General features: G+C 46.7%; 1 protein-coding gene across 11 annotated transcripts; it reads left to right on the top strand.

Annotated features, from left to right (window-relative positions):
* Positions 1-18,720: 18,720 nt before the first annotated feature.
* Positions 18,721-191,159, top strand: CDK5RAP2 (CDK5 regulatory subunit associated protein 2). 11 transcript variants are annotated; one of them, XM_070596228.1, is made up of 37 exons: positions 18,751-18,995; positions 27,850-27,917; positions 30,951-31,018; positions 42,484-42,594; positions 46,047-46,123; positions 52,931-53,054; positions 55,529-55,683; positions 62,021-62,183; positions 63,340-63,393; positions 64,252-64,371; positions 66,788-66,880; positions 73,212-73,430; positions 93,142-93,309; positions 97,144-97,287; positions 104,887-104,984; positions 111,323-111,453; positions 112,978-113,090; positions 115,155-115,283; positions 121,972-122,067; positions 123,890-124,077; positions 132,723-133,155; positions 136,365-136,596; positions 144,717-145,293; positions 147,080-147,312; positions 155,237-155,285; positions 158,190-158,362; positions 162,970-163,089; positions 167,227-167,343; positions 169,383-169,530; positions 170,458-170,579; positions 171,902-172,150; positions 174,875-174,952; positions 175,997-176,262; positions 179,080-179,223; positions 185,879-186,005; positions 190,568-190,614; positions 191,063-191,159. In XM_070596228.1, the coding sequence occupies exons 1-37, from the start codon at positions 18,940-18,942 to the stop codon at positions 191,117-191,119; spliced, it is 5,547 nt and encodes a 1,848-aa protein (XP_070452329.1). In that variant the 5' UTR covers positions 18,751-18,939; the 3' UTR covers positions 191,120-191,159. The 11 variants fall into 11 exon arrangements, with proteins under 11 accessions (XP_070452322.1, XP_070452323.1, XP_070452320.1 ...); XM_070596220.1 differs by lacking the exon at positions 18,751-18,995 and adding an exon at positions 24,532-24,670; XM_070596221.1 differs by lacking the exon at positions 27,850-27,917 and having other exon boundaries at positions 18,721-18,995.
* Positions 191,160-257,502: the final 66,343 nt, after the last annotated feature.

Raw genomic sequence — 257,502 nt, 5'->3', positions numbered from 1 at the left:
GAAACGTTTCCTTTCTCTAGTATAGATCTGAGGGGGCTGTGTTCTACGGGTTTATTAGATAACCTGTAATGAGAGCTCCTCCTTGATCATTTTGAGGTGCCCTTAAAGATCCACTTTTTTGACAAAGCTCTGTGGTCTTTCATGGGATTGCCATCCAGAGATCCAAGGAGGACTTGGAAAAAGAAGAAGAAATGTCAGGCCTCTTTTTTTTGTACTTCATTGGTTTATTCAACTTCAGTGGTTGATATTTAAACTTTCAAACCCTGTTTTTCCTTTATTTTCTAGTGACACGAGGAAAGTTTTATTATTTATAATCCCACCTTACTTATATATATGGTTCTATACATGTCGTTCTATGATGTATATGAATTGAGTATTATTTTAAGGAAACAATGAGAGTGACAGAAATCTAAACAAATTAAAATTCAAGAGAAAGTAAGTATATATACAAACTTATCACGGCAAAAGAAACTTGTCAAAAACATTACTTTTATAGTAGTCATACTTTCGATGAAAGTTTATCAAGTAATTTACTAAATTGCATTATCAAAATTAGTTGTATTCCTTTTCCATAGGAGTATAAGATGCATATGTTTTAAAAATTCCACATGCTCCATTGTAATTAAATCTCAATAACTTCAAAGTCACAATTGTGCTTAGTTACGTTAAAAAAGTTAAGCTAGGGGCCGGCCCAGTGGTGCAGTGGTTAAGTGCGCACATTCTGCTTCTCGGCGGCCTGGGGTTCCCCGGTTCAGATCCCGGGTGTGGACATGACACCGCTTGGCAAAAGCCATGCTGTGGTAGGCATCCCACGCATTAAAAAAAAAAAGTGGAGGAAGATGGGCATGGATATTAGCCCAGGGCCAGTCTTCCTCAGCAAAAAGAGAAGGACTGGCAGTAGTTAGCTCAGGGCTAATCTTCCTCAAGAAATAAATTAATTAATTAAGTTAAAGTCAAAACAGCAGAATGTTTTTCATGAGATGACAGTATTAGGAGTGTTAGCTGACAGGCTGAAAAGCAACATTCTGTGTGAATGTTAAAAAAATCATAGTATTATTTAAAAGTAAATTTTTCAAGGCAATTCTATGAAGAAATTATTGCTGTAAGTATTGTACAGTCTTCCTAATACTGCCGCTTACAAAATGGAAGCCGTCAGTCAACGTTAAATTTAAAATGTGTTGCCTGGGGGCCGGCCCCATGGCCAAGTGGTTCAGTTCACGTGCTCCAATTCAGCAGCCCAGGGTTTCGTTGGTTCGGATCCTGGGCGCGGGCATGACACCACTCATCAGGCCATGCTGAGGCGGCGTCCCACATGCCACAACTAGAAGGATGCACAACTAAAAGTATACAACTATGTACCGGGGCCTTTGGGGGAGAAGAAGCAGCAAAAAAAAAAGATTGGCAACAGTTGTTAGCTCAGGTGCCAATCCTTAAAAAATAAAATAAAAAATAAAAAAATAAGTGAAATGTGTTGCCTGTTTTTATTAATAAGGAGGTTTTAAACCTTGCATATTGAACACTGAACTTTAGACAGTTGCAGAAAAAACAGGCAAACTATTTTCTTTGTATGTAATAGGAGTAGGTTTGGGTAATAGAGGAAGTGTTTGGGAGGAAATCTTCTTGTGTGGTTTCCTCTGTGTTGTCAGACCACCTGCTAAAGTCTTAAATGTCACTATTGTTTTTCTTAACCTCTGCCCCAAATAAGGAAGAGTCTTAGCCCTCCCTCGTGTTCACTACCATTCTGACCCAACCATATGAAACTCATGTATAATTTCCTACATATGCCGGGTTATATGATGTCCTTCTCCCTTTGCTGGTACTGTTTCTTTTCTCTCTAACATCCTTGAGAATGTTTATTCATTCTTTGCAACGCCTTGATAAAACAAAGTTGATCAATCCGTAATTTGTCTCCATTTTGCCTAATGAATACCTCTCTTATTGCACATATTTTATTGTAAATACTTGTTATTTTATGTCTTTCCCAGTAGACTCTGTATTCCTTGAAGCCAGGAACATTCATTCTTGTATCCTTAGTGTCTGGCTTAGTGCCAGCATGTTGTGGGTGCTCAGTAAATGGGTGGTTGAAAACAAAAACTACTTTGTTGAGATGTGAACTTATTTGGTGAAGTGTTATAAGAAATCGTATATTCAGTGGGTAGGACAATATTTATTATTTAATAGAGGTGTCAGCCTATGGGCTTCAGAGGGTCTGAGAAGCTCTTGAAATCGAATGCTGCTCTATTTGTGAATACAGACAATTTGTGTGTGTGTGTTTTCTGGAGAAAACGTCTATATGCTTAATCATAGTCTCCAAAGGATCTGCTATCCCAAAAGGATTGACAGCTACTTGGATGGGGGTTACTTTGCATCTTTTTTTTTTTTGAGGAAGATTAGCGCTGAGCTAACATCTGCTGCCAGTCCTTCTCTTTTTGCTGAGGAAGACTGGCCCTGAGCTAACATCCATGCCCATCTTCCTCCACTTTATATGTGGGATGCCTACCACAGCATGGCTTGCCAAGCAGTGCCATGTCTGCACCCGGGATCCAAACTGGTGAACCCCAGGCCGCCAAAGCAGAACTTGTGCACTTAACCACTGCGCCACCAGGCAGGCCCCTACTTTGTATCTTTAAGCAATAAAAACTCTCCCACTGAACACAAATTGGCACCACCTTCATTCAAGAAACCCACTTCTGGGTGTGCAAAAATATGTAATCTAAATGACAATTTGAAACAACTGTCATCAAAAAACTTAACAAGGTAAAAGAGAATGTAGAGAAACAATTCAACGAGTTCAGGAGCTACTTCACAAAAGAGATTGAAACTATAAAGAAGAATCAATCAGAAATATTAGAGATGAAAGACACAATGGAAGAAATAGAACAAAAGATGGATTCCCTGAATGCTCGAGCCGACACCATAGAGGAGTGTACAAGCGTAACTGAAGATAGTCATGTTGAAATGTGCTAGATAGAGGAGGGGAGAGAACTAAGACTAAAAAGTAATGAAGAAAGTCTTCAAGAAATGTCGAACTCAGTTGGGAAACGCAACATAAGAATTATAGGTATTCAAGAAGGAGAAGGGAAAAAGAACAGAGTAGAAAGCTTGTTCAGAGAAATAATATCAGAGAACTTCCCAAACCTAGGGAAGGAAGTCCATGTGGAAGAGCCTGCCAGATCTCATAAACATGTCAATGTGAAAAGACCTACTGCAAGGCATACAGTAGTGAAACTGGCAAAACTGAATGACAAAGAAAGAATACTCAGGGCAGCAAGGCAGAAGAAAATAACCTATAAAGGAACCCCCATCAGGTTTTCAGTGGATTTCTCTGCAGAAACCTTACCGGCTAGAAGAGACTGGAAAGACATATTCAAATCATTGAAGGACAAAACTTTCAGCCAAGAATACTCTATCCAGGGAAAATATCCTTCAGATACAATGGAGAAATAAAAACTTTCCAAGACAAACATAAGCTAAGGGAGTTCATAGTCACATGATCCCCCCTCCCCCGACAAGAAATCCTTAAGAAGGCCCTCATACCTGAAAGAAAAAAGGGAGAAAGGGGTTGCAAAGCACAGAGTAAGGAGATAAACAGGTAGACAGAATTAGAGCAGGATAGCAAATACTCAAGTATAGCATTAAAGACAAAGGGAAGGAAAACACCAAAAACAAAGATATTCTTGTCATTTTAACCACAAACTCATAACACAAGATGGAATAAAATGTGTGAAAAACAACTTAAGAGGAGAAGAGGAAAGGGACTGAATTGGTTTAGTTTAAGGAAATTAGAGACCATCAGAAAAGAGACTATCTCATCCATGAGATTTTGAATACAAACCTCATGGTAGCCACTAAACAAAAAAGCAGAACAGAGACACAAATAACAAATAAGGAGAAAACAAAGAAACACAACATAAAAAACTACATAACTCGATTGGTAGACCTAAATATACAGGACGAGAAACAAAAGAAATGCAGGAGAACTCTAAAATGAGTGATAAAATGGCAGCATTAAGCTCTCATCTATTGACAACCACTGTAAATGTAAATGGATTGAATTTTCCAATAAAAAGACACAGAGTGGTGAGGTGGATTAAAGAACAAGACCCAACAATATGCTGCCTCCAGGAAGCACATCTCAGCTCCAATGACAAACACAGGCTCAGAGTGAAGGGATGGAAGATGATACTCCAAGCTCACGGCAAAGAAAAGAAAGCAGGCATTGCAATGTGTATATCAGACAAGGTAGACTTCAAGATAAGACAGGTAAAGAGAGACAAAGAGGGCAGTATATAATGATTCAAGGGACACTCCACCAAGAAGATATAACACTTATAAATGTCTATTCACCCAACACAGGAGCACCAAAGTTCATAAAGCAACTATTAACAAGCCTAAAAGTAGACATTAATAACAACACAATAATAGTAGGGGACCTCAACACTCCACTCACATCAATGGATAGACCATTCAGACAGAAAATCAATAAGGAAACAGTGGAATTAAATGAAAAGCTAGAACAGTTGGACTTAACAGACATATATAGAACACTCCATCCAAAACCAGCAGTATACACCTTCTTCTCAAGTGCACATGGGATATTCTCAAGGATAGACCCTATGTTGGGAAACAAGGCAAGCCTCAATAAATTTAAAAAGATTGAAATCTTATCAAGCACCTTTTCTGACCCTAATGCTATGAAACTAGAAGTCAGCTACAAGAAAAAAGCTGGGAAAGTCACAAATATGTGGAGAGTAAACAACATGCTACTGAACAACCATTGGATCAATGAAGAAATCAAAGGAGAAATTAAAAAACACCTGGAGACAAATGAAAATGAAAATACAACATATCAACTCTTGTGGAACATAGCAAAATTGGTTATAAGAGGGAAATTCACAACTATACAGGCCTGCCTCAACAAACAAGAAAAATATCAAATAAAAAATCTTAAATTACACCTAACAGAAGTAGAAAAAGAAGAACAAATGAAGTCCAAAATCAGCAGAAGGAGGGAAATACTAAAAATGAGAGCAGAAATAAATGAAATAGAGACTGAAAAAAACAGTAGAAAGGATCAATGAAACTAAGAGCTGGTTCTTTGAGAAGATAAAGAAAACTGACAAACCCTTAGCCAGACTCACTAAGAAAAAAAGAGAGAAGCCTCAAATAAATAAAATTAGAAATGAAAGAGGAGAAATTACAACAGATACCACAGAAATACATAAGATTATAAGAGAATACTATGAAAAATTATATGCCCATAAGTTGGATAAATTTAGAAGAAATGGATAAATTCTTAGACTCATACAACCTCCCAAAACTGAATCTAGAAGAAATAGAGACTCTGAATAGACCAATCACAAGTAAAGAGATTGAAACAATAATCAAAATCCTCCCCAAAAACTAAAGTCCAGGACCAGGTGGCTTCTCTGGAGAATTCCACCAAACATTCAAAGAAGATTTACTACCTATCCTTCTCAAACTATTCCAAAAAATTGAAAACGATGGAACACTTCCTAACTCATTCTATGGGGCCAACATTACCCTGATACCAAAACCAGGCAAGGACAGCACAAAGAAGGAAAATTACAGGCCAATATCACTGATGAACATTGATGCAAAAATCCCCAACAAAATGTTGGCAAACCGAATACAGCAATACATTAAAAGGATCATATACTATGATCAAGTGGGATTTATTCCAGGGACACAGGGATGGTTCAACATCTGCAAATCAATCAATGTGATACACCACATGAACAAAATGAATAAAAACCACATGATTGTCTCAATAGATGCAGAGAAAGCATTGACAAGATCCAATATCCACTTATGATGAAAACTCAATAAAATGGGTATAGAAGGAAAGTACCTCAACATAATAAAGGCCATCTATGACAAACTCACAGCCAACATCATACTTAATGGGGAAAAGCTAAAAGCCATCCCGCTGAGAAGAGGAAAAAGATAAGGGTGCCCACTCTTGCCACTCTTATTCACTATAGTACTGGAGGTTTTGGTAAGAGCAATCAGGCAAGAAATAGAAATGAAAGGTATCCAAATTGGGAAGGAAGAAATGAAACTCTTGCTGTTTGCAGATGACATGATTCTATATATAGAAAACCCTAAAGAATCCAACAGAAAACTATTAGAAATAATGATCAACTACAACAAAGTTGCAAGGTACAAAATCACCTTACAAAAATCAGTTGCATTTCTATTGACTAACAACGAACCAGCAGAAAGAGAAATCAAGACTACAATCCCATTTACAGTCACAACAAAAAGAATAAAATATCTGAGAATAAATATAACCAAAGAGAGGAAAGACCTATGCACTGAAAACTATAAGGCATTATTGAAAGAAATTGAAGAAGATATAAAGAAATGGAAAGACATTCCATGTTCGTAGACTGGAAGAATAAACAGAGTTAAAATGTCCATATTACCTAAAGCAATCCACAGATTCAGTGCAATCCAAATCAGAATCCCTATGACATTCTTCACGAAAATAGAACAAAGAATCCTAAAATTTATGTGGAACAACAAAAGACCCCAAATAGCCAAAGCAATCCTGAGAAAAGAGAACAAAGCTGGAGGCATCACAATCCCTGACTTCAAAATGTACTACAAAGCTATAGTAATCAAAGCAGCATGATACTGGCAGAAAAACAGACACACAGATCAGTGGGACAGAATTGAAAGCCCAGAAATAAAACCACACACCTATGGAGAGCTAATCAACAAAGGAGCTAAGAACATACAACAGAGAAAGGAAAGTCTCTTCAATAAATGGTGTTGGGAAAACTAGACAGCCACATACCTAAAATTAAAGTAGACCATTATCTTTCTCCATACACAAAAATTAAAATGGTATGGAGATTTATCAAAAAATTAAAAATAGAAATACCATACAATCCAGCTATCCCACTACTGGGTATTTATCCAAACATCTTGAAATCAGCAATCCAAAGAGATTTACGCACCCCTTTGTTCATTGCAGCATTATTCCAAGACATGGAAGCAACCCAAGTGCCCTGCAATGGATGATTGGATAAAGAAGATGTGGTATATATATATATATATACAATGAATACTACTCAGCCATAAAGAAAGACAAAATCATCCCATTTACAACAACATGGATGGACCTTGAGGGTATGATGTTAAGTGAAATAAGCCAGGCAGAGAAAGACAAATACTGTGTGATTTCACTCATATGTGGAAGATAAACAAACACATAGATAAAGAGAACAGATTAGTGGTTACCAGAGGGGAAGGGAACTGGGGGGTGGGCGAAAGGGAAAAGGGGCACATATGTATCGTGACAGATAAAAATTAGACTACTGGTGGTGAGCATGATGCAGTCTATACAGAAACTGATAAATAATAATGTACACCCAAAATTATACAATGGTATAAACCTTTATGATTTCAATAAACTAACTGGAAAAAAAGAAAAGAGGAATGATGTCAAATCAATGATTTAGTGGCTTCTATCTTAAAAAACTAGAAAAGGAAGAGCAAAATAGACCCAAAATAAGCAAAAAATAAGAAATAATAAAGATGGGGCAAAAATAAATACAAAAGAAAACGAGAGAAAATCAATGGAATTAAAAGTTGGTTCTTTGAGAAACTGAATAAAATTAATAAACTTCCAGCCAGAATGATCAGGAAAATTTAAAAAAGACAGAAGACACAAAAACCGACATCAGGGATGAGAGAAGGGAAATCACTATAGATACTACAGATACAAAAAGGATAATAAGAGAAGTTTATCCCAATAAATTTGATGACTTAAGTGAAATGTACAGGTTCCTTGAAAGACACTGAAAAAGAAATAGATAACCTAAATAGCCCTATATATATTAAAGAAATTGAATTTGTATTTAACAATCTCCCATAAAGAAAACTCCACATCCAGATAACTCCACTGGTGAATTCGATGAAACATTTAAAGAAGAAATAATACCAATTCTACACAAACTCTTCCAGAAAAATTAGAAAGGAGACAATATTTCCCAACCCATTCTATGAGACTAGCATTACCCTCACAAGGAAACCAGACAAAGACATCACAAGAAAAGAAAACTACAGACTGATATCCCTCATGAACACAGACATAAATATTTCTAAGAAAATTTGAGGGCTGGCCCTGTGGCCGAATGGTTAAGTTCTCACGCTCCGTTTCGGTGGCCCAGTGTTTCCCTGGTTCGAATCCTGGGTGCAGACATGGCACTGCTCATCAAGCCATGCCGAGGCGGCTTCCCACATGCTGCAACTGGAGGGACCCACAACTGAAAATACACAACTATGTACTGGGGGACTTTGGGGAGAAAAAGGAAAAAAAAAAGGAATAAAAGTTCTTGTCACAAGAAAAAAAGTTAAAAAAAAGAAAATTTAAGTAAATTAAATACAACAACATATTAAAAAGATAGTGGTTCATGACCAACTGGGGTTTATCCTGTGAATGCAAGGTTGGTTTAATGTTTGAAAATCAATTAACATGATTCACACATACAAAAATCATGGGAGCCAGCCCAGTGGCGTAGTGGTTAAGTTTGCGCGTTCCACTTTGGCAGCCTGGAGTTCACTGGTTCGGATCCTGGGCATGGACATGCACACTGCTCATCAAACCATGCTGTGGTGGCGTCCCACATAGAAGAACTAGAAGGACTTACAGCTAGGATATACGACCATGTACTAGGGCTTTGGGGAGAAAAAAAAATCACGGTGATTAACCCAAAAGATGCGGAAAAAGCATTTGACAAAATCCAAAATTCATTGATCATAAAGATAATGATGATACTCTCTACTATCTGTTCAATTTGAGGGCTGGGACCATCCTCATCTTTTAATCCCATTGCCAAGTACAGGCCTTGGTACCAAAAAGAGCTCAATAGATGTTAGTGAATGAATGAGTGAGTGAATCAGCTATATTGTGGGTCTCACACTAGGAAATACTGTATGGAAAAGACATGTACGTACAGTGCAGTTTGTAGGCTTTGAATTAACACGAGCCTAAACTCAGAACCAAGTAGACTGTTATTTTGGGCAGCAACCAAGTCACTTGTAAGTAGGACTGTTTTTGAGTGACCCTCGGAACTAACAGCACAAACTTTCCTTCAGTGGAATGGTGCTGATGAAGCCCATTCCTTCAGTGCGGAGAGCCAGCTCGCCCGCAGACTGGATTGCATATCCTCAGACATCGTGGCATGTGCTGACTGGGTAGGAAGCAAACTTAGTCCGATATATGGATGCTTTTCGTGCCCTCCCCTTCCTGCCTTTATTTTCAGCAGCTTGCAGAACCAACGAGCTCTACCTCAGCCTTTTCATTTCCCCAGGACGTTTTCTAAAGGAGCCATTGTTATCTTTAATCACCGTGGCTAAGGGATTATCCAGCTTTATTTGAAGAAGGTATTTTTGCAAGAGATGAGGTTCTTCCAGACAAGGATAAAGACATTAATCGTTGTCTATTAAGATTCTGTTTTAGTTGAGATGATAATTTGGGGGCAATTAAGCAAATTGTATAGACTCCAATGGGCCATTAATCCCCAAAGGAATTGTCTGAGATGGAGAGGCCTTTATATTCTGGAGCAAGGATCGGAGTTTGGCAACAGTTATATTTTGAATTTTCTGAGGTTAAAATGAAAAGGTAGCAATGTTAACAGGTATTAGTCCTGGGTAAAGAATTAACTTCGTTTACTTATAATCTGTACCTCACCTTTCTGTATCAAAAGACAGAGATCATTAAACTGTTAAATTAAGGGTTAAACCATCAGTTAAGTATACCAAAGGGGAGGTAGAAATATACCAGCAAACCTGGGCTAAAAGCTACGTTAGCAACTGACACCCAACTTAGCTGAGTCTGCCAGCAACCAGCATAGATTACTTAGCTATTACTATCTCATTAAAGGATGCACACTGGAGCATCAACAGAAAATCTCTTTAACTGAGTTCTAAAAGACAGTGATTTGCAGGACAAAGAGCATCAACTTTGAAAGCAGAGAGATACGGATGCCAGGGCAGGCTTCACAACCGTAGAACCTTGGCAAGTTAATAGATGGCTCTTGGTCCTATTATCCTTACCTATGAAAAGAATAATGATGCTGACCTTTTAGAGTTGCATGGAGGTTAAATGAAATCTTACGTGTGAAGCGCTCCAGCACATGCCATGTCTACAATGAACGATAGGTCCTTTCCTCTCTCCCTTTTATAGAAGAAGTCTTCAATAACAGCTTTACCAGAAAATGCACTGTTATTCTTTCTCCATTGAGTGGAGCATCAGATCAGGTACCAGGTGGCTTGTTTTCTGAGCAGAAAACCAATCCACTGTCCAGTATTGGAGTAAGGCCGCTCCTGGGTTTTAGGTATATTTGAAATGAAATGAGATCCTTTTCTACGTTGAATTCCTGCTGTTTCTGTGTTTTCAGTAGGTGGTCTGGGGCCAGGATGTCATCCATGGGAGGCTGAAGCAGGCAGCATGGTATCTTGTGGGCATCTCTGTGGTCCCACAGGGATTCACAAGAGTTGCCATGTTTGCCCAGGAGAAATGGGGGGGAAGTGGGATTGTGAAGTGGAGAGAGTACCTGCCTGGGAGTCTGCACAATTTAGGTTGTAATCCATGCTCTGTTTTAAATTTACAGAGTGAACTGGGACAGACCACTGAACCCATCTGGGTCTCAATTTTCCATCAATACATCCAAGAGATTCAGTTAAGTGTTCTCCGTGAGGGCCTTTTTCGCTCTTGTGTTCTATTAGGTGGGGAGAAAAGACTGTTTGAGATAAGATCATTAATTCTGATTAAGATTTATTAATTCGTTTTTTCTCACATTTATGAAAAACCTATTATCTGCCAGGTACTATAGTAGACCCTAGGATACAGAATTTAAAATACCTGCTCTCAAAAGAAGCCAGACACAAAAGAGTACATATCACATGATTCCAGGAATATGAAACTCTGGAAAAGACACATCTTTTATGATAGAAAGTAGATCAGTGGTTTCCTGAGGTGGAAGGGAGATTGATTGGGACTGGATTACAAGGGAACTTTTTTTTTTAACTTTTTATTGAGATTGTGATAGTTTAAAACCTTGTGAAATTTCAGTGTACATTACTGTCTGACAGTCGTGTTGTAGGTGCACCACTTCACCCTTTGTGCCCACCCTCCACCCCCCTTTCTCCTGGTAGCCACTAATCTGTTCTCTTTGATTACATGTTTAACTTCCACATATGACACAGAGTCATACAGAAATTGTCTTTCTCTATCTGGCTTATTTAACTTAACATAATACCCTCAAGGTCCATCCATGTTGTTGTGAATGGGACGATTTTATCCTTTTTTATGGCTGAGTAGTATTCCATTGTATATATATACCACATCTTCTTTATCCAATCATCAGTTGATGGGCACTTAGCTTGCATCCACGTCTTGGCCATTGTAAATAATGCTGCAATGAACATAGTGGTTCATGGGACTTTTGGAATTGCTGATTTCAAGTTCTTTGGATAGACAACCAGTAGTGGGATGGCTGGGTCATATGGTATTTCTATTTTTAATTTTTTGAGAAATCACCATACTGTTTTCCATAGTGGCTGCACCAGTTTGCATTCCCACCAGCGGTGTATGAGGGTTCCTTTTTCTCCACAACCTCTCCAACATTTGTTACTTTTTGTTTTGGTTATTTTTGCCATTCTAATGGGTGTAAGGTGATATCTTAATGTAGTTTTGATTTGCATTTACAAGGGAACTTTTTAGGGTGATAGAAATATTTTATATCTATGCCAATACAACAGCCACTAGCCTCATGTGGCTATTTACATTTAATTAAGCTAAAATTTTTAAAAATTCAGTTTCTCATTCACATAACCACATTTCCAGGGTTCAATATATGGCCACTAGGTTGAACATATGGCTAGTGGCTACTCTATTGGAAAGGGCAGATTTAGAACATTTCCATCATCCTAGAAAGTTCTTTTGGAGAGCACTATTCTATACCTTGACTGTGGTGATGGTTACATGGGTGTGTAAGCTTGCCCAAATGCATCAGAGTGTTAAGTTAAAGGGGGTGCATTTTACTGTAAGCAAATCACATCTCAGTAAAGCTGGTTTAAAATAAAGTCCTGATCTCAGGAAGCTCACAGTCGAATAGAGGAGACAGCCCAGTTAGCAGACAATTATGGAGCTGTGTACGTGCCATAAATGAGACGAGCCCAGGGTGTTCTGGAAGTTCAGAGGTGGGGCAGCTATCCAGACTGGGTCCCAGAACTTTCTCTTAAACCTCGGTGAGGGAAACAGTGGGAATTATGCAGAGAAGGGGAAGGAAAGGCATTCTAGACTGTGAGAACCACCAGAACAAAGAGTTCCTTCCTTGGAGTGGACTTAGCTTGGGAAGCAGAGCCCACAGCTTGGCAAGCAGACCATGGGCTGGATTTCAGCCTCCACCCATCTCGTGGCTGGGTGTCCTCATGCAGGGCAGGGCACAACATGTGTGGTGTACCTGGTGGCTTGCCAGACAGAGGGGAAGGCATACGCAAAGACAAAGGGCCTTCCATCCATCCCTTTGGGGAAGTAGGCGCTGCAGCCATCTACTCGTGGTTCTCCTTCCCTGGTCCTGACCTACCCTCTCAATAGGAATTCACTGCACTTAGGGAAGAGGGAACGTTTACTGCCCCCCCCCACCCCCCGCCACCCTCCCCCCCCCACTAATTGTCCAGACAATTGATTAATTCAGTCATCCTTCTTTGCCTACAGCTATTGCTGTTTTACATATTCAAATGTGCAGCTGGGAAGCGGGCTCCAAAGCTCTCCCCGGCACTTTAGGGTAGTATTCCCAATAGCCTTTGACTCTCCTACATCCATTGTCTGGATTTAGCCGCATGGGGATCTGGCCGTGGTCCTGAGGATGATCAATTCAGGCAGGGAGATCTTGATTTGGGATGCCTCTGGGCCTTCTGCAAGTTCGAAAAGTTCAGGAGCATAGCTTTCAGGAGTTAGGAAATTGAGGTCCAGACCCCTTTCTCTGTCACTAGAAGGCTGGATGACCTTGGGAAAATCAGTTCATGTCTCTTGAGCCTCAATTTCCTCCTCCATAAAGGACAGCAAACTCGTCTCTGAATTGTGAGAGAGCACTGGGGCATGAAGAATGTGAAATGAGCTCTGCAAATGGTGTTGCATCCAATACTTTTACTTCTGCTGGCCCTAAAAAGTGAGGAGCTAGTACACATATGGGACGTGCAGGTTTCTATCCTGCTTTTTGGCAGGGCATAGATCTTGCTTGGAAAAGATCTTTCCCCAGTCCCTCAACCAGAATCACTCAATCGCTTCTCTTCATGCTCCTAGAATCTTACTGTTATTTTTCTTATACCAAAAAAATATTTAAGATGTTTACTTTGATTTATAATTATTTATAAATTTTAACCAGCTTCTTGAAGGCAGGGATACCAGTCATTCAGTGAAAGGCTCTATAGCTTAGCGATGAAGAGCGTGGACTTTAGATTGAACTCTGGGCTCAACTCCCAGCCCCACCACTTAGCTTCTGTGTGGCCAGGCAAATCCATCTTCTCCTCGAGCCTCAGTTTCGTCATCAGTCCCTGTTTCATCCAGTTATTGTGAGGATTGAATGTAAAGGTTTTAACACAGTGCCTGGCACATAGAAAGAGCACAATACATGGTAGATAATATCAGTTATTTGTGGAACGTCAGAGCTGAAGGGGGCCTCGGTGTTGTAGTCTAACACATCAAGTTGACAGATAAGAAAGTAAGCCTGGAAAGTTGATTTGGTCCAAGGTCATCTCACGCTGATGTGTGTTGCCCTCTCGAGCGCAATAATCTACATGCTGTTCCCTTGAGGTGGAGTATTTCTCATTCCTCTTCCCATCTTGAGAAAAAGTCAGGACTTGGAGTGAATTTGACAGACTGCCCTTGTGCACCTACCATGTGCTCAGCCTAGATCTAGATGTTGGGCTTAGAAGGCATCAGTGGCTTGGGAACCCAACATACCATGGAGCAGACAGTGGGTGGTAATTGGGAACCGGTTAAGGACTGCTGATAGTGAGGGTTGGCTAGGAAGAATTCTTGAGAGCAAGGGGCCAGGGTAGAGAAAGGGATTCTAGCACAAAGGATGTGCTAGAAACACTGCTGACCTTGGGATCAGACAGACCTGGGTTTGAGTCTTGGCACACCTATGTATCGGAAGGGCGACTAGCCAAATCCAGGATAATTTGCATAGCAAAATAAATCATGATAGTAACACATTACAGCTCATAAAACAAAGCACACATCCACAAACCCATATTGATTTAAATAAACAACCGAATAAATAGGGAAGAAGAGAAAGCTCTTCCTTACAGTAGAATTCCAATTAATAAATATAGATGAAATGATGAGAATAGGAAATCACCAATTGGCAAATACCACTGTAATAATTGTTTTGGGTAAGAATGATCAACGGATGCTAAACTTAGTGGGTGAAACTTTGATGAAAACCAGGATATTTACATAGCCTCAAATATCACCCCCCCAAGATCCTTATTAATTATAAAAAACAGTAATTGTACCATGGAGAATCTTGGCAGATACCAAGAGTCAGCCAAGAGATCAGAGTTAAATTCACCAATTAATGAGACGTATTAACATCTTCTGCCTCCTGGTACCCTGAGAAAGGCACAGCATCACTTTTGTGGGATTCTTGCCCAAGTGCATAACCTCAATTTATTCATGAGGAAACACCACGTGAACCCAAATTGAGGAACATTCTATCAAATAACTGGCAAGAACTTTTAGAAAGTGTCAGTGTCATGAAAGACACAGACAGAGGAGCCATCACAGATTGGAGGGGAGTAAGAAAACATAAACAGCTAAATGCAATGTGGAATCCTGCATGGGATCCTGGTCAGAGAAAGGGCATTCACTGAAAAACTGGTTAGATTTGAATAAGATTTGTAGTGAATAGTATTGCATCAATATAATTTCTTATTTTTGACAATTGTGCTATAGTTATGCAAGATGTTAATATTTTAGCAAGCTGAGTGAAGGCTGCATGGGGAATTATTTACATTATTTTTGTAACTTTTTTCTAAGTCAGAAATTATTTCTAAATGGAAAGCTAAGAAAGAAAGGAAGAAGCGTGGCCTTTGGCAAACGTCTTTCCCTCTCTGAGCCTTCATTTCCTCAACTGTAGAGCAGGACAATCATCCTAATCTATTTCACGGTGTATTGAAGATACAACGGAACAGTGCAAAGTAGCGATGTGTATGTATTGATGCTATAAGTTAGTCTTGCTGTTAATAATGGCAGCTCATGTGTCCTGAGCTGCTAAAACTTCGGGAGGGTTCTACCCTAATGAGAAACATCTGGCTGCTAGCTACTTCCCCCCAGCCATTTGATATGACCTTGCCGGAGAAATAATAATGCCAGCTTTGTGGTTGGGTGGCTGTTGTCAAGGAGATGGCGCCAGATAGCCCAAACAGCTGGTGGTAGTGACGTCACCTCCAGGCTTGGCAGAAAGAAAGGCCATGGCGAGACAGAGACGGGGCAAAGGGCTTCGTCCCTGACCATGCAAACAGGAAAAACAACTTCCCAAGTAGCCTATCCTTTGTGCAATTTGTGCTATTTAAAGTTTCCAGGCTCATGAAAGGGTTTAGCACACAATCCTGGAACATGATCATATATGGAATAAGGCAACGGATTTATCACAAGGAGAATTCCCTGTAGGCTCGCTCTTCTTTACAGTTCCCAAAGTATCTAGATGATGCAGCTCCATGAGCTCAGCATTGTCTGTCCCATTTTACACATGGGAAAACCAAGGAAGAGCGAGGGGAAGGGACCTCAGGCCACAGGATAAGTTGGAAGACTTTCCGGAGTCAGAATCCAGGTGCCCAGACTTCCAGCCCTGCAATCATACTGTCCACACCGCCATTCACCTTACGGCCACCGTGTAGCAGTTGCCCAAGGAGTAGAGTCTGGTGGACACATCCCTGAAACACTGTTGTCTGGATGTAGACCTCACCTCTTAATCCTAAATTCTCAAGTGGAGAAGAACAAATAGAGAAGACAGGCTGCCTGAAACAACTAGGGTGTAGGCTTTCGGAGGGACCTGGGCTCAAATCCCAGCTCTGCCACTTACCAACAGTGAGACCTTGAGTACGTTATTTTCACCTCTTTCAGCCCCAGTCTCCTCATCTGGAAGTAAAATGGGGACAACAGTAGCACCTACTGGGGAGAGCTGTTGTGAGGGGTAAACGTGGCGGTGCATGCCACATGCCTGGCACAAGTGGCACATAAGAGATGCTCAAAATGTGCAAGTCCTCCTCCCAGTTTCCTTTCTGAAGAGCTGTCATCTGCCGGAATGAAAGTGAGTTCCTTCATCTGGGACGTCATGAATTTATAGCTGTCTCCTTCACCAGAATAGAGTTGGTTGTGCGTGAGTAGCTTTGAAATAAACACAAAGAAATCAGCTCCAGAGCTGTGAGGTCCTGAGACATCCAACCAATCCAACCCTCTTATCTTACACATGTGGAAACTGAGGCCCAGAGAGGAGGAGTGATCTGCCAGCGATCACACAGAGTCAGGGGCAGAACCAGGGCTGGAATCCTGACACCCCAGCTTCCTTACTTTTGGACACACTCGTCTCATTGGTTGAACTTAGTACTGGCAAGAACTGCTGGTTCCAGGGCTTCAGGGACTGCCCCTTCCATGGGGCAGGTATCTGGTGGGCCCACTGTTTCCTGCCCACTCTCTCTTTCAGGCTGTTATTTTATTACTGATTCTGGGGGTGATTGAAGAGCTAGGGAAGGAAGACAGATGGGCACAGGACCGTGAGCTTTGTAGGCTTCCCTAAAGCCGAGGGAGAGAAAGAGAGGGAGAGAGAGAGAAAGGGAGAGAAGGAGAATAGGATATTTGGGATTACCACTGACTGAGCCACGAAGATACCACTTGTCACAGACACCTTGCAGGATAGGTATTAGACCCATTTTCCAGATTGATGGAATCATGTATTCAACATATATTTTTAAACACCTGCTGGGTGGCAGGCACAGTGCTAGGTGTTGGGGATATGGCAGTGAACAATTCAGAACACAGTCTCTGCCCTCATGGACCATCCAGTTTACTGCAAGAGGAAGATATTTTAAAAACCCCAAACATATATAATTGCAAAATGTGGTAAGTGCTACAAAGGAAAAAACAGGTTGTGAAGAATACAAGAAAGGGCTTGATTTAGATTAGAAGATTAGAGAAGCCTTTCTTGGAAGGTAACACTTAAACTGAAGAGAGAGGAAACGGAGGCCAAGGGAGGACCTGCACATGACTGCAGGGAAAGTCATCATCTACCCATTCACTCATCTTTTCAAGTCATTTTTATGCAGGACTGTCTTGACAGCCTGCAGAGGAAGGTAGTAACTCTGAGCTGGGGAGATGAAGGTTGATTTCATTGGCCAAGCTCTGTCAAAATTACCTAGGTGTTGGAGATTGCTTTGCGCTTTAAGAAAGGCAGTCAGGGGACCGGCCTGCTGGCACAGCAGTTAAGTGCACACGATCCACTTCGGAGGCCTCGGGGTCCGCCGTGGGGATCCTGGGTGCTGACATGGCACCGCTTGGCAAGCCATGCTGTGGCAGGCGTCCCACATATAAAGTAGAGGAAGATGGGCATGGATGTTAGCCCAGGGCCAGTCTTCCTCAGCAAAAAGAGGAGGATTGGCAGCAGTTAGCTCAGGGCTAATCTTCCTCAACAAAACAAAACAAAACAAAAAAGTGGTTAAAAAAAAAAAGGCAGTCAGGGACTGGCCCTGTGGCTGAGTGGTTAAGTTCGCGCAGGCTTCGCTTCCGCAGCCCAGGGTTTGGAGGGTTTGGATCCTGGGCCTGGACGTGGCACCACTCAACAAGCCATGCTGAGGTGGCGGCCCGCATGCCACGGCTCAAAGGACCCACAGCTGAAAATATACATCTGTGTACTGGGGGAGCTTTGGGGAGAAAAAGGAAAGATAAAAATCCTTAAAGAAACAAAAAGAAGAAAGAAAGGCAGCCAGGGGGCTGGCGTGGTGGCCTCGTGGTTAAGTTCGTGGGCTCTGCTTTGGCGCCTGGTTTGCGGTCCGGATCCAGGCTCACACTCACACTCCGCCGTGGATCTGGCTGGCTCCAGTTGACAGACTTACTGTGCATGACTTTGGGCGAGTCATTTCCTCTCTCTGGGCCTCACGTTACTGATCTCAGGTGTGTTTGAACTTTAAAGCTAATAAAGGATCACTAAGTGAGAGATTGGAGAGAGAGTGTCGCTGACCACTTGGCTCATAGGGATGAGTTTGTTTCAAACTAAGTTTGCAAATTACTGCTTGAATGGGATTCTGCAGGCAGGATTTTTCTAAAGCCAGGCAGCACCCGATTATCTGAGTTTCAATTCAAGGTGGAAATCTTTTGAATGCACAGACCCTAAGGTTTGAGGGTATTATTCTAGAAAAGCACACCCCACGTTAGGAACTCTGGGGGTCCCTGAGGGGCTGGATTCCCATCTCCCGCTCAAATTAACCGACCAAGGCCTGCCTTTGCCCTCAACAAAGATGGCGCCTGCACTGGCCTCGGCCTGAGTGCCCTCACAAAACATGGCCGCCGGACTCTCTTTCCTTACATTTGCTGGCCTCAGTGCGGACGCTCTGCCCTTAGTTAAGATGGCGCCCGGCCGCGTTTCCCTGCCCGGCTTCTGACCCCGGCCGGCCGGCTTCACCGCGCGCGCCTTGGTGACCCCGCCCCGTTTCCGTAGGAAGAAGCGCCGGGAAAGATGGCGGCGGCTGCGGTTTGAATTCCAGCGGCGCCGCCGGAGTCCGAACAAGAGCTGGGTCGGAGGGGGCGGGGACCTGGGGAGCCTGGCGGGTCGCGACAGCGGGGGGGTGACCAGTGGCGCCGCCACCATAGACACCAACGCCACCACCTCCTCCGTGTCCAGGATGGACTCGGTGTTGGAAGAGGACGTCACCCTCCCCGGGACGCTCAGCGGCTGCAGGTGCGGCCCGGGCCGTAGGGGTTCGCGGTAACCGGGCCGGGGTTCCCGCTGATGGGGGTTCGCTCCAGCGGAGACTTGGGGTCTGCTCTCGGGGGGCTCTGAGGGTTTCCAGACGGGCAGTGTGTGGGCTGGGTTTCTTGGGGGGAGGCGTCTCTTTGGGACCCACCTGCTGATACTGAGTGTAGCGGGCTGCGGGTCCCGACTTCACCACATCCCCTTCTCTTGTATTTCGGGACAGACTTGGAAGAGGAGGTGAGGGGCAGATGTGGGGTTCTCTGAGGAGGGGGCCCTCTTGGAGTGTGCCGTCAGTGGGAGCTGGGTGAGGGGCAGTACCTCAATCAGTACCTTGAGGGTACTTGATGGTGCCGTCTGGCGGTTTGCTTTCATTACGGGGAGTGTAGCTGGTCTGTCCAGACTTTGCTTATGGGGTCACGTAGTGGCCACCAAGACTCAGGCAATGGAGTGCAGTGGTTAAGAACCTTGGCTGGAGTTGAACAGAACTGGATTCAAATCCAGCTGTTGAAACGAACTAGCTGTCTGACCTTGGTAAAGTGGCTTAACCTGCTTTCCCGTCTGTAAAACGGGGCTAGTAGTAATAACTACCCAACAGAGTTGGGGTGAGGATGAAAGAGAAGATGCCCGCCCAGCAGTTCGCTTGGCACGTGTAATTCCTGGCACATAATTAGTGCTTAAAAAATGATTCTGTGTTGCCACCACCACCATCATCTTCATTATCATCAATAATAATACAAATTGGGGAATAAAGGCTGAGCGCAGCCTCTCAGTGGACCTGTCCCCAGAGGCAGTTGGAGTCCACATTGCTGGTGGGGCAGGGGTCTCTCTTTCTGGTAGGAAGGCCTGACAGAGCCCTGCACTGCTCCAGGGCCGGGGCCCTCTGTTGTCCTGGGCTCCTGGTTGAGTGTGTAGGAGGACATAGAGGAGAACCCCAATGTGTTTATCCAGCTCTCCCAGGGACAGGCTGCTGCTTTTAGTTAACAGACCCTAATTGAAAGGGTGACCGTGGATGTGTTGTGCAAACCCGTACACTTAGAGTGAAATGAGCACAATTAATATTTATGCCTGGACAGCAGGCATGAACAAGTCCTGTCTTGGGCAAACCTGGGCAAATGGTTAGTCTGTTTATTGCAAGCCTACTGTGTATCAGGCACAGAGAAAGGCCCTTGGCAGCTCCTGCCTAACTTGGACCCTATGGTAGGTCATTGTGTCCCTTTCTCTTCATCCTACTGCTGTGCCCCAATAGACTGGGGGATGACCTGTCACCTCGATTGTCCTGGTTTCCTTCACACCTCTAACAGTCCTTTATACTACAGCTTGAAAGCTGTTTTTAAAATGTAAATCTGATCGTCACAGTCTGATGCTTTGTATGTGTAATGCTTCTCATTGTCGTTAAGATAAAGTCCGTTATTACTTGGCTTTGGGACCCAGACCTAGGTGGGTGTCAATCCCAATTCTTCCATTTAACAATCCTGTGACTTTGGGCAAGTCACTCACCCTCTGTGTGCCTCAGTTTTCATCATCTGTAAAATGGGTGAGTCTAAAAGGGTTTAGCCCACTGTCTGACCCAGAGTAGCAACTCAACAGATCGTCCCGTGTTCTTCTTTCCCTCCTCCCTCTGTTTGGCAGGACCCGGGTGGTGCATGCATTCCTGGTGACTAATCTCTTACTCATCTGCTTCAGGCCCTCCCCGGCCCCTCGCCACCCTCAGGATGAAGTTCTTTAATACGGCTTCCATGGTCCTTCGAATTCTGGCCCCATCTGCTTCACCAGCCTCCCCTGTCGTCCCTCTCCCTGTGTCCTCCCCAAGCCCTTCACTCCGCCCGGCTGCCAAACTCTGTGTCACGACCGGTCTTGCCTTGCTCTTACTGCTGGACCTGTGCCCTCACTGTTAATGCTGCCTGGATTGCCTCCCTGCTCGCCTTTGCTTTATTAATGCCCATTGTTTGTCAAGTCTCCATTTAGATGTCACTGCCTGGAAGCCTTCACTGACATTCCCCCGGCCCACCTGGGCCCTCTGTAGTCTTCTAGCCACCCTGTTTATCACTGACCCCATCTCAGCCCTTATTTACTGCACTGGGTTTAATTGACTAGCGCTGTCCAGTGGAAATATAACTTGAGCCACATATGTAATTAAAAAATTTCTAGTAGTCACCTTAAAAAAGTCAAAAGAAACAGGTGAAATTAACTTTAATGTATTTTATTTAACCCAATATTTCCACAGATTATTCTTCTAACTTGTAAACAACGACAAAAATTATGAATGAAGTCTTTTACTTTCTTTTTAATCTCACTACGTCTTTGGAGTCCGGCGCGGATTTTACGCTTACAGGACTTCTCAGTTTGGATAACTGCATTTCAGGTGCTCAGTGGGTACGTGGGGCCGCTGGCTCCTGGGTTGGAGAGTGCAGGTTGCTAACTTGTCTGTCTCTCAGATGAGACGATGACCCCTTTGAAGGGGCTGCATTTTCATCATTTTGGTAACCCTAGTTCCTAAACTGGCAGCTGGCTTATTATAGGGCTCAGTTACTATTTCTTAAATCACTGAATAAACAACGATCCTTTGAGGTGACAGTATTATCCCCTGTCTACAGGTGAGGACACACTGAGGCTCAGAGAGGTTTGGGATCCCACGAAAATTACGTGACTAAGCCGGACCGGCCTGCTGACTAGAGCCTGGCCGTCGGTCCCCTGTCCTGCCTTCCGCCTAGTTCTCTGGACCAAGCTGAGCGGATTCGGGGAGGAGTCTGTGAAGCTCCTGGTACTTGAACTGGCCCTTAGAGAGCGGCAGAAATGTCCTCAGAGACGGGTTCTCGTTTAGGTGGTCGCAGTGGAAGAGCGACATCCTTAGAATAAAATCAGCTCTGTTTGTGCTAATATGGGCGTCCTTCTTGGTAATTTCCAAGCCCCCGTTTTAGAGACTAGACTGGAGTCTACTTTGTCCTCAGCCTTTTGTTGAATTAGGTCACTGGGCGGCATGCGCTGCAAACCTGATCACCTGTGGGTGCCCCAAGGTGCTCCAGCCTGTGGGATTGAGGCCTGGGTCCCGGCCCCAGGAACCTCGCCCAACCTGAGGCCTTTGTTAAGTTCTGGTCGGGGGTGTCTGAAGAACGCGGGCTTTGTCCTCAGGATCACTGGGTCTGAATCCTGCTTCAGCCGGTTACTAGCTGGGTTGCTTGAGTAATTCACTCCGCCCTTCTGAGCCTCACTTTCCCATCGGTGATAATATCTACTTTATTGGGCGGCTGTGTGGATGAAGTGAGATTGTATCAAGTGCCTGGCACCTCCTAGGGAGCACCTTCATTGTTAGCTATTTTTGTTATATTGTTACCATGTTGCACGTTTCCTGGACAAGATCCTCTGTGTCCACAACCTTGGGTCCATCCCTTTGTTTTCATGCCCAGGGTTTTACCTCTCCCTAACTTTGAGCTTCCTAAGTTCTCCCATTTAAAATATACTATTAAATGATTTTTTTAGTACATTTACAGAGTTGTGCAATCATCACCGTAATCTACTTTTAGAACATTTTTATCATCTGAAAAAGAAATCCTGCGTCCCTTAGTAGTCACTCCCTGTCTTAGTGAGCTTGTACTGCTATAACACAAATCCTATAGACTGGGTGACTTACGGACAACAGAAATTTATTTCTTGTGGTTCTGGAGGCTGGAGGTCCAAGACCGGGTGCAGCATGGTTGGGTTCTGGGGAGACCCTCTTCCGGGTCGCAGACTGCAGACTTCCCATTGTGTCCTCACATGGAGAGCAGACAGAGGAAGCGAGCTCCCGCTCAGCTCTCATAAGGACAGAATCCCATTGGCGAGGGCCCCCCTCCTGAGCTCATCTAATCCTGATCACCAACCCGAAGCCCCATCTCCTGATACCATCACCAGCGATGGGAGGGTTACAGCATGAATTTTGAGGGGACACAAACATTCAGTGCATGACACGCCCCATTCCTCCCCCCACCTCAGCCTGGGGCAGCCACAATCTACTTTTTATGCCTAGAGTTGCCTATTCTGGACGTTTTATATAAATGAGATCTTACAATATGTTGTCTTTTGTGAGGTTCATCCACGATGTAGCATGTATCAGTATTTCATTCCTTTTTATGGCTGAATCATATCCCTTTGTGTATATGTACTGCATTTTATTTATTCATTTATTGGTTGATGACATTTGGGTTGTTTGTGCGTTTTTTTGGCTATTAGGAATAATGTTACCAAGAACATTTTTTTGGGTACAAGTTTTTGTATGGACATATGTTTTCATTTCTCTTTGGGTGTATACCTGGGAGTGGAAATGCTGGGTCATATTGTAACTCTGTGTTTAACATTTTGAGGAACTGTCCCATCTCTTTTCCAGAGTGGCTGCACCATTTTACACTCTCCTCAGCAGTGTATGAGGGCTGTTATTTCTCCACAGCCTCATCTCCAGAGCCTTGTTATTGTCTGTCTTTTTGATTATAGCCATCCTTGGGGGTGTGACATGGTACCTCATTGTGATATTGATTTGCATCTCCCTAATGACTAATAATGTTGAACATTTTTTCATGTGCTTATTAGCCATTTGTATATTTTTAAATCCTTTGCCTATTAAAAACATGAATACGTTTTGATCCAGCAACTCTACTTCTTTTTATCTATCCTAGAGAAATCCTCATGCATGTGCACAATGAGACCTGTGTAAGGATATTCATACAGCATTGTTTGTAAAAGGAACAACTTGGAAATAAATTGAATTACTGTCAGGGGATTGGGTAAATACACATCCTTTTGAAAGTATTTTTCAGGCTGTGATCTGTTGGCAGCTTATGAAATTCAGTTCAGTAGATTGCAACCAGAATTTTAAAAAATGGAATAGAACAGAAGAGCAAACATTTCAAGAATTAGGGGTTGTACCTTTCCTTCTATGGGTCACGGGCAGTAAAGTTTGAAAACCACTGCTGTGGAATGCTTTGTAGGAGTTGAAAACCTTGAGGTAGGTCTATTTGTAGTGCCATGGAAACATCTTTAGGACACACTAACTGAAGAAAAGATGCTGTAGAATAATATATACAGTCTGATTGTATTTGTTTTATTTTTAAGCCACAAAATAAAACTACGTCTCTATGTATGGAAATACGTAGGAAAAGGTCTGCCGGCTACATGTCTTGCTGACAGTGGTGGTTACCTCTTAGGGGCCTGAGATGGGAGTGAGGAGCAGTCAAGGAGAGCTTTAGGTTTATCTGTATTTTTTGTGTTTATATACTCCCTGTCTCATTAAGAATACATCACATAGAATGAAAAATGAATTGTTGAAAGACAAACAAACATGCACTTGGTGTAACTGTTTTCTGTATGTGATGTCCAGTTCCATCCACGGCTCTTGTAACACTTTCTCAGTGAAACGCTTAGGCCTCATTGGGTCTTGTGTGAATGGACAGTTGTTGCTGCCACATACAGGCATAGAAAGATGTCGCGCATTTTGAGTGGCCGTAGAGCACAATGGGAGGATGAGGGGTGGAGCTCAGGGGAGGGTCCCTTCATTCGCTCGACAAACAGTCGACAGACAGCAGCTGCAGTGACCGCGCTGTGCCGAGCCCTGGAAATCCTCAGCCTGAGTTCATCTGGACCTCACCACAGCCCCCTTCCGGAAGGCGTAGGGCTGCCGGGGTGGTGTAGAGGTGAAGAGCTTGGGGTTTGAAACCAGGCCAGTCTGGGTTTTTCAGCTTACTCACTTTTCTGGGCCTCTGTTTCCTCATTTAAAAAAAATGGCAGCATTGGAAAACTACCACCTGGGGCCGGCCCCGTGGCCGAGTGATTGAGTTCGTGCTCTCTGCTTCAGCGGCCGGGGTTTGACTGGTTCAGATCCTGGGCATGGACATGGCACCGCTCATCAAGCCACGCTGAGGCGGTGTCCCACATGCCACAACTAGAAGGACCTACAGCTAGAATATACAAGTGTGTACTGGGGGGCTTTGGGGAGAGAAGGAAAAAAAAGATTGGCAACAGATGTTAGCTCAGGGCCAATCTTTAAAAAAGAAAAACTACCACTAACCATAGGAGAGCTCTGGTGGGGATGAAGTGGGAGGTGCCTGTCCGGTCCTGAGGGGGCCCTGCTCAGAGTGGATGCCCCGACAGGGTGGGTTGTCATGATTATGCTGTATTTGCACGTGAGGAAACTGGTGCAGACTGTGTGCATTTGTGTCAGAGCTTTGGGTGGCCCAGACACAGGTTCGCAAGTGGAATGGGCACCAAGAAACCTGGAGTTTGGGCTCAGCTTAGCTACTATGCCCTTGTGATTTTGAGCAAACAAATTCCTTCCCTTTCTGGGCCTTAGTACCCCCATCTATACCGTCACAAGATGCTATCTAAGCCCTCTTCCTGTGCTGGCATAGCTGTGATTTCTAGTAGGGCCCCATGAAGCCTCAGCCTTAGTTTTAGTTCTAAGGCTAAGAATGAATGATCAGAATGGGAAGAGGGAGCCACTTAGAGCTGGAGGTGTGGCCGGAACCAACTGGAGCGTGCAGAGGCAGAGACTAATAGCATTTTAAAAGTGGGTAGGTAAAACCCCAGTGGAAATTTGGCAGGAACCAGGCAGGAATTTCTGCCTTAAATAGTGGTTTCTTCTAAGAGTTGGCATATCAAATGTCATTTTTCAATCTTCAGTGTTTGCCTGTTGGAAACTTGTCTAAGCCCACATTCTTTGGCTTTGCCTGCCATGTGGTTTTCAACTGTGCTTGATCTTGGCTTGAGTAATGGATGGGCCTTTTCAGCCAATGGTAGTAAGTTAAGGGCTGTGGTGGAGGGAACCCCAGATTGGGAATGTAGAGACCGGACTGTAGGCTAAGCTTGACTGATAACCTGGTGTGTGACTTTGGGCCTCTGGGTCACTCTGCAAAAGGTAGTGGTTGAACTTGATTTTAATTTCTAAAATCCAATTTAGAAAATGGAGTTTGTCCTTGTAGTGATACTTATTGGAGGAAATTGAGAATTATAGAATATTAAAAAGGAGGAAAATATCTCCCAGTCTCCTACAAATGTAGATTTTTAATATTTGCTTTGTCTTGTGTAATTATAGCCCACCCAGTTTCTGAGAAGGATTTGAGGTGACTTTGGTGTCCATGTATGGGTTTTTTTTCATAATTGAGGGCACATTCTGCTTGAGTGTTTTTTCAGTTACCTTTATAGCACACTCATTTTATATAATCATTCTCTTAATGGTGGAACTTTTTGGCATCCGGTTTTTTGCTTGGTTTGGTGATCAGGCAAAATGGTCCTAGGAACAGAACGTGTTTGGATTTAGAGGCATGGAGAGAACAAACTGCCAAGAAGTCAAGCCGAGCTTCCATCAACTCCTGGTCTACAGCTTGGGAGAAGGAAGGATTATTGAGGATTAGACAGAAAAGGCTTGGATTCTGGACACTCTTCTCCATTTAGCTGCCATGTGACTCTGCCGAGGCCACTGAAATGATCTTGGCCTTGGCGCCTTCCTTTGAAAAATGTGTGGACCTTTGGGGAATGGAGCAGTTCTCACGGTGGTAAATCTTTTATAAATTGCAAAGCACTGTCTGTTTCAAGATGACAGAGATATTTTCTCCCATTTGTGGAGTGCTCACAGTGTGCCTGGTGCCTTGCTGGGTGCTTTGTGTCTTGTTTAATTGCCAATTACTCTGCGCAGTAGCTGCTGTTCTCCTTTTACAGATGGAGGGAGCGAGGCTCGGCGAGGGATGTGGCAGAGCTTAGAATAGAATCCAGGGTAGTGTCTTTTGTGTCAAACCACACCTCCTATTATGGTTTAGTTTTCCGTCAGTGTCTCCAGATCCTCACTGACAGCCAGTAAAACTTCTCGGATCAGTGAATTTTGCATTTTTGTTTGACAGTCTTAAAGCGTCTCAGTTGGTGCCTGATTCTTGGAAGCTTAATTTTGGTTGTGATAGGCATATTAATGATGGTAATAGTAATGACAAAAACAGTAGCAGATGCCATTTATCGGCACTTACTATGTGCTAAGTGTTTGTATACATTAACTCACTTAATCTTTACAGGTAGAGGGTGGTATCCCCATGTAATGTTAAGAAAGTGAGAGTCAGAAACATAAGCAGCATGTATTTGGCACAGTGCCTTTGCGTGTAGCACATACGTGGCACACAGAATACGTGATGTATGAATAAATAAATTAATGAATGACTAACTTTACTGAAGGTCATTGAGCTATTAAGTGTCAGAGCCAGAACTCAGCCCTGAAGCCTGAGTTCTTTTTTTTTAAGGAACGTTAGCCCTGAGCTAACTGCTGCTAATTCTCCACTTTTTGCTGAGGAAGACTGGCCCTGAGCTAACATCCGTGCCCATCTTCCTCTGCTTTATATGTGGGACACCTACCACAGCATGGCATGCCAAGTGGTGCCATGTCCGCACCTGGGATCCGAACCGGTGAACCCCGGGCTGCCCAGAATCGGAATGTGCGAACTTAACCGCTGTGCCACTGGGCTGGTCCCAAGCCTGAGTTCTTAACCTCTGTACTGCATGCCTCCCAGATGGCCCAGCTGCGTGTCCTTTGTTGCCCATGGCCGGATGATTGTCCTGTGCAGTTCAGGCAGTCTTAACAGTCTCTGTTGTTCAAACACTAACTCATCTCTTTTTTTTTTAAGGAAGATTAGCCCTGAGCTAACGTCTGTGCCCAGCTTCTCTATTTTATATGTGGGACGCCTGCCACAGCATGGCTTGATAAGTGGTGCATGGGTCTGCATGCAGGATCCAAATCGGTGAACCCCGCTTCTGAAGTGGAACGTACAAACTTAACTGCTGCACCACTAGACAGGCCCCGACTAACTCATCTCTTATTGCACATGTTCTCTCCTAGTGGCCTTGTTCCCAATTTACCAGATGACCTGGAAGGCGTCAACTCCGTCGCTGGTTTGGGAAATGGTGGTAAGTACACAAAGCCAGGCGTTCTCTTGAGTAAGAACAAGTCAGGTAGACAGCAGACCATGGGGCCCTTGAGGCCGGAGCCTGGGATGGAGCTCTGATGTCTCTGGTGCTCCCAGCAGGGGTTCAGTATGTTACATATGTATTGCTTTGCTGTTCCCCTCCTTTCATAAACACTAGACTAGAGCAAGTGATGTCCTTTAGGCCATAGTTCATGAGTGTTGTTTCTTGCTACCAGGCTTGCGGGGATTCAGCCAGTGTTTGCTGAACTGAACGACCTCATGGAGGCTGGATGTTGACTTGGTGACTTGGTCAGGCACGGAGGGTCTGTTGGGCTCTGCTGCCGAGTGGCTGGAGGCCCTGGAGAGCTGCTGTCTGAACTCGAGTGTGCCAAGGCCTTCCTGGTAGGCTGCGGGATTCCGTTTGCCGGCTGAGGCCCAGCATTCCTACACGGGCCTGCCCTTTGGAGACAAACAGTTGGTTAGACCGCAGGAGACGGTGCTGCGTAAATAAGCAGTCTATTGTGTTTAAGCTGGATCAGGAGGAGACTTTCTGCCTTGCAGTTTGGGTTTGCTAAGCATCCTTCATAATTTTTGTTTCTGAAAAAAGTGAATGCTGTTGTAAGTATCTGTGGGACGTGCTAATATTTTGTCTTGTTGAAATATCTTAGAGATTTTGACTTGTGTTTTTTTTCTCTTCTCCAAAGTGATGCGATATGTGCAAAAGGAAGAAGTTTTTAGAGCAGACAGTCTAAGTGTCACAAGGTTTATTTCTGGAGAATGTTTTAACTTATAGGCCACCCTCAGGTTTTCCTTCAGAGTCTGGTAGCTTTTACTTTAAATGCAGCGCCTAGCAGTTCTGGTTTCTCTTCTTCCTGCCCACAGACGGTTGGAAGCAGAAAATGGAGAGGCCTGCTCCTTAATTCAGCCCATGGTGTGCATCTGCCTCCCGCCAGGCTCTGGGCTAAGCGCTGGGCTTCAGCCTCGGACACGGTTACGATCCAGCCCGGAAGACAGACAATTAAACCAAGAATTGTTCGGATCAATCATGTGATCATTGAATGAGCAAAGAAGGAAAAGGCACTGGGAGAGGGGGGGAGAGGGAGACCCGCCCTGGTGTGGAGGAGGCGGGTCAGGCATGAGTTTCCCCAGAAACTGAGGCTGGAGCTGAGACTTGAGGAATGAGTAGGACCCGGGTGGGGGCACAGACACAGGTGACAGCATGGCCCGTTAGAGAAACAGGGAAACAAATCCGTGTGCCCTTGGTCTGGCGCACAGGGCTCTTCACAGTCTGCCCCTGCCCAGCTCCTGGGCCTCTTTCCTGCTGAACTCCGTGCGCACTCCCATCCTGGGCCTTCGTGTGGGAAATGCCTGCTTCCTTTTGCCCTCATCTGCCTGCTGCCTCCTTAAGACTCGGCTTCAAGCCCGCCGCCTTCTTTGGCTCTCCCCAGGCTGACTTGGGTGCGCTTTCCTCTCTGAACCGTATCTATTTCACTCCATTTCATTTCATTTGTTCCTGTTGGCCGCTTTAAAAATAGACAGAGTCAGCCCACTTCTCACCTGCATGTGCTCCTACCGCCCTGGTCTGAGCCACCGTGGTCTCTGGCCTGCATCGTCCCAGTATTCTCCTGACTGGTCTCCTTGTTTCTCTCTAAGTGCCGTTCAGTCTCTTCTCAGCGAGGCAGCCAGAGGGAGCCTGTCGAAACCTGAGTCGCTCCAGCGGCTCCTTGGAGTCCTGAGAAGAGCCTGCAAGGCCATACACAGCCTGTCCCCCAGGCCCTCGCTCACCTCCCCTCCTGCTGTCCCTTTACTGCTCTCCAGTCGCTCACCTCTTGGCAGCTCCTCAGATCCCCTAGGCATGCTCCCACCCAGCTCTCCCTTTGCCCTTGTCTTCGCGTCTGCCCAGGTGTCCCCTTCTCAGTGAGACTGTCCTTAATTTAACCTCCTATTGAAAATTACAGTCCTCAACCCACCCATGGTATTGCTGTCCGTATCCACTTTATTTTTCTCCATGGCATTTAGCACCTTTCAACATCCTGTTATAATTGCCCTATTTTGTTTGTTGTCTGTCTCCTCCTTCTAAAGTATCAGCTCCATTTGTTTGCTTTCCTGATGTGGCCACATCTAGAAAGGTGCCTAGCAGAGACTAGGCCCTCAGCACATATTTGTTGGAAGAATGAATTCATTCATTCACTCCACACACGTTTACTCAACAGCTCCAGAGGCCAGGCGCCTGGTGCGGCATGAGAACAGTTTGTTTCCGTCTTCGTCCTGCCCCCTGGATCGGGCCACTCTTGGGAGCAGGATCAGTGTCCCCTTCACTGTTGTTTCCCAGCACCTGGCGTGGTGCGTGGCACTTAGTGGGTGTGTAATAAATGTTTACTGAATTAAAGAAGCTGTGGAAGGACTGGGGTTTTGGCAGTCTTTAGCCACTCGAAAGCTGGGATTGGCAGTTTCCGGCCCACTGCCTCCTTTTGAAAATAAACTTTTGTTGGAACACAGCTTCTTTATTTGTTGATGAATTGTCTGTGGCTGTTTTTGTGCTACCACAGAAAAGTTGAACAGTTGCCACGCATTTCAGGCATTATGTATGGCGGACAAAGCCTCAAATGTTTATCGTCTGGCGTTTTAAGAAAAAGTTTGCCGACGCCACTGTCAAGTAGGTTAGACATGGTTTGTTTTAATTGCTGACGTGTGAAGATGACATCCTGTTCAGCAAAATAATTTTCTGACAAGCAGTAGGAAGTACCCCTCAGGACAGCTCTGCTTTGCCATGTACCCAGTGCATTTTTTGGGTTCAGCCTCTGACACATGCGTGATTACATTGGAGCTAGTTTAAGTAATTTGTAAATATTTGAAATATAATGGCTTAGAGCTTTCCCTGGGCTCGAGTCAGTAAATCACAACAGACAGAAAGAACCAGCAGAATCTGCTGTGGAAGCTACTCACGTTGTTTTTTTTTCCAGTTCTATTCCCGAATGGGGATGCTGGGCAGTTTGCACAGCATGACGTTTTCCTCTATTTTACCTTTTTATAGTGCTCCCGAGTGTGACGGAAGAAACAGTGTCTCCCACCAGAGCACGGAACATGAAGGACTTTGAAAATGTAAGTGGAGATACCAAATCATCGTCCCTAACAAATCACATCTGCTGCCACTGTCCAAGCAGCCCCAGGAGGGAGCTGCATTTCTAGAGAAGTCTCTAGGCCAGGTGATGCTGGAGTAGGAGGAACGCCGTGTCTCGTGGCAGTCGTTGTGTGGCTGTTACGGGCCTACGCAGTCGGCCCCTTATACGCGGGCCAGTCGTGGGTCTGACAGGATCAGCAGTTTCCAACTTTGGGGGCTGTGGTGTATTTCTGGCGTCCTGGATGTGAGGATATTACCATAATGCACAGCTGAGAGGCGCTAGCGTTTGTCAAGGCTTTCCTGTTACGTCAGGCGCGTTATCTATGGTCCCCATTTAATCCTTGCTGCAACTCTTGGAGGTGTTTTGTATTATCCCCATTTTGCAGAAAAGGAATCTTAGGACGAGGAGAGGCTTGTTTACGGCCACGTCATACCTAAGTGGCAGAGCTGGGATTTGAATCCAGATTTTCAGTGACTCCAAAGCCGTTAATCTCTCCCCCCGCATCGGGCCGACTCCTTGCGTTCTGTAGGCCTGGTCTGAGCTGCTGAATGAAACATGAGCGGCCCGTACCCGGGGCTGCGTGGCGCTTGTCTGAGGGTGGCTTGCTTGCTGATGGATTTGCCTTCGATGCGTAATGTCTTCCAGCATCGTGTGTTTCATTTGTTAGTAGAGGGGGTTTGTTGTCAAGTAACAGGAAAATAAGGTTATTCTCCCAATTCCAATTCTCCTTAACAAGTTACCTGTTCAGCGCTCTCATTTATCATGGGAAGAATTAGACCCTTCTTCATTTGTAACCAAATGAAATCCATACTATGCAAGACACAGGAGATATTTATCAGAGGTAAGATGGAGGACACGGAGAGAAGGACGTTCCACAATTATGTTTCTCTCTCCCCAGTTGTCTTTACAGAACAGAGCGGTACTGTCCCCGGATTTAATTTAGAATACTCATTACTGCTAATAGTTATCTGCAAACCACCAGTGACCAATTGAAGAAATGACTTGTCAGATCTCTAATGGAAACAAGTAATTTCTGAGCATGGAGTTGTTATAATTTCAACTGTACAACTCGATCTATGCTGTGGGGTCTGGGGCCGCAAACGAATGAGATTTGATTATTCCACATCGTGTATAATTAAAATGTGCTCTGCTATTAAATGGTTGTTCCTGATTTATCATAAGAGTAATAACAGCAACTGTTTATTGAGCTCTTGGTCTGAGCTGGGCACTCTCAGTGTTAAGCTCTTCATATACATTACTTTAGTATTAAAGCCGCTCTGCAAGATATAATAGAGTTATTTAATTTATGAAGGGCACAGTTTTGAATTTTATTTCTAGATGGAAAAATGTAACAGAATCTTAGAGTTTTGGTTTCACATTTTATCGTCTGCCTTTTGAACTGGGAGGAATCGTAGAATTGAATCCAACCTTCTTTATTATATTCAGGAGGCCCAGGAAAGTGATGCAGCAAAGTTGTGCTCAGAGGCAGTCTGTGCTGCCTAAGGACCACCGCCCCTGGAGCCAGACTGTCTGCCCATCCATTTCTGCTGGGCCAGTCACTTAACCTCTCTGTTCTTTCTTTGTCTTTAAAATGGGCATGATAATAGCTTCTGCTTCATAGGGCTATTGTGAGGATTGAGTGAATATATGTGAAGCACATAAGCCTAGCACAGAGTTTATTCTGTGTTAGCTATTTCTCCTTCTTATTGTTTTATTTATTATTGTTATTTTTTCCTACTCTGCCATGTGATTCAAGTTTCCTTTGTTCGGATGTGTTCTTGATGAGCTTAAGACTGTTTTTCTTAAAAGTGATGGAGGGCCTTCTCTGCCACTGTGTTTTAGGATTTACGCTTTTTCTTTATGACTGTGGTCCTTTGGCTGCTGTTAGGTTTTTATGGCATTCATATTTTTTATTGTAGCATTTTCAAGAGCAAATTCTGCATTTGAAATTGAAATGACCACACTGTTCTCAGTGTCTCCCTATCAGGTCTTTATAAGTCACTGAAAATTTCATCTGGCCTGAGCTCCTAAATGCGTGATGTCCATGTTGAGGTAGTCTGGACTTTCTGTGGGATGCTTCTAGGAAATGCTTTTGGCATCTCATGCCACTTTTAAAGCTAGCTTGCATACTAAAGAGGAGGCTGGAATATTTTTGACTTTAAGGGAAACCCACGATTCCTCTTGTTCTAGTCTCAGCTGACGGGTATCTGAACGTCAGGGTCTGTTAGCTAGGGTCTAGCAAGACATAGGCCTCCTTCTGATTTTGCTTAGAGTTCGTCTGTTCATCAATAAATATCTTCAAATATATGCCATGTGCCAGGCTGTGCCAGCAGCCGGGAAATTTGCAGTAGATTAAGACGAAGTAAGTCTCCCTGTCAGGACGCTCATCGTCTAGTTGGGGAGATGGGTAGGAAAGTAGTGCGGTGATGGGGTAAGTACAGGGCGCTGTGGGTGCAGAGGAGCGGCCCCACTCCTGGCCCGAGGGATCCCGGGAAGCCTCCCTGGAGGAGGTGTTCCTTGACTTGGGTCATCAGGGACAAGTAGGGATTAGCCAAGGTGAGAGGACGGAGAGCATTCCAGCACGAGGACTCTTACGTGCAAGCAGAGAGAGAGACGTGATAGGGTGTGATGAGATTTAGGGGCTTGCGAGTTCCCTCGCTGGAAGGAGGCTGTGTAAGGGCCTGAGAGGAGCGAGGCCACTGGCGCAGGCTGGGCCGCATCCTGCAGGGTCTGTGTGTTCCTCCGCTTTGTTTGGTTTTTCTCCTGGAGATGAAGGGGAGCGGTGAGAGGGATTTTAGTCAGAGGAGGGAAATGACCAGAACTGTGCTGGAGGAGGGAGCAGGGCTGGTGGCGGCGAGATCAGTTAAAGGCTGCGGCTGCGGCGCTGTGGGAAGAGGGGTGACGATGTCCAGAAGAGAATTTCAGAGCTAGAGGAGCCCCAGGAATCAGCTCATCCACGCCCTTCGTTTGACACGTGGGGCTCTGAAGCCCAGAGAGGGGAGCGACTTATTCAGGCGTTGAACCCAGGTCCTCTTGGGCAGCACGTCTTCCTGCTGCGCCCTGCTGTCCTGTGCAAGCCCCCACTCTGACGCGTGGGTGCCTGTGCACGCCGCATGCCTTCTTTTGGGTCTTTAGACCGGTAATCCGTTGTCTCCTACCCTCAGTAGCTGAGGGTGTGCGCACTTGCGTGGCAGGCCTCATGGTGGGAAGTTGGCAAATTGGTTTGTTCTTTAGTGGGAGCCTGTGTTATTGGTCCTTCCTAGATGACGACGTAGTGGGGGGCTCCCCGGACCAGAGGAGGCCTGGGGGGCCAGCATTTTGTAAAGGATTGTGCTTATCTGGTGTGGCCTGTTCTGGAAACGAGAATCAATCTCTCTCTCTTTTTAAGAGAAAAAGTGGGGAAGACGCAGAATCTGGTTCAGCACATCCAGTCCAGGTAGCCATCTTTATCCATATGTAGAAGAGTTTAATTCTGGCTTTTTCTGTGACCTTCCTGACAGAGAATGACACGGGTAGCTTTCCATCTCCATTAACACTGATGGATAGCATTATTTAATGACTGTCTAATAGTTCGTAAAGACCTGTGTTCAAAGGGATGGGTTGAACATAATTTATATAATCTCTTACTGTGGGGCATTCCAGGTTGTTCCTAATTTTTCACTGTTACAAACAAAGCTGTGATGAATATGCTTGTGCATGTATCTTTTTATAGTTTTGTGATTACTTCCTGAGGGTAAATTCCTAGAAATGGGATTTCTGTGGCAGAGGTTTTAAGTATAACACATACAACAAACAATAGATGCTCCAGAGTAGGATCTTTATTTGTAGTGGCTTCCCTTCTGAGGAATTGGGAAAATGCTTAGCTAGGTGTGGCTGAAACAGTTGTCCGCATTCTGTTCCCACCCGGGTCTCTCTTCATCCTTATCCTGTGCTGGCTTGTCTCGTACCCACCAGCCCCGAGGTGATGGTGTTCTTGTATCCAGGCCCTTTCTCCTTTTTGTTGAAAATTCTTGGTCTCAGCCGAGGCACTTGGTCAAATTTGGTGTTGTGTCTAAGGTATGGCTGGGAGGTTTGCATCTGCCAGTTTGCTCTGTAACCTCTATGTTATGAATTACTTTATTTCTAGAGAATAGCTCCCTTCACCCCCACCCCCTGCCTCATTTGTACGACCCTGAAGCTTCAGAAGAAGCACTGTGGTGTATGGATACAACCTGGACTTGAGAATGACCAGAATTGGGTTTTAGGTCTGGCGCTGCCACTTAGTGACCTGTGACCTTGGTTAGGTTGCTTCTAGAACCTCATCTGTAAAGTGGGGCTAATGTCATCTTTCATTCAGAGTTGTTATGAAGATTATGTGGGTTATGGTATGGAAAGCACCTAGCATCTCGCCTGGCACATAGTGGGTACTCAGTAAATAATGATGTCCTCTCTCATTATTAAAGCCCTTGAAACTGACCCCCGGAGTGCACCTCCCTTCGATTTCAGGTGAGGGCACCTGGTCGGAGTTGCCCTGATTCTTTTTTATGCTGTTGGTTTTTGTTTTTCTTCCCGTTGTGATGGAGCTCTGGGCTAGGCAAAGCTTTTGACAGGGCGTGGGAGTGGGAGGAGGCCAGGATGACTGAGTGGCAGCTCCTTCAGAGTGTCCCGCAGTGGAGCCGGGCCCCTCTCCAGCTTCGGAGAGCGCCACCCCGTAATCATGTTGGGACGTTTCCCATTTCAGATGGCGGCAGTTCCACAATAACACTTGGGTTCCAGGGGCTGGAATGTGGCAAGCACAGCGCTTGCATTAGCTTACTTTTGAGCATTAAGTTTCTCAGTCATATTTGGTGGGTTTTGTATTTTGGGGTGTTTATTCCTACTGCACAGTAAGCTGTTTTCAGTTTTTCCAGCTCAAGTTTTTTTTTTTTTAACTTTTTGAACTTGTTTCTCTTAAAGGGAAAAGTACAAATGAGAAGAACATTAATATGTTTCAAGTTCTTATGCTGTGCTACTAAACATTCTAATTAATCTTTTAACCTGTATAATGGCTGTATGAGATAGATATTATTATATCTCATTCGTATAGATAAAGGAACTGAGGCACACAGAAAAAATGAACTTGACTAAGGTCATACAGCTTAGTAAGGTAGTCTGGGTTGTATTCATGCATTCATTTAAGAAGTGTTGATTGAATATCCACTGTGTTCCAGATGCTTTGCTAAAACCTCAGGGGAAACAGCTATGAACAGATAGATAAGGTCGCTGCCCTCAAGAAGTGGGTTATATTCATATAAACATGATAATACAGAGTAAATGTGTAAATAAATAAGATGAATACAGATTGTGAAAAGTTCTAGCAAGAAAATAAGGGTTATGTGTTAGAGAGTGACTTGCTGGGGGTGCTGGAGCTGGGGACCCTTTTAGACTGGGCAGTGAGGAAGGGCCTCTCTGGGGCAGTGACGTTTGAGCTGAGTTGGAAAGGCTGAGACTGAGCCGCCGGCACGTGCTGCAGGAGGAGCTGTGCAGGCGGACAGGGGCTTGCCATCTTTGAGGACCTGAAAGGAGACCAGTGAGGCCGGACCACTGCAAGCAAGGGAGAGGATGATACGTGATGAGGCTGGAGTAGGAGGCAGGAGCCAGATCATACAGCACTTTGTGGGCATGGCCAAGAGTTTTATTCTAAGAACGATGGAAAAAACAACAGCGGAGTGAGGTGAACCAGATCGGGCTGACTGTGAAGCCTGTGGGGCTCTTGCATCACTCTGCCTTCAAGAAATTCTTACGTATCTGTCTGTCCATCCAGCCAGCCATTGAGTATTTAGTAAGTGTCTCTCTGTTTCAGACTAGAATGCACAAGCTGGACATGGTTTCTGATCTCCTAGAGATGGTTTGGGTAGAAAGCTGGTAACCAGCTGGTTCCACGCCGTGTGATAATTGCTGTGATAAAGAAAGGAGAGGGTGTGTGGAAGCGATTAGAAGGGTCACCAGTCCAGCCTGGTGGGGATAGTCACAGAAAACTTATGAGGGAAGTGGTGTTAAGCAGAGGACTAGACTGGCGTTGTGGTGGAAAAGATGGCGCCTGAATTTCGTTTTGCTCGTTCGGGCCTGTCTGGCGTTTACAGTGACCTTCTGAAGGCTTATTTACCTTTCTCCTATTTTTTTTTTAAGCTGCTTTACCTATAAATAGGACAAATATTCTTTCAAGTGTTGCTAAGGATTTTTGTAGTGGGTACAGTGTGGGCATTCTAAGCAGCCTGCATAAATATTTTATTGGGAGCTGCGTAATAGAATAAGCTTTCTCTTTGTAGGAAGCATCTGGCGGGGTAGACTTTTTTGTTTGAATGAATGTTTTATGTGCTGTTTCCTTAAAACATTTAAAAGGAGGCTTTAATGAACCTACCAATTGTTTCTTGTGCTGTTCTTTTTAGCTGCAAAATTGAAATCTTAAGTGTTAACAACAGGGCCAAGGGCAGACAGTTTGAGAATATGCTTGATGTAGACTATGCTTATCATTTTGTTTTATCCAGTTATAAAAGTGTGTTTATTAAAGAGTATTATATGCTGTTACCAATTATTTTTAAAAATGCTGAAAAAAACCTTAGTGAGTGTGTATGTGTGGGCATATATTATCATTCAAAAACAGCTATTAATATTTGTCCTATTTCACTTTAATTATTTTTAAATCAACTTTATTGAGATGTAATTTACATAAAATAATTCATCAATTTGAAGTGTTGGATGCGTTTTGACAAATGTGTGCTCCCTTGTAACGTCTGTCATGATCAAGTTAATATATATTTTTATAATTTTTTGTGTACTTGTGTACAGTTTTAGGTTCATGTAACCAACACCACAGTCAGACTATAGAACGCTTCCATAACGCCGGAATATTCCGATGTGTTGTCTCTTTGTGGTCAAACTTTTCTTCACCCCAAGCCTCTGGCAACTAATACTCTGTTCTCCATCCCTGTAATTTTGCTTTTTCCAGAATGTCATATAAATGGAATCATACGGTATGTAATCTTTTGAGGCTGGCTCCATTCCCTCACTGTAATGCCTTTGAAATTCATTCATGTTGTTGTGTGTGTCATAGTAACTGAGTGTTGTTCCATCATGTGGATGTACACTGTTCATTCACCCTTTGAAGGACATTTGGATTCTTTCCAGGTTTTGATGATTAATAAAGCTGCAGTAAACATTCACATGCAGATTTTTGTATGAACGTAGCTTTTCATTTCTCTAGGGTAGATACCTCGGAGTGGAATTGCTGAGTCTTGTGGTAAATGTAGGTTTTTTGTAAGAATGTGCCAAACTCTTATGCAGAATGGTTGTGCCATCTTGCATTCCCAACAGCCCAGTATGAGAATTCCATTTGGTCCTCATCCTCATCAGGATTTGGTAAAATTTTAGCCCATTCTGATAGGTGTGTAGTGGTATCTCATTGTAGTTCTAATTTGCATTTTCCTAATAGCTAAAGATGTTGAAAATCTTTTCTTGTGCTCAGTTATCATCTGAATATCTTCTGTGAAGTTACTGTTCCGGTCTTTTGCCTGTTTTTTCCTTCTTTCTTGGGTTGTTTTCTTACAGTTACATTTTAAGAGTTATGATTCTAGTTAGAATTTGTATGTTGGATATGTGATTTGCAAATATTTTCTCCCATTATGTAGCTTGTCTTCTTCTCTTAACACTGCATTTTTCAGAGCAAAAGTTTTAAGTTTTGATGCAGCCCAAATTACTGATTAAAAAAAAATCTTTTTCTGGATTCATGCCTTTGGTGTTACATCTAAGAACTCTTACTAGCTCTAGGTCACAAAGATTTTCTCCTCTGTGTTCTTCTAAAACTTTTATGATTTTATGCTTTACATTTAGCTCTGTGATCAAATTTGAGTTAATTCTTTTTAAGGTATGAGGTTTAGGTTGAGGTTCATTTATTTTGTAAATCAGTGTCCAGTTGTTCCAACACCATTTGTTGAAAATGAAAAGACTATCCTTTCTCCATTGAATTGTCTTTGCAGCTTTGTCAAAAATCAAAGACAATTGGCCATTATTTGTGTGGGTCTATTTCTGTATTCTGTTTCATTGAATTCTTTTTCACAATGTTTTTCACTCATCTAGTTCTTTTACTGTTCCAAATAAATTTTTTTTTTTTCCAAATAAATTTTATAATCAGCTTGTCTCTATCTGCCAAAAATCCTGCTGGGATTTTGATTGGAATTGTGTTGAATCTATAGATTAATTTGGAGAGAATTGACATGTTTGTTATACTCAGTCTTCCATTCCATGAATTTGGTGTTTTCACTTATTTAGGTCTTCTTGATTTCATCAACATTTTGTAGTTTTAGGCATGCTTAATGTTTTATTACATTCATACTTAGGAATTAATTCTTTTGGAGCTTTTATAAATGGCATTTAAAAAAATTTCAGTTTCCAGTTATTTGTTGCTAGTATATTGAAATATGATTGATATTTGCATGTTGACTTTGCTAAATTCACTGATGAGTTCTGGGAACTTTTTTGTAGATTCCTCGGAGTTTTCCACATAGATGATTATATCATCTGCACATAGGGATGGTTTTATTTCTTCCTTTCCAATCCCGATGCCCTGTATTTTTTTCCCTTTGCCGTATTGCTCTGTCAGAGCTTCGAGTACAGTGTTGAATGGGAATTGTGAGAGGAATTATCCTTTCCTATTCTGGATGTTAGGAGAGTAGCATTCAGTTTTCATCTTTAATTAAATGTGTTTTTTGTAGATCTATGGGTTTTTTGTAGTTACCTTTTAGCAGATTAAGGAAGTTTCCTTTAATTCCCAGTTTGCTGAGTTTTTATCTTAAGTGGCTGTTGGGTTTTGTCAAATGCTTTCTCTCCATTAATTTATATGATCACACACACACACACACACACACACACATATATATATATATATATATATATATTTTATTGAGGTTCTGATAGTTTACAACATTGTGAAATTTCAGTTGTACATTATTATTAGTCATCTTACAGGTGTACCCCTTCACCCTTTGTGCCCGCTCCCCACCTCCCTTCCCCCTGGCAACCACTAAATAGTTCTCTTTGTCCATGTGTTTGTTTATCTTCCACATGTGAGTGGAATCTTACAGGATCACATATATTTTTTCTTCTTCAGTCTTGTAGTATGGTGGATTATATAGATTGACTTTTGAGTTGAATAAGCCTTGCATTCCTGGGATAAACTCCACTTACTATGTATTAATCTGTTTTTTCAACTTGCTAAAATTTAGTTGAGGATTTTTGTGTCTGTGTTTATGAAGGATTTAGTCTGTAGTTTTCTTGTAATGTTTTTGTCTGGTTTGGTATCAGTGTGATGCTGCCCTCATAAAATGAAGTAGGAAAGTTCCTGCATCTTCTGTTTTCCAGAAGAGATTGTGTAGAATTGGTATTATTTCTCCTTTAAATATTTTAAATTATTATTTTTCAAATATTTTTTCTGTACCACACTCTTCTATTTTTCTGGGACTCTGATGAAGTTAGACCTTTTGATATTGTCTCAGAGGTCCCTGAGGCTCTGTTAATTTTTTTGTCTACTTTTTCTATTGATTAATAGTAGTTGACTTTAAAAAATGAAGTGTAATGTACACACAGGAACACACTCAGATCACGTGTGAACAGTTCAATGAATTAGCAAAAAATTAACATGCCCATGTTACTATAACCCAGGACAAGAAATGGAACAATATCATCACCCTAGCAGTCCCCATCATGGCTCCTCCCAGTCACTACCCACCTTTCCTCTCCAGGGATGACCATTATCCTGGACTAGTTTCAAGTCCTCTCCTAGCCTGCGGGTCTGTCATTCTCATTAGAACAGTGTTGGGGGGGGGGTGGTCTTTTTTCATGGAGCAGGGAATCAAAGATATGGAAGCAGAACTTGGTGGGGGGAGGCATAGGATTTTTGAAAAACATTTAGCTATTTAAACACGGTAATATAAAAGTGCTAGGAAATAGCTTTATGGTATAGGCTAATGTCTGTTCTTGGAGTTAGGTTAGCCTGCTTCAGAAGTTTGCTGCATGGTCCAAACCAGAGAATCAGGTGTTTTCTGTAGGCAGTGAGGTTTCCTTGACAGATCGTGGTCACTGGAGTCAGACAGAGCAGGAGACGAACCCCAGCTCGTGTGCTAGTGGGGTGATTTTTACTCGTGAGTATAGTGGGGGTAATACCCAGAGTTTTAGTGATGGAGATATTGTATATAAAGTACCTAGCTGAGCGTTGGTTACATAGTAGCATCTTGGTAAATATCGGTTCTCTTAATCTGTTCTGTTTCCTCTCCAACTTTTTAATTTGACAAATTTCAAAGCTGTGCAAAAGTTGCAAAACAGTACAACAAAGAACCGTTATGTTCTTTCTCTAGATTCATCAATTAATGTCTTGCTGCATTTGCTTTCTCTCTTTTTCCTCCCTCCCCACTCATTGGAGAGTTAGTTGCAGACACCATGACGACACCCTTAAGTACTTCAGTACAATGACGTGCCTTAAGTACGACACCCTTAACTACTTAAGCATGTTTCTCTTACTTAGGACATCCTCCTACAAAATCGTACCTAATATAAAGTTGTTATTCAAATTCCCGCAGTTACCCCATGTAGCTTTAAAAAAATATTCAAGATTCACTGTACGATTTCATTGTACTTAGTAGTCATGCTCTCTTACTTCCATTTATTTGGAGGAGTTCCCCAACCATTTTTGCCTTAAGATTGTTAAGATTTTTGAAGAGTCCAGACCTGTTGTTTGGCAGAATGTCCTTCAATTAGGATTTGTCTGATTGACAACTCTTGATTAGATGCAAGTTAAAAGTTGGGGCATTTTCACCTTTTAAATGAAATTGTTTACTTTCAGTGATTTGTTTTAGGAGGCACATGATGTCGGTGTGTCCCACCAGTGGGGATATTAAATATATTCTCTTAAGGGGGTGTCTGCTAGGTTTCTAAATTGTAAAGATGCCTTTTCTTTTAGTAATTAATAAGCCACCTTGGGAGTGTTATCTTGAGACTGTGTGCTCCAGTGACCTTTCTTCTAGTGCTTTTAGCCTTGATGTTCTTTCCTGAATCAATTATTACTATAGTGGTTGTATAATGGTGATTTTCTGTTATTATTATTAGTCTACATTTATTAACTGGATTTCTTTTGTAAAGAAGAGAGTCCCTTCTTCCTTTCCTTTTCTTTCTATCTTTACTTATTTATTTATCAGTGTGCAGTCACAGATTCTTTGTTCACTCAGTCATTATTCATTCCAGTGCTCAGATTGTCCTAAATTTGGCTGGTGGGAAGCACTTAATTCTGGATTGGCACAGTTATAGGAAAGGTCAGCTTTCCCTAGTATTTAACATTTCCCTCCATTTGTAGCCTTGGAAGCTATGGGCATTGGAAGTCTAGGCAGGTAACATCCCTTAGACCTTACTTTTGATAATCCTTCTGAACTTATTTTCCAGCAAATCACTGAATTGAAGAAAGAAAACTTTAACCTAAAGCTCCGCATCTATTTCCTCGAGGAAAGAATGCAACAGGAATTTAATGGCCCCACCGAACATATCTATAAAACTGTGAGTGTCCCGCTTCCCACTGCCGTCCCTGGTGTCTTTTCTCATAGTCTTTCCAAGCAGAAATTTGGTTAATGTTTGTTCTCAGGGTTTGCACGAATAGACAGAACTGCTTTCGTTTAGTTTGAATTGATTATAGGGAGCATAATAACAGGATGACCTTAATATTAAACAAAGAGAGAGGATTAATTTTAAGGGAGTCTTTCTTTCTTTTTAAAATCAGAATTCTGATTTATTATACCTCAGTTGCGTTTTTCTGATTATTTATGATTTAACGTCTTTGGAATTGAATCCTACCATTAACAACTACTTGTGTAACTCGAGGCAAGTCCCTTCAGCGCTGCGGGCTCGCTCCCCGAGTTCAGTGATAATCCCTCTGTCCGGGGTTGTTGGTGTGGGTTAAAATGAGGTGGCAGATGAAAAGCCCCAGCACACAGTCAGTGCTTGACGGTTATCATCGTTGTCTTGTTGAGGCTTCCATTGGCAGCCCAAAGTTAGGATCGTCAGTTTTTCTGTGATACGACTCTTCTGTATTCCTTGTGTCCTTGCTTACAACTGTCAAGAAAAAAGTCTATTCCCATCTGAAGTCTTGACCTGGAGGTCTCTGCCCGAAAACAAACCTTGGTTCTGAAAGTTGAAAAAAGAGCTTGGCTTTCTTGCGAAGACATGAGTACAAACAATATTTCAGTGCCCATTTCTTGGCTTTCTCCAGTAGATTAGCCCTTGGCCTGGGAATTATTCCATCTTTTCTCTTCTGAAGTTTGTACCAGTGGAAAATTTTGAAGGAGGAAAAAGAACTCTCCTCGAGTTTCACCAGATGAACTGAAATGGACTTGTCTTGAAGACGGATTGTACTGTACTTCTGAGCATTTTCAAGAATTGAAAAGCTCCCTTGTCCTTCAAAACACAGTTTTTTTCCTTCAGTGTGGGGGTGGAAAGACAAGGAGGATGTCCCCTTTTCTGGAAGGGAGGGGGTGATGAAATCACAATTTTAAAGAGAAACCAATAGCCTGAAACATTTTATTTGTGTAAGTACAGTTGTCATGCGTCTCAGAACTTCTAGGGTGATAGGAAGCCAAAACGTATTAATTGCTTCCTTGGTGTCAGGCCCTGTCCCGGGCATTTGTACATTCCTCATCTTATTTTAATTCTCAAGACAGCCCTGTGCAGTGAGATTATCCTCATCTTGCAGGAGAGGACTCGGAAGCTCAGGGAAGATCAGTAACTTGCTTGATGTCGTATAGCTACTGTGTGAGGTGGATTTTGAACCCGAGTCTGCCTACCTCGTTGTACTGTGCTGTTTCCGGCATTCCTTTCCACTGTCTGATTAGATGACGTGATTTAATTGCACTTTTATTTCAATTTAAGCTTTTTGATAGGCATACATGGTTCAAAATTCAAAAAGCATGAAAAGTATACACTGGAAAGACTTTCCTCCCGTCTCTTAGTCTTCTTGATCTGATCAATATTATTCCTTACACAGAGAAATTTTATGTGTATACAAGCAAGTGTGTGTGTATGGGTATAAACCCCCTTTTTACCTCAGTGCAAGCATGTTCTGTTCTGTACCTTGCATTTTTCCTTAACAATATCTTGGATATCTTTCCTTAATAGTAGTTTCAGGTCATTCTTTTTTATAATGATGTTGTATTTTATGCTTATAAGGTATCTTGATTTTTGGTTTGGAAATTATGATCGCCATGTGTATAAGTTTTTAACTTGAGGTATTGGGCTTGAGCAAAAATAGTCTAGTGGACATGTTAGCTGTCCATTCTTTTAAATTTGCTAAGTTGGGGTGCCAGTTGGCTTATCAGAAAGCAAAGCAATTAGAATATATTTTATTAGCTTTTACGTAGAAGCTCTCTGTCCTTCTGGAAGCTGGAAAAGGAATCCTCTCTTTGAAGGATATTTCTGCAATTTCACAAAACCACACTTGAAAGCCTTGTGCACTGTCACTCAGTGTCCTTTAGCAAAGCTCAGTGTCTTCTAGAAGAAGTTCTGCCGCATGAATGACTTCTCTAGTTCCTGTTGTTTGACAGTGAAGAAAACACTTGTTGAGCCCTGTCTCCTAGACTTTTCTCGTTCATTAGCTCACATGGTCCTCAAATCCCCCATGTCAGGTGGACCTTATGTTTTTCATTTGACTCTTGAGGGATCTGGAAGGGGAACACTTGCTTTCTCACCTCCTCGACTTAGATTTCAAGGCTAATTACAGGCTCACACTTCCAGTTCATTTCTGATGTTCGCATGAGGCAAGGGCTGTGTCTGCCTTGTTTACACAGCGCCCTGAGAGCCTCGCCCAGTGCCTGGCCTGTCACAGGCAACTGTGAATGTCTGTGAAGTGGAGGAAAGAATCATTGAGCATCCACTGCCTTACTACGGTTTCCTGCTGGTGAAGAGTGGAGGCAGAATTTGAACCCATGTCCTTCTGGTCCCAAGCCCATGACCTTTCCATCCTGGCTGACTTCTCAACCTGGGGTACTCATTCCCTCGGGGCTGCTTGGCAGAAAGGAGGGAGGCGTGTCCCCTGAGATTGTAAATTTTACTGGAAATGCTATTTTTATTTAAAATAATACACATATATTATGGAATAGGATGTAAAATGGGCATTAATTATTAAAATAAAACAGGAGCAAAATTTCAGAGAAGTCTTGGATTTACAGGACTTCTCTGCAAGCTACGCACCCAGACCCCGTCTCTGCTACATGAATTCGTCTAATATTCCACCCAGGATACATTTGTGGACAGGGTTGAGAAGCCCACTGCTGTGCCACTGTCTCGCATTGCAATCCATTTGCCAAAGAGTCTGTTTGTGGATCCTCTTGTGAGTTCTAAGCCCAAGGCCATGAGTGACTCCCTTCGTTCCAGTCAGTTAAGAGGAAGACGGTTGGAGAACACTGTGGCGTCCCTTACAGACAGCCTGCCCCGTGTGGTTGTGGCTGTTTTGTAAGTGGCTACCCTGAAATGAGACAGGCAGTGATGCGGCCTCCCACTTCCCCATCCACACGTTTCATTGTTTTTAAGCTGCGACACATTCCCAGCGCTACAACCACCACATGCGTGATTGTAAACGACCAGAAGTAATTGCCTGGGAATGGTGAAGGCAAACTGCAGAATTGCTTGTAAATTTGCTTGGCGGAGGGCAAACAGCTTTTACATCAGCCTCCCTTGTATGACATTTATGCCTCGATGTTTGAGTGCTCTGGCTGTTAGAAGCCTGGAAAATTTACATAATTGTTCCAAGTCTGGAGAAATCTGGGGCTTTCTTTTGAGACCACCAGTGTTTAATAATTCCCTTTTCCCCGTGCCCTGAGGCTAATGAGGGTTTGAATCTAACATCTGCCTATTACAAGCTTCGGGGAGTCCGTCGGCGCTGAGAGCGGTTTCCCCACTGTAGACGTTTGTGTGTCCTGTCTCTTATGCTGTTTCTGTTCTTTCCTCATCTTGCCTGGAAGAACATCGAGCTCAAGGTGGAAGTAGAAAGTCTGAAGCGGGAGCTCCAGGAGAGAGAGCAGCTGCTCATCAAAGCCTCGTGAGTATTGTCATCCTGTCACGAGCTTGTGGGTCGCCCAGGGGTTCTGACGCGGAGGCCAGATGGGTCAGTGAAAGAGAGCCTTGTGCTTTCTAGGCCAGTTGTTCTCCAGGGAGCTTTGAGGGCCCCAAGGAGGTTTTCATTTTTCTTTAATTCTTTTTCAACAAACTCTTTTTTTCTTTTGAGGAAGATTAGCCCTGAGCTAACGTCTACTGCCAATCCTCCTCTTTTTGCTGAGGAAGCCTGGCCCTGAGCTAACATTCGTGCCCATCTTCCTCTACTCTACACGTGGGATGCCTACCACAGCATGGCTTGCCAAGTGGTGCCGTGTCCACACCCGGGATCCGAACTGGTGAACCCTGGGCCACCGAGAAGTGGAACGTGCGCACTTAACCACTGCACCACCGGCCCGGCCCCTCAACAAACAAAAGTGGAACACACTTTGAGGAAAATGAATGGGTCTTTCAGGGTGCAGCAGGATGCATTTTCACTAAGCACACACACCTTTGGAGCCACCATCCAGAGCAGAAGCCAGAGCGTCACCAGCACCCCGTCAGTCCCTTTTGTGCTCCCAGAACTTACCCTTCTCCCACAAAGATAACCGCTCTGCTGACCACCAGTATCACCATAGCTTAGTTCTGCCTGTTGTTGAACTTTCTAGAACCATCATAAGCTCTGCATGCACCCAGTATCTTTGTGAGATCCAGCCACGGTTCTAAGTATATTAGAGGCTCCTTCATTTTCTTTGCTGTAAAAGCCCAGGGGCTTGAAGGGATCCTGAGGGACTCCTGTGGTGCGTGAGGCAGCGGGGCAGAGGGTAGGGCTTCAACCAGAGTAGTCCATTCTTAGATCTGTTTTATGCACTAGGGTCCCTTGTAATATTTTGTTTATAAGAGAGGTTGTGGGGCTGGCCTGGTGGCGCAGTGGTGAAGTTCGCATGTTCTGCTTCTTGGCGGCCTGGGGATCACCAGTTCAGATCCGGGGTGTGGACGTGACACCACTTGGCAAACAGCCATGCTGTGGTAGGCGTCCCACGTATAAAGTAGAGGAAGATGAGCATGGATGTTAGCTCAGGGCCGGTCTTCCTCCACAAAAAGAGGAAGATTGGCAGCAGTTAGCTCAGGGCTAATCTTCCTCAAAAAAAAAAGAGAGAGGTTCTACTGCGTAAAGAACACTCTTATTTTAATTAATCAATTAATTTAAATATTTATTGAACAAAAAGTACAGTTCAGAGAATACAACCCACAATTCAATTGGCTATTCATTCATTTGTGCACATTTATTACGTAATTGTTCCTGCCACACACTGAGGGTTTGAGAGCTCTCCGCTTACCTCAGGAGCTCAGCAGAGACTGGTGAGCTGTGTGGCACGCCTATCAATAGAGTGTGATGGAGGTGCGGTGACAGAGGGCGTTTGTGGGTACAGCAGGGACACCGCTGTGCTGAGTTTTGCTTGGTGCAAGTGGGATCAGGCTTCCCAGGGCTGACCTGCTGAGGGTCTGGCTGGGGGCTTGTGTGGAAATGCCTCATTTGTTGTGGCAGCAGAGCTCCTGCCAGACGTGGCGGGCCAGGAGCATGGAGTGTGGCGTGGGGAGCAGCTGCACCGCTCTGGGCCAGACGGATCGCTCCCGTCACTGCCCCGCGGCCAGCAGCTGGAAGTGGGGCTGCTGTCGGCTTTGAACAGACTAGAGGCTCCCTGGCCCAGGCTCCTGTGAGTTCCGCCGACCTTGCGTATGTCGTGTTCTGAATGAGTGAGTGAATGAATAAACTAGGTCGGCAGTTGTTGTTGTTGTTTCGGAAGCACGTGGTTATCTGGGCAGGAAGGCAGAGCTGCTTTCATGAGCCTGGATGTCAGCAATAGAATCCACCGTTTCACGCTCAGCGCCCGCCTGCTGCAGGTCCTGGCAGGGACTTGCTTTTAGCCAAGCTAGTACACCTGGAGACCCAAACTCAGGCTGCGTGCACTCCTCGGTACCAACACACAGGGCTGAGTGTTTTGGGGGCTCGTGTACATGTTTGTATGCATAGATTCCCCAAACTGCCCAGACTAGTGCTCAAGGCCCTTTCCGGTCTCATCGGCTTTATTGATTTATTCAGAAAATATTTATTAAGAAGCTATTGTGTGCTGCACTGGACTAGGTTCCTGGGGATGCAGTGGTGATCCACATGGACAATGGGGCTTACTTTCCAGAAGGGGTGATGGTGAAAAAATACTTGGAATAATAAATATATAAGTACAAATTGAGAAAAGAGCTATGAGAAAAATAAAGAGAGCCATGAGAGTTTAGAGCAGTGGGAGGAGATATATAAATACAGATATACAGCAGGGAAGGTGGCCCTAAGGAGGCAGCGTTTGAGATGAGACCTGAGGGGTAAGTAGGAGCTGACCAGGTGAGGAGTGGAGAAGAAATGTTTAAGAAGGGGATGTGCAAGATCTGAGGAGATAGGAGAAGTCTGGGGTTCGGTCCTGTCATCGTGGCATGCAGAGTCTTGAGGCCACGCTGGAGACTTTGGTCTTTGTCCTAAGATCAGATGGAAAGCAGCCATGGGTTTTAAGCAGCTGACACCACCAGAGTTTTGTGTTTTGAAAGGTTACTCTGGGTGCTGAGTGGGGAGTGTTTCGTAGCGGGAGCGCGAGTGGAAGCAAGGAGACAGGCGGCTAGTCTGGAAGTTTAGGGGTGTCGCTAGTGATGGAGGTGGATGGGTGGGCTGGGATGATGTTGAGGAAGCAAAATCAGCAGGACTTGGTAATGGGTGGGAAGGGAGATGTCAAGGATGACTCCTAGGTTAGGGGTTAAGGTGGTGAGCTCTGTTAAGGAATGTTCTTGCTGACTGCACTGCTCCAGCTTTCTCTCCACCAGCTCTTTATCCCAAATGCAGTTCACAGGTACCAGCTGCCGCTCTGGCCTTGCCCTGCAGGCCTCTTCCCTTCCCCTCCCCTCCCCGCTGAGGTGCCTGCCCTGCGTGAAGGCTCACGCTCCATTGCTCATGGCTGCCTGTGGCCCACGTCAGTCTCTTCACAGACTGCTCTGGCATGTGGGGACAATTCTGTACGTGTGGAGCCCTTTTCAGTTTATAAAAGACTTTCACATCCAAGTGTGTTCCATCCTGATCCTGAGGGTTAGGTAAATCTCAAGGGAAACCTCATTTTAGAGAGGAGGGAATTGAGGCCTAGAGAAGGGAAGGACGATGACTGAGACCACTCAGCCAGAAAGATCAGAGCCGGATTAGAGCTCAAGTCCCTGACGTCTTGTCCAGCAGTAGGTTTCGTATACTTTTTTTCATTTTTACGTGTGTGATTCTCATTTTCCAGCATGACTACACATCTTCCAAGGCCAAGAGCCGGCCCCGCTTTAGGGGAGTATGGGGCCAGGGAAGGGGTGGGGTTCTGGGTTGGCCCTGCCAATAGGTAGGGCTGTGGCCTCCGAGCCTTGGCTTCTCAGCTGTTCTACAGTTTAGGGCCTTTGAGCGGGTTACCTGCTGTAGGATATGCACAGTGTCTTCCCCGTATCTGCCAAGTATGCCTCTCCCTTACCTCTAGCTGCCAGCCCCCAGCAGTGCGTGTGTGGTGCATACTTATTGATGGAAAAATATCTTTATTAATGCCCTCTACTCCCTTTTTTCAGTTTTATGGGTTTTTTTGGCAGGTGGGAGATATGAGACCTGTCACAGGAAAAGCCGTGCTTTTCCTAAAGATCTGTAATTAGAATGCAAAGAATCAGGAGGAAACGTTGATGGTTACAAAGGGTAGCGAGGGTGGTGTTGGTAGAAGGTTCTTTCTTGTGTTGGGTGGAAAGCCAGATTAGACCAGTTTCTCTGAACCTCTTCTCTCCTTAGGTGTTGCTCTCCATCTGTCTGTTGGTCCAGATTCTATAAGGAAAGAAAGGGGAGGGGAGGGAACAAACATTTTTTGAGCTTCTCCAGTGCCCCAGACCCTGTGCCTGGCACTTCTTCGCATTTTACAACAGTTTTTTTACAACAGAAGCAGATTTTCCAACAGTTCTGTGAGGCACCAGTATTCCCACTGTGCGAAGAGGAAACTGAGGCTCAGACTAGCGGGGGACCAAGCAGGTCACAGAGCTGGGCCAGGCCGGCTCTGCAGCCCACTCTGCCTTGCTGTGGAGTAAGCGTCTGTGTTTGCTGGCTTTCCATTATTATATTTATCATTTACAATAGGGGACATTAAAAACAAAAGCAGACATATTGTCGGGAGTAAATTTTATCTCTGTAGCTTTAAAACACAAACAAAAATAATAATTCCATTAGTAGAGGAAAATTGCACCATACTGCCGAGTATAAATTTTATTGCTACCGTAACTGTAAAATACAAAGATGATAAATGAAAAGTTGGAACATTTATTATTGGGAATATATTTTATTGGTATAACTAAAATGCAAACAAACTGAGTAATACCAGTACTTGTTAAAAATTGTAGTCAGCGTCTTGACAGTGTATACGATTCTGACTGTAAAACACGAAGGTTCGATCTGGGCTGTTAGGAGGGAGACGGTGTCTGCCCTCACGGGGCCGGGTGGACGGGTGGCGTGGGGTAACAGAGTGGGCCATTTTCTAGAGGAGGCTCTCTAAAGCCCATTTGTGGTGGTTGGTGGAAATTCATGGCCAGAAAAATCAGGAAGGAAAAGTTTCTAGTCCAGAATTTTTCCAGCCCTATATAATACCTCTTGAGGGGTGATAGAAATGACCGTGAATCACTGTGAATTCCAGACAGTGCTGGTCAAGAAACGAGCTGAGGGAGTGGGGGGCTGAGGACACTTCATGGCATTAATCAGCAAGTGGCGATGGTGGCCTTAGTTCTGGCCAGTGGATGATCTGTTCTCTGCTCAGACACCAGCAGAGGGTGGAGTGAGGCCTCTCACAGCCTTTCGGCAGGGGCCAGGGCTGCGGTGGCCTCAGGGACAACAGGCTAGCATGCAGTACTCGGATCAGAGGTGGGGCACCGTGCTACAGCCAGCACGTGTGTTAGTCCATTAATTCTAAGAGGGAATCGTCTCATCTTTCAAATGAGGAAACTGAGGTGTAAGAGGCAATTTACTCGGAGTCGTGCTGAGGCCACAGAAGAGTAAGAATTTGCAAGCAGATCTGTTTAGCTTCAGAGCCCATGTTCTTTTCCAATTGTTCACATTGAATTCCATTAAAATGATCTCATGACACTGGGGCCTTCTGAAGGCTTGTTGGTGAAAGGAAACAAGATATGAATAAAGTCTTTATTTGCAGGCGACACATGTTTGAGACTTGGACAGCAAGTGTGGCCCTCTTGACTTTCCATTGTTCTCAGTCAACAATACACATGGCCTGTCCATGTGAGTGTCTGGTCACATGGCTCTTGGTTGGAGAAATTTTATATACTCCTAAAGTAGGGCATGGGAGGCTGGCGGTGAATAGATGTGTTCTGTTGCAGTTTTTCTGAGAAACCAGCTTTAGGTGGAGCCATTTCCTTTATTATTTGGCCTTCTGGAAACCTGCGTCGTTTTAGAAATCTGATGAGACCAGCTCTGAGTATATGTCTCACAGATTCATACCCGACGCTGTTTTCCTTTTGAGGAGAACCAAAATGAAAGGCGTCAGTGCTTCTGGTCCTGTGTCTGATTTTGGCGTGCCATCCCCACCACTGTTTGTCAGTGGAGAGAATGTTCCGTGGTGCCACAGCAACGTCCACCCTGCATTTTATGTTAGAGGGACACGGAGTGTGGGCTGCTTGCGTGATCTCTCTTCATGCCCTGAGTCATGGCTTGTGCTCACACAGATTGCTTGTGCTGTGTTTAGCCTGCTTCCCCCTGCCATTGGCAGAACGTGAAGCATACAAACCTTTCCTCCCTCAGATTTATTTGAGGTGCACACTGCCGCTTGCACACTGGTCTGTCAAACAGCTCTCCACCTTTCCTGCCATGGGTGGGGGTGTACTTTGTTGGAAGTTTCCTGGTGGGAAGTTCGGCAAGAGCTACCAAAAGTCTTAAGTGTGTGCTTACCCTTTGACCCAGTAATTCCTTTTCTAAGAATTGACCCTAAGGGGTGGCGTGGTGGTGAAGATTGGCAACAGATATTAGCTTGGGGCTAATCTTCCTCAGCAAAAAAAAATAAATAAAAAAAGAGAATTGACCCTAAGGAAATCTTGTATACATACAAGGATGATTTTATCTCAACACTGCTTGTAATAATAAATAACTGTAACATGCGTTGAATACTTTGTACTGGGTACTGTTCTAAGAGCTTTGTGAGTGTTATCGGACAAACATGTAAAATCACAATATAAATGTTTTAAAATAGGGGATTGATTTAATATATTACAGTACATTTCATAGTGAATTAATATGTGGCCTTTAAAAATGCTATAGATTTATATTTATTGACACCAAGGATGTTTATAGTGTATTAAGTAATAAAATCAGATCACAGATATACTGTATGGTTCTATTTTTGTAGAAAATGTCTGGAAGGCTATACACTAAAATGTGAACTTAATTATTCTGAGTGATGATATTATAGATGATTCTTTTTTTCTTAACTGTTTATATATGTATATAGTATATATATTCACACGCATATATTTTTAATTGAGATATAATTGACATAACACTGTGTACGTTTAAGGGGTACAATGTGTTGATTTAATGCCTTCATATATTTCATTATCTGTGTTTTTGAATTACAAATGTAAATTTAAAAAGAAGCTCAGTACAGGTCTGTGGGAGAAGCGACTAACAAATAGTCCTTGTCTCTTTGGGCCTATTGAAGTCTCCATCCGAATGTCACCCTTACGCATCTTCCGCTTGTGCCTCTTTTTGCAGCAAAGCAGTTGAGAGCTTAGCTGAAGGGGGCGGCTCTGAAATCCAGCGGGTGAAGGAAGATGCTCGGAAGAAGGTACAGCAGGTCGAAGATCTCCTGACCAAAAGGATCTTCGTTTTAGAAGAGGCAAGTCTGGAAACCTGCGGAAAATGTACTTCTTACAGTGGGTTCATAATGGAGTGGGCAGAGTTTTGCCCCTTTTCTCATAGATTGTCAGAGTTTCATAGGAGCCGTGCTTACTGAGCATCTCCTGGGTTCCAGCCTCCTTTCTAGGCACTTTGCATATAGAATTTATATGCTTACACCCCACAAACTAGCCATGATTGTCTTCATTCCTATAGGTGAGGACGCTGAGGTATGGAGAGAAATACTAACTAGTCCAAGTTTAATCCGAGATTTAAATTTATGACTGCTATTTTAAAGCCCATGTTCTTGCTACAAACCACTCTTATGATTTACTTTAGTCCCTTTGTTTTACAGAAGAAGAAACTGAGGCCCAGAGAGGGGAAGTGACCCGCCTAACATTAGGAACCAGATTTCCTGACTTGTGGGCCATTAGGTGCCCATGCAGCCCCCGTCCCCAGTCCCCATCCTCCACCCCACCATCCCACCATCCCACCATCCCGCCAGTGTTCATGGAATGCCCTGTCTTGGGAGGCGCTGTGTTCCTTTGACCGTGATGGGAGTCAGGATGTATCGTGGCTAAAAAGTCCTGTCTCCCCGGTGTTGAAAAGTTTCCCTGCCTATTCAGCTGGTGTTAAGTAACACTAACGACTTAATTCTCGGTCTTTGGAGCCTGTTGTTTCATTTCACTTTCTCCACCTGAAACCCTGGTTCTTCTTAGCAGATGTGAGGAGAAATGGCACCGAAAAGCACTTCTCGACACAAAAAGCAAACACATTTGTACTGTATTTTGCAGCTTCTGTGTCTTTCCCATTCACCATGTTCACGTGAGCCCTTACATCAGCCCCATGGGGGGGAATAGATGTTAGGTCCAAAAAACAGACGGGGAAGCAGGCTCCAAGAGGGTGAGAAACTTGGTCATAGGTGGTGGAGCTGAAATGAAAAGAAGAGTTTTCTGAGCTCACATTCCGAATTTTAGTTAAAATATTCTGAGACTTTTAAGAGACTTAACCTCTTGGTTCCGTCATCTTGTTTGTCCAAGTTCTTGGGGTTTGGGGGTGCCAGCATGACTGGCAGTAATGATTTGAACCCTGCCCTGTCACTTACTAGCTTTGTCACCCTGGACACGGCATTGGCCTTCCCTGAGCCTGGCTGCTTCGTCTGTAAAGGCTCAGGGGTGTCTGCTGTGCGGGAGTGATTGTGGCAGCAGCGGGACTGAGTCAATGGAGGGCTGACCACGGGGGACGCTCCCTTCTCGCTTCTTGCATGCTTTGACTTAGTCAATCCCTTCCATAAGCCTGGGAGGGAAATCCTTTTATCAGCCTTTCTTTAAAACGAAACAAAAACAAAAAACACATGATGACACAGGCACAGAGTGACTGAGTCACTTGCTTAAGGCCACACAGGCAGCAAGGCCAGCTGGTCTGGCTGCAGAGCCTGCATTGTAAACTGCCCTCTCTCGTATGTAACTTTCTAGTGTTGGGTGAGGATCGAAGATAACAGAAATGAAGCTCCTCACTCAAAGCCTGGCCTTGAGTAGGTGCTCATTACATAGGTTTAGTCGTTTCTTGTCTCAGAGTATTGGGAAATGATTCTTCCCAGCTCTCATGGATTGACAGGCAAGCCTAGTGGGGAGACAGTGGTGGGGGAGGCACTGTGAGGGAAAGGGCAGGCAGGAGGAGCTTCCTGTGATACAGCAGGCATTTGACAGTCTCACAGCAACTCTTGGTTATTCCTGTTTTATAGATTGGGTAGCTGGGGCTCAGAGAGGTTAAGTGACTACCCAAGGTCACACAGCAAATAAGTGGGAGCTGGGGTTTGAGCCCAGTTCAGTTTGACTTTTATCTTTGTGATATAATCAGAGGCGTTTGGCACAGGTAGCTGGAGATTCACATCTACTCCCAGCTCACTTTCCTGAGCACCAGGGCCTTTTTCCCTCACAGAGACACTGTCTGCATGATTTAGATAATTTCCTTGTGGGCTTCTGTGAGCTCTCAGGAATAGCATAGAGTTTTTCACCACCTAAATCACCTTGGAGATAAAGAAAATGTGCTTTAGAATTGCGTAGTCATTATCTTAAAAAAAAAAAATGGTGAGGGGGCCGTGGGGTGTGGGGTGAGTTTGCATGGAGATTGTGGTGGCTCTTTGGAATGTGTGTATGTTCAGGTACTGAAAGGCGCATTTCTCCTTGTTCTCACTGAAGTGGTAAATATCGATATGATTTTTCAAAACCAGGAATACAGTTCTTGTAGAGTTGGGTCTTTTCCATTGGAAATGCCTGTTACTCTTCAGGATACAAGGGGGAAAAATGGCTGCACATGTATTTATTACTGATTCTCCCCATGTATAGTACAATTCAGGGAGGGGAGAGGTGCCGGAGAAAAAGTCATAAATATTTATATTTTAATCCAATTTCCTTTCAAAATGTTCCCAATTGTATTGAAAAATTGCATCAAATGCATTTAATTTGACTCTAGGATGTGAAAGCTGCCCAAGCGGAACTGGAAAAGGCCTTTGCAGGGACAGAAGCGGAGAAGGCCCTTCGGCTGAGCTTGGAAAACAAGCTTTCCGAGATGAAGAAGATGCGCGAGGGGGACCTGGAAACAGCTCTGGTCCTGGAAGAGAAGGACAGGTCTGACTCTTATCCCTGTGACACTGTAGCGTTCATCTCTCTGGCAGCGCGGCGAAAGAACTTCCTTCCCTTCTTTCCTTCCCCTCCCCACTTGTTTCCCACAGGACTTAAGTGACTTACCAGAACATATCCAACACAGTAAGAAAACTAGAGATAAAGTCAGGGTGAGGGAAAAGGGATAGGAGAGTGTTAGAAGGACAGATATAAGTTAGTAAATAGAAATTCATGGTGAAAAGTTCTACTCAGGTACTAGATTTAGCATTCTGTTTTGGCTGTAAGCTTCCTGGTAGCCAAAGGAAAAAGGGAAAAACAATCTTGGTGGACAGAAGTTTCACACTGTTCACAAGAATAAAATAAACTAGTAACTCAGGAGAAGCCTGGTCTTACTTGGCGTTGCCAGAGAAAAATTTCTCTTGTGGATCTTCCCAAAGGGAACAGTAAGTGACTACATCCCCAGAGAAATACTAGTGAGTTTTGTGTGGCCTGTTTTCTGTCATATCTTTTAAAACAGGCTGAGGGCCCAGATTAGTACAGTTCAAGGGGCCAAACAATATAGGCCAAGTACAGAGCTCTTTGATGGCCCAGGAATAAAATGTGTGCCATTTAGTCCAGAGAAATGCATGGATCATGTGGCTTTAGGCAACCTTTAATGTTCATTGTGTCTTGCAACCAAATTTCTGATCAAAACTGGTTAGGAGAGAGTTGAGGTTTTATTCTTTACCACAAACCTTACATTTTGATATCCTTGCCTTGCTTTGGCAGTTACTAAGTGGAAGCCTGAGTTAATTAAATATCAGTGAAACTGCTGGTTAACCTGTGACCTTTCCATTGAAGAGCCAATTCCAAGCATGTTTGGAGTTTGACAAAAGTTGTTGTAAGCAAACCATCTGCTTGCCTGCTTCCTTAGATACAGGATTCTGCCTGCAGTTCCTTTTTCTCAGTTGCTCGGTATCCCCTGATCGCTGGGCCTGACATGTTGTTGGGGTGCTTGTGCCCAGTTGCCCGGGCTCCCCAGCTGCTGTTCACTTCTATTTCTGTCTCGGTGACAACTTTTGAGGTTCGAGTCTGCTGCTTGTTTTCATTATGGGTGGGAAATCAGGTGAGCAAAAGTTTGGGATTATCTTTAAAAGAAGATCAAACAGACCCTGAGGGACAGCCCGTGGTCTCTGTTCATAAGTGCCCCAGCTTCAGCATTTGGAGGAGCTAGCACTTATTGGACGCTCTGCAACCTTTTCTTAGCTTTGATCTGGAAAACTGAAGTTTTGGGATTAATCTCAGGCTGGGGTAGGAAACCGAGTTCTCCGTGAGGGGTAGGACCCCTGTGCTGAGTGAGTGAGTGTTTTTCTTGATGACATGGCTAGGAAGAGAGACCTCCCGGACGTGTGCCTTGTTGCTGAGCCTCCCCTTCCGAGGACCAGCCTTTCCAGACACCGTCCCCAGAGAGGTGGAGTCTGGAGACTGAGAGAAATGATGGAATCTGGAATCTTTCCACACAAATCATTTCTACCTTGCCTTCTTTTTCTCCCAACTGATGAGTGGCGAAGCCCTTGGAAGGCTTATGGGCTTGTCTTTCCTGAGAGTCCCCAGCAGTTAAACTGGGAGTAGGGGGCCCAGGGAATAGACTAGAATGTGTGGGGCGGCCCCCGAAGAAGAAAAGACAGACGGAGTTCTTGGCCCTGTGAAGGGCGTGGGAGGGTCTGGGGTGGGTTTGTGAGGAGGTCCTGGGAGAGAGCTGCTCGGAAAGGCCCTGCAGGGTCCCACGGGTGCTCAGCGGTTCATTCATTGGGTCTGTTGGATCAACAAATATTTCCTGAGCATCTTCTACTTCACTCAGTGTTGATTAGAACATAGGAGTGAGGGGTACAGACTGGGACCCTCTCTTAAGGAAGCTCATTGTCAAAATGTTTTCTCTTGAGGAAGATTTGCTCTGAGCTAACTGCTGTCAATCCTCCTCTTTTTGCTGAGGAAGACTGGCCCTGAGCTAACATCCGTGCCCATCTTCCTCTACTTTATACGTGGGACGCCTACCATAGCATGGTGTGCCAAGCAGTGCCATGTCTGCACCTGGGATCCGAACCGGCGAACCCTGGGCTGCTGAGGCAGAACATGTGTACTTAACTGCTGAGCCACCTGGCCGGCCCCTCATTGTCAAAATTTAAGCTCAGCATCTAGCTTGCTGGCAGGAGTGGAGGGCAGGAATAGAGATAAGGGCTAGATGGGATAAATGCTGGGTCCACACAACCTATTTCTCTAACTCAGTTTAGAGGGATTAGGAAAGGCTTCCTACAGGAAGTACTAGAATAAGGAGAAATGACTTGGGGGAAGAAAAAGTGTTGCAGGCATTGGGAACTGTATATCTGTGTGACAGTGCAGAGGCCAGAGTGCACGCAGCAGGGTCAAGGAACTGAAAGAAGCACAACAACATGATGCGGGCTCGCTGAGCCGACGAGTCGGAAGAAAGATTGCTTGGACTCTCAAGGCCTGGCAGTAGCGCTCTTTCATTCAGAAAATAGCAGGGAGTAGCATGGGGACAGGTCCCATGGGCAGTAAAGAGCTACGAACATGGGTTGAAGGTAGGGCTAAATTGAAGGTGTAGGTATGTGAGTTATCTCTTTACAAGACAAAGGAAAGATTATATAAAAAAAAGTCATTAAAATGGTATCAGTGCAGGTAGGGTCTGGTTACTGGGTGGTCCTATAACTTTAGGTAAGAATCAGATTGGATCAGGTCAGAACGTCCCCTGCTTCCCGAGGATGATATAGATGGTACGTAGGGCAGGATGTCTTGAGCTGCTCTCCCTGGGCAGCCGTGATCCTCATCAACTTGCAGAGTGTCCTGCTTTGGAAGGGAGGCGGGAAGAGACGAAGACAGGGAAGCTGGAGCAGACCTTGTGGGCCTTGTTGAAGAGTTTGGGTCTTGTCTTCAGGGCATATGAGAAGCCACTGAAGAGTTAAGGCTGGGAGTCGGGGGTGGGGGTTGGGGGATGACAAGATCAGACATAATTTTAGAGAGAGCCCTCTGGAGGGTGGGTAGGCTGTGGAGTTTACTGATAAGATTGGTTCTCAGGCTGATGCAGAAGTCCAGACAAGAGACGGAGGTGATGAGGACCCAGAGGACAGAAGTAGGGGTGGAGAACAGGCAGAGATGGTTAAAAGGTAGAATTGACAGTGATGGCTTGAAGGGCTTGATGGCTGGTGGATTGGAGGGAAAAGGCTGCAGGTAACCCCTCACCCAGGTTGCTCACGAGCAACTGTGGGACGGTGGCGCAGTTTGCTGAGTTTGGGGGAAAAAGGGAGAAAGAAGAGATGTTTTGGGTGGAGGGGGTGGGAAGATGAGCTTTTAGTTGGGATGTATTGGGTTGAAGGATGTGGGGCATCCAAGAGGAGAGTCCAGGAGGGGCTTGAGTATATGCATTGATTAAGGCCTGAATTAAAGGGCTTACATGAATGATACAGATTCATTGTTAACCAGCTACTGAGCATGGCCTCAGGCTGGGTGTCAGGAATGCAGAGATGAACACTGTCTTCCTTGTATGGAGCTCCCGGTGGTGGGGAGGGGACAGATGTAAGGAACAAAAAGTCAAGATTTGGTGCTAGAGGTAAGTTCAGGGTTCTGGGCTGTGATCAGCTCTGCTTGAGGGTGGAGCAGGGTAGGCTTGTCAGAGGAGGTGCTGGGAGCTGGGATGAGGAAGCCTTGCCCTCCCGAGGGAACAGCACATGCAAAGGTGTGGCTCCTGGCACATTTCAGGTGATCACAGGGAAGGGTGGTCCCTGTTCACATACACTGCAGAAGCTTGGCGTCTCGTCTGTGGAGGAGGGAACTTGGGAAGTGTTAATGCTCATGGAGTATTTACTGTGGTCCAGGTGGTGGGGTCTCCATGGATGTGGGGGTCTGGTTAGGGCCTTGCTAAAGGCTGCATCTTCCTGGGGTTTCCCATAGGTCAGAGCTGCGAATGCATGTGTCTCTCAGGGGTAGATCTGCAGCCGCCAGATGTCTGCTCTGGATTTCTGCTTGCTTAGGGGGTGGCCCTCGCTGTGGTGGAACCAGGATCAGTGTTCCAGGTGGAACCCTGCCTGAAGGCAGCCCTGCTCAGGAGGCTAAGGAGGTCAGAAGGTGAATTACTAAGCACAGAATTGGAACAGGGGTCCCGGCGCGCCTTGGTGAGATGGATCCAGATCTGCCACACAGATTGACCCGCTGTTGGGCAGACCCTCACTAGGGTGGGCACTGCTGGTGTCTTTCTGGGCTTCTGGGCTCCCACCCCCCTTTCCAAAGGTATGTGCTTTCCCTACTTAATTTCCTTCCATCTGACCCGAGAGCTAGTCTGTATCTTTCAGGCAGTGACATTGTGGAGCCCTGCAGGTTAAATATGGCCAACAGATAGGGTTTATTTGGCCCACGCAGTGCTTTTAAAAGTTTGAATTAGTGGCTAGTATTTAAAAAAATCTATTTTCATGTAAAAGTCTGCATTTCCAGCTTCTTTTGAAACCCTGGAAGATGTGGCAGACTGGCCGTGGTCTTGCTAGGTTGAGCTGCTGCCTTAGATGGGCCCGGTGCTCCAGCTCGGCCACAGTCCCCACAGGCTGCCCCACGCGTTTCCATCCCTATCTGGAACTCGCTGAAACAAATCAGTTTTAGTGAAGTGTAGGTTACATACTTCACAACACATCCATTTGAGCTTGCAGTTTGGTGACTTTTTACCTCTCCAGTTGGTTATGTGGTGATTTCCGAGTTGAACCCCTCGAGAACAGTCTTACTCCTTTTCCCAGTTTTGGGAGCCTTGCACTGGTGCTGCCTGGTACCCTCTGTACCCAATTGTCTTAGTCCATTTGGGGGGCCAAAACAAAATAGCTTACAGACATAGAAGTTTATTTCTTACGGTTCTGGAGGGTGGAAGTCCAAGATGGAGGTGCCAGCATGGTTGGGGCGGGGGGGACCCTCTTCCTGGTTGCAGGCTTCCCATTGTATTGCACATGGTGGAAGCGGTGAGGGATCTTTCTGGAGCCTCATTTACGAGGCACTGCTCCCATTCTTGAGAGTTCCACCCTCATGATCTCCCAAAGGCCCCACCTTCTAATCCCATCACTTTGGGGGTTAGGATTTCCGTGTATGAATTTTGGGAGGACACAGATATTCAGACCACAGCACAGTGCATTGCTGGGTGCTTTCACTGCTTCCAGCTCCCTCCTCCCCTTCACCTGGGAGCGAGGGAAGCTCTCAGACTTCCAGTTCCAAGCCTTTGCTCTTTCTACTGAACGAGCTTGCTGTCTAGTCTTAGGTACAGAAAAGCTCTTCTGAGCATCCTCTGACAAAATGCTGAAGGTTGAATGTTAAAAAAAAAAAAAAAGTAAAATTATATCGGCTGTCATTTGTTAAGTTCTGCCATGTGCCTGGAACTGTGTAGGGCCATTTTAAATAGCTTATCTCCAATGACATAAAAAGGTAATCCCATTCTATACTGAGGAAATGCAGGCTCAGCGAGGGTAATTAACTTGGCGAGGTCAGAGAACAGCTGATGTGAGGTAATTTGGTGGCCCCGAGAAGGCGGTGTTCAGCTCTACCTGAGGGGACCCTAGGGGTGTGGGTTGGCAAAGATGCCTTGAGGGGAGGAAATGCCTCGCTGACTCGGGTGGATGCTGGGTGTTTATCAGGTGGAGGAGAGTTGTGAAGGGCATTCTAGGTGGAGGGACTAATGTGAGCAAAGGTCTAGAGGCACAAAACAGCCTGGCTTCTGGGGAGAATGGGAAGTGAGGCTCCTGAGCAGCGGTGGAGCGGGGACAGCTACGTGTGAGAGGTGAAACAAGCTGTCAGCAGGGCCTCTGACCTTCTAGGCCCTAAAAGCTGAGGCTAGAAGGCCTGGCTCAGGAGTTGAGCCTTTATGTTGAAAGTTGGTGTGTTTTTGAGTTTGCCCTGAGAAGCCCGGGAGGGACGTGCTCTGTCCTTTCCCCTCACAGAACAAGTCCGCTTTATTGGGCGTGCTTGTTTAGGCTTCAGTGCTGGATTCCTTTTGGAGAGAGGATTTCTTGGCCTAAAACATTGGTAATCCACTGCTGTCGACCGTGGGCCACTGGAAGTCTTCGAGTCGGGGTGTGACTCCAGCAGACTAGTCTGGCAGCTCAGAGGTTGGATCGCCCGGGCCCAGGCTAGAGGCGAGGGGACGGTTAATGGCGCACGAATTCTGGCCCTTAATCTCCACCCTGCAAAATGCCATTGCGTTTCTGTTCAGTCAGTGGACGTGTCTACTTTGAAGATGTCTGGCCCCGTTTCCTACCTCCTCCTGCTCCTCTGAGCTAAGAGAACAGCTTAGAATTAATATTTAAATTTCCTTCTCTTTTAGACTGATTGAGGAGTTGAAGCTGTCTTTGAAGAGCAAAGAAGCTTTAATTCAGTGCCTTGAAGAGGAGAAATCTCAGATGGCATCTTCTGATAAGAACGTGTCATCTGGAGAGCTCCAAGGACTTTCTGCTGCTCTGAGGGGAGAAAAGGAGAGCGAAACTGAGGTGAGGCGATGGGACTTGAAGGGGTGACTTTAATTAGCAGACCGGACTCCTCAGTGGGAAGTGGGATGCACTTCAGTCGCCAAGATTTGCACACTGTCTACTTCTAAATATTAGCTCCCTGTCAACCTAGGAATTAGCAGAAGCCTCCTGTGTCAGGGGCCCTGGCGTTTTTCTTTTCCTTCCAACCTCGTGTTTGTATAAAGAGTTGGTTGAAAAAACACTTCACATTTGCTTGCCTCTGTTTTGCCATGTGTTAATTCGTTGTTGCCCGGGGACTTTATTTTCATCCTTGGGGTTTTCTTAGGATAAGTAGTGGTACATACCTGTTTACCTTTGTGGTCAGAGGCAGGCTTGAAGCCACCTTTGGTCTGGAACTTCAGAGGCAGTGAGGGGAGGGAACTGACTCACATTGGGCCTGGCAGCACGCGAACGGCTTCAGCATGCCACCTCACTGAGTCCTCCTGGCCACCTCATGAGGCAGAGATCACGGTCTCCTCATCGAGTTTAGAAGCAGGCTCAGAGGAGTTGTTATATTTTCCCAGGCTCCAAGAGGTGGGTTACTAGTGCCAGACCCCACAGCTCCCTGGACCCCTCCGCCACACTAGGCGGCCTCCATGTGAAGCTGTGTTGAAAAGGGTGGGCAGGACCCAGAAGTGCAGGTGGGCCTAGTCGAGACCTTCCAATTTGTGCTGGACCAAGGCAGTTGCTCCTGTGGTACATTCACATTACGGGATGTTCTGGATGTTCGTGGAAAGTCTTGATTTCTTTATGGAGGGGTCTCCTTTGTCCCGACCACAGCAGTGAATTCTTTTGCCTCACCGGTTGGTGTTCGGCTGTAATCAGCCCTGCCTCCTGCTCCTCCGTTTAACCCTCCTCTCACCCCCGGCCCTGTCCTTTAGCAGGCTTCTTCGTTGTCCTGCTGCTCCTTGGTTTACTTTCTCTGGGGCTGGTGATAACCAGTGTGGGTGGCTTGTCTTTACGTTTTTCTTCACTCCGGTGGCACTTTGGGTGAGACAGAGAGAAGGAGTGGACACTTGTTTCCGTGAGTTCCACAGCAGTGGGGAGCAGCGAGTGAACGAGCTGCTCACTCTAATTGTTCTGGGGAAGCTGCTGGGTTGTGGGTCCCTTCTGCGCACCAATGACTGCCATTTCTTAGGCTGCACAAATGGAGCGCCAGAAGGAGAGGAATCACTTTGAAGAGAGGATCCAGGTATGTTGATAAAATTTTTAAAAATTTTCCAAAGATTTATCTTCGCCTCTTGCTTTATTCTGAATGCAATAGACAATTCTGTGTGACAATAGCTGTCATTCCTTGAGTGCTGCTGTGTGCCAGTCAAGCTGTAGGTACTTTAGAGAAGCTTTCTCAGTCTTTGCAATGACTCTCTGAAGCAGGCATTCCCATTTTGTGTATGTGGCCTGTGAAGCTCAAAGAGGTGAGGTCCCTTACCCAAGGTCACGGAGCTGGGAGAGGTATAGCAAGGATTCAGACCCGCCAGTGTGATTCCAGAGCCATTACCATGGCACCCCAGCCACAGTAGTCGGCACCTGTGCAGCGCCTGCCAGCTTAGAAAGTGCTTTCCCGTCCATTATCTCGTTTGATCCTCACAACAGCCCGGGAGCGAGGCAGCAGTGATTATCTTTGGAAGTGAACTCAGACTATAAATGTATATGTTCAGTCTCCATCAAGCCAAATTCTCTGCCAGCATTTGTAGCATTAAGGAATGAAATTAATGATCTGTTATTTCCCCCAAATAACCCGGTGCGGTTTCAGAGACTCTGATGTGACTGTATTCAAATTCCAGAAGGCATTGGAGTCCTTCCCAGAGGAGTAGCTGTCGTCGTCTTAACTGATCTGCTCCCCTCCTTTCACCCAGCCCTGGTGCCGTGAGCGGGAACACGGGAACTTGGAGCTGATGCCACTGCGTTCAGCTCTACTTGGAAACATTAATCACAGGTTGACAGGAGTGAGATAGAATAACTGCGTTTGAGTGTGCTCTTAAAGATATATTTACAGTGCGTTTTGGTTGGAACGCATCAACTTAGTGAATCTTTTTCTAATCTAATTTAGGCACTTCAGGAGGACCTGAGAGAGAAGGAAAGAGAAATTGCTACAGAAAAGAAAAATAGTTTAAAGAGGGATAAGGCCATTCAGGGTCTAACCATGGCATTAAAGTCAAAGGAAAAAGAGGTATGTCTGATAGTCCTGAAGTGAAATTTTTCTTTATTAGCTTCTGTGACTGGCCTGTCCTACCCTGAATTTTTAGCTTCAGGGGAAAGGTTTATGAGAGCGCTGAGATGAGTATAGAAAGTATGGAAGGGGTCCTTTAGTCCATTGAAAATTCTTTTTGAAGTGTCTGATCCAGTGCTGTCCAATAAAAATAGAACGTGAGATGCTTACGTAATTTTGAATTTTCCAGTAGCCACATCAGAAGGAAAAAGAAACAAGTGAAATTAACTTTAATAATACATATGTCCTACATATGAGCATTTCAACATGTAATCAAGGGAACAATAGTAGTAATGAGGTATTTAACATTCTTTAAATCTGAACTTTGTCTTTGAAGTCCAGATGTGCTTACAGTGCATCTCAATTCAGACTGACCAAATTTCAAGTGCCCAGGGGCCATAGGGGCTATTCGCTGCCATATTGGACAATGTCTAATGTTTTGAAAGACAACAGAAGATTGAGATAAAAGAGTTTGGGAGGCAAGGCCACGACTGCGGATAGTTAGATAGCTAGCTGGGTTGTTGCCTGTTGGGACCCAAGGTTGTGGCTGGTGGTTCCATGCTGTCATCTTGTCATTAGTATAGCAATCTGTCGTAGGCACAGATGCAGAGAGGAAAGCCCAGCTCTGCTTGCAGTCTAGTGGGGAAGAAAGGCAGAGTGAAGGTGGTGTGAGGGGGAAGGGCAGGGGCTGTGGAAGTGGAAGGAAGGGGCCCTAATCCAGATTAGAGTGTGTATATGGGTACCGGGGAGTGGCGCTTCTAGGAGAAGGTATCTGAGCGGAATCTTAGAGGATGAGTAGGAGTTAGTTGGGAAGGGAGGCAGAGACAAGGAGGCCATTTCATACAGAGGGGAGAACACTGGTCGAGGCAGTAAGTTAGGAAAGAGCCTGATATGTGTTTGTGGAACCAAAAGCAGTTTGAGGTTGTCAGAGCATTAAGTGAGGCGAGAGAAGGAGCTGGAGAGGTTGCACGGGCCAGCCGGTGGTGGTGGAAACCTAATCACACTTAGCTGCTTGGGTGGCAGGCCACTAAAGGCTCTGAAGCAGCGGGGGGATGATCCCATTTGCATTTTAGGGAGATCTGTGCCTCTGTCCAGAGAGAGGACTGCGGGAAGATGAGCACGGAGGCAGGGAGGCCAGTAGCTGCGCCAAGAGCCACCTAATTCAGAAAGGCTGAATTAGAGCAGTGGTCACGCCAGTAGGAAGGGAGGGGTGGGCTCATTCAAGAAATAAAATTAGAAATAACTGAAGGTTAGAAGTAAATTTGGGGAAATTTGATGATTAGATGTAGGAATTGAGAGAAAAAGCAGTGAGGGATGACTTTTAGGTGTCTGGCTGGCACGACTAGGGATATGGTGGGGTCACCAACTCGCTTAAAAGTGTAAAACGTGGAGTATGATGGCAAGATGAGGATGGTGATGGAGGTGATGAGTCTGTTTAGAAAGTATTGACTTTGAGGAGCTTGTGGACCATCAAGGTGAGATGTCCAGGAGGCAGATAGATATGCCAGGAGTCCAAAGCCTGGGGAGAGCTCAGGTCTGAAGATGTAGATCTGGAAGCCATTCTTATACAGCTGTGCGTTACAATTCTAAGAGTTGATTTACTTATCCAGGAGAGCGTAGAATGGGAAAAGAAGGCTGAGGATGGGACCACAGGGGGCTTCAGAATTTCAAGTACAGGAGGAGGAATGCCCAGAGGAGACAGAAGGCCTGGTTGCAGAAGGATGAAGCTAACCAGGAAGCTGTGGTCTTGAAGAAGCTGAAGGAGGGCAAGAGTCTGAGTCATCACCAGTGTCAGGTGCAGCAGAGATTGGGCTCACGTTAATAGTAGTTATACTTTGTATCGTGTTTTGGGAGTTCAGGGCCCAGCTGAAGCTGGGGACCTTCAGTACATAGTGGCACCAGTGATGGAGCAGTTCTGGGTGCTGGCAAAGTCCTAGGTGTCACCATGGTAGTTCATGTCTGACCCTGGTGTAGGAGAGGGTCACTAGAAGATGAGGAATCCTGGGACTAGCCAGGCTAGACTGTTGGGTGGGTCATCTATATGGACAATAATAGTAACACTTTGTACGACCCAGGCATCATTGGCGCCCCAGGACGCATTACCTCATTTAACCCAACAGTGCTGTAGTTGGGTGGGTGGTGGTATCCTCGTTTTGTAGTTGAGGGAATTAAGTCTCAGCGTGATTAATTCCAAGGCTGAAGCCATCCAGCTAGTAAACAGCCAAACTAGAGACCCGACCTCTCCGACTTCAGGCCTTGTCTGACTGCACAGCTCTTGATTCTAAGTGCTGCACATTCAGCAGGAAAAGCACGTGGGCTGTGCCCGGAGAGGAGAGCCCATCTGCGCACTTGACTGCTGTTCCTTATTTTCGCCCAGGTTGAAGAACTTAACTCTGAAATCGAAGAGCTCACTGCTGCCTTCGCGAAAGCCAGAGAGGCCCCCCAGAAGGCGCAGACCCAGATCTTCCAGGTAAGTGTTCACTTGGGTCCAAGTGGCTGTCTCCTTGATCTTCCGCCTGCTGAGGTCAGGACTTCTCAGCTGCAAGGAACCAAGGAAAACTCCAGTGGTCTTTGGTAATCGAAGTAGCTCAGTCTAATTAAAGGAAATCCTCCACCAGCTTTGGGGGCTTCTCCAGCCCCCTCCTCAATGTGACAATGATAATGACGACAACTAACCCTGTTTAGAAGGGCCGAGTTTACTCTGTGCCAGTAGGAGACTGTGCAAGATGTGTGGACTGTCTCATTTAATCCTCACGACCCTGTGGGGAAGGTAGTTATCATCCCCTTGTGTGCAGGGCTTTTGAAGCTCAGCGAGGGTATGCTACTTATTCACTGTCATACAGCTAGCAAGTGGTTAGGCCAGGATTTAAACGTAGTAATTGCTAATAATAACAGCTGGCATTTATTGAGCACATACTATGGGCCAAGTCGCGTGCTAAGTGCTCTCCATGGATTAGCTTGATGAATCTGCACAGCAGCTCCGTGAAGTAGCCACTGTTAGTATCCTTCTTGTACTGCTGAGGAAACCCTGGCTCAGAGGTTCAGGTACCTTGTTCAGGGTCACAGAGTGGTGAGCGATAGAGCCTAGGATTGGGTCCCAGGGCCAGTCTCACTCCCAGCCTGTGTTTGTACCTGTCACCCATACCTCCCCCACCTGGCTTCTTCACTCCTACCTGCTCCCTCCCAGCTTTCTGGTCCAGGCTTTCATGATTTGACCTGCCTTTTCTCTTTTGTCCCCCAATATTGTACTGCAAGGACTCCTGCTGGTCATCCCCTTAATCTTCCTTCTCTCTTGCTAATTTTAGTTCTGTGTTGTTGTCTGTTTTAACATTCCCCCCATGTTTCCCAATACAGTGTGTACCTATTCCTGATGACCTAATGAGTCAGTAACATTCCACCGTCTGAATAAATACATACTGCTTTCAGCTTTCTCCTTCCACCCCCTCCACCCATGCTGTTTTGGGTTATAAATAAAGTAGAAATTAGAAGTTAAATCTAATTTAGGACTGTTTGATTCTTAAGATTCATATCCCATGCTTTATCTTTTGCAGAACTTTGGTTCACACTAAGAATAATTGAAGTAATTTGGTTTAGATCATAGTGTATTAGAAGCATAGACAAATTTCTGCTTTTAGAATCTCAGGCTTGCCTTCCCCACCATTTTGACGGTGGTTGATAAAATGGAGCTGAGATTACACTTTTCACTGAGTTTTTTTTCCTTGCTTAGAAAATAACAAGCTTTAAAAGCTGAATTCTTAGGAAATCCATCCATATTTCCCATTGCTTGAGAAAAAAAAATACATTGGCAATTGACAAGCAGAGAGACCAGACATCCTTATAAGTGTTGTGATATTTTACTTGTTATGTTGGGCCTTGAAGGAGAGAAAGTAATCTTATACATTTAAATGTTAGCCAGATTTATTACATACATTTATTAATTTCATAACCCTCAGTCCTAGTTGAAAGACTTTCAGAATGACTTCTGAGGTCTTGTCATACACAGTGTTGGCCAGGTTTCATGTCCTCAGTGCACAGAGGTCAGGAACTGTCGAAACTCCTCCGGTGCTCCATGCCCGGTTGGCTGTTCCAAGAGCGCTCATTTAATCCTTACCCATGGTGGGGCGTGTGTATCAGTTCGACTGGTTGCTGGGACTTGAACTCAAGTCTGACTCCAAAGGCTGTGTTCTTTCCCCTGCTCTGATTGCGTGTGTGAATAAATGCACACGGTGCGCTTATATTGGTTATTTCATTATGAGGTATGCATAGTTTGAATGTTGCATAGACACTTGAAAATGCATTTTCTTTCACGTATTAGGACCTTTTTGGGATGTCATATGATTTGAACTGATTGCAGCCTGAGTGAAATAGCCACAACTCACAGGGCTGGCATCAAGACTGACACCGAAGCAACAGCAAGTAATATTCAAACTCTTGGAGCATTTGTCACAGTGCAGAGATGTGAATTCTAATCACAGATGTGACTCTGTCTACACTGTGGGCTGGCTGTACCCATTGAAAAAATATATTTTTTTACCCCTTTAAAAAATACATTTTCAAATTGGAAATAGCATTTTTCTTCCTCCTTTCCCTGCCTGGCTATAAAAGTAAAATTACACACTGTAGGAAATTTATAAAGTACTTAAAATAGTGGAAAGAGGTTGATAAAAATCACCAATAAACTCATGTCTTAAAGATGTTTGCTGTTAACATCTTGACTCTTTCAATGCATATTTATACATATATACATACAACCTTTGAAAAATTAAAAATAAGATCATAATATGTATTTTGTTCTCTAATTTTTTTTTTCCCCATCTAATGTTCTTGCCATGGCAGTATATGTAGATCTACCCAATCTTTTTTTTGGTTAATTTTTCTTTTGACATAGTTGTAGATTCACATGCAGTAGATTTCTGTATACCCTTTGCCCTTTGTGTAATAGCTTGCAAAACTGTAGTACAGTGTCGCAACCAGGACAGTTGATATTGGTGCGTCCATTGGCCTTAATTCAGATTTCAGCAGTTTGACTTGTACTCATTTGTGTGCGTGTGTGTGTGTCTGTCTCTGTGCTTTTTAAACAGTCTTCTTAAAGAGCGGCATTTAGTGCATTGTATGGGAGGAACATGGGCAGACGTGGACTTGAATCCTGACTCTGCTCTTCACTGTGTAACTTTGGGCAAGACGTTTGCGCTCTCCCAGCCTGCTCGTGCGTTGTAAAATCTGGATAATCAGACTTATGGCACATAATCCTTACAAGGATTAAGTAAGAAAGTATATCAGGGCACAAGCAGTAACTCAATAAATGTTAACTCATCCTTAAATTGAGTAGTATAATCTTCTGGCATTAAAAATAGAGTAGTTACTTCGGTCTGTTTTTCAAATTCTCTACTAATGGTGTTACACACATAGCTTTTAGTCTGAGGGGCTTCTCCGTGTTACCTTTCAATTGAGATGAAAGATAATGGAGTCAGTGGTGGAACAGGGGAGCTAGATTTATTTGTTCCGCAGCCGCTGCAGCAGTACTCTATGCATCACGTTCAATCTTCACAACAACCCTGTGAAATCGAGATCCTTCCTTTCACAGATGAGGAACCTGAACTTCGGAGAAGTTCACTTCCCCCACGTCACACAGCTGGCGCTGCTCTTTGAACGCTGAGCTCTCTGCCTCTCTGCCTGATGTAGAAACATGACAGTGTTTCTGCACTGTGGGGAAGGATGATCTGTTTAATATTACATTTGGCCTTCAGTTTCTGACCGTGTCTAACTGGGCCAGACATTTGCCACTGTTTATAAGCACCTAACTGACGAACTAGAATTCAAAAAAGCAGGGTGTCATGCAGAACAAGGTAAAGAACTCTCCAAGGAAGTTTTGCAAAGGGCCATTTAAGGAATATTTAACATGGCAAGGATTTTTATGAAGGGAATAGAATGTATGAATTTGAATTCTTTCAGCTTGGATTTTTAAAGAGGCTTTGTCATCGTTATCTGCATGATAGTCCTGCAGAGCTTTCATCACTTTATAATAACTATTATTTTAACACTAACCATTGCTGTCCGATGTTTAACAAGCTCTTAATTGGTGTTCTGTCTCTCGCCTACTCTCCTTGAATTCAGTCTTCTTGTTTTAATTCTCGGTAGTTATTGGTGTTAATTGGAATCTTCACTGGAATGGGCAAGGCAGTATAGGGCTGTAGAGAGAACACAGGCTCCAAATTATTTGAATCTGATTTAATCACTTATGGTCTGATGACAGGCTAGTCATTTAACAGTTCTGAGCCTCACTTGTTTAAATAGGGATAGTAACCTGTACTTTGTAGGGTCGGTATGAGAAACAGAGATACGTTGTGTGTGAAAGTGCCTGCTGTAGCTCCCCATATATAATCAGTGTGTGATGAAAGATACCTGTGAAATTGTTCAAGTTGAGCATTGTCCCAATCATCGTTTATCTACTTTTGTTTTTAGAATTTATTTAAATAAGCACTGCCCCAGATACTTTTTTTTTTTGGCCTGTGACCTAGGTTTCCCACTTCTTTTTATTTATTTTAATTTTAAAGGAAACTAAAAGGCTTCTATAAAACCTACTTTGCAATTTGAATAGAGTTCTCCCTCAGTCTCTGTTGCTGTGTCCTAAATAGAAACATGGGCCCAGATGGCTGGGCTGTAGGTGGGCCAGGAACAGCCGAACCCCCTGCCCCTAGATTAACTAGGTTGTAGCCCACCTCTCCTGAACAACTAAGACTTAACTATCGATGGTAGTGGAGATGGATTTTCTGGAAAGGCCAGGGAGCTGGGGCCAGTCCCTTTACTCCAGTCCAAGTTGTGACCTTGACAGCTCAAGTGTCCCTTGCTTTTGACTTTTTTTTTTGAGGAAGAGTAGCCCTGAGCTAACATTTGCTGCCAATCCTCCTCTTTTTGCTGAGGAAGACTGGCCCTGAGCTAACATTCGTGCCCATCTTTCTCTACTTTATATGTGGGATGCCTGCCACAGCATGTCCTGACAAGCGGTGCGTAGGTCCATGGTTGGGGTTCAAACTGGCGAACGCTGGGCTGCTGAAGCGGAATGTGCAGACTTAACCTCTGCACCACTGGGCTGGCCCTGCTTTTGATTTTTTAATCTTAAGCCTCAGTCTAATTCAAAGAAAAGATTTTTTAAAGTATATTTTCTCCTGATTAAAAGTATTATATATATATGCTTCAAATTTTTTTTTTCGGAAGACTAGAAAGAAGAAAAAACCAGAAAATCACCCAACCACCATTAGCATTTTGGTAGTTTTCCTTCCAGGCTTTCTTCTATGCATGGATTTTATTTTTTAGATCAGTTATAATTTGGTCTTCTGTTTTTTCATATAGTATTGTGAGTTAGAAGTCTTCCCATATTATCAACTCTTTGTAAATATAGTTTTAAGATTTCGTTGTGTGGCTTGACTATACTTTCCTTATCCATTTTCATATTCTTGCACATTTAGGCATTGTCTCGTATTTTTTTACTGTTCTAAGTAATTCTGTGATGAATGACTTTGTGTATAAGGCTTTCCCTCCCATATTTTGGATTCGTCCTCTGAGACTGAGTCCTAGGAGTGGAATTATTTGGATGAGTCTGAACATGTTTATATTGTATACACACACTTGATATGTGTAGTCTGTCCATAGGGAGTTCTGTCAGTTCACAGTCCTGCCAGCATATTTCCTGGCTTCTAGATGCTTGATCAGTTCTTGAAAAGTGAGTATTCATTGTGCCATTTCACAATAAGCTTGCCAGCACTGGATATTCTCATTAAAACAATCTCACTTGTTAAATGAGAGCTTGTTTTAATTTACTCTTTTTTTTTAATATAATTTTGGAGAGTTTTTTTTTTTTTTGAGGAAGATTAGCTTTGAGCTAACTGCTGCCAATCCTCCTCTTTTTTGCTGAGGAAGACTGGCCCTAAGCTAACATCCGTGCCCATCTTCCTCTACTTTTTATATGTAGGACGCCCACCACAGCATGGCGTGCCAAGCGGTGCCATGTCTGCACCCGGGATCCTAACCAGCAAAGCCCGGGCCACCGAGAAGCAGAATGTGCACACTTAACTGCTGCACCACCGGGCCCGCCCCCAATTTACTCTTTTTGATTATTGGTGAATTATAACATTTTTTCATATGCTTGAAGTCACATATGTATTTTCTCTAGCAAACTGTCTGTTAATGAAATAAAGATGTTCTTGACACATTTAGCCCTCGGACTCTGCCCAATTTATAGCCTTTCAAGGTGACCATCAGGCTACCAAGCTGACCACATCTTTTTCTCTAGAGGACTGTGGGTTTGAGCCGTTCTCATGTAGATGAACATGGACAGTGCTTGAATCTCTCTGGTTTGAAGTGAAGCTCTTCATTCTACCTTTTTAAAATAACTTAATTAAATTGTTTTTAAAAAAACCATTATAGAAGTTATGTTCTCCCTAACCTTAGAGCATTTGAAAATACAGAGAAGTGAAGGGAAAAAATCAACTATGTTCCCACCCCACTAAAGGCAGTTACTATTAACATTCTGTGCTTTTCCTTCTAGTCTTAAAAATGTATGTATGTATTTTACATAATCGTAGCCTTTCCTCCCCTGAACATCAACATCATAACATAAATATCACCTTAAGTTATTTCAAAATCTTCATATTATTTGTGCTTTGAGTCCTGAATGTTGTTTATGTTAATAATCTTTTTCTTTTCCTTTTATCCCCCCAAGGTGGAAAAGGAGCACAGGTTTCTTGGTTTGTTTAATGAGCCGTGAAAATCAGCTCTTGTCCCCTCTCTCCCTCCTCTGCTAGGGGTCTGAAGATCAGGAGGCTGCTCTGTTAGAAAAGGCAGCCCTTTTGGCTGAGCTGCAGGCAGAAAACCTCACCAAGAGTACGGAGAACCACAGACTGCGCAGGAACGTTAAGAAGGTCACCCAGGAGCTGAGTGACCTGCAGCAGGAGAAGGAGAGACTAGAGAAGGACCTGGAGGCAGCCCATCGGGAGAAGAGCAAAGGAGACGCCACCATCCATGTGAGCAGCGCCTGTTCCCTTCTGAAATAGTAGGCAGTGTGGTCGGGCTGGGGCTGTTCAGCTGTTTCTGGTTTTAGGGAGATGTTCATTGCAGAAAACTTAGAAAAATCTGAAAAATAGTAAGAAGAGAATATTTCAGTCATCTGCTCACCTAGAAATGACTAGTCTTAACTATTTGATGTTTCAGTCCTTTTATACTGTCTCTCGCTCTCCCGCCCTCCCTCCCGCTCTCCCTCGCTCTCCTTTCTGTCTCCCCCACCCCCCCCATGTGCATTATTGGTATCAAGGTGAAAATGCAGTTTTGTATCCTTTTTGTTTTATTGAGTGTTCTCTCTTTGGTGTGTTGCCATGTTATAAATGTTCTTCAGAAACATGTTTTGTGTGTGCAAGCATAACATTTCATCACTTGGATGTGCTACAGTTTATTTAGCTAGTCCCTTATCGTAGGACATTTAGGATGCTACACTTTTTTTTTTTTTTTTGCCTTATAATGAATGCTGCAGCAAACATCGTTCTACATAAATATTTATCCACTGATTGTTTCCTGATCAAGGTATAATTACTGGGTCAGAGAGTGTGAGTGTTTTCAAAGCTATTTTATAGATAATCCTCAAATTGTTCTCCTGAAAGATTATACTAGATTATGTGAGGGTGATCTTTTTTTAAGACTGCTCTATGCAACATTGGGTGTTAGCATTTAAAAAATTCTCTCTCAATTTGGTAGGCAAAATATAGAGGCAAACTGTAGGTTATCTTTTATTTATTTATTTATTTTTGAGGAAGATCAGCCCTGAGCTAACTACTGCCAATCCTCCTCTTTTTGCTGAGGAAGACTGGCCCTGAGCTAACATCCATGCCCATCTTCCTCTCCTTTATACGTGGGACGCCCACCACAGCATGGATTTTGCCAAGTGGTGCCATGTCCGCACCTGGATCCGAACCGGCGAACCCCGGGCCCGCCGAGAAGTGGAATGTGCGAACTTAACCGCTGTGCCACTGGGCCGGCCCTAGGTTATCTTTTAAAATTTCTTTTATAGTCATGTGCTGCATAACAACGTTTTGGTCAATAACAGAACGTGTATATGACAGTGGTCCTGTAAGATTAGTACCGTATAACCTAGGTGTGTGGTAGGCTGTACCATCTAGGTTTGTGTAAGAGCACTCTATGATGTTGGTACAGTGGCAAAATCACCTGACGACGCGTTTCTAAGAACATATCCTCGTCATTAAGCGACGTATGACTGTATATGTAAACTTAAGGATTCAGTGTTGACACTCAGGGATCGTTGACACTCAGGTCTTGACACTCGTATTAATTGAATTACCTGCCCAGGAGCCTAGGGCAGGCAAAGTGAGAGAGGAGAGCTCAAAAGAGCCCACAGGTACTAGAGGTTGGTTCTCTGGTGCCTGCTGTGGGTGGGGATGCCAGGATCCAGCGTTTGAAATCCTGATGCCAGTGCTGATGAGAGAATTGAAATACAAATGTTTATAAATTTTAATGAAAATTTTAATGAACATTAAGAGAGTAGTAATGGAAATTTAGAAAAATGAGAAAATGTTACCTACAATTCCACCACCCTAATAAAGTAACTGTTTTGCAGTATCACTCTTCCGGCCTGGTACAGCTGGGCGCCCAATCTCATCAGAAGCTAAAGACCCTCTGTGTTCTTTGATCCTTTATCATGGGCGTCTCCCAATGTCACTTAGACTATTGTGGGCATCTCCCCCTGTCACTTCCCCTGTCGTGGGTGTCTTGCCATGTCACTTTCTCTATCGTGGATGTCTCCCCATGTCGCTTCCTCGGTCATGGGTGTCTCCCCATGTCACTTACTCTCTCCTGGGCATCTTTCCATATTGTGTAGGCTCCAGAGTGATCATGTTGAATGATGCATACTCTTCATTGAGTAGATTTCACATAACTTACTTAATAATTTCCTCCTTTGTTGGACATTTGGGCAGTTTAGAGAATGCCACAATGATATCTTTGGTCATAAAGATGTTTTCTCTTGAAATCCTCAGGATAGATTCTGAGGAGTGAGATTACTGCATCAGATGGTGCAAATATTTTGTACTAGTTAATCATGCTGCCAGATTATTTGTCCAAAGGACTGGCCCAATTTATGCTGCCACCAGCAATATTGGAGTGTACCAGTTTATTGCATGTTATTAAAAGACTTGTTTCCTATGTTTATTCAAAGTTATTGAACACCAAATGCTCCTGATTTAGATGTTGATGGAAATACAAGGTATGGCCTCTGAAAGTTTTATTTTTCTAAGGGAGATGAAAATGTTATACATGACAAAATGCGCAGTTTAAAATCTAGAGCTAATTAATATAGCTTATACAGATAGTGCAAAAGATCCTTGTGGAATGGAGTAGTCAGGGCGACCTAGGAGGAGATGACGCTTGAGTTGAACGAGCAGAGTAAGATTTGAGTGGTGTGCCTTTATGGATGAGGTAAAGAAGACTGGCTGGAGGGTCCTTTTATAGAGGTGCAGTTTTCATGGTCAATTCTTACATCCTTCACTGTTGGATAGCAAGTTTTTTAGTTTAAAATAGTTTGTCCTGTCTCTCTGCCACTGTCATAAAAATGTCCATTCAGTAGAATTTGGATGGGGGGATATATGTATATATACACACGCATATCTATGTATATATGTTATGTAATTGTTTTTTACATTATAACTTACTCTTGGTAAGCTTTTGAAACAGCTACGTAATATTATATCAAGTGGATATGCAGTAATTTACCTATCCCTCTATTGTCAGACGGTGTTTTTTGGTTCCATAATTCACTTATTCATATAAACCCTGGTGCTTCTAAAATAATTTTGGGCTGCTGTGATATTAAGATGTATTCCTATATAACATCTTCATAAGGAGGCAAGGAACATTCGGCAGGGACTGGAAGGGGGGACTATTACAGTGAGAGGAGAGAGAGGGTGAAGTATACTATGAGTATGAGTTCTTTTGCCGGTGACAGAAACCCAGCTTGGAGTAACTTAGGCAAAAAGGGAAATTTATTGCCTTGTGTAACTAAACTGCTGGAAGGATGGCTGCCTGGCACAGTGCCAGGACCGAATCTCTGTCTCCCCGAGAGCTGGCTGCTTTTTCTTGCATCCGCTTACTCCAGTTCCAAGTGGTTGGGCCCATCATTGGCAGCCCTGCTGGGATCACATCTCCCCAGTTTATTACATAAGAGGTAGGAGGACTCTCACACTCCCTGTCCTTGCTGTCTCCCTGTCAGGGTGGCCAGGGGGCTGAGGTGCTGAGAGGCCCGACTTGGGTCATGTGCCCGTTCTTCTTTATCAGAAGTGTGTGTGTGAGGCCCGACTTGGGTCACGTGCCCGTTCTTCTTTATCAGAAGTGTGTGTGTGAGTCCCATTATTGGCAGCCTCCTCTAGAGCCACGTTTTAGGCGGATGAGCAGTTAGCCAGAGACAGCACTGTTTGGTTTCGTGGCACTGGGCAGACCCAGACAGCTGTGCGCTCTAAAGGCTTCCTTCAGGTGAGCATGCCTGTGACTCAGCTTCCTACCAGCTCATCAGGGCTACTCTTCTACATCTGCTCGCATGGATGTTTCTAACACGATGATTTGGCCATGGTTTCTTTCTTTTTGCACATGTGTTGCACACAATGGTATCTCTGCTTAACTTCTGGTCATATTCTAAGAATCTGGCTGCGTCCATCTCATATGAATGTTTCACACCAGATCTTGAGGCACTGGCTTGTTCAGAATCTGGGGAAACACAGTGGGAGGTGTTTTAGCCTTATGGTGCTAGGGTGAATGCAGAGGTAGAGCAAAGCCCACTGGCCTTGAATGTCTATCAGCTTGTTCTGTTAACCAGCCTCTTTAATTATCTAGAGCCTCCCACTCACCAGCTGCTACTGCTGTTGCTTTTGGATTGAAACAGACAAACAAAAAACTAGACCTTTTAGCGGCTCTGTTTCTGCCCTGTCAGGGGAAAGGAATCCATTCATGCAGTCAGCAACGTTGAGCACTTTGTGCAGTCCCTGCGCTAGGCATGGGGACAGTTCCACAGTAGAGATATGAATAGAGGACCACGGGAGCCCAGAGGAAGAAAGGGGCTTGCGGGATCAGAGAAGGCTCTTGGGGAAAGTAACTTTTGAACTGGTTCTGAAGTTTGAGCTAAAGGTTAATAGATAGGCAAGGAAGAGAAGGGTTTTATACAGAGGGTGAAGGGGTATGAGTATGGTGTTTTTGGGGAAACAAAACAAGATTACCAAACTTGACATATTCTGGTTATTTGAAACTTTAAAAATTGTAATTTATTCCTTTCAGTGTTTCAGAAACATTTCCAGAGGTTTATAGAAATTCATAAAATTCAATGAGATTAAAAATAAAGATAAGGGCATTAGGGGAAAATAAGGGTTTGACTCGTACGATGGAACCAGAGGGAGTAAAGTAGAAACGCACACTGTGATACCCTGCACAGCACTCGAGAGGGACTTAAGATTCAGCCCGTAGCTCCTAGCAGCAAAAGTAAAAAGGGAAATTCAGTCACAAGGTCTCCAGTGTCTGTAAGATGAACACGTTAAGATAAAAGGACAGCTTTTGCTGGCACTCCGGCCTGAGGGAAGTATTGCCTCTGGTGAGTTTTAGAAAGAGTTCTCTGAGCAGTATACAGACTCTTCAACAATGCCCTATTCAGTGAAAGCAATCTTGCACGGGGCCAGATCAATGTCATCCAAGTCGGCCAGCTTGTAAGTATTAAGGTTTTCAGTCCCTGCGACTGTGTCTAGCTGTTTCCTATTATTCTTGTTTCTTGGACAAGAACTGCCAAATCGGTGGGAAATACTGCAGCCCTGTTTATAGATGAGCCCTGACTCAAAGCCTTTGTAAGGGTCCTCTATCAAGGGGTTTTTGTAGCGTTCGCTGGATTCATTCTGATGGTAAGCCGACCGGTTCTCTTTTGGATGTGATCAAACCATCCTTTGCTCATGCCAGAAACGTTTATTGCAGTCTCATTGTGCCTGCTCGTAAGCACTTTGGAGGGAGACAGTGCCCATCTGAAAACGCAGCTTGAATCAGAGACACATGAGTTCGCTGTGTCTGATTGTGCATGAACGTGGAGAAGTTTGGCCCGAGAGGCAGTTCGTCATGTTTGTTTGTTTGAATTGCCTGTGATTGCAGCGATCTGGCGCCAGTGCACTCAGCACGGGTTGTAATTTGCAGTTTCTTCATTTGGTGATTCGAGGGACATCTCTTAAGTGCTTGCGATGGCGCAGGCGCCGTTGGGAGGCTCTGGTGAATACCAGCTTTGGTTTTTACTTTGGAAGGCTTGTTTACAATAAGAAAGGTCAAAAAGTGAGGGTCTCACAGATAGATCCCTTTATTGTATTACATGTCCTTGCCACCAGAGGGACATCTATCCTTTCCAGGAAATCCAGGAGGCCTTTGCAAAAAGCCAACAGAAGAAACCAGTATTTCCAAGTCGATGTCCTAAGTGATGTGTAAAGTGTCCTCGCTTCTGTGGTCTGTAACAGGAGTGCTGCCTAGAGTCCCCCAGCCTTGCCCTCACATCTCTGACTGTGATACGTTATTTGGCACCAGAGACTCTCCTTTTAGTGTGTGTGCGTGTGGTAAAAGGGGATAGAGGTGGATATTTTAGATTGGCTCGCTCTGGTTCAGGCATTCTGTATGCTACTTGGAGTAGATGGGGGAGAGGAGCAAGTCATAGTCTTTTTCTTCTCCGTTATAGGCAACGTATGTTAGACATTGGGTTAGCCGTGTTCCCCAGACCGTCTCATAATGCTCTTCTGTTATGAGACCTGTCATCCGCTACTCTGCTAAGTGTGCTTCAGGATGTGGGCGCTCTCTCTGTGGGGTTGCATTTGCTGGTAAAGCCCAGAAATCTAATTAAAGTTGTACCCATCACCCACCAGGCTAATCCTGTGTGCTTTGACAGGAGCAGGTTTAATTTCAGGGTAGTTCGGCTTGAACCCCCCAGTTCTCACATGTGCTTGTTGATAGATGACTCCAAATGAGGCAGTGACAGCGTTCAGAACATCTCTTGGTGAACTAGAATCAAAACATGGCATTTGGAGACAGTGTCTATGGCTGGGTGGTCAGGGCTGAGACTGCAGACCTGAGGTAGTGTGATTTTTACCAAGGGTCAGAGCTCCCCTTGCCTTCTGTTTTGTTTGAATCGGGTGTAAAGATTTTGAGTTGGTATCCTTTGTAGAACAATATGCGATTTAAATGACCTGTGTTGGAAGAGGTTCTGTCTTGGGCAAATTCCAGTTTTTCATAAGAGAGGCTGAATGCAGTGACTTTGCAGTCAAACTGGATTTGAATTCTGGCTCCGTGACTTGCTAGCTGTTGGACTGTGAGCCAGTAACTTTGCCTCTCCAAACTGTGGTGTCCATTTCCTGTCAGAAAAAGAGAGATTAGTGGTAAGGATTGTATGAGATAGGGTAGAGCTCTTAGCATAATACCTGGCACATCGTAAGTGATCAATAAATAGTAGCTGTTTTGATGATGGTGATGATGCCGCCGCCTTGGAAGATAGAAACTTTATAATTCCAGTCGGTATCTTTGGAATAGTGGAGAACAGTGCTGGGCTTGGGTTGGGATCCCAGCTTCAGCAGGTGCTTAACTCTAAGCCTCTAAGTCAGTTACTTAACCTCTCTCATGTTTTCTCCGCTAAAATGGGGTTGATTATATCTATTTCAGGATTGAGTAAATGAGTAATGAAATTTAATGCATGAGAAAATGCCTACTATGGTTCCTGGCACATGGAGGTAGATGCTCCGTTGATTAGATTCCTTCTTTTCTTTCCTCTTTCTCTGCTTTTAATTGTGTGGCAGGTGCTGGCTCAGGACTTTGAATGACAAATCACTGCCGGCTAGAATCTAATGGACACTGTTGACTAATAAATGTGGTCTGCCCTTTTACCAGTCAAGTCAACAGAGCTGTAAATTTCTTCCTTGATCAACACTCACCTCTCCTCTGAAGAAAGTGCTTGTCTGTTCCTTTCCAGCTGATTGATCCGTCCAGGAAGGGAGTCAGAGCCCTTTTAGAGTGAGACTCTGGAGCATCTCAGCGGCGCATGTGTGGGGCCGCTGGGGAAGTTGCTTTAAAAGGCTCTTCCTACCAGTTTTCGTCTAGAATTGCTGTGGTCTCTCTCGGGCACAGACAGAAAGGCTCTCCCTTATCTCTGGTTCTTACTTTTTAATTTCAGTGCCAGGCTCTGTCCTGGGCACTGGGAGTACAGGACTGGATCAAATCAGATAGAGTCTCTGAAGGAATCTAGTAGAGAAATAGAATGGAAACGCAGACAAAGAGCTCATTAAAAGGTAGCATGATAAGTGCTGATAGAGGGATGGACCAAATGCTTTGGGAGCCAGAGAATGCAACTGTACTAAGAGGGGGCGAGGGAAGGAAGGCTTCACAGAGGAGGTGGATTTGAGCTGAGATTTGAAGGATAAGTAGCTCTTTGCCCCTGGGACGGGTGGTGAAAATGCACTCATGGTAGAGGGAAGACTGTGCAAAGGCTTGGGGGCGTGAATGAGTCTGGCTCAGGGGGAAACAGTGAGGGGCTGGAGGAGAGAGAGGGCAGGTTTGCTTCGTTGCTTTGTTCAGGTGGGGTTTAGAGAGGTGCATTTCCTTGCCTGGTGTCCCACAGCTGTTAAGTGGCCCAGCTGGCCCTTGACCCCTGCCCAGTTGGAGCTTCAACTTCTTTGTCCATTCTTCCCCAACTTTCTGGTAAAAGCTCCGTTGAGGTCTGTGCTCAGAACTTCTGCAGTACCACACACGTTAGTTCTCAGTGGCAGGGGCTGTCTCACTCCAGTGGTTTCCATTTATTTTTTTTAAGCATATGAATTCTTTGTTCAAATGAATTCTTCTGGAGCGAAAACATATAAAAATGGCACTGCTCAGGGTGCAGTGAGGCAGGGCGCCTGGCAGCCCGCTCTGTCCCCACCACACCCCCCAGGAGCAGTGAGGCTCCACAGAATGTGTCTGGAACCACTACCTCAAACTAATTCTGGAAATTCTTACATCACTTAGTTCCTATACCTCATTAAGATTTTGGAGAAGTTTCCTTTGTATATTTAAAAGTAACCACCGAGCACTTGACAAGCTTTCTCCCAGTGAAAGCTGATAAGGTTGAAATTTGATAGATGAGAACCTTCTCATTCTCCATCTGGCCAGAGATAAAACCAACCAGCTGACTGGAGAAGGAGGTATGAGGACCTGGCTTTTCATTTCTAATGTGATTGTAAGATTATGGGGATATTTTATTTTTCAAATAATCCACTTTTTAAAAATCAGTCTGCTCTAAGAGAGCCCTGATATGCAAAGGCGTGCTCAGCTCAGTGTTGGTCCGGAGCGCACCTGCAAATCTTAAAGGAAAATTGCCCATTAGGGTAGAAATTGAGGCCTCAGGTGATGTCATCCTACAGAGCTTGCCGTGGCAGCGTGCGCTGTAACGCCTGCTGGTGGTCTGGTGTGGGAGAGGGAGTTTCGAACCTTTTCCCCTAGTCCCTTTGTTCAGAAGCAGATAAGACAGATGCACCCAAGGGAGCTTTGCAAGCTCTTTAGGATGGTGGCTTCTTGCATTAAAATCAAATACAAATTCCCATTCTTTTCCTCAAGTCGACTGGGACGATTTCTGGAGGACGGCCCAGGAGCACGCAGTTAGATGGTATGGATAGCCAGCCCCGCTTGAGCATTGCTGATCCTACGGCTTCTTGAGCTCAGGGTGAAAAACCACTAGTTTAGTAAAAAGAACACAAATAGACCTGGTTTTAAACCCTGATTTCACCTCCTTTTGCTTCGGTTAAGTTGCTTGAACATTTTGAACTTCAGTTTCCCGATTGATCAGAGCATCTGCTTCGTAGGGTTGTTGTGAGAAATGAATGAGGTGGTGGGTGTACAGGGCCCACTCTTGAGAATACTATAGAGGTTTGCAGAGGAAAAAGGGTGGGTAGTCGTTTGGGAGGACGATTGCTGAGGCTCAGAGCAATCAGGGAGGGCTTGGTGGAAGAGGTGACATGGGTTGGGCCTTACAAGACAAGCATGCTGTCTCCAGGCAGAACTGGGGGGAATTTTGTTCTTTTTTTCCAGATGGAGGGGACCGGGTGGATATAGGCGGAGAGCCTGGGGAGTGTGTTGATGAAGTGTTTGGGTGAGAAAAGGCCAAAAGGTAGGCTGGAGCCCCCTGGTGGGAGCCGGGAATGACTGCTTGTTGAGGTGTCTTCATTCTGCAGTTAACTTGGAGTCACTTCAGGCTTCCGGGCAGAGGTGTGTTGATCGAGGGTGTGCGTGTGATTTGGTAGGTGAGTCCAGCAGACCGGTTGGGAAGCTGTCTCGGTTGGCCAGATGGGAGCTGAGTTCTGAGGAAGGCAGGTGGTGGCAGGGGATGGGGGAGAGCAGGGGGCTGAGTGTGCGGTCGGGAGGAACACTTTCTCTCCCAGAGCTTCAGCTTCTGCCCTTCCCCCTTCTAACCACCCCCTCAGGTGGTTAATCAGAGTTCAGGATATTCCTCAGGTGGTCCTTGCTAATGGATGAGTGACTGCACCTTAAGGCAGGAACCCAAGTTCCACATTGTTTTGCTTCTTGCTGCAGACCTAGCCAGGCCTGGCCTTTGTTGGGCGGACAGCTCCCTTGAGCAGCATATACCTTCCCCCTTTAAAAAACGAAAATGACCTTCAGTTGTATCAGAAAGCCCCAGTTTGGGTATGAGATTTTCCCAGACTCGTCCTTTGATTCCCAGTCTGCGACCATTTCTTATGTTCAGCTCCTGCAGGAACTCTGAGAGTGGTAGGGGTGGTTGGCAGGGCAGGGTTTGGGCACGTGTGTCCATGCAAAAGCACCAAATCCTCACTCTGCATCCCTCGCGCTCAGTGTGGAGGATGTGCTGTGCCTTCAGGCCTGGGTTACCTGTTGGATGGCAAGTGTGGGTGAGAGGGAGGGGGAAGAGCTGAACCTTGTGGCTGGCTGGAGGGTGGTGCTGTAGCCACACCGGGAAACCTGGGAGTAGAGGTCAGCCTGGAGGATATGCGTGGGGAGAGGGGAAGGTGACGGAATATTTCCTGTGTACCTGCTTCTGTGCTGGGTGTCCATCCTGCATTCTCTCTTTTAACCCTCCAACGACCCTAAGAGTCCGTAATATTATCCCCATTTACTGGAAAGGAAACACTCATAAAGATGTAAGTTATCTGTCTGTGGCCACACAGCTAGTTAGCAGTAAAGCCAGGATTCAACGCTGGTCTGCTGGCCTTCCCAGCCCAGGAATATTGAAGGAGGTTTGGGGAAGCCACCCCAGATTGTCAATTTTCAGTTCCGATTGTTTTGCTGAGGTGAGACATGCCGTCTCCATGCCTCCCCTGAACGTCCATTATAACTCCGCTGGGGCCAAGCACATGAGCCTGTCGGCTGTGTTTGTGTTGCCATGGCAGCTGCTCCTCCTCAAGGCCACCTCTGCCACATTTCCCCCTCCCTGCCATGGTCCTTGTACTCCAAGCCTTCGCTGACTGCTCTTCAGATGAGGTCTGAGATCCTTGGTCCGCCCCATTCGTTAGCACGAGGGCGCAGTCTCTGGCTGGATATTCCATTGGTCCTGAGGCCTTGAGAAACTGTGACATTAGCTAGGGGTATTGGATTTATTGACCGGTGGAAGCCTGCGTCACAGAGTAGTTTTGTACTTTTTTGTGTCTTAACAATAGTAGAGTTGGGTGGAAAGAACATGGAATTTGGGGTCAAACTCACTCGGGTTTGAATTGCAGCACTAGAACTGACTGTTATAAAGCTTTGCGAAAATCTCTCAACCTCTGTGAGCCTTAGTTTCCTTTCTGTAAACATAAGACTAATAATACTTGCCATGTAGGCAGTCATTAGGGTTAGAGATGTTTTATGTAAAAATGCCATGTTTGGTTCAGAGCTGTTGCTCCCTAAATAGTAGTTTCTATTACTAATGCTTATAATAAGAGAAATGGTTTATACTCTTTGCTTCCTGACTTTCTTTGAGACTCTGATTTATGCCGAGGGCCCTCTATCCCCCAAAATATACACATGCACAAATTTGCATAGGCTCCCAGGGGCCCATTCAGTGGTCCTCAGGTTAAGATTCCCTAATCTTGAGGAATGGTGAAACTACTTGTCCTTTGTGGGGTCCTGGAATAGGTCATTTCATGTTGTCAACTCTGTTAGGTTGGGGGACATGTGGAAGCAATGTGGCACACCATCAGTAGCCTTTATCGCTTAAAACGTGTAGTAAGTTTTAACCTAGGTAGCTGAATGAAAGAAAATGTTATAAGCAAATGGAATAAATTATTGTTGAATACAGACATACCCACTAGAACTTGAACCAGACATCAAAATATGGGTTTGATAGATGTTTGTATAAAGGAAGGAACTGAATCTGAGAAATGATGTAAGTGGACCTATAATTATTGTGGACATGAACAGTGCACACTCTTTACTTAGCATAAGACATAAACATTTTAAAATTAAAAAGTAGGCATGATTGTTCTAGGATGGTAGGCAAATTTATTGTGAATTTAAAGATATACCAAATGGCTTAACACAAGATTTTGTGGTCTGTATTCTCACCAATTTTCAGGGCGGGGTTTCTAAAAGCAAGTGTCATATGACCGTTAAGTAGATTGGGATCATTACAAAAGAAATCCAAACCATTGTCATAGTGTGGAAGTGAACTGAGAGGCTTGGGATCAGAGAGACCTGGAATTCGGCAGGTGCCGTCCCTTACTGACTGATCTTGGGCAGAGTACTTTACTTGTGTGAGCCTGTTTCCTCATTCATAAAATGGGAGCAATTCCATCCACCTCATCCATCCATCTGTTCATCCATCCATCCAACAGATATTTATTGAGTGCTGTTCTGGTTATCCATTGCTACATAACAAATTACCTCAAAACTTGGCATCTTAAAACAATACTCATTTTTTTATATCTCATGATTTCTGTGGGTCAAGGATTTGGGCAGGGCTCAGCTGGGTGGTTTTCTGCTCTACATGGTCCAGGGCACTCATGTCATTCAGCTGGTGGATGGGCTGGTCTGGAGGGTCTGTGACTGTTCACTCACGTCTGGTGCTGTTTTGGGGGTGTCTGGAAAGCTAAGCACAGCTGGGATTGTCTACAGGAGCACCTGTGTGTGGCCTCTCCCGCATGGCAGCATTAGAGTATCCGCATTTCTTAGATGGTGACTCAGGGCTCCCAGAGAGAGTGTTCCAAGAGATAAGAGTTGGAAGGTGCAAGTTTCCTAAAGCCTGGGCTCAGAAACTGGCACGGTGTCACTTCTGCTACATTTTGTTCATCACAGTAGTCATTGTACTGCCCAGATTGAATAGGAGGGGACACAGACTCCACACCCCTTGGTGGTGAGAAGGTCAAAGAATTTATGGCTCTCTTTATTTTGCCACGAGTGCCTACTGTGTGCCAGGTACCATGCTAGGTGCTGGAGATGCAGCAGTAAACAAAATACACAGCAATCCCTGCCCTTATGGGACTTGACCTGATGGGGGAGACTATAAGCAAAATACACACATCAATTAGACAATGTATCAGAAGATGCTATGAGGAAGAATGGTGAGGGGAAGGAACATGGAGAGTGAGGTTGTGGGGGCCTAGTGGTGGTGATTTTAGGTGGGATGGTCAGGGCAGACTGGACTGAGAAGGTGACATTTGAGCACAGACTTGGTGGAAGTGAGGGAGCGCCTTGAGGAACTTTCCAAGCAGACAGCAACAAGCATAAAGGTCTTGAGCTGGGAGTATACATGGTGTGAAGGAAGACAAGAAAGCCAGGGTTGCCAGAGCAGAACAGGGTGAGGGGAGAGCAGGGGGAGAAGAGGTCAGTGAGGTAGTGGGGGTCCAGGTGGCCTTGAGCCATCGTGGGTTGTGAAACTCACGTGGTTAACGTGAAAGTGCCCAGCACAGTGCCTGGAACAGGAACCTTTTGACACACAGTAGCTTTTATTACCAGTAGAACCAGATGTGGGAGCTCCTGCTCCTCTGCACTGGTGCTTGTGCTCCTGATTAGTGCCTCTGCACTGGTGCGTGTGCTCCTGATTAGTGCCTCTGCACTGGCACGTGTGCTCCTGATTAGTGCCTCTGCACTGGCGCGTGTGCTCCTGATTAGTGCCTCTGCACTGGCGCGTGTGCTCCTGATTAGTGCCTCTGCACTGGCGCGTGTGCTCCTGATTAGTGCCTCTGCACTGGTGCGTGTGCTCCTGATTAGTAACAGCTTGCAAAACACAATCAGGAAGGCAAGAAGATAATGAAAGGTGTGAAGGGTGAATCCTCGTGATCTGTCTCTTCTCTAATCACGTTACTAAGACAGATGGACTTTTCCTGGTGGCTTTTCTCATGTCAGGGACGATGAGTTTGTGTGTGCACCCTGTGGTGATCCTTGAGAGATCAGCTTTTCATTAGGACTGTCCTTGAAAATATTTTCGTGAATGGTCAAAGGCAATTTGCACAAGGGGAAATCCAAACAGTAGTCAAATATGTGGAAACACGAGCCGTCAAAGAAATGCAAATTGAAACTCTTGTGAAGAACCATTTCTTACCAATTAAATTAACAAATATTTAACACAGTATCAGTGCTGGTGAGGATATGGTGAAACAAAAAGCTTAGACTTTGGTAGTGGCATTTTAGCCAGTGTCTTTTTGAAAGAAAGTTTGTCAGTTTGTAGAAAGAATCCTCAAAACATGCCTATTGACCCCTTGGCCTAGTAGTTTCACCCTTGGGGATTTAGCCTAAGAAAACAAGTCAGAAGTTAGAAAATGTTTTACGCACAGAGCTCTTCTTTGCTGTAGTATCTGTAAGAGCTAATGGTTGGAGAGAGTGGGGGAAGCAGGTGAGTTATGGTATACTCATTAAAATCGGTAAATAGAAAGGTTCTGTGGTCTCCTCCACTGAGCATCGCCTACTGACCGCATCTTGCTTTTCCCTTGGACTAGGAGGCTGGGGAAGCCCAGGGTAAGCTCACGCAGAGCAGCTCTGTAGGCCTTTCTCATCGCTGTACTTTTTTCTTTTTACAACTATTTTCTTGACTTTATACTCTTAAACTTTGTGATTTTTAATTGTTCTTTTTGTGTCATTATTTTATTGGTGTATTCTCTTTGTAGGTCATGGGTAATGGAATAAAGTAAAATGGGAAAAAATCTAAAGTTAAAATTGTATGAAAATTATGCCTGCAGATGGACAAAGACTGGAAGGAACGTCTACAACTTGAAAATGGTGTGATTTGTTGGCATGACTATATTGTGGGAGAATATTTTCTTTCTTTAACTTTAGAATTCTGTTAATGTTGCTTTAGTATTATTTGTATAATAAAAAAAATCTTGTTTCCTCTAGAATTGAATGTCTATTTACTGACATTTACAATTCATGATATGTTCTTGGGCCAGCTGTTTTGGATTAAAGGTTTAGGGCAATCTTATCATCATCTGTTTGCTCAAGGAAAAAATTAACATTTAATTTTTAAAGTAGTTTCTTTGTTTCTTTTAAAAAATGTTACTTTGTAAATATTTACCCCCCCTTATGAATATAGTCTGTACTTAGTATAAAATATTTTAAATTGAGGAAAAAAACATAGTAAAAAAAATCATGGTCGCATGTTTGAGCATTTCTTCCAGATTTTTAATCAGTGCTTTTTTTTTTAACTGCTTATGATGGAAAACTTCAAATTCACACAAAAGGAGAGACAATAGTACAATGAACCTCCATGTACTTGTCACTCAGCTTCAGCAATCAAACTCAGAGCCAGCCTTGCTTCCTCTCTATCCTCACCCTGGCTCCCTCTCTTTCAACACTGAAGTATTTTGAGCAACTCCCAGACATATTATTTCATCACTTTTTCCATGTGTTTTTAAAGAAAATACCATTTTCACTTTAAAAAGATTAATAATCTCTTAATATTACCAAATAGCCAATTAATGTTGAGATTTCCTTGATTGTCTCATTTGAAAAGTTTTTTAAGTCCAGACAAGGTACACACATTGCAGGCATTGATATGTCTCTTTTTAAAAACTTTTTATTCTGAAATAATTTTATACATGGAGGAAAGATGCAAAAATAATGCAGAGATTTCCCATACAGCCTTTACCCAGCTTCCTCTATTGTTATCATCTTACAAACCGTAGTACACTTGTCAGAGCCAGGAAATTAACACTGATAATACTATTATCTACAGACTGTATTTGAATTTTGCCAGTTTTCCCGTTGATGCCCCCTTTCTGGTCCAGGATCCAATCCAGCATCCACATTGCCTTTGACTCTCATGTTTCTTTAGTCTCGTCTAATCAGGGCACTTGCTCAGGCTTTGTCCTTCATGACCTTGACTCCTTTGAAGAATACTGCTCAGTTATTTTGTAAATGTCCCTCAGTTTGGGCTTGTCTGATGTTTCTCTCATGATTAGATTGAAGTTGAACATTTTTGGCAAGAATAGCACAGACGTGATGTGCTCTTCTCAGTGTGTCGTATCTGGAGGTGCGTAACGTCAAACTGTCTTATTACTGGTGAGGTTAGTGTTGGTCACTTGGTTAAGGTGGGAGGAGTCTCCTGGGTTTTTCTACAGTAAAGTTACAATTTTTTCCATTTGTGGTTAAGTATTTTGTGGGGAGATACTTTGAGACTATGTAAATATCTTGTTTTTCATTATATTTTCAGGGATCTTAGTATCCACTGATGATTCTTAACTGTAACAGGTATTTCTGTTGTGTTTGCCTAATGGTGATTTTTCTATTGCCATGATTCCTTCTATACTTATTAGTTGTAATTCTACTGTAAAGAAGAGCTGTCGCTTCTCCTGCATGTATATTTAGTTATTTGTTTATATCCGTATGGAGTCATGGATATTTGTTTTAGTCTATAGGTTGTAAGCCATTACTATCGTGATTTATTTTATTGCTCAGACTGTCCCAGATTTGGCCATTGGGAGCTCCTTCAGATTGATTCCTGTGCCTTTTCAACGTGCCCCATCATTTTTTGAGCACTTCCTTACTTGCTAGGATCAAAGTTTTCCTGGATGCATCTTGTATTTTCCCTACCCCAGTCCTGGAATCAACCATTTCTCCAAGGATCCTTGATTTCTTTTATTGGAGAATGGTATTTAGAAACCAAGATCCAAATGACAGGTGTCCTCATTGCTCCTGGGGTGTCATCACTTCTAGGCCATGTCAGTGGACAGAGCTTGGAAATATATGTATCCATACTGACACATGCATACACACATCTCTATTTATTTCTGTGTCCAGCTCTGTGTGTGAGAGAGTGTATGTGTATACAGTATACATATTAAGAAAGTTAGGGAAGACTAGAATGAAGTCTCTGGACTCACTATGAATTCATGAGTTCACACCAACATTCCCTAACTTTCCTAATTATTATTTAGTCTACAGGTTCTCCCTCCCTTTTTTACCTTGTAATTTATTTGTTGAAAAAGTTGGGTCCTTTGTCCTTTACAGTTTTTCACGTTCTGAATCTTACAGATTGTATTTCTGTAATGTCATTTAACTTGTTCTCTGCTGACTGCCGACTCTATTTGTAATAAATTGGTAGTTAGATAAGATACATGGTCAAATTCAGGTTTAATTTTTTGGCAAGATTACATTGTAGGTGGTCATTTGTACTTCCCATAGGAGGTCCATAATATTTGTTAGCCCCTGTTTTTGTGATATTACTAGCCGTTGAAAATGGGATGGTTTAATCTCATCATTCCCTCTTCTTTTTTTTTTTAATTTTTTTTTTTTAAGGTATGACTGTTTGGTGAGGACGATTGGCCCTGAGCTAACATCTGTTGCCAATCTTCCCGTTTTTCTTCCCTCCCTGAAGCCCCAGTGCACAGTTGTATATTCTAGTTGTATGTCCTGCTAGTTCTTCTGGGTGGGACGCTGCCTCAGCATGGCTTGATGAGCAGTGTGTAGGTCTGTGCCCAGGATCTGAACTAGCAAACCCTGGGCCGCTAAAGCAGCGTGTGTGAACTTAACTGCTACACCACCTGGCCAGCCCCTTCTTCTTCATATATAGCTGAATACCTCTATAAAACAATTCTTATTTTTCACCATCTATTTAGTTACCCTGGGGTGGAGTTCATACAGGAAAGACAAAATAAGAATTTACTAGAATTCCCCAAAGGTGACTCTATTAGTTTCCTTTTGCTGCTGTAAAAGTTACCACGAACTTGGTGGCTTAACAACACAAATTTATTTTATAGTTTTGGAAGTCAGGAGTCTGAAATGGATCCTACTGGGCCAAAATCTAGGTGTCAGCAGGGCTGCATTCCTTCTAAAGGCTTTAGGGGAAAATCCATTTCCTTGCCTTTTCCAGCTTCTAGAGGCTACCTGCGTTTCTAGACCTGTGGCCCCCTCCCATCTGCAAAGCAAGCAATAGCTCGTGGAGTCCTTTTTGTGCTTCCCTCTTCTACTTTTAAGGATCTTTGTGATTATATTGGACCTACCTGGTTAATCTCTGTATTTTGAAGTCAGCGGATTGGCACCTTACATTCCATCGGCAACCTCTGTTCCCCTTTGCCATGTGATTTAGCACATTCACCGATTCTGGGGACTAGGATGTGAACATCTCTGGGGGACATTATTCTGCAAAGGTTTTTAAAAAAAATATCATTATGAACTCAGATTTTTAACATTTTTTATGTATTTTGATTCGTTATTGTCCTTGATGTTCTAACTGTCCTGTCTTTGGACAGTGGAAAAGCTTCTTCAAGTCGATTCCTGAGTTCTTTGGACATGAACAGAAAGCTTCCTTCCTTTCTGACACAAGTTGTCTGGGCTCATAATGTACATTCCTTCCCCAGGTCTGGAATCGTCCATTCCTGTAAGGCAAACTGCAGTGTGCATCAGATTCACCTGGAGGGCTTGTTAACACACAGATTGATGGCCCTACCTGCCTTCTGAGTTTCTGATTTAATAGGTCTGGGGTGGGGCCCAGTCATGTGCTTTTGCAGTTCCTAGGTGATGCTGATGATGCTGTTCTGGGGACTACACTTTGAGAAACACTGCTCTAAAGAACCCTGGATTTTTTGGCTAGGAAATGGTATTTAGAGACTACAGTCTGGACTCTAGGGAGGACGTTGATTCTAGGCTTTTTCAGTAAAAGGAAGGAAATAACAGAAAATGTCAGTTCAGATTGATACTTCCAATTCACATTTAGAATTACGTATTTTAACTTCTTTTATATTTGTTTTCTCTTAGGCTTAAAGTCTTGGTTCTTATGATGTTAATAATTATTTAATAAATATACGTATACACACACGGTTTAGAATAACAATCCAAATACTATTTCTTAGACCATGATTACTAAAAACAGTTTAAGATTTTGTGCATCAGTCACTTTGTCCTTGTAGAAAGATCCCACTGGGATGTACAAATTACTCTGCTTTTAAATTATTGAAATAATTCCTCTCTGGTTAACCAGTCAACTCAATATACAGATTCATTTTTTTTGTGTGTCTGCTTTCAATTTATGAGATATTATTTTATTTTTAAAATAATTATCTAAACATTTAAATGGCTTCAACATCATATCTGTAAAATTAGTTCTGTTCTCTCCTTCTACACTGTTCTTTTTCCTTATAGGCAACCATTTCGTTTATTTTATGGTTAAATAAATGACAGTATGCTATACATACTCTTTTTCTCCTGGGCACCCCCCCCCACCTCCGTCCCCGCACCTGAGCAATGCAATTGTCCCTTGGTATCCGTGGGGGATTGGTTCCAGGACTCCCTGTGGATACTAGAATCCACTGATGCTCAAGTCCCTTATACATGTTAAATGGCTGGTACAGTGAACACAGTTGGCCCTCCGCATCTGCAAAATGTGGATCCACGGTTGGTTGGATCCATGCCTGAGAAACCCAGGGACACGGAGGGGCTGACTGTATATTCTGAAGATTACTACTTTATGGCAATATGTTTGTGGAGTCCTCATTCCTTTTCCTTTAAAGCTTCAGAGTGCTCCATTGTGAGAGTGTACCATAATTTCTTCCTCTCTTGGTGGACGTTTGGGTTTCTAGCCTTTTGCTATTATGAGTCGTGCTTCAATATTACAAATAGTATCTATTTTGAGGTAGTTATAATCACACCATTTACTCTTTTTCTGTTTTTTACGTTAACATCATAACATGAGCATTTTCCATGTTATTGCAAATATCATTATTTAATATAATGTCATTTTTTTCTGATTGTGAAAGTCATGCAAACTTATTTAGAGATTTTTAGAAACTCAGAAAAATAAAAAAATAGTTGAAAATCACCCATAATCCCTCTCCTTAGGTATGCTAGGTTATATATTAGGTTACTATTTTGATGTGTTCCCTCAAAGCTTTAACAATATTTTGTATAATCATTTAGAAAACAATCAGCATCATATTTCGTAGTGTCCTTGTTTCTTTTTACTCATAATTGTGTTTTTTTATACTATACTCTTTTTATAATTAATTCTCTCTTGTTGGATATTTAGTTTCTTTCTGGTTTTTCAGTATTGTAAATAATATTGTGATAAACATCCGTGCAGAAAGCTTTCCCCAAATTTTAGAATATTCTTGAAGTTGGGTTTGATGAGACTTTAAATGAGAAGGATGTACACATTTGGTAAATGCATCTATTAGGTTGTTCTCTTACAGCAGTAAGGTAAACAGGTGAGGGGTTGTCCCCTTGAAATTTTTGTCAAGTAAGTTCCATTTATCCTCTTTCTTCTGGCAGGACCTTAGAAATGAGGTGGAGAAATTACGCAACGAAGTGAATGAGAGGGAGAAAGCACTGGAGAATCATGACGAGAGTCTTCTGAGTGCAAGTAGTCACAACTTGCCCCGTCGGGACCCGGCGATGAGGCGGGCTGCAGAAAGTGCCGGCCGCACGGACTTGTTTCAGGTCCCGTCACTCTTTTGTCTTCTGTATTTAAATCTTTTGACTTGGCGTAGGTTTTTTTTTTTTTTTAACTCTTTTGCAGGAACGTTTATTTAACAATAAGGCTGGCAAAAATGCTTATAGTCTTCATTCTTTATGTCATTTGGACCTCAGCCACCAGGAAGGGAAGTCTGGAGAAACAGAAGCTCATAGAAGGGAAGGAACTTACTTTGGGTCATGTGACCAGTAAATGGCAGAGATGGTTCAGGCCGAGGCCTGTTTTGCTCAGGGCCCAGCTGGCCTCACTGAGGAACTTTGCTAGGATACCTGCTGCTCCTTGTTCATGCAATGCCCTTTCTCTCCTCTCTGCTTTTCCTCTAAGTGTTTCCTTTCATCTCGGAATAGCCTTCTAGTCTGATCGTGTAGTGGGTTTTGGATTCAGCTCAGACTTAGAGTAACCATGATGGATTCAACATGAGGGTGTTTAACTCTGCTTCCTCCTGAAGCCTTGTTAAGATGAGGGTGAAGGGGTGAGAAGGTGTAAACCCACAGGACTAGGAGGATGGAGGTGGTGCCACAGCAGGGTGCTGTTCGGATGGTAAGTGGATGGGCACGTGGTAACTATGTAGGATCCGCTTTCTCCACTCTGCTACTTGCCTTTGGGACGAAAAGCCAACAGGAAGCAAGCTGATTTATCCTACAGAATCCAGAAAGGTCCAGCAGTGGAGGGACCTGTTGTCTCTTAAACAGGAGATTTGGCTGGAATGCTGGGCAGTTGATCTTGTTTTCTTCACTAGCAGGAGATGGGAGTTTACTCTCTAATGACCTTAAACCAGAGAAGCCCCGGCCTGGGGGTCACCAGCTGCAACTGAAAGCAGGAGTGGGTCTCGTGAATGAAAACGAAGAGGGAGAGTGGAAGGGTGCATGCCCAGCTGTGAGTCCTCGGAGGGGAGACAAGACTGACAAATGCTGACAGCTGGGGTCCTCCCACAAAACGGCCACGTCCCCACCTGTTCATCTCAGAGTGAGGCCACCATTGGTAGGCCCTTTCCACACTCAGAGCTTCTGAGCACCTTTACCCTTAAAAGAGGTGGAAGGCCTGAGTTCCTCCAACAGGGAAAAAATGTCTAAGAAGAAAGACAACGGCCAAGACAGACAGAATAGATCTACACAGAGGAACTAGAAACAGGGAAGATGAGAAGAAAACTAGGCAGCTTTTCAAAGAACTCACCACCACGCCATCTTTAGATAAGAAATAAGGTCAGGCTCTGATAAACAAAGTATTTTGGAAAAGAAGAATGACCTATTAGAAATTGAAAGTATGATTACAGATATAAAAAGTTTAATAGAAGAGTTAGAAGATGGAAGATAAATTGAGTACGTCTTGCAGACAATAGAATTAAATGAACAAACAAAAAGATGGGAAAATGGGAGGGAAAAGATAAGAAAATTAGAGGCTTGATTCAGGACCTCCAATATATGACTAACAGGAGTTCCAGAAAGATAGAGCAGGCAAAGCAGAGGGAAGGAAAATTTCAAAGTAATAGAAAATTTTCCAGAATGGAAGAACAGATATCGCTACATTGCAACAGCCTGCTCTGTGTCTAGCAAACTGAATGAAGAAAGACCCATACCCCAAGGCATGTTGTGAAATTTCAAAACACAGGGATAAAGAGAGGATCTGAGAGGCTTCCAGAGAGAGCAAAATATAGGTCACATACAAAGGACCCGGACTCGAAATGACATCAGAATTCTCAGCAACATTTAAAGCCAGAAGACAGGAGAGCAGTGCTTTCAGATTTTTGAGGAAAGTGGTTTCCACTCCAGCATTCTGTACCCAGCCACCGTGTCAGCAAGAGTGAGGGCGGGTAAAGGCGTTTTCAGACGTTCGGTGTCTAAAATCATCTGCCTCCTGTGTACTCTTTGCAGGAAACGCTGGGAGGATGATTCCATACAAATGGGGAAATAACCAAAAGAGAGAGAGAGGGCTGGGATCCACAAAGTAGGGAGTAGTCTGGGACGTGCAGGGAAGTCTAGGCTAAGTCCAGGCTAAGGCCGGGCCACCTCTGTAGGAGCCCAGATTCGGGCCGTTGAGGGAGGGTTAACGTGGGATTTCTCCAACAAACTGAAATGGAACCCATCATTTAGCTCATGCGTCTGACTCCATCTCGAGGAATTTTCCAGTTATTTTGGAGAGTTTGGAGAGAAATTTACATTAAGTACATAATTTAGTTTTATGAACTAAGTAAACAAATAGAACAAAGCAGTTGTTACTAATTCCAAGAAAAGCAAAGAACTGAACATAAAAGGAAGTGGAATCATGGAATACTAGAGCCATGAACAGTATTTGGGTGGCCATAAAAATGTAAATGCAGAATAGTCATTTAACTAAAATTGTGATGTAAGTGTCAGGAAAAATGTTGGGGCCCGGATGATGTAAGAGAGAAATCCTTAAACTTCTCTGATAGGAGCCAGTAGATTAAATCTAACCTTAATGGGGCCGGCCTGCGGCCGAGTGGTTAAGTTAGTGCGCTCTGCTTCGGCGGCCCAGGGTTTCACCGGTTTGGATCCTGGGCGCAGACATGGCACCGCTCATCAAGCCATGCTGAGGTGGCATCCCACATGCCACAACTAGAAGGACCGAAAACTAGAACATACAACTATATACTGGGGGGCTTTGGGGAGAAGAAGAAGAAAAGAAAAATCTAACCTTGAGAAATCAAGAAATGTAAGAGTAGGAATACAGATAGAAATATGGAAGTAAATAGCAGAAGAAATAGCTAATGAGTTGAAAGTTGTTTTTTTCTGGGAGTGGGACTCAGAGGTGAGAAGGAGAGAGGTCGGGCCTGTAGTTTTCCATGTTAGCCTTACAGTACTATTTGATGGTTAAACAATGTGTGTATAATTGGACTTTTAAAAAATAAAAATGAAAAGTATAATTCAAGTGCAAGTGTTTATGGCAATTCTAGAAATTCCATGTTGGTTATTTGATTCCTAGTTCTTCCTGTTACAGTTGAGTGGATTTTTACCAAGAATTGCCTCTGCTTCTTTCTTGTTTGTGTTCACGTAATTTCCTGTGAAAGTTTGACGTGATGAATTAATTCTGGTAGGTGCTTAGGAGTAAGATGTGGTTCACGCCCTTCAATTCCGACAGAGAGTGGACAGAATCCTAGTTCAAGAGTTATCAGGTTTTTTAATAGTTAGGAATAGATTCCATGTTTGAACTTGGCCAAAAACCAGCCCTGTGTGTTGTTGGATGTCACATCTTCTGAAGGGGTCAGTGAGGGGACAGTATTGTGCATCATCATGACCGAGCCTTTCCTATATGACCAGAGGCGAGAGCAATATTTGCAGTCTCGCCTTTTTCTTCCTGGTATGGACGGTTCAAGTTTTGTTAAATTTGTAGTCTTTCAAGAGACACTAGACTTTGTTGGATTGCAATCCAGAACCCCGCTAATCACCACAGTAACCCCATAGGATAGGAAACAGATCTAGCAATCACACCTTGGCCAAAGGGGACCCAGGATTGGAACCCGGTCCCATGGGGCCGGAGCCTGGGCTTTGTCCTCCATACCCTCCGGGAGACCGTCACGGTGGTGAGATGCCTGAAGGCTTGTAACGGCTGGCACCATCCTTGCCTAAGCCGTGTCGGCGTGCTGCTCTTCTGCTGGTGTAATAACACAAATGGAGCTGCATGACAGTTTTGTAATTGCCTAATATTTTGGGAGGCTAGAAATTATTTAGAGCACATGAGTGTTGTGGAGAAAAAAGAAAATATCTCCCATAAAGAGTTTGGGACAATCTCTTAATATCAGTGTCTTGATGAAAACTTCCTTGTGATTTGTTTGGTTTCCTTAGAAATTCAATGAGAAAGACTTGGAAGCGACACAGCAGAAGGGTTACTTAATGACTGCGGAGGATCTTGAGTTCATGAGTGAAGAATTGGTAACGGAAAAGTGCTCTTCTCGGCAGTCACCAGGCAGCAAAATCATCTTCTCTGAGGTGAGCTTCACTGAAATTGGACGTTCAGATGCGAATTCATATTCTCCTCTGATACATGTTCGATAACTCCTTTGATCTCGAGATCCTCCAGTGCCTGCTTACTGGTGGCGGAGCTTACAGCAGGTAGGAGGAGGGGTTCTTGGTCTGCATTTGTGTTTGCATTTGAAACTGAGAAATCACAGCTCCTTAAAAGATGAGCCTCATATTTGCTCTCCCAGAGTTCACCTCTCCAGAACTCTGTAATCTCAAGTGTTAAGAAAGTTTTTCTGTTCAAATGCACACAAAAAAATGGCACAGCAGGCCCTTCCTGATCTGTCCCCAAGTATCTCCCATCCTCATTTTCTTTCGTTCCCCGTCATCTCTAACAACAGCTAACTTGTTGCAGGTTCCTGAAAATGCTATGTTTGTATCTCTCTGTGCCTTTGCACATGCCGTTCCATCTGCTTGGAATGCCTTTTTCCTCCTTGTTTACCCAGTGACTCCTGAACATCCCTAAAGGTGCTACTCTAGTGTCACCTTCTCTGTGGCACCTTCCCTGACCCTGCTCAGTGGTGACGTCTCCTGTTCTCTCTGATGCACAGCACTTTGCACGCCCATCCATCAAAGCGCTTACTCCTTGTGTTGACACTGTAGGCTCCACCTTTCTGCTTCCCCTCTCTCGAGCTCCTGTGCACCATGGGAAGTCACCTTGGGTAGGAACTGGCATTCATGTCTGAATCCCAGCGCCTAGCCCAGTACCTGCTAATCTGTTGAGTGAATAAATGATTGTATTGGATTGTGGAAGATGCATGTAGATTGTTTTGACCCCCCCAGCTCGCATATATTGCAACTAGGCAGCCACATATGGGAAAGGAAAGTTCACTGTAGTCCAAGTTGTTTTTTTCTTAAACCTGGCTTTAATTAAGTTCATACATTCAGAAGACAGAGAACTCTTACACAAATTAGTTCTCTGATGAATGGCTCTGATCATGACTTGTGGTTTTGTGAAGGGTGATTCTCAAAATAATTTACAACTGGTGCAACACGGGCACGGTCATCAGAACAGACTCCGGGGCTAGAGCTGGAGTGGGGTCCTGGAGGCCAGCTCTTGTGCCAGGCACCAACCCTGTAGTTACTGGATCTTGGAGGAGTGTAGACGTATTTCCGTGTTATAGCGACCAGTGCCTGCCATTGCATATCAGCCCCGGCTGAGAGGGCATCATTGCCTGAATGCTGGGAGCTCGCTCTTGACTCTGACCATTGTGGTTTTGCATTTTGCTGCTGCTTTTGAATCAGAGTGTCTGCATGGACAGTGGAGCCCTTGGGCGGGGCTAGAAGTCTGGAGGCCTGGATTTCTCTCCTGGCTCTGTTGCTTCACTTGAGTGACCTTGGGCAAGTCCACTAGCAAAATCTCAGAGGGCTAATATTTTATGAGTCTAACTTGCGTATAGTTGCTTGACTTTGACCAAATTTTGTGGGGTGTTAGGATGCACACTAAGCTGTAATAAGGCACAGCCTGTTTTGAAACCAGTAGCGGCCTATCAGGTGTTTTAGATGGACACATCTTCATGAACTTGAATACACTTTGTTAAACTGTATTTTTTTATTCATGTTTTAGTCATGTAAAAAGTGTCTAAATGTTGAACAGAATGTTTATGAATTTATTAAACAGGCTGAGTATTTTAAAATTTAATCTCACCGGTTTGCTCATCTGCACCACTTCCTTTTTAGTTTTTTTGCACTGGGCAACGTCTGTACTTCACAGAGCCCCAAATATAAAATTATTTCATTTTTAGTTATGTTTAGATCCTGGAGATGTGTAAATTACTTTGCACAGTATCCAAGTATTTTAGCAAAGGTTTTGATTCTGCTCTGCAAGACTAGTTGAAAATTGTGGGTAAAGAATTATAAATTAGCATTTAGCAATTGTAAATTTCTAGGTGTCAGTTTAAAGAAATCCCAACTGTTGCAGCCTACAGTTTTCCCCTCTTGAGACCCCTTGAGAAAGGTATACTTTTCAGATTGTAGTTCAAATGTAGGTTTCTTCTGCTATGCCCCTGGCCATTTTGTGTTGATGTAGGGTTTATCCTTTGCCCATTCCTACAAAGGACCCGAGGCTATGATGATGTCTCCATTGACTGGCCAGTCTGTTTTCCTTCTCCTCATTGTGTGATCCTGAGAATTAATGCTGGATGATCAGGGAATTGAAGAACAGAGAGTAAAACACACTGACCATATTTAACTTGCTGCAGCTAGAGATTTATAGCTTGGCTGTTGACATGGTTGGGACATTGCTGCTGAATTTCTCGAGTATTGAAATAAATGTCTTTGTTGCAGAGTTGTGACATAGCTACTGAAATAGACACCATTTATCTACCAGGCCACTAAATTGCTGTGATTACCAAGGAGTGAGCGATTAAGCTTTCTCCTTACGTATCTGCTGCCTCTTGAGATTGTGGCTTTCACATTACATGTGTTTCCTTCAAGTCATTAAGGAAACTATGGTAGAGTAGAAAAGGCCCCAGCTTTGGTGTTGAAATGTCAGTTCTGCTACTTCTTACCTCTGTGACCTTGGGCAAGTCACTTAATCTCTCTGAAACTCAACTTCCTGATCTGTAAAATGAGGAATTACATGCCTTCCCTCCTGAGAGGATTAGAAATAATGTAAGTGTATTAGTTAAGGTTCTTTTTTTTTTATTGCGGTAACATTGGTTTATAACATTACATAAATTTCAGGTGTACATCATTACATTGTGATTTCCGTGTAAATTGCATCATGTTCACCACCCAAAGACTAGTTACAATCCATCACCACACACATGTGCTTCCCCTTTGACCCTCCTCCTTCCCCCCTTCCCCTCTGGTAACCACCAATCTGATCTCTGTCTCTATGTGATTGTTTGTTATTGTTTTTACCTTCTATTTATGAGTGAGATCATATGGTATTTGACTTTCTTTAAGGTTCTTTTGGTTGCAAGCTATAGAATCCAACAGTGAGTAGTTTGAGCAAAGCAACAACAATGAAAGGGAATATTTATTGGGAACATAGCGGAGTCTCAGAGATGCCAAGGGAGAGCTGAGTAGCTGTGCCTTGGGGCTGGTGAAACCGTGGCAGTGCCATGGACAGCAGAAGTTGTAGACTCTAGCACTCTCTCTCATATCCAACAGCTCCTAGACTTCTGGTGTCTCAGTTTAAATCTCTGAATTCCAGGAGAATCGTACTGGCTTAGTGTGGGCCCAGATGCTGGCTCACAGAGGAGGGAGGGGTCTTCCAGGGACTGGCCAGGTCTCAGATGAGGCAGGGGAATGGTGGTGAGCTGGGTGGTCCTTCCGAGGTTGTGGAGAGCGTACTGCAGCGTTGGACACGCAGTAGAAGTGTGGCGGTCATAAGTCTTCCCTGGGATGAGCGGGCTCCCGTCTGGGATGTTTCTTGTTGGAGGGGCAGGGTGGAGGGTGGCGGGGGTGGTTGCTCCTGCTGAACTGGTGCTTCTCCTTACTCCTCTCTGGGCAGCCTGGCCTTCTGCCTTTGTGCTGAGGAGACCCACTGGTTTGTCAGCTCTGCTGAGGGAGCCAAATGACTTCACTCTAATGGGGCATGATTCAACGCAGGGGAATAGGTGATTGATGAAATGGGACCCAAATGGCTCCAAAGAGTTCATTTATTTAACATGGGTGAGCAATTTGCTTCTAGGAAGACGTTGACTCACTCTGACTTCCATTATGCAAAATATCCACAGGAATCTCTGCTCTTAAGATTCATATCCGTCCCTATGTTCCCTCTTGCTTATTTAATCATCAGCTCAGCAAGTATTTGTGGTGGCATTTGATCTGTGCCAGGCACTGTGCTTGGCTCAGGATGCTGCTGCCCACAAGGAGCCCTCAGACCCACGGACAGGTGGTTAGGATGCTAGCTCTCGGGTGCAGGGGGCCTGTGATGCTGGGGGGGCTGGAAGAGGGCATTTCTTTCAGTCAGCGAAGGCTTCCAGGTGAGAGTTTGGCCTGAGCAGATCCTATGAGGTGCTCTGGAGTGTGTCAGTGGAGGGGGGTGACCGAGGGAAAGTGGTGTCCAAAGAGGAGGGAGGATTTCTCCCTGGAGCTCAGGGTGGGGTTTCCCCATTCCCCAGAGTTGGAAGGAAAGGGCAGTTGTGGTCAGCTGGCAGGTGGAGAGTCGGGGCTGAGGAGAACAGTGACCTGCATAACCTGGTGAAGCTTTGGAATAGCTGCCGGAAAGAAGAAGAGAGGGGAACTGAGCCGGGCATCCAGGCCCTGACATCGCATGGGTCATCCTCTAGGGCTTAAAGCCTGGCCCAGAGCGAGCCAGTTAAGGTACAGGGTCCCCAGGTCCAGACTTGTTTCACTGGGCGCATTCATTCCACACCTGGTGTCTACTCCACCAGAAGTCTATGTTTATCTTTTTCCTAGCCCTTCTTAGTTGGCTTTGAAGTTACTTACCAAAGCATAACTTGTGACTGCCACTTATTAGCCAAATGGACTCAAACAAGTTACCTCTCCTCTCAGAGAATCAGTTTCTTCATCTGAAAAATGGGAAGATTAATGGACCTCCCTGGGTTGTTGTAGGTAGAGATGATCTATGTCAAGTACCTAGCACAGCACTGGAGCACAGGAATAATAGTTACGGCTGACATTTATCAAGTGTTTACTCCATGCTGACACCTGAGCTCACTGGGTTGGTGTGAGGATTAGATGAGAAAATGCTTGGGAAGCACTTAGCACAGTGGCTGACATACTGAGGACTTGCTAGCCTCTTTGTCTTGATATCCTGTTGAATTCTCCCCTAGTCTCTTCCCTGGGGCCCTCTGTCCATAGAGGTGGGAGCTGGGAGAGTCCCATGTAACACTGGTGTGTACAGGTGGGAGCTGAGAGAACCACACGTAACACTGTTCCTATGCACAAAAGGCATCTGGGAGCTCTTTGTGACAGTGACATGTGGCATGGTTTACAAAAGGGCCTGATGTTTCTAGCAGTCTGGGTGACTAGCTTATCATAACCAAACAGGTGGTTTCATGTTTAAAACCCTTAATTGGTTGATGGTGCCTTTGCCTAGTTTTGTTCAGGGTTAGAAGCCTAGCATCATTTCCCTAGATCAGGGGTTCAGAACCATTTTTTGCCCCCTGCATCCTTTTGGGAACCTACTGAAGCCAAGGACCTCATCCCTGGAAAAATACTGAAATGCATAAAATATATGCATAGGATTATACAGGAAACCAATTACTTTGAAATTCAGTTATCAAAATATTAAAAAATATGCTCTAGAAATTGTGCTTCTTTATTAATGCATTAAATAGCAGGATCTAGTGGTGAGGATAGCGACTGCTGTAGTTTTGAAGTAGTGATAAGAATAAATATTTTGAGATACGTGCACTGTATACCAAGTAACCATTTCTTTTGATGGCAAAGGCACAGGAAAACACTAATACTACTATGCTTTGTAGCAAGGGCAGGGTTCCTTCAATTCGTAGTAGAAAGGAAAGCTAAATTTCAGTTAGCGCTCAGTGGAAATAAAGATAGAACTTTTCCCCCTGTTCATATTCATGCAGCCCCTGAATTTTAGTCAGATTAGGAACCCCTGTCCTAGGTAGTGTGTGAACTTTAGGAGACAGCCTGAGTCAGTGGGAAATACAGGGGCTGCTTGCAGCTGTGGTCTTCCCATTAACTGAGTTCCTGCCCCCAACATTTAAGAGCAATCTGGTTCATGCTAGGCACTGTGCTATGTGTTTGGCACACAGTAACTTTATTTTTGTTAGCATTTTCTAATTATTTTGAAATAATTTCACATTTATAGACAAATGACAGGATACAGGATTTTACTTTTCTTGAGCCATCTGTGAGTAAGTTGTCCATGTGAAGCCCTGTCACCTCTGAATCATTTAGTGTGTATTTCCTGTAAGCAGGGACATTCTCCTGTAGAACACGGCACAGCCAGGGAATTAGCAGAGATCACCACTGCCGTCTAATCCTCAGACCCATTCCTCTTTCACCAGTGGTCCCGTAGCACCCTTTGTAGCAAAAGGATCCAATTCAGGATCACGTGTTGCATTTAATAGTCTTGGTTCTTCAGTCTTCAGTCTGGAACGGTTCCTCAGTCTTTCCTGGACTCTCGTGGCCTTGATACTTTTGAAGTGTCCAGGCCAGTTATATTGTAGAATGGACTTCAGTTTGTGTCTCTGATGTTTCTTGATGATTGGGTTCAGGTTAGGCATCTTTGGCAGGAATATCACAAGAGTGATGCTGTGTTCCTTCATTGTGTCCTATCCAACGGTACGTGGTTTAGATTTGTCTGTTACTGGCTATGCTGACTTTGATAACTTTATGAAGATGGGGGTCTGCCAGGTATCTTGAATATATAGTTACTCTTTTTTCCTTTGTAATTAATAAGTATTTGGGGGAAAGTGTTTGAGTCTGTGTCAATATCCTGATCTTCTTCGAACTTCCACCCACTAGGTTTAGCATCCTTTTATGTTTCTTGGCTGAATCATTTATTACCATGATGGTTGGCAAATGGTGATATTTCTGGTTCCATCATTCCTTCTACATTTATTAGTTGTTGTTTTACTATAAAGAAAAGCCCAGTCTTCCCATTTATTCATGTCAGTATGGACTCATGAATTCCTATTTTATTCAGTAGTGTATAATCTGTTACTATTGTTATTTATTTTGATGCTCAGGTTGTCCCAGATTTGGCCTTTTAAACTGGCTCCTCTGTGCTTTTGACAACACTCCATCATTATTTAAGCACTGCCTCATTTTCTAGCATGAGAAAAGGCTGTAGACATGTCTTGTATTACCCTTGATTTTCCTTGCCCCAATACTGAATTGGCCATTTCTCCCAGGATCCCTGGTTCCCTACAGCACACAGTTTAACTCTCATCTGCTCTAACTCCGTGAATTGGTAATGATTGTCCACCATTTTACAGGTAGGCATAAGAAGGCTCCAGTAAGTAACTTCCGGAGGTCCCAGAACTGCTAAGTGGCAGAGCCAAAATCTGAACTTAAAAGTTGCACATTTGTGAATGCTAATTCACGAAATTACGTCCCCATTTCATAAATGAGGAGACTGAACCTCACAGAGGTTTGTTGAGCTAGTTACCTAAGGTCACATAGCTAATAAGTGGCAGAGCTCCACCTCCGATCTCTCTGTCATCACGCTGTTCAGGATGCCTTTAAAGTGACTCCCTTGACTTCTGTTTTAATGTAAGTCCCTCGTCCCTAATACTTGTCAGGTTTTGGTTTATGAATTTCCTTTTTTTGGAGCAAGAACAAGTGTGGAAAGGCATTCTTTGTAGCGTTGTGAAAATGATGATCAGCGGCTCTGAGACGTGGCGATATCGCGATGGGCAAAGCCGGGTAACGGTGATGATTCCTTTACAGCAGCTCTTCAGTGTGGAAAGCACAGCTCAGCTTCCTGCCCAGGTGAGTGATGGGCAGCCATTCCCCACGCCTCCTGCAGGTGGTGCTCTCTGACTGTGGCCTGCCCCGGAGCCTGGCACAGGAGATCACCCTTGTTTGGATTTAAGAATTAGCCACATAAGTTTGCATAATGTAAGGATGTGCTCTTTTAAAATTCTTCCCTTAATGTCAGATGCCCATTGTCATTTCCAGGAAAAGCAACAATTAGAGTATGAAGAGCTGATTCAGGTCTTAAAGAAAGAGCAGGACATCTATACCCATCTGGTAAAATCTCTGCAGGACTCAGACAGGTAAGGGCTGTTTGGACATCACGCACACATGAGTGCTCACCTGCTCACACACGCATGTTTTGAATAAATGCTGGTAGTCTGTGAGGCAGCACAGGCCTCTCAGTTTGCTTAGGAAGCTTCAAGTGCTCGCGTGGTGACTGCCTTATTTAAATCAGGTATACCTATTTTCTATCAAAAATTGTCTGATGTTTGGCAATGAACTTAGGATAAAAATATAATAATTACTCAGATTTTTGTAATACTTTGTTATAGATTTATTTTTTCTTTTTTAATTGTGGTAACTGGTTTATAACACTATATAAATTTCAGGTGTACATCATTATATTTTGATTCCTGTGTAGGTTACATCATGTTCACCACCTGGAGACTAATTAACATCCATCATCACATACATGTGCCTAATCATCCCTTTCTCCCTCCTCCCTCCCCCCTTCCCCTCTGGTTAACCATCAATCCAATCCCTGTCTGTATGTGTTTGTTGTTGTTTTTACCTTCTGTTTCTGAGTGAGATCATATGGTATTTGACTTTCTCCCTCTGACTTATTTGACTTAGTATAATACCCTTAAGGTCTATCCATGTTGTCACAAATGGGCAGATTTCATTGTTTTTTTTTTTATGGCTGAGTAGTATTCCATTGTGTATATATACCACATCTTCTTTATCCATTCATCCCTTGATGGGCACCTAGGTTGCTTCCAAGTCTTGGCTATTGTGAATAATGCTGCAATGAACATAGGGGCGCCTGTATCTTTATGCATTAGTGTTTTCATGTTCTTTGGATAAATTCCTAGCAGTGGAGTAGCTGGATCATATGGTAGATCTATTCTGAACTTTTTGAGGAATCTTCATACTGTTTTCCATGGTGGCTGTACCAGTTTGCACTCCCACCAGCAGTGGATGAGGGTTCTCTTTTCTCCAAGTCCTCTCTGACACTTGTGGTTTCTGGTCTTGGTAATTATACCCTTCTGACGGGAGTGAGGGGTGTGTAGTTTTGATTTGCATTTCCCTAATATTTAGTGATGTTGAACATCTTTTTGTGTGCCTTTTGGCCATCTGTATATCTTCTTTGGAGAAATGTCTGTTCAGATCTTTTGCCCATTTTTAAATTGGATTGTTAGTTCTTTTAGTGAGATGTATGAGTTCTTTATATATTTTAGATATTAACCCCTTATCAGATATATTGTTTGCAAATATCTTCTCCCAGTTGTTAGGTTGTCTTGTTCTTTTGTTGATGGTTTCCTTTGCTGTGCTGAAGCTTTTCAGTTTGATGTAGTCCCATTTGTTTATTTTTTCTATTGTTTCCTTGCCCAGTCAGACATGGTCTTTGAAAATATGCTGCTAAGTGATACTGAAGAGCATACTGCCTTTGTTTGCTTCTAGAAGTTTTATGGTGTCAGGTGTTATCTTCAAGTCTTTAATCCATTTTGAGTTAATTTTTGTGTATGGTGAAAGATATGGTCTACTTTATTCTTTCCCTGTGGCTGTCCAGTTTTCCCAACACCATTTATTGAAGAGACTTTCCTTTCTCCACTGAATGTTCTTGGCTCCTTTGTCGAAAATTAGCTGTCCATAGATGTATGGTATTATAGATTTAGAAAGTGCTTCCATGTGTATTATCTCATACGATCCTCACAGCTCTTCTGTGAGGTAAATAATATTGGTATCCCTATTTTCTGTGAGGCCATGAAAACTACGAGAGGTTAAGTGACTTGTCCAAAGTCACTCAGGTGGTGAGTGGCAGAACCCCGGGACTCAAACACGTCTATGTGTCTTGGAGTGACTTGTGTCTTTACGGAATTGTTGAAACTATTTGGTACCAGTGAGTTGCGGGGAGGAACGCTGATTACAGGCTCGCAGTCTTGATCTAGCCCTGGCTCTGTGTCCAGAGGCGAGTGGCCTGCTCTGGGCCTCTGTTTGCTCATCTGTAAGTGCAGGGTTGGCCTCAGGGATTTCTCATATTAAGAAATCATCTCTCTACACACTGAGATAGTTACAGGTGAAAGGATATGATGTCTGGGGTTCATTTCAAAACCATCCAGAAATGGAGGGAGTGGGCGGGGATACTGAAGGAGCAAGATTGCCTGTGGCTCCCTGATTGTTGGGGCGGTGGATGGGCAGATGGGGAGGGGCTCGCTCATTAGGTTGTCTTATTTTGTATGTGTCTATTTATTTTCCACAATAAAAAATTAAAAAACATCCTGCCTCCCTGCTCCTCTCTGTGCCCTTCACTCTAGCTGTGTGAAGTCTACGTTGTCCCTGGGCCGTGTGTCTCCTGCCTCTGCCTTTGCGTGGATTTCCGTACCCTCATTTGTCTCCTGCTAGTCCTTGAGAATTCATCTGGAGGCCCAAGCTAATCCCCAGGACATGTTGGTACATTGTGTGCATGTCTGCTCCCGGCCCACATCCTGCTGTGGCCCAGGAGCTCCCTCAGGGCGGGAGTCCTGTCTTGTCCCTTTCCCAAGGCCTGTCCTAGCGGCTGGTGTGGAGCAGGCACTCGGGAAATGTTCTGTGGGTGAATACTCCCCACACCCCCCCAGTCTTCTAAGTTATGAGATAATTTTCAGATTTTTAAATCTGAAATGAGATTAGAGAAAATGAAAACATGCTTATGAAATTCTGAGAGTAGGCATCACTCTCTGAAAGTGAGTTTTTTCAAGAAGCCTCAGCTGCTAGTCGTTTTCACTGGGCTGGGGGGAGGGCAGGGGGGCAGTGGTTGAGTAATGCTGGGAAACTCCAAGGGGGAATGGGCGAAGTGAGCTTAATTGCACATTTTCTCCGGGTGGAAGCAGATTTGATTCTGGGCCCTGAGCGGCCCTGTGGGTGGATATGGATGCTGTCAAGCCTCCTCAGCATCGTGGATGGCTCTGCGTTTCATAGGCTCTTTCTTAATGAATAAAAATGTGGGATGGGATCAAGGTGGGTCAGGGCCGTGACTAATAGGAATGCTTAAAAGCTTTCCTGTTCATCTTCAGAGTCAAAATACGTTTAGGGTGAGACAGACCTGGGTCCACATCCCAGCTCTGCCATCCAGCAGCTCTGAGCTCTCTGGTAAGTCGCTTTTCACTGGGCCTCAGCATATGTGTTTGTACAATTGAGATTGGCCTGCTCACCTATCCACCTACCTATTTACCTGTCTACCTACCTACCTCACAGGGTTGTTTTGAAACGGGATGATGATGTGTAAGGCCTAATTCTAGCTGGCACATGGTAAGCACTCAATAAATGGTAACACTTATTAAGAATAATAGCAACGTGAAAAGCTTCTGTATGCCTCAGTAGCCCAATAAGCATGAACCCAGCTTGTAGGGGCTTTTGAGTCCTCAGGCCTGGCCATATCCAGAGGGCAGAACTGTGGGCTAAGGCAGGTAGAGCCCCCTTTGGTAACTCCAGCATTGCTCGCTCTCTGGAAACTGGCAGTAAAGGTGGATGACGCTAGGGTCATCTGATGGACTTGTAATTGTAGCTGGAAAGGGAGGGCAGGGAGGAAGGAAGCTAGTTATGGGCAACTCTATGCCTGGTCCTTTCCCCTTCACTGTGTGTTGCTCACAGCAACACTTAGAATTCTGTCAGTGGCTTCGTCCCCATAATACAGAAGGGGGAATCTGCTCTCGGAGATGTTAAGGGTATCACCCAGGCTTCCACAGTGAGGCATTGTCAGAGCTCAGCTCTGCCTGGCTCCTGAGCCCAGGCCCTTACTGAGGCATTGGCACTAGTACAGATGCCCTGCCCTGTAGCTCAGAGTTTCTCAGCCTCGGCGCTGTTGGGATTTGGGGCTAGGTAATTTTTTGTCGTGAGGGGCTGTCCTGTGCGTTGTAGGATGTTTAACAGCGTCTCTGGCTTTTACCCGTACATGCCTGTAGCACCCTCCCCTGCCCTAGCTGTGGCAACCGACAGTGTCTCCAGATATTGCTGCATGTCCCCTGGGGAGTTAGACTGCTGTAACTCATGAGAATCAGCAAGTTTGGCTTATAAATGCCATTTTTTGTTTGGGAGTTGTTAGGGTATGTGAGGGAAGGAAATAATGTTTGTTGAGCACCCGTATGTGTTAGGCACTATGCCGAGCTCTTTCTTATATAACATCTCAGTTAATCCTCAAAGCCATCTTGAAGGAAAGGTATCAACCCCATTTTACAGATGAGCATATCAGGACTCAGGCAGTTTAACGGACTTGCCTGAGGTCAGGGAGCTAGTTAGGGGTGCTGTGCCATTTGGAGCTTGGATCTCTCTGACTCCTCATTTCTGCTTCCCCTGCTACATTCCAGAAGGAAGAACGCACAAGACTTTCATTTCTCTCTGAGTGAAGCACCTTTTGTTCCACCAACTCCTCACACCTTGCAGAGATTCTGGAGTTGGGGAAACATAACTGACAGACAGAGGAGCAGCAGCTGTGTACTTTTCACCCCGTCAGGAAATGGAAGCGGGAGGGAAGCAGTTAGCTCTCCCAGCCCTAATTGCAGGAGCTTCACTCAAACACCCTCCTTTTGCCCCTGGTTAAATGTCTCGGCAGCACGAGCGCATCCAAGTGAGTGCTGTGCTGTGACACCTCCATAAGGTTTTCCATCAGCCGTACAAATTGATCATTATGATTGTCTTGAAATGGAACTAGGTACAGGTTGCTGGTAGGGCCCCTTCCCTTGAAAGGAGATGGCTTCACAATGAGCAATCTTCAAAACAGCGAGCATAGAAGATTAGACATAATGCTTTATTTTCCTTCCAAAATCTGTTGATTTGTGTGTGCAGTTCCATGGGTGGAACTGGAAGAAATCTCTGAAGCTGAAGTGGGGCTTGAGTGTGTAGCACACATATTCAGAGCAATAGCTCCCAACGATTTCAGGGCTGTGGAGCCCTTTTGAAAAATCTGGTGAAAGCTATGGGCCTTCTCCCTAGAAAAATGCACATATTCGTAAGTTTTTACAGACAGTTTCAACGTGTCGATGGACTCTCTTAAGGAACTGTGGGTCGGAGGCTGGATGGAGAGTGATGTGTTTCTCGGTGCTTAGAGAAGCAGGCCTTCTGATTTGTTAGCGTGTGTTGGTAGTCTCGGAAAATGTTCATGTACTTTGACCGAGGAATTGCGCTCCTGGGAATCCGTCTTAGGAAACTAACCTGAGTGTGAAACAAAGCTTTAGGTGCAGAGATGTCCATGGAAACGTGTTGTTCAGGTGTTGACTGGGGTCTCTGTTCCTCTGAGAGCTGAGTGTAATCAGTTGAAATCACTGGCCAGTGCCGTGTCCAGAGTCGTCTTGAGGATCTGTGCTGACCGATTCAGTGGCCACTAGCCATGTGACTGTTTAAATTTAAATTAAAAGTAAGCATTCAGTTGCTCAGTCTGTTGGCCACATTTCAAATGCTCGATGGGCACATTTAGCTAGTGGCTACGGTATTAGCGCACATGAAAAACACGTCCGTCACTGGACAAAGTTCTGGTGGCAGTATTCTGCAAGATTAATGCAGATTCTGGGAGGTGTGCATTTTCATGGCCTCTTCTGAGTTGCTGGTTTCATGCAAGCTCTCTGTGTAGCTCAGCACTGTATCATGGTGACCCACATGTGGAACTTGACATCCCCCTCCCAAAATAAAAATCCGCTCTGCTGTGTATTTGAGTGGCTAACTCATCACAGTGGAGTTCTCTTGGCCCTCACTCGGTCCTTCTCTCGCTCTCATTATTGGGGCACTCTTCCTTTCTTTTTTCTCTTCCTTCCTGCCCTTCACTCTTAGCCCCAGTACCGCCTCTTTAGGACTGACACAATGGACATCCTCCCTTGTCTCCTCTTCTGAAGCCTGGGTTCCAGGTGATGCCCAGGCTCTGGAGAGTGTCCCCTTCTGTACCCAGGCTATCACAAGACATTTTTCCACCTAGAGAAACATTCTGGGGAGTTAAACATTTCTACCTAGTTGCATCTGAAGCAAAAACTTGGAAATGATCGAAATGCCCACTGGTAGGGGATGAGTTAAAGTAAATGATGAGACATGCACCTAATTTAATATCATATAATCACGAAAAGTGATGTTTGCAGAGAGTTTCCAAAAATGTGGGAAAATGTTTAAGTGAGAAATGCAAAATTTAGCATTGTACATCTAGTATTCTTGCAACATTGTAAAAATAGGGAAAAAGTGAGAGGAAATGCAGTCTACCATGTGTTAATTGATAGTGGGTTCATGGTAATTTTTATTTTCTTTATACTTTTATATTTTAAATTTTATGTAATAAACATATTTACTTTTATAACCAGAAAAACCACAAATGACATAAAAATCTAAGGAACGCTTGCTGGGTTTTGCATCTTTAAGTACAAATAGATGTGTTTTACAATTTCTGGTGTCTTGTTTTACCAAGTATCAACAACCTGCAGGCTGAGTTAAACAAAATTTTTGCTCTGCGGAAGCAACTGGAGCGGGATGTGCTCTCATATCGGAATTTACAAAAGACCCTGGAGGAGCAGATCAGCGAAATTCGGAGGCGGGAAGGTACACGCTCTCTTGTATGTATTTCCCTTTGGTTTTTCCACTTGGAGGACCTTGGCTGAACTTTAAGAGTCCTGAGACTTTCGTAGGAGAAGAGGCACCCACAGGATTTCATCTGGGGGTTCCTTTTTTGTGATGACTGTGTTAATGTTGGCTCTCCCGATCTGTATCCATCTGGCTTCAGCCTTCGTAGTAGAAAGGCCCAGCAAATTGTATTGGTCCTGCAGAGAGTCTGCTGCAGGATGGCTTCCTTGCTGCCTCTCCTGTGGTCTGCATCATCTGATACTTCTAGCTCCAGATAACCTTGGAACCTTGTAGTCTCCTTTCTCTAGTAAACAGCACTCATTGCCCAAAGCTTCTGGGCTCTCCCTACCGCAGCGCCCGCTGCAGCGTGCCCGGACGGCACAGTCACATGAGCGTGAGGTTGCTGTTCATGTTGCAACAGTTACTGTTTAGCACTCTCATGACCACAAGTGGATTCACTTAGGGAGGACTGCAGGATGAGGGCCTGTGGTCCATGCATTGCTGTGCTCATCGCAGTAATATCTGGCCCTCTCCCTTGCTAGAACCTGAGCCCCTTAGAGTCTGGATTGAATCTCCTTCCTTTCTGTATCTCTCACCTGCTGCCTGGCACAAATGGTAAAATTTGGTAATAGCAACGGTAGGTTTGACATTTCTTGAGCACCTACTGTGTACAAGGCGCAGCACCTGGCACTTAACTTCTCATCTCTGCTCCTGACATTCATCCCATTAGGTAGCATAGGTATTGACTTCATTTTACAGATGAAGCAACTGAGGCTCAGAGCTGGGCGTGGGGGTTGATGTACCCAGATTTGGGCCAGAGCAGCTTCCTCTGAAGTGTAGCGCTTCCTGGTATATCAGGTGTAGCAGCTCCTAGCCACATGTGTTAAATGAGATCATGTTTGTGGCTGTGCCTCACTCAGTAAATGCCTGCCCCTCCTCTGCAACTTCCCTCCCTATTACAGTGTGACCTGTGCTGCAGAAGAAGCTGACCCTTAGGTCGGTGGCCAGATTCTCTTGTTTGAGATCTGGCGGGCACATTCTGCACTTGGTGTGCTCGTTACCATGGCAGGCTCCGGGGCCAGTAAGAAATACACCAGGCACTTTTATTTCCCTTAGGGTTGACCCTTGAGGGTCACATCTAATTCTCCTGTATTCTCACCTGAACAGAATCACTTCCTCATTTAAACTGAAATCACTATTTACTTGTGCCACTCAGAATGGTCTCCAGGCACAACACTTGGTGTGCAAATTTTAATTCAGAATTGGCCACAGTGAAAGCCTGTATAGCCCGTGATAAAACCATACATTGAAATATCAGCATGTAGAGAAAGAGGGAAAATTACTTTTGCTCTAAAGGTTAAAACTCCCTGTGTATACTGAAGTCCCCCCCCGCCCCCACCCAATTCACATGGCCTCAGGTGGGTTACACTGGGACTGGTCTTGGACGGATCTATTTCTGATATTCTTTTTGTCCTCTTCCCACTTTTTTTTTTTTTTTGGCAGAAGAAGAACCGTTTTCATTTTATAGTGATCAAACGTCTTATCTGAGTATTTGCCTCGAAGAGCCCTATCGGTTTCAAGTGGAGCAGTTTTCTCAAGAAGAACTTAAGAAAAAGGTATCGACCTGATAACTCAGTTCTTTGTTGGTTATTTGTTGTCTCTTGGGTTCTTGATCAGAGGTGTGAGATTCTGAAAGCCCCTTTCCTCTCCTTTCTTCCCTCTCTCCCTGCCTGTCTTTGTTCCTTCTCTGTACGTTACCTGGAGGGCCCTCCCCCATGTCTGATAGACGCCTTCTCAGGCTGGAGGACCCAGCCCAGGCTTGATCTCCCCTCACACAGGCTTGATCAGTCCCTCCACATAGTTAGCCACATTTTTCTTGGGTCATTCGTCTCTCTTCTTGTGCCTAATCTCATTGATCTCCTTCTCATACTAGTCTCTGATTATCTGGGTATTTGTCTGTATCCTCTGCTAGGCTGTGAACATCTTAAAGTTAGTGATTGTATCTTACTTATTTCTGATTTCCCAGTACCTGGCACACATAGTGGGAATTAATAGATGCTTTTTGAAAGAATAAAGGTCCAAGTTTGATCAATAAATCTTGTTTAAAACTGGAAAGGTTTTTCAATCTGTTGATCATTGGTGTAGTTAGAGTAGATTGGTATTTCCAGTTTCTAAGAGCCATTGATAAGAATAGGACGTTGTGAGCTCAGAGGAGACGGTGATTTATTGTAAAATTGTCGTATGTATGACAGATTCAGTTTCTATCTTGGACTAATTCACATTATGGGGGAGTGGACAGAAATAAACAAGTAATTGCAATATGGAGTACAAGGGTGGCCGTAATAGGCAGACGTACAAGGTAGAGGGGTAGCAGAGGAGAGGTTAACTGTTGGGGGTTGGGAGGTGCTCATTTGATCAGTTGAAGCTTCTCAACAAAAGAGAGGCCTGAATTGGGTTTTGAAGGATGAATAGGAGTTTGTCTAGGAGGGCTTTCTCAGCAGAGAGAGAGAAAAAACAGCAGGTACAAGGTACAGAAGAAGTAGAAAGAACTATAAATATTTAGTGTTTTGGGAGGAGTGGCAAGGAGTATTGAGGCATCTGCTAGTTTCTGAAGACGAAGAAAATGGGATGATAATAGCTGCTGTTGGTCCTTCCTGTGGCTGTGTCAAGGATAGGAGGTAGTTCACGTAGTTGGCACTTAGTGAGTGTTTGTAGAACCAGAATGCTTTGTTCTTCCCACTGTAATGTCCTTGAGGGTTGGGTGCACTTTGTGTTCACGTTTGGTGTGTTGGACATCTGCTTTGTGAGGGTAGGGTTGCCCACTGTACTTGAGGGGCTCATGCTAACCCCAGTTAAGAAGTCTTTGGAAAATTACTGGCCATGGGGCTTTGAAACTTGCAGGGAATGAAGGTGGTGTCTGCTCAGCTGCTTGTGTTCCTGGCCTCGCGGGTGCATTGGCTAATGCCTTGAGGAGGTGCGCTGGCTGGGAGCCCTGGGTCTCAGCTCTGGGCCTGGCTCTGCCCTGTCCCGCGTGACTGGGCACTCCAGCTCCTCCTTGTAAAATGGAGGTAGTCGTACTAGCCCGTCCACCTCCTCAGGATTTCTGTAAGGAGTGATTGACTAAAGCTTGTGGGAGTATTTTAGGAGCTGTAAATTGCTTTATAATTGAAGGCTGTTATTATTACTGACATTGCTAGATAGGTTTACAAAGAAGATTGATGTTGTAAAATAAGGCCCTGACACAGTCTTAGAGGCTGCCGTCTCTGGGGACTTGTTCTCTAGAGAGAGTCTCAAGTACCAGACAGATAGTGTTAGCTGTCATCAACTGCATATTTAGCCTGTACCAAGGAGGTTAGGGTGTGGAGATAATGATCATGGTCCATTCTCACAGTCACCCATTCCACAGATGAGGAAATGAAGGCTTAGAGTAGGCAGCTTGCCCAGATCTCTTTGTCTTGAACTGGTGGCTCTGGGGTTAGAATACAGGTAGACCTGTGTTTTGTTTTGTTTTTTTTCCACTGTACCCAGGATAGCCTGAAGACTAGGATCAGGCCTCCTGATTCTCCATAATTGTGATGCTGAAAAATCTGCTCAGTGGGAAGGTCTGTGGCCAGGCCGTGGCCTGGGAGGCTGAAGTCTGCTGCTGGGTAGCCCATCCTCTGCCTGCTCTTCTCTCTTAGGTCAGTGACCTTTTGCAGCTCGTGAAGGAACTGTATGCAGACAACCAGCACCTGAAGAAAACCATTGTTGATCTCTCCTCCATGGGTCTCCAGGGAGGCGACAGACTTGAGTCAAGAGAACAAACAGAGGTAAGAAGAAACATACTTGTTGTCATGTGCTAATTACAAAAAATAACAACCCCCCAAATTTCTTGAGACTGCATCTGTCCTGGGGAGGTCTCTACTGAAGTTCCAGTCTTGGCTGTGGATGGGTGTTGAGGGCCCCCCAGGTCAGCAGGTCTGTCCATGGGCTTCCTCAAGTTTGGGTCGTGTCTGCATGAACACTGATATACTGTGATGCTGTTGACTCCAGGTCTGGCTCTGGGATCTGTGCTGCAGATGGCACATCTGGATGATTGCTATGGTCTCAGAAGGATCTGGACAGTTGCCAAATCACCCAGATAATTTGGGTAGTATAGATGCAGTCTTAATGAATTCATTAACATTGAAAAATAAACTAGTAAACATATTTTTCATTTACTTTTTGTATTAATCCTCTGCATTTTGTGCCTCTTCTTCTCACTCTTTGTGGCATCTGGACTTATGGATTTGACTGGGTGTGGGTTGTTCCTTCCCACACATACCCAGGAACTCCTGTGTGCTCTGCCATTTACAGGGAGTAAGCAGTCGGTGTCCCATGAGCCCACAAGTCCAGCTTCCTGACTATGGGAATTTTCTTCTGTTGGCATTTGAAAGTCTGAAAGGGCCACGAAAGGTTAAATCGTGGTGTCTCTGCACTAAAGAGTGTGTGGTTCACTGGGCTCGTGTACTCACTGAGGGTGAGAGGCCCATTCCGTTGGCCCGCCCCAGGGAGGAGGAGGGGAGTCTTGTTCATTCGCCCTGATGACTTCTGAGTCTCTGCTCATCTTTGTGCTGTGTTGTCTCCGACTTTCTCTGTTGTTGGCCCGTGCCGCACAGTAGGAAGACCCTGAAGTTGTGACAGTGAGGAGGAGCTTGTCGTTGCCTCCCTTTAGCCCCTGCCTTGGCCTAACTCTCCCTCAGGAAGAGGCTTGCTCCATGTGTGTGTGGGCCTTGTTTCAGAAGACTGAACTGTTCTCACCAGTACGGCCTTTTTGTACCTGGTTTCCCCAGAATCATCTTGGCTGCAGTTGTCTTGAACACAGCCTGGTGTAGCAGGTAAATGGAGGTCTCATTGCCACATCATTTCTGGGGAAAGGTTTGTCAGCCTTAAGCTATCTCCTCCTGCCTTCAAAGTGGGAGATGCTCAAAGGTATTTATGCTGTGCTCTGGCCATCTGCTCTCTTTGGGAGGGGGCAGCTTATTGATCTTAGCCTCCAGGGCTCCAGATAATTTTGGAAACCAAGAATATCTGCAGCCCATTTAGGGAGAAACAAGTCTCTTGCGTTGTTTTCTCCCAGGCAGCATTTTTAATAAGCAGCTCATTCTTCACCTACTTCATTTGAGTCGTAAATGGCAAGTTTGTTTGTTCATTTGCCCTTTGAAAAAAATCTGTTAAATGTCCCATTATGTCCTTTGGAGAACAGAGGCTTTTTCCTCTTCCCACTCAGATCTTAATACCAGCCGATTCAGATTTGAGTCATTTGTCAGATTGCACTTCAATTTGATGTTCCCTATGAATAGCTTGTCCTTTGTAGCGCAGCTCCCCGTCTTCCCCCGGAATGGGATGGGAAGATCCACGTGGGAAGGATGATGTTCTCTCAATAATTGTGAGCTGAGGGAGGAGAGGTCGCTAGGGATGAGGATGGGGTGGCAAAGAGGGAGGTTGCTATTCCCTGAGAGTGCGTGTGGTTTTCCTTTGATGGGAAACAAGGCATAAACATACTGGAAATGCTTACATGTCCATGGCATTTTCTGAACGGCAGGGCTTGCAGAGTCGGGGCTGGGTACCATTCCTGCTCTCTAGGAGCCTGTAAGTCAGAAAAGGAAAAAAGAATAAAAAGCACATATATTTTGTGTTATTAAAATTCAGTATTTTTTCTCCAATATTTATTTAACCCACACCGTTACCTTACACTTGGAAAATAGAGAAATTACCCCTAATCCTGTCACTTTAAAACACACACAATTAATTAACATTTTGGAATCTTTCCTTTTCTATTTGCGTATATGAACACATGCCCACAATACATGTATAGTTTTGATTCCTGTTTTTTCCCAGTTGTTGTTATGTTATAGCATCTTATTCCATCTTGTGGATGCACTGAAATTTAACAACTGCCTCGCAATTTTTGGATGTATAGATTGTTTTCAGTTATTCACTATTTTAAATTACCTGATCTGTATCTTTGGACACAAATCTTTTTCTGGGTCTAGGGTTTTTTTCCTTAGACTATATTCCTAGATGTGTAATTACTAGGTCAAAAGTATAGATGTAGATAGATATAGGTATAAAATAGGTGTATAGTTAATTTTCTTATACCCTCCCCCCTGCAACTTTTAATTTGATAAAGGGTATAAACAGTAGGAAGCCCTTGATACAGTCAGGTTTGTCTTTAAACCTGGTGTGGATTTCCTCCAGCTGGTTACGACAGTGTTTATTCCCTGAACGCGGGCAGTTCACTTAAAAACCAGCCAAACAAACAAAAGACCAAGAACAAGTAACCTTTTGTTCTAAAGTGCATTTAAAAGAGATTAGATTAAATTAGATTAGGTTAGATTTAAAAAATCTCTAATGGGATTGCCCCATTTCCTTATAATTATTTACTGGTTATTAATTTATGTATTATTATAGAAAAATGTGGTTGAGAATTGAAGTACAGGGGTGATTTGAACAGACTATAGACAGGGTGGTGAGCATTGCAAACCATGATCTATGTGACGTGGAGCTGCCACCTCTAAGCGACAGGATGTGTGTGTGAGTGCTCAAAAAGAGTTAATCGCTAGTATTATTTACTTATATTTAGGAATGGTTAGAAAATGAAGATTGGGTTTTTTTGGCCTAGGGAGAAAAACGTAGATTAAGGGGTATAATTTAATTGAACTCAGATATTTGTGGAGCTGTCATGTTGAATAAGAAATAGACCTTGTGTGACTCTAGAGGACAGAAGTGGTACTCAGAAGTAGAAGGTGCTTGTTAACTTCCGTTATTAGTAACAAAATATAATTTGGCTTATTGGAAGCACTTTAATTTCATTAAAAGCAGGAATTTTCTTACAATTCATCTTTGTAAGTTACAGTGAGTTTTACATGGTTTATAAAGCCCTTGGCAGAGTGCCTGGTAGGTAGTAGGCACTCAGTTAAACACAGCTATTTTAATTTTATTTTTTAGGAAGTTAGTGGCAGATTTGGAACTACAACCCTCTTCTGACTCTGTTCAGTGTTTTAGCAACACCATAGGGCATTGCTTCCAAAGTTTAACGTACATGTGAATTTCCTGGGGATCTTGTTAAAGTGAAGATTCTGGTTCAGTAAGCCTGGCATGGGGCCTGAGAACACACTTGGAGTAGCAAGACCAGAGGTAATCCTGGAAACCTTTTGGTTCCAGCTTCATTTTGAAAAAATCTTTATTCATTTGTCTGTCTTTCAGCAGTGTGTTATTGAGCACGAGGCACTGTTGTTAGAACTGCACCCAGCCTCGGTCCCTGCCCCATCCAATATGTAATGCATAGAAGCAGACAGGCACTTGCCACCATGTGGTAAGGGCTGCAATGGAGCGAGTGTGGAGTACGAGGGGAGCATGTAGACAGGGCCCAGCCTTTGCTTGAGATCAGGGGAAGTTCTTTCTGGAGGAGGAAGGAGAGCCTGCAAAGCAGATCCAGAAAGAATAGCCCCAGCGGCAGGAGGAGAACCAGGAGAGTGCGGGTGTCTTAGGGACGGAGTGTTGACTAGTGTCAAGTACTCTGAGAAGACAAGAAAGGAAAACAGCCAAGAAGTTGGCAGGGAGCCGTTTATGACCTGGGCAGTTTCAGCAGAGTGAGGAGGGGACAGAGGCCTATGGCAGTGGATGGAGGAGGGTGAGGAGTGAGGAAATGAAGAGAGAGCTGGCTGACGCTTTGAAGTGTGGTCTCTTCCTAGCTGGTGAGTGAGAGGGCTGGAAGCAGAGCCTGCTTGTAGAGGCTCATAGGTCTTCCTGACGTCTTGTTCTGAGTCTTTGAAAATTTATGTCCCGTATGGCATGAGGGACATTTCTCTATGTCCACACCGTTTAATTTCTTGACCGTTGCTGGAAACTGAGAGTTTGCTTTTAATTTTGACCAAGTCAGCAGAGGTAAAGAGAAATGAAAGTTAATTTTTATTTCAGTGTATTGAGTAATAGAGGTTATGGTTCTGGAAATGAAGAATAACTTCAATGCTTTTGATATTTCAACTTGGAATGACACGGGTTAACACTACTTTGCTCAGCCTAATTTAACCCCTTAAACCCTTCTTTTATCCACTGGGTTGGGGAGGAGCCTCTCCCTGCCTCCTCCCTGATCCCATGTGGCTTCTATCTCCCATGCTAGAAGGTCTTTGGGGACCTTTTGTGAGCAGTGGCTAGAGAGTGTTGGCAGCAACAGCCACATCACAGAAGGTGAGGACAGACAATTCTTTCAAGAAGCTTGGAAAGAGGCAGAGAGCGCTTGGTGACCAGAGCTGTTGGGGGTCTGAGGGGGACTGTTGTTGTTCTCTTTGTAAAGATGGGAGAGGCTCTCCTCCAGCATTTTGTTAGGAAAAAATGCAAACACAGCAAAGTGAAAAGAACTTTACAGTGAATACCCATACACTCACCACCTCGATTGTACTCCTATTTCCCACCTATCCGTCATCACTCCATCTTATCTGCTTGATAAATTTTAATGTAAACTATAAACATTCGTGTACTTCCCCCAATTACTCTAGCATGTGTATCTTTAACTTCAATATATGTTTATAGTTATTTTTTCTTTTAAGGTTAAATTTACATACAATGAAATATGGAAATCGTAAGTCCACATTTGCTAAGTTTTGTAAATATTTGTACCTGTGTAACCCAAACCCCTATCAAGGTCCCTCATGTCCCTTCTAGTCAATTCCCACCCCCACCCGCACTCCCCTTCTAATTTGCTTCCAACATGTGTTAGTTTTGCCTGTACCAGACTTTCATATAAATGGAATTTAAAGTGTGCTCTCTTTTGTGTAAAGCTTCTTTCACCAGCGCAGTGTTTTTGAGATTCATCCATGTTGTTATGTGAATCAAGTTTGTTCCTTTTTATTGCTAAGTAGTCTTCCATCTTATGAATATATTACAATTTGTTCATTCTGCTATTAATGTACATTTGGATTGTTTCAGGTTTTGGATATTATGATATAAGCTGTTACGAATATTCATGTAGCAGTCTTTCTGAGGACATTTGTTTTCCTTTTCCTGGTAGAATTCCTGGGTCATAGGGTTATTAGTTTTATAAGAAATTGCCACTACTTTTTCCAAAGTAGTTTAACATTTTATACTCCCACCACCAAGTTGATAGTCCTAGTCTGTATTACTTGGGAATGTTTTAGTAATAATGAGGGAAGAAGCCAATAAGGGAGAGAACTTCCTCATCCATCTTTAGGAACTTTGATGCCTTAGTAAGTATACTTGTGCAAGTCTGGTCTGTTAGTGCATCATAGTGTGGTGAGATCTGATTTGTAAGATCGTCGTTCTGTCTGGTCCTGATTGCAGATTTGGATATGTTAGTTTGAATGTGTTCTGATCGTGGACAGTTTTCTATAAAATGACTTTCTGAAGTCAGTTTGATTTGTTTTGTTTTTCTTCTTCCAAAACAAGGGTTTCGTCTAAAAGGAAGATCAGAAAAGTTTAAGTTGGGCTAGGAAAATTCTGAGGGTAATTGACTATTGTAAGAGTTCATAAAATAAAACTACGGAGATGGAACCTTAGACATCTCCTGTGTACAACATGCCCAGCAGGTGACCCAGCCTTACTTTGTGGTTTCAGCACTTCAGTGCAGAGCTCACTACTTCATTGGTGAGGTGAGGTTTGGTATAATTTTGAAACAGCTTTGACTTATTGCCTCCCTGGATGTGGCCACCTTTCCACTCATTTTTTATGAGGTTAGTCCATGTGTCCCCTGAGTAGAACTTTTGCTCTTCCGGAGAGCTGAGACCTGGCCCTCTTGAGGGTGGTCCTGTCCATTCTCTAGAATGCAGAATGTGGAAGCTTTGGGATTTATGCTTCTTTAAGGTGTTAGGGATTTATGCAGTCCTTGCAAATAACTGTCCTTCATTTTCAAAAGCATGAAGTTATCATCAGGCAAGCTTGATACTCATTAGCAATGAGGACTTTTTTGTCAGCAAAATGACAGTGTTGCTGGGACTGTCCATCTCAGATGTGTGGCAGTCAAAAAAGAGCTTTATGCCCTGTGCTAAATAGGAGAAGTGATGCATAAATCGGGCACATCATAAATTTCATTTACTGCTTCCTCGCTATTTGATATGTTCAATTCCATCAATAGCTATTTTCCAAAATCTTGTTACTTTTATGTAATCTGAAAGTGAATTTAGCAACGGCAGGGATGGCAGCGGCACAACAGACAGCATATTCAATTTATGGCAGCTCAGGGAAGGCCGTGCAAGGGCAGAGGGAATGGCTTTAGTTATTTCTTGGGGAATTTGTCCTTAAATTATGCCTGAGCCCAGGCAGCTGTGTGTGATTTGCCAGAATTAGCGATTCCTAACTTTGGTTAATTTTTATTTCATGGCTTTGGCATTTGTCTTTGCTGCTTTTTTGGTTTGCTTTTGTTTTGCATTTACAAAAGAAGACATCACTGACTTATTCATACATATTCATGCTGCACACTGTTTTGGGTTGCATTTTCACACCATTCCATGCTCCATGTAGCTTCTGGGTAGCAAGGAGGACGAGGACATGACCAGAACTGGAGAGGATGATGGGAATAATTTCCTGAGCAACCAGCATTTGGAGCAGAGTAACAAGGTAGGAACATTGCTATTAACTCCTTATTCTGTCCGCCCCTCTCTGTGCCAGTCCTGAATGAGTCCCATGGGCTTTCTGTTCATTCTGGCTAGATTGAGTGCCTGCTGTGTGCCAGTGGAATGCACAGTGACTAGGTCTCCTCTTTCTCAGAAGTTACAGACTGGGTGATAGAGCCAGTCATGAAACGGCAAAACAAACATGTAGTTGCAAATAAAAACTGGGTGGTTATAGGAGAATAACAGGCATTGGATGGTGGACCTCACCAGCTCCTCAGAGATCTAACCCAGTCAGTTCGTTTATGCATTGGGAGCTGAGGCCTGTGAGGGGCAATGATGTATCCAGGGCACAGAGGCAGTCAGTGAGAGTTGGGGCAAGAGCCCTTACCTCTGGACTGCCGTGAACTCCCAGATCATTCAATTGTAGGAGCCATCGAGAGAACCAAACACCCTTCTGCAATGTCCTGATCTGGAACCCAGTTTAGTGTCATCTGGGCGTTGTTGAGAATTTGACCGTCCACATGGAACGCTCCTCCAGTCACGATGATACTGAACATTTGGAGCAGACATTCTCCATGGTTGAAAGAACCCTAAAGACTGGGATGTGGTGGGGGATAGGAGGCTGCAGGTTTGGCGTTTGTGGCCTTCCAAGTCATGGAGTCACGAATGGGAGATCATTAGGGTGTAGACAGTTTTGAGAGCAAAGCAATTAAAAGTGAGGGCTTTGGAATCAGATCTGATCTTGATCACTATCACTGTGACCTTGGTTAACCCTTGCTTAACCCCTAAGCCGAGTTTCCCCATCAATGAGAATAGTAAACTTTCTTGTTAGAATTGTTATGATAATTAAATAGAAAGGTGTGTACTAAGTGCTCAGTAAATGATAACAATTACTATTTTTATGATTATATTTTAGACTTTTCCTTCTTTGGAGGTTTAGATGGATTTAATAACTAGATTGATGGCAAACAAGACCCAATAAATAACAGCTCATTTGTGTGGGTCTTGTCTTCCATTTAAAAATCTTAATCATTTTACAACTGTGGAGAGAGGGGTGTGGTGGCTAATGTGTATATCACCAGCAGTAATGAAGTCAAGGGGAGTTATTTATAGACTGGTAGAAGAAATTTACAGCTTTGGAAACGGGGAGAAGAATGCTAATTGCAACACCTCAAGACATGCCCAGCGCAGGCTTTAACTAGCTGAATCCTTGGTACCACTCCTCTGGGACCCTCCATGACCCAAGAAGGTAGATCCGTAAATAACGTCTCCATGGGAATTAGAAACACTCCACTTTCCTAATGAGACAAATCAAAGTCATGTTAATTAGGACGCATCTGTAAAGAGTAAGTCGTCTTTCTGATATATATTGGGAATGATACATTGCAAGAAGTATATAATAAATGTCCAAAGCATTGTTAATGACACAGATTCTGTACCCTTCATAGGAACAACTTACAAGGAGTGGGCTGTGGGGTGGGGGGACGCGCCTGTCGTGGGTGAGACATTGTGCCACGATCTTTAGTGAGTCAGTCATGTCATTTTGTTCTCATAGTCACCTTGGGAGGGGGCATTCCTGTCCACCTTTTATAGGGTGACGAGAGTGATGTACACATCTTTGTGTTCTTGCTGAGCATCACCCTGCCGTAAAGTGAGTGTGTGTGGCCCTGTGTCTGCGCCCCATCTCTTCCCTCTTCCTCTCTTTCGTTTTCCCTCTGGCTTACTTGCACTTGCTCATTCATTTTCTGTCTCTACCCTTTCTCTCTCCTCCATCTACCCTTCCCGTCCTCCTGAGTCCGTTTTTGACTAAGTACTTTGATTTGCAGATTATGGAGGACCATTCCAAAGGGGGCTGCAAAAATGGATATTTAAGGCACATGGATTCCAATATTTTAGACTACGATGGCACCCACAAACCTAGCTGCCCTGGAGAGCAGAGTCTAGAAGAAGGCGAGCTCATGAACCTGCTCGCCCCTTTCTTCAACGAGAAGGCCACGTTGTTACTGGAATCCAGGTAGACACTGGGCCCAGACATTGCTTTGTGTCTCTAGTTCGAGGGGAGAACAAAGTCATTTTGCTAAATGGATTTAGATGATGGTGCGGTGTAATTTACCTGGGAGAGCTCCTGAAATGGCTTGGAAGGAATCTTGCCAGTCATGCAATTAAGTAATTAGGCTGCATGCTGGTAGCTGTGAGGGGGCTTCAGCAAAGCCTCGTGCAGGCCCATTATAAAGAGGAGAAAAAAAAGCTTTCCTTTAAGATTATTCCTGGGAGCCCCACAAAGGGCTCTCTGGTTGTCAGCGAGAGGAATCAGCCCTGCTGAAACCTCTCCCAGTTGCTACAACAGCTTAAAAACGGTCACCGTGGTCGTGACTGCTCTTTCATGTTGAGTTGAACTAAAATTCTCTTCTCGTTCTATTTGCTGGGAGTCATTCCTGTGTGAGGAAATACTTCAGGGTGTTTTCCTTAAAACGAAAAAGGAGAGACATTTAGGGCATTTGTATTTTTAAAATTAATCCTTTAGGAGCAAATTTCCCCCCTTTCACCTTTTTTCTAGTCCATCATAGCAGCTGCTTGGGCTTTGGAGCCAGAAAGAGCTGTGCCTTCATCTCTCAGGCCTCCGCTTCTCTGACCACTTCTTAGGGTTGCTGCGAGGACTCAGGAAAATTAGTGTGTGAGGAGAATGGCTGGCATGTGATGTGTGTTCAATCTGAGAGTTCTGTTCTCTTCCCATTTTGATGGAGAAATGGAGCTGCTAACTGCTGCCCATGACTTGGCAGGAGCCAGGAACCCTGCTGTTTCTCACACCGTTTGTGGACTAAGCCTCGTAGACATTTCTTTAGCTAAAAAAAAAGGACTGAAGTATTCTGTTTTTGTGGGTTTAGCCAGACTAACCCTTCCCCAGTCCCTGACATCTAACATTTTTCTTTCGTGAGTCCTTTTGGGGGACATGCCCAGTGGCTATTCTGGTTTATTATCACAGGGAGTTAGGTGACCATAGTCGACACTTGAGAAATGGAGAATTTCCTCAACATGGTAATTCCAAATGTTACCGTAGAGTTAAAAGATGCAGCTCGCTCTCTCTGAGGACCACCTAGGAATGCCCCTGGTGGTGTGAGCTGGGGAAAGTAATGGGCTGGGTGGGAGCGTGGGGAATTGTGGTATAAGTGTTCCCTTCTAGTGGACAGGAGCTTCTCAGCTCCGACTGATTATTGTCTTGCAAGCACATGGGCTCAGAGCTTCCAGTCTTTCAGTGGAAGCCCAACAGTTGTATTCTGAATCTCTTGATCTTTAAAAATTTAGACCTAGTTACAGTTTTTAAGAAAGCACTTTATGGGCCTGTGCCTACAGGCAAGCTTGTGACGTCTGCAGTTCAGTTACCTGTTCCCTGTGTCTGTTCCATAGGCTTCCAGGCCATTGTGGCCAGTTCTAGTGTCAGAAAAGGCTTTAGCCTGAATCTGCTGCCCTCATCCATTCTCTGGACAGCTGTCATTCACGGTGCAGTCCTGGCTCCGAGGGCCCTGCTGACGGCCCGACCGAGGTCTGCACCTGCTTCTGGAAGACACATTTCTGTGCCACGGCCCAGGCTGGCACTTCACACGCCCCATCTCATTGTACCCTCTCCCCAGCTTTACGTTCTGCTGGTGGCGATCTTTTCTCTGCAGACGTGTGAACTGACGTTTGGGGACTTGATGTCCCCTTAGTTAGTCAATAGTAGAGCCATTGGAGAATTTTCTGGAGGATTCTTTTAAAAAAACTCCTTGGAATAACCCGGATTCTGATTGGTTAGAGAAACACCAGTCTTCTGCCTAGGAATTCCCTCCAGGAGGTAGGTGTTTTTGGTGTACTGGAAAAAGCAGAGTTTTGGAGTCAAAGAGACCTGTGCTCCAGTCCAGCTATACCATTTAGACCTTGCGACATGTCTCCCCACCTTGGTTTCCTCATTTGTAAAGTGGGCATGGTGGTGCTCAGTGAGGATTACCTGGAATAATGGGTATAAATATAGAGCCAGGTGAAGTGGGGTTTTGGTGATATTAGTGCTTAAATCGTGCCCTGCAAGTTACTTCTACCCTTTCCTACTACTGTCAGGTAAGCTTCATACCATATGTAAGATACAGCGGCCAGCCAGGGATTCATGCCTCTCTATTCCTTGCTGAGCCAGTGTCTGATAACTCCAGTGCAGAGCTCTGATAGATGTAGGCCCAAGACACCACCCTGTCCCCCCTGTTCACTGCACCCCCCCCCCCCCGCCCCGGCTTTTGAGCTTTTCCACCTCTAGCCATGAGGGCCACCGGGGCTAGCAGAGCAGGTAGGCCCCGGGAGTAACTCGGATTCAACTTACCCATCCACTAGGATGGAATAAGGAAGCAACTTGTCCAGTAGCCACCTTCGCCTAATTAGTTGTCTTGCACTTGACCAACTAGAGCAAGTCATTCACTGGAGGTGGGGTAAAAGGGTGAGTGCAGGGCCCCTCCTGGTGTGTGGGGAATGCCTGGCCAGCCCCTCTCCCATGGTGGTCACTGTGCGTGTGATTCCCAGCCCTCTCTTTACATGCTTCCAATTCTTTTTGCCCCCATTCCCTGGAGGACATGGTTTAGGTTTTTATCACCTAATTGTTTTGGTCTTTGTAGCCTAAAATTAGGTGTAAAATTTATTAGCTAAAGAATTGTAAAAATCTAAAAGGGGAGCCATTGGGGATTATTTTTTAAATAAAGCTGGTACAGTCTTGAGCTGTAACTAATAGAAGTAGGAAGCTAACTCCTAGAAAATCTGAGTGGGCTCTTCTGGGCCTGATTGAGGGACAGGTGAGGTCCCAGCAGAGCGTGGTGCTGGGGGTGGGGGGTGGAGACAAGTTAGAAGTTAGTCGGAAGAGAGAAATGGCTGAAGAGACGTGGCGTGTGTAGGCTGCAGGGGGGCAGATGTGGCGAGTGCTTGAAGGAAGACTCCCTGCTCTGGAGGGACCAGATCTGTGGGGGCTCTAGACAGGACCCCAGAAGCCCAGCGTCCTCCTTGATTCTTCTCTTTCCTTCACCTCTCAAACCTGGGTCTGGCCATTCTGCCTCCTGAATAGCTTGGTTCATACATTTCTCGCCATCCCTGTTGCATCCTCCCCATGCCCAGCTTCCTTCAGCTTTCTTTGGCATCACTGCAGCGGCCTCCTAATGAGTCCCCTGCAGCATCTTTGTCCGCTTCCAATCTGCTTTCCACACTGCTTCCAGAGCAATTACTTAAAAATGCAATTATGTCACTCGTCTACCTAAAACCTTCAGAGACTCTCCACTTTTCTTGGGATCAAAATTGTTAACATCAAAAACGGCGTCCTAGACCCCTGCATGGTCTGGCAACCCTCTCCTTCGGCTCTGGTCACACTGTCCTTGCCTTGCTTCGGCCACACTGCCCTTCTTTCAGTTCCTAGAATGAGCCAGCTGTTTTATTTCAGAGCCTTTGCACGTGCTGGTCCCTCTGAATGAATAGTCCTGCTTGTTTATTTCACGGCTCGCCTCCCCACCAGGGCATAGGTTAACCCCTGTTCATCTGCCGCATCCAGGCCTTCCTTAGGACCTTGACTTGGCCACTACTTAGGTTACATGTGATCATGTGACAGGTCATACTTTATGTTTATCACCAGTAATTTCAGAATGAGCACTCAGCATTGCCCCACATAAAACTATTGCAGCTTCTCTTCTCCCCTCCCTGACTGATGACCTTGCCTTGTAAGTCACTGAAAAAAGAGAAACAGTGGAACTCAAGCTGCTTGACTTTTTCTCACCAGTGCTGCCAGCTTATTTGCCTCTATACCTACAAACTCTGACTTTCCTCCTTTTGTGATGGAAGAAATATCCCAGCTCCTGTCCAGACCAACTCGCCCCTTGGGATTTAGTTCCTGTCCTCTCCTGACGTCCTCTCTTTTCTGCATCATTAGTGTTTTTCTTGTCACTGAATCATTTTATTAGCATCAGACATGCGTTAATATCGAGCATTTGGGAAATGTTCGCCCTTCCCCCGCCCCCTGTCACTCTGGCTACTGCCCCATTTCGTTATTCCCCTTAAAGGCAAGATTTCTTGGAAGATTGTCTATATTCGCTGTATCCACTTTGTTTCCTCCCATTCTCTCTCTATCCCATTCAAGTGCTTTCGTACCCTCCACTCCACTTGTAAAGGTCAGTGATAATTTCCAAGCTGTGAAAGCCAGTGGCCAGCGCCAGCCTTGCAGCATCCGCTGGCTGCTCTCTGGCCTTCTGTTCACTACCTTCTGCCCTGTTTCCCTTCCGTCTCCCTGGCCTCTCCGTCTTGGTCTCCTTCGCTGGCTCCTCTTCCTTTGCTACATGTTGAATGTGGGTGTGTCCCAGAGCTGTGTTCTCAGCCCTTTTCTCTATATCTTCGTTCTCCTCTGGCTTTAGAGTGTACCCTGTGACTTCCAAGTTTATACCCACATTGTACAGTCGGCTGTCTGCTTGACATCTCCACCTGGATGTCTAACAGACGCTTCACCATTAATCCGTCCAAAACCCAACTAGCTGTTCTAATCTCTGCTATTCTTTCACACTCCTCTCTGCCTAGTTGGTACAGCTGAATGTTAAGTTTCCACAATCTGCATATCCCTCAGCAAGTCCTGCTGATGCCACCTCCAAAAGGGATCCCTAATTCAAGCGCTTCACAGCTCTACTGCTACCCTCGTAGTCCACGTTGCCCCCATCTCTTGCCTGGACTCCAGCAGCACAGCCTCCTCTACAGCCCATTCTCCACTAGCAGCCAGAGAGAGCACTGTAAAACTTAGATCAGGTCATGGCTCTTCCCTGCTTAAAGCCCTCCAGTGGGCTTCCATCGCCCTTACAGTAAGACCAGTGCTTCTTGACCTGGCCTCTGCCAATTTCTCTGTCCTTATCACCTCCACCTCTTGTTTGCTGAGCTCCAGCCGCACTGACCTCCTGTGTGTTCTTCAAAGCTTCAAGCTTGTCCTCACTTCAGGGCTTTTCCAGTAGCGTTCCCTCTGCGTGGAATGCTCTTTTCCTAGATGTGTATGTGATGGGTGGTGGCTCAGCCAGACAGCAGCTCTGTGGAGAGGCCTCTCCTGCCCACTGTGACTGGAACCCTGCTTCTGCACGTCGTCTCAGGACTCTCCCCCAACCCCTCCAGTTCATAGTACTTATCATTGCCGTACGTTGTCTTATTTAGTCACCAGGATATGTATGGATGTCTGTCTGTCTGTCTTCTCCTTAAGGAAATGTTAAGTTCTGTGATTCTTTTTCACCATCCATTTCCACTGCCTTACATGACAAATGGAAGGTGCTCAATAAATATTTGAATGAATGTGCAGACAATTGAAAACATGACAGCAGAACGTAAGTTTAGAAAACTGGAAAGAGTGGAGTGCTTCTTTGGGGTCAGAAAGGTCTGGATTCTAGTCTTTGCTCTGCCACTTTACTGGAGGATCTTGAATCTTTACGAGCCCATTCCTTCATCTGTAAAATGAGGTTAATATTAGTCCTCATCCCATAGTCTTACTGTGAGGACTAAATGTATTTAGTGTATTTGAAGGATCTGACACAGCGTAAGTGCTTCGTAAACGTCGCTTCCTTTCCCTTTACACCTTCTGTATGGCAGAGATGCTCAGGAAGGTATATAAACAACGTTTGGGCCTCTGACGGACCCTTGGACTGAACCATTAGAGAGGTCCTGATTACCACGACAGCTTAATGAATCTGCGGTTCAGATTTCTAGCAAAGTAACACTTGAAGTGTTTTATTTAACAGCACCACCACTTTAGTGTATTATAATGGCCTCTTTCACCACCTTTTACTACCCATTTGTAAAGTCTTTTTCCAGGGTTTTATTGTGTGTTGTTTGGTAGTGAGTAATGGTCCTCCTATGGCTAGCTAAATAGCAATTGTCATTATTTTTAATCTATATTAAGGGAAGGAGAGGAAAGGAAAATTTAGTTCAACACGCTTGAAATACCAGAAATATTTTTAAAGTCTGGGTTTACTAAATTTTAAGGTGGTTTGTGTAGTCTAGATGATTCTGTGTTAGAAGTGAAAAATGTCCCACACATTTTAATTTTGTGTTTTACTTTTTACCCTGCTTCAGTGTGCTGTAGCTGTTTAATTTGAGTTGAGTTGAGTGCCCAGAGCTGGATGATCAGAATCCAGATAGGAGTGAGGTCTTCTTCCCCTGCCCTAGAGGGCTCAGTGGGGAGAATGAGACGAGTTCATGTCACTCGTAGTGGCAGCAGAGACACAGAGGAAGGGAAGGTCAGGGTGAGTTAAGGGAGTCAGAGAGTCCAGTCTCACAAGATTTTTGGAAATAAGGCAGCAGGAGAAACTGCAGAGAGAAGAAAAGCTCTAACCCTGATGAGGGCCTGTTCTGTCTCCTTGTCTCCCATCCTGACCTGCCTCTTCTTTTTCCTGGAAGAGAGCAACAGCGTTCTTGCTGGCCTCTCCCTTCGTCCTTGTCCCCCTCCAGTCCCTTTTAAAAATAATTTTCTGTCTCAATTTCCTAACTTCCTCTTCTTTTTTTATGACTCTCTTTTTCTCCTTTATTTTTTAGGTGATTGAAATATACTTATTTTAAAATCTTTTTCAGATTGCTTCATTACTTTTATTTTCTTGAGTGTGGACTCTGATTTGCTGGGTCATTGTCTGTCTTTCAGAAAGGTGGATGTGTGTGCAAGTCTGGTCTGCCTGTGTTCACAGCCCTGCGCAGCCCTACCCCTCCTCCCCGCGTGGTGCGTTGAGGTCGCCTCAACTTGGCTCTTTAGGTCTTAGTTCGGGGCTCATGAAATTTGTGTGATTGCTCTTCCCTTGGAAGTTAAATGTCTGGCCACCTGCTTTCTGCAGATGCCCCCCTTCCCATGGTTGTGGGTCGGTCTCCTCCTCTGTTTCTGACCTTTGGATAAATTTATCTTGACTTTGAGTCCTGTAGTGCACCTTCAAACATTTTTTAATGTATGTTCTGCTGTCCTTGACATGTGTTTAGAGCAGCGTGGGAGGCGCTCCCATGTGTACTCACCCCACACTCTTGACAGACAGGCCCCTGTTCCTTCTTTACACACCAGCCTGAGTCACCTGTCTAAGCATGTATGTGGCTGTGCCACTTGGGTGCACAGAGCCTCACAGTTGGCTCTCCTTTCCTTAACATGGCTGAGTTATCCCCTGCCAAACATTCCAGCCTCACCTCCTTATTCTCCAGGGTGTCTTCACTCTGTTCGTATTGTTTTCCATGCCTAGAATGTTCTGTTTCCCTTTCTCCCGGCTAGACTCTCATTGACTCTAGAATCCTTTTCTGGCATTCTTCCTGCCACCCCCAGTCCGGGCACCCTGGGGTTGGTGCCCTGTAACCCTCCCAAACTTCTGCTATGCCTGCGTTTCACTTTGTACCCTGGGCAGAAGCGATCTGTTTTCGTATCTGTCTCCAGCACCACCAGTCTAAGTCCTTGCAGGCAGTTTTGCATCTCCATGCCCGTTACAGTGCCTGGCACAAGAAACACACACACAGGGGATTTCTTCTTGAACTACTTCATAGTCTTTTACATGCTGGCTTAGTTTGAGTTCCTGAGAAAGCAGAGCCTGAGATAAGGACTTGGGCCCAAGTGGTTTATTTGGGATGTGACTTCAAGGAGCAAGAAGGAGGAATCAGGAAGAGTAAGATAGGAATAGAGTCAAAGCCACTAAGGGTACCTTATTGCTCTGGGTCCTGCGGAGGACTGCTGAGGCTCAGTCCTGCTGGGCGCCCTCCGAGGGAGGGATGGTATAGTCTGTGCCTTAGTGTTGTCCCTCCAGAGGATGAGAGACTGTGGCATTTACCCAACAGCTCTCTTCCCCCACTGCTTGACATAATAACTGGTCCCTGTGATATCAACTGGTCTACACTTGCCCACTGCCCTGCTGGCTGGCTCAGAGAGCTCTGGAAAAAGCCCCAGGGCAGAGAGATGCAGGGAGTACTTGAGTTGAGACTGTCTGTCTACAGGAGCTGTCCACACAGCTGTAGCTGGAATCTGAGGGAGGCCAAGGGCATGTGGCAAGGACATGAAAAGCATCTGCTACCCATACACTCTCTCCTTTACTCCTTGTAGCTGTCCGGTGGAAAAAGAATTGCAGAGTTAGGATTTGAAGCCATTTTGGTCTGACTTCAAAGCCCCTGCTCTTTGTGTTAAGAGCAGTTTCGAGCATCCCTGCATTCAGCACCTGTTTCCTGAGCACCGATTGTGCACCATGATGGACCGGCTCAATGATGCATCCACTGAATTGGCCAGATTCATCCAAAGCCACACTTGCCCCCCAGCTGTAGGAATGGGGCCAGTGGCGGGTGGACCTTGCAATTGTCATGAATACTTTATGACCCTGTTTGCTCCCTTCTAGGCCCGACCTCTATCCATATAGCCATGTGGCTCCCTCACTTACTGTGTATTTGTGTCAAGCCAATTCTTCTCTTCTTATCCATGAGATAGGCACGGTAGGAGCTACTTTGTGTGGTTGTCGTGAAGTGACATGGGATAAAATAAAATACTTGATGTGGCTCCTGGCACGTGGCAGGTCCTTGCTATGTTTCGTTTAAGCAGAATCTAGACCAGTTGGTGGGGAAAACTTGCGAAACTGGGTAAGGGACAAGGCCATAGCAGAAAGCTGAGTTCTCCCGCTTCCTTCCCTTTCGGAAAAACAGGCCAGACCTTCAGAAAATGCTACGTGAACTCCTTCTGGAACGCGTAAGCCTGACAGCGCAGGAAGTTTCTGGAGAACACCTTGATGGTAAAACTGAGAAGACACTTAAGCAAATGGCTGTTCAGCTAAGAGGTGAACTCAAACATTTCATCCAAGCCAACTCATTTTCCCAGCCACATGATGAACTGAAGTCGCCTTGGGGAGCCCAGCTGGGAAAGGCGGGTGTAGCGCCCAAGGTGGAGCTCAGAGATGCCTCAATGCAGACCGCGGCCATGGAGGGCGACGTGCTCAGATTCAAACACGAAGGCAAGAGAGAGGCTTGGGAAGAGAAGCCCACAGATGCCTTATTCAGTGCTGAGCATCAGCCAGAGCACTTGTGCAGGATGCCAGGGCGGCAGGCCACTCGCCTTTCCTTCCCCAGTGGGACCCACAAAGTAAGTTTTTCCATATATTTTTTATTTACTTATTTTATACAAATAGAAAACTTAAAAAATCACCTCTGATCCCACTCCTTTTTTTGATTTTCTGCCTAGAGGTGTGTGTCTGTCCTAACCTTCCCCAAAGTATTACTAACATTCCCCCCGCCCCGATCCCAGCTCTGTCGTATTGATCTATATGAAAAACATGTATGTGTTTTCCTTATAAAAATGGAGTCGTGTTTTACCTCTGTCTCTGGCTTTCTCTTTCATGTTGTGTGTCAGGAACATCTTTCCTTGTAATGGCTGTGTAAGATTCCACTGTAGGGAATGTGCCAAAATTTATATACTTTTCACCTATTGATGGACATTTACTTTTGCAAGTTGTAGTAAAATTGTAGTAAGCTGACTTTAGGGGGAGGGTGAGAACCTAGATTCTATTCTGTGCGGACTTTGTGTCTGAGACTACCATTCTGTGGGCTTTGTCCACCCTCTCTTACTTAAGCCTTACACACCCGTTAGAGGGCAGGAAGCTGGATCCCGAGTGCCTGTGGTTAGCCAGCAGTTAAGGGGCTGCGCTGGGACCCTCGCTGTGCCTGACTGCACAGCCGTGCCCTTTCCCTGGCTCAAGTTCCCCTCCAGCCCGAGCTAGCCCCAAGTGGTGGGTCCAGTTTTGGTAACTGGATGTCTGCATTTTGCCTCAGTCAAGATACTGTCTTTAAGCTTCTCCTCAGATACCATCAAATATGCCAGATGATTAAAAGCCAGACTCTCTTGGCAATATCTGATTGGATCCTTGACTAAAATCCTCCTAGGAGGAGGGGTTGGCATTGAGGATCCCCATAGCAGGGAGATGTGAGCGTTCTGGTAGAGAAGGAAATAGGTCATGTTTCAAAGAGATCTCCAGTGATGGCTATTGGTGTTCTTGTTTCTCATGGGTGTTTTGTATCTGAGAAATCAACTGTATACATTGCTTCATAGCACCAGAATGGAGAATTAAGTTTATTTTCTGACCACTAAATTACTGCTTTTGTGCATACCAAAGAGAGTTAGATATATCATTAGCAAAATTGCTTTTGATTGTTTTAAATTCCGCACCAAAACTGTAATTTCTAGAAAAGGGTTTTCTAAAGATACCAGTAGAGACCAAAAAAAAAAAAAGACATTGCTATTATATTAACAGTACTCAAGATGCAAATGTCTGCAATTTGGCTAGAATAGGAATGCTCTCATCAGCCCCAGCTCCTTTAATTTGTACCTGTATATCAGGAAAACTAGATGGTTTTCCCTCCTATTTGTGTGGGAGGTATCATCGTATGTTCAGGAAAATTGTATAATCGAATGAACTTAATTCCCCCAAATATACTGAGAATTTTTTTTTTAGTTTGGAATTATCCTTCTTGCTTGTGTCTTCAAAAGGAAGGCAACTGTGGTTATTTTTTAACATCTGCTATATTTGCCAGGATTCGCTAGATATTCTATACATATATATCAATTTAAACATCTCAACAAGCATGTGAATTGAGTCGGTATTACCTACATTTTACATATGAAGAAGTATAGGCTCTGAAAGGCTCAGAAAATTGTCCAGAGTGACTCAGCTGTTAGGAGGAGTCGTAGAAATAGGAGCTGAAGTCTGGTTTTAGCGGCAGACAGGAATATTATAAACCTGCCTTTCTCAGGAAGGGAAGAGCCCTGTATCACCATGGTGGCCTCCAGTCTATGCAAAGTAGAAGACAATTTAATGCTTTTCTTTGCAGTCTTTGGTTAGTCAAGGAATCAGTAGTTCTAGGGTAAACCAGAACTCTGGTATCCTGTTAAAAAGAACATCATTGCAGCCCAAGGGAGAGACCAGGAGACCAGATATACTTCCAGTTTAGTTATAGAGGCAAGAGGATGGACTTTACAGATACGCCTGTGATTGCATCGGGCCTGGTTTGAGTCCTTGGGTAGGTGCCCTGACCTTTCTCAGTGGCTCGAATGAGATCAGGGTGACCTAGAGCATGAGGCTGGCCTGATGGCTAAGCGAGGTGATGTGTGGCAAGTGCCTCGTGCTTTGTACGTGGTAGGAGCGCATGTATGTTGCATTCCTGTCTGCCTTCCATTCCCAGGGGAGAAGTTCCATCATGACATCTTTAATAAGGTGGGAGGTGGGACTCTGTTCAGTGTCCATAAGGTAGCATTTTGGGTGGTGTTATTTTAGAACCGGCATTAGGTTGACTGACGGCAGTCTTCCAGCCTGAAATTGCCTTTGGCATTTGTGCTCTTGCACATATCTTTTCTGCTGCCATATGACACACAGATTTGGATCCAAGAATAAAGATTGGTGGAGACTGAGGCCCAAGCAAATGACTGTTATTTTCCAGTCCTCTTGAGGAGGCAGCCATCTCCTCCCAGCTGGTCCCCTTTACCACCTCAGACTCTTCTTGTCCTTGAACCTGTTTGCTCCTCGTCCCTGGAGTGTCAGGGCAGAAAGTGTCTCACTTTTCTTAACTGAGCAGTAGATTCTGAAGAGCTGCTTTGAGGTCCAGCTCTCTAACCTTCTTGTTGTCTGACTTTGGACTGCTTGTTTGACATCTCAGTTCTTTGTCTGGAAAATAGGCGTGAAAACTTCTATTACCCTGTGAGCTCTGGGAATGCAGTTTACCTGAGGATTATGGGAGAATGTGCTTGAAAGCATTTTATATCCTAGAATGTGCAAGAAACGGTCTTTCCTCTTTCCTTCTTGAGTGACTTGCTGATTTCCTCATTCCCAGGGGCCCAAATATTTCTTGTTTTCTTCTCGGGTTCCTTCTCCTCCACCTTAAAAGAATAAAAAAAACAAAAACAAAACAGGCTTTATTGAGATATAATTCACGTATCATACAATTCATCCATTTAAAGTGTACAATGCAGTAGTTTTTCAAAGTGTATTCATAGAGTTGTGTAACCATTGCCATAATCAATTTTAGAACACGTTCATTGTCTCAAAAGAAACCCTGAACCCATTAGCAGTCGCTTCTCATTTCCCCCCCACCTGCCCACCCCTAGTCATAGGCAACTGTCAATCTACTTTCCATCTTCATATGTTTGCCTACTCTGTAGACTGGGAGATAAACATAGATGCCATTAGAGGAACCAGGAGTCTGGACAGCCGAGTTGAATCCTGTTTTATAAGGTTGGCGTAATAATGTTGACTGTGCAACCAAAGAAAGTGTATTCACTGTTGTGTACGGGTGTGTTTTCAGGATGCTCAGAAGTCTCGCCTGCCCGTCCTGCTCAGACCATCCCGGTCACTAGGAAGTTTATATAGGCTCCCTGCCACCCAGGCGGGGGTAGCCCAGCTGCAAGGCCAGATCTTGGAGCTGCAGGGGGAGCTGAAGGAGTTTAAAATTCGCAATAAGCAACTTCACAAAAAGTTAATTCTGGCTGAAGCGATGATGGAGGGGAGGCCAACGCCAGACAAAACGCCAGTGAAAGGTAAGCACCAAGAAAAATGTATTCTCCGCGCGCTAGATGAACGACCCGATAGAACTGCTTGAAATGTCAACCTTGTTGTTTAGAATTGCAATAAGTTTGAGTATAAATTTTGTGAATTGCAGTGATTAATCTTGACTCTTGACAAATACACAATCGAGGGAACACAATAAGGAAAATGAATCTATTGTTTTCATTTTATTCCGCAGTCTGGATAAAGGGGACTTGCACTGCTCACAGATCTTGCGAGGTCACTGCTCCCTTCACTTGGGATTGTCTGTGGGTACTCCAGTTGTGGGATGACTTGAATCTAGGGTTTTTTTCTGGCTTCGTCAGTGGAAGCCTCAGGCATGTGGCATCGGGTAAGTGAGAGTCCTCTTTGCAGGGGTCTCTGGAATGTCCAGGCTACATTATTTTGGGTTCCTCAAGGTTAATTCCAAACCCTACTGATCTCATGTCGTCCTCTAGAAGTGACCTGCCTCTCTACCTACTTTGTTTTTTTGTGAGGAAGATTCACCCTGAGCTAACTTCTGTGCCAGTCTTCCTTTATTTTATATGTGGGACGCCACCATAGCATGGCTTGATGAGTAGTGTGTAGGTCTGTGCCTGGGATCTGAAGCCACGAACCCTGGGCCATTGAAGTGGAGAATGTGAACTTAACTACTATGCCACTGGGCGGGCCCCTCCCTCGTCCGCTCTCCTGGGAGCTCCCAAAATAGATAGCCCCTGGGTCAAAATGTGTCCAGATTAGACTCCTAAACTTGGAGGGAGCACCTCAGGGGGTGCCCTCTAGTCTGGGACAGTGGTGCTTAGAGATTTTGGACCACTGCCCCTTTGAAAATCTGAAGAAAGCTGGGGGCCCTCTCACAGAACGATGCAGGTACGCACATCTGTGGTGTTGTACATCATGTTGAGGGTTCGTGAATCCACAAAAGTATGTCTGTAGACCCCTGATTTTGAACTTCTGCAAACGATAGCAACACACAATAACAAGAAGAGCAACAGTAATTTTTTTATTTATCTATTCAAAAAGTATTTATTAAATTCTCCTGTGTGCCAAGCACTTATATGTGAGAAATAAGTGCTGTGGAGAAAAATAAGCATGGTGGAGGGCTCGGTGATATGGAATGGGGGTAGCGTTTGCTAACGTACGTGGAGTCTCTTAGCGCCTCCCTGGTGAGGCGACATCTGAACAGAAACTGGAAGGAGATGAGTGGCCCAGTCATCGCAGGAAGTGCGTTCCTGGCAGAGGCCCTGATGTTGCTTTGAACATGTAGGAGGGAGGCCAATTCCGTGGCTGGAGTGGAGCGAGAAAGAGGTCAGGGAGGTCACACTTCAGGTGACCCTCATGGGTCATTCCAGGGCTTTGTCGTTTATTCTAGGTCAGACTGGAAACTGTTGGAGGGTTTTGAGCAGCAGAGTGATGTGATCGACTTCAGCTTTAAAGCAGAGACTGGCAAACCGTGGCCTGTGGGCCAGGCTCGCTGCCTGCTCATGCAAGGGTTTATTGGAAGACAGCCACAGTCATTCATTTGCATATTGCCTCTCACTGCTTTTGCCCTTGATGGCGCAGTTGAGTAGTTGTGATAGAGATCCCATGGCCGGCAAAATATTTATCATTTGGCTTTTTAAGAAAAGTAGGCCAACCTCTGCTTTAAAGGATCTCTTTTAATGTGAACCACTGGAAGGATGGAGTTGTCATCCACGGAGGTGGGAGACTGCTGGAGAGGCAGGCGTAGGTGGAGCTTTAGGTGTCTGGTTTTGGACTTACTGGAGATGCCTGTTGTCTGTCCCAGTGGAGATGTCGACTAGGCGGTTGGAGATCGATGAGTCTGGAGTCCAGGGGAGAGGTCTGGGCTAGAGTTATAAATTTAGGTAGTATCAACATATCCCGGTATTTGAAGCTATGAGAGTTGGAGACGTAGGGAGTAGGTCCAGGAACCGAGACTGGGGCTGTGGTAAGTAGAGGTTGGACCGAGAAGGAGCAGCCAGTAAGGCAGGAGGGGAGCCAAGAAAGGATGACATCCAAAAGCTGGTAAAGGACAGATTAGCCGTGTCAAGTGTTGCTAATAAGGCTAGTAAAACAAGGACTGAGGATTGGTCTTGGGATTTAGCAATGCGAGAGTCATTGGTGACCTTGAAGGAACCCGTTTCTGTGGAGTGAGTGGGGCCTGATGGCCTGGGTTCCAGAGAGAGAACAGGGGAGAGGTATGGGAGATGGCAATTATAGGCAGTGCTGAGGAATTTTATCACAAAGAGGGGTGGAGAAGCAGGGCAGTTAGGAGCCACTTTGTCAGCAAATCTCAAGAGCTTCGATGAATCGGGACCATGAGTGACTGCAGTGAGGTGGCGGAGTTCGTGGTATAGTCTGACAGTATGAGCCGCAAAGCTGGAGTTTTTAGGGACGAGAGAGGACGATCCGGAAGTGTCGGTAAAGAGCAAAGGCATGTACACATTTCCAGGTTCATGATACAGAGGATGTGGGAAAGTACCGTCTGCCACTGGAGAGGCTGCAGGAGAAGTGTCGGGGGACAGCCAGGGGGGTTCCCTTAGAACAAGGGCATGGGATGAAGGTTCGGGGAGGAGATTGAGGTTATTTGGGGTTTTGCTAATAAAGGGGTTGCATACTGGGGTGGGAAGACTGCATCCGATTCGGGGATTTTCGGAGTGGTTCAGGGATGGGAGGTGACTGGGAGCTTGGACTTCCTGAGGTACTAATGAAACAAGCACCATTCATCCAGCCCCGCCGTCCGCTTTAAATACCTGATCTGATTGAATCCACTTCACAGTTCTTTGAGGCAGGAACAGTAATTATTCCCATTTTATCATGGAGGCAGCACTTTCGGAGATTAAGTAACTTGGCTACGGCCACACCATTACTAACTTCCTGTGCTAGATTTGAACTAGCCTGTCTGATTTCAAAGTCTGCACCCTTTACCGCTTCATAAAGCCTGGTATATGATACTTTGCATATGGTTTTTATGATCTGTAGCTAGAGGTGTCTTCCATTTAATTTTAGGCTCTCTCTTGAGTTTGCCATAGTTGAGGTTTCAAGATAAGTCTGCCTTTGGCAAGACTGCTCTTCCCTCCCTCCCTCCTTTCCCACCTTCTGATCCATCCATCTCCCCATCCAGGCATCTATTCCCCGAGCACCTGCTCTGTTCCCAGCTCATGCACTGGGTGTAGGGGAGAGAGAGAGAGAGAGGAATGAGATACAGTCTCTGCCTTCTGAGGACTCCCTGTCTAGTGGGGCCGGGGCAGATAATTAAACAAATCAGTGTGGGGTGGGACCTGGGTGCTTCAGAGAGGAAGGATTTTATGGCAAAGGTGACTCAGCCCAACAGAGGCCCTGGCACTTGACCCAGGGCTTGCCATTTGCACTTAACGGTGTTGTCATTTCTTGCTGAGACCCTGGGGTGCCTCAGCCAGGTGCTGCTTCCCAGTGACCCAGAAGACCCCGGGGCCTCTCTCTTCTTGGGAAAAGTGGGCTTGAGTCTATAGAATTCATTTTCTCACTCCTAGTTTTTTGAGAGCCTGGGCTTAAACCATTTCAGACAAGCTGCAGTATATTTATGCTTTTTATGTCCTGTTATGGCAGCTCGATAGATTAATTTTATCTTATAAATTGCATTTTGCCTCCCCAGTGTTTTTATTTTCCCTCTTGTATCTTTGTGTTCTCCTCAGTTGCTTGGCTAAGTTTCAAGTCACTGGTTCTGTTTATTTTTCTTTCTCTTTGTGGATGCCTATAGCCCAGCCCCTTGTGGAAGCAGCCTACCAGGACAGCCTGGGAGAGCAAAAAGGGACTGAAACCCTGCCCTGTGTTTGGAGAGACAAGGAAAGGGACAATGGTCAGCACACCAGCCACAAGACTGGTCAGAATTCAACCTGTATATATATTGAACAGCTGTTGTGTGCCAGGCACCATTTGGAGTGTTTTAGATAAAAATTGTTACAAAGTCCTGCAATCGCCATCTTAGGGCATTATCATTATTCTCATCTTACACATGAGGAAGCTGAGGTTTTTAAAAAGAATTGATCCAGAGTCACCCCGCTGGTAAGCAGGTAGACGCATGAAGGTATGGTAGGATGTCTGTCTGAGCTGACCAGTACGTTTGTCAGACTCTTTTCTACCAGGCAGCGGGCTGGGGTCCGGTGGTTTAGCCTAAAAGGATGCAATGCCTACTCCCAGGGATCTCCCACTCGGCCCAGCAGGCACCCAGTGTTCTGTGTGCTGCTGGCCGTTGTTAGGTGTGTACAGGTGGGTCAGAGGCGAGCCTGAGCTGACACCTGATTTGTGGGGTTTGTCAGGTAGGTCAGAGATGTGAGCGAGGCCCCAGGCAAGTTGTATGTTTTTCTTCTTAAAATTATGAAGTAGTATAAGCATACGGATAAGCACAAAGGACAGCCTAACAATATTCATGTTCCCATTCACCCAGAATGAACAAATGCTTACATTTTGTTTTTTTAACCTTAGATCTTTTTTCCCCTTCATTAAAAAACAAAAAATCACCATTACTCTGGATTTAATTCACTATGTAAGAAATAATTGTCTTCAGGAATCCTGAGTTTGTCCTGGGGTGGCCAGGAGAATACCAGTCTGCGGAAATACTGGGTTTTGGGCCCTGTTTCCCGGTGGTACATGCTTTCCCAAGGCCTCCAGTCAGTGCATTGAATCCATGGTCACATGCTTCTGAGTGTTCTGGGCTATGAGGAGAAAGCCACTCTCCTAGGTAATGAAGTACCCCTTAGCTGAATTGTAGAAAGTTCCAGAATTTCCTGTCATGCAAAAAATTGGGCCTGGGGACATCTTTTGATTTCTTGTTCGTAGTTAGGTGATTACTGAAGGCTTCTGGACTGATGGGCAGTTTCCCTTTCCCTCTCAGATCCCCATCATTAGTGAACTTCTTTTCCTTTTTCTTAACGTGCCTCTGGAACTTTGCACATGCTGTTGCCTCTGCCTGAATTTCCTCCCTTTAATTATTACCTAGCTGATGCCTCATCCTTTAGGTCTCTGCTTAAATGTCACTGTCCAGGGAAGGCCTTCCTGAGTCCCCCAGTTATTTAAACAGTCCCATTAGCCCCCCATGTTTTGGTCTTGTATTGACTTGCTCTGTGACTCCCCTCTGTAAGGCTGGGGACAGGGTGTGCCACCTTCACTGCTGTTTCTTCTTCAATAGCCCCCCGATAGTTACTTGAGAGGTGAATGAAGGGGATTCCACAGGCATTATTGGCCGTCACACTGATGGTTGAGGAACACACCGCCTTGCTCATGCACCCCTAGTACGGGAGAACCCGGTGGCAGGAGGGCTCCATGAGGAGCAGCATTCCGTGTTGGAGATGGTTGCCAGGCTTTGACAGCGGGCTCTGCGGCTTACTCACCCTGACCCTTGGGCAAGTTCTTCTCTCTTTATGCCTCAATTTCCTCTTCTGTGAAATGGGGAGTACCCGTGAGGCCTCACAGGTTGTTGTGTAGATTAAATGGGTAGCATAGGTGAGAGGCTTGGTGCCTGCGCCAGGGCCCGGCACATGGCTGTATGTCCTGAGGCCTTGCTGATAAACCTGCAAGTTCACACCATACACTGCAGCTTATAATCCTCCCTCTCCCACGCCCTCCATGTGGTGAGTTTTAAATGAGGGCTCCTGAGCAGAGAATAGCAAAGCCACAATGGCCATGCTGTTGCTGGACTATGAGACTTGCTGTCCACGGGTGTTGAAGCCTAGAAATCAATTGTCCCCTCTGCTAAATCACAAATTATGGTAGATTGGGGGTACTTCTGAAGTCAAAATTATGAGTGTCAAGTGTCTGTTGTTTGTTGCATTGTAAGGAGCAAAGTTTGAAATGGAGGTCTAAGTGTGAATATGAGAATGCACACCATTCTGAGGTGTATAAACGCGTGTGTGTTTTTGTAGCAAACTTCAGAGCTGGCCACAGTCTGTGTCACAGTAGCACATTTGAATGGGTCTTACATTTCTCTGCTTCATGATTACTTAACAAAAGTCATTAGAACTGATCTTTATTCCCTTGAGTGAACATTGCTTCTTGCCATGAAATTCTATTATCATGAGGTTGTTAACAGCAAAGATATTTCCTTGTCTTGGAGGGTGAATCACTGGAAAAAAAGCCTCGTTGAGATCTCTCCTCTGTCTCTCTGTCTCTTTTACTCATTTAACTGGCAGTACTTACTGAGTACCTTCTCTGCCCCAGGCCCTGTGCCAGACACTAGAGAAACTGAGATAAATGACACGGTCTCCACCCTAAAGGACCCCAGAGACTAGCGATTATAACAAATTCTGTACAGTAAAAATGCTGTTTTAGGAATGCTTCCTTTAGGTCATGTAGCAGCTGCTTTCTGAAATAAAAAGGTTTATTTTATGGCATTTGCATCGTGAGCAGAGAGACAAGAATGGGCTTAAAGCCACGAGGAGCAGTTGCGGAACAGAAATTGCAATATACAGTCTGACAAGGATTTTCATGTGCTCCTCTTCCTGAGAGATTGCCTCATCCAGCCCACGCTGCGGCCTGGGCAGCTTGTCCCCAGACACAGCCTCTGCTCGCAGGCCTCCAGTGGTAGGCATCCTCTTCCATCTTGGAACAGTTTTAGGAAAGCAAAGGGTGTTAATATTAGTTGGGTTCCTTCACAACTATGTGCCAGACACCGTCTTAGCTTTTCTGCAGATATTGTCCCCTTTGATCCTAAAAACAAAACACAGGCACAACTGTTCGTAGGGAATGATGTTTTCTCCATTTTGCAGGTGAAGGCTACTGAGGCTCAGAGAGGTTAGGTAACTTGCCTAAGGTCATGCAGCTAGGCAGTGGCAGAGCCAGAGTTTGCAACCAGGTCTGTTGGATTTCAAAGATGCGTTTTCCCACTACATTCTGCTGCCTCTTAAGTATTCCAGGAACTTCTTATATCCAGCCGAGCTTTCCCCGGACCGCAGGCAGAGGAGTCTGTGGTTGAGGACAGAAGCTCTGGACTCAGGCCTGAGCTTGGAGCCTCACAACAAGCATATTAGACATCTTTCTGGGGAAACTGAGGCTCTGGGACAGTAAGGCACTTGCCTCAGCCTGTGCAGCCAGCAAGTGGCAAAGCTGGGTGTGATCCTTCTTCTCTTCGGCTCCACAGCTGTATATTCTGCAGCGCCACTCCACCTCTCAAACAAATTTGGCCCCAAATCTGGGGATTTAAACTCGCTGTAAGGAAATGTTTCCTGGCAGGGTTGTGAGTCAGTGAAACAGCTCACCATGGGGGGACATCATGGCGTCTCCTGGAGACTGGTAGACACAGAAATGGGAAGACTCATCTGTCGTGGATTTTCAATTACTGGTCCTTAATGTTACTACCCTCCTTCCCAGTATTTATCAGACCTTCACGGACTTCTGGGCTGGGCTGGGTGCTGTGCTAGGCACTGAGAATGTGAAGATAAATGGCCAGTCCCTGCTGTGAAGCAGCTGGCAGTCCAGTGAGGGAGAGAGGAATCCAAATCACTAATCGCTGTGTAAATAAATAAGTGAAGTGTCATTCCTGCGTTAGCACCAGCGCATGCTCTGTTTGTCGCGGGGGATATGTATAAGGTGCTGTGGCAGCACAGAGAGGAGTGATTGTTTGCATAGTCTGAAAATGGGCTCTCAGAAGAAGGAGAATTAGATCTGGGTGTTGAAGGATGAATAGGAGTTTCTTGAGTAGGAGTAAGGTACAGGGCTGAGCATATTCCAGGAGGAGAGAACACGTGCAAAAGCATGGAGGCAGAGACAACCCGGTGTGTACAGGGAATTATGGTCAACTTAGTGGGGAATCTCCAGAGGTGGTGCCTGGGCATGTTCCTGAAAAGGTTGCCTGGAACTAGACTATGGAGGGTCTCATGCTGTGAGAGGGAGCTTGGATTTAATCCTCAGGCTATTGATGCATTTTAGGTGGGGGCTGGTGGTTATCACAGTTAAACTCACTTTTGAGAACAGTCACTCTGAGAAAGAGGATAGATTGAGAGGTAAGAGGGAAAGAGTAGAGTCCGAGGGGCTTGTTAGGAGGCCCTTGCGGTGGTCTCTGCCTGGTGGTGGCTGTGAGGAAGGACAGAGCTGGTATTTCAGCAAAGGAGATACTGACTTAAATGTGTTTGATTTTCAGACTCTGAAATTTACCAGCCCGATGACCTTGCCATCTCACCAGCATGCAAAGAGAATCCTCCTAAGAATTTTCCACATCCAACTTCAGGAGCTACTCACTTGAGCTCTGAGTGTCAGCTTTCCACTCAAGGCAGTGTGATTGGGACCGATCAGTCTGAGAACGTCGACACCTCAAATGATACAGAAAACTTAAAACAGAAAATCTGTGACTTGGAAGCCGAGCTCGAGGGCTGCCGGAATTTCATATTTCAGCTTCAAAAACACTCCAAGTGCAGTGAGGCCATTATCACAGTTTTGTGTGGGACCGAAGGGGCCCAGGATGGCTTGAACAAGCTCAAGGGCAGTACTGACGAAGAAGAAGTGACCTTTCCAAGGCTGCACCAAGTACGCTATGTGAAACACTTGCAGGTCCTCCATTCGCTGGCCCCAGAGAGGGTCGACAGCAGTGTGCTGCGGAACCTCAGGCGGCAGCTGGTGGGACAGGACTACGAGCTGCAGAAGGAGCAGAATCTGAACATGGAGCTTTTCAGTGAAACCCATCACCTGCGGAATAAGTTCAGAGATCTCTCACCCTCAAGGTACATCCCGCTCTTCCTCCTCCCACTGGTTAGGCTTGCAGTTCCCCCGCGCGGCCGCCAGGTCGGTGCCCACGAACTGAAAGAGAATGCTGCTCTGGGATGGGATGGGGTGTGTACTGGGGAACGCTTGATGGTGGGGTTGAGACAGCTAGGCCTGCAGAGAAGTGAAATGTGAGGCTATGAAGAACAGTGGCTGCGCACATTCTAGTCTCGCGTCCTCTGAAGTTGGCAGAGCAGAGTTTGCCCTCCTGACGTCGGGGACTCCAGGTAAAGGTTTTATACCAGTCCCTTGGTGAGTTACAGTATGTTTGCTGAATGGCACTGTTTACTCTTGGACCCCATTATTGGCTTTTACTGTGCTGTGGGACTGACATTGATGTCCTAGGCAGGGTGGGAAGGATATAAATATTTTCCGTATATTTACCCTTTAAGGTCATCTTAGAGAAATAAGCCTGTGTTGAAAGAGAAGAATTCTGAGGTCATGAAGATATAGTTTATGGACATTGATATATTCTGTTTTGCTTGATGAGATATGGCAAAAATTGGATCATTTGTAAAGCTGGCCTTCATTCGTCACTAATTTGAGACAGACACCTAGTTCTGAATTGTCAGGAGCCAGAGTGAATTTTTCAAGACTTCTCCAACAGTGAAATCGAAGGACGCTTGTATTTAGTGAAAGGTGATTGTGTCACACCCCTGGTTAGGCACTTTCCTTATTTAATCCTCAACATCACCCGAGAGCAAGTTTTTTGTGGATGAGGAAATTGAGCCTCAGAGAGTTACTGTGTCTGAGAAGATTCGCAGAACTGGTCAGAGCCATTGCCAGGGTTCAGGCTCTCCTCACCCCACTCGTGTTCTTCTCATCGGGTAAACTGGCCCCCACCTTCAGTACTGGTGTCACATGATATGAATGTGTGTCCTTGGAGTTGAAGGTGGTCACCAGTCCCTCTTACTGTCATCATTTTGGGGAAGGGGAAACACGTTGAACTGAAAGGTCAGCGTCTTTGCCAAGCTACTCTGGAGCCAGGTTACTGCTGCCACCATTTATAGGAGCCCCGTTTTCCCTACCTCGTGGTTTTCTCAGTGCCTGCTCGTATCTGTGGGCTCACGCGGGGAAGGACGGTGTTGGCGTTGGAGGCAGTATTGTGTAATAGAGCGTGAGAGCTGTGTTTCAGTCCGAAATCTTCACCATTTAACCAACTTTGCCATCTTTGAGGGTCAGTTCCCTCTTCTGTAAATGGGGAGGTTCATACATTTGTGGAAAGATTAGGAAGATCAGATAACTTAGAAAAAACACCAAATTCAGCGAGTGACAGGTCCTGGAGTCTCCTAAGTGTAGTGAGGATTATGATTATTCCCTGGCCCCTCGGCTGAGAGGAGAGAGTCCTGTTTTTGTTTTCCTGCCTTTACAGTTTCTTTTTGTTCTTCATGAGAATTTGTGGTGGGTCACCTGACCCTTGGGGCACTTCTTTCTATAGTTCGGAATAGTATTTTGAAGAATATATGGAAACTAATTGTTCTTCTGAGTCCTTGCCAATCTGTACTTTAACTGGGGGCTTCATAAGGTTAAAAATATTGCAGAAGAACCTTTGTTCCAGCACTTGTTGGCTGTTTTGAAATCGAAGAAGGAGTGACCTTGTACAGTTTCAATTTTTCTAAGAGTATATGTACTTGTACAGCTGCAGGCTTTGGAAGATTGTGCTCTGTCATTTTTCCAATTAGTGTTAAGGTCACAGAAATTCAATTCTAAAATGGTACAAGCATTTTCTTTTCCCCCTTTTATCAGATATGATTCGTTAGTTCAGTCCCAAGCCAGGGAGCTGTCCTTTCAACGACAGCAGATTAAGGATAGCCATGGCATCTGTGTCATTTATCGTCAACATATGAACACCATGATTAAGGCATTCGAGGAGCTGCTGCAGGCCAGCGACGTGGACTACTACGTGGCTGCGGGTTTCCAGGAGCAGCTGAATCAATGTGCTCAGTTCCTCGAGAAGTTGGAAAAACTGTTTCTTAACGGTAAGTGGGGCGAGGGACTGTGAGTCCTAAGACATGTCACTGATTGATCCAGGACTTCTGGGAGCGGCCCAGGGGGAACAGACTCCTTGGCTTTACTTACCTTATGCCCCTCTGCTCTGATGAGGTGACAGCAGAGCCACACTGGCTGCTGGTCCTTCCAGCCACTGCTTCCAAGTGGTTGGTGGTCTGCACTGTTCTAAACCAGGGGTCCAGGGGTCCAGTGTGGAAGCCTCAGGGGCTGGGCTGGTGAGGCACACAGTGAAGCCAGCCCAGAAGTGCTGCCCCTCAGCACCTGCCATGTGGTTGCTGGTTCCTCTGAATTTTCAAGAGAAGATGGAAATCTAGGGGTTTTCTTGGTAAAAACTCATGAATTTTAAATGTTGGCAACAACAAACAAAAAACCCAAAACATTTTTTAGTTAAAAAATATATTCAAGGATCAGAGGTGGTTAGGGGAAGGATGAAAGGGAATTTTTGCTGCGTGCTGGGTACTTTAATAAATGTCACTGTGTTACAAATGTTTTTTAAAGAATAATTTGCAATTTTTCAAGAGTACAACAAAGAACTCCCATATATCCTTCGTGCAGCTTTATCACTTAGTATTTTGCCACATTTACTTTATCATTCTCTATCTATACTCTCTCTCGCTCTCGCTCTCCCTCGCTCTCCCTCTCTCTCGCGCGCTCTCTCTCTCTCTCATATTATCTTTCCTAACCCTATGAGAGTGGATTGACGATATCATGTCCCTTTTGCCCTAGATACTTCAGTGTGTAGTTCCTCAGACAAGGACTGTCTTACATAACCACAGTACGAGGATCGAAATCAGGAAATAGTATTTTCTAACACATAGTCTGTAGTCAAATTTCACTAATTGATTCAACCCACTGTTTCCCTCTCTAGCAGTGGGAACCCTGGCTCTCACAGCATCAGTGTATCTGCTCATTTGTTCAAATCTATCATACACACAAATAGTTCCAGAATTGGAACCCATACCACTGTGAAAAACAAAACCTACTAAGAGTTTGAGATTTTTTCGCAGTTTGTTGTTTTTAGGCTAAGGGTATATAGTCAGGTATTGAATTTAAAAGTTATTTGGTTTCATTCTACTTACTGATTTGAAATACACTTAGATTTATTTATTTCTGTTTGTATTCAATTTTAGGTTCTCCCTTGTCCTTATTGATTTAAGTTTTTGAATGTGAAAAACATTAAGGTGGTTCCAAAGTTAGAACTTTCATCGGTTTAAATTATCTCTATGAAGTCTCTATTTTTGTCCCTCTCCATTATGTCCATTAGTGTTACTTTCTAGTCCCCCTTTCTCTCTCAAAGCCACTGGAATTGGCCTTTCAGACATTCCAGCCTCTCCACTGAAGCGGCATTTGGCTGCGTCACTGGAAAGTTCCACTTTGCTAAATCCACTGATCAGTATTCCGACTGCATCTTGCTCACACTCTCAGCGGTGTTGGGTATGGTCCACCCCCGCCTCTTGGGGGAAATCCCTTCCTCCCTTGGCTTCTAAGAGGACACCAATCAAAGTCAGTTCTCCTCCCGCCTCACTGGTGCCTCTTTGAAGTTCTCCCTTCACCGTGTGTTCCAAACCTGACCAATTTCACCCCTCACTGCCGCCACGGCTCCATGTGCCACTGTCACCTCACCCAGGTTAGTGTGGTCCTCTCCTCCCTGCTTTCTGCGCTCCCACCCTTGTCCCACTATGGTCCATTTCCACACGATAGTTGTAAGCGAGGTCATGGCCCTTCTCTGCTCGAAATCAAAGCCTTTCCTTTGTGAGTTGTAAGAGTTCAGTTAAAAGTGGACGTGAAACCTTGGCTCAGTGCTTGGTGCTAGCCTCTTGTGCCCTGGGTGCTTGCTGGTGTGTGCACTTGTGAGCTGGGGCCTTCATCCTTGGGACAGCCTGCTTTGCATGAGGAACTCAGCCTTAACAGAGGAAAGTCAGTTGCTCAAAGTCACAACTGACTTGCTGGAACCAAGATTTGACCTCAGTTCTTCTGTCTGCATCCATACAAAACAGATGGTTCATGTGCACTTTAATTCCAGGAGAGAACGTGGCATAGTTTGGCCTTTTGGGCCCAAGGAATGTTTGTTCCTAATTTTTTAAAGAGCCCAGTACTGGTTTTTTTTTTTTTTTAAGATTTTATTTTTCCTTTTGCTCCTCAAAGCCCCCTGGTACATGGTTGTGTATAGTTTTAGTCGTGGGTCCTTCTAGTTGTGGCGTGTGGGTCGCTGCCTCAGCATGGCCTGATGAGTGGTGCCATGTCCGCATCAAGGATCCAAACTGGTGAAACCTTGGGCCGCCGAAGTGGAGCGCGTGAACTCAGCCATGGGGCCAGTCCCCCAGTACTGGTTCTTAGTACTAGTTCCCCAGGACCTTTGAGAGCTAGGACATAGGAGCACTGACTTTTCCCAGCTTTATGAAATCCACTTTGTTGTGGCTAAGGTTTTCCAAATAAGCTAGTTTTCATTTTGTTATTGGAGAAATGACTGGGTCCTCCAGAAAGAGCTGTATCCCCGAGGTGTTTTCTGTCTCTTTTCTTCCTGCAAGCCCTGAGCCTTGGCCCTGGGAAGTGGGAGGCTGAGAGAGTGCTCTGGCACCAGCTGCCCTCCCTCCCTCCCTCCCTCCCTCTACCACCACCCCCTGGATTTATTTTTTAGTTACTTACCTTGACAAGCCCAAGGAGATCTCACTTCTTGTTTCCTGTGGGTTCTGGAAGCAGAAGCTTTTCAGGCTTAGCAGACAACGCAAACAGAGAACTTTATTGTCTTCTACAAAAGGCATAAAGTCTTAGGAACCTCCTTTTCTTAGAGAATAAAATGTAACAGAGGTGGGTCTCTCTTTGATGCTGTTTAAGGGGTCTGGCTCCTGAATTATGAAATGAGCTTCTCATAAAGTGATTTTATATTCGAGGCAGTTGCATAGCATGAGATCTTAAAAATTTTAAATATAGCCTTTTTTTTATTAATACAAAGCAGTACGTGTTTATTGTGGAATAACAGATAAGCAAATACTCCTTTAATTGCATCATTTATACAGCAAAACATGAACACCCTGGAGTTTATACTTATAAACTTTTTTTATACGTATGTGTATTTTTTGTGGTAGTAGGACTATTTGCAACCTCTCCCTTTGTTCAATTATAGATAATAAATACTAATCTACTTTGTAAGTTTAAAGGCTGCAGAGCATTCTTTTGTATGGATGTACCATAATTATTTAATCACTCTGCATTGGATGGACATTTAGGTTGATTCCAGTTTGGGGCTATTATAAAGAACACCATATTGGGATCTTTGTGCATATCCTTGCTATTTCTTTAATAATATTTAATTAATAGTGTGGTTTCTTAATACTTGTAGGGATTAGAGCTGGGATTTCCTGGGGAGAGAGTCTGTAACTTTTAGATTCTTAAAGTGGGTTGGGACCCAAAGTGGATCAAGAACTGGTGTCACAGTCCCGGGTTTTCCAGTGTACCCTTGTTCCTGGTGCCTCCCGAGACCGGTAGCATAAATCAGGAAGGCAGTGTTGTCTTCAGGTGTTTTTGAGTGAGCACTGGGGAAAGTACAAAGAGAACTGTGAAATAGTTCTTTCCGCCATGAGCTCAGCACAGGTGTCAGGGTTTAGCCACATGAATAGAAGACAGCTACTGGATCCCTCCCCCTGGCTCTCCTTTGCCTGCAAGGATGAAGCTAAAACATTCCTTTCCTTCAAGGCCTTCCACTTGAAAGGTCTGCCTTTTCCAGCCCACTACCCTTTAGATAATAATGATGATGATAACGATGATGACGAGGGAGAAGCAATGAGAAAGGCTGTCTTTATCCAGTGCATACTGTATGCCTGTTCTCAGCCACTGCATGTTCTCAGCCAATGAAGAGGTACTATTTGTTATCCTCATTTAATAAACAAGGAGCAGAGAGCCATTCATTCATTTGCTCAAGGTCACACAGAAAGTGGCAGAGTCTGGCTTCGAGCCCAACTAGTTTGCTTTCACAGCCTAACCTCCTGACCACCAAGAAGCCGTGCTTCTCACGCTCCTGTCAAGTCGGGTGTCCTGGTCAAATGATTCTGTGGGCCTGGCCTCGCACATCCCCAATTCTGGGATTTTGTTCAAGCCAGTCTCTTTTCTAGAAGACTTTTACTCTCTCTCCACTTGTAGAAATTCTGCCCACCCTCCAGGAGACTTTCTATGTTCACCCCAAGTAAAAGCAAATCCCTTCGTTTTGTTTATTTCTGGGTTGTTGGTGGCTTGCGTGTGCCAGTCGCTTCTGGCCTTGAGATGGAGATGATGTGCTAGGGTGGAAAGAAGAGAACCTTGGGAGCCAGACAGACCGGAGGTCAAATCCCAGCTTTGACAGTTTACTTACTCCGTTAGGGGTCCGGGTTCCTCTGTGAGGTAATAGCACCTGTCTGCATTACAGAGTTATTTGTGAGGATTCAGTGAGATTATTTAAAGTGTGCCGTGTCCTGCCTGGCCAGTAGTGGGCGTTCAGGAGGTGACAGCAGGGATGTTGTGGGCATGTTTTATTTCTTCAGAGCATAAGCTCCCGGAATATGGGGACCATGTCTTGTCCTGGCCTCCTGACCTAGGAAAGGGCTGGACATGTAGTGCCCCGTCAGGATTTGATGACAGTTTATGGTTTTATTGGTATGGACCTTATTCTAGGGTACCTTTTGGTTAAAGGTGCTTGTCTGGCACACATAGTGTGAGCTTGGAGAGAGGCCCCTCTGAGCTCTGAAGGGAAGGCTTCCAGGAGGACAGGGTATTGGAGCTCAACCTTCCATCCTGGGAGGAGTCATAGACGTTGGGGAGGGAAGGTATTTTAGGAGCTGTAAGGGGGCGTGCAAGTTATGGTTAGCATGCTGAGCCAGGCTGTCAGATAAAACAGAGGATGCTTCCTCCTGAGATCCCTGGGCTCTGCCCTCCACGTAGCCCCTTAGCTGCTGCTTATCTGTATAAAATAGCGGTTCTTTCCTGCCTGAAAGAGATGTTCCAGGCTGGATCGTGTTTGTTTCCCCTGTGTGCCCTCCCACAGCACCCCAGGCTGCCCCTTGTCACAGCGCTGTAGTGTAATTGTCTTTTGGGTCCATTATCCCCACTCAGTTGTGAACTCATTGAGGCCAGGATGGCCCCTCATTCGTCTCTGTATCCTCAGTATCTGGCACAACCACTTGGGAAGAGCACTGTAAATATTCAATACGAATTACTAGTGAGATGGAAAGGAAGAAACGTTTGGGTCATGTAGGAGATGCCAGGCTATGATATTTGAACTTAATTCTGTACAATTGATGAATTTTGAGCTAGGGAGTACTATTTCAAAAGAGGCTTCTTAAATGGTGGCAGTGTCTAGGACGGACCAGTGCGGAGAGGAGAGTGAAGATGGGTCGACCAGTGACAAGTCTATCCTGCATAATAATTCTCTTGCTTGTTCACATATGGATTGGAGGACTCGATGTCTTTTTATTTGAAAAGGTGAAGTTTCCCCACTGCCACCTACTACTCAGCTTTTGGGTGTAGCAATAAGATTTGCCTGAAAGATGGGAGCAGCATTTTCATGACATGCTTCCTAAGCATTTGGAATAGCCTGACAGATGGGACCCTGTCACCTGTGTGAAGGCAGTTTCCACCAAGAAACTCAGTGCATCACTTGTAATGATCTCCCTATGAATCCCACAATAAGAATTTGTCATTTGGTTTTAAAGAACGCTCTTATGATGGAGGAATGGGTGGAATACACCTGTTGTTAAGTCATTATAAGCGCCCCAAAGGATGAAACCCATGCTTCTGGTGGCATCAGGGCACGGCCTTCTGTGGTCATGGATTTTGTTAGGGATTAAGGAGAGGTTTTTTGATGGTTCTAAGATGGTTAGGAGTCGAATGCGCAAAGCCTGCCCCAGACCAAGGGTACCCTGCCCTGTGAAGTTTCCGAGGAGTCTAGCTGTGCTCCTAAAGAACATGGCATATGTGAGGCAGGATGTCATGTGATTGTTTGCCTGCCTAGTATATGTAGAACTCCTAAGCCCTTTGGAAGGCTGGACTAGGGCAGATGGCCCATCCTCAGGGTCTGTAGGGCCAAAAATCTTACCATCAGTGGAATGTTGCTGAGCCGCCCTGTGCAGGTGTGAGATGAAAAATTCTGACTGAGTTGTTCTGTTAGCGTGCAGTTGTCCCTGCCTGTTCGTGGTAGTCTGCAGTCTGGGACTTCCAGTCAAAGTCTTGGAAATTGACCCAATCAGATGTAGATTTCCCCCCTTGAGAAGGAATGTACAGGACAGAAATGTGGAGCTCTTGAGAGCATCCACTGTGGTAGAGTCCTGTCAACCTTCCCCCTACCTTTTGGGGAGCCAAAATATCACACCATTTTTGGTTAGGATGTAATAGAGGATCACGACATAGATTTGTGCTTGAGCTAGCCATAGCAGTATCTCCATCTCCCTTATTTACCTGGAACGTGCAGCAAGGTAGGTAAGAGTGTGAATTGGGCAGAGTGAGAGAGAAACATTAAACCTGGATTTCCACTTCTTACTGTAAACTGGGGATCCTAACACTGTGTCTGTGTGATTGTTGTGAGTCCTAAAGGAGATGGTGGATGTTAGAGAATTGTCCTCAGGGCTGGCAGCTGATGGGGCCTGTCTGACTCTTTCCCGGTGCCGGACATCACCCACAGTGGCAGGTGACTTTCAAGACCTTGCATGTTGCACTGACTCTTGGTGCCCAGTAGCCGGCCTGGTGGGGTGGAGAGGGAGCCCTGGCAGCAGCTCCATCCGGCCTTGGAAGTTCGTGGCTGGGAACCACAAGACATGAAGCAAATGTGCGAGTCTCCAGTGATCTTTTCCTCTGCGTTGTGGTGTTTGAGAACTTTTCCTTTTAGGAGTTGTTTTGAAAATGGTATGTGTGGGTGCAGTTTAATTATAGTCTCATTTTTCAAGTACAGCTATAGAAGGGTTTGTTTTTTTCTTTAGCCATGCGTTAGTTTCTTCAAAGAGCTCATGCCAGTCTGCAATTTCCAGAGTTCTGAAGTATTTTTGAAATAAAGTTGTTAGTCTCTTTGAAATCTAGGCTCGCATGCTTCCTTTCAAACAGCGATGATGACATGCGGGAGAGAGCAGAGCATCTTTTGCCCGTCTACATTCTGAACTTTATTTTGTTTTCTTTTGTTATTTCTTTTAGTTATCCCCCTTACTGCAGACACTGGCTTTTCAGCAGTACTCATATACTCCTTTCCCTGGTAATCCCACTTCTGAGAGTCTTTCCTAAGGAAGTAATTTAAATGCAGATAAAGCTGTATGTACAAAGATGTTTATTTTATTTATTTATGAAAGTGAAAAATTGAAGATGACCTAAATGTCAAACTGGCTAAAACTGTGGTTCATGCATGCCTCCAATAGAACATTAATGTAGTCATTAAAAACTATGTTCCTAAGGCAAATTTAGTAAGAAAAATGCTTCCAATAAAATATGAAGTGAAAAAATTAAGTCACAATACAGGATCATCCATGCCAAATGCTTGGAGAAAAGAATGGAAGGCAATCCAATAGCATGTCTGTAGCGGCTACCCAGAGGATGGTGATTTCTTGTTTCTGTGCCCATTTCCTGTAATAGGCATGTATTTTGTTAGTTTCAGCGTTTTAGAGAAGGAAAAAGAACCTGCACCCAGGAGTGCCTTTTGATTGCGTCTTAGATTTGGTGCCGTCACCTTCCTACTAGAACTAGGGCCAGAGCGGTGATGAAGGAGGAGTCTGTCGTCTGCATTGCCTTCTTGGGAATCCTACTTTAAGTATCCGGGATTGTTGTAAAGAGTCTTTAAACAAAAGGAACAGTGCCTCTGCAAATGTACGAGCAAGAAATTATTAGGGAACACTTTGTTTTTGTTTTTAATATTTTCCTTCTTCTTGATGTTATTTCTGCTTCCAGGAAAATCAGTTGGAGTGGAAAGGAGCACCCAGAATGAACTGATGGAGAGGTGAGTGTGTACCATTTGGTGAGAAGACTCTGGGTTAGGTGTGTCTGCCGGCTTTTTGAGTCTTCTGGTTCCCTCCTGTTGTATAATTTCCTGCTTTTTGTAAATAAAGCATAAACACCGATGAAACTGACAATGGCCATACAAAACCGAGAGCCTTCCTTCGGTTGTTGTAGTTGATTCATGGCGTTTCTCTGTCGGCTGATTTGACCCAGAAGACACATTCCTCCTGTTGGCTCCTGGGTGCCTGCAGGATGAATTCCAGACTCCTTAGCCGGACGTTCGAGGCCCTTCTCAGTCTGACCCCTCTTTCTTTCCCATCATGTACCCCGTGCTTCAGTCTAATCTGACTTCTGATTGTTCTGCAAACCGTGTCTGTACACAGGCTGAACACTCTGCCTTCTTCCTCTTGTGGTGTGAAATCCTCCTTCAGAGTCAGTTCACATGGAAATGAACCTGGCTGTCCCTGACACCCCCGTCTCTTCACTACATCCCTGGATCAGTCATTCTTCCTGTAGCACTTGGCACAGAATTACATTACAGCACTTACCACGTGGTATTCTAATACTTTCTGTATTTATCTTTCAAAATTCCTCGAAAGAGGAAAGGAGCTAGCATTAACTGGGTATTGGCGTGTCAGCTGCTGCCCTAGACATTCATATTCGTTATTTCCGACCGTACAAGGTGAGCGTTATTATTCTCATTGTGGGGTGAGGAGCCTGAGGGTCAGAGGTGCACAAGTGCCGTCAAGAGGCAGAGCTGGGATTTGAACTTGAACCTGTTGTCCTCCAGTGCCTGGGCTCTTATTGTTACTCCACCTTGCTGTTTGAGGGCAAAGACTGTGTCTTGAATATCTCTACACTTGATTCAGCCCCAACCAACTGGCATATAGTTGGAATTCAAAAAGTGTTCATGGAATAAATGGATTGTATACTTTCCTCGCTTGCCTCACAGCCAGCAGGGAATGTCGAGGTCTCCCCCTCCTCTGTTTACTTGCTAAAGGTTTTGACGGTTGTTAGTGCTGTCAGTATTTCCCTCCTCTTTGGAGCTGTGGCCATTTGGGTTCCTGGGGGTAAAGAAATAGAGGCCAGTCTCGGGTGCAGAATTTTAGATTTTATTGGCATCACGAAGGCCATGAGCATCATTAGAGCAAGCAGGCAGGGAGATATCAGAGCTCACTGGAGGACATTTTAGCCAGGGCCCCTGTAAGTTTGGAAGAAATACTCCTCTCCCACTGCAGTATTTTCAAAGATTCCTCCCAGTTCAACCCTCCACTGCCATCCTTATAATAATGGATCGCATCCCATTGACGGGCTGTGGACAGGACAAGGAAGGCCACCCAGAGGGGAGACAGTCTTAGCTGAGATCTGAAGGATGGGAGTCGAGGGATGGGGGTTGTTGGGAGAACGTCCATGCTCGAGGCAAAAGAGACGTGGCCCCTTTGAGCAGCGTGGCTGGTGCATGGAATGTGAGCATCAAGGCTGGAGAGGCAGGCAGGGCGGCGCTGGGCTGGTCCTCACATACTGTGTTAAGAGTCTCAATTCTGTTCTACAGGAAGAGAGGAGACTTGGAGGGAGGGTAAGCTGGGACCGGGCTTGATCTGGTTTGCTTCGAGGACAGGCTGGAGGGAGGCGGGGAGCCCCCTTCAGCCTTCCTCAGGTGTGTGTCACCCTTCCGTTTCAGACAGGTTTGTTTCTTTCCTTCTGTTCTCCCTTTTTCAGCTGTAGGCTTAGCGCTCACATAGGTCACTCCTAAGTTAATTAAATGGGTACCCTTGGCCCATTCCTCACTTTTGCAAGGCAGTGCAAGTCTGCACATCCATCACGCTGTCTGAGCGAAGTTGCATCTGGTGTTTACCTGTTAACGAACGCATTGCAGCTTCGGAGTCCTTTGCTCTTGTCTCAGCTCATGAATAATGAGACAAGAAGTAATAGGAAAAAGTGGGAGAAAAAAGAGCTTAAATTAAGGAGCTTATCTATAATGGAGATTCACGGCACCGTTTCACAGAGTTCAGGGTGTTTTTCCTTATGGTTTAGGTAGTCCTTGGGAAATACAAGTTAATAACCAGATGATTGCCGGAATAATGATATTGGGACCTGCCTGGGGACTGTGAGGGTTTTGAAGTTTTTAAACCCACAAGGCTACTTCATGGGTTTGGGTTGGCCTCTCACATTCTCCTGGGGTCTTGGAGCCAGACAAAACTGGGTTCAAATGTGAGCTCCGCCACTTAGGAGCTGTGAGACAGCAGGTGATTTATGGTGGTCTGCAGTCTCCCCAACACTGAATGAGGACAGTCATCCCTCCCTCAGAGGGTTGTCCCAAGTAAGACAGTACATCTACAATGCAGGGCCAGACCCGGCATTTGGTGAACAGCTGCCGCTGATTCCTGCCCTCTCAGGGTTGCTCTCCTATAAGCCAGATGGTGGCTCTCCCTTCTTCATCGGCTCCAAACTCAAGCCCACTGAGCCTTTTTTTTTTTCTTTGGAGTAAGATTAGCCCTGAGCTAACTGCTGCCAATCCTTCTCTTTTTGCTGAGGAAGGCTGGCCCTGAGCTAGCATCCATGCCCATCTTCCTCTACTTTATGTGTGGGATGCCTACCACAGCATGGCTTTTGCCAAGCGGTGCCATGTCCACACCCAGGATCTGAACCGGTGAAACCCGGTCTGCTGAGAAGTGAAACGTGTGAACTTAACCTCTGCACCACTGGGCCGGCCCCCACTGAGCCTTTTTTGTTTTTAGACTGTCCTTGCTAAAAAAATGCTCTAGGGAAACAAAGGGGCTCCAAAACCAAGTTGTACATATGGGGACATTACAAAGGGCCAAATAGTCTTATGTGTTCTTAAGTCATGGTCCTGCTTGGAGTCTTAGTATGGAATGTGATTTCTCTTTCAATCCCAACGGTCAAGGCTTGAGGAAGACGGCCTACCCTACCAGCATGTTCTGCCTGAATCTCCTGAGCCTTCAGCCTCTCACGCATTGTCCGATTGTGAAATATCCGAAAAGTCCTCTTTCTCACGAGACCAGAAGCCAGACAGCGAGACTGAGAAGGCGTCAGTTATGGCGAACACTTTTTCTCAAGGTAAGCTGAGCTTTGCAGAGCGTTTTAAACATAGCCACGGTTTCCTGGGTTAAACAGTCACTTGCCATGTTGCCTCAGTAAGCAGAGTGTAGTGACATTCGAATGTTTCTCCCGTGAAAGGAGATCCTGTGAGGGCCAAAGCTGGTCATTCAGAGTGCATTTGTCACTGGGGAAAGCCGTGGTTGTTAACAGTGTTGGTGATGGGGGAAAAGTCACTTTTATTTTTAATGATGACTTCTTATAGGGCTGGTCATTCCCTTGCTCTTCTGACAGTGGCAGGCTGGGAAGCATTGAGGTCATGCATCAGTTCCAAGTCTGGTTCACTGATTCTTTCAAACTCTTTCTAAGGCAGGGTCACTTTGAAGACCCTTGCTTTGAATTGTACAGATGCCCAAGAGGACCCAACCCCCTGTTTTGGTATTTTGTCATTCTGTAAATCTGCTGTGTTTCTCTTTAGTGTGACCCTTGGCCCTTAGGATCAGGCCCTTGTCCTGTCTCTGACCATCGAGCCGTGGGCTCAGTTGGCAGAATCAGCCTCCCAAGGCCCCACGTGCCCCTGAGCTCCCCTTTACCTCTTCTGTCTTTGCAGTCTTGATTACCTCCCGTTGGGGTATTAGGTAGGGCTTAGTGTTTATAATTCAGTGCATTTTGGAAGTTCAAGGGAAAGTATAGACCAGAATAGATAGACCGGGGATCAGCAAACTTTTCTTTACTAAAAGACCAGCTAGTAAATATTTTAGGCTTTGCGGAGCATATGGTCTTCAGCGCAATTACTCAATCCCGCTGTTGCGGCAAAAGCAGCCATAGACGATATGTAAATGAGTGTGGCTATGTGCCAATAAAACTTTATTTACCAAAACAGGTGGTGGGCAGATTTGATCCAGGAGCCTTAGTCTTCTGACTCCTGATGTATGCTTTGAACCTCAGCTGACATCCTCTGGTCTCTCCTTTCTTCCACTGGGTTCTTTGCAAGGCACCAGAGCACAAATCAGACACTGGCACCTCCTTGCTAAAAGCTCTTTGTTGACACTTGATCACATAAAAAATGATTTTTGAAAATTTTAAATTTTTTTTCCCTAGCAACAGGTGAAACTTTACATGGGGGTCCAATATGTAAAAGAGATACGAGTGGAACCTTTGTCCCCATAGGGGCTCCTGAGCTCCTCTAGGACACTCAGGCCCAGAGGAGCACAGTTTGAAAACACCTAGAGCATGAAGTGCACATCTTTGATGTGGCTCAGGTGTCGGCTGGGGCCCCGCTGCAGCCAGCGCAGCTAGATTGGCTTTCTTCAGATTTCTGGCTGTATCCCTCTGATTTCTGTGAGTTTCTGTGTACTCAGTTTCTCTCGGTTATTTCTGGCTTTACAATCTGCCTTCTAATTTAGGTCGGACCATGAATTGTTTTCCTATCCCTAGTGCCACCTTCTTCTGCACTGTGTCAGTCTGGCCCAGAGCTCAGTCCCTTTCCAAGAGCCCCCGAGACCACTCCCACAAGGCCCTTGTGGGAGGAGCACCCTTGACCTGGGATTTGAAGAGCCGGGGGGGGGGGTTATGATCAGCTAGCCGATCATCTACCCTGGGAAATTTGAGATTCCCCCGTCTTTCAAACCCTCTGCTGTGGGAGTGGCACTTCCCTCTGCCTCCTCTTGCTGCCCTGTTTTCTTCTACTCGCCACCCCGTCCGCCACCCAGCTTTGGTTTATTTCCAGTGTAGAACGATTTAGGCGTCTCTCTTGTTTCTTGTTCCTCTGGGGACCCGCGACCTTGGGCTTATCATGACCTCCTAGTGGGTGACCAGGCACTGTCCTGAGGAGGGCAGTGCTCTCCAGAGCCAGTCTGATGAACCCACTGTTAGCTTTGTCGGTTTATTTCTCTGCAGACTTTTAGTCTCTGCATCTGTTTTTCCTTTTGTCATGTTTATAATCTGAGTAGAGAGATAATTTAGTATTTTTCCTCTTTTCACTTACCGTTATATCATAAGCTTTCTGACGTGTTGTTACCTAACATCGTTTTCGGTGGCTTCAGACGAGTTGCTCGAATGGCTGGGCTGCGTTTTTCCTTATGTTCCCCTGTTGCTGAACATTAAGTCATTTCTAAAATTTCACAATTATGAACAGTGCCGCAGGGAATATCTTTGAACGTGGAGCTTTCCCCTTATTGGGGGCATTTTCTTAACCTATATTCTTTTTTTTTTTTTTTTAAAGGTTTTAGGGGTCAGCCCCCTGGTGCAGCAGTTAAGTGCACACATTTTGCTTTGGCGGCCTGGGATTCGCTGGTTCGGATCCCGGGTGTAGACATGGCACTGCTTGGCATGCCATGCTGTGGTAGGCATCCCACATATAAAGTAGAGGAAGATGGGCACGGATGTTAGCTCAGGGCCAGTCTTCCTCAGCAAAAAGAGGAGGATTGGCTGCAGTTAGCTCAGGGCTAATCTTCCTCAAAATAAAAAGATTTTATTTTTCCTTTTTCTCCCCAAAGGCCCCCAGTACATAGTTGTGCATTTTTAGTTGTGGGTCCTTCTAGTTGTGGCATGTGGGATGCCGCCTTAGCATGGCTTGATGAGCAGTGCCATGTCCGCACCCAGGATCTGAACCAGTGAAATCCTGGGCCACCGCAGTGGAGCATGCGAACTTAACCACTCTGCCACGGGGCCAGCCCCATATCATGTCTCTTTAATCTTTAACCTATATTCTATAAATTGGAACTACTAGGCAAAAGATATACACGTTGTTTTGGCTGGTTGTTTCTTACAGGATTTATGGTTTTGAAGAGTTAGCGTTCGTCAGAAGGGTAATTATTTTAAGAGGGACAGATATTTTTCTCCCATTTTGTAAAGGTGAGTGTACTGTTTCCTTCTCCTTGGTTAGGGCTGCATAATTAATAAGTGGTGTCCAGTTCAACCAGGAATGTTCCTTAAGCCGCAGTGATGATTCCACCTCCTGCCAGACTCCGTAGAAGATGACTCGTACTGATGGCTGCTGAGCGTTATTGCCCTAGAAGCTGGCAGCGTGTGACGCGGATAGGCCAGCAGGGAAGGCTGCAGTCAGACCGATAAGTCCTGACTCATTCTGACCTGACTAGCCTCTGGGAGATTTGCGGGGCAGCAGGGCACGAACGGGAGGCACATTGTGGCGACGCGCTGGGAGCTGACTGCAGACAGGAGCCTCCAGTGCTGGGCTGCAGTGGGGGCCTCAGACTTTCCACTGAGTGACTTGTCGCTCTCTGGCATTAATAGGAGATAGCTGAAGGTCTGGAAATTAAGTCATCTCATAAACATTCAAATTCATGGCAAAATTACTATTTAATTAGGAAAAGATCTGTAACATTGTGCTACTTTTAAATGAAAGTCATTTTGGAGGAATTAAAACTGGGTCATAACATTAGTATAATGTTTTAAAACAAACATTACTAAGACATACTGAGTGTACCCTAATTGATGAATTAAAGACATTAGTTTTGCCTCTGGATACTTAATGTGATTATGCTTTAAACACTGATTCTAGAAACTTACTTCTAGATTGGATCTGTGCTTCCTTCTTTCTTTGTTAAAGTGAGATGTGGCAGAGGCTATAAAAATGATACATGCTCATTTTAGAAAATTTGGAGAATTTATATTTTTATATATTATTAGATCTTAAGATGTAATATAGGTTTTGAAAAACAAAAAAATCTACCACCCAAAGGCAGCCTCTGTTAATGTTTAGGTGTATTTCCTTCTTTTGTGTATATATGTCTTTCCTGTCTGCATATTTCTGAATAGGGTTGTGATTATGCTCAGTAACCTGTTTTGTATCTATATTTTTCCATGATCTTCATAATGTAACTTTAATACCTGTGTAATACTGCATCATAATGAAGGTAATACATTTTATTGAATAGTTTGAGTTATTTTCTGTTGTTACTATATAGTGGTAAGCTGAATGTTGTTTTCATGCATTCTGGCAAATGGTTGTCAGCGTCTCTGGTGATCTCCTTAAATAGATTCCTGGAAGTAGAATGATTTGGTGAAAGACATTGGAAAAGAACTTCAAACACTAATGATAAAAATAGTCCCCCAAAGTCGTACGCATTTATACTCACGCTAACAGGATGTCCTCTTGAGAATGCCCTCTGTACCATTCTCACCAGCACTGTTTGGTTCTGTTCTTAAGTCTTAAATTAGTGATAAATGGATAACATATTCCTTGCAAAGAATTAGTCTTGAAAATATCTGGATTCATTATGAAGGTAGTTTAATCAACTCTCAGGCAGTTCAAGCAGACTTGAAAGAGATCTGTTAGTTTCACCATAAGGAAGATTTAAATTAATATTTGATATTTAGAAGAATAAAAGCTCCATTAGAGTTAGCATTAAAATTGTATGGAATGTAATTTTCCATGTGATGTAAAATATCTTCCTCATGGAGGGCGGCAGAGGATTGTTACAGAACTGTGTCTGTGGGCTGTGGGCAATAGCTGGGCCTCCTGTGCCTAGGAAAGGGTTGCCACTTGCTGACTATCTTGATACATCAGTACCATTTAGAATTTCAAGATCATTGTATAATCTATAGATTATTCAATTTGTTGGGGGCTTCAGACTTTATAATTAAAAATGCCCTCCTTCCTGTAGACTTACTGATGGAACATATACAAGAAATTCGAAGTTTGAGAAAACGTTTAGAAGAATCTATTAAAACCAATGAGCAGCTACGGAGACAGCTGGAACGGCAAGGGGCTGAATTTGATAAAGGTAAGGAGGAACCTTCCCAAAGGGCGGTGCAAGCCTGTGACTGATTCATTTGTGATGCATTTGCTTGGATAAGCATTCTGTGTATTGGGAAGAGCATCGGATTCGTGGCCAGAGAGATTTCAGTTCAAATCCTGGCTTTGCTGCTTCCCTCCAGGGTGGCTGCGCTTAACCTTGCTGACTCTCAGTCACAGTAGTTTAGAGAATGGGGATGATAGTTCCCATTTTATCCTGTTGTGCTGAGGATTAAGTGAGGTAAGTGAAGTGGAGTGCCCCACAGTCCCTGGGCAAAGCAGGTGCTTGGCGACTGTTAATCTCACTCATTGGAGAAATCTGCCAGCTTCTGGCACCCTGAATTGTGCTTGGCTCCTCGTTTTGGAAACTGTTGAGAAATATTTATTTTGAAATAAAACTAAGCAGTATTTTGTCTTTTCGTCCCGTAATGTATAGTAAAAGTATTAGCGTTTTAACGGTCTGGTGAATCTCACATGCCAGTCACAAGGTCGCCAGTATTCCTGTAGAACCAGTTAGCGCTAAATGGAATATTCTTCCACAAAGAGCTTAAAAATATATTTTTTTCTGATAGGTAAGACATTCACATGGTTCAAAAATTGATATCTTCATTCTATACCGTGAATACTCCCTTTTCTCCTCCCACTTTTGTTAGTTTTCTTCTGAATTCTTGCAGTGTTCATGCAAGTACAAATACATATTCTTACTGTCTCCCTCACTTACCCAAAAGGTAGAATACTTTGTATCACTATTCTGTCCCTTTTTCCATTGAACAATATGTGTTGGGTCTCCCTCCTTATTGCTCCAAGGGAGTGTCCTCATTCCTGGGAGAATGTGTCTGAGAGCAGCTGTGCGCACTGGGAAAAGCCTGAGTTTCTTTGGGAGTCTGCCTGAGCTGAGTGTGGATCCCAGCTCTTCTGTTTGTTAGCTTTGTGACTTTGGGCAAGTCACCCACCTCTCCCAGTCTTCTTAATTATCTTATATAAAACAGAGTCATTGTGAGATTAGATGAGGCGATGTTAGGAATAGGGCCTTACTCAGTGCCTCACTCAACATATGGTTGTTTTCTTCATCATTAGCGGTTTTATTTTACGCTTTCATTTTGTTTAACATTATTAGTTTAACATTGCAGAGCTCTGCAATGGGCGGGGCTGCTGCTGACATTCCCATTTTTAGGGATGAGATAACTGAGTTCTGGAAAGACATACTCAATGGGAGCACTTGAATCCTTGGACCTCTAGTTCAGTTTCATTCCTCTGTAGCCATGAGCCTACAAAAACGTCTTTCCACAGTACTGTATATGCTGCCGTTTGCAAGGTAAACAGAATGGTTCCCTTTCTCTCTCTCTCTCTCTCTCTCTCTCCAGCCCCCATTCTGCATCCTCTCCCTCCCACCCCCAGGAAAATTGATTAATCTGAGTTATTAGTCATATCAAATGCAGGAACGAAATACACGCCTGGGCCCTTCACATTCACTCTTGGTAATGCCTGAATTAGATTCATTCTGTTTTACATTTTCCCTGGCAAATCCAATTATAGAATTATTTGGGGGCTCAAATGGCCACCAGCTACAATGGAGCAGGCAATTGCTCTGGAGAGTAATTCGCTCTGACGGGAGGGTTTACAAAAAGGCATCATGAAGTATTTACGCTGGTGGAAAGACATGCTGTTCTCACCGTGTCGTCACAGTCTCTGAAAAGACAAAGAGAGAAGAGTGGCTCCGCCCCCGCTGCTGTGCAGCCTTCATCTGGGGAGCAGGTTTGAGAAAGGCATGGCTCCTCGTGATGCCGAGGTGGAATATTGTTAACAGCTGTCGTCTCACGTGTTAGATCTTCCAGCTTGTCGCCAGTCACACGAGCCGATAGTGGTGGCGTTCTTTGCATCAGAAGTGGACCCCGCTAGCTCAGGCTTTGTCAGGAGCAGTTGTTTGGCCTGATTTCTCCTTTGAAAAGTGACCGCCTTAGCTGTAGTCATAGGCTTCTGTAGAATTGTTCCTGTTCATCCAGATTGCTCTTTCGTCCTATTTTGGCTCCAGGCTTCATCAGTCATATTAACACAAATGGTAATAGCAGTAACAGTACCGCCACCACCGCTGCCACCGATCACTGTTACTGAGCTAATGGAGACACAGGGAAGTTATGTGACTTGCCTGAGGTCAAGCAGCCGTTAAGAAGCCGTGGTTCAAACCCAGGTGTCTCTGAAAAGACTCCAGAGTTGATAGCGGAGAGTGGAGGAAGATGGTGGAGAGAGACATATGTGAATAGAAAACTTATATGACATTGTCATAAGTGAATCATTAGCATGAGAAAAAGGGAGGGCTGTAGCATGGAAAGAGTGTGAACTTTGGCTTCTGGGGCACCTAATGTCGTACCTTCCTTATAGGGAGTTTGAATATTGCAGGTAATCATTTGTCATCTCATGTGTTAGATGCTTTCAGCTGCAGATGGCAGAATATGAGTAAAAGCTGGTGTAAGCAATGGAGATTTATGTTTTCCTACATAACGAGAAATCCAGAGACAGGCAGCTCTGCGCAGGTCTAATGGCTCAGTGGTAGCAGGGCTCGGGTTAGTATCTGTGAGGACTGTAGTAATTTTAAGTACCACCTCCTCCCAGGACAGTTTCCAAAGCCCCAGAAAGAAGAGGGTGGGGCTTCTCGCTGTCCTTCTCTTTTCATCCAGGTGGAAAATCTTTCCCAGAAGCTCCCAGCAGGCTTCCTGTCAAGTCTCATTGACCAGAAGTGGCACATGACCGTGTTCTGCACCGGGGGCTGGGAAAGCAGGTGTCTGGCATTTTGGGTCTGTGGTGTAATCGACTCGGTCAGTAGGGAAGCCAGGGAGGGAAGCATCTGCCTGCCACATATGGAAAGTGCCTTGCACACAATAGGTGCTCCCAGAGGGTCGCTGTGACATGAGCATTATGTACGGTGCACATTAGAAAGGTCAGAGGCTGGAGGGCGCTGAGGGGGGTGTTGAGGGAGCTGTCCAGCCAGAGGAAGGGGGAGGGTTTCGGGAGACAGACCACAGTCTGGGCAGGTATTTATAGGTGAGGAAACTGATCGCAGTTTGAAAGTGACCTCCAATCCAGGCTGTCTAGCTTTAGACCCTGATCTTTTTAGAGACGCTTAAAGGCAGTGAAATTGAACTAAGAGTTGAAAGACGAGTGTGGTGGTGACCCGTGAAGGAGGTGGTAGGCATTCTAGGCAAAGGGCCTACCTCATTCTGCAAAATCAGGGAGATGTGTGGCCACATGGTATGTTTGGGGCACAGAAGCACAGAAGTGGCTCAGTTTGGCTGCATACCAGGGCACTAAGGTCTCGGGTGGAGAGAGAGTGGCGCGTGCCATGAGATTGGAGCTAAGGAACAGAGCTCTGAAGTTTGAGCTCGTGTTTGGTTTGGTTGATGGTTGGTCTTTCACAGGGGTGGGCTATCAAATGTTTCTGAGCAGAGACTAACATGCATGGACTGCATTTAAGGCTGCATTAGGACTGTGTTTAGGCCGATAACCCCGTTGACAGAGTAGCAGGGAGGTCAAATGATCAGGCCTGAGCTATAGGGACAGAAGAGAGTGGGCCAGCGTCTGAGGCATCCTGGAGGAAGGGTCAGCAGCGGTGGTGGCCTGATTGGCAGTGGAAGAGAGAGGTGTTTCGGATGTCCCCCCCTCCCCAGGTTTCTCGCTCGGGTTACAGATAGTGGCGATACCATCTACAGAGGTGGGGAACTGGAGAGAGGGCAGGTTTGGAAGGGTTTGGGGGAAGGGGCAAGAGACCTGCTTTGGCTCTGTGGACTAGGTGCTGTCTCAGTGGAGAGGTCCAGCAGGCCCTGGGTATATGGGTTTGGACCTCTGGAGAGACATAGAGACATTGTGGAGGGTAAGACTGTCACCCGCTGACCCCACCCCCAGCCCAGGTCTCACCCTTAGGACAGGTAGGATCTGGGGGAGCCCCCTCTCGTTCCCTCTTTCACGCTCACTCTCATATATCTTTGGGCTCTCATAATACCTTATATCGTTCACAGGAGTGATTTTCATTGTATATTGTGTTTCCTCATTATTTAAAACTTTTTCTGGAAAGTTCCATCCGTACTGACCTTGGAGACTCTTTATAAATCACTACTTATGTGTATTTTTATAGGTTCTTCAAACAGTTTTGCTTTTGGTTCAGAGCTGCATAATTCTCTCACATCAGAAATTCGTTTCCTGAGGAAGCAGAACCAGGCCCTCCATACAATGCTCGCTAGAGGATCCAGAGGTAAGAATTATAGGGGCCATCTGCAGTCCAGAGCCCCCCAGACTCCTGTGGCATGGAAAGAATGCAGACACCAGAGTGACCAACCTAGGTTCAAATCTTATGGCTCTGTGACTTTGGGCAGGTCACTTAACCTCTCTGAACCTCAGCATTCTTAGCTGTAAAATAGGAACACCCCAGAGGGCTATTGTGACACTTAGATGCTGTGAAGCCCTCAGCTCGGTGTCTCTAATAGGGCTCAGTGAATGTTACTTTCTCTTCTTGTCACTCATGCCCTCTGTATAGCCACCTCTCACTTGTCTTAGTTCACAGTGGGAGAGAGGGAGCTGGAATATATTACTGCCAAAATCTCAACCAGGGATTTCCTCAATCAGGAAAGGCTTTCCAGTATTTCTTGTAAAGATCCCTTCTCTTACCTCCACCTGTTTGGAGCTTAACCCCCAAAGAATTCTCACTACATGATCTCTCAATACTTAAAGCGTTTCTGGAATGATGTATTATCAGTCCTGTTTTACAGATAAGAAATTGAGGCCTAGGGAATTGACTGACATATGGTCACAGAGCTAGAAGGTGGTGGAGCTGGAACTTAGGCCAGCTTATTTCACTTTCCCTAGAGAATATGGATGCTGATTTTGGTTTAAGAGGTGAAACTGGGGCTTCTGCAGATCATTGCTTCACTCAGCAAACATTCCTGGCTCCTGTAGTGTGTTGGGGCCTGTGTAGACTCTAATCCAGAAATGGGTGAGACCTGATCCTTTCCCTCAAGGGGCTCATGGTCTGATGGGAGGAACAACCAGGCAACCCATGGCAGGCCAGCGTGAGGATTAGCCATGATAAAGGCAGGCTCAGGGGCCACAGGACGTTGGAGAAGGCATCCTGACCCCGGGCAAGTGGGTCTTCAGAAGCTGAGTCTAGAAGGCTGAGTAGGGATTAACCAAGGTGCCTGTGGTTTAGAAGAGCCAGGACATTTAAATAGAAGGAAGTGAGACTGGGCCTAGGGGTCTGAGAGGGGCCAAGTATAGACCAGTCAGGAATTCTGTGAAGCTTAGTGTGGCTGGAGTCTGAGGGAAGAAGTGAAAACTTGCTCAGAAAGGACCGTGTTGTGGTTAAGAGTGGAGTCAGAAAACCTGGGTCTGAATCCTGGCACTGCCACTTACTGGCTGTGTGACCTTGGGAAAGTCTTAACCTCTTCTGTCCTTAGGGTCCTATCTGGAAAATGGGGAGAATAATAGTGCCTACCTGGGAGGTTTGCCATGAGGCTTGAATAAGCTGATCCACGTGAAGGTGTCAGTGTAAAGCCTGCAGTTAACACCGCGGCCGTGTCAGCTGTCGCCACCACCAGCACTGCTGGCAGCTCACGTCGTGGAGCGCTTCTGGCCTTCAAAGTGCTTGTGAAGCCTGTGCCTAAGCCTTTTCCATACAGGAACTCAATAATCCTCACAACGATGCCTATGAGGAAACTGAGGCACAGGGAAGTGAAGAAACTCATCAAGGTTATGGAGGCAGTGAGTGCAGGAGCTGCACTGAACAGCCACTCTGCTCCAGCCTGCTCTTGACGGCCTTGTCTCTGTGCCCCAGGCACAGGACATGTGCTGTGGTTCAGGGCCTGAGAGCCAGTGGGTCCCAGCTTGCTGTTTGCACAGCCCTCCTGGCCTCCTTCAGGGGTGGTGGGGAGGGGGCTTGCCGACTTTCCCCTCACACATTGCCAGAATCTGGGGCCCCGTTCCTTGGCTCTGTCTGTAATTTCTACCCGCTGTTTGCTCTGTGAAGGCGAAGTAACTAGGTTTGCACGGCCCATTATTTAATAGAAAATTAAACAGGCCCATTTCATCCCAGTGACGTTTAATCTGCAGCCTTGATGTTGACAGATTTATCTGCCCAAAATGCATAAGATAATTGGAATGCCAAAATCATAAATGCCAGATTAAATCTCATTCTCTTTTGTATTCTTGGAGTGCTCGAGCTGAAGTGCTGTATTTGCGTAATAAGGTTGGAAAAAACAAACGGTATCTCTTCTCAGTGGCGCTTCCCTGTGTTTGCAGATAAACAGAAGGAGAATGAGAAATTACGAGAGTCCCTCTCCCGGAAGACTGTGGACCTGGAGCACCTTCAGCGAGAGTTGGCCTGCGTGAGGGGAGAGAATGAGAGGCTGCGGAAGGAGGTCTGCGTCAGCCGCAGCGAACTGAGCAGGTAGGCTTCACGTTCACCCCGCCCTGGGGGCCACGCACGGGGACAGCCAGGCGCACACAGACACCCAGTGTGTCAGGTGGGAATAAGACACATGGCGCGAAGTCAGCCGAGGAAGAAGGGTGGGGCCTGGGGCAGATGGCTGTTCTTTATCCAGGGGGCGTCAGGGGAGGCCTCTTTGAGAAGCAGCCGCCTAAAGGCAGCGAGGGCCTGAGCTCTGCAGATGTCTGCGGGAGGACCACTTTCCGCAGGGAGGATGAGGGCCTGGGGCGGGGTGTCCCTGGCCTGTGCTGGCAGAGCAGGGAGGCCACGGCAGTGGCTGAGGCAGAGAGCAGGCTGGATGCCGCCTCCTGGTGGACCTTGTAGCCGTGGGAGGGACTTTGGATTTTACTCGGAGTGATACAGGAGGCCGTTGGGAGGTTCTGCGCAGAGAAGAGTCTGACTTAGATTTTAAAAGGGTCGTGTGGTTTCCCACTTAGAGCATCTTGTCCCACCTGTTTCAGTTGCTCCTGTCAGCCTCCTGAGTGCCCCACACTTAGAGTCACTGACGTCACCCTGGCTCACCCAGGTGGTGCCGTGATTTAGCCAGATCATTGTCGTTGCCATTGCAGCCCTAGCTCCTCTCCTGAGCCGGGCACCCCTGGGCAAGGCGGAACCTTTTTGAGCTTCACTTGCTCATGTCTGTGAATTGAGGCTTAGATAGCAGGTACCTTTTAGGGCATCTGTGAAGATGACGTGAGATAACTTAGGTAAAGTGCTGGGCCCAGAGGGACGCTCAGGATTTAGTGGCTGTGACTGGAATTCTTGACCACAGCTTGTCGCTTTTGGCCACGTTCTTCTGGCTGAGGGTGGAGCGGGCCTGCCCAGAGGGGTTCAAGGAAGTCACCCCTGGTAGCATTAACCTGTCCTCCCGGTGTTGGGGCCTTGCAGGGCGCAGGAGGTGGTGCAGTTGAGGCAGCAGCTGCTCGCTCAGAACGACAAGCTACTCCAGTCCCTGCGAGTGGAGCTGAGGGTGTATGAGAAGCTGGATGAGGAGCACAGGAGGCCGAGAGGTACTGCGCGCTCTGGGCCAAGGCCCTGCTCGTGCGGGGGCTGCTGCGTCTTGGGCTCACTCCCCCGGACGGTGGGGGCTCAGCACTCCTGCCTCCTGGGTGGAGTAGGCATATCATGGGTGGAGTAAGCGAGCTTTGGGCCCACTGTTCTTCTGAAGGAGCAGCAGGAAACGTGGAAGGACTTGGGCTCAGGAGTCAGGCCAGCGAAGTCTGGGTTCCTACGGCCTTGCTTCCCGGCCGTGAGCCCTTGAGCAGGTCACCTCACCCCTTCGGGCCTGTTTCTTCCTCTATCAAACATGTCGACCAGTATCTATTCTATGGAGTTTTTATGAAAATTAAATGAGACCATTTATTAAAAGCATCCTAGCATGATACCTGGCACATAATAGATACTCAAGAAATAACTTTTATTGCAATTTTCCTGCTAGTGTGTGTTTCTTTTTGCCCTTTCATTCAGCAAATAGTTATGGTCTGCCTACTCTATGCCGGACCTTGCTCTAGAGATGGTGGTTGATCCTGGTTCTCCATATCCTGTGAGAGATACCAGATCAGAGCAACTCAACTGTAAACTCAATTTTTCTTTTTTTGAGGAAGATTAGCCCTAAGCTAACGTCTGCTGCCAATTCTCCTCTTTTTACTGAGGAAGACTGGCCCTCAGCTAACATCCGTGCCCATCTTCCTCTACTTTATATGTGTGATGTCTGCCACAGCATGGCTTGACAAGTGATGTGTAGGTCTACCCCCGGGATCCGAACTGGTGAACCCTGGACTGCCAAGCAGAACATGCGAACTTAACTGCGCCACCGGGCCAGCCCACTAAATTCTAATGTTTTAGAATCAATTTTGAGGCGTGGTGAGATTTTTTTTAAAACTAATTTTCCAGATGGTTTCTCCCTATTGAAAGTTTATCTAGAAAAGGGTCACCTCACAGCTTTCATTTTCTCCTCAAGTTGCTTCTCTTATTCTTGCTGTTGTGCCTTTTTAATATACTGTGGTTCTTAAAATCAGCCCTTTTCATTCTATAATTCCAGCCCGAATAGATTTTATTACGACTAGACATAATTTCGGGGTTTGGTGTGCAATTTGCTAGGCCTTTATGGCCAGAAGCGAAAATTAATTTCCAGCTCTTATTTAGCCTGTGGAATAGCAGCAATTAAGTCTGCCAATATTTTTGTTTTTAAAGTGAAGTTGTTATTTTAAATTGTGCCTACTTCTTAGGAAGGGGAGGGGCTGGTGGCGGGTTTAGAACACTGTCTAGCTCTTTGAGGGCTGACCCTTTGGTGGTGGACGATGTCAAGGCTTCCCTTTGCACATGTTCGCAGAGGCCAGAGCAGAGGCGTCGGGAGAAGGCTCGAGGGAGCAGGAACCTTTTCGCGAGCTGCAGGGCCTGCTAACAGAGATCCGGGCTCTGCGGGCCCAACTAGAAAGGAGCATTGAAACCAGCAGCATGCTGCAGAGCAAGCTCGAGGGGCAGCTGGCGAAGGGGCAGAAGAAGGCTGAGGAAGTGGCCCTCACTTTGGCTCTGCAAACCCTGGCCATCCCTGAGCGGCCTCTTCAGCCAGACAGACATGGTACGGCGCATGCCTCTCCTCTGAAAATGCAGCCCTGCGCCTGTGTGTGGGATGTGCGAGCTTCTGAATGCTGCCCTTTCTCGCCGAGGTCTTTCCGTTGACAGCAGACATGCTGTACTCAGAGGGCCTGACCACTAATTAGTGGTCACCTTTGGCAAAATGGTGTGTCTCTGGGGCCTCCCACTTCTCAGGGAAGTGGAGTTTGGGCTTCCAGCCACCCTCATTGCCTCCAGTCTTGCCCCCTCCGATCCATTTAGTCCTGTCCACGTCACTCCTCTGCTGGAAATCCTTTTTAGTCCCTCTTATTGCCTTTCAAAGAATCTAAACCTCTTACTCTGGCTGTCAGTGTCTTTCCGGATCTGAAAAGCATCCTGGTGGGTTGGAAAACTAGTCCTGTTTTGCATTTGCTTGTGGGTTTATTGTCCAGTCCTGCAGAGGCTGTGTGAGGCAGCAGGAGGAGGACAACGCTGCTTCCCCTCCTTCCTCTGCCACTCGGTAAGCACGGGGCCTGGAGCAAAGCAGCAAGTGGTCAGGCGCAAAGCAGTCAGCCAGGCCATCTTCTTTGCTCTAGGGATGAAGGAACTCAGACCAGAGAGGGTACTGGACTTGTCCAAAGTGACACAGCAAGTAGATGGCAGAGCTGAAGCTAGAAATCACTTGGCTCTGGGTCCAGTGCTGCTCCTGGAGCATCACCTGACCTCCTGGGGCCTCAGGTGTCTCGGGATCGTCCTACTGCCCGTGGGTGGGCGTGCGCATCCGGTGGGACAGGAGTGTCAGCATACTTTATAAACAAGTATTGGATGAAAACTTGCACTTATCTTTCCTTGAATTGGGAATTACATCTATTGCTTCTAATTAAAACAATTAAAATCTCTTAAAGAGCACCTAGTCAACTTGTTTTAGAACTTGTGGTGATTAGTTCATTGGTTTCTCCTTGATAAAGATTTAAAATTCTAACCAAAAGGTAATGTGACAATATGAAAAAAAAGTAAAAAAAAATTCTTTATGATTCTACAAAATGATAGTTTTTTACTTGCAGATTTCTCTTCATTTGGTATCAAATGCAGGCATGGATTTATAGTGTTAAATTGGTTTTTGTGCCATTCTGTCATTTCTTCGGTTTTGCCCAATATCACATCATAAATGCTTCCCCTGCTTTCACACGGCCTTCCTAATTATTGTTTTCAGATTATTGTCAGTCACCAAACCATTACGCTAATGATTGTTAAAGTGCTCTCTGATTTGGAGCTTTAATGAATGTTGACGTTAAGATGTTTTTTGCTGTTAAATAGTATTCTTAGGATAGAATCCTACTCGGGGAATCTCAATGGGTCAGAAAGGTGCCACGTTGCCGCCTTCTGTGTGGGCTGTACTGTACATCAGCAGTGGGCGTTACTGTTGTAAACGTAGGTCTGTTCCTGGCCCTTCTTAGGGCTTTGAGGAAATGAGACCGAGGAGACCCTGGCGGAGGCTGAGGGAGATTGGGCAGGGAGAGCGAGTGAGGGCTGGGGGTGCCCAGGAGGGAGAGTTGGGGCAGCTGAAGTGGAGAGGCCTGGGAGCAGCCTTCGCCTGCTTTGGAAATTCATCCAGGGTGAGCCCTAGGTGAGCCTTGCAGCATGTGTCCAGAAGAGTGTTCAGAATTCACGGGGGTGCCTCGGCGGGAAAGTTCTCCCATTTCCTCAAGTGAGGATTAGAATTTATCGTAGGCAGCAGCATTTCTTCCTTTGCAAAAGACTTTTTAAGACTGTATTTAAGTGTGCCTGTTTGAAAGTTCTGCTCTAGAGCTTGCTGTTTTGGGCAGAAAGCCATCCCTCTCAGTGGGCAGCTCCCCAGAGCTGACCCCCTGGCTCCTTGGTCCCGGAATCAGAGTGCACCCCGGGAGGTTCCTGTGTGGGGAGGAGCTTCGGGGGGCATCCTGAGTCCTGGACCCAGTCCTCGCTCTGCCACTACACTCCAGGTCATGCTAGGCAGATCACTTCCTGTCTCTGGCCCTGGGTCTCCTCTTCCCTGAAATCTGAATGACAGCGCCATCCTGCCCTCTGAGCTCCTGAGAGTTCTCATGTGAACGTGCTTTCTAGATTATAGAAGTGGCAGCACTAACTGCCTTTGTCTCCTTCTCTTGTTTCAAATGCATCACCTCCTGAATCCTGTTTCAGGTCACTCTTCTCTCTTACGTGGGTTATTCCAGCAGCCTCCAGACTCACTCCTCCAGTTCAAAACATAGATCTCAGCTTGACATTGCCCTGCCTGGCACCCTTGAGTGGTCCCCACAGCCGTCACACTTCTGGCCTTGCATCCCATGCCATCCTTTCCCTGCACCCTGGGCTCAGCTGTATGAACTGCTTCGTTCTCTCTGAATATGTCATGACTGCTCACCTCTGTGCATCTGCATCTGCTTGTTCCTCTGCCTGCGTTTCTTTCCCTCCTCGGGGTTAGCACCCCTCGACTGAGCTCCCACACCCCTGACCACCCAGAAGGGAAACTGCCTGTTTACTTGTCTGGACAAGAGAGTCCTTCCAGGGAGGGGGCCAGGCCTGCTCACTCTGTCTCCCCCATGTCCTGCACAGGGCCTGGCAGGAGAGGTGCCCGGTGAAGATCTGAATGAATGCCTGTGTGTGTCTGGTACTTTACTGTATTCTTATTCAGTTGTCTCTCAAATGCTGATGACAGTGGAACTAAAACTTTTGACAGTTTATTCTCCTTCTTTTATTTTGCATTTTGTAGATGGTGACAGATGTCCCATGTCAATTGATAATTCATGCGAGCTGTTTGATTCCACCCTGGCAATGCCACCAAGATCAGGTACGAAGCTGAAGTCAGGGTAACCGCAGCAGGGTTGGGTTTGGCAGTAGGACTTTTTAAATTGAAGAAAAGGGGGTCCCTGGTCCCAACTCAAGAAGGGGTTTGACAGGATTTGGGGTTTCAGGTTCTCAGCATCTCTAGCTGGTGATCTTCTCCAAGCCAGTTAATCTATTCCCAGATGTCGCCAACCTCAGTGACGTCATTGGGTCCCTGTTGCCCTGGATTAAAGTGTGACCACCTTAGCGTGGCTTTCAAGGTCCTCCACATCGACCCCAGTAGGCCCGTTCAGCCTGCTCCCTCTGCCCTTACGCTACCCGGTTGGGTCACCGTCCTGCAGATGGGCCTGCACTTCCCTCTCCCTGGGACTGTGCAGTGTGGCTCCCTCCTTTTCCAGGCCGCCTTTGTCCCATTCTCTGCCAGTGAAAATCCTCCTACTTCTCAAGACTCCTTATGAATGCAAACTTCCCTGTGAAAGGCCTTTCCTGATGTCCCCAGTCAGAATTATTCATCCATGCTTCTGTTGATCCAAAGGTAAAAAGTGATAAGCTTTTACCTCTTTTTAGTGTAATTCTTACTACCTGTTCAACCCAGCTCTTATTGTTGCTTCTTCTAGGAAGCCTTCCCTGATCTCCCTTCCTGCACAGAGAATTGGTTATTTTTTCCTCTGAGCTCCGGCTCCTCGTCATTGGGCTGTTACATCTCCCACACGGTGTCTATATTCCAGTTAGACCACGGGCTCCTGGAGTGCAGGCCCTGGCTTGATGAATCTGTGTAAATCGGGGGTCTTCTGCAGAGTGGGTGCCTGACACGTGTTTGCCGAATTGAATTGAGTTTCTCCCACAGGATGAATAAGCTCAGCCTGGAGTAATGTACAGACTGAGGCCCAGGAGCCAGGCCTCTTTCCCCTCTGGGCTCGGTCATGTGGCATTTGGGCCCGAAGGCCGCTCTTAGCTCTCCTAACTGGCTTCAGCATTGTTGAACGCAGCTCATTGAACATAGGGTGCTGCCCCAAATAGATCTGACATCTTCCCTCTCATTCTGTAGCTTCAGGGACTCCTCCACTCTCTGGAAATGACACGGACTCCCTCTCCTGCGACAGTGGCAGCTCAGTCATCAGCACCCCCTGCATGTCCCACCTGGTCCCTGGCCACCGCCTGTGGGCCAGCAAGAGTGGCCACCACATCCTGGGCCTGACTGAGGACTACGATGCCCTGTGCAAGCAGATTGGCCAGGGCCAGAAGCTCCTTGCCGAGATGGACATTCAAATCCAAGAGGCTCCCAGCCCCACGAGTCAAGAGCTGGGAACAAAGGTAACCCAGCTGACAAAGCTGGAAGGAGAGAGGCTCACTGGGAACAGCAAGTGGGCGGGGCCAACTGAGGGTGCTGGGAGGCTGGGGGCACACATGTCCTTAGTAAGGCCCTGAGAGGAGGGACCGGAAGTGTAGCCACAAAAGCTCAGAGGTCAGGTCCAGGCTGGGGGACTGTCCGTGGTTTTACTGTGGGAGGGACACTTGCTGAGGTCTGCACCCTGTGTAACTGATCGCCTCACTGGGATCTGCGGCACTGCCCCGTTACTGCCACTGTTGTTCCAGTCTCATCCGTCCTTCTGTCCTTCAGTCCGTCTGTTCATCTCCCCAGTCACCTATCCGTCACCCACCCAGGCCTCTGTGCTCAGGCTCTGGGGCTGCTGTGGCGAACAGGATAGCTACAGGTCCTGATCCTCATGCAGCAGAGGGTCACCCGTACCGTAATTCCTCAACTGCTTTGTGATGAGCGTGCCAGTGTGAGACTCTCGTCTCAAGATTGTTGGCGGCTGCCATCTCTCCTTGCAGAGGAGCTTTTAATCTAGTACTTCCGTTCATCACCGAACAGCCCTTGAAGCAGGTGATGTCCTTCCTACTTTACAGATGCTGAGGTGAAGTGACTTGGAGCGGTCAGGATTTGAACTCAGTTCTTTGTCTGCCAAGGGCTCTCTTTCTGCCTCAGGACACTGCTTCTTGAAGACCATTGCTAGTCACCTCGCTCACCTGTGCAGAAACCTCCACTCCCCCTGGGTACTGTTGGACCCCAGGGGTTTCTGATTTCTAGGTCTGCTTCTGCCTACCTCCCCACCGTCCTCTCCCAGTTTCCCCCCATGTGCCCTGCTCCCATCTGACTGGGCTCTGTGCTGTTGTCCCTGTTGGCCAACCACATCCCGTCTCCAGCCCTGGCGCCCTGTGCACTCTGCCTTGGAGGACCCCTCAGCCCCTTTGCCATCCCCTCCTTCCTGCCTCATCCTACTGGAATCCTTCTTATTTTAAAGTTACCTTTTGTGGGACTCATGTGCCGGGTACTTGACATAAAGTTACTCAATCACTTCCTCCAAGACTTGGGGTCAAACTTCCTTCCCCCTACCCCAGACTGGACCCAACCTCCAAGCTTCCAATGGCTCACATTTTCTGGTCCCTCTTCTCAGGTCCCTACTGAGGATACTTAAGCTCCCTGCTTCCTGATACTGGTTTTGCCTTTTTGTTTTATTTTGTTTTACTATATTGTAAAAGTCAGTTGTGCATTTTCTATTCCAATAGACAAGGAGCTTCAGGAGAGCAGGGAGGCAGTGTCTATTTTGCTCAATATGGTATATTTACCACCTAGCACAGGGCCTGGCACGGAATACGTGCACGGTAAATATTTGTTGAATGAATTAATAAATATTAATAAGATTGTTCTTTTCTAATTATAGTCTTTTTTGGTACAAAAGCTAGAAACTGTAGAAAAGCATAGGAACAACACATCTATGAAAATACCACATAATGCTCAACACTTAAAATTTTGATATATAAATTTAGCTCATTCATAAAGTTTAATAAAACTGACTCATACATATATGAATTCCATATTTTGACTTTCAGTTAGACCTTAAATTAATATTTTTCCTATCTCATTCACTATTTTTCTGGAACTTGACTCCTTTTCTTTTTTGTGAGGACGATTAGCCCTGAGCTAACATCTGCTGTCAATCCTCCTGTTTTTGCTGAGGAAGATTGGCCCTGAGCTAACATCCATGCCCATCTTCCTCTTTTTATATGTGGGATGCCTGCCACAGTATGGCTTGACAAGTGGTGCATAGGTCCACACCCAGGATCGGAACCGGCAAACCCCAGGCTGCTGAAGTGGAATGTGTGAACTTAACTGCTGCGCCACCAGGCTGGCCCCTGGAACTTGACTTCTAATGGCTGAAAATAAGCTAACATATGAATGTTCCACAATTTATTTACTTTCACCTGTTTGTTGGACATTTAAGCTGTAATAAGCATCCCTACGAATAGATCTTTCATCATAACTTTGACTAGTTCGTTAGGGATGAATTCCTGAAAGTGGAATTACGAGCTCAAACGTCGTGAACTGTTCAGGGCTCTTGATAACTCTGGCTGGATTACTTTCCAGAAATACTAGGTCTTTGGTTATGAGTGAGAGTATCTCCCTACACCTTTGTCTTCACTGAGGATTTTTATTCATAAATAATTTTTTTTGCTAATTTGATAGCTAAAAGGGGTGTGTAGTTTTATTTTGTGTTTATTTTATTACTTGTGAAGACAGTACTCTTTTAATCTCTTTGTAAAATTTATTTTGTGTTTTCCCTTCTCCGACTCGTGTTCTTTGCCTTCTCATGCCCTTGACATCCCCCGCTTTGAGGTTGCTTCTGCTAGCGGAGAGGGGGAGAGACTTGACAAGGCCTTGGGGTCAGATTGATAGTAAGCAGAGCTGTTTAGCAGGGGCTGCACAAAAGCATTCGTGTTGCATCACTTGCCGTTGGCGTCTTCTGCCTTCTGGAGAGGCTCCAGGGGCGGTGCAGCAGTGCGAGCAGTCCTACCACGGACCAGCTTCTTGGCGTAGCAAACATAGTTAACGCAGGTGGTTATTAATCATGGTTCTTGATTGGGCTAAAATCACCACCGAAATTCTCTCATAATCTATAATTCACCAGTCTTTAAGAACAATAAATTGGTGTCATCTGGCACCAAGCTCTTGCTCAGCATGTGGAGCACAAGCCCTGTGGTCTAGAGATTTATGCTGCCCATTAAAGTTGGCTTGTCCATAATCTTTTTCAAGACAGCGTGCAACAACCTTCTCATCCTCTTGTGCAGGGTCCACACTCAGCGCCCCTGAGCAGGTTTGTCACCAGCGTGAGCACAGCCAAGCTGATCCTGGATGAGGCCTCGAGGTTACTGACACTTCTCTGGAGGGTCTCACTCCCCACAAATGGCCAGTGCACGCTTCACTGTGAACAGGTGGGTGACACATGGATTCAGAGGCTCAAGGATGCCACTGGGGCCTGTGTCTCAGTGTCCTCCATCCCACAGCGGATGTGCCTCAGTTTGGGGAATGTGTCAGAGGGCAGGGGAGCCATTGTGTTTGTCACAAGCGATGTGCCAGGAACTGAGTTTGTTAAGAGTGACATGCTAGGCACTGTGCTGTCTGCTCCAGGTGTGTCCTTACCTGATCCCCCAGCACTCCTGCAGTCTCGGCCTGTGGCCCTGCCCCAACTGTGTCCCCACTTCTAGCACATCTTTGCTGGGGGAAATCCTGTCCTCATTTTACATGTGAGGAAACTAAGGCTCAGGGAGTGCAGTGCGGACTCAGGGTTACAGAGCTGGCTTGAAAGCACAAGTGTCTGAATCCAGAGGGTGAACGTGCATTTTATAGGCTTCAAGTCCCATTTTGTCCTCGTGGACTAGCTCATTCCTTTCTACTCAAAATCTCTTTCATTTTAGATGCCTTTCTCTGAACTGTCTGATTCCTTTTGATAGCTTTCAGCATCATATTTTAGTAGGGCTTTTTCAAATCTGTTTTAACTACTTAGAAACTACCTTTTTTTAACCAATGAAAATCATTTATTATAAAACCATTGAAATTTCCCTTAAAAGCTCGACTTTGCAGTAACTGGGACGTGACTGAATTAAGGACAGTTGCTCCCACACCCGTCCTCATCCCCATCCTTCATGGCACGAATCAGGAGTCAGGCAGAGCAGAAGCGCTCCTGGGTTTTTGTCTGTGGGAAACACGTAGTGTTTTGACACGGGGAGCCCCCACTCTGGTAACCAGCGACACCTCCCCTTATGAAGAAGGAGCTCGCAGGTCAAGGAAGAATGAGAACTCTTTGCTTGGTGGCCTGATAGGTATTTCCCCCTTCATTCATCTAACCTGTAAATTCTTGCCAAAGGCCAGCAGGAAGGTGGAAGGGAAATTTGCATTCCATGTCATTACTCATCTACTTAAACCCCCGCTGACAGCTCTCAGATCTGTCAGCCATGGCAGAGAAGCAGCGTGAAGCAGCCCTGCTGCTGGGAAGGTGCTAATGAGCCCGTCCTGAGAGTTCCTCTTGGGATCCTGGGGAGGAGGTTTGGGTGCACTAAGTCAGGAAAGTACCTAACCAGTGACTGCTCAGGAAAATCATGTTTTGCCCGCTTTTAGCTGGTGGTGGCATGGAGTAGAAGGTGGGGGGCGGTCAGAGATGAAGAGGGGGCCCACTGGATTCCAGCCCCACTTTGGCCTTTCCTTTTCTGCTAACCCATCAAGCTCTTTTCCAGCTTAGGCTTAGCTGACAAAGATGCTCTGCCTGCCTGCCCCCGACCTTCCTCCCGGCTGGCTGGCTTCTTCTCACCTTTCAGCTTAAAGGTTACTTCAGGGTCAGAGAGGGCTCCCTGATAACTCAGTCATACTATCCTCTTCTGCCTCATGATAACCCTTATCACAGATTATAATTATATATTTCTTTGCTTAATGTCTTTCTCCCTCTATTTTCCATGAGGATCCATGTCTATTTTGTTCATATTTTTGAATGAATGAATGATTTCCTCTCATACTCCCAAACTAGTACTTGCCCATATGATTTTTAAAGCACAGGATGTCTGAACTAAATAATTCATCCTCAGTGCTCTGTTTTGTCCTCAGTGCAGAGTAGTATCTGTGAAATAGATGGAATGCAGTTCTTATTATGTGTGTGTGTGTGTGTAAATATAAATTATACTCAGTAGCAAATTAGTCCAGGGACTGGTCAGTGCTTGTGATGATTCACCCCTTCTTTTGAGGGTTTCTCAGGTAACTGATTTTGCTCACTTTAGCATCATAGAATTTTAGAGCCTGGAAAAGGACCTTAGAGAAGCTCGAATCTGGTTGCTGGTGTACACAGACCCCTGTGTGGTGTCAAATTGCCTCTAGCCACTTTTCTGTCCCTGCCTGTGTTTCACATAGTGCCTTTTTCTTGGTGTGAAGTGTGTGTAAACCAGATTTCCAAGTTTTCGCCAGCAACCCCAGAGGTGTTTTACTACCTAGTGTTTTCTCTGAGTGTCGTTAATTTGCCTTTTGCATAAGACCCCATCCCCTGCAGTCCCTAGGATTACTCTGGAAAGTGTGTATTATATCCATCAGTTGATCTAAGAAAGTTGTAGGGGGAGATACAAGTATCTACATGTATTCGTTTATAAAAAAAAATTTTTTTTTTTAAGATTTTATTTTTTTCCTTTTTGTCCCCAAAGCCCCCCAGTACATAGTTGTATATTCTTCGTTGTGGGTCCTTCTAGTTGTGGCCTGTGGGACGCTGCCTCAGGGTGGCTTGATGAGCAGTGCCATGTCTGCGCCCAGGATTCGAACCAACGAAACTCTGGGCTGCCTGCAGTGGAGCACGCAAACTTAACCACTCGGCCATGGGGCCAGCCCCTATAAAAATTGTTTTAAATAGAAAGATAAACAATAACAACAGAAGCTGCCTTGCTTGTAGGTGGGAAGGAAGAGGAGGGAAGGGCAGGGTTAGAAGGTAGGTTTCTCTGAATAGACCTTGTTCTGTAAATGGGACTTTGAAACTGTATAAATGCTTTACATAATGATAAATAAAACTAAATCAAAATGGGTGAAAAAGCAATTTCTAAAAATTCATAGCAAGATGAAACAAACAGGCTTTATTATATGTAGTATTGGAGGCATAACCACACACAAAGGAAACATTTCAATGACTAAAACACAGTAATTTGACTGTTTACTTCTAGTGGAAGTATACTCAGGGCAAAAAACAAAAACAAACAAAAAAATGGCCCCCAAACTTTAAAGTGTTTTCAGTGATTATATTGATAGTAATAATATTGGCGTTGATATTTTGAAACATATTTCTATTGTAGAATAAAAGTTATATTGAGATTTTACTGTCAGGGAAGAGATATAAATAAAAAAATCAAAAAAGTAAATACTTGGGGCCGGCCTGGTGGCATGGTGGTTGGGTTCACACACACGGCTTTGGTGGCCCGAGGTTCATGGGTTCGGATCCCAGGTGCAGACCTACACACTGCTCATCATTCCGTGCTGTGGTGGCATCCCACATCCAAAATACGGGAGGATTGTCACAGATATTGGCTCAGTGACAGTCTTCCTCCAGCAAAAAGAGGAAGATTGGCAACAGATATTAGCTCAGGGCCAATCTTTCTCACCAAAAATAAATAAATAAATAAATAAATACTGTAATCCTTAATTTGAATTAGAAATATTGGTGTGAACTCATGATGTAGTTCCTATTAAAATATTTACTAGTTCTCTCTACTTAAAAGGCTTTAAAAATGTCCATTCCAGTACCAGTGAGCACCTTAGTGCCAAATTCTGGTTTCTAAATACCTTTTCCTATTAAAAGGAACTAGGACTCCTCAGAGAAATGGCTTGATTCTAGGTCTGAGGCAGGAAATGTACAATATGAGCTTAGAATATCTTTTCATCCTAGGAAGAAAGAGGGAGTGAAACTTGCAGATTTACAGTGGTTCTCAAATTATATGGTCCCTGGACCAGCAGCATCAGCATCGTCTGGAAGCTTGCTGGAAAGGCAAATTTTTCGGGTCTCACCCCAGACCTACTAAATCAGAAAGCCTGGGAGTGGGCCAGCTGTCTGTTTCCACAAGTTCTCCCAGTAGCCCTGAGAGCCAATGGATTAAGAGAAACTTAAGAGATATGTTAATCAAATGCAAAACGTGGAGTTTACTTGGATCCTGAATCAAACCAATTGTTCAAAACAATTAAATTATGATGCAATCATGGAAGTGTGTCTACTGATGTAAATTTGGTGATACTAAGCAATTATTGTCATTGTTTTAGATGTGATAATGAAATTTTTTTTAAAGAATCTTTTTCTGCTAGAGCTATATACTAAAATATTTTATGGATGAAATATGATTGACTTCTAGGATTGATTTTAAAAATAATTCTGGGGTGAGGATGGGCAGGGATGTAGAAGAAAACAAGTTTGGCCATGATTTGATAAGTGCTGACGCTGGATGGGCACCTGCTGGTTCATTAGCCTATTCTTTCTACTTTTGTAAATGGGTGAGATTTTCCATTATAGAAAAGAAAACAACCAACCACAAAAACCAGCTCCACAAATCAGGCAAACACCATGAATAAGTTGGTAGCCTCCTGGGAGGGCTGTGGTTTCCGGCTCTGGGCTCAACCCCGCGGCCCTGAGGAAGAGTCGCTCTGTGAGCCCCAGGGAGGTCGGGCGCTCTGCTGTACACTCAGCATCTCGTGTTATCACTCCCCGTGGCTCTCCGAGAGTTAAAGTTATCGTTCCCACTTTCCAGAAGTAAGAACGGAAACTTCCTGGCTCCATCGTCCTAACGGCCGGAAGTGACCGTGCTGGGCTCTGAAGCCCTGTTGTTTTCACCATGATGGGCTCATCCAGTAAGAATGAAGATTTTAGTTCAGAGGAGCAGCAGACGCAGAAGTAGTTAGAACGCCTCACTTTACGTGCTGGACAGAATCTGGGCAGGGGGTTTTGAGAGTGCTGGTGAAGATTAACCCACCAGTGGGCAGATGGTCTCACGGTACCTACTCTGTGCCAGGCTCGTGGTCAGAGGCAAGAAGTGAGTTCTGCCCTCAGGGAGCTTATAGTCCAGGAGGGGAAGCAAACAAGTAAATGACTAGTTATAATCCAATGTGAAATGGGCGCAGTGGGCGCAATGGCCACCCAAGGGAGCAGTAGTCAACTTAGACTCCTGCTGGGGAAGAGTCTCAAGGAAAGCTTCCTGGAAGAGGCGACGCCTGAGCTGACTTTAGAAAGAGGAGTAGAGGTTAGGCTGGCAGGGTGTGAAGTGATGCTCCTCCTCGTCTGCAGGCGTCCCTCACTGAGTCTCACTCGACTGCAGGGGGTAGATGGGGCAGCGAGCAGCCCTGTCTGACAGATGTGGAGGAACCAAGGCTCTGAGTGTAGAGTGACTTTGTCGTAGACTGTGTGGCCTGTGAAGCCACGGCCGGAACACAGATCCTTGTGGGCTCCTAGCATGAGGGAGAGAATGGAAGAAAACCTAATGTTTAATTTAGGATCTCTTTCGGAAGAACAGCTGAAGTCCTTGTAGCTGGCACGATTGGTTAATCTTAAGAGTAGGTTAAAGCAGGGAATCAAAAAATGATACATACCTTAAACGTTTTAGTTTAACTTAAAGCAGCGAAGTGTACGTTCACGCGCCATTCTTTTGGTGTAGGACCAGGGCCTTTTCTTTGAATGTGGGTCTGCTGGTTGAGTTCCACATCTGCTTTCTTTCATGAACTACATCCGTAATGTATCTGTCACTTCCAACTTCTGTTTAAGATGAAGAAAAAACTTCAGACACTTGCAAAGTAATTCGAATATGGAATTCTTCTAGACTGTCTTCCTCCCACCTCTTTTATAGTTGATTCACCCATACCTAATTTGCCAGAAATGTGTTTTTTAGTGACTTGCCTTTATCAAGTCTTTCCTGAAGCATATGTTAGTTTTCATACAACGCGTTCCCTCTTTTCATACACATATTTCATAGTCTTCCTTTATGCTAAATTAAATTGTGTGCCTGATTACAAGTACACCTGCTATAAACAAATTTGGGAAAAAACGAAAGTGACTGTAAACTGACAGCCCGACACCTCCCCTCCTGGGAGCAGAGGTGTTCGATGGAGCAGGAGTGCCTGTGCCAGCGACCCTTACAGTGGGGAATTTACGAGAAGGGGAGTGTCCTTAACCCTGTGAACTAGTTCAGCGGAGACTAGTTAAGAGAGCCTCTGCCGTGTACTGTGTCACTTCTGAGGACCGGCGGCTCTGCTTCGGCTGCCTGGCCACTCTAGCGTCACCTCTGAAAAACTCAGAACAGGTTGTCCTAATAGACCATACCCTCCTAATAATACTTTGATGTGCTCTTTTTTAGATTTAAGCATTAACATTTTTTTAAAAATCAGCATTACAGTTTTTGAAAAAAATTCAGACAATTCTGATAAATGTAAAAAAATGAGAAATACAAGATTCTAAATCATGTCGCTCAGAGATAATCACTATTAACATTTTGATGATGTCTCTGTCATCAAATTTTTCAGACATCTTGATATACACATCTATGGATATAGATATATGTATTCAATATCATTATGTCACTAATTAATTAATTAATGGATTCTGTAACATCGCTTTTAATAGCTGCAAAATTATTCCATTGTATGTAAGTACCATAATTTATATATCTTCTCCTGTTGAAACAAATCAGGTTGTTTCTTTCTTTCCTACTCTGAGTGATGCTGAGAGGAATGTCCTTGAACATAGGCCTTATCTTGTGCGTATGTGATTATTCCTTCGGGTAAATGCCAACGTGCAGAACTGCTGGGTCCAAGGGCTAAGTGCGTTTTACAGTCTGGTGGGTCCTGCCAGGCGTCCACCCGGGCCGTCCTCAGTCACGGTTCCACCAGCAGGAGAGCACACTTGCCCCACGGCCTCTCCAGCCCTGGGTTTTGCCTGGGTTTGCCCGTCTGACCAGCAGAAAATGGCTTCTAGGTTTTATTCAAACATCTTTGTTAGTAAGCTTGAGTATCTTTTTATGTTTTTTTAATTCTTCCTGTGTGACAAGACATTTTATATTCTTTGTTCGTTTTTGTAATTCCTTTTCTCTTTAGACTGGAGAAATGAAGGCAGAGATCAGCAAACTACACGAAAAATTGTTTGAACAAGAAAAGAAGTTGCAAAACACTGTGAAGCTTTTGCAGTTGAGCAAGCACCAGGAGAAAGTCATCTTTGATCAACGTAAGTGAGCGGTCGGGGGGAGGCCGCCATGTCTGGCCACTTCCTGCCTCTGAGGACTAAAAAGCCAGCCCTAGGGTACCCACTTTGGAACCCAGACCGTGTGTCATCACGCCTCCTATTTATGGGTTTTCTTTCATACTTCACCCTTCCTGACCTGCGCAGACAAAAGAATTCACTTAGCAGACCTTTGCAGAGGGGCCACTCGATGCCCAGGACTGTCATCTCATTGGAGACAGGCGTATGGCATGCGCAGGGATGGGAACCTGTGTAGGATCTTAGGGAGCACTGAGGTGGGAGTGGGGATGGTGTCAGTCTGTCCCGGGAGGTGGGCTTCTTAGACAAAGCGACACCTGAGCTGGGTCTGCAAGGGGGAGGAGGCGTTGGTCAGATTGAAAGGGGACAGCGTGGGCAAAGGCAGAGAGGTGAGAAATGAGGTTTTGTGTGTGAGAAACCAACAACAGTTCATGTTGCTGGAGCGAGAGCTGCAAGTAGCCGGTTGGGGCAGGAGGGGTCAGGTGGACCAGGACGGCATCATGAAAGGCCGTAGGTGGCAGGATCGGGGGGCTCACCCTTAGAGCAGAGCACAGATCTGTCACTTCTGTGTGTAAGAAAGGCGTGCTGGTGGCTGCTCCACCAGAGGAGCCGATTCACTGGTCCAGGCAGGCGGGAAGGAGGGCCTTGGCTGGGCATTGGGGATCCAGAGGAGGGGACGGATTTGAGAAATGCTTCTCAAGACCGATGCAGAGATGCAGGGTCGGAGGGGTTGAATAACCTTCGTAAGGTCAGCCCGCGCCCTGATCTGGGGGCTTCCAAGATTGTTGGGAGCAGCTCTGTTTCCCAGTTTAAAGCCTCAGCTCTCATTCCCCTGCATGTTGAGAGGCACAGGTGGTCACCCAGCTGCTTCCAGCGCCTCTTGGCAGCGCAACCCTGGCCAGCCCCGGGCTGTCGCCTGTCAGCCACTGTCTGAGGAGGACTGCTGACGGCAGCGCTGTTCCCTCCGGAGGTGCCAGCCTGCCTTTGCCGCTCTCTTACCAAAGGCCAGCATTTCTGAGAAGCACAGAACATAGGTTATTGTCAAGTAGGAGTTCTCCTTAGCCCCCCCGGCAGCATTCTGAAAACAGACTCTGCGAGAATGACAGGGTTTGAACTGCAAAAGAGAGACGCTGAGTCCCTGAGCAAGTGCTGAGTTTCTGCGCCAAGCCCCCATGCCAGCCGCTGGGGACAGAGGTGAATGGGACCGTTCCTGCCAGCATGGCGCCTTGGCTTAATGGAGGATGCACACGAATGAGCTGTGGGATTGTGTGCTGAGTACATCCAGGCAGCCTGAGAGGTGGTTCAAGGCTCTAGACTGATTGGGTCTTGAGGGATGAGTAGGAGTTAGAAGAGAAGTGGTGGGAACAGATTCTGGCAGGCGGCCTCACGGGCAAGAGCTAAGTATTCAGGAACATGCTTAGGACATGCCAAGGCTTTTGCTGTGAGAGCTGAAGTGGGAGGGATAAGTAGGGACCAGGTCACAGGGGACCTTGTGGGCCGGACTCAGGAACGAGCAGCAGGGACTGGCGTCCACTGTGTGTTCAAAGGTCCCCACGGCTAAGCATGGAGGGCCAGCAGGCGGAGACCCCAGCGGGCAGTGGGGAGGCCTGACGTGACTGGGGCAGGGCCGTGGAGGACAGGGGCTGGTTTTGAAAGGTCATCAGGAGGTGGCCTTGACAGAGTGGTGAATGTCTGTGGGGTTGTGGCCTAGGGGTTCATGCCACTTGTAGGGCCAAGGAGCACTGGAGGGGACATCCGGGGAGAAGGGCCAGTCATGGACGGGTCTTCTGTGGCTGTGGAACGATTGGGCCAGACCCCTGGAGCAGCAAGGGGCCGGGAACTGGCGCCTTTGTACAGCCCCCAAGTCCAGGGAAGTGAGAACTCGGCATTGGCATCTCTCCTCCTTGACTCCCTAACAGTCACGGGCACAGGAAGTAACCCTGTTCACAGGGGAGGAAGTTTTGGAAGTGGGTAGTAGGTTCCGCTGGGTGAGTTACCGTGACAGATCCAGAGGACAGGAGCCAGCCCCAGAGCCCCAGGTTGGTGAGCACGGAATCACTGAATGAGCACAGTCCAGATCTCCACTCTCCTGTGTGACCTGGAATAAATGACTTGAATTCTCTGGGCTTTAGATTCGTCACCTCTGACTGGAGACAGTAATTCCAAAGGACTTAGACTGGCCAGAGGGCCCGGGTTCTAATCACAACTTTATAACAAGGGCCTCAGTTTTCTGACCTGTAAAATAGGCATGGTAGTGAAACCTAAACTGGGCTGTGCCTTTCCTGGGACAGAGCAGATGCTCAACAAATGTTAGTCCTCCGCTGCTTTTTTTCCATTAGGTCAGACTGTGTCCTATGTATGGAGGTGGCAAACCATTAGTCGGAAACACCTCAAGTGTGTCGTAGCATTTCCCATGATAAGATGATGTCATCCATCTCTGTATCTCCAAGGCCTGGTGCAGAAACAGGGGCTCAGCTCTGAGCCAGGTGAGGGGTTTGCCCAAGATCACACACCTGGTGGCTGACCCGGGCCTGTGACTCCTTCTTCTGTGCCAGGCTCTGCAGCCCATCCCAACGAGTCAGGTCCTTGGAAATTTCCTGAACCCTGCCAGCCTCACAGGTCTGCTTCTGGCTCTGAGTGAGAGTTGGTGTATGTAGCCTCCCCTCCTCTCCCTTCCCTGTGTGGTGACGGCTAGGAGCAAGGGCCCAGGGCACTTGAACACCACATCTCCTCCCAGTCTGCAGGGGAAGGAAGGAAAGATGCCATCGTGAGCCTCAGGAACCCCTGCCACTCCCTCGCCATGTGACCTGGAGCCACCCACTGCACTTGCAGCCTCTCAGACAGGAGTGCCTCCCGCACAGGGCTGAGGGTGTTCACTGAGGTCACAGCTGGCAAAACATTGTCACCAGCCAGGCACCGCTGAGGCAGGGTCGCCCTTGCGGCCCCCACTGAGGTGGAGAGAGCCCTGTGCTGAGCTGGGCGGAGCTGAGCCGGAGTCCGCGTCTGCAGTGGGCAAGTCTTGTTTGAGACGAGCTCCTCACTGCTCTGTCCCTTGGGCTTCTTGTCACAGTGGGGACTTCTGTGCCCTGGGAGGTGGGCAACACTGTTTGACGTGTGGGCCCTGTGCCACCTGGGCAGCTGAGCCTGGGCTCTTCCACCGAGCCTTCTGCTTTCGTTGCTTTCAGTACCATCTCAACATTATTTCTAACCTCCACAGCTGTGATACGTAATCTTTTCTGGGCACAGTCCCCGTGGTGAATCTCAGCAGAGGTACGATCTCTCTCCCCAGAAAAACGCATACATCCTGAGACCCACGAAGACTTGCGCATAGTTTCCGGGGACTTAGGACACCCCACAGCATATCCCTGGATGCAGGTTAAGAGCTCCTGGGACAGGCGCTACAGCATCGGGTTGGGAGAAGGTCAGAGAGGCAGTGGGCGCCTCTGAATTTCATTTTGCCCAGTTAAAAACGAAGCCCACACCATCTGTCCCTTCCCCCCGTGTCACAGATTGCAAACAGACTTTGTTACCTTCAGATGGAAATTTTTGTGAGGCAAGAAATAAATATTTTCCCCAGGCCACCACATGGCACCTCTTCTGAATGAGCCCCTGGGGAGCTGGCTGTGTGTGCGGACACGAGCCCGTCTCAGCCTCGGGCGCTGTTGGCCAAAAGCCCAGTTCCCCAGGAAGTAGCCTGACTGCCTGGCCTCCTCAAATGCTGTTCAGAACAGACTCTTGATCGGGCTTAGAAATCTTTCCGTGGTGGCGTTCACGCTGCCACTAGAGTTTGCTGGACAAGAGAAAGACTGAGGGAAGAAGCGATTTACTTTGCTGCCCGTCCCTTCTGTGGGTTCTGATACACTGCGGATCTGCCCCCCACATAGCTCGGAGCGTCAGATTGCCAGGGACTTGGAAATCTTCCCGCCCTGCCCCCTCCCGGCCTGGTGGAATGCGGCTGGCCGAGGGGAACCCCACTGGGTGCTTCTCCCAGCTTAAGAGGAAGATGCCCAGAGTTCTTTTTCCTCAGTCATTCGGAGCCTGCGCTAAGAGCCGCTGGGTGAAAGTCTGACTTCACAGAACTGCCCTGCATCCTTGACTTGGGACACGTGGGTTTGCTTGGCGTGGGGCCCACCCCTTCCCAGAGCTGCTTCTCCGGAGGGCGATGCTCAGGTGCAGGCCTCCCCCACAGAGGTGAGCCCTGGGCATACCTGGGCATCCAGCTGGCCTTGCAGAGCCTCGGTTTTGTCGTCTGTGACATGGTGTAGGATGCTTTACCCTCTGCTATCACTGGGAGGTTGTGGCTTAGCGTGGACTTGAAGAGGTGTCTGGTCCACCCTTTCCACTGGATTATTAGGTCCTGGGGTGTGTGATGGGCAGGTGGGGCCTTCACGCCTCTCTCTGGTCTGGGTGCTTCAGGGTTGTCCACACATCCAAACCCTTTGGGCCCGGGTCTCCTTTCTGCATGTGGCCTTTCCACTGACTTCCAGGGCATCTGTGTCTCATCATCCCATACTTTGCTCTCTCCTCAGTGGTCGTCACTCACAAAATCCTTCGGAAGGCCAGAGGAAACCTGGAGGTAATGTCCCTTTGAGCTTCCTCATGGAAAGCAATTTGGAGGTGGGGCATGGCTGGTCATGACTTCTATTAAAAAGCGAAGTTGAGGGTGAAACCAGGGGACGTGTCCTGCACAGTCGTGTTTTTCTGCCAGCAGTGCATGAGAAGTTTCATTTTATCATGCCATGTTTTCAACGGTTGTTCTGATTATTATATTTGTATGCTAGTTTACCAGTGAGAAATACAGCAGACAGTGCCTGGCACGTAGTAGGCATTTGATAAATATTTCTTGAATGAATGAGTACAGTGTGCTCCCGTTGTCACTTGGTTCTGTGAATATTTGCTGATCAAACAGTATGTCTTTGAAAGTAGTTTCAGAATAACAGTCTCACCTTGAGTTCTGTCAGGGATCTTATTTTGGAAACCCTCCATTGGACCTAAAATTCTCCTTTTTTCCTCCCTTTTCCTAGCTTAGGCCCGGGGCCATCCACCCAGGAACGTCCAGTCCCAGCCGACCAGGCTCCTGAGGAGAACTTCCAGCCAATAAAGCTTGTGGTTCCCCACTGAGCTTGCGCTGTCTCTCTGTTACACGCATGGTTCCCCTTATTGAGGAAAGGGCTGTCTGACCAGAGGAAATGCATGTTTCCCCACAATGTTTTCTACCCTGAAGTTGGTTTAAGGGTTGCTGTCAGACAAGGTTCGGGTCTGCAAAAGCTGTTCGAAAGGTCTGGAGCTCCCGGGCGCTGGGCGTTTCCCTCGGGGGCCGGCCCTGGAGCTGAGGCGTCACAGCCGCGCACAGGGACGGCCTCACGGCCCCCAGCCAGCCCCGCGGTTGGAAGATGCTCATCACATGATTCATTTCGTCTTGGTGATTCACGTGGCGCCTCAGGGCCCAGTCTGCAACTCCAGGGGGCACAGGCCGGGTCTCAGGAGGGGCGGGGCCCTCAGATATCTCCCAAGCTCCCTGCTGAGCCCTGTCGGGTGGCTGGGGCACTGGTGCCGTGCCTGGCCTGGACTCGCCCGTTCACAGTGACATCCGAGAGCAGCCCCGTGAGGTGGTGCCGTTCCCAGCGTGGGAAAGATCCCGTGAGGCCTGGCGTTGCAGGGTGTCATGGTGACTGATCCTGCCACCCACTGTCCACACTGCCCACTGTGTTTGCTACAGCCCTGTTGTTGACCTCATGTTTAATTTTCCTCTGCGTTTTCCCTGAACTTTGTGATGTCCCTGAATAAACAGGGTTGGGCTTGGCTCCTTTGGCAGATGAGTCTCAAGCCTGGCCCAGGGGACCCCTGAGAGGCAGTGGCAGACTGGGACCCCCAGCCTGTCTCTGTCGTGACGCTTCCTGCTCAGCCCTGCAATTGCTGCCTCCCCGCCCAGTGCCCACCACCTCAGTGTCACCGAGCAGGCATTGGCCGGGCAGGTGGGCCTCGTGGAGCAGGCCATACTCAGGGAACATTGTGGATCCTGACTCAGTCTCCCTCTCTGTCCCATTCCTGCCATCACTCTGGGGACTTCATCCTCGTTTGCTTTCCCTCTCAATCCCTCCTCTGACATTTCTCCCTGACCACTGCCTGCTGTCCTTCCAGCTCGCTTCCTTGTCCCCTCCTCTTCTGGGACCTCTTGGAGACCCTAGTGTCTGGTCCCTATACCACTTTCCCTGTCCATGGGCTCCTTTCTTGTTTTCAGTTCCTTTTCTCTCAAGTTGCTGAGTCTTGCTTCCCACACCGGAATCCCTCGTCGCCCTGCAGCAGCCCAGGTGTTGAGAGAAAGCGCGCCCCTGACTAGGAAGCTGCCCCGCCCAAGACGCTGGAGCGGCTTTGCCCTAGCCCCTGACAAAGTTTATAGGGACCCAGGTCTGGCCCCTGCAGGCACGTCCATGCCTCTCTCCTCTCTCCTCTCGCCTCCTTGCACTCTGTGTCCAGGCAAACCGAACTGTCTTCTGCTCGTGGGAGGTCCCCTTCCCAGCCTTGGCCCAGGGCGCGCGCTCTGTGAGTTGCTCCCTCACCCCTTCTTTTGCTAGCTGGCTGTGAACAGTCCTTCAGAAATCTTCCCTCCCTTGGGGTTGCCGAGCGATGCGACGGCTCCATTTCTCCATCTGGTACAGTTTACAGACATTCGCCGCCCCCATGACCTCACTGGAGGTGGGGATCCTGGGTGGTCAGGATCACCCCTGCATTCATAGGACAGCGGAATGACTCGTCCGAGACCCTTAGCTTATGAGTGGTGGAGCCGGGCCTTGATCCCTCCTGTCCTTCCAAACCCCAGACCGCACTCTCCGCTGCTGCCCCTACAGCTCCCCAGACACGATGAGGATTGGAGGCGACGTGACTGCATCGGCTGGAGGCATAGGGAGTGGAGGAGCAGAAGCCCAGGCTGGGAGTCGAGGAATCGACCTCATCAGGGGCCCCGCCTCTCTGCCTCTGCTTCCCATCAGGTGAGGGGCGGGCAAGCGGTCAGTGAGGACTTTGGGTTCCTGTCATCCCAGCTGTCTTCTTGAGAATCGTTTGCACACGTGTACCTCAATACATTCCAGTGTGGGAAAGTCAGAGTGAGGCATAAAGGAATGTGGCAGCTCCTTGTTCAAGAAGTCCCACAGCAAATTCCTAAATGGAAGCTTGGATCTGCAGCCGAGATGGCTCCGCACGGTTCTGTGGAGGGAGCAGGAGGCCTGGCTTCTAGTCCCAAGTCGCATGCCTCTGTCATCTGTCTCTATAGTAGAGCAGGAATTACCCTTCTGTCCAGTCCGCACCACCGTGTGAGCCTCGACATTTGGAAGCAGCTGAGCAAGACCCTTTCCGAAAACCAAGGACTCTCCTTTAGTAGCTCTCAGCTGCTGGTCTCCAGCAAGTGTTTGAAGCACTATTTTAAGTTCCTGTGGCTGATGTGCGCAAATGTCAGCGTCTAAGTGTATGTGTGTGGGGGGTGGAGCACAGTGGTTAGAGCTCAGGCTAGGGTTCACATGTACCTACAGGGGAACAGTTGCTACCTACGTCACTGGTAGTTGTGAGTATATCGCTTGGCACGTGGTTAGTGCACAGCCCGTGGGAGCCCAGCTTAGTCATTGGCAAAGGAATGAGCTGGAAGGGTAGTGAGGGGAGGTCCACTTTTGATTCTCTGACATTCTAGGCCCATCTGGGTGGTAAACCGCGGCATGCCTGAGAGCAGGCTTGCACAGGAGGGGCGCTGAGAATCCAGCCAGCCCTTCGCTTCAGTGTCCCATAGCTTTTCAGGAACACGATAATCCAAAGCAAAGTCCATTTTATCCCCTAGTTTAGAATTGTGTGAAATATTCCCAACCTTGGGCTGGTGAAGGCCCTCCCTCCTCTGGGAGGTGGAGCAGCAGCTCAGTTTGTTTGGGCTGAATTAGGGCCAAGAACAAAGTCTACAAATAAGGACAATTTGGACCTTGGGAAAAGCTCCATTGTCCCTGGTGAGTTAATTTCACCAGCAGCTGAGTTCGGAGGCTCTGAAGCAGTAATCAGAAAATGCGTCAATTTCCCGGCAGTGACATTAATCACCACACGTGTCTGGGGAGCGGCACCTGAGAGAAGCAGCTGCAGGGGCTAAATATAAGAGAGAAGGCCTGGGAGAGGCACAGGGCCTCCCGCTCTCCGGGGCCTCCTGCTACCCCCACCCTCCCCGTCCTGCCCACTTCCTTGTCCTGAGCCTGAAGCTTAAAATCCTGGCCCCTCCAGGCCGGTGCCCACCTGCATAGCATCATCTCTAATGTGCACCATCCTGTCCATTTTACAAATGAGAAAACTGAGGGGTGGAGAGTCACCTTAGTAAGTATTGGAGGCGGGATTTGAACCTGAGTTGGCCAACCCCCATTCTGTACATATCCCCCTCTGGATTATCCTGTCTCCTGAAATGCTGTCTATTCCAAAAGCTGCAGCCATTACTGCCTTACAAACGAAATTATTCTCCTTCTACCCTTTCCAACAAAATGTCTCTGGGCGGCCAGAACGGGGACCCAGAGACCCACAATTGAATTCCTCAACACGGCTGCCCCCAGAACCGCTTATAAATGGGGCTGTGAATGGGAGAAAGAGTGATTTTGTTAATAAGTTCTCAGAATTGTGGAGGCCGAGAAACATGCCTGGGGGCTCCCGACCCTGCCAAATTTCCTCTTCAATCTTGAACATATTTTAAATCTAACTCAAAAATTCAATTATCAAAATTACTCACCCTGTCTCCTGAGGAGCCCAGCACTGGGCCTGAAGGGCCAGGCGTGTTCACCTCTTGCCGCAGAAGGGCTTCCGGCTCGCTCTGCTGGGTACAGGGTGGGGTGGTGGGCAGGGGTCTTGCCCTGGCCCTCAGGGGACTCCTAAGAGAACCTAACCTCAGTTTCCTCATCTACAAGCTTATGGGATGTGGAAAAAGAGAGACATATAATGGCTAACTGAGGCCTGGATATTGCCCAAATCACTGGGGTTTGCTTGTTCTTTCATCTCAGTGAAGGTTCTGCCTCTGGCCAGCAGCACGTGCTGCTTGACACCTCCTTGACACCGCCTCCCTCACCGTCCGTATGCCACCCACGATCATGGCCACTCTATCCGCTTTATCTCCCAAGGCCATTGCTTCATTCATCTCCATCACTACCGTGGTCCAGGTTGCCGTCGTCTCTCACCTCCTTCAGACCTCCTTTATCGTACCAGTTGCTGCAATGGCTTCCCAGCTGGCCTCCACACATCCACCTCTACCCTCTTCAAATGTCCCCATACCACAGCTGGAGCGATTCTTTAAAATGTGAAGCTGATCATGTTATGTCCTTGGTTTAAAATGTTGAATGCTTCCCATCGTACTTAGCTTGACCTGTAGGCCCTCAGTGGGCTGAGTCCTGCCCATTCCTCATTCCCCTACAGCTGCCTGCCCTCTCAGCTCCCCATGCTCCAACCTCATAGGGCATTCCTATCTGGCCACAGGGCCCTTGTACATGCTGCCCCCTGCTTGACATACTCCCATCCACCTCCCTGGCCTGTCTTGCTTTTCTTGCTAGTTGGCTCCCACTCATGCCTCAGAGCCCAGAGAAGTCTTTCAGATCAGGGTGCCCTGTTATACACTGTCACAGCGTAGTGATTCCCCCTCAATAGCACTTGGCCACTGTTGGGACTTTGGATTGTGCGAGCATGATTTGGGGGGTTCTGTCTTCCCCATCACTATCTGGAAGGTCCGTGAGGGCACAGACCGGGTGCCAGCCAATACATTCACTTTCCAAACATCCCCAGAGCTTCTCCCACCTCCTGAAGAACTCAGACTGTGGGAGAACAGGAGTAAGACTGCTCACAGGGGACACTTGCTCAGGGAGTCCTGCGAGCTGGGTCGTCTCTGTACCATTATCACCTGCAATCACGTGACAGCCCCGTTGGGGAGATGCTGCTTTTTTCAGATGAAGGACTGGGTCACAGAGCGACCTGCCCAAGATCACACGGCCAGTAGGCTGCTGAGCTGGATTCAAAGGGAGGCCGGCAGGCTGCAGAGTCCAGGCCCCACACCGCTGCGCTGCATGCCAGCATAGTTCAGATTGGGAAGTGCCGCGACGGCTCGGGGTGGGCTGGGGTGCAATCCACGCTGGCAGAGTGTCTCCTTCTACTGTGGCCGGCCCAGAGGTTCCTGCCCCCAGATCCAAAGCCCAGCCCTGTCCCTGGCGTGGCCAGTCTCTGGGCCCCTGTCTCTCCATCTTCAACAAGAGACAGAGGGTTGGAGCCACCTCTAGCTCACCCGTCTTCGGCCTCTGTCCTCACGGTTTCTCAGGAGCCTTTCGGCTCTGTCCGTTTTGACCCCGTTCTTGGGGAAGCCGCTGCCCCCGCCTGACCCCAGAGGGCAGCACTGGGCCTGGTGAGCCCCTCTCCTACTTGATCATGATGTTGCTAAAACCACACAGTGGGTACCAACCACCTTCCCACACGTTGCTTTCTCCAAGGCCGGGATCACGTTGTTAACAGGCTTTCACATGAGAGCTTAATTACAGGTGTTCAGGTTCAAAAGATCCTCTATTTGTATTAATGCTACTTTCTTCTTCCAAACAGAACAACGTGTGGTCCCAGCTCATTTGTGGCCCTGCATGGCTGGTGACGGCAGACACAGGGAAGAAAGAAAACAGGGCCGCCCTGGCTTCTCCAAAATGACAGCAGGGTCAGGGGTCACAGACACGGGGTGACCAGGTTACAAGGCTATTGGCGGTGGAAGCCAAGTGGTGGGGTGGACACTCAGCATAGAAAGGGATTCAGAGATAGTCGGTTTCATCAAATTCAGCATCTTCTAGTACCCACCTCCGCCCAGCCCTGACAGACCCGGTGGGGGAGGGGCAAGCACACTATTAACTTACGTCATGATAAATGATAACCACAAAGGTGCCCCAAAAAGAGGTGGGCGGGGAAGGGCCCTGCCATGTAGTAGGTGAGCGGTGAAGGTGGAGAAGTGGGGAGGAGAGGTTCTAGGCAGAGCAAACAGCAGGACAAAGGCGTGCATGTGGTCCACCGGCCTGGCCGGACCCAAATCCAGCCCGCAGGAAGGAGACGGGCTGGAGAGGTCAGCGGGGCCTCAGGGGCCAGCATGAAGTGGGGCTTCACTGGGAGCACTGAGGAGCCACGAGAGGGTGGCAGGCAGGGAGGAAACATGGGGACCTGTGTTTGGGAAAAGTGGAGCCAGCTGCGGAGAGGGACAGCCTGGGCTGGGAGGGGGACGGGGTGGAAGCCCCTGAGGGTCTAGGCCAGAGTGTCCTTGCCCGGGCAGGGCTGGGCACAGGGAGGTGGGGTGGATTTGAGACTCTTAGGGGGACTCGGGGACCTGTGTGTGTGTGGACGTGTGGGACTGTGTGCGTGTATGATGGGGATGAGGCTGAGGGAGAAGAGAGGGCCAGGGCCGCTGGGTCTGGCGCCAGCAAAGGCGTGGCCTCATCCGTGGAGACAGGACAGCAGGGAAGGGTGTGCGTGCCGGTCGTGTCCTTCAGAGCAGACGGAGTGTTACAGGTCGGGAGTGGGGAAGGCACTCCAAGCAGAGGGAACAGTGTGTGCGAAGGCACGGAGGCTACCGAGGGACTGTGGTAGTGAAGTGGGGCCAGCGTGTCAACCATGAGGTTGGAATCAAGGTGCTCAGTATTCGGGCCTTTTTTGGCGTTGGGGAACCAACGATGATTGTTCTAGTAAGATGGAGGAGAAAGCCCAGGGAAGGGATGAGGCAGGAAGGAAAAGGCTGGAAGTAAGGCCAGTGAGGGTATGGGGAGACTCAGAGCATCTCCAAGGCGGGTGAGCCCCGTGGCCATGAGGACATGGAGTTCTGCTCCCTTCTCTCTGCTGCTGCGGGAGGCTGATGGTCAGGGCGGCGGGGAGGATCCCAGCCTGGAGGTGGCCTCCTGGGGACCCGCTGGGACTCCCGTTTCATCTGCTGACTCTGGGTCCCGCCCTGGAGTGAGCTGTTGACCTGGCTGCAGGCAGCTCTTCCGGACAGAGACAGGACGATGGTCCGAGCAGGTGCACAGAAGGCCTGTGTTTTGGCCCCGTGGCTTCCTGCCACCTGACCTCGGGGATCTGAACTCTCCCAGCCTCTGTTTCTCATCTTTAAGATGGGGGTAATAACATATCTGTTTTCCTCCCCAAACCCCTCCCTCCCTTGGGGGCTCCCTGTCTTTGAGATCAGCTCCCTCATTGTTCCCCCAGCGGCTTCCTGTCTCCCCAGGAGGTCGTCTTCTCCCTGCCTCTCACCAGCCCTGCCAACCCTGCTTCCTTCCTTAACCCGTCTCCACTCCGAGCTCTCCTCTCCATCCACCTCCTCCCTACGGCAGGGTCCCCTCAGGGCTCCCTGCCTCCCACCCCTGCCTGTGCCATCTGGTCTCTGTGCACCGCCAGGGTGAGCTTGTCAGTCACAAGCCCCATCATTGCACTTACCTGCGTGCACACACCCTCCCAAGGCCAAGCCCCCTTCCTCCTTGGCGCACAAGCCCTCCCCTGCCAGAGCCCGGCCTTCATCTCTCATCTCTCCGGGGTCCTCATCGGTGGTCTCCCCGCCCCCACCCAGGAGGTGTCAGTGTTGCATCACTCCTCATAGCCCCTTAGGCACCTCCTGTTCTCCTGCGGCTCCAGGCTTTGCACATGTGTCTCCTGTTCTAGAATGTCCATCTCCCACACCTTCAGCCTGACTCACTCCACTCATCCTTAAAGACTCCTCTCAGGTATCACCTCTGGGCTGCCATCCTTTAAGTCTCAGTTTATCCCTCTATAAAATGGGCATGATTCCATTTGCCCCCTTGTAACTGGAGGCAGCCTTAGGGTTTTATTTGACTGCAAGCAGCTAAGTTAACTGAGACCAGAGAAGCAGGGACCTCAAATGCTAATGGCACCTTGGCTGCATTAATAGAGGTATAGAGTCCAAACAAGGGAGGTGAATAGTCGTGCACTGTCCCTGACTTGCCATACTGCACTGAGAACCTTGTGATCATTTCCTGCACCTTGCTTTAGGAGGGATATTGACAGAGTGGATTATATCATTGATAGTTTCACCCTGGTTCATCGAATTTGTTTTCTACTCGTCATACATGTATTGCCAGTCACTGCACATCCATTGTCACATTTAACCCTATAAACTATGACGTCGTTTTTATTGGTGAAGGGGAACTCACAGTCTGTTTAGTATTGTAATAATGAAATAATGCCCATGGTAGGCTGCACAGTGTCCCCAGGAGACATCCATTCTCCAATTCCCAGCACCCGTAAATATTTACATGACATGGCAAAAGGGGGTTTACAGATGTGCTTGATGGTAAAGCCTGGAGATGGAGAGAGTACCCTGGACCATCCAGGTGGGACACTAATTACGTGAGTCCTTAAAAGAAGAGAACGGTTCCCAGCTGTGATCGGAGAGAGCCGTGCCAGCAGAAGAAGGCCGGAGAGCGGCTGGGTTTGAAGATGGAGAAGGGACCGCGGGTCGAGGCTGCAGGCGACCCGGAGGAGCTGGAAAAGGCAAGGAGACAGATTCTCCCCTGGAGCCTCCAGGAAAGAACACAGTCCTGCCAGCTCCTTGATTTTAGCCCAGTGAGACTCATGCCAGACTTCTGACCTAGAGAGCAGTAAGAAACTTGTGTTGTCTTCAGCCACTAAGTTTGTGGTCATTTGCGATGGCAGCAATAGAAATCGACTACAATGCCTTAAGTATAGATATGACTGTATGAATTTAGAGATCACATGCATGTGCTAGTAGATCGTAGAGTAATTTCTCAATGATAGAACCCATCGAATAGGGAGCGTTGGAGGTAGTGAGCGTCCTGTCTCTGGAGGTGTGGTTACAGAAGTGCGGCTGGAGATGTCGTAGAGGGTTTTCCTGCCTACGTGGGCAGAGCCTTAGACAAAGGCTCGCCTCTGAAGAGCCTCCGGAGAGCAGAGTCAGAAGCCACGTGGCCCTGGGCTGAGGAGATTATGATTCTGAAGGGCTCTCTGTCACTCTGCAGCCATCCGCAGGGTCCTCTCCTTAGGGGGGTTATTATATATGGTTCCAGGACTCCATCGCTTCAGGAAGCTTCTATGTAATGCATTGAAGCAATTATTGAAATGTGTAATTACAGGGTGCATTGTAATATAAAGCAAGTCTATTATATTCCTTTGATGGAACTGTGCTCCATAATGTCTATTTTAATATAAAAGATTCCACCATTAGAGTGTTATATTGTGTGATGATAATTGTCCGTCTGCAGACACCGTCTCCGTGTCTTCACCCACTTGCTACGCTTCCTCGTTACGTTTCTGCTGGTGTGAAACCAGACTCCTTGAGCCGAACTGGGAGGGCCCTTTGGGGTCATTCGGTCCAACCCCAGGTTAGACAGATGGGCCCTGTGAAGCCTTGAGGGATGGGGTGCTCTGTCCAAGGTCCTGAACTGCTAAGACCAGCATCTCCTGAGTCCCAGCCATTGTCCTGTCCGGGTCCCCAAACACCGTAGGGGAATTGGAACCCTTTCTTCAGAAAGAATCTCCTGTGGAAGCACAAATACAAGGCAGACAGAAGGGGTCAACTCTGCGGGAAGCTGAGACGGGCTACCCAGAGTCCTGACCCCTTGGGAGTCTGCTAAACCTCTACCCACACTCTGAGGCCCCTCCACGAAACACTGGGGCTCCTAGGGACCCCTTTTGAAAACCAGCGGCCCAACACTTTCTTTGTCCAGATGGGAAAGTGCTTGCCCGAGATCATACCCCAAGTTGGAGGCAGAGCTGGGATCAGCACTCACGTCCCCCCATGATCCCTCTGTGACATCGAATGTGCCCTTCTCAACCCTGGCTGCATCAGAACCACAGGGACTTCTTATCCAGATGGAGCCAGCCCCAGAGGCCAAGGTGTTCGGGGGTCTGTGGAGGCGCGGGAGTCCCTGGGGACCCTGCTGCACAGAGTGAGTTGAGAACGGCTGCCTCCTGACCATGCTCCTCTCGGCACCTCACTGGCCTGCCCTGATTCAGACCTCATCATCCGCATGGTTGTCATCCTTCCACAGGTATTTGGAGCTCCTACTTCTGGCCCCTCGGGACACATCAGTGAACCAAACAAAGACCCCGCTCAGGTTCTACCAGTGAGAGAACCTAATAGAGGGCCAAGAATCTCCTCTGTGGGAGGGGGACGTGCTTCGGCCGACAGTGTCCCAGGCTGAGGGGACAGCTGCTGGAGCAACACCGGAGGCAGGAGGGAGCCAGGCTGCTCAAATGGGGCACAAGAGGCAGGAGATGAGCTCAGGGGATAACAGGGCCCGTGAAGGCCTGGAAGGCCCTCAGAAGGGGTTGGCCGTGACTGTGAGGTGGGCACACTGGAGGGTCTGGAGCAGAGAGGGGTGTGGTCTGACCGTTTGTACAGCATCCCTCTGGCTCCCAGGCCAGGAGGCTGGGGCACATCTACGCAGGGGAGGAATGTCTGCTCCCCTGTCTCCTCGCCTCCAGTCTGACCCTCTGGTTTTCCCTCATGGCCAGGGTGTGGCCCCCCCAGGGACAATGTTGGAAAAAAGAGAGGACGCCCTGCTGTCTTGCCTGCAGCATGTTGGATAACAAAATTTGTCCTTTCTTTGGTATGTCGTCATCATTATCATCATCATCATAATGGTCAACATCATCTTTGTGCCCTAAGCCTCCATTGTTAAGATGTTTTAAGTATCTTCTCCCACTGCTAAATCTCCCAGCAACAGTCCTGTGAAATAAGCTTCATCTCTTTTTATTTTGTACTTGAAGAAACTGTTCAGGGAGGTGAAGAGAGCTGCCTGAGGTCACACAGCCGGTCAGTGTGAGCCAGGACTCAAGCTGGCTTCTTGTCCTTGCTTCTCACTGAAGGGGGATCCTTGGGAGGCCCATCTTCAGGTCACGTGGATTCTGGCAGTGAGGGAATATAAGTCCCAAGCAGGCACTGTTTTATAGTGTGATCTGAGCAGAATCACACTCAGTCATGTTGTCCCCTGGGGGCTCTTGTCTTCCCATTGGAGCTGCCAAGAGGATCTCCCCCACTTCCAGGAGTCTGCGGCAGAGAAAGGCCCCTTTCAAAGGGGCACATGGTGGTAGCAGGTGTTTGCTGAGCTCACAATGAAGGAGCAGAAGTCTCCCCAATCCCTCCATTGCTCAGATCTGTGCAGTAGCATGTTGGGAACAGGAAAAGTGAAAATGCTGCCCTCCCAGTTCCTTGGTTATCTGCCTTGTCATTGGGCTCTGAAGCCACCCACCCTGCTTAGGCTGGGGTCTCCTGGTCCCTCCACCTTCTCCCTCTGGCCTTGGGGTGCACAGTGGTCAGATCCTGGTCTGGGTTGGGCTGGGGACAGGCCCCTGTCTCTGCCCTTGGGGCTCCCATCCTGAATCTCCTTTCCCCATGGGAAGTTCACAGGAAGAGTCAGATGCTGAAGCGTAGTTTGCAAATCCCCAGACACAATCTCAGTTCTTACAACATCTCTATGTAGTTGTTTTAATTCTCCCATTTTGCAGATGAGGGAATGAACCTGCGGGGTTGACTCACTTGCGCGGGGTCACACACCGGCGCTGGGTCCATTTGTTTCCACCATGTCGTATTGCCTCGTCAAATGTGCTGAACCGCTGGAAGGAGGTGTGGGGTGTTAGGCTGGCTGAGGTAGAACCCCCCGACTGGCAATTTAGAGCGTGTTATTCAAATCCAGCCAACTCCTGTTTTACAGTAACTGTCATCAAAGGCCACTGTTAACGGGAGCCACATCTTCCTTTGTGCCTTTGAAAAAGTTCCATCTCAAAACCATCACATCCCTGCAGTGACCGTGGAGGAGTCAGTTGGAATTAAATCAGGAGCCAGGAACAGGAAGGAAGGAGAGGAAGGTCATCTTTTGAAATGACAAAGAGGCGCTGTGCTCTCAGTCGGGTAGGCGCGGCTTCGGCGGCACCAACTGGGCTGCACATTTTAATTCCAGTCCCCGCAGCTGCTAATGTGCTTGTTACTTGGAGAACAGACACTAATTGACAAGCAACTAAATAAATAACGTGTAACATGAAAGCAAACACAAGCTTTCAAGGAGGAAAAAAACGGCGAAGAGGATGAAATTAAAAATGCGGGGGGTTGAATGGTGTTTTCCTCACTCCATTAAAGTGACATCAAAAGGCTTTTCAAAATATTTGTTTTAGGGTGAAGATGCAGTTCGGAATCATCTGAGCTCCTGTCCCCACGCCGCTGCACTGGAGATCAGAGGCGGCACGGCGAGGAGAGGAGAGTAATTTCTTCAAAAGGACGCGGAGAGGTACCAGGAGCTGCCAGAAGGATGACGTGCCAGTGCGTTCAGCTTACAGGAGGACGGACTGAGCCCCAGAGAGGGAGCGTGGCACACCCCAGGTCACACGCGGGGCCTTCGGAGGTTAGACCTCTGGTATGGGTTGAAATGTACCCTCCCTAAAAGATGTTGGAGTCCCAACCCCTAGTTGTCTCAGAATGGGACCTTACCGGACATAGGGTTGTTGTAGATGAGCTAGTTAAGACGAGGTCATGCTGGGGTAGGGTGGACCCTGAACCATTCAGTGTAACTCGTGTCCTTATAAGAAGAGGAGAGAAGACACGAGGGAGTACACCAATGAAGACGAGGTGACACACAGGGAGAAGGCCATGTGACAACAGAGACAGAGAGTGGAAGGATGCAGCTGGGAGCCAAGGAATGCCAAGGATTGCTGGCCACCACCGGGAGGTAGGAAGAGGCGAGGAAGGAGTCTACCCAGAGTCTCAGAGGGAGCTCGGCCCTGCTGGCACCTTGCTTTTGGGCTTCTGGCCTCCAGATCTGAGAGGGGCTACAGTTCTGTGGTTGTAAGCCCCCCAGTTGGGGTTCTTGTTACAGCAGCCAGAGGGAGCAAATACAGCCTCTGGTGCCTGTCCACGCTCCCCGCCTGGCCAGCCTGAAGTGGACATGTGGCCCCAGTCTGGCTCAAGGCGCTGCCTCTGAGAACTCCCCTGACATATGCCTCCTGGTTATCCCCTAAGCACCACAGGCCATGAGATGTCATCTACGTCCCTCGACTTTAACTATGTACATAGTTCTTGCTACCTAGACCATAAGAACCTTCTGAAATTACAATTCAGTTTGTTCAGCAAGCACTTCTCAAGCTTCTCCATCAAATATGCATGCCCCTCCCACCCTCTGCCCTCCCTTCCTTCCTCTTCCCATCTCTCCCTCCATCCCACCCAGCCCCCTCACTTTGTCCCTGAACATGCTCTGCATGCTCCTGCCTCCCAGTGCGAATGCTCGTCTGCCTGAATGCCCTTCCCCCAGACACCCATGTGGCTCACACCCTCGTCTCCCTGGAGACTTTGCTCGGTTGTCGTCTTCTCAGTGAGGCCTGTGCTGCCCCTGCTGTGTATAATCACAACCTGGCCCTTGCTTCTGATCCCACTTAGCAGGCTCAGTGCCGTGTGACTTTCATATGTGTTATACTTATTCATTGTTTGTTGATGGTTTGTTTTTCCTTCTTAGACTCCACGAGAACTGGGACCTTGTCTGTTTGGCTCATCTAGAATGGGAGGGGCCTGGTGTGCAATAACTATTTGTTGGTGAATGATGCTGCCCTGTGCTGGGCCCACAAGTGGCCACTGCGGAGACTGATACATGGACCTTAAATTGCTCACAACCTCGCAGGGGACCGTCAGAAGCTGACAGTTCCAGCTCAGGAGTTAACATGCAACAATCAGTTGACTGATGTAACAGGGAGAGGAGTGGGTGAGTCCCTCTTTCTGGGGTGTCCACAGGGTGTTCCAGAGGAGGTGTTGTCTGAAATGAGAAGGCAGGTGGTGGGAGAGGGGCCTGGCTGAGGGAACCAGGTGCAAAAGCGTGGAGGCAGGGAAAAGCATGGTGGGATCTTGGCCCCACGCTGCTGTGTGTGAGTGACGTGAGGCTGTGCGTGAAAGACGCTGCAGGGCAGGTAAGCCCGGGGGGAGGGCAAGGCTGGAGCCTGGAGGGCCTTGGGTATCAGCCCCCCACAGGTGGCTCATCTGGGGAAGCATGAAGGCTCCTGGGCAGCTGGGGACAAGTCATTTCTGGGGGTCAGAATGTCCGCTTTTAGCCCCCAGCCCTTGATGCTCACGTCACGTGACATGAGGCGGATCCTGGGCACATTGGGCTGAAACCCTATTTTCTTCCAGGTCTACAAGGCCATCTGTGCCAGGCAGAACCCCTAGAGCAGCAGGTGGCAGAAACCCCAGCAGATCAAGTTAGACCACAAAAGGGATTTTCTGTCTTGTGTACCCAGCTGGCAGGGGTGAGAGTGGAGCAGGCCTTGAAAAGAGCTGGCACCAGGGACTCACCCCTGGTCTCTCCTGGTCGCTGTGGGCCGACTTCCCTCCCTCCTCGGTGGGCTGGGAGGCGGCCACAGAGCTGCAGCAGCTCCCATGCTCACATCTTCTCATCCTCAATCACCAGAGAGGAAAGTGCTCCCTCCTGCAGCTGCAGTGAGAAAAATCCCAGGGAAGACACTGATTGGCTCTAAGTGAGTCACGAGCCCACCCTGTGAGCAATCCCCGTGGCTGAGAGGAGGGTCTCAACTGAAGCAGTCACCTCTCATTTGGACTCCTGGCTAGAGCGTGGGGTGGGGAGGTGGGACAGGGGAGCAGATCCCCATACAAGGGGGGAATTTACCAGGAGAAGGGAGGAGGGTTACTGGGCCGACTCAAACTGGAATCACGCAGGGCCTGTCCTCTCAGCATCTGGGTCCCAATCAAAGGCCTTCAAGCCAAAACTCATAACAAGCCCCGTCTAGGTTCCAGGGCCAAGTGGAAGAGTTGTCATATTTGGAGTCTGAGCCTGGACTGGGATCCTTTCTTCCAACAAGCCCTAGTAATTTCTCTTCTGTGAGCCTCGCTTTCCTCATCTGTAAAATGGGGATGACAGGCTCTGCTTCAAACAGTTTTTGTAGGGTCAGCGATGCATGCAGAAGCACTTTATAAACCCTATAGGGCTGTGCATTTGCAAGGCCACCGCCTCAGCGTCGCCCCCTCCATCCATCCTGGGACAGAGAGAGGGACAAGCTCATGGAACAGCAGACGGCGTGGCCTGGAAGGGCCCTGAGAAGTGGGTTAGTGGCATGCGTCCATTTCTCAGCAGGGAGACCGACGCCCAGGAAAGTGAGTAGTTCATCGGAGGCCCCCTGGTGCCTGCTCTCTGAGGTCTGACGCAGCGCCTCGAAGGGAGAGCCGAGGTGACAAATGGGCACCGAGGTGGGGCCTGGCATAAAATGAAATTGCTTATCAGAGAAATAATGCTAAAAGTAAAATAAATCAGACCTCGCACTGACGTCGTAATTTTAAAAATTAATTAAGAATAAAAAGAAGATGCATCTCGAAGGAAGAGAGAAGTCTAATTTTGACAGACGGTAATTAATTCCTCCGTTCAGGGATTCACGAAGGGCCTGAAGTACAAATTGCTCTTCACAAGGCCTGAAGTTCCCAGGGGGCTTTCTCAAGGCGCCGCCGGGGTCAGAGGGCCCATCCCAGGGGGCCACTTCTAAGGACCAGTATCAGGACCCCAAGACTGAACCCTGAATGTACTGCGCCGACTGTTGGAGTGAGTGGTCCCTGTGGGGTGTGGCACAGGGTGTCCCGCCCCTAATCATGCCTCGGTCAGGCTCATGGGCCCTTAGAATTGAGCCCCACTGTGCGGGGGGCCGGGCCTGGGGTCGGGCGCTGAGTGCCCCAGGGAACTGCACAGAGCGACTGCCCTCGCTGAGCTCACAGTCACATGGAGGGGACAGACCCTCCTTATATCATGTGCCACATGTGGCACTGTGATTGTGGAAGGAGGAGAAACCTGGAGAACACAGAGGAACGAGGAGGTGACTCCTGAAATGAGTCTTAGAAGATTAGGAGGGGCTGTGGGAAAGAAGGAAAGAAGGGGAGTGGGGCATTCCAGGCAGAGAAGGCACAGAGGGGGAGAAACAGCGTGGCCTCTGGGAGCTGCTAGAAAGTGCACTGACTGGAGGGAGGGTGTTAAAGGGAGAACAGGATGCCGAGTGAAGAGTGTGCATGGAGAGGCGGCCTTGAATGCCAGGCCCAGGAGCATGGACTTCATCCTGAGGACAGACCCAACGGGAAGTCACTGAAGGGTCTAAGGCAGGGGACGCTTGATTTGGTTTGCATTTTAAAGAGAGACCACAGTGTCTGAAGTACCACCATCATCCTTACTTCTTTGTATCCCGAGTACTGACCTTCTGGAGCTCCCCTTATGTCCATAGGGCATGTTACGTCTTTTTAAAATAAATGTCATATATTTGAAACAATCTTAAACTTTACAGAAAAGTTTCAAATACGGTACAAAGAACTTTTATTCCTGAACCATTTGAGAATAATGCCCCATCTGATGTCCCCCGACACCTGAATACTTCAGTGTGTATTTCCTAAGACACGGACGTTCTGCTACATAACCACAACGCAGCTGTATTAGTCTTCCCCTGCTGCCTAACAATTACCCTCAAAGTTAGCAGCTTAAAACAACACACATTTATTGTTTCATAGGCATGACTTAGCTGGATACTTCTGGCTCAAGCATTCTGGGTGCTTCTCACTCACGAGATATAGTCAAGGTGTTGCCCAGGGCTGCATTCATCTTCAGACCTGTCTAAAGGAGCCACTTCTAAGTTGACTCACTGGATGGTAGAGGCTTCAGGTCCACACCGGCTGTTGGACTGGGGGCCTCGGTTTATCACCATGACAGGAGAGCCTCTCCATGGAGCTGCTCACACTACGGCAGCCTGCTTCCAGCAGTGGGTTACGAGAGAGAGACGGAGAGAAGCCACAGCCTTTTGAAGACCTAATTTTGGAAGTGACATCCCGACTCTACTACCAGTTCTCACTCAAGGGGCGGGGATTACACAAAGGCATCAATGCAGGAGGCAGTATCATTGGGGACCCTCTTAGAAGCTGCAATCAGGAAGTTCACCTTAAAGAGAGGCCTGTGTAATTTCCTTCAGCCTGGGACAGTTTCTCAGTCTCTCCTCAACTTTCATGACCTTGACATTTTTGAAGTTGTTTTCTAGAATGTTCCTCCGTTTGGGTTTGTCTGATGTTTCTTAATGATTAGACCCAGGTTATGCATTTTAGAAGAATATCCCAGAAGCAATGCTGCGTTTTCTCAGCACATCCTATCAATATGTTCCATTGCTGACAACGTTCATCTTGATCGCCTGGTCAAGGTGGTGTCTGCACGTTATTTCTTTTACCTTTGTAATTAGCAATGATTTTAGGGGGAGGCACTTTGAAACTATGTAAATATCTCATTCCTCATCACACTTTCACTTATTTATTTATATCGCTTTCACTTTCTTATGTATATCTGTATAGACCACACGATTTCCCATTTTATTCAGTGGATTACCATCTGTCACTATCATGACTTACATCGATGCTCACACTGTCCAAGCTTGGCCGGCTGGAGCCCCTTCAAGCTGGCTCCTGTCCTCTTGACAAGGACGCTTTGCTCTTTGGAACAATTTCTCTCCCACCGTCTCACAGCCCTCAGCAGCCCTGTGACTCATGACGCCCATTGTTCACCTCAGGAGGCGAGGATTCTTTTCTCTCCCTCTCCTTTTGGCCTCAGGCCTACTCCGTTGCCCGGCTGCTTGCTGAAGCTCATCCCCAGTGCCCTCGATGGAAAGGTCTGAGGCAGAATGAGCTGGGAGTGCCCCAGCTTGGCGCCTACAACATGAGGCTCTGGGGAGCTTGCTGGCTCCCCTTCCTGCTGTGTCCTGCGGATGCAGTAGTGTTTGTGGCGCTCAGACCCAATCATCAGACCCTGGAGGGCCTTTGAAGATCATCTGGTCACCCCCGCCCCTGCCCTGTGTCTTCCCCACAGCCCAGAGAGGGGAAGGTACTTGCCTGACGACACGCAGCATGTGAGAGGCAGAGTTGCAGCTGGACCCCAGGCCTCCTCTTTCCTAACCCAGACCCTGGGATAATGAGATATAGTGGACATGTCCAGCTGGATGGGGGCACAGGAGCGTGAGAAAAGTTGTGGATGTGGAGAAATGCCGTCTTCTCCAATGTGAGCTCCATTTCCTGGCCTGTAGCGTGGAGCACTGGCTCCAGGATCTCTCTGGCTGGTCCTCTCTGGTCCCCTGGCCTCCTCTGGTGCCCCTAATTCTTGCAAAGGGGATAGTTGGGGGGAGTTCAATTATGCAGATGCAGAGTCAATAGGTGCCTGATGCTCTGGGGTTAGGGTGCAAGGGACTTATTTGCATAAGGAGCCCAGAGCCTTTTGGAAGAACTTGACGGAGACCACAGCCTCTGCTTCCAGAGAAACAAACTTGGGGAGATCAGTCAGGGAGAACCAGCGTGGCCCTGAGTGAGGATCAGAAGCAAGAAAGGGCGGAAGCCTGCAGAATAACGTTGCCTTTGGGAGAAGGGCACTGTCCCGTGTGTGGGTGGTGGTGGCTCAAGACTGGCCGCCTGACGTCCTGGATGTGTTACTGTGAACGAAGAGAGCCACAAGGCTAATTGTGCCACTTATGACAACCCATCCAAATGGTTAAAGTCTCTTATTGAACAGATAAAAAAAAAATGTAGGCTGAGTGATTATTAGTGAAAAACTAGACGTTCCTAAAACATTCAATTTTGGGAACCTGATTAAATAGATTTTGGTAGCCTGTAGTACTATGCTGGTCGAAAAATTTTAAAAAGAAGTTTTAGTGAAATGAGGATATGCTCACAATATAACATTGAACGGAAAAATCAGGTGCAGTATGTGACATGATTTCAGGGGTGTTAGTCAAACAGAGTGGAAAAAATCCGCCAAAGTGTTAACAGGGTTTAAATCTGGATTGCGGGATTGTGGGTGACTTTTATTTCCTTCTTTATCTTTCTATATTTCCCGCAATAAACAATATTACTTATAATAAAAAATTACAAGACACAACATTACTTTTAGAATAAGAAAAAATCCATAAAACTTTACAAAAGAAACCCAGCATAACACAATTTGCAAGTGACACGATCTTAGTGTGAAGCCATTACAAGGTCCTCCTGCAATGGTTTGTCTTACTGTCTCCAGAGGCGCAGATCAACTGGACCATATCCTGCTACCCTGAAAAACCCCCTCGTCCCTTCATGAGGAGGTATTTATGAAAGGGCAATAGGGTTGAAAGAAGGACTGGCCAGAAGGGGGAGGCACCTTGTAGGACCTTGCAGGACTAGACGGGAGGAGAAAATCGTTACAGGCTTTAATTAATACTGGCCCTGATATCAGTTCCCTGACATTGAACCCAGCATATATGGGGTTAAAACCAGAAGCACTCATCGTCTTTCCCTGCTTCTTCAGTTCCACTCATATGTCAGTATCTGTTTCCTTAGCCTTTGACTCCCTGAGCTTCACAACCAAGTAGAAGTCACACATTGTTAAAGCCCAGGGTGGCCTCACGCTGGGCTCACACTAAAGTTTGGCCTAATCAGGGGTCTTTGAAGTTTATTACAGGGAAACTGAGGTCCAGAGAAAATCAAGAAGCTGAAGCTTCCCAGGCCCCAACCCTTCAGTTTCCTGGAGCCAGAATCCACCATCCACCACGGAGGCAGACAACCGAGGATCTCCTCCTGCAGATTCCCTTCTCTCACCATCCCCTCTTCCTGCAGGCAGCCTCACAAGGCCAAACTTGGGCTGGTGGGAAAGCTCTAATGCAAGGCCACAGGCTCCCTCTCCCTACAGGCAGCAAACCGTTAAAACCTTTTACCCATTTCTTAACTGGAGCCAGCAGTTCTTAAGGCGCTAGACTGCTGCATGGTCCCTTTGCCTGGCAAAGAAAATAAATGCTGATTTTTTCCTTTTCACCCAAAACTCTGTTCTTCTTGTTTGGATTGGCCCTGAGTTCAGAGACTGAACTTTCAATAACAAAATGAGGACAATTTCAGCAGAGTGATCTGATCACTGGGGTAGTTTTTTTTTTTTTTTTTAAAGATTTTATTTTTTTCCTTTTTCTCCCCAAAGCCCCCCAGTACCTAGTTGTATATTCTTTGTTGTGGGTCCTTCTAGTTGTGGCACATGGGATGCTGCCTCAGCGTGGTTTGATGAGCAGTGCCATGTCTGCACCCAGGATTCAAACCAACGAAACACTGGGCCTTCTGCAGCGGAGTGCGCAAACTTAACCACTCTGCCACGGGGCCAGCCCCTCACTGGGGTAGTTTTTTATCCCCAGTCGTTGGAAGAGGCTGCAATGAATCATGCACACTCTCCCACCCTCACCACCTGGGAACTTTAGCTTCCATTGATGGGGTGGTTGGGTAGAATTAGGGGCAGATTTTGTGGTCAGAGACTAGAACCAGTTTAACTGACCAACCTGGGGCCTGAGCTACTCACAAAAAAAGAAAACCCAGGATGGTTTATGAAGTACGTTTTCATCCATTATTTCACCATCCCAACCATTCCGTGGGATAGACGTTATCATCTCTCTTTGGGTAATGAGAAAGCTAAGGTCAGGGTAGTTGAGAATCGTGTCCAAGTCACACAGCTCCCAGATGGCAGGGTTCAGACTTTCGTCTGGCCATCCAAATGCCAGGTTCTTGCCACAACTGTCACGACCATTGCTCCATGGGGTGATATTTTAGCCACTGAACAACCACCTGCAGCTCAATCCTGAAGCCTCAGGGTCATCACATGAGCTGTTGTTTCTAATTCCTCTCTTTTTTTTTTTTTTCAAGCAAAAGAAGAATTCAGTGGATAAGATACAGAAATCTAAAGAGTGATATAAGCTTTAGGCACACCTAGGGACTCAGTAATGTCGTCAGCTCTGATTTGCTTCTGCCTGTACACAGACGCGTGCCCAGCAGCAAGAAGATGGACACAGAAAGGGCCAGATTCAAATTCTCCCAACTCGACAAGCTGGCCTGGAAGTCAGTATCTTCCCCAAGAGTGCTGGCCAAAAAGTCCCAGGGAAGGCTCTGATTGGCCAGGCTGGGTCACGTGACCATCCCCATAGCCCCACCTTAATCGCGCAAGTGGCTAATCCCCAAGGAAGGAGGGGCTCCGTCACCAGACAAAAACAGAGGTCTACCGACAATTGAAGTTATAAATATTATCCTTCTATTTCTTGACTTACCTCCTTGAGACAGTGTCTCTTTCCTCTTGCCAAGAAGGATGAGGAACTGAGCATCCTTCACTGCCTCCCACCTCTCCTTCCTCTTACTGAATTTTGTAGTTATTATATTATTCTGAGTTCTTCTACTGATTGCATTTGTAACTTTTAATACCATACTCAGTCCTTATTTATTGATTTATTCCTTTTGGACTGGAAGTATTGATCTCTGCTCTGAAAAATAAAGAAATCAGTGTATTTACACTTTCTTCTGTGTCTCCTGCCTGCCCCCCAGTTCTCATTGAATAATTATTCTTACACTGTCAAGGTTCGTAACATTTAAATTCTCTCTGTTTCCATAATGGTCTTTCATGATTTCTCTATAGGTTGGTCCTAAAATTTTAAACTCAATAAAATACCATTTATGCAATTTAGATTATGGAAATAGTCACTGCAGAACCAATTGATGTGATTAGACCTGTAGAGAAGAGAATGCGATCCTGTGCCTTGAAACTCTTACCGCTCAGAGGGAATGCTCTAAACACCAGGGCCAGCGGATTCCTGGTAATTTGGTTTGTGCTTTCTTCAATCCTAACTTATCCTTAGCTGCCACTGTTCTCCATGTCTACTCATCTTCTCTTCCCTAAGTTCCTTCAACAGAAAATGTACTATTTTAGTGATTTTAAAGTGTGCAATTTGGTGGTATTAATCACATTCACAATGTTATGCATCCATCACCACCATCTAGTTCCAGAATTCTTCCATCACTCTGAAAGGAAACCCTGGACTGGTTAAGCACTCATTGTTCCTCCATCCCACCAGCCCCTGGCAACTACTCATCCTCTTTCTCTTTGTGGATTTGCCTATTGTGGATACTTAATATAAATGGAATCATACAGTGTGTGGCTTTTTGTGTCTGGCTTTTCTCACTTAGCATAATGTTTTTGAGGTTCATCTATGTTGCAGCATCTGTCAGTACTTCATTCCTTGTTTGTGGCTGAATGATATTCCACTGTATGGATATAGCACATTTTGTTTATCTACTCATCAGTTGGTGGATGTTTGGGTTATTTCCACTTTTTGGCTATTGCGAACAGTGCTGTTATGGACATTTGTGTACAAATATCTTTTTGAATCCCTGCTTTCAATTCTTTTGGGTATACACCCAGGGGTGGAATTGCTGAATCACATAGTAATTTTGTTTATCTTACTGAGGAGCTGTCAGACTGCTTTTCACTGAGGCTGCACCAGTTTACATTCCCGCCAGCAATGTATGAAGGCTCCAATTTCTCCACATCCTCTATCCCCACCACACTTGCTATTTTCCATTTTGTGATGGTAGTCATCCTATTCAGTGTGAAGGGGTAGCTCTGGTTTTGATTTGCATTTCCCTGATGATTAATAACACTGAGCGTCTTTCATGTGCTTATTGGCCATTGTGTATTTTCTTGGGAGAAATTTCTATTCTAGTTCTTTTCCCACTTTTAAATTAAGTTGTTTGTCTTTTTATTGTTGAAAATATTTAAAAAATTATTATTATTATTATTTTGTAGTGGAAGTATCTCCATATACGGGTTTTTGAATTTGGGTGCAGAGTGGTAAAATTCTGAGTTCTTGGGAACCATAAAATATTTTTATTTTGTCCTCCCCCTTCTTTGACAGTTTGGCTTTATATAGAACCCTGGAATAAAAACCACTTTTGCTCAGAACTTGAAAGCTGGGGTGGACTGAATAATGGCCCCAAAATATCCAAGTCCTAAACCCTGGACCCGTGAACGTTACCTAGGACGGCAAAGGGGACTTTGCAGATGCGATTACGGATGTTGAGATGGGGAGGTTATCCTGGATTATCACGTGGGCCCTCAAAATAATCACACGCGTCCTTGTAAGAGGAAGGTAGAGGGAGCTTTGTTCACAGAGGGAGGAGGCAATGTGGCCACCGATGCAAGATGCTACCCCGCTGGCTTTGAAGATGAAGGAAGGGAGCTTGAGCCAAGGAATGCAAGGCATGGAGCTCCAGAAGCTGGGAGAGGTGAGGAAAGGAGATGGGTTTTCCCCTGGGGCCTCTGGAGGGAGCACAGTCAGACCCGCTGATGTCCACCTGGTGAAACTGATTTCAGACTTCCAACTTCCGGAACCGTCAGAGAGCACATCTGTGTTGTTTTGAGCCATCGAATTTGTGTTAATTTGTTACAGCAGCCATAAGAAGCTACTACAGACTCCTGGCTCCCTGCCTGCAGCATCCAGTGGGGTGGGTACCCTCAGTGGGTTCTGTGTCTTTGCTCTGAAGCCTTTAAAATGTTCTCCGTATCTCTGGGGGGCTGAAGTCTCACCAGGAGGTGTCCCGTGGGGTCTTTTTTACTCATCCTCTGTGGCCTTGGTGCTCTCTGTTGTTTGAGGCCACAGATGCCCCCCAGCATCCTAAATGCAGCCCCTTGACCAATTGCCCGATGACATTCCTGTCCCTGGGGCCAGGGTGGCTGTCTGCATTTGTGACGTGGAGCCTGGAGCTTCTCTCAGCCTCCATGGAAGTCTGCAGTGACCGTGACCTCTGCTGTCCTGGACCATGTTTCCTCTGTCCATCCTTCAGTGCATTGTTTTATTTACTTCAAACACTTTCAAATAGACGCAAAAGTAGAGAAGGGTACGAGGAACTCCCATATGCCAGTGATCTGGATTCAACAGGTATTAATGTTTTTCTCAATTTGTTTCACTCTTCCTTTCCTCTTTTTTACCCCCTCTTTGTTAAATCAGTGCTATTTCCCTTCTAAATCAGTGCTTCTCAATATGTGATGTGCTAAGAAATCACTTGGGGACCTTGTGGGCTGGCCCGGTGGCATAGTGGTTAAGTTCACATGCTCTGCTTTGGTGGCTTGGGGTTTGTAGGTTCAGATCCCAGGCATGGACCTACACACTGCTCATCAGGCCATGCTGTGGTCACATTCCACATACAAAATAGAGGAAGATTGGCACAGATGTTAGTTCAGGGCCAGACTTCCTCACCAAAAAAAGAGAAAGAAATCACTTGGGACCTTGTTAAATTCCAGATTCTGATTTAGTAGGTCTGCAATGGGGCCTGAGAATTTGCATTTCTAAGTTCCCAGGTGAAACCAGGCAGCTGGTCCCCTGGGGCTGCACTTGAGTGATGAATCCCAGACATCATTAATTTCATACAGTATACACTGTTAAATGTATAGAATTTAACAGAATTGGTGCACCTCTAAAATAATTAAATATATACACAGTATTTTCTTTTCTTTTAAAGATTGGCACCTGAGCTAACATCTGTTGCCAATCCTTTTTTTTCCCTTCTTCTCCCTGAGGTCCCCCAGTACATAGTTGTATATTGTAGTTGTGGTCCTTCTAGTTGTGGCATGTGGGACGCCCCCTCAGCATGGCCTGACGAGCGGTGCCATGTCGGCGCCCAGGATCCGAACCGGTGAAACCCTGGGCCACCAAAGCGGAGCGAGTGAACTCAACCAGTCGGCCCCGGGGCCGGCCCCCTACACAGGTATTTTCTGGGTTTGCATGTTATTCTGTCCTTTTTCTTCTACTAAGGTATACCACTTCCTTAAAGGCAGGGACAGTGCCAGCTCTTTCCTGAGACCCACAGCCTTCTTGTACGGAGTTCCTCCTCTGTCTTTGCTACCGTAGGACCTTCCCATTGCCCTGAGAAGATTGAGAAGGACCTCTCTTTATCTGCAGCCCCATGCTCACTGCGTGTGCATATTCACGATGGCAAGGTGTGGAAACAACCCAGATGGCCATGGACAGATGCATGGATAAAGAAAACGTGGTAGACACATAAAAGGGGATAGTATTCAGCCTGAAAAAAGAAGGAAATCTTGCCATTTGCGACATGGATGCATGTGGAGGACATTGTGCTAACCCAGAAATAAACCAGTCACAGAAGGACAAATACTGTATGATTCCACTTATATGTGGAATCTACAATAGTCAAACTCACGGAAGCAGAGAATAGAATGGTGGTTCCCAAGGGCTGGGGGACGGTGAACTGGGGAATTGTTGTTCAACTGGTATAAAGTGTCAGCTATGCAGGATGAATGAGTTCTAGAAACCTGCTGTGTGACGCAGTGCCTGCAGGTAGCAGTACTGTATTGTGCACTTAAAAATTTGAGAGGTTAGATGGCGTGTTAAGTGTTCTTACCACAAAAAAACTCAAAAGCTGAAACAAACAAAAAACCCAAAGGGACACGGAGAACTTTTGGAGGTGATGGATCTGTTTATTACCTTGCTGATGGTGATGTTATCTGGGTGTACGCATACGTCCAAACCCATCAGATCATATACATTAAAGAAGTGCAGTTTTTTTGTGTATCAATTATACCTGAATGCAGCTGTTTAAAAAAGAGAGAACTATTTCTCTTGCTGACAGCAAAACCTCTCTCTTTCTAAAGATTGCCTTGCCCGAGCCACTGCTTGTTCTTTTTGCAGGAGATCTCAATCACCGTGTCTCAGTGTGGTGGAGGGAGCACGGTTTAGACGGCCGGGCCTGGGCATGGCTGTCAGGAGCCACTTCCACTTTTTTTTTTGGTGGGGAAGATTCGCCCTGAGCTAACACCTGTGTCAGTCCTCCTCTACTTTGTATGTGGAATGCCTCCACAGCGTGGCTGATGAGTGGAGTAGGTCTGCACCTGGGATCCGAACCTGTGAACCCCAGGCTGTCAAAGTGGAGCTCATGGAACTTTAACCACTCGGCCACGGGGCCAGCCCTGGGAGCCACTTCCCTTAGCCGCTGCTATTGCTCTGGTCTCTCACGTGCTCAACTTTGGAGCCAGCACTCTCAGTTTCCCCTCCACACTGTAGGGTCCCAGCTCCCCACTCTGTGGTCAGGAAGATAGATGTCTCCAACACGAAGAAGACGGAACCATCTCCCGGGAACTGGCTGTGCAAATCCGGACCTGAGAAGGGACAGCAAGTGTCACCCTTTCCCTCCCCTGCAGGATTAGCGCATTCAGTCAGGCCCTGTTCAGGATTCCCTGGCCCATCGCAGCCTCTCCCAGGCCGGTGGCAGATGCAGAAGACAGCCCTGTTCCCCGCCTTGCAGAGCTTCCACCTGGACCAAGAAGAAACGAATTTCAAATCTCTCTGGACCAGTGGGTAGCCAGGAGCTCCTGGTGGCCTCTGCGGTGTTCATCGCAGTGTGTGGGACATCATGATGCTCAGTAAATATTTGGTGAGTAAATCAGTGTGGTTTTATGCTCTTCTTCAAGAAATGGTTGGGGACCTCTGAAAAAATATTGCTGAATAATTGAATGAGAATATTGTTCCGAACTCAGAGGATGATTAGACCTCTGAAAAGTGTGTTCTCTGGATCCAGAAGGAAATTTGAGAGTCTTGTGTGGACCCTCATGTGGATTCAAGGTGACGGTGGCTTTTATAAAATTAAAGTAGAAAGCAATAAGGAGAAAAAGCCGAGATGAACAGAGACCTCGATGAAATATAAAGAAATATGAACAAGAGGAGGGAGATTTCCAGGGGCCCAGAAGGAAATAGAATGATTACAACGTCCCTGGAAGCATGCACGATGGAACTGACCATGGAAAATCAAATCAGCCGTGTGGCGGACAATCTTAAAAAGCTCCTTTAGAAGGCAGAAGGAAAGGATAAAGACAGAAAGGATGGGGCAGTAGTAGATGTTATGGTGGTTCTTGAGGAAGGAGGACAATTGGTACCCAGGCAGAAATCAAAGCTACTGTGCGGGTCAACAAGGCCCCTTCCTTCCTGACCCGGCCAATGGAAGACGGACACGTGGATACATCCTGGCTAATGTGTTGAATGACAAGGGAAAAGATCAAAGCAAAGAACTTGTAAGGATCCAGGCAGGAACAAGCAAAACATCTAAGAGGGGACCCAGCAAGGAACAAGTCGGGCTGGCTTCAGACTTCCTTTGAAGCAACAGACCGGCGTCTAGAGTTGTGCCCCAGTGATTTTTCTGTCCTTCCAAAGAATCTTACATATAGAAAAGGAAACTGTTTCCGCATCTATAAGATAGGGCTAAAAAGATTCCTTCCTCACAGGATCGTTAGAGACCTGAATGAAATACGCACGTATTTAGATGTTTAGAACTGTGCCCGGCAGGGAGTTTCATTCATTCTGACTGGCTTTGGTGCTCTCAGTAAATGAAGACGCCAGCTTCACCTGGGCCGTGTGGAGTTGCAGGTATCCTGGACATCCGAGTGGAGATGCCCAGAGGGCCACTGGATCCCTGGGTGTGGAACTCAGGAGAGAGGTATCTGGTGGCAACCAAAGCAGAAGACGAGATCAAACCACCAGGAGAGTGTGTTCGGTGTGAGAAAAGGCTGCAGGAGGACCCCCACTGGGAGATGGGCAGAGAGAGATCTGGGGAGGGTCCAAGCCCAACCTAAGGTTTCACATGGGTTCTGTTCTTGGCTGTGGAACCCACCTGGCAATCAAGTATTTACTTGACCCACAACACGTGTGTCTTTGTGGAAGTACCTGTGCCAGCTGGAAAGGCCAGGAACTGCTCCAAATTATGGAGGCACCAAATTGCCTACTGCATGTGGACCTCCCCGCAGGCCCACCCCCTGCCCGGGAGGGGCGGCTCCCCTCCTGGTACCTGGCAAGGCCCTGACTTTTATTCGGGACCCAGCTGATCAATCACCGATAACTCTAGCCTCCGAGTTTGCACTTCCCTCTTGTCAATAAGGATGTCTCTCCCTCCTTCCAGATCAGGGCAGACTAATCAGGATTAGAGCATTCGGTGTTTGAAGATCGTATGGTTAGAGAAATGTACAAATTCAATTTCGCCTGGCCAGATTCAATTCTGCTCTAATCAGAGAGATAGAAAACTCCAGTGTAATAACGACGAGGAAAATGACTTTGTTTCTGGCTATTTAAATGTCTCCTGCTGCAAACACTTCCCTGGGCTGAGGCCTCTGGACTTGCTGGGGCCATGGGAAGGGCAAGCGTTTGGTGGGGCTTTGTTATCTCATCTCCATACGTCAATATCCTCTTTTTCTGTAGAGCCTGTGCGAGGCCTGTGAATGATGCCTTGGCCAGAGCTTGGGGCATGATGGCGAATACTGTTGTAGGAAGCACTCTGCCCTCTGCCTGGCTCTGAGCTGGGCCAGCCTTGGATCCTGCCAGCTCCTGTGGATTCAGGGCTGAGGCTGAGCACCTGGTGACAGCACTCTAGGCTGAAGGGCGTCTGGGGCCAGAACCATCACACAAGGAGTGACAACCAAGGCATCGGGAGAATGCCTTGACCCCCGCACATGCTCCACGCACCTCCTCTCTTTGCTCTTGCTGTTTCCTCCACCAGGAACGCCCTTTGTCCCCTGCCCCACCTGGTACCACCTCCGCATCCTTCAAGGCCAGCTGGAAACATCTTCTCTGAAAGCCTAGCTATCACCCCCCACCCCCGCCCCCCCCCACCCCGGGCCAGGCAGGCCTCTCTGCCATGTCCCATCATTGCCCAGCATCCTTCTTCTCTTCGGGCTCTTTTCTCCGTGCATCTGCTTTTGTCGTGGAAGCCGTGGTTAGATCTGATCTTAGACCTGAATATTTCTGTCCCTTGTCGCTGGGGCCAAGCCCAGTCTTAAAAGGACACAGAGGCAGGCACCATTCTACCATGGTGGCTGTGCAGGGGACTAGGGAGACCCTCAGACCAGCTCCATTGTGTCACATGGTCATGGTCCCCTCTGGCTGCAGGCCTGGCCAGGTGGGGACCCTAGGGTATCTGCTAGAGCGGGCTGATGGACAGAAAGGCCTTTGCTTTTGGAGAAGAGTGGGCGCCTATATTTGCTTTCAGGCCGCTGGGAAAGACCAGCCCAGGGTGGCTATGGCGTGTGGCTGGGTCCCAGCCTAGCCTGTCCTATAATGTGGGTGAAGCCCCAATAGGGATAAAGGGCACGAGCCGTGGAGCCAGACCGTGGGTGTGAGCGCTACTGCTGCCCCTTCAGGGACTTCCTTACTCTCCAGGTCTGTTTCCTCCTCTGTAAGATGGGGACGTTTCTAGCCCTTCCTTCTAGGATTGTTGGCAGATTAAATGGAATATCCATGTAAAACCCTTAGAACGGTGCGCAGGTTAGACTCAGTGATGCTGGCCGTTAGCAGCAGTGGTTGTGGCCTCTCTTTCTGGAGAGCGATCAGTACCAGAAGGTGCAGGAACTGTCTCCAGGAGGATTGTGGGAAAGTCTGGGCCCCAGCAGTGTTGCTTTGGGCCTGAGATACAGCATGCTCTGGAATAGAGGATGGGTGGGTCAGACACCAAGACACTGTGGCTGCTCTGGGAGTGTGGGGAAGCGGCTTAGCATGCTGAAACACAGCTAACCCCAGGCAGCACCTCCTCTCGGCGCAGCCTCTCGTAAGCCTGTTCTTATTCAATCCACACAAGAACCTCAGGATATTGCCATAGGGCTGGAGACCCATTTGCAGATTGAGTAACTCAGGAGGCCTGATCGTCAGCTGGGGACCAGGATGCCAAGGCAGGTCTGTCCAGCTCCAATGTGCCCCAGGTGTTAGCATTCAAAATCCTGTTCTCAAGGGTCATGACCGCAGGTGTGATTCTACTCATTTACTGTTGAGGAAACCGAGGCTGGAGATGGTCTCTAGCCCGTGAGCCACAGCATGAGGACTCGGCCCTGCGTCCCTGTCCTTTCTGCGATGCCACCAGGTGGCTTAAAGGCAAGGGCTGTGGCGCTCATGGTGGTTCCTCCTTCCCACCCTGCCTGGGGACCTGGGAACCTGACTCAGAGGACAGAAGCGCGGTCCCCATGGTGAGTCACTACCTGGACAAGCATTAGCCCCATTTAACGCTGGCCCCGGGATCATTGCTGTGGCTCCTTTGCTCTGTGTCTTTTGAAATTTAATGACCTATGAATGAGACCGAATAATTTGCAAATTTGACATAATTAGCGCTGGCCAATTCCATTCAATTATTTGTTAATAAACACCAGGACCCCCTGGCTGCAGTTTTATGCTTCCAAATTTGAAATGAAAAGCGGGGAGGCTGAATGGAATAGCTACCTGTCTCTTCTTCCCTGAATATTTATGAAGATTTTTATTTCGGCAGGGCCCGGAAACACCCAGGGTTTACTTGCTGTTTGTTTCCATTGTGATTTTTTTTTTAAAATAGTAATTATCTGCAAAAGGTCAAATATTTGCTTTATCTATATAATTCAATTTCCCAAAGGCCTTTGGGATTCAAATTAACGCTCTTGTAATATCTTCATTGAAAAAGAAGATTAATTATGCTTACATGGAACCTAATTTGGCTTATCAGACCTTTAATATGGCTGTGATCGTGAATGCATTTAAATTTAGGATTATGCGGGTGATCCCGGTCCCTTATTTGGGAGACTTTTAATATTTGTCATTATTTTTATGCATATCATTTTTCCGGCCTGCTCAGGAAAATTAAAATGTCGGTTCTGAAAGAAATAAACATTATGTATTGACATTGGTAATTATGTTTTGGTATTTAAGGATGCATAAAAAACCACACACGGGCCTCAAATATAAATTTGCAGTTAATGCCCTCAGACAGAAACGGGAGTTCTTTGACTTCACTCACTAAAAATTTAGGGAACAAGCTTTCCCCAGGGGTGCTAGGCTTGGTGTAGTCAGGGCTGGGACCCAGGCTCTTAAGAATGCTTGAGGTTTGAGGGGCCCCAGGAAGTCTGGATTTAGGGTCAGGAGGCCTTGGGGTTTCTCTTTGTCACTAAAGTGCTGTGTGATCATGATCAGTCAAAGGCCCTTTCTGAGCGCCCCCAGTTCCTATCTGAACAGTAATCACTTGCTAGGTTCTTTTTCACTGGACTGTCAGCTCCTCAGTGGCATGGCCATACCCTACTTAGTCTTGAACCTCCATATCTGTCAGCACAACTTCTGTTACACATGGGCTGGGTGTATGGCTTTGACCTCTAACAAAGGCAGTGGGATCTTGGAGATAGAGGTTGCGAGTCAGAGTTTGGCTTTGTATCAGTTAGTTATTGCTGCATAACAAAACATACCCAAACTTCATAGCTTAAAATAAGAACTATTTATTATTTGTCAAGACTCGGCAGCTCCCCTATGTTATGCTGCTGATCTGGGCTGCATCGGCCAGTCCTGGCTGGACTTGTTCATGTATCTTAGGTCAGCTGCAGGTGGGCTGGGGGCTGGTGGGTCTAGGATGGCTGTGGATGGTCTGCTTCCCGTGTTTGCTCCTCCCTGGTCGACTAGCCTGGGCTTGTTCTCATGGCAGGACAGGAGTGTGAGGGAGGAAGAAGAAACATGCAATGTTTATCAGGCTTCTGCTTGCATCTGGTTTGCTACTGTCTCATTGGCTAAAGTAAGTTATATGGCCACGCCCACAGTCAGAGTGGGAGGAGCCTACCACTGGGGAGAGATGCAGAAAGGCCACAGAACTTGGGGCCAGCAATGCAATCAATGTACCAGAGGCTTCATCTTGACCCTGCCACCCACTAGCTATGTGAACAGAGGCATGAGACTTGAGACTCTAAGTCTCATTTCTTCATCTGTCAAATCTAGCAGAGATGTGGTGAACTTTAAATGAGATAAATGCATTTTACTATTTGGCACCAGGTACATGGTGGCTGCCCAGGGTTGCTTACCCAAAGGTTCAAGGATAAATGCCCAAAGATGGGCACTGCAGGTTTGTTACAAGAGCGGAAAACCAGGAACTATCTAAATGCCCATCAGGAGGTCTCTAGTTAAATAAATCATGGTACAGCCACTTAATGGAATGCTTTTCAGCCCCTGGGGCAATAGATCAATATAGTGGCGTGGAGGGATGTCCGTGATAGATTGTTGAGTGCAGAAAAAAGCAACTTTCAGCATCACTTACAATGTATGATGCTTTTGTGTGTGTGAAATAGCAGCTATATGTTTACTCCTGTTTATAGAGAACTGTCTGGAAACCTATGCCCCAGACTATAAGTAGTGGATCCAATACTTCTTGGTTGTTTAAATTTTTACAATGAACATGCATTACTTTTGGAATGGGAAAAGAAAGAATAGAGAAAAATTTAGGCAAAGAACATCAAAATTGATGGCTTTTAGGTTCTAGGTTATCTGAATAACTTGCTAATAGTCTCTAATAATAATAAAAATGATAAACTAATATAAAAATGATAATAGCTACCATTTAGTGAGGACTCCTGTGCTGAGTACTTCACATCCTTCACCTACCAAGCCTGAAAGATAGGCGGACCCCCCATTTTCCAGGTGAGGAAACTGAGGCTCAGAGCAGGAAAGCAGCTGGCCCAGTTGAGAGCTGCTGCCCTGGGTTGGCCAGCACTACCTCTTTCTGACTGTCCGACGCCCGCCCCTCACGGAGAGGCTGCCCCACGTTGGCTTGGAAAGAAGACCCCCATGCCTGGCCGCCCACCAGAAGTGCTGAGGGGCTTTTACCAAATGCAGATTCCTGGGCTCCACCTCATATCTGGTGACCCATTCCTTCCTTGAGAGGGGACCCGGGAATCTGTATTTTAAAATGTGTCCACCAGGATTCTGGGGCAGTCAGTCTGCCCTGCAGGTCTGCTGCCCTCGTCCAGCGCTCACTTGATCTTCACAACACCTGGGGAAATCAACAAAATGTAGATTGTGGCCATCCCCGCCTTGCACAGATGAGGAAACCGAGGCTCAGGGAGAAGACGTACTTGCTCAGGGTCCTGGAGCTGGGAAATGGGATGGAGCCCTGGCCTGACTCTAAGCCTACGCACCACTCCAGTGGACTGGCTGGTCCATGCGGAAGGCCTTTCGGAGGGTGACAGGAAAGGAAAGAGATTGCTGGATGTTGAGGGCCACCTGGTGGCTTGTGGCAGTCACCTGCCCTCCTCCCTGTGCCCCCAGCTGTTGGAGAACAGATGGCAGGATCTCTGTGGCCCCTTTCTCCGCCAGGCACTTGGAGGCTGATGCCGTGTGGACTTTGGGGGTCCCAGGGATGATCTCAACCATCCAGCCCAATAAATTGGGGGTGAGAAATGGGCCCCAACTGGGCCCTTCCTCCTCCTGCCCTTCCCAGCCGCTGGGACTCTGAGAGCCCTTTCTCTCTTCCTCTTTTCAATTTGTTGCTTCTTGGCTTTCACTAGCAAATTTCCGGGAAGCAGGTTTGATTGGGATATGACAAAAGGCAGTCACAGTCGAAGAGCTTCAAACCACCTATAATTGATGACGTGAGCGCCCGAGAAGGCTCCGCCTGTGTTACTGACCTTCAGAGCTGGTGGGAGCCAGCTGCTTGGGGACTTGGGGTTGGGGACACTGGCTGGACTGACGGGAGGCCCTGCAGGTCTGAGAATGTCACCTGCGTGCCTCCAAACCTCAGAGGGGTTCTTCTGCCCCCATTGCCCCTGCCTGGGATGAGGGACTAAGACGCTGACTCCTGGTTTTTTCCCCAGGATGAGGAGCCCCGTGATGTCCACTCCTTTCCCCCCATCCTCTTGCCTCCTCTCGGGCTCTTAAGGATCTGTTCATAGTTATTCTATTTTAATTTACTTTATTTTACTTTTTGTAGCAGCTGTATTGAGCTATACGCCACACAATTCGCCCATTTAAAGCGTACAGTTCAATGGCACAATTGAATGGTATTCACAGAGCTGGGCAACCACCACCTCATCAATTTTCGAACATTTTCATCTCAAAAAAAAAAATCTGTTACCTTTTAGCTGTCACCCCCATAATCCCAGCCCTAGGCAACCACTAATCCACTTTCTATCTTTATAGATGGTCCTGTTCTGGACATTGCATATAAATGGAACTGTACAATCCGTGTCTGTTGCATCTGGCTTATTTCACTTACCATAATGTTTTCAAGGTTCATTTTCAAGGTAGCACGTGTCAGTAATACATTCCTTTTCATGGCTGAATAATATTCCACTGTTTTGATAAATATACCATCATCTGTTTTATCATATATTCTTTTCTTCTTGTTTCCAAAAGGATTTACCAAAAAAATTGCAAAGAATACTGCCAGACTGAAAACAGAAGAGACGGTTTCTAAGAATTTTTCATCAGAAGAACCTTACACAAATGGGAGAAATAATTGCACCAGAATTTCCGTGGCAGGTTCTTTTACGATTACCAAAATGAGAACCAACCTAAATGCACAGCAACAGGCACTTGGCTAAATAACAAATATCATGAAATGCTGTCCAGTCATGTGGGTTGATACTCATTGACATGAAAGACATCCATGACACACAGTTGAGTCAACTACACGATCCCATATTTATAAAATTACACTTTCATTTCATGCCTGTCTGGAAGAACGTCCACCAAAATGTTCATGTCAACATTGTCTCTGAGGGGTGGAATTGCAATAGTAATTGTGTATTTTTATTTTGGGAGAAAAAGAGTAAGGAAATTGGAGCTAGGAGTAAACAAGTGTAGCAACGTAAGATATACTGGAGGGAGCATTCGTTCCCCTAAATGTACTCCGGGGAGTCATTTGCATTTGTGGAAAGTGTCTCCACATTATCTCCTCTCAGTGAGCACTAGGAAACTGATAGAGCTGGATAATCAAATTTATATTTGGCTCTGAGCTCCCTAGCAGCCAAAGCAAAGAGGGAAAGAAGCATCTACATCTTGTTTGCTGTTGCCCAGAGGAGCTGTAGCAATTCCTCAGAGAGGCTGAGAGAGCCACTCCTCCTGGGTCTCGAGGAGAGGCTCTTCCCTGCTGTGGTGAACAACACCGTCCACAACATCCTCTTGGTGGGCACGGGAGTGAGATTCCTAAATGCTGGCCATGGTGTCCCACATGGGGTGAAACGAGGCAGGGCAGGGGAGTTGCTCTCCACTGCCAGCTCCCAATGTTTGGGTGTGTGCCCACAGGGGCTCGGCAGCCTGCCCTGCAGGGGCGGGGAGGGAAGGAGCCCCATGGGTGCCTGCTCCTTCTCTTGCTCATCCTCGTGAGAAATCTACCTGATGAGTCTCATCACACCCTTTCTGCAGCCAAAGGACCCGAGAGGAGACAGTTGTCTGACTCATCTAGCTGAATGAGCAGAGCAGGGCAGCCTTCCAGCTCCTGCTGTCCCAAAGCCAGGGCTCTGAGACCCCCAGCCAGCCTTGTGAGGAGGAGCCCCGGCCCTGAGGCCCTGGTGTGCCCTGCCTCTCTTCCTTGAGGCCGGCCTGGCTCTTCTCCCCTCACTCTGCACCCTTGCTGCTGTGTGACCTTGGACAAGTGACTTAAACTCTCTGGGCCTCAGCTTCCTCATCTGGAAAGGGGGATAAGAGCAGTCCCTCCTTCTCCGGCTTCAGGTGAGGAGGAGATGAGTTAATAAACGTGTAAGGAGGTGTGCCTCGTCCACGCACACTCGCTGGTCTTCCTCCATCCAGTTTAGTCCCCCCACCCAGCCTCCTCTCTGCATTGAAGGGATTTTCGTACAATGCACCTCTGAGGATGGCACTCCCTTTTTCCTTCAGCCCGAGTCCACTCCCATTAGCATTTCCGTGCCCTCTCTCCTCAACCCTTCCCTCGCCTTCTCTGCTCCAGCCAGACCCCCTCTGTCAGGTTCCACCGCTAAGCTCCTCTTTCTCACCTCCCGAGGCTGTGACTCTGCTCCGCTCTCTCTCCCTCCTCCCTTCACCCAGCTGAAGCCTCCTTGTCTTTCAGGTTATGGCTTAGATACCACCTCCTCCAGGAAGACTTCCCTGGTCCCTCACCCCAGGCTGGAGAGACAGCCCTTTACTCCCATGGCCCTACCACATGGCACTGTGTGTCTGCTCCCCTTCAGCCTCGCCTGCCGGCCTGGCCTGTGGAGGGCAGGTACCCTCAGCCTGTTCGGGGCTTGTGGAGTATTTGCCACACAGGGGCTGGTTGAATATTTGATAGATGGTTGGAGAAGGACTAGGCCTTGATGGGAGAGGGCTACACTAGGCTGCTGGACCCACATGAACGAGCGAGCAAATACCTGGCATGTTCGGGGCTCGGAGTAAGAGCTGACAGTGCTGTGCATCCACAAGCTGGCGCAGCACCCACCCTGTTTAGTCCACGTCATGGGCCTGACAATCGCCTCCACTTGATAGTTGAGTAAACTGAGGTACAGAGCAGTTGAGTCATCTGCTCGAACTCGCATCCAGGGTGTTGGACTCCAGATCACGGGCACCAGCCGCTGTGCCCTCCCTGCTACCGGGCTGCACGTGGAGAGACTGACGGGCCGTCCCAGACATCGAGGGGAGCGGAGGATGTTGGGGTCAGCCTGGCAGTTTAGAAAGCTCACTTGGGTGCCCATGGAGTGGGTAGCAGACCCATAACTGAATTCCCACCTCACGCGCCTGGCTGCACGCATGCGTAGATTCCTGCAGAAACAGCCCCAAACGGGCAGATGTCACTCCGCACATTCAAATGCTGAGACCGTGTAGAAATAGACAAAAGAAAACATACAAAATCCCCCCCAAAGCTCTTAAAGGCACACACACAGTATCCTCCAACACTGACATGCATAGAGTCATGAGTCATGCAAAGAATGTGTGTCCAACACGCGTGGGCACGTGCACACGCACACACACACACACACACACACATCCCAGAAATTTGCAAATGGAAGGAAAACCCTCAGGAGTGACGTTTAAAGGGCCCATGAGGGGGCAGAAGGAAGCAGGGAAGTTGCCTCTGGGATGTCCCATTACTGCCCCCAAGTTGCCTATCAAATTGCGGTTTGCCCCCTGGAGGGCTCCATGACCACTGGCCTGAGTCCACATGCTGGTGGGTTTTCTTCCATTCTGTTGAAATGTCATGCCAGCAAGTCTCTCCAGGATGTAACGGAACCCGGCCAAATGGGGCAGAGGCTGGACAAGAAGGGCGTGCTCACCATCCTGAGCTCTGGGCTCCAATAACTCCGACCTTTCCAGGACTGTGGCCCGGAAGATGCCCTCCTGGCATTTCAGGGTACCAGGCAGGCTCGTGGAGACCTGGCCATTGGTATCGCAAGATTTCCATTTCTCTTTGGGAAATGGTTTGCCCTGGCCTCCCTGACACTGGAAGAGAGCAAGCAGAGGCCGGAAGATGGAAAGAAGAGTATGCGCTGGGGGTCCCATTTGGAAGGGAGGATATCCGTCGAAGGTTCTCATGGGCTCTGAGTCTGAGTGTATCTGCGGTTCCCTCATTGTCACAGACATTTGTGTTTGCCGCTTACAGACGGGCAGAGTCCAAAGACAGGGCATTTGTCAGCTGGAGTGACTGCCTGATGCCCCCCTCTGCCTCCTCCTGTCTCCAATCTCCCTGGACCCGTGTTTGTTCTACCCCCTGAAGTCAGAGGAACGTTATCTCAGATAGTAATCTGACCATGTCGCTTTCTTGCTTAGAGCTTTGCAGAGGCCTCCCGCCGGGCTTGCACTGGGAGTCTCCTGCGTGATTCGGCCCCCTCCCACCTCGCTGCCTTCCCCTCCAGTCTCTGCCCCAGCTGCACTGGACTCTTAAGGTCTCTCCCACCCCGGGGGTCACTGCCCACACCTGTAGGCCTTTCCTGCCAACTCTCCTGATCCTTCTGGGCAACTCACATTGGTTCTTCAGGTCTCAATTCAGATGTCACCTCCTCCAGGAAGCCTTCCTGACCTCCAGGACTGATCAGGGGCCCTACTATGTGCCCACCTCTGTCCCAGCCCTCATCAACCTGAACTGTAATCCTCACGGTTCTGTCCCCTTCACTAGCCAAGGGCTCTTTGAGGGCATCTCTGTGTCTCCAGCATCCAACACAGAGTTGGACCTCAGGGTTCCGGGCCCGACCTGGCCACTCACTGGCTTCGATGGCCACTCTCAGTCATTCAAGGTTAGTGTCTGTGATGCAAGACGCAGTGTGGCACAGACCACCACAATGGGAAGCCACCTGGTCATGTACTTGTACTTGACAGTTTGTAAAGCTCAGTCATCTTGCTATGTCTCAGCGCCTCTCCTGAGAGCCCCACCGGCCTGGGGTCGTCACCTCCATTCCACCTCTGAGGAAGCTGAGGCTCAGAGGGGAGGGGACTAGCCACACACCTGGGAAGCGGCAGGAGCAGGTGCACACCCAGGTCTGCGGGCTCCCCCTACTCTGAGGAGCTGGAGGGATTGGGGAAGGCATGGTGAGGAGGGAGCATTTCCTTTCTGCTTCAAAACCTTGGTAAGACCCGGCCACATTGAGGAGACTCCATCTTCCGGTGGAGGAAACAAGCCTGAGCAAGGGACAGCCTGGGAGAACGGGAGACAGGAGCAGGTCTGTGCTCCTGGCCTCGCTGAGCCTGGAGGAGGAGGCTAGGAGGTTGGGACTGGATCCCGGGGACCCTGAAGCCCAGATCGAGGATTAGACTGAATCCTAGGCTACAAGGAGCTGCTGAAGCTTCTGAGCAGGAGAGGGGTGCACTCCAGAGAGGGTGAATCTGGGGGCTGGGAGGCCACCGAGAAGTCTGCACAACATCCAGGCAAGAGATGATGGTGGTACGCCAGCGGGTGACATCAGACTGGAGCAGAGGGCATGTCCCCTGCCTTTGTCCTCTGTCTGACCTTGGCAGGGGTTCCCCGGGTTGCAGTCAGGTTTGTCCAGTGGTCTCTGTGGCAGAGGTGGCAGCGGGTGGATGGCCCTCGCCGAGAGCATCCGGGGCTGCTGTGTGAGGGTCTTGTTGGGAGGAGGGGGTGGGGCCTGGGGTGGGGTGGATGCTCCAGGTGGGAGCAGTGGCTGCCACCTCTGACTTCCACAGGGGGTCAGTGTGACATTAAAGTTCCTCCTGACTGCTCTGCCCCGCACAGCCTGACGGAGGCCCTGGGGTTCGGGAATCTGGGCCGGCTAGTTATATTGGGAACCCTGGTGGGCAGGCGCTAGGCCAGGTGGGCTGGAGGATGCAGAGCCACTTGAGAATCAATTGTTTGTTTTCTTTTTTGTTTTGATTTGAGAGTTTCAGAAGGAAGGTCCTGCGAAATCCACATTTCTGGAGCGTGGAGAGGACCAATGCCTTCCCTCGAAACCCTGATGAGTGCACAGCCACCCCTGTCAGGACCCTCTCTGCCTCTGTCTGCTTCTACCTGGGGAGGTGAGGTCCACCTAGAGCACACTTCTAAGCAAATGACAGGTCCCAGAGCCCTGGCAGTCTCGGAGAGTACCTGGATCCCCAACGATCCCGCACATTTTACAGCTTTCTGCTCGATTATTGAGAAACTGAGATCAGAGAGGGTGACCTGATTCGCCCAAGCTCTTGTAGAGAGCTCGTGACAGAGCCGGGTTAGAATCTTGGTCTCCGAGCCCCCCGCGGGCTCTCTGATTTCAGCGGAGCCAGCCTTGGATGATGAAGTCATCTGCAAAGAACCCTCCGATTTACACAGCCAGTTGTCATTGACACAGCACTTGCCAAACTTGCAAGGCGGGGGGGCTGCTCTTTTCATTTCACCGATGAGGAAACTGAGGCCCGGAGAGCTGGAGGGGCTGCTCAGCTGGTGAGCAGAGGTCAGGGCTCCTGATCTCAAGCTTGGGGTTCTTTAGAATGTTCCAGTGTCCCCCAACTCTACTGTACGTCAGAAACCCCTGGGAGCTTCTCGGAAGTGCCAGTTCCTGAGCCCCACCCCAGGATCCTGACCCACTAGGTTTGGGGTGGGTCCTGGGGATCCACTTTCTAACCGAAGCCCCCAGGAATTCTGAAGCAGGTTGTTGGCAGCTCCCACATGGGGATCCCTCTGGCCAAGTTCGGTGCTTCTCAGATTTTAACGTGCATACAGACCACCTGAGCATTGCATTCCAATCCCCGTTCAGGTTCCGTAGATCCGAGGGGAAGCCAAGAATCTGTATCATACGTCTAACAGGCTTCCCAATGATGCTGCTGCCGCGGGATCATGGACCACAGTCTGAGAACCAGTGTGGTGCAGACCATTCTCTCATCCGCTGGACACACACCAGGTAAACACAGGACAAAGCCAACAGGCATACACTCTGCTGTCCCCTCCCAGGAGAGGCTAATGTTTTATGGCATCATGTCACTTTCTGGGAATTTCCTCTGACACTCAAATCTAAGCACTCACCCCCTCCTCTATATTCCCCACATTTAAGAAGTGGAAGCCCCAGGGCTGGCCTGGTGGCACAGTGGTTAAGTTCTCACATTCTGCTTCGGTGGCCTGGGGTTTGCCGGTTTGGATCCTGGGTGCGGACCTACGCACTGCTCATCAAGCCATGCTGTGGCAGGCGTCCCACATATACAGTAGAGGAAGATGGGCATGGATGTTAGCTCAGGGCCAGTCTTCCTCAGCAAAAAAAACAGGAGGATTAGCAGCAGATGTTAGCTCAGGGCTAATCTTCCTCAAAAAAAAAAAAAAAAAAAGGGGAAGCCCCAAAAGCAGAAGAAAGTAAAAGCAGAACTCTCCCCAGACCCCACTGCTCAGGGGACTCCCACAGACCTACCGGACCTCTCTCCTTGATGCCCCAAGAGCTCAGAGAGGGACACGAGCTGTTGAATCCTTGCGTGACTTAGGGGACGCGAACTCCTCCATGACACCTGTTCCATGTCCCTTTTCCACACCTCCCCAACATTATTTCTACCCCCCCTTCCTGAAGCTTGTGTTATGTTAATAGTTCCTTAAGTATTTTTAATGAGATTTTCCAAGCAAAAGAAAGTTTTCAAAGTTAATTAAAAGTTGCCTCACTGTAATTGTATAAAAGCAGCTTTTGCTTCTGAAAATTAAATTCTCATAATTAAACTCCTCTATCCGTTTAAAGATTTCGGTGGAATGTTTATTATTCGTTTATTATGAAGAGACCCTGGGAGGGATCCTGTTCCCACAGCCAGGAATCGGTCCATCGGGCGCCGTGTCATGGACTTAAGTTTTCCTTCCCTTCGATGAGTTCATGCCTCTGGGAAAGAAGGATCCAGTCCTGCGTGAGCTTTGGTGGTTGTGGGAAACGCAGGTTTTGAGCTTGTCCCCCGATTCTGGCTCACTGTGTGACAGATTACATCCTTACTCCCTTAGCCATGCTGCCTCTTTCTCTTCCCCTCCGTTTTCATCGGGGTTGGCCACGTGACTTCCTCTGGCCGATAGATGGGGGAGAAGTGATGTGTGTCCCTCCAAGAAAGAAACTTCAGGAATCAGCACATAGTTTGCCGTGATCGTCTTCCTTGGTCCTCGGCCATTTTGAGTGACAATGTCCCATGTAGACCCACGCTGCTCCGTCAGCCTGGGACCTGGCGTAAGAAGACGTGCAGCAGAGACGCAGCTGACTGTTCTGTCTATTATTGACCTCTTCGCGTGGATAACTCCTATCTAATTCTAATGACTCAGCTTAGCTGTCCCGTCTGTGGAAAGCATTCCCCGGCCAACAAGGCAGGGTGAGTCGTCCTTTTCACACACACAGCTTCCAGGCTTTCTGATCTGCAAACACCTAGGCTGCTGTGTCTAACTGAATAAATGCCAGTGTCTCCTTTAAACTGAATCCATTGAAAACAGATCCTGGGGCTTATATCTGTGTACCTATAATCTAATGTAATGGCATACGCATACTTCTTGAATGAACAGCTAAGCTTTACGGGTCAGAAAGATTTGGATCCAAATCCAGTTCCACTGCCTACTAGCTGGGTGATCATGGACAGGTTACTTAACCTCTCTAGCCCTTAGTTTTTTCATCTTTAGAATGGGTCTAATAATAAAGCCTATGGTAGAATCCTGACCCACTCCTGCAGTCTGGATGGGGTTAACTGTCCAGGGTGATGCTGAGGACAGAGGATAGTCTAAGCAGTGGGCTCCCCCACGTCCTCCCCACGTGGAGCCCCGGCAGGGTGAGCATCTGTCTTGCTCCAGCCTCCACTGAGGAGAATTTGGGATCCGCTTCAGGCAGGGATGCTGATGAATCAACCTGGTTAGGCAACTTGGATATACAGCTATACGATTTATTACTCAGCACAGACTCTCGCTAGAGCCAGGGGGAGAAACGACAGGTGGACAAGACTCGGAAGGTAAATCTTTTCCTAGGCTGGAGGCTCAGGTCGGCCACAAGTCAGAGTCTGTCCCATATATTATCTTGGTCTCTGTTACAGGCCCTTCCAACTTCTCTTCAGACCTTTTCCTAGGCTGGTGCTAACTACATCACATGTGCGTCCCCCTTGTGGGAAGCAGAATAATGGTTCCCCCCAAAGGTAGACACATCCTAGTCCCCAGAACCCGCGAACATGTCATGTTACACGGCAAAGAGGAGCTAAGGCTGCAGACGGAATTAATGTTGTTACTCAGCTGACCTTAAAAAAGGGAGATTGGCCAGATGGGCCCAATATAACCACAGGGTCCTTAAAAGTGGGAGAAGGAGGCGTTAGAGCAGTCAGAGAGACTGGAAGATGCTCTGCTGCTCGCTTTGAAGATGGAGGAGGGACCACGAGCCAAGGGACGCAGGAGCTGGAAAAGGCAAGAAAAGGGATTCTCCCCGAGACCTTCTAGAAGGAAAGCTGCCCTGCAAACGCTTTGATTTTCGCCCAGTGAGATGCACTGCGGACGTCTGACCTCCAGAGCTGTAAGACAATAAATAAATTCGCATTGTTTTAAGTCACTAAGTTTGTGGTAATTGGTCACAGAGGCACAAGGAAACAAATATACCCAACATTGACTATTTCTTCATTTCTGTGCCTTTCCTCTATTATAATGTCATCAGCACAAAGTGGCTTTTCTATTTTCAGGGCCCCATGGAATGGAATATTAGTGGGTGGCTTTGAAGGAGATTTATTTTTTTTTAAGATTTTATTTTTCCTTCTCCCCCCCAAAACCCCCCGGTACATAGTTGTATATTTTAGTTGTGGGTCCTTCTAGTTGTGGCATGTGGGTCGGTGCCTCAGCACGGCTTGATGAGCGGTGCCCTGTCTGCACCCAGGATCCGAACCAGCGACACCCTGGGCCGCCAAAGCGGAGCGTGTGAACCCAGACACTCGGCCACAGGGCCGGCCCCTGATGGAGATTTTTGTCTTTCCCTATTCTTTCCTTTCTCTTCCTTCCTTCTCTCCCCCTTCCTACCCTCCTTTTCTCTCTTCCTTCCCTCCTTCTTATTACTTTGCTACCATTTTGGATGAATAATGATACTCTGGAGTATTATAATTCTTATACTAAGCAACGGAGAGTATCAACTCTCCCAATCCCCACCCCACTCCTTCTTCACCAGGCCCAGAAGCAGGATCCTCTGACCACTGGGAGTGGCCCTGACCTACTTAGTTATCTCGCTGTTCTAGGTGTTGTCATCCCTCAGAGTATTTTTGACTATTGTGTCACGTCCTCCGCATTTAAACTTTCTCACCGCTTGGCTGCCTGGAGGCTGACAAACTCCTTTGTTCCCGTTTCATTTCAATGCCCTTTGGAGGACCAAGAATAAAGCTCTGACTAAAACAATGAAAACGGGTCTGTATTCTGGGAGGGAGGAAAAACAACCACACTGGATCCCTTAGTGCTCATTTCAGCTCTTCCTGTACGAAGCATCCTTACACTGCGGCCTCACAGACGCTACATTCCAGAGGGGGTCGGGGGTGGGGAGGGCTATTACGATTTGCCCTCAGGTTGAAGTTCAGATGTGGCATATACCCTTTCAACATCACAGATAGAATCCCTGAGTGCCTAATGAAGAGGACCATCAAAGGCTGACCATAAGCAAATACTGATGTTGAAGATTTTGTTTAAAATCCTGCTCCAGGAACTGGAGGGTTCCCACTGGAATCCCACTTAAAAATTTTTGTTAGAATGTTGGGAAAAAAGTCTTTAATGGTTTATTGGGGCAGAAATTGATACTCTATAACCACTGATATTATTTATATACTACGAACATATTGCATATGTGGGAGCAGTTTAACAGCGAAATAAATCAAGAACACTGAACATCGTCCAGTCAGCTCGGCCCCACAGACACTTCCTGGGTTCCTTTAATTCTCCTACTGCTCTCTGTTCCCAAGTTTTAAAAAAAATTTTGGTGAGATATGTACAACATAGAAAATGCCATTTAAACTGTTTTTCAATGTATGGGTCAGTGGTATTAATTACATTCACAATGTTGTGTAACCATCACCACTCTATCTATTTCCAATACACTTGTATCATCCCAGCAGAACCTCTGTACCATTAAACAATAACTCCCTCTTCCCTCTCCCCTGGTAACCTCTAATCTACTTTCTGTCTCTACTAATTTGCCTGTTAGGTATTTCACGTAAGTGGAATTGTACACTATTTGTACTTTTCATGGCTGAATACTATTCTGTTGTATAGATGTACCGCATTTTGTTATTCATTGATCTGTTGCTGGACACTTGGGTTGTTCCCATCTTTTGGTTATTGTAATAATGCTGCAATTAACAGTGGCTTACAAGTGTCTGGTTGCGTCTCTATTTTCAATTCTTTTGGCTGTGCATCAAGGAGTGGAACTACTGGGTAACGTGGTCATTCTATGTTTAACTTTTTGAGGAACCACCAAACTGTTTTCCCCAGTGGCCGCACCATTTGCATTCCCAGCTGCAATGTACAAGGCGGACTCTAGCCTTTAACCTATTTCCTTTCCCTGAATATTTTTCCTTTGACTCAATCCATTGTTATCTCTATATTCTTTGCCCTCCAATTTCTTAGAGGCTCTCAGGAATGGACTTCTAAAATCAGGGTTCTATGTTCTCATTTTTACCGAAATTATTCACAAAGATTGGCCCAAGACAGGAAAGCATACACACTCCCACCCAGAAAGAACAACGGCCATGACGCCATGGAGCTCCCACGCCATTGACTGAGCTGGGCTCCACATGAACCAGCCATAAAAGCTCAAAGTACAGCCAGACTGTGGCACATTTCAGGTCCAATTCCATTTTCCCATTACGTTTAGATATCCCCAAAGACCAAGTAATTTCTAGATATTTTTGGCCTACTCCCAGATTTTTTTATTCCACCATAAATGCACAAAGATTCAACAAATAAGAGTCATAGAAAATTTTAGTGCGAATAGACCAAAGTTTAGCATGAACTGACACATGACAGGCCTGCCCCCACAGTTTTACATTCTAAAGCACTTGCACACAGAGAGAAGACACAGAGTCACCTTTGAAAAGAATTCAGACTCACACAAGACAAACAGAAAACAATTGATCTCAAAGAGATTTCTCTTTCTTCCAGTTGGGCGGAATATTCAGTACGTCAGTGTGTGGGAGGCACGTGTCCGTGCAGGCGCGGGGTAAGTGCACAGTATACGGCAGTTAATAAGGCCATCTTGGTGTGTCATTTAAGACTGAACCGAAACACAGATTTGGAGACTGGAACAGAGACGATGTATTCGGCTAAGACTCAAAACTTGCTAGTGGCTGACAATGGACGTGACTTTGGTCTCCAGCCCCCGGTCCGGGGCTCCGTCTGTTGTACTGGGCCCCTTACCTCTATCATCAGGCCAACCATGGATGTTTATTCAGTACTTACCTACGCAATACGCTGTGGTGAGTGCTGATGCCAAAAGGCAGCCTGAGATGTAATCAGAGACTGGCCAGAGATACAGACCCTGTGGTCAAGCAAGGACTAAGATGTGCTGAGTCAGAAACACAGGACTTTGTGTTGGAGATTTAAATCCTTCTAGGAGCTCATGGCGGAGGTGACAAGTGTGAGGACTCAGATGGACCTGGGGTCTAATTCTGGCTCTGTCACCGCTGGCTGGCTGATTCTAGACAAGCTACTTAGCTTCCCTGATTCTTGATTTCCTCACAAGATGGTTGACACGTTGTCTGTAGCAGTAGATGTTTGGTAAACATCAGTTCTCCCAAGCCTTGAGTGATGGGTGCTGTCCAGGAGCACAGGATGAAGAAACACTGGAGTCATGCCCAAAGGTTTAGAGGAAGGCTCTTCCATTTCCAAGATGGCGGGTGATGCTCTTCGTGCTGTCAATGCCTCCGGTTTGGTCTTGACAAGGAGTAAGGACAGAGTCTTGTATGATGCCTGGTCTTCAAAACTTGTGCTTATTTGAGTCTGTATCATTTCCAGAACATTCTTTCTTTGGTCTTCTGGAAACAGGTCTCTCTGGGGAAGCTGAGGCTGGGGATGATTGGGTCTCAAGATCAAACGATTGTTTCTAACCACGCCATCAGCTTCCATTAAATACCTTCCTTCTCTCCGCCATTCCTCCCTCTCTTCCTTTCACTGACTTTGGCTGAGCATCTCTTTTGTTTCAGGCACATGCTGGCTACTGGGGGTCCAAGACAGAATGAGACACTGTTCCTGAGGTGGGGGGCAGGTAAAGAAGCAGACACAACACACCGCAGGAAGTACTGGGGTTGAGGAAACCCAGGCCCACATGGAGCCCATTGAGGCTAGATGGAGCTGGGGAGGTACAGAGGCTTCGGCCCCAGGGAGGCATCCATACAGCCATCAGTGTTGCCCAATTTAGCTGCCCTCTTTTCCCGACTCCCCACCCTCAGGCCGAGCCTGGGAAATAGCTCTCAGTCAATGGTGTTTGCGGAGCCCCCTGCAGCAAGCGCTGGCACAGGGCCCAGAACAAGGGAGTACACTTCACACCTGGCCTGTTTCAGACACGCAGCAGTCGGTTCTTTAGACGGATATTCTGCTTGGAGCATCGGTTTCATTTACATTCTCCTGAAATTGGGGCCACTTTCTTCCTTCTCTCCTTGGCAAAATGACTCAATCTAATGTCATGCTTAGGAAAACTCAGGGCCCTGCCAGCCCCCAGAGCCCTATCTTCCCCTGGGTAAAGCGATGTGGAGACCTCGAAGCTTGGCTGGGAGGGAGAGCAGGAACAGGAATCTCCAGAGAGGCCCATGTTTAGAGCCTTTTATTAGCTTAAAAAAAATTTAGATATGATTCACCGGACGTACAATTAACCGTTTAAGGTGTATGACTCAATGGCATTGAGTGCATTCACAATGCTGTGCGACCACCACCCCTCTCTGTTTCAAAACATTTTCATCACTCCAAAAGGAAACCCTGTACCCATTAAGGAATCGTTCCCCATTTCCCCCTCCCTCTGTCCCCTGGGAACCCCTAATCTCTTCCCGTCTCTATGGGTTTGTCCTTTCTGGACATTGCATATAAAAGGAATCATGCAATATGTAACTGTCATGGGCTGAACTGTGTCCCTCAAAATTCCTATGTTGAAGTCCTAACCTCTAGTATGTATTCGGAGATGGGGTCTTTAAAGAGTAAATTGAGTTTAATTGAGATCGTTAAAGTGGTTCCTAACCTAATAGGACTCATGTCCTTATAGGAAGAGGAGAGTAGGACACAGACGCATCCAGAGGGAAGACCATGTGCAGACACGGGGAGAGGGCAGCCATCTACAAACCAAAGAGAGAGGACCCAGGGGAAACCAACCATGTGACACTTCCATCTTGGACTTCTAGTCTCCAAAACTCTGCAAAAATGAATTTCTAAGTACCCAGCCTGTGGTTCTTCATTACAGCAGGCCTAACAAACTCATATGACGACTTTTTTTTTTTAGTAGACTTTATTTTTTAGAGCAGTGTTAGGTTCATAGCACAGCTGAGCAGAAGGTACAGAGATGTCCCATCCACCCCTGACCCCATGGACACACACACGCAGAGCCTCTCTCACCATCAACATCCTGCAGTGGGCTTCTGTGTCTGGCTTCTTCCACTTAACACAGTGTTTTCGAGGTTCATCCATGTTGGAGCTTGCGCCATAACTTCATTCCTTTTTCATGGCCGAATAATATTCCACTGTATGGATATGCCGCCATTTGTTTATCCATTCATCTGTTGATGGATGTTTGGGTTGTTTCCACCTTTTGGCTATTGTGAATAGTGCTGCTAGGAACATTCACATACAAGTTTCTGTGTGGACCTATGTTTTCATTTCTCTCGGATAGACACCTATGAGTGGAATTGCTGAGTGACACGGTGACCCTATGTTTAACTTGTTGAAGCATTTATCATCTTTTTCCGTGATGACAATTATTTCCGCTGTGTCTGTCACCTCCCCAGAATTGGTGTGGTGTAGGGAGGAATGTAGCTCTGATGAGGAACAGCCTGGTTTGTATCCTGCCTTCATTCTTCGCTAGCCAGGGGACCTCGGGCAAGTCACTTCACTCTGGTACTCATTTTCCTGAGATGGGCCTTGTGGAAGGATTGCTCAGTTTAAATGAAAATGGATGCAAGGGACTTCACCTGTGTGAGTCGTTCAGCACACGTGTGCTACTTGAAAGCCCCTGAAGGTCCCATCAGGCACATGCTAACTGTTCAACCTATTGGCTAGTTTTAGTGACGGCAGCTCCCCTTGAAGGATTCGGACACAGGACGATGCTGGGAGAGGGCATTCTAGAGGAGAGCGTGGGTTGAGTCAAGGTGTGGCGTAGGAGCGCACAGAGAAGGTGTGTTTGGCTGGAGAGAGGCGTGTGCTAGTGCGTAAGCAAGAGATAAGCTTTCAAAAGTAGGTGGGGCCACACTCCAGAGGCCTTGAGGCAGTCAGCTCTTGGCGGGGCCTTGAGTGCCCACCTCAGTCTCGCTGGGTCCTGGAAGTTTGGGAGCAAAGGGGCAGATGTGACCGAGATCTGTGGAACGGGAGCGGGTAGACTGCACCGTCCAGCGTGGACGCACGAGGATCCCTCAGCCGCCGCAGCTCCGCTCGCCGTATTTCCTGAGGTTGGACCTTGACGGTTACACTGCAAACTTTCAAAATCTGTGGGACAGAAGAGATCTGTTTAATGCAGAGTTCCTCAGAATGGACCCAGAAAAATGGGCCTTTAACAGCATGATAATCTGTGGAAAGGCCATGACACTAGCACTTTGCCAAGTCTTGCAAAAAAACAAAAGAATGCAAAAAAAAGACGTCACTTTGTAAACCAGCGCTGGCCTGCAAACTTAAAAAGGGATAGAGTTGGCATGAGAGCAGATGTTTTTTGAATCCTGGAGAAGAAACTCAGTAGTAAAGTTACCTGCCATAACAGGTATTTTTTAAAAATCAATTTTTCATAAAGCCAACTTTATTCAACTTATACAACTACCTTTTGTTACGAAATTAGAACTTTTCAAATATATATTTTATACCTATAATATATATTTAACAATATATAGTATATATTATGTAGCCAAATGTATATTTAATACATAAGTATATAGTCATTTACATATATTAGTTGCAATTTTAATAATTAAATATTGTTTAATAAAAATAATACACGTATGTGCTTTAAAAATGAAATGATATGATTGAGAAAGAAAAGCAGTAGGGTCCCCACCATTGTGCTCACCAGAAGCAACCACGTTCATCCTTACTGAGATGACTTTCTTCTTCTTTTTTTTTTGTGAGGAAGATTGGCCCTGAGCGAACCTCTGTGCCAATCTTCCTCTATTTTGTATGTATTTTGTATTTTGTAAGCCACAGCATGGCTTGTTGAGTGGCGGGTAGGTCCACGCCCAGGATCCGAACCGGAGAACCCTGGGCCACCGACGCAGAGTGTGTGAACTTAACCACTAGGCCAGTGGGCCAGCCCCCTGAGATGGTTTTTAATATTGACAAATCTGGTTAGTTCTGGGAGCGTGCAAGTTCAGAACCTACATTTATTGTATTTAAACAGTATGTGAAGCTTTGCTTGTTTTTTCTGATAATGCCCTATTTTCGGTCCAGCCAGCTCTGGGGCTTTTCAGGCAGGTGACCTAGTGGCTGGTGGGGATCCCTGTGACGAGCACTTGGCTTCAGGCCTCACGCCTTCCTTGGAGCCCTCAGCACCAACTTACACAACTTCTTCCCAATTAAGAAAAGCTGCCTCCAGACCAACAGAATTGTTTTCCAGGTAAGCCCTGAGTTTTGGCACAGCATTCCTGGTGTCCACCTTCTCTCTGTTAGTGGAGCCGGGTGGAAGGGCACAGGTGGGGAGGCCTGAGACACACCCACCTTCAGGCGACCTTGGCTAAGTCCCTCGCTTTCTCTGGGCCTCAGCTTTCCACGTCGGAATACGGGAAGTGGAGGAGATGCTTGCATTTGCATTGATTTGGCTTCAGGTGCAACATGAGAAGGGGTCTACCTGCAGAGCATCACGCTGCTCACAGAATCACTGGGAGCACCGAAGAAACAGATTCTTGGTTAAACTTTCAGGAGCATCTCCCCAAACCACACGCAGAACTGGGCTGCTGAGGAAGCTGCTGCCACCGCTACGATTAGGAAGCTGTAGAATGAGGAAGGCGCCGACAGATGGAGAAGCCCCCACCATCGCTGCAGGCTGGAGCCTTGTCACCTCTCCATGACCCAAACTGGCAGAACTGATGCCCTCGCCCTGCTTTTTGACAGCTGTGAATCTCCTGGGCTCTGGGAACTTCTGTTACAGCTGCCTCCGAGACACCCACAATGGAGCACGTCTCCTTCAGGGCTCTCTAGAAGTTATTATAAGAGATATTGGCTCCCGTGGGGCAGGGAGGGTCTTGTGCCTGCCTGGTGTGGGTCTTGTCTCCCTGCTTCCAAGCTGCACTGCTTCGAGGCCCACTTCAAGGACTCCTGCCGTCGAGAAATCCCTGATGCTGCCCTACTGGTGAAAGCACTGTTGGGGCTGGCCCCATGGCCCAGCGGTTAAGTTTGCGCATTCCACTTTGGTGCCCTGGGATTCATGGTTTGGATCCACACCGCTCATCAAGCTATGCTGAGGTGGCGTCCCACATGGAAGAATTAGGACTTACAACTAGAATATACAACTATGTACTGGGGCTTTGGGGAAGAAAAAAAAGAAAAGAGGAAGGTTGGAAATAGACGTTAGCTCTGGGCCAATCTTCCTCACCAAAAAAAAAAAAAAAAAAAACCCCAAAAAAACAGCAGTATCCCTGTCCTATGTCTTTCTGAGGAAGCAGACTGGGGCCAGGGATGTCTTGGGATAGTCCTGTGAATCAGAAAAGTTGGACCTAAGAAGAGCCCCTCTGGTGGGCCTTGCAAGGGAGAGTGGATGAGATGAACCTCAGGTCCTGGCGGGCCTGGAATTGAATCCTTCTAAGAACTGACGGCCTCAAGTTCCCTGGAAAATAGCACCTTAGGCAAAAGCTCACGTATTATCTTCCTGGAGAAGGTGTCCCGAGGAAGCAAGAACGGGAGTGAAGGGCAGCGAGGCAAAGAAGGAGTCTGCAGCTCCAGGGGAGAACACCGCCGAGTGGACCAGTTTCGTGCGGCTCCCAGCACAGCTTCGTAACCCTCTTCACAGGGGCCGCGCGAAGGTCCTGGATCTCCGTCTGGCCAAGGCAGGCAGGCAGAGGAAATTTGCTACTGGCTCCTTTCTCTTACTGGTCAAACGGCTCTTATGGGATGTCAGCTCCCCCTGCACAGCCAGGTTGCACAACTTCACCCCCGCAGCAGCCGCTGGGGGCGCTAGATCCTCAGATGACCGGTGAGTGGCGGTGAGCCAGCAGCACACGCACCTGTTTGCTGCATCCTGCAGCCGCGGGTCCCAATTGGGTGGACCGGTGCTCCTGTGTGGTCCCTGAGCACATCCCACCAGCACCTCGGTGGCCGCAGGGAAGGGACAGGAGGTGAGAGGTGCTGTCAGGTCAAACCCACAAGCCACAGAAGAGGGCGGAAGCAGCTGCCACGGCGGCTCCTCCAGCCGCGCAGGTGGGACGCCGGGATGGGGGACCTCCATCACGAAGGTGGAGATGAAGCGCCAGGAAACGCCCTCCAATAAGGATCCCCAGCTCTTCTCTGTGGCCTGAAGGAGTGCAGTCAGGACTGAGCGATCTCCCCAGAGGCTCCTGATGACAGAAGCAGAAAACGTGGCCAGAGGCATCGGGGAGGCGCCTGAGCTGGGCCTGGTGGTGACAGATTGCCATTTGCATAATGTTGTCATCTGGGCTCTCCTCCTCCATCTTCCTGGTGTCAAGCACTCAGGACCACCTGACTGGGCGGGGTGGGGAGGGGGGTGGTCCTTGGGGCAGAGAGGGAGGGGCTGGAGGATTTGATTAGAGAGAATGTATGGCTCCATGATGCTTTTAGTCACTTCGTATGGGAAAAGGTGGCTGAGACTGTAGCCAGGGGGTTTGAGGTGAGATGCCAGGTAGAACTTTCCAGATTTTGGGAATGTGCTTTGTGAGAATGGATACCCAGAGAAAACTCTGCACGTGAATTGTGACGTCTTAGACTCTAAGGGTCAGAAGGGGCCTCAAGCGTCCCCTTGTCGGAGCCCTTCTTTAAACTTTGGATTCTGCCTGTCACATTATTCCCGCAGGGGTGTTCCGACTTCCCTCTCAGTGACGGGGAGCTCACCACCATCACTCCAGATCATATCTGCTCCCTGGCCCAGGCTTTCTCTTCTCCAGGTTGGGCACTTCATTTCTCTGCTTGTCCCTCATAAAATACAAATTCTGACCTTTGCTAGTGAGCATTCTGCTGGGCCACATCCCTCTGAAAGGCCAGGATCCGGGACAAAAATCCACGCTGCAGAAGACCAGCCACACGTCCCTGAAGACACATCGGGTTCCCACCCACCAGGTTGCGGGAGCCCGGAAGCAGCGGCCTTTGGCAGCCCGGCCCTGCCTTGAGAGACCCTGATTACAGGCTGCGGGGGGCAGGCGTGCCCTTTCGTTAGTGCCAGCAGTCAGATGCCAACCTGAGTGGCGCCTGATGCCAGGAGATGGAGGATAACCGGCCCTTTCCATCTCCCCGGCTCCTGCATCCAGAGCTGAGGGCATGAACTCGGCTCCTCCCCTTCCGCTCACGAGGAAAGCTTCCAGCTCTCAGGAAATCCTCTGGAAGGAGCTAGGGAGCTCTTATCCCTCCAGCCATTCCTCCTGGGCCCTCTCATCCGTGCCCTTGGCTTCAGGCGCCACCTCCATGCTGGCCTCCCAGACTGGCACCTCTGGCCTAGGTGCCTCCCTGATGCTCCCATTACAGATCCTGTAGCCTCATGGACCCCTCCATGTGGGTGATTGCAGGCACCTCCCAATCAATATGTCCCAACCCCGAACAACCATCTCCCCCAACAAGCCTGTCCTCTTGGGTGACCCCTCACTTTGGTGCGCACACCCCTGTCACCAAACCACCCACTGTCACTGTGGCAGCCATCTACTGACTCTCCCCGCCCCAACCCTCCCTGGTCACTTCCCTCCCCACTGGCACCATCGTTTTGATTCTGAAATCAGCTCTGACCACATCTCTCCCTTGCTCTCAATCCTTCAATGGCTCCCCATTACCTTATCATTAGGTTCTAACTCCATCTCTTGCTCATCTTTCCAGCCTCATCCTCAACCCCCGTTTCTCTTGCATTTAACTCCCCAGTTAGATGGAACCATGTGTGATTCCCCCAAACACCCATTCTGTTCCACGTCCCAGACTATTCTGTCTCCGAAAAATGTCAGCCCCTGCCATCTGATCTGAGCCCTCTGGGGAGCACCTTTTTGTCCCTCAGGACCTATTTAGATGTTGCCTTCTTCTCTCTGAAGCTTCTCTCAATTCGAGAGAGACCCGCCACTCCTCTTAAACTACTTCTGTATCATATACACATTGTTGATTTATTCATTCAACTGATATTTGTCTTTTTCTGACAAATATTTGTTGATCATTTGCTAGATGTTCGATCTCAGCCCTCCTGGAGCTTGCAGTCTGGTGGGAGAGTTTGACATTTAACACACACAACACACACACACACTCTCCTATAAATTGTGATATGTGCAATAAAGCAAAAGAATAATGAAGAACAGAACACACTGGGGGTTGGTTAGTGTGGAGAGTCATGAGACCCCTCACTGAGGAAGTGACATTTGTGCTGAGACCCGAGTAGGAGTCCTCTCCTCCTTCCCCGGGGGGAAGAACAGAGAAAAAGTTTTGCAGACAGAGCAAACAGCTTGTGCAAAGGCCCTGAGGCAGGAAGGAGTGTGGCATGTGCTATAAAATGAAGAATATGAAAGTGGCTAGATCTCAGGGTGCAAGAGGGTGGGTGGGGTGAGACTAGGCTGGAGAGAGAGCCAGGGAGCAGACCACACAGGAAGACAGAATGGTGCCATGGATGGAGATCTGCGTGCAGGGGATGCTGGGAATTCTGCCAGTTGCCAAGACACCTTCAGCAAAATCTGCCTCTCAGGCAGTCTTGGGTGCTGGTGGGGGAGGGAGCAGAGGTCAGGACGTGTCCAGTGTGGGTGACACAGCATGGAAGAGGGACAGAGTTTGAGGCCATAAGCAGAGTCACTGCAGCAGAAACACACTGGGAGCCAGAGCGGATTGGGAGAACCCTAACTTCCGCATCCAGGCAGCCCAGAGGGAGGATGGAGGTGATCTGGGGTCTCTGATCTGCAAGGTGAGGTGGGGGTCAGACTGGATGTTATTTGACTCTCAAGGCTGCAAGGTGATCCTGAGACCTTGACGTCAAGGCGGATTCTCAGCTGATGTTTCTGGACCTGAAGGTAACTTGAGTGGCCCCTTAGATCTGGGAGCCCTCCAAAACGCAAATCCCAGGCAAAAAAAAAAAAAAAAAAAAGAGCTTTGGCTTTCTTCCACTATCTCCATTCTACTCCTACTCCAATTTCCACTCCTTCCGTCCAGGAGACCCCCTTCCCTTCCCTTCCCTCCCCTCCCCTGGCCGCCCCCCTCTCCATTTGTGGTTCCAGAGATTGACTGGTGGTGTGCCTTTTAGAAATGCATTTAAGAACGACCCCCGCCGCCCATCGCTTAGCTCCTGCTCTCTAGACTCGGTGGCCCTGGGCTGCGTGGGGGGAGCGCTGCCCCCACCCTCGGGCTGGGCCCCTCTCAGCCAGGCCCCTTCCTGGGCTCCCAAGCGCTTTGAGCAACCCCTGCGGAGTCAGCGATAACCGATCCTTGGAGCAGGAAACACTCGCTTCAGCATTTAGCTCGAGGCCGCTAATGTGCCTGGAAGTAATTGTTGAGAGAGCCCAGGACAGGAGAGGGCGTGGGGACGGGGGCACCGGGCTGCGAGCCTGGGCTGCAGAGTGATTTGTTTCCTTTCAATTAACTCAGCAGTAAGAAGACACCTTGTCTGGTCCAGGACTCTGTCCCAGAGCCCAGCGCGGGGCTGGCGGAGTCGGCGTCGCGCAAGGACCCGCGGAGGGCGGGTGTGAAGTACAGCGATCCCATCGGTTCTCAGTCTCTCGAAACAGGGGTGGGCATGGGCGTGGGTTACCCGGGAGGCTGATCCGGGATGGGGGAGGGAGGCAGCTTTAAATTGCTCTCATGGAAGGGGCATGTCGTCCTGCAGCCTCCTCCATCTGTACAAGGGGGACAATCACGCCTGCCTTTACTAGTCTAGTAAAGACTAGAGAGGAGGGATGCGCTCAGGATTTGCGGGTTCATCAAAATTACCACCATAACAGCCGACATCCCGGCCGCCGGTCTTCCTCTCCTCTCCTCCCCTCTACCCTCCGCGAACCCTCCCAGACGCTGCCTTAAAGCCCCTGGGAACCCATCGGGCCCCTGACGGCCGCCCACGGCTGCAGCATAAGCTACACTCCTTAGCTTGGCATTCGACGTCCTTCAGGCTCTAACCCGGCTCCTCTCGATCTAACTTCCTACCACAGCCCCTGCCCTGCAGACAGCCTGAGCCCTCTGTGCACTTGATCATCCCTGGATGCTGTTCCATGCCTGGAACCCCCTTTCCCTCCTTCTCTGATGGAAACACCTCTTCCTCCTCAAAGCCCAGCGGGAACCTCATCGACTTGGTTAAGCGCCTCCCCGTGTACTCTTGATGCTGCTTGGCCACACACAGTTGTGCGGGGCAGTGAGTAGAGGAGGCAGTGAAACATGATGGCTAAGAATGAGCGTCCTCTGCCCCTTGCTAGCTGTGTGACTTTGGGCAAGTTACTTAACCTCTCTGAGCCTCCATTTCCTCATCTGTAAATTGAGGATAGTGATCTCTTCGCCACAGGGCTGTTGATCTCCACAGGGCTGTTGAGAGGATTTTATGCTTTGGGAAAGTGCATGGCCTACTAACTGGAACCTAATAAAGTGCTTAATAAAGTATGCTAATTGCTGTTATTATTGCTACAGTGCCTGATGGTTGGCCGTTTTTTGTGTTTGCCTTCATTGTTAGGCCGGGACTCCTTTGGCCTCCTTAGGCCTCAGTTCGCTCCTGCATACAGTAGGAGCTTAATAGCTGTCCTTTAAGGACATAACCACTCAGAGCGTAGCTCAGTGCCCAACAGAGAGTAAGCGCCCAGTCCATGTGGGTTTGCCGCCTCTTCTTGAGAAAAGGCCCGTAGCATCCTCTTTTCTGCATCCCTTGCTCCTGGCTCACTGCTGGGCATCAGGCATCAAGGACCCACTCAGGGTGTGTCCTCTCCTCGTGAGTGATTGTCCTAAAAGCGATGCTGGTCACTCCAGGGCTCCCTGGCTCTGCAGGCCCTCCAGGACCCTCAGATAAATGCAAGCACCCAGTGGGCCCGTGAGGCCCACTCCTCAGCTCCCACGCCTCCCTCTGGCTTCCCAACCTCTGGCCACAGAATTTTCAGTTCTGCAAATGGGTTCCTCGCACCCTTAACTCAGAGATTTGGCTTGTTTTGTTTCCTCTTCTGGAATCACCCTCTTTGTCCTGCTCTGCCTCCAGCAAGGCTGGGACCCAGCAGGAGCTGGCTTTGCCTCCTCAGCCTCAGCCTCCTGCGCCCACCTCTAGGCTGGGGGCGGGGCAGCACTGTGAGCAGCGAGCCCCCGTCAGACTGCTTGGGCTTGGGTCCCTGCCTGCTGCTTACGGGCTGCCTCACCTTGCAAAAGCTTGCTTCACCTCTCTGAGCCTCAGTTTGCTTATCTATAAAATGGTAATGCTAATAGGGGTACCTTACAGGTTGTGAGCATTAAAAGCAATTACACTTGGTGTTGTGCTCATCAGCTCTCTCCCTGGGGTGTACGTTTGCCTTTAAGAGCAGAAACACCTCCTCTAGGATATGCGGGTAAATTTCCCCTCCCTAAATATTTGATTTAAAGAGCTTGACTTAGAGGACAAAATAAAATAAAGCTGTGGCTTTTGGCCATGTATTATTAATATCCATAAATGGCTCTCTGTCCGAAGCTGTCATTTCTTAGGGCAACGGGCCTTCCGACAAGTTTCACTTATTGAAAATTGGGCTGTAAAAAGGGGGGAAAATGAAATCTCTCTGCAGGTAGAATGATAAAGAGGTGGCGGTAGGCATGGGACACACGGCCAGAAGGAGGATGGCTTGTGGGACCTGGAGATAGCAGAGAAAATATAGATCATTCATTCATTCACGCATTCATTTCAGGGCAGGCTGGTCTTCTCACTGCCTTCCTTTCTTCCTCTCTAGTCGCTCCTTCCCTCCCTCATTTCTTATCCCCCCTTCCTCCCTTCCTTCCTTCCTCCTTCCTTCCTCTCTGCCTTTTTCCATACTGAACACCGTGGATGGAGATAGGGACTATCATCTTCGTTCCATAGGTGAGAAAGCTGAGGCTCGGAGAAGTGGGATTTCTTGCTGACTCCACACGTGCTGGGAAAATGGAGGACGGGGAGTGTGAACTCTGCTGACAACCCTAACCCGCTTGAAGGCAGGAGTCATGTCTGGATCGTCTTTGTCTCCCCAGCTCCTGGCTGGACATATGGCTCCGTGAAGGTGCCATTTCCATGTCAGATGATCCAAGAAGGCTTCAGGGAGGAGGGGGACTTCAGGGACTGGAAGGACTTAGAATTCAAAGCACAAAGAACGATTTTGATCGTGAGTAGAAACCATAGTTATGACTTACCCAATACCAGCTATGTGTCCGCCATTGAGCTAAGCATGTATATAAATAATTGCACTAATTCTCACAACAGCCATATGAGGTAGGGACATGTGTCCCATTTTGCTTATGAGGAAAATGAAGTTCAGAGAGATGAAATGACTTGCCCAAGGTCACACAGCGAGTAGGCGGTGGAACTGGGGTTTGACCCAAGTCTGTCTGACTCCAGAGCTTGTGTGTGCTCTTAACATCCATGCTAAGCAGCTCTTAGCCCTGCCCAGGTGAGCAGCCAGCTCTGAGCTTCCCTTGTGAGAAAAGGAAGGCGTTGAGGAGACAGTGATCTCTCTGATGCCCTCTTGCCCCTGACCGCAATGTGCTGGGGCTGAAATTATCTACATGATGTCATGGGGACTCCCCTCCCTTCCTCCCTTGGGTTCCTTCTCAAGGTTGCCTTTTGGATTCCTGTACTCGGGAGGCAGGGAGCCGGTGACACTCCAGGGAATGCCCTCCTGGGAGTCTGCCTTGGGAAGTAGAGGGAAGCTCCATAGCCCTTCTCCAAGTCACAGGGCTTCTAGTCCGGGGTTCCCTGTCTGCAGGCAGAGATCTCTGGAGCTAGCTTACACACATTCAGCTAGCTCAACCCCTCCCTTGTATGAGACTGATGGAGCCAGATCTGTTGGTGCATCCTTGCCAAGCCCGCTCTGTCAACCTAAGGGGAAAATGAAATCTCATGGATGTGAGCGCTGAGGAATTTCTGATCAGGACTCATTCCACCCAAACAAAAATCTAACTTCTTGCTAGAATCCGTTCACCATGGATGTCAGGTTATGGGATGAGGGAGTCAAGGATGTCTGCTGGATTTCTGGTTGAGCAGTTGAGGCGGTGATAATGTCACTGGCTGAGACAAGGGATGTGGGAAGAAGAGGGGCGGATGCTGAGCTCCACCGTGCACAGGCTGAGTTCAACATGCAGATGGAGATGTCCTCAGCAAGGTTGGATATATGAGCACCGAACTCAGGGGGATGGTCTGGGCGGTGGGTAGAGATTTGGCATCTGTGACTCCAGTGGTTCGATGGGAAGCCCAGTAGGGGGCAGACTTGCCTGATGACTGAATAGAATAAGGAGAGGCGAGACCTGGGCATTGAAGATGCCCGGACCTCATGAAAGAGCCCGAGAAGGAGCAGTCCCTTGTGTTCGGAAAGGTCCTGACAGTGTCTCCTCCACTGCTGGTGGAGGTTAGAGTTCAGGCTTGGCCTTTCGGTTCATTTCAGAAGAACAGACGATGGTAGCCCCTGTGCTCAAGACACGGACACAGAGGCATCAGTTACAGATCTGCCCTCAAAGAGCTCATGCTGTAGTGGGCAAGCCAGACAGTACCTTGTGTGAAGTGTGGGGACAGCTGGCTGCACACCAGCCCGTCCAGAGACACGACAGGCTGGTGAAAACAGCACGGGCAAACGCGTCAGTAAAGGGAAGACCCGCTCAGCGTACTGACAATACTGCCCATGTAACAGGGAGGTTCCCCCAGATCAAATTGATAACAACAGGTTCCTTCAGGCCCCTGATTTATCTGTCAAGCAGGTATTTCCCCCTGTGACCACGTTGCTATAGCTGTCACCCCCAATATGAAGACTAGACAAATGCTCTCTCTAGATTTCAGGTAGCAGCAGGAGAATGAAATCATAACTCACTTGAGAAGCCAGTGATACATATTTATACTCTGACTGGTGCAGGCTTGGAAGAGCTTTTTACTTTGTGCGTTCCCTGGCCGTGGATGGGCATCAATTTTCCCTCCAGTTTGTTAACACGGCTGCCACTCAAGCCAGATTTACCGTCACATGACTGATGGCGCAGACACAGTTTATCGCGGGAACACTCGCTTAATTTGCCCCATCTGAATTGTTCCCTGCAATGCCGATGCCTGATACGGCTCCGTAAGTGACATTTCTTTTCTGTTGGAAAAATCTTTCTGGCTCCCCCCGCTTCTTAAGTTCTCCCCATCTTCTTATTTAACGGAAGCAGTAAATGTCCAAACTCTCTATAACTCTAAGAAGGGAAGTCAACATTCAAGGTCAAACCAAACCGTTGTGAACTGTCCTTGGCCCACGTGGAATTGGCCCGATTTAATGAACTGGGCTGATTTCTTTTAGGAGACGTGACTTGGAAAATTTAGGTATATTGAAAAAAAGCAACCAGGTTTCATATTGTGTATTCTCTTTGGGGGCTGTGTTCCTGCTCTTCACACCTTCTGCCGCAGAGCTTTCAAAGTTCTTTCTACCATCTCCTCAAACGGATTCAAATTTCAGTTGTAAGTACCTACTCTGTGCCAGACATCGAGATAGGTGCTTTTCATGCCTTATCTCCTTTAACCACTGGAGGCAAGGATAATTGTCCCCAAGGAAGTTCACTGACGTCAAAACTTGCAGGATGAATGGAAGTCCCTTAGATCTCTCTGATTCTAAGCCGGTGAGCATTCCTTATACCTTCAAGATTAAATTCTAGATTTCCCCAGGTCGAGAGAGGCTTTCCACTGTTTGTGGAGCAGGGGAATGTACTGTAGACACTCAACCCCAACCCTTTAGAGACACAACATGGAACTAAAGTTTACCCAGGACTCACTGTATGCTGTGTGCTTCAGGCATCTCGCTTAATTCTCACAACAGTCCTAAGTGGAAGGTTCGACTTCGGGGCTGCCTCTCACTCAGCACCATGGGTTCAAATTCTGCCATCACTGGCCTATCTCCAAATGTGGTCATGTTCTGACATACGGGAGGTTAGGACTTCAACATATGAGTTTTTGGGAGGGTACAATTCAGTCCCAAACAACTATCAACTAAAAAGAACTTTAAATGGAAAGGTAGCCTTTGTTTGGAATAGGAAGTGTCAATACTGTAAAGTTGGCAATTCTCTTTAAATTTATTTATCAATTCAATGTGACCCCAATAAACAAAAATAACAGATAATGACAAAATTCTTCTAGGGTTCATATAAAAATACAAACATATGAGAAAAGACAGGAAAAAACCTGAAAATGGGGAGTGGAGACTAACCCTATGAGATATTAGAACGCATTGTAAAATGATAATGATTAAAATAATATGATATTGGACAGGGATGGAGAGCCCAGAAACAGATCCAAGAATGTGAGAGGATATAGTGTTTAACAAGACGGTGTTTCAATCAGTGTGGGAAAGATGGATAAATGGTGTTGGGTCTCCCAGCTGGTCATTTGTGGTGGGGGATGGGGCAAGCTACAGTCCTGCTTCACTCATTTCACCAAAACAAATTCCAACTCCAGGAAGATTTAAATGTAAATTATTAAACCATAGAGTACTAGAAATAGATGTGGGTGAAATTCAAAGACGATTGAAGTCGCAAGGGTTCTTCTAAACATCGCATAAAATCATGAAGCCGAAAAAGAAGACAGACAAATGCATTACATATAATGTAAAGCATTTCTGTATGGCGGGAATGCTGTAAATAAGCTAAAAGGCAAACATGGAACTGATAACAATATTTGCAACAAGTGGCAGAGAGGACATTTCCTTCTTAACAAAATTCTTAGAAATTCTAACGGAAGAGCAAAAGAGAAAAATAAGCAAAGGGTATAAAAGGGCCCTTTCCAGAAAAAAAAAGGAATAAATGTCTGAAAAGATGCTCAACCTTACTCATAACTAAAGAAATGAAATCTAAAATAAAAGTGAATTTGCTTTTCATTGATTACAGGCTGGTAGATATTAAAAAGGCATGGGGAGGCTGGCAAGCTCAAATATTGATGGTAGGATATGGGACCCTAGTTCAGGAGCGGGATTTGGCGACACCTAATTCACCGGGCAGTTCTATTTCCAGGTAGATACTGATATGATTTTATTTTGCGTGCAACTCAGTGCTGACTACAACATAGCCGTTTAGCCTGTCGCATGTTTTCTTCATCTGTCCAATGGGACTAACATGTCCTGATCGCCTATAACTTGGTGGCTGCCTTCCTAGGAAACCTCAGATACTCCCAACTCGTAGTTTAGAAACAATTTTTTTTCAATGAGGGGAAAAAAGGGAGTAGGACTAATGCATTTTAAACTGACCATTAGTTATTTTTTTGTAGGAATTTAAATAATGAGGGAGTTTTTAGAACTAGAGCTTGAGATGATTTGTCGCGGCACCTCCAAATCACCCTTTGTTGATTACCCCCGATAAAACTAAATCTAAATAACACGTGTCAGATCAAAATCGATGCGTTTCTAATCATCAGAATAAATGACAGCCTCCAACTTAGGCAAAAGAACAGGTGAAACTAGTGACCCCAGGCTTCCTTCCAACTTGCTAGTTTGTCCTGAGATGGAATCAGCGAAGGGGACGCTGTAGTCGATTGTGTCCCCTGACGGAACTCTGGCTCTGGATTCCATCTGTGTTAGGAGCATCTGTGCAGGAGGAGAAATGCCTTCAATTCCCAGCCTCAGTGTCCCCATGGGTAGCACGAGGGTGGCTTTAGGGATCCTTCCAAAGGTCAAGGACCTGGCTCAGTGCCCAGGATGTAGGAGGCATACAACACGTTATTATTCTTATTTTTCCTTTTCTCCTCCCCAGCTCCTCCAACTGTTCCGCATGGCCACCACCATTCCAGGCCTCTTTTTGACATTTTCCAGTTTTAAAAATACCTTCAAGGAATTTGAGTTTGGGGCAGGTGGGCGTGTGCATGACTTACCGTCGTGCTGCGTGGTAAGTACTGTAAAGGACGAGCGTCGTGGGAGAAGAGAGGAGGAACGGTTAATTCCGCTGGCTTTGGAGGGTCACATCTGACTGCCGTGGGAAGATGCTCTTCAGAGCAGGGAAGCGGCAGAAGGACATCCAGTCACAGGGAGCAGATGCCTGTGGCTTCCGTTCTGACTTCAGGGACTCCAAGGAGAGGGAGGCACGTAGAAAGACCACCCACTGTGCTAAAGCAGGCGAGAAGGTGATTCAAAGGCCTGGCGCATGGGAGGTACTCAAAGACGCTAGTCCCCATGGTCAAAGGCCCACTTCTGGGTCCAGCTTTTCCCTGGTGCAGAGTGAATTAAGCTGAGCTCCCTGAGGGAGTGGCTGAAATTTCTGTCTCCTAGGAATCTGGTTTGGTTTTCAGCTTCACTGGATTTTAATCAAAGGCCATTCTGAAAAGTAGCTACGACCCTGGGGGGACCATCTGGAGACCAAAAAGAGAGGGCAGAGCGGGCCCCAGAGGACACAGGAAACCAGCTTAATTATAACCCCCCCAGCAGGCTGGCAGCTGCTCAGGAATATCCATGCCCTGCCCAGCTTGGGGACATGGCACTGGGTCCTGTGGCTTTGCCCTGGGCCCTGGGGAGCCAGGAGGAGTTGTTCTCTGGGAGGTTTCGTCTGCTGACCCCATCTCCCTGCCTGGACCTTCTGAGAGTGAGGCTGAGCTCGGGAGAGGTTTATGGGCAGACATGGCCTGGGCCTGGCTGGAACCCTGACCTGGAGAGACCCTCAGTCTGAGGTCCCAGTGGGGTCGCCTTGGAAAGTCAGATTCATTCATCTTCTGAGACCCCACCAGAGGAGCTATTCCAGGGCTGCCTGCTCAGTGAGAAGATTCGGGTTCCAGTGGAAGACCTCCTCCGGGCAGGCAATGGGCTCAATAACCACTGCCATTGACAGAGCCTACCACATGCCAGGCACTTTCCCACTGAATGTTGTAACTCCCTTTTTTTTTTTTTTTTTTGGTGAGGAAGATTGGCCCTGAGCTATCATCTATTGCCAATCTTTCTCTTTTTGCTTGAGGAAGATTGTCCCTGAGCTAACATCTGTGCCAATCTTCCTCTACTTTGTATATGGGATGCTGTCACAGCATGGCTGATGAGCGGCATGTAGGTCTGTGCCTGGGATCCGAACCTGCAAACCCCGAACCTGAAGTGGAGTGTGCAAACTTAACCACTATGCCACAGGGCCAGCCCCTGTAACACCGTTTTTAAAGATGAGGAAACTGAGACTCAGAGAGGCAAAGTGGCTTGCCAGCTGCAAATCGTGAAGCTGTATGTTAAAAAAATAATTTCACCTCTAAACATTTCAGATGGTATTTCAAAAAGATAAGGACTTTTAAAAAACAAAAACAATTATCCCACCTAAGTGAAATTAACAGTAATTCTTTAATATAGCAGACACGCCCTGGGTCCACATCACCCCATTTGTTTCTAGTTTGGGGTTCGACTTGGGACCATGCATTGCGATAGGTTGATACACTGTTTAACTTTATTTTAATCTTATAGGTTCCCTCTCCATCTCTGTTTTCTTTCTTTGCAAGATTTTGTTCATGAAACCAGGTAATTAGTCCTGTCAATTTCCCGCAGTGTCGATTTTGCTGATCTGAAGCAGAAATTTGAACCCAGATGTGTTTCCTGAGCATACATGCTTCCAGGACCCCCACATACCCCCATGGTCTCTTTTCTCCACAGCAGCCACTCGTCCTCTTAAGATGTAATCAGATCATCACATTCTTTTGCTCCAAATACTCCATCTCAGGGTCACATCTAAGTCCCTGCAGAGTGGGAGCCCCATGGGACCCGGCATCTGGCATCTGGCACCTGGCCTCTGATCCTGAAAGTTCCTCCTGTCTTTTTTCACCCAGCCACACTGGCTTCCTCCCTGTGCTTAGAACGCACTGAGCGCCTCCTGCCCCCCTAGCACAGTTGGAGACCCCCAAGGCAGAGTTAGGTGCCCCTTGGCTCACCCTGGCTGCGGTTCCCATGCGTAGCTTTGTACTCGCACCTGATGCTACCACACTCTCCTTACTGCTCGGTCCCCCTTCCAGGCTGGGCTCCTCACCTACTCCTGCGGCCCCAGATGCTTGCATATGCGGACTGCATCAACCTCAGGAGGGCCTAGAGGGAACCAGGGGTCCAGGAGTCTTTCCCACCCCTCCTGAGAGCCCCTCCTTCCTCCCTCAATGGGCACAGCCCTGCCTACCCAGCCAGTCCAGAACGTGGGCAACACGTGGCCTGTGGGGTGAGGGTTAGGAGAGACAGAAAGGGATTCCAGGTGCAGGGGGACAATATGCGTGAAATCTAGAGGCAAGAGAGGATGCGGTGAGTCCAAGGGAAAAAGCAGTTGTCCAGTCTGGCTGGGCGGGAATGGGGGTGAGACGGGGTGAGGCAGGAGGTGAACCTGCAGAAGTTGGCAAGGGCCAGATCTGGGAGGATCTTGAAGGCCATGGAGAGGAGGCTGCAGTTTGTCCTAGGACAGTGGGGAGCCACGAAGAATTTTACACAAGGGCGTGACAAGGACAGATCTCTCTGGCTGAGAGGATGGGGGTCTGATGCAGCAGGGAGGCCGTGGTGAAGGCGAGAAGCAGATGGGTTTCAGAGATGCTTAGGAGGGAGGTTCAGCAGGTTGCCTGATGGATTGGCTGGAGGGGTGAGGAAAAGGGAGGCTCCAGGAGGATGTCCTAGTTTCTGTTTCATCCTGCTGTGTCTGACCACTTGGTCTCCCCGAGAACTCAGAGCAGAGGGATGGGGAATGGATCAGCCTGTGACGCTCTCTTCTTTCCAGCAGGGCCCTGATCATCTAGGTTGTTGACTCAGCTCAGAGGGGACGAGATCATTTCATTCCAATCAGGAGCACCGATTGCCATCACCGATGTGCCGTCATTGCAAAGGAAGCCGTGCCTGTCAGTCTGCTGTGCTAAGAGGCATTTTTACTTGTTCGGTGGAGAGAACAAGGTGGAAGGGAGCACAGAGTATTAGATTCAATTATAAACCAAGGCTCTTAAAGTCCATTATCAGATGTGGAAATGCTGAATCCCGAAGTCTCTTTTGCGACTGACTCCCTTCCCCCGACTCCCCACCTTTTCAAACCAAGAAGATGTCAAGGCTCCTTCAAGCCCCTCGATCAGTTGCAGGCTGGCCTTTCCTGTCTTGCTGGTCTCCTCTCTAAGGCTGAATTAGACCTAAAGCCCATGATTCTGCCTACAACGCCTCCATTTCCCTTTCCCCATAAAAATCAGTGTGTTCCTCTGTTCATTCATTCTATTTCTTTCTGTCTTTATTCACTCAAAAATATTAATTATGGCATCTCTGATGCTCTAGGACATCCAGCTTCCTAGTAGAAAAAAGGGACCTCAGTTAATTCCTATTTCTTTCTTTTTATTTATTTATTTTTATTTTTTTGAGGAAGATTAGCCCTGAGCTAACATCTGCAGCCAATCCTCCTCTTTTTGCTGAGGAAGACTGGCCCTGAGCTAACATTCATGCCCATCTTCTTCTCCTTTGTATGTGGGACACCTGCCACAGCATGGCTTGACAAGTGGTGCGTAGGTCCGCACCTGGGATCCGAACCGGTGAACCCCAGCCCGCCGAAGTGGAACGTGCAAACTTAACCACTGCACCACTGGGCTGGTCCTAGTTTATTCCTATTTCTAAATTTAGGATTCCATGAGCAACTTTACTGGGCTAAGCTGCCTTGAACGAAGGAAGTGGATCAACTCACCAAATTCTGTTCATTAATGTTCGGCTGAGGATTTCTGCATCTGGGTTCATGACAGAAATTAGCCTGTAATTTTCTTATAATTTATTTTTCAGGTTTTGGTATCAGATGATGCCACACTTATACAATAAAGCGAGTTGCATAGAGTTCATAATCTCGGGAAGCTTTGGTGTAAAGTGTTACTCCTTAAGAATTGGGTGCAATTCATTAGTGAAGCCGCTCGGGTGGCCCTGGAATTTTCTTTGTGGGATGGTTTCCATTATGAATTCCGTTTCTTTGACAGATAAGAGACGGTAGTCAAATTATTTGTCCTCTTGTGTCAATTTTAGTAGATTGTGTTTTTCCAGGGATTTGTCAACTTAATTATATTTCCAAACTTATTGGCAAAAGTTGTTCATAATATCCTCT

Source organism: Equus przewalskii, chromosome 26 (genome assembly GCF_037783145.1).
Source record: "Equus przewalskii isolate Varuska chromosome 26, EquPr2, whole genome shotgun sequence".
In the NCBI taxonomy this organism is placed as follows: Eukaryota; Metazoa; Chordata; class Mammalia; order Perissodactyla; family Equidae; genus Equus; species Equus przewalskii.
This window is presented reverse-complemented; position numbering and strand designations above follow the sequence as displayed.

Coding starts and splice junctions, on each gene's coding strand:
- CDK5RAP2 (XM_070596228.1), top strand. CDS start 18,940: ATGGACTCGGTGTTGGAAGAGGACGTCACCCTCCCCGGGACGCTCAGC. Junction 66,881..73,211: donor CGCAGACCCAGATCTTCCAG/GTAAGTGTTCAC, acceptor CTCCTCTGCTAG/GGGTCTGAAGATCAGGAGGC. Junction 169,531..170,457: donor AGCCGCAGCGAACTGAGCAG/GTAGGCTTCACG, acceptor GGGGCCTTGCAG/GGCGCAGGAGGTGGTGCAGT.